The following is a 288,358-nucleotide window of genomic DNA, read 5'->3' on the forward strand; positions in this document are numbered from 1 at the left end:
TCCCCCCTCCTCTGCCCTTAAAACCATGCCCTGCAGTCTTTCACATTACCACACTGGGGAAAAAGTTCTGATTGCCCTATCTATGCCCCCCATAATTGTATGTACTTCCACCAAGTCTCTCCTCAACCTCCGATGCTATAGAGAAAATAATCCAACAAAATGTTTTTACTGTCTTCAAATATTCAAACAAAAGCTCTATTTTTAATAATAAAAGGAAGTGAATTTGTACTGCCATGATCACTGTGCAGGCGTGGCAGACACTACAATTCAGCTTCCAGTTTTAGACGATAAAGCACATAAAACCTGCTCTCTGTTTCAGACCTGGGCAACCACAAATCTGTCTTCGCCAAGGGGTTGGCATTAGAGAGAGTCATCAGTCTCCCGTTCCTGGGCGTGCACATCTTTGAAGAAGATGGGCCCAACACGAAGAAAGCTCACCAATGTCTCTACTTTTTTGGAAGATTGAGGGAGTTGATATGTCGATGAATACTCTGTTGAACTTCTACGGGTGTACTGTTGAAATTGCACTGACTGGTTACATGATGGGCGTGCTGAGCAATGTGAATGCCCAGGAACTAAGTACACTAGAGTGTTGTAGACACTGCATGGTCCATCACAAGCACTGACCTCCCCACTATCAACATGATCCATAGGAGGCACTGCCTCGAAAAGGCAGCCAATATAATTAGATGCAGACCAACCTGGCTACATTCTCATTTTGTTACCTCTATTGAAAAGAAGGTACAGGAGCCTGAAAACCATGACCACTTCAAGAACAGCTTTTTTTGCAGCAACCATCAGTATCTTGAACACTAGACCTCAGCAACTATGATCTTCTATGGGCTGTGTCTTTGGTTGCACTATAAACTTTGGTTTTGCATGATGATGGTTACCTAGAATCATGGTTATTCATTTATTGTATTTTTGATTATTATATATTTATCTGTGTGTTATTGCATTTATGGCCCTGTTAAGCTGCAGCAAATAAGAATTTCATTGTTCCATTGTCCATCCATACAGACCTTGGACACTCGTTTCTCTTATTTGGGCCTCCAGCAGCAAGGGCAATTTTAACGGCAATTTTAACGTTCGAACTCCCTTTAATTAATCCCAATAATCCTACCCTGCTGCATTGCATAGATAGCTCTTGCAGGAGGAGAGCGAAAAAAATCACACAATATTATTTGTGGAGCTTCCATCCGAGTGATTTTGGCTGTTCAAACAAAGGATCGGCTTTCGTATATTAAGTGATGATAATCTTAAAACAAATGTCACAAGAAATAGAATTTCCATCGGTAAAGAAACACTGCCCACAGCTAAGTAACGTCAGGGAATCATATCCGATTTATTTTTGGGGCAGTTAATTAACTTTTTGAACCTCACCAGCCACAATACCGAGTGAAATATTCCATCAGGACAGGTTGCTACTTGCGAGATGTCATCAGCTGTCTGCACCTGTTGGTTTTCTTGTCTAAAGCAGCGAGGGGAAAGTGCTGCAAAGGAAAGCCTGGGTAATCATTTTGCGTGCATGAACAGACATTTCTGCAGCATTGTCTATGAGTATTTGAAGGGTGTGAAAAATGAAATAGAAAAGGGCAAGGAACATTGGAAAAGATCTATTAACGGAGCCTGACTTTTAAGAGAACATAATTATGGATTACGTCCATTCTCTGATGACTGAGAGACAATATGACTTGTCTGAAATTCACAGTGATAATGTCGGGCAAATTCAACGGCAGTGCTGCAATTTGTGTCAGGGTGTCAGTTATCGGGAGGGGAAGGGAAGATGGAGAGAGGGAGAATGGAGGACAGCAGCATTTTGGACTGCGTGGTGTGGAATACTGCTTTTGGTATGTGGAATATAGGAGCTGCAGATGCTGGTTTACAAAGAAAGCCATAATGTGCTGGAGTAACTCTGGCTCAATGCTTTAATTTGAATACGTTCATAAGATATAGGAGCAGAATTAGGCCATTCGGCCCATCAAGTCTACTCTGCCATTCAATCATGGCTGATCTATCTTTCCCTCTCAGATATTCTCCTGTCTCCTCCCCATAACCTCTGACACCCGTACTAATCAAGAATCTGTCAATCTCCACCTCAAAAATATCCATTGACTTGGCATCCACAGCCATCTGTGGCAATGAACTACACAGATTCACCACCTTCTGAATTAAGAAATTCCTCCTAATTTCCTTTCTAACAGTACATCTTTTTATTCTGAGGCTATGGCCTCTGATCCTAGACTCTTGCTACTATACCAATAACCCTACCTTTCAGAATCCATACATAGAACACAATTAGAAAAGGCTAATGTAACATTCCATTGGATCCCTTATTGCTGCTGATAGTTTGTGTGATACAAGTCAAGACTCAAACCCTGCACCCAGGTTGCACCTTTGGTTACAAATACATTCCATCACGTTTTAACATGTTAGTTTACGTATTTACATTCCTTAATTATAAACAATATGATCAAGAAAATAAAAGCTAATGGAGGTCACCTCAATGCACTTGATTTAAAAAAATGTTTAAAAAACCCCAAAAGCACTCACAAAGTGCTGGAGCAACTCAGTGGGTCAGGCAGCATCTCTGGAGAACATGGATAGGCGATGTTTCGTGTTGGGATCCTTCTCCTCATTTCTTTGTGATTTCATTAATGTGCTTCAAGGTATGCCTACTCTGAAGAAGTTCTCCTCAAAGAGTCCAACTCAAAACATCACCTATTCATTTTCTCCACGGAGGCTGCCTGACCCAGAGTTACTCCAGCACTGTGGCTTTTTTTTGTAAACCAGCACCTGCAGCTCCTACATTCTACATACCAAAAGCAGTATTCCGTGAAGGAGAATACTGTGTGTGATCCGAATTCTCTGATACAATGAATAAGTTTCACATGATCATTTATTAATCATATACAAAAATGACAAATCATTTAATCATAGAGCCTTGGTGAGATCTCAGCTGACGTTTTGATCTCTGTACCTATGAAAGAACAAACATGGCTTCAGTCAAAGTTAAACTAGTCTGCATGAGAGGGCTGCCTGCTGACGATCCAATAAATGGGGGGTTGTGTCTTCTGAACAATGTTCTTGGGGATAAGCGGTTGTTTTTATACCAAAGAAGTTTCTGTCTCAGTGAGGTGTGTGGGACAATAAATCAAGCACAACACAAAGGCCTGCCTAAAAATGAAGTCCCGAATGGGTTAATCCACAAAACAGGCCAACATCATATCAAACAGTGCAAACTTATCTTGGAGCTAAGCAAACTCACAACCAGTGAAACAGATGGAAGATCTCAGTTCTCCAATATCCAGGAGTCCCCCTGAGATCTCTTTTAGCAAAGCAACTAATTTAAAGCCACTTTGATTCACCAGTGGTATCTACGTGACATTCAGAAACTGCCAAGTGCAGTTTGGAGCACAACAATGTAACAACAGAAGACAGTGTCATGTTGGCACTGTGGTTAGCATTGTTGACTCACGGCTCCAGGGACCCGACTTCATTCCTGACCTTGGGTACCGTCCTGTACATTCTCTCCATCAGTGCAAGGATCTCGGTTGGATGCTCATGTTTCCTCTCACATGCCAAGAAGATGTGCCACAACAAGTTACCCCTCACTGTAGGCAAGAGACAAAATAACCAAAGAGTAGTTAATGTGAGATCACCTGCCTTCCTCACATACAGGTGACAAGTTACTCAATATGGGCCTAGTGTAGTACCAGCTCAGGCCTTTTAGTTTAGTTTAGAGATACCATGCTGAAACGGGCCCTGCAGCCCACCGAGTCCACGCTGAGCGTGGGAGGAAACCGGAGATCCCGAAGAAAACCCAGGTAGGTCAAGGGGAGAGCATACAAACTCAGTACAGACAGCACCCATAGTCAGGATAAAACCCGGGTCTCTGGCGCTGTAAGGCAGCAACGCCACTGCTGCACCACCGTGCAGCACCTCTGCATGCAGCCCTGCATCTGCACATAACTGAGCATGGGATGTAATAAGCTACACAAGTGTAGGATTTCACACATTTTCTCATTAACTTCCATAACAAATACCCATTGACGCCAATGATGAATTAAATATCCTCTGCTCATTACAGCATCGTTGATATCATATTCTTCAGCAACATACTTGTACTGATGGCTGATTCGTGTCGGTGATGAATGTTCTTGCACATCCTCACACATGGTTCCAGGGCAGTTAGGTATTTCTTTTCTGCACAGACAAATGATAAGGTAAGTAAACATGGTGGTTTGGATATTGCATTGCTATCAAAGGATCGTTATGTCCTGACACGATGGCCTGTGGCTGTAATCTATTATAACATTCCTTGGCAAGTTGTTGCCATCTCTACGTTACAAGCCACAACTTTTACAGGTTCATCCTTATTCCATAGGTGCACATCCTCCAAATGATTCCCTCTTTTAAGACTGAGCAGTCTGGATCTTTGGCTCCACCATCTGTTGCACTTTGCAACTTTTTGATCCGTGCCAACTACGCATTTAAAGATATAAGCAGAGTGTAGGAAACTTGAAACAAGGCAACCTGGTCATTTCTGACTTAAATATCTTCTGTACTACAAACTTGCACAATCCTACTACTTCCACTTATATTTTATTACTTAATACAACCTCACTAAAGTTCCTCTTGTATAAAAGTGCAATGTTTCTTGATTGACTTTTATCTATATCTTCTTTTCTGTTTGGCTTGTATATCTTTTTAACCTTCCTGAAGTCAGATAACCTCTTTTGGAACCACCAACAGAACCGCTAACTCGCTATTTCTACCAGTGGGCTCCTGATGGTCCCAATCAGAAACATTCTCATAATGCTCTGCTGCATTCGTGACCAAAGGCTTGGTCGCAACAGGTTTATGAGCGTCACAAATAGAGTGTAGCTAGAAAGCATGTATAAGAACTTTGACATTTACATTGGTGTCGTTTGTTCCTTGGAGTTAACATCAAGGCTGCTTTATTTTTCTCATCACCAGTCCTTCGCACCAACAATTTTACTTCGGAGTCACGTGAGTGACTACGTGAAGAAGGGCCGTCCGTCTGCATGCGCGTCATTACGTCTGAACGCAACACGCACGACGGACTGGCAGGCACTGAGTCCTCCCAGGCCGTCAGGATGAGCAGGTAAGGAAAGTTGAATCACTTACCTGCGTTCTTTCGCGCTTGGAGTTTTTTTTCAGAGCCCAGATGTCGAGGAGACGGCCCGCGGGGATGTCGGCTGCCGAAGACCGCAGCTTTCCAAGTAGCGGGCGACGGTCTTGTTCCCGACATTAGCGCCGACAGCAGAATCAGCAGGAGACTTTGCGCGGGAGCAGGAGCTCCATGGTTGTCCTGCGGTGCGTAATGCCACCCGCAAGTCTAAACGAACCAGTTGACTCAGATGAGTCCGGGGAAGAGGGATACCCTCCCTCAACGGAGAGCGTCTGAGGACGACTTCTCCCATATGGAGCAACTTATGGAGAAGTTGCTCCAACAATGATCTGCTCCAAGGGAGGGAGCAGTATCAGCACGGCCTACAGCAGTGCCGGTGCCGGGAGCCTCGCACATGGGGCAGCCCAATGTCTTCCCCATTGGAGGGGGAACTACATGTGGAAGAAACCACTCTGAATCAGAGTACAAAGAAGAGGGGGGGGGGGGAACCTTCCCAGGGACAAGCAGAAGAAAGGAAGTAAGTAAGTTTTACTTATATTGCACTGTTTAAGTCAACACCAAAATGCTTTACATAAAAGGAATAATAAGCTTCCATACAAACAAATAGAAAATAAGTGCTTCTGCAATCATCCAGGTTCCACTGGGTGCTTCCCTGGATGGAATCTAGCTCTTGACAGCCCGGATATTATGGAGAACCCGCAGGCAGCAGCACCTGTTTTCAGGGCTGCACAAATGTCTCCTGCTCTGAGGAGAGGAGCATTCATGGTCCATTTCAGTCTGACCAAATCTAGAATCTCATTTAGGTCCACTGGAAGGGCCATATCAGCACAGGTATCCTCAGGGGCCTGCGGCAGCACCTGTTTTCAGGGCTGCCTACGAACCTCACTCTCAGTGGAGGGGAGTGTGAATGATCAGTAGGTAACTGATCTCGAATTTAAAGTATGAACATACTGAAGCATGCATATGGCCTCAAGAGCCAGCAGTTGGCAGAATATCCGCATAGGCGACAACACACCCCACACCTCCATAGGGGGTAAGCGGTTCACTGAATCCGATGGTAGCTTGAAAGCTGGGCACGGAAATACGATCAGAGTCGTCTTCCAAGGCAGACTCAAAATAATGGCCAGAATTGTCCTACAAGGCAGGCTCAGTATAATGAGGTTTTCAGACCAGACCCAAGCGGAGGTCGGGAGAAACATGGAATCCACACTCCTTACCAGTCCTACTCCCAATCAAGGAGAGAAAAGGAATCCGCATCAGAGGCCTTTGGGCTTACCACAGGACCACCGGTAGCCATGGAGATAGGTGGGTCTGGGTTTACTGAAACAAGGGATTGTGGAGCAGTTACATGTTGGTAATTTACTCTTGTGTTCTTGTTCAAAATGACAATAACATGAAATTTCAGAACTGGTTTTTAAAAACCCCCAAAAAACCCCCAGATAATAACGTGATAATTTTACTACACAACATACACAGGTTCCAAGCAGACTTGGAACTCGGACTGGAATTGTCTTCGAGGCAGGCCCAGTAATTATAGGCAGGATTGCCATTCAGGACATGTGACAGATGGAGGATGTCACTTTATCCAGGTTTAACTCATTTGTGCAGTATAGTCTTTTAGAAACAGTAATTTTGTTATGGTCTAACTACTGTTTATAGGAGCTTCCTATAAAATGGTCACATGGCATGCATCGACCTCAAAGATGCATACTATTCGGTGTCTATTCACTTAGAACAGGAGATATTTGAAGTTTAACTGGAAGCATCAGTCAAAGCAAACCAAAACCATGTTTGATAGAATTGGTTACCTCATCCATCCAGTTAAATCAAAATTGACACCTACAAGGGTAATTGATTACCTAGAATTTACTATCAAAAACAGTAAATAGTTTGGTGACTTTGCCTAGGGGCAAACGACTATATTAATCAAGCCTGCTATGACCTGATAGTCAAATACTAGCCATCTATCAGGTAAACAGCGAGTGTAATTGGCAAATAGTAGCCGCATTTCCAGCAGTACGTACGGGCCTTTGCATTACCAGAATTACAGCGAGCAAAGGAACGAACACTCAGATTCCATGCAGGCAAAATTGGCAAAACTATGGATTGCCAGCAGAGGCCTTTGTTGAATAACTACGGTGGATAACGAACATGAGAAAGCTCAAAGTAAATTTGCTTGAAAGCCATCAAGGGTTCTTTGGACCTATGCTAGCGGCTAAGGATGGGGAGCCACTAACACAGTCTAGAGCTGTGGGGACAGATGGAATGAGCAGGAGTCTGTAATTCCCCAACACATGGAATCAATTACCCAGAATTGTTGGGGGCACAATTTGGACTCAAGGGGTTCTGTAGCAATATGCAACCGGTGCTTGTTCAAATTCAGATTGATAACACCACTGCGGTGGCACATATCCACTAACAAGGGTGGTGTAAAATCTGTATCTTACGATAGATTGTCGAACCTCATTTGGCACTGGTGTATCAAGAGGAATATTTGGGAAATCTACGAGGTAGATATAACACGGTGACAGATGCTGGATCACGGATGTTTAATAACAACACAGAATGGATGTTGAATCAGGCAGTATTTAACGAAATAACTACACGATTTGGCATACCAGATTTGATCTATTTGCATCTAGACTAAACCATCAGTTACCCAGATATGTGTCCTGCAAAGTAGGATCCAGGAACAAAGGCAGTGGATGCTTTCTCCCTCAATTGGGCAGGATTGTTTATGTATGCTTTCCGCAAAATTGTCTCACAAACCGATGCTTGACCAAAATCAAGCAAGACTAAGCCACAGGCATATTGGTAGTGCCAGATTGGCCTACTCAAGCCTGGTCCCCAAAAATGTTGGGAACTATAGTCCAGCCAGTTATGGCTGTACCCAAGAGCAGGGACCTCCTAGTGAACCCAGTTACAGGGAGTAATCATCCACTACACGAACGTATTAACTTGTTGGTCTGCAGATTCTGATGAGGCCATTTCAAGGCATAGGACTGTCCGAACAAATACAACACAGTTCGGATAACAGATGTTTTGGAGTTTCCTATCAACTCTGTACTATAACTATAAACAAAATTATAGTGCAATCAACAGTGCCAAAGGCGCACTTTCCTCCTATCTGATGCTGCAAGCAGGGCACGGGTCGATAGGAACGCACTCCTTTACAACAAAATTCATGAAGAGAATTTACAATCTAATACCTCTAAGACCAAGGTACGCGGACATGGGATGTGAGCGTGGTACTAACCCTACTTTGACAGCGGGGACCGCCTATAACTAACCCTGAAGGTGGTATGCTGACAAAGAGTCCAGACACTGCAAAAGCTACGGTTGGACCACATGACCACCAATATGAACAACATAACATTCATAATCAGGAACCTGATATAAACATAGCAGGCCAGGAATGCCAGGGATGGAGATCCAGTTCTTGGCATATCCAGAGGACCTACGGTTGTGTGTGTGGTAACATACTAACACCACTATCTGAGAGTTACGGAGAACCACAGAGGCTCAGAACAGACCAGAAGGTGTCAACACAAACCATCTCCAGATGGCCAAAGGGGGTAATGGCGGTAACAGAGTGAACGTTCATATGGTTAAATCTCACTCCACCAGGGCTGCATCTACGTCGGCAGCAAGAGCAATGGACGTGCCTCTTGACAACATCCTAGTGGCTGCAGGATGAACGAATGAAATAATGGTCCACCGGTTTTATAACAAACCTATTACCGGACTGGGGGTGTTTGCACGTACCAATTTAAGTTCTGTCCCATAGTTTACCCCCAAGGTTGGGAGGGGGAACTAGTTTTTAAAAACTTTTCTTTCATTTAAAGCATCAGTGTCCTTACTTAACTACGTAATGTCTGAATGCTTTAATGATTACACGCATCCATGGTCAATCCATTCAGTGTGTGACGCCTGGATTCTTAACCGGCGTAAAATCACAGAGCTTTGAAATCTTCACGTAGTCACTCACGTGACTCCGAAGTAAAATAGTAAGATTAAACGAGAACTTACCAGTTTAAAGTTTGATCTTGATTTTACGAGGAGTTACGATGAGCGATTACGTGCCCACCGCTCCCACCCTCATACTATCAAGGTCACATGGAAGTTCTAGTTTCTTCAATCTTACTATTCTCAGGTCTTCTTTTTATCTGTGATTTAACACCGCTGCTTTGAAGATTGACGCGCACGCAGACGGACGGCCCTTCATCACGTAATCGCTCATCGTAACTCCTCACAAAATCAAGATCAAACTTCAAACTGGTAAGTTCTCGTTTAATCTTACTATTAAACATTGCTCTTCATTGTTTTCAGCCCAGATCCTGCCTTGAAATCTTGAGCAAAAACATCAAATCAGATCTTTTGATTCAAGTAGAAACAATTTAAAAAAAAAGTCATACAGGCACTACATAAGCTCAAACACAAAATCTGCCCATTTCGACAATGTGCTAAATGTTTCTGCATTCAGCAGTGATATTGTCAAATTCAGAGCAACTAATGTTTTATATGGACACAAGAGACTGCAGATGTTGAAAACTTGAGCACAAAAACAAACTGCCCAAGCAGTAACATTTTATGCCACTGATTTCAATAAGTAGATCAAGTCTGATTTCCACACGATGGTAAAAAACGGCATTTCATTTCTTGCTTTAAAACAATGATTTTTTAATTTAGAATAGTATTTGAAGATGAATTACAACACTGTTAAAAATACATTTAACTTTTAATACAATTCCTCCTATACCATGATCTAACATGCACTGCCAGTGATTCCTCCTTCATTCCTGAAGCACGCAAAACACTCGTGCTAGAGCAGACTCAGTATACTCATCACAAGGATAAAGTGGAATTTTATTCCAGTTATTATAACATGGTGAGACAGTAATAATATCAGGCAGGAAGACCTTGCATCTAGCGCACTTGTCCACAGTATTCCCTCGTACGTTTCTAACAGCCATCAATTCTGTTGGTGTCTGGGTTTTTGGTCATAGTGTCTGATAGATGCAAGCAGCGCATTTTTTCTGCACAAATAAAGGTGCTGGCACACAAGATAAATAAACATATATATTACGCGGCCGTAAAACAAAATAACGACATTTAACTTTTTTGGGGGTTGCTGGAACGCCGTGCTGGTGCATGCCGTCACAAAACAAGAGTACTGGATGCACGATATACCATGTCAATCTGGTGCATAAATCAAATTCACATTACCTTTGCACTTGGTAGCACTTACACACTAACACAGGCGATTATTTACTCCTTCATCGAAAACGCGGCAGACTTGCCTTTCCCACGAGAGTGACATCTATTATTACTTTACAACAGAATCCAGTCTCATCAGACCTGTTTTGTTTGGATGACAATTTTTTGTGGATTTGGAATTGGGTATGTCCTTCATTCCACTACTTCCAACAACTGTTTATCTTCTTCCCAGTGAAATGGAATCAGGGAGATGGACCTCATTATTGGATGAGATGTGAGCTGAAGGGAGATTTGGTGATTTTCCATAATTTAGGCAACAACTCATTGCCATTTTTATATAATCAACGGCCACTGACTTCAACTGATCAAACCTTGTGTTGGGAATCTACCAGATTTAGAAATCTTAGACTGGGGAATATATATAAGTTGGTAAATCAGCGGTACTCGATTCCAAGTATTTTTTTATAAAACCAAAATGATGTTCAGGGCACACTCTGTATACACATCAACAGCTCCACTGTGTACGTGAGGGCCACTTAAAACATTTCACCTCAGTTTACACCTACCCTTGCAAACAAATCTGTAATGTCTTCCTGCTTACTAAGCGTAAACTATACTTTGCACAGTGATCAGAGGTTCACTTGGTGAATCTGCAAGTGAAATAATCCATTAGGTTCATTTGCAGATCACTATAGATCATTCTGGGAATTGGAATTGTTGGTTTGTACAACAATATGCAATAACTAGAGCAGCTACAATGCACTCAAAGCGTGATTGCAAGCTCCCATATGTGGCACCTTTACATTCGCAATGTCAAACTGATGTTCAGGTTATGAGTCAATAACAGACATGTGCATTATTCTGAACCATAGTGGAGAGCCTTACGCACAATGTCCTGTCGCCTTATGAGTGTTGGCATGCCTGATTGTTGAAGTGTCCATTGCACAGAAAACACAATACAAAAGTAACAATGCAGTGACTAGAAGCTCCCCCGAAGACAGCGTGGGTAAACTATGCTGTCCATGTTAGTCAATCACCCTCTTATGGCAGGAAGATCAATTCATGATGAGATGGAGGTCAGACAAAGGGTTGGCAATCCAGCTGGAATGAAAGCTCGTTCCTTTACTTCGGATGATCAGTGCGATACAATCATGTCCCATTAGAACTGAGATGCACTGCTTGGGTCACACTGTAGTAACCGTACAATGGAGGGGTCACTCTTGGCACCTTTAATGAATTCTTCAAGGGACAATTTACCTGGAAGAAACGTGTAAAAATGTGTATTAAGGAACAATCTGTTTTGAAAAAGTAACAGGCTGTTTTCATAAAAAATTAATTCATGAAAATTGAATCATTTCATTATCAGTTATCAGGCAACCGAACCATCCTACGGCAGTCCTGAACCACTGTCCACCTCATCAGGGACCCTCAGACTATCTTTGATCGGATTGTACTGGCTTTACCTTGCACTAAATGCTATTCCCTTATCATCATGTGAATGGCTCGATTGTAATCATATATTGTCTTTCTGCTGACTGGTTAGCACGCAACAAAACCTTTACACTCTACCTTGGAACATGTGACAATAAATTAAAACTGAACTGAACTGGAATATTTCACTTAAGGAGGAAGAAAACAAAAATATCTTATCAATTTTTGTCCTTAGTATTGTTAGACAATTGGGTGGCTGAGGAATTGAATAAGGAATGATATTAGGAGAACATTTATTTTGGTAAAATGGGAAAGGCATGTGGTGAAATTTACTAAGGCATGTAATTTGAGGATGAAGTCCATGTAGATTCATATATTTATGTGGTTATAGTTCGGGCATTTCCCTCCCTCTGTCCACTGACTTGTATCCACAAATAAAAGGTTCCCAGAGATCGATTCTTCAAAATTATTTAAAGTCATCTCTTATATATCCCTTATGGGAAATATCAACAAGAATCTCCACCAATTATGCTCTATGCAGGATGTGCATTAAATAAACATGGGTCTTCAACAGGTGAGCAATGCAGCATCTATGGCTAAAACAACTTGGTATGATTAAATGATAAACATGACATGCTGAATAGGCACAGACCTGATGTATGACAGGTATGATTTACATGGGCATTTTTTGTGTGTTTTGTGGAATTCGTATGTAAAAAAAACTCCCAGAGAATAATTTGGATATTCTTCTGTCAAAACTTTAAGCTTTAAATATTAGAAATTAAACATTTTTCCTTTGGAAAAAAAATGCAACATAAAGGAATGCAGGGCAAAGGAAATAGATAGTAATTGAACTGATATTTTATTATAACTTTAATGTTTTCTACAACGTTATGGGTTTGACTTTTTTCTGTCATGGACTTAAGCACACTAGTTAGTGGTCCTTTTTGTGCTTCTTTAAGGACTAACAGATTGTCACAGAAAGGTTAACAATTTTGGTTGAAAAGCCCATATAGAAACTTAATGTGACTGGAGTAAAAGATGAAGTAAAAATAATGTTGACATTATTCATAATTATTAATAATAACTAATAGTTTCATTATTTAATGAATCCATGTTTATTTAATGAATGAATTATTAATAATAATTGATAATTATTAATAATATTCTACAAAACTAGAAATAAGTTTTTGTGCTGAGTTTTCCTCGTCATTTCAATTCCCCCACTAATCCGTGAAGAGAAGTAATAACCTTGGGTATATCGTGTTTCCTTGTAACAGAGATGGAGATAATTTTAGCTTATCAAGTCTACGATGGTTCACACAGCAAATCTATTTTTTCTCACCTCATATTCCCTTCCACCTCCCCTAGAATCTTCATCCTCCCATAGGAGCAATTTACAATGGCTATAACTTTCCAACCCGTATATGTTTGGCATGTGGGTAGAAACTGAAGCACCTGGGAGGATCCCACATGGTCACAGAGAAAACTTGCAAACTCCACACAGACAGCCCCGAAGGTTGGAATTTAATATGGGGCAGTTGCCCTAACGGCTGCACAGATGTGACCTGACCCTTTCTGCACTCATTGGAGTCTACATTTGACATCTAATTATAAATTCATAAGTTATAGGAACAGAATTAGGCCATTTGGCCCATCAAGTCTACTCTGCTATTCATTCATGGCTGATCTATCTTTCCCTCTCAACCCCATTCTCCTGCCTTCTCCCCATAACCCCTGACACCCTTACTAATCAAGAATCTGTCAATCCGCGCCTTAAAAATTCCCAATGTCTTGGCCTCCACAGCCGTCTGTGGCAACGAATTCCACAGATTCACCATAAAGTAATTCAATTTGCCTTATGGTTCAAAGTATTTTATGGAGTCAAGCACTACTCTTCATTTATCGAGCTTAGGCACAGGGACATAAACTGGAGCCAACGCCATATTCTTCATGGCCGGCAGTGGGACCTCTGCTGTAAAAAGTACTGAAGGAAGAAATGACTGTTGAATATGCAAGGGAATAGTTTGGCTGTTACCATCGTTATTCGAGTCCATCTGTCGAAAGATTTTATCTGTTCTTTTCTCTGGTGTTGCTTCATCGTCAGGCATCTTCATCACAGTCGATACCATCTTGTAGATAGCCTGTCAAAATAAGAACGTCCAATAAATGGGTCAATATTCATTGTCCAGTACATAGCTGACACCTCTCCTCCCTGAGCTCTCTCATACGTCTATTAATATAAGATCAATGTGATGAAGATGCTCCAGGTGCTGGAAGCCTGAACTAAAAAGAAAAATCTGAAAATATTCGGGTCTGGCAGCTTTCTTGTGGAACAAAACATATCAGATCAACGGCCTTTCATCAGCATGGAAAGAATAGAGGTAAGTATGTTTTATGATGCAGAGAAAGAGGGGGGGGGGGGCAGTGAAGGAAAGATCAAGTGAACAATTCAATTCAATTTATTGTCACATGTACCTGGATACAGTGAAATGCTTTGTTTTTTACAACCCAGTAAAATCATACAACAGTCTTCACCTAGGCAGTACACAAGAGTCACCACGTTTTTGGCACAAAGTTACAGAAAAATCATTGAACAGTTTTATCTTATGAATCAAGCTTGGTGCCCACAAACAGGCTTCCACCGGGCCTCCCCTACATTCCCAACAGATGTTCAGTGATAGTGTGGAGTTGACAAAGGGATGTTGATGGAAGGAATAATAATTTTGTAAATAATTATGAGAAATGGCTCTGCAGGCAGTGTAAATGGGAGCAGCAGAATCATGATCTGAATGCATTGAACTTGATATTGAGTCTCCATTGTCACTAATTGGCAGTTGAGTTGGCTGAGCTTCCTTGGAACTGTGTAGGAGGCCATTCGTAGAGGTGGAAGATACAGTTGGTATGTAGAATTACAGTAACAAACATTTAGATGCTTGAGTTCATGCTTGCATTCTGCAGGAGTTCTGCAGAATTCTCACCTATAGTCAAAGAGTCGTGTTCCCGATGCGCAGGTGTAAATGCAGTCAATGGTGAACATGTACAGTCCCCGTACAGCCGTGATAGGCATTGCTACAAGTGTTGTGAGGTTAAAGGGAATTGAATATTGCAACAACTGCAGAGTAATTGAATGTCATGATCAACCAGAGCAATGAAATAGTCTCCATAACTGGGCATTTAAAGGTTCTAAATTGCAATTTCATAATGTGGCATTGCTATTCCCAGGCACAATGAATAAAATTGGGTAATCCATCCTTAAATGAAGTCATCATTGCTCCAAATGACTGAGAATGAATTTTAAATGTAGGACTTGTATTATATGATAATTTTTCACTCAGTGAGACTTGCTGGAGGAATATTTTACTTTCACTACTTGGCACATTGTTGTAAAAAAGAAAAAAAATCCCTTCATCTAATTTATTGCCGAGATGACATTTAAAAGAGATAAAAGAAACACACACAAAATAAAGTCCAGAAGCAACCACAAACAAAAATGCAATAAAACTTTGAAAATCCACGCCCTTGGTGTTTTGGTGGCATTGAACTGACAGATTTTCCAATCTATTGGATGTCACTCCTGATAATAGCCCAGCACAGTTTTAATTCACTTTTTCAAATGTTAGACAGCGGCACCATTAATGCACCTGTGCATCCGGCGCGTTGAAAAAGAACAGGAAATATAAAGCATGCTGGACCCTGCCCATGGCTGCACACACCTTTCCATGTTCCTGATTCCTGGGGTACCAGACTCTGACCTCACATCTGGCTCTCAGGCTAAAACCCAGGTCTGGCTGCGGACCCAACTCACACTCAGACCCATGGCTCACATCAGTACTAATGAGTGAACTGGATGCCAAATCCCACAAGTTCTGATATGATCAGATTGCAGATTCTCGGAGTTTTACTGGGGCAGGTGATACTTTTGAATTGGTTCGGAAAGCTGATCTAATGAGGTGCCAAATAAATCTCTTTCTGGTTACACAACTCCATTATTTTTAGAAGGTAGACACAAAGTGTTGGAGTGACTCAGCAGGTTGTCAGCATCTCTGGAGAAAAAGGTTGGGTCGGGACCCTTCTTCAGACACTTATTTTTAGATTGTATTTTGAAGTTCCAACCTCTCATCTGTATAACTGTTCTGGGCAAACAGTGGCAACCATGCTATTCGTAGGTTGATGTATCATTTGGGTGGGCTGTCGTTAACATGTAACCTGTACTAACAAGGTGAATTGGACTGGGGCTGGAACAGTAATGCAGGCAGTGACCTTATACAGGAAGCAATGAATAATGGCATGACGTGACAGAGTGGATAGCAAAGGTTATCAGAAGCTGCACTAGAATGCAGAGATGGTAAGGTTGAAAGCTGTCATGTATTTCCAGGGAGCCTGGAGACCTATCAGTAACAGTAAAGCTAAAGGATAAATGGGGTTAGCAGGGGACAATGTTGAAAATTTGGCTTCTGTGTTGCAAAGTTCAATGGCAGAGAATGCAGCTCTGGAGGTTATATCCTATTTAAATGCATTTCCAGCTTCAGACATTACCCAATTCACAGCATCACACATATGCCATCAATTTCCAGCAGAAATGCGAACATCCCATTTACACATTTCACTTCGATGTAAGCCACACATCCAAATTTCCTGACGTGCACATCGCCAGGACAAGTTCAAACACAAGGAAGGAAAATAAATTAGTGTTAGCAAAGAAATCCAGCTAAAGCCAACAGTGAACAACAAATCCCAAGGACCCGATGAGCTACAGATGTCTGAGCCTCTGCCGACAGTTGGTTCTCTGGTTGTCATCTTCCAATATTCTATGCATTCTACAGTTCTTGCATATCAGACTTTTGCAAATGTGATGTGTCTCTTCGTCAAAGGAGTGCGAGATAAAACCGGGAACTCTGGAATTGCCAACCTGACATTGGCTGTTTGGAAAAAGCTGGTGTCTAAAATAATTGAGATGACATTAAGATAATTTGAAAACAATATGATTGAGCAGACTTAGAGATTCAGAGTTATATAGCATGGAAACAGGCCCTTCGGCCCAATTCGTCCATGTTGGATGAGATGCCTATCTATGCTAATCCTATTTGCATGCATTTGGTCCTTATCCCTCTCAATCTTTCCTCTCCGTGTATTTGTCCAAATGTATTTTAAGTATCATCTATCACCTCCTTTGTTAACTCATTCCATGCACCCACCACATTTGGAGATAAATTCTTGATTAGTACAGGTGTCAGATGTTATGGGGAGAAGGCAGGAGAATGGGGTTAGGAGGGAGAGATAGATCAGCCATGATTGAATGGCGGAGTAGACGATGGGCCGAATGGCCTAATTCTACATCACATATGACCACCCTCTGGTCCTTGTTAACTCAACGTGTATTTATGAAATCCTGTTTGACTAATCCACTGGAATTCTTTGCAAATGTATCTAAAGACTAACCCATCGATATGATGCATTTGCATTTGGTGTTGGCATGGAGGCAACACACAAAGGCAGAGGGAAGGTACCCTGACCACATGAATGGTGGATGTTAATTAACACAATTGTTGCCCTTACCCCTATGGCATCCTGTGATATTCATGTCACAAGAGCAGACATGTGCAGTATAACTAGAATGGGGTATTCTTATGGAGGTACAGGCACAAGATGTAAAACTCCATTTGGGTTTAAACACAACATCAAGATCAGCAGCCAAATATATAGGACTTCTGATCAGGACAAAAATTGGGCAAAGGTCTGAAGAAGGTACTCGACCCGAAACGTCATCCATTCCTTCTCTCCAGAAATGCTGCCTGTCCTACTGAGTTACTCCAGCATTTTGTGCCATACAAACCAGCATCATCTGCAGTTCCTTCCTACACAGGACAAAATTCATCCTGTATTTATCTCAACCACATAAAGATGGGAACAATTATACCGCCATAGGCAATGGTTTCCCATATGCTACCAAATGCTACAGAAATCTGGTTCAGTGAATAATCTACTTGAAATAATGGATATTTTCCCAGTTTTTCCATAATAAATAGAAATAAGGAAGTTACTGAGAATTCTCTTTACCCTTGGAATTCTCACGAGGCCTTGTTAAACTGTTGTACATCAACGTTCATCACAACCGTAGCAGACTTAACTTAAAAGCCTGTGCATTGGCATTCATTCAATACACCAGTGTCTTTTATTGCCTTACATTGCACCACAAACTGACATACTTTTATCCTATTAATCCTGATCCTATTAATTTTTATTGATATTCTCTTGATCTAACTTTCCTAAATAGCATTAATTTATCACCTGATTAGACATTGAACATCCATCAAGCAAGAGAAAGAGTTAAAACTTCAGTTTGATGACTGTTCATTGAGCTAATGAATGGCCCTGAAACAAACGTCAACTCTATTGCTCTTTCTGCAGATGCTTCCTGACCTGCTGGATGTTTCCAGCATTTTCCAGTGTTTATTTTGGATTTTCAACATCTGCATTTGTTTTTTCGATTTTCATCAAATTTGATGAAGGTACATTATTCCATATTCTTTGACGATTTGCCATGCCTAACTCCTAGGGTTGTGGAATAGTGCCATTAGTTTTGGAGGAGAGATATGGAAAAGTTTAGATCTTTGCTCAGGTGGACCACTGGCAGTGGGATGGGGAGATGGTTGTGATCAGTTGAGGTGTGGGTTGCCATGAAGGATGATAAGCCCTGGGTCCTATGAAGGCAGGCCCTAGTAATCTGGGGTGTGGTGGGAAATCCAACTATCAGTAGGCGTTCCCATGCCAATCTCCATAGCAACAAACATGCCTGGGACGGCCCTTTAAAGTCGAATCAACAAAAGCCATCCGTTGTGAAGGCTTATTTCTGTAAGTCAGGTCCATGTGATCCAGGGAACACACATGTGCAAAACAATTTCATTGAAGTTGCATCAACATGTGTGATCATCGCTGACCTACTCAGACATTTAGACTCAATGTGATAGTAGTCTAGTTAAGAGGTAGAGTGTGGAAACAGGCCCTTTGGCCCTCCGAGTCCATGCTGACCAACGCTAACCCCTACACTAGTTCTATCCTCGGCACTCGGGACAATTTACAGAAGCCAATAAACCTGCATGTCTTTGGAATGTGGGTGGAAACCGGAGCGATCAGTTGGAAAACCCACATGGTCACAGGGAGAAAGTGCAAACTCCATACAGACAGCATCCGTAGTTGGGATCAAACTCGGGTCTCTGTCGCTGTAAGGCAACAACTCTACCATTGGGCCATTGGGCCGCCCTTGCAATGCGTGGAGTCCTGGCATTGGTTTGGTGATGACTTCATTTACTGATCATGCTTTGCTTAAATTACTAGGTGATACAATCACAATCACTGTGATGTGGGAGAATATTCTTTGCACAGCATTTAGTCACATTGCAGAAAATATCACCACTAACCATCAGAGGGCACTTTAGACACAGTTAACAAGTGTCATACCTTCATTCAGTTGCTGCACAAAGTGACTTACATCATTCAGTCAGTGTCAAACTGAAACCCATGGGTCGGCCTGCCAGATTATAACTTCAGAACCAATATCACAGCAACCCCCCCTGGCAAGTGAAAGCATAGACCAAATGCATGGATTTGTTGAACAATTCACAGGAAACTGTCAATTACATCCGCAACATTCAATTAACACACGACATAACAGTGACAGTATTTCTAAAGAAATACTGCTAAAGAAGTCTGAAGGATCTCGACCCGAAACATCACCTATTCCTTTTCTCCAGTGATGCTGCCTGACCAACTGAGTCACTCCAGCATTTTGTGTTTATCGACAGTATTTCTAAAATTCAGTTTGAAAATTCACATTAATTGAAGCATATGCAACCTAAGTAAATGCCACGAATAACAAAAGTGATCTCTTTCTGTAATGTAATTTTAAAAAAAAGCAACTGCAGATGCTGGCTTACACCAAAGATAGACACAAAATGCTGGAGTAACTCGGCACATTCAGTCAGGCAGCATCTCTGGAGAAAATGAACAGGCCACGTTTTGGGTCGGGTCCCTTCTTCACACTGGTTGTAGGGGGTCGGAGGGTTGGATTTGAAGCAAGAGGACAAGAACAGGACAAATCAGGGCCAGTAACACCCTGCCTGAGGTCATCTGTCGCCGGTCCTAATTTGTCCTGATCACTTACTATTTAGGTTAAAATTAGGTGGTATTCCAATTGAGACACGAGTCATAGTTAAGGTGCTCACTTCGAACTGGCTTATTACCAATGGAAGCAGAAATTATTTAAGCAACAGTCAAGAAGACTATAGCCCTGGCTCTTCCAACATCAACATGTTAAATTATAGCCACACAGTTAATCTTCCCAGTCTGAGAAGACATTAGCCTTAGACCTTATGGACTGGGAAAGAAATCCTCCAGGATTTCTACGGCCAACCAGCAATCCCTGCCTCGAGATGCCGGCCAGTATGAGGATGAGCCACGACCTGGCTGCTTCGAGTGATTTGCCCAGTAACATTCACAGTCGCTTTTCAGTGTATAACGACAGCCATTTGGAGAATGTGAATTTTCTTGTACCCAATCTCAACTGACAGTGCTGTGAAGAGAGGCTGAGAGTGGGAATGAACATAAAATTGGTGTTTCTCAAGAAAATATATTCTGTGTGTTTTTTAAAAACGTTTTGGCCTGTAACGTACAGTAAGATTCAGTTATCTAGATAGTTCAGTACTAAGCTCACTGGCTATTGATTCTCACACTCCCTTCAACCTACCAGGGCTCCTGGTCTTGTGTTCCCGCTGATACACTTTTTTTTTTGCCCTCTTTAACATTTCAGAGCCCCGATTCCTGCACTTCCTTTAGCACACCGAACACTGGTTCCTGCACACTGTTGAACACTCTCCTGTCCACATGCTCCCTTTAACACACATTAGGGATTCTGAGTCACACATACCTTTCACGCATCAATGCCCCAATTCTAACGCTCTCTTCAAACTCAAAAGGACCCTGTTTCCTGCCCTCCAATGAAGGTTTCTGGATTATTTTGAATATTTATTTATATCCTTGCACTGAATCTAAAAAAATAAACTGATAGTATGTTGGAGTACTAACAACATCCAATAGTCCAGAAAATGATCTTGTATGGCAGTATTAAAGGCCGAAGTGTGACAGATTAACAGAGGTCACTGGATCGTGCCAGTGCCAAAACACTCCACTGCGGCAAGCCTCGACGACTTCCGCCCAGTTGCACTTACCCCCATCATCACCAAGTGCTTCGAGAGGCTGGTCCTGGCACACCTCAAAAGCTGCCTACCCCCCACACTGGATCCCTATCAGTTTGCCTACCGCAAGAACAGGAGTACGGAGGATGCCATCTCAACGGCACTTCACTCCGCCCTCTCCCACCTCGACAACAGAGACACTTACGTAAGAATGCTGTTCATCGATTACAGCTCAGCATTCAACACCATTATACCATCAAAACTGATCACCAAACTCGGTAACCTGGGCATCGACCCCTCCCTCTGCAACTGGATACTGGACTTTCTAACCAACAGACCCCAGTCTGTTAGGTTAGACAAGCACACCTCTTCAACCCTCACCCTGAACACTGGCGTTCCACAGGGCTGTGTGCTGAGCCCCCTCCTCTACTCCCTCTTCACCTATGACTGCACACCTGTACATGGTACTAACACCATCATCAAGTATGCAGATGATACAACGATGAGTCGGCCTACAGGGAGGAGGTCCAGCACTTAGCAGCATGGTGCGCTGACAACAACCTGGCCCTTAACTCCAAGAAGACCAAGGAGCTCATTGTAGACTTCAGGAAGTCCAGGGGCGGCACGCACACCCCCATCCACATTAACGGGACGGAGGTGTAACGTGTTTCTAGCTTCAGGTTCCTGGGTGTTAACATCTCCGATGACCTCTCTTGGACCCACAATACCTCAACTCTGATCAAGAAGGTTCACCAGCGTCTCTTCTTCCTGAGGAGACTGAAGAAGGTCCATCTGTCTCCTCAGATCCTGGTGAACTTCTACCGCTGCACCATCGAGAGCATCCTTACCAATCCTTATCACAGTATGGTATGGCAACTGCTCTGTCTCCGACCGGAAGGCATTGCAGAGGGTGGTGAAAATTGCCCAACGCATCACCGGTTCCTCGCTCCCCTCCATTGAGTCTGTCCAAAGCAAGCGTTGTCTGCGGAGGGCGCTCAGCATCGCCAAGGACTGCTCTCACCCCAACCATGGACTGTTTACCCTCCTACCATCCGGGAGGCGCTACAGGTCTCTCCGTTGCCGGACCAGCAGGTCCAGGAACAGCTTCTTCCCGGCGGCTGTCACTCTACTCAACAACGTACCTCGGTGACTGCCAATCACCCCCCCCCCCCACCCCCCGGACACTCCTCCCACAGGAAAAACACTATGTCTGTATATATGCTAATGTAAATATTTATTCAAATCATATGCTATGTCGCTCTTCCAGGGAGATGCTAAATGCATTTCGTTGTCTCTGTACTGTACACGGACAATGACAATTAAAGTTGAATCTGAATCTGAATCTGAATCTGCAACAGGTACAAATAAAGCCCTGTGCACAGGCACAGACTACTGCAAGGGAGGTACACATATAGATTTTGAATGACCCAGCCTCAGGTGCATTTCAATGGAAGAGTATCCTGGATTTACATTAAATTAAAATTTCTGCTGAACATCATTCTTGAACTTCCAGATGTATTTTCAAGCTTGTGTCCCCTCTTCCTCCAGGCTAAGTAAACTACCTATCCTATTATGGACACCGTAACAAATTAAACATGTCTTCAACTTGGTCTTCAGTGGGTGGACCATGAATGCAAATCAAGACACAAGGAACTGCAGATGCTGGAATCTTGCTTAGAACACAACGTGCTGGAGTAACTCAGTGGGTCAGGCACCATTTCTGGAGTACATGGATAGGTAACATTTCGGGTGGGGACCGCTCTTTAATGCAACTCCTTCATTGCTACAGCGAAAATGCGGAAAGTTTTGAAACTAAGATGGATACTGACACATAAACATTCAGCGGGGTAAGAAACAAAATGCTGGAGTAACTCAGCGGGTCAGGCAGCATCCCTGGAGAGCATGGATAGGTGACATTTTGGGTTGAGACCCTTCTTCAGACATTCAGCAGGATTAAATCAGTTTTTGAAATGTTCTACAAACAAAGCAGAGAGTTAAGGGCCTGTCCCACGATGCGAGTTCACCCAAGAGCTCTCCCGAGTTAAAAAAATAAATCAAACTCGTGGTACCTCATCACAAGTATTTTTTTACTCTTGAAAATTTTTCACACATGTTGAAAAAACTTCACGGGTTTCCGCATTTCCCGAGTACCTGCCGTTAGCATTACGAGCCGCTACGAGACATCCATGAACTCCGACGTACCCGCTACGTACATTCTACATACTTACCACGAGTTTGATTTTTTTTTTAAACTCAGGAGAGCTCTTGGGTGAACTTGCATCGTGGGACAGGGGCTTAAAGATGCTGCATGTGAATGGCTGGTTCGATCCTGCAAGGCTTCTCTTGGTCAGCATCCAAACAAATCAACGATCAGCAGTGCCTTTGCACGTTCTGCCGCACTGTATCGTTCCAGAAGATGGATCAGCCCAGCTGGCCTTTGCTAATGCCATTTCAAGTGGATACAAATTATCACCATCGCAGAGTTGCAAGCACTCCCAAGTCATCAGAGACAGATGAGTGCCCATTCAATCCTAGCAGGATTCCGACTGAGCCCGGAGTTTATCCGTATAAATCCCAGGAGGCAGAACTGCTAATCCCAGCGTAATGTGTTCATGCAGCAAACATAATTTATTCTCATTTTACCAAATACTTTCAACCATCGCAGGATTGCCAGAAGTACCCGAGCAAAGGTTTATAAAGTCTCCTAAAGTACCTTCTGATGAATTTCATGCAATCTTCCGGGATAGACAATCTGAAGTAGTTTCATGAATTTGCACTCATGACACAGGAATATTTTGAATCAGGTTCAAAGTGATGACGGTCATACCTTAAAGGGCCTGTCCCACGAGCATGCGACTGCATGCGGCAAGCGCAACCTAACGTGGTGGCTTGAGCCACTTCGATCGCCGGAGCCGTATGGAGTTGTGCGGAGCTGGTCCCGACACCGCACGGGGCTCTGAAAACTGACACTGTTCAAAAATGCCGCACGGCAACAGCCTGCCGGCCCGCAGCCGCATTGAGGCCGTACGCACCACCTCGACGGGTGTACACACCGTCTTGACGCCATACGCACCGTCTCTACGCCGTACGCAGCGTCTTGACGGCGTACGCCTAGCGCGAACTTCCCGCGGACTTCGCTCAAACTTCACGTCAATTCGTACGGGATCACTCGACCTCCGCGCGGCCCCGCTTCCGGTTTGGTCGCGCTCGGCGCATGCAGTCGCATGCTGGTGGGACCGGCCCCGTACGGGGATCACTCGACCTCCGCGCGGCCCCTGCGTGGCCCCCGCTTCCGGTTTGGTTGCGCTTGCCGCATGCAGTCGCATGCTCATGGGACAGGCCCTTAAGTAGTAAGTTTCCTCAGTGTTAAGAGAAGCACCAAGAGTAAATGTTTCCCTGGTGCATCCACAGTAATTTAACATTGGTCAGCACAGTTGTACTATCAATCATTTGACCATTTCCATTTAGAAATGAAAGATTATCCACATGCCAGCACCTTCTATGTAAGCGACGGGGAGAAATGCTGCCAAATTGAGCTTTAATCATGCACATCCATAAAATTCCTGATGATACACACGCATTTCTTGCCAAGTTAATTATAAAGATCCATATGCGAGTGGCGTTTCCTTTCAAATGCACAAATGTACTTCAAATGAGCGAATGAATCAATTCAATTGCCACAAAGTTGAAAATTATAATGAAAAGATGAATACTTCCTGATATTCTGCAATGCAAGCCGGCTTCATTCCTAAAGGGTGATTATGCACTTGCCAACTAACCTGGACCTGTGTATGGCCATGACGTGCAAGTCCAACAAAGAATGAACTACAAATAACTGACAGCCAGCAATTCTCAACTCTTAGTCGGTTTGAGTTGGCCCTTTCGTTTCAAGTGCTGTCCGGTTGGTGCGAGGGGAACAAACATTTTAAAATCAGCAGACTTGAGCCCCAACTCACAACCTGAGCACATAATCTTGGCCGACACATTGTATAGTCCAAGGTGTCTCGTTGCGATGAGGCTCCATCTATCTCCATATGTATTCAGCAAAATCAGCAAGTCCCTTTAGTACTCTGGCCCATGTTGAATAGTGTTAATTTAGATTTGTTGTATATCTCAAATTACAACGGACATACCTTGTTCTGTGCAAATTGGTTCCTTTGCCACAACAATGGCACAGCTGGTAGAATGGCTGCCGCACAGCACCAGAGAGCACGGATTGATCCTGACCTCGTGTATTGACTGTGTGGAGTTTGCATGCTCTCCCTGTAACCGCGTAGGTTTTCTCTGGGTGCTCTGGTTTTCTCCCACATCCAAAAGGTTTGCGATTTTGTAGATTTATTGGCTTCTATATATTTAAATTTTTTATTAATTTGGCCTCTGTAAATTGCCCCTACTGTGTGGGGAGTGGATGAGAAAGTGGGATATAACTGGTGCGAACAGGTGACTGATGGTCAGTGTGGACTCAGTGGGTCGAACAGCCTATTTCTATGCTGTATCTCCAAAAACTAAAACGTGATAATTATCTGTAAAGATTATGAAACATCTTCAGATATAAATGGCATTGTATATCAGTTTATGATGGCTCCAACATTATCCCACACTACCTAACTCAATGCCCCTCAAGATTGCTATTGGGACTAAAACAAATAATATATTCTACTACGTTACACAATTATTAATCCACACAGCAATGTGGCATTTAGAGATTTGGGTAAAGTGTAGCCCAAATTAACTGGCAATGAAGCAGGTATGTACAAGACAAATGCCAGTGACTTACTGTTGCAAATCTAGCAACCATTGAGCCCAAAGACATCACGAAACACAAAGATCCATGCTCCCATGCATCCCCATCGCAAATTTCTGAAGCGATGGAAGACAGCCTGGAAATATTTCTTATCACAAATCTCTCCGGGAAAAATGTCAATCAATTTCCAGGTCACATCTTTTAAATGGAGATAAACATAAGCACATGTTGATTTATAGGAGGCTGCTGGTATTTAGTTTGAAGAAGTTAATGTGCAAATACAGCAACCGATTAGACAAATCATAAATTAGTCTTAAGTGCATGGAGGTTTGATGAAGGAGGTCTTGCTGCAATTGTACAGGGAATTTGATGAAACCACATCTGGGATAATATTTGCAGTTTGGGACGTAGTACCACAGAAGGAGATACTTTCATTTGCCGATGCAACATTGCAATGCTAAGTTACACTTCAGGAATAAAGGGTCAATATGGGACTAGTTGCAGATGCAGATATTTTTGGCATCTTATAATTGTACGGACTGTTAATGCATCTCCAAGGATACAAGATTCTCTTTAAATCAGAAATAAAAGCTGCACTTACTGAAGTACAATACGTTAAAGAAATTAGATAGAGGATTCAAAGTTACAATGTTAGAAGCAGAAAAGTGCAAGGACAGAAATAAAAAATCTGAAAAAGGGACTCGACCCAAAACATCACCTATTCCTTTTCTCCAGAGATGCTGCCTGACCCGCTGAGTTACTCCAGCTTTTTGTGTCTATCTTCAGAACAAAAGCAGGCTTGGTTGGAGCTTTCCCAGAGTGGAAAGGCCAACATTAAACCAAGTACACCATTCTGTCTTAGAGCTCCTTATGCGGAGGTTGCAGGTAGTGGAAGACCTTCCACTACCTGCAACCTCCGGCAGCCACCTTCAACTAGCATCGCAACCGGCTTCGACTAAAAAATTACCGGCAAATTACCGGCAAAATTACCGGCAAAATTACCGGCAACCAAAACAGCAACCTATTTTTAGTCACGGCCGGTTTTGAATTTTTTGAAATAATCGCCGGAACATAGAAGAAGCGGAAGAAGCGGGAGACTGACAAAAACCTCCGAGAACCTCCAGGAACGGCACGGAAACCTTGTGTGGGGCGCAAAGTCTCCAGAGGTTTACATTCAGGTTTCCTAAGTGGGACAGGGGCAACTGGGGATGAACTTGAAGGATAATTTCAGATGTGATACAATGTGAGCACAATAATTTTGTCCTTCCATTAAGAGTTTGAACAGAAATTTACGTCAGTTCAATAAAAATCCAGCAAAATATAGATATTTACAAAATATGTGACAAATCAATAAGAATTAAGTAGCAAAATTAGAGGAAATATATTAGAGAGAAATTTCCAAGTTAAATGGTTATGCAAATTCAATTACATGTAATCATTTCAAATAACTGCTCCACTGCGTATATTATTCAGCTTAAACTGAAAATGTACATTTTTCTTATTTCTTACAGTTTGCTGAAATAAAAATCACTAAAATATATTATTGAACAGTTTAATGGCTTATTCTCCAGTGAATTGAATAAGATTGATAGTTCCGCTCCTTTGAGACGCAATGCACCCTTTCTCTGGCAATCAATTCCTTTCAAGCATTGCACTTGAACAAGAATTTCTTCATGTTTGACCATTTTTTAATGAAAGAAAATATGAGAGAGGAGAATGTGTGGCAGGGTGCCTCTGAGGCTTGTACATAGCTCAATGCATGATAATAACAAGAATAGCAGGAAAAGACACAATGTGCAGGAATAATTCAGCGGGTCAGGCAGCATCTCTGGACAACATGGATAGGTGACGTTTCGGGTTGGGACTCTTCTTCAGACTGATTGCGTTTGGGGAAAGGGGGAGGAAGCTAGAGAGCTTTTTCCTCACCACAATCAGTTTGAAGAAGAGACCCAGCCCGAACCATACCCTACCCATGTTCTCCAGAGATACTGCAGTTCCTGTTTATTCCTCTTAAGAATAGCAGGAGTTGTCCACTCAGCCCTTATGTCTACTCTACCTACTCTGCCTTTCAAAGTTATAGATGATCGTAGAGTTCCCTGCCACTTTCCTGCTTTTTGCCACTAACCCTTACCCTCTCCATCCTTTGGAACCTTAATATTGAAAGTATATGGTTCTTTCTTAAAAATAATCAGCAACTGAGTCTTTGCAATCCTCTTGTGAATTGAATTCCAAAGATTCTGGACAATCTAGCCAGAGGAAATAAGAACTCCACATATAATTTTAGGCAACATCTGTGGAGGAAATTACAAACTGATCTTTATTTCCTTGGACTCGTTCATTGCCAGAGTGAGGCCACATGCAAACTGAAGGAACAGCACCTATTGGGCAGCTTATGACCCAACAGTGCAAACATCAAATTCTCCAATTTCAAGGAACATCTCCCTACTGCTTCTCTCTTTCCTGTGCTCCCCCTTCACCCCAGCACACGCTGATTACGCCCACAATCTCCCACCTAAACCTGCTCCTTTGGCCTCCTTTGCACACCCATCTTCCATCCCAGAGACGCGTTTCATTTTTATCCTTTTTTTTCTCTACCTCTCATCCCCTTTTCCTTATATCCCTCCTTCTGGCTTTACATTTTTTTCTCCTTATTTGACAATCTTTGTCTCTTTTTCGATACAATATGATATGATAGAACTTTATTTATCCCGGGAGGAAAATTGGTCTAATTTTCACTCAATTTTTTTACTTCTGACTTTTGTCACAAACTCCACCCATTTCAGCCAATAAAACTCTGAAGAAGCGTCACCTATTCCTTCTCTCCAGGGATACTGCCCATCCTGCTGAGTTACTCCAGCTTTTTGTGTCTATCTTCAGTTTAGACCAGCATCTGCAGCTCCTTCATATACTCCTCATCTGTATCCATTTGTCACTTGCCAGGCTTTGAGTCCCCACCTCTCTTTTCTAGCTTTCTCCCCCCTACTACAATCAGTCTGAAGGTGGGTCCACATCACAAATGTTATCTGTCTATTCCCTCCACAGATGTTTCCTGACCCACTGAGTTCCTGCAGCAAAATCTCGTGTTTCGCTCAAGAATCCAACATCTGCAGTTCCTTGTGTCTCCGCTTAGTTCAGCTCCTTGGGAATTTTCTTGCCCAATTCCCAAAGAGTAGGTCAAATCGTGTCCCCCTCCCTTGTAGGGCCCTCTACATATTGCCTGAGGAAACATTCCTGAACACACTTGCTAAATTCCACCCCATCTAAGCTCTTGGCACTATGGTCGTCCCAGTCTATATTGGGAAAGTTAAAATCTGCAATGACAACCCTATTAGTCCTGTAGCTGTCTGCAATCTCTTGAAACATTTGTTCCTCTAATTCCCATTCACTATTTGGGGGCCTATCATACAATCTCAAGAAGGTGATCATCTAGGCAGGGAAAGAGGCCTTTCAGCCCACCAAGTCTACACCGCCCATCAAGTGTCCATTAATACTCATCCCATATTCATCTTATTCCAGTATGTTACTACATTAGTATACCTTCTGGCTACTATCCTTTTGCAACATGTTAATGTGTTGAATATGAGGATAAAATTAATCTGCAGTGCTCATTGTGACAGGACAGGCAATGGAGACAAGTGAGTTTGAGGATTGAAGGATAATTGAATGATAAAATAAATGGCTAAGAATGAAAAATATAAATATACAAAGGCATGTTCACAAGTTATAGGAGTAGAATTAGGCTATTCGGCCCATCGAGTCTACTCCGCCATTCAATCATGGCTGATCTATGCCTCCTCATCCCATTTGCCTGCCTTCTCCCCATAACCCCTGATACCCATTCTAATCAAGAATTTGTCTATCTCTGCCTTAAAAATATCCACTGACTTGGCCTCCACAGCTCTCTGTGGCAATGAGTTCCACAGATTGAGCAGATTGAGAAAGTTTTAAAAACCAGGACAGGATAATATAAATGTCCATAAACTAAAAGGATCAAGATAAAAAAACTGGCAAGAATATATAAAGAGACAGTCAGAGCTCCGTACAAGTATAATGTGGAAGCAGTTGCTAAGGAATGCATTGGTCACCCAGACGAGACAGAAAAACTGATTATAGAAAATAAGCAATGGGCAGATATTTTGAACACATATTTTGTATCCTGTTGAGACAAGATGGCACTAAAAGCATCCCAATAAAAGTAAAGAAAATATAGGGACAGAGAGGAAAGAGGAACTTTGTCACACCAATGAAAGATAAACTAAGCAAAACTAGTTGGACTGCAGGTTGACAAGACTGCTAGATCATAGGGCGGCCTGGTGGTGCAGCGGAAGAGTTGCTGCCTTACAGTGAATGCACGCCGGAGACCTGGGTTCGATCCCGACTATGGGTGCTGTCTGAACGGAGTTTGTACGTTCTCCCTGTGACCTGCATGGGTTTTTTCCGAGATCTTTGGTTTCCTCCCGCACTCCAAAAGGTTTGTAGGTTAATTGACATGGCATAAATGTAAATTGTCCCTAGTCGGTGTAGGATAGTGTTGATTCACGATAGCGGGGATCGCTGGTCGGTGTGGACCTGGTGGGCCAAAGGCCCTGTTTCCGCGCTGTATCTCTAAACTAAATATTAAATACATCATATGTTCTTAAAAGAATGGCTGCCTAGGATAATGGATGCATTGGTTGCGAAGTCCACTATGTTTTGGATAAGTCCACCATATTGGAACACCGCAATTTCAAGAGGAGGGATTCAGAAAGCTGGAAACTGTATGTCAGGTGGTTTAACATTTGTCACTGGAAAAAGGCTGGAATCCACTCTGATGGTAGTCGAAGCTGGTCATTAACAAAAACATAGTAGAAAGAAACAGAGTGAACATGGTTGTATACAAAGAAAAGTATGATACTTTCCTGATGTTCTTTAAGGAAGTAAAAAGAGTGCCGGTAGATATACATGTATAAAAAGGGACTGCAGATGCTGTTTCAGAACAAAGATAAGACACAAAGTCTGTCTGAAGCAGTCTGAAGAAGGGTTCTAACCCAAAGAGTTACCCATCCTTTTTCTCCTTTTTCTCCTGAGATGCTGTCTGATCCACTGAGTTACTCCAGTATTGTGTGCAATACAGTACACAAGATCTATGTAGCGCAATGCAGTTGAAAAAAAGACTGGATTCCTTCAGAATCTCTGAAATGTGTGGAGAAGAATAACAGAACACGGATTTATTCTTCAACTCCCCCTCCCATTCCCAATCTGACCTTTATGTCCTGGGCCTCCTACATTGTCACAGTGAGGTCCAGCGCAAATTGGAGGAACAGCGCCTCATATTTCGCTTGGGTAGCTCACACCCCAGCGGTATAAACATTGACTTCTCAAACTTCAAGTAGCCCTTGCTTTCCCTCTCTCTCCATCCCCCTTCCCATTCCTAGTTCTCCCACTAGTCCGACTGTCTCCGGCTACATTCTACCTCTGTCCCGCCCACTCCCCTGTCATTAGTCTGAAGGGTCTCGACCCGAAACGTTGCCCAGTCCTTCTCTCCAGAGATGCTACCTGACCCGCTGAGTTACACCAGCATTTTGTGTCTACCTTCGATTTAAACCAGCATCTGCAGTTCTTTTCTACACACATTTATTATTAAACTGTTACCTCAGCCAGCTTTGAATGAAGATTGCCAGTGACATGCAACTTCTGAGAAGAAGCTTATTTACAGATTTCCTCATCGCAGTGGCCTTCAACACAGTTTGGCTGGCAGCAGCAGTGCTAGCCTTAATACCTGCAGCAGTTACTATTGCACTGATTTTTGTATTTATTATTGTATTCATAATTACTGTGTTTGTACTGTGTAAGCTTCATGTAAACATAAATAGGGTACACAGTCAGAACCTTTTCCCTGGGGTGGAAATGCCAAAAATTACAGGGCATAGCTTTAAAGCCCTGTCCCACGGTACGAGTTAATTCCAAGAGCTCTCCCGAGTTTGCCCTGATTCGATCTCGGAGATTTACGGTAATGACCAGTCGTCGGTACTCGGGGCTCTCGTGGACATTTTGTAACAAGTGCTTACCTGTCGTTAGCGAGTCTTCCCGAGTACCTGTTGTTAGCGTTACGAGCCGCGAAGAGACGTCCCCGAGCTCCGACGTACCCGCTACGTTCATTCTCCGTGCTTACCAGGAGTTTGATTTTTTTTAAACTTGGGAGAGTTCTTGGAATGAACTCGTACCATGGGACAGGGCTATTAAGGTGAGAGGCAAAGTTTAAGGGAGATGTGCAGAGCAAGTTATTTATTACACAGTGGTGGGTACCAGGAATGTATTGCCAGGGGTGATGTTTTTAGTTCGGCACAGGGGTCTTATTTTTTTTAAACAGTACCTCCTAGTTCCAGACATTCCATTCAGAGGAAACATGCTCTCTACATTCACCACGTCATGAATCCTTGTAGAAAAATGGAACAAAATCCCCCTTTTAAAATAACTGATTTGTTTAATAATTCAATAGGAAAATCACTGCCAATTTCTAAATCATCCCTGTTTAGAAAAGAGACTTAAGAATGAGCAGCCTGGCCCTGGACTTGATTAAGCATTGTAATCCTTCCTGTTTAAAGAACATCAGCACATAATCAAAGGTTCACACAATGTGGAAGGAGGCCATTCAGCCCATCGTATCCATGCCAGGCTTCAGAGAAGAAGAGAAAACATGGCTCTTTTAAAATCTTTCATCAATGCCCTTGGGTATTTTGGATCAGTCAGACCAATGAATCACTTCTAGTTCCGAGCTGATTACACTCATCACACTTTGGCACTCGGTAAATTTATTTTCTGTTTTCCTCGGCAGTTTACAGTTTACAAATAAACACAGTATTTCCGATCAAGAGAGATAAATGCACTGTGTTCAAGAAGGAACTGCAGATGCTGGAAGATCGAAGGTACACAAAATTGCTGGAGAAACTCAGCGGGTGCAGCAGCATCTATGGAGCGAAGGAAATAGGCGACGTTTCGGGCCGAAACCCTTCTTCAGACTGATGGGGGGTGGGGGGGAGAAGGAAGGAAAAAGGGGAGGAGGAGGAGCCCGATGGCGGGCGGATGGGAGGGTGGGAGGAGACAGCTAGAGGGTTAAAGAAGGGGAGGAGACAGCAAGGGCTAGCAAAATTGGGAGAATTCAATGTTAATGCCATCCGGATGCAAGGTCCTCAGGCGGAATATGAGGTGCTGTTCCTCCAATTTCCGCTGTTGCTCACTCTGGCAATGGAGGAGACCCAGGACAGAGAGGTCGGATTGGGAATGGGAGGGGGAGTTGAAGTGCTGAGCCACCGGGAGGTCAGGTTGGTTATTGCGGACTGAGCGGAGGTGTTCGGCGAAACGATCGCCCAACCTCCGCTTAGTGTCCCCGATGTAAATCAGCTGACATCTAGAGCAGCGGATGCAGTAGATGAGGTTGGAGGAGATACAGGTGAACCTTTGTCGCACCTGGAACGACTGCTTGGGTCCTTGAATGGAGTCGAGGGGGGAGGTGAAGGGACAGGTGTTGCATTTCTTGCGGTTGCAACGGAAAGTGCCCGGGGAGGGGGTGGTACGGGAGGGAAGGGAAGAATTGACAAGGGAGTTGCGGAGGGAGCGGTCTTTGCGGAAGGCAGACATATGGGGAGATGGGAAGATGTGGCGAGTGGTGGGGTCACGTTGGAGGTGGCGGAAATGGCGGAGGATTATGTGTTGTATTTGCCGGCTGGTGGGGTGAAAGGTGAGGACCAGAGGGACTCTGCCCTTGTTGCGAGTGCGGGGATGGGGAGAGAGAGCAGTGTTACGGGGTATGGATGAGACCCTGGTGTGAGCTTCATCTATGGTGGCGGAGGGGAATCCCCATTCCCTGAAGAACGAGGACATTTCCGATGCCCTGGTATGGAATGTCTCATCCTGGGAACAGTTGCGGCGTAGGCGGAGGAATTGGGAGTAGGGGATGGAGTCTTTACAGGGGGCAGGGTGGGAAGACGTGTAGTCCAGATAGCCATGTGAGTCAGTGGGTTTGTAATGTATGTCGGTCAGGAGTCTGTCCCCTGCGATGGAGATGGTGAGGTCAAGGAATGGTAGGAAAGTGTCGGAAATGGTCCAGGTGTATTGGAGTGCCGGATGGAAGTTGGTGGTGAAGTGGATGAAGTCAGTCAGTTGTGTGTAGGTGCAGGAGGTGGCCCCAAAGCAGTCGTCAATGTAACGGAGATAGAGGTCGGGGATGGGGCCCTGGTACGTATTGAACAAGGATTGTTCAACGTACCCGACAAAGAGGCAGGCGTAGTTCAATACTGACCGACATACATTACAAACCCACTGACTCACATGGCTATCTGGACACATAATCCTCCGCCATTTCCGCCACCTCCAACGTGACCCCACCACTCGCCACAACTTCCCATCTCCCCCCATGTCTGCCTTCCGCAAAGACCGCTCCCTCCGCAACTCCCTCGTCAATTCTTCCCTTCCCTCCCGCACCACCCCCTCCCCGGGCACTTTCCGTTGCAACCGCAAGAAATGCAACACCTGTCCCTTCACCTCCCCCCTCGACTCCATTCAAGGACCCAAGCAGTCGTTCCAGGTGCGACAAAGGTTCACCTGTATCTCCTCCAACCTCATCTACTGCATCCACTGCTCTAGATGTCAGCTGATTTACATCGGGGACACTAAGCGGAGGTTGGGCGATCGTTTCGCCGAACACCTCCGCTCAGTCCGCAATAACCAACCTGACCTCCCGGTGGCTCAGCACTTCAACTCCCCCTCCCATTCCCAATCCGACCTCTCTGTCCTGGGTCTCCTCCATTGCCAGAGTGAGCAACAGCGGAAATTGGAGGAACAGCACCTCATATTCCGCCTGGGGACCTTGCGTCCGGATGGCATTAACATTGAATTCTCCCAATTTTGCTAGCCCTTGCTGTCTCCTCCCCTTCCTTAACCCTCTAGCTGTCTCCTCCCACCCTCCCATCCGCCCGCCCTCGGGCTCCTCCTCCTCCCCTTTTTCCTTCCTTCTCCCCCCCCCACCCCCCCATCAGTCTGAAGAAGGGTTTCGGCCCGAAACTTCGCCTATTTCCTTCGCTCCATAGATGCTGCTGCACCCGCTGAGTTTCTCCAGCAATTTTGTGTACCTGAGATAAATGCACTGACCTGATGCCCGTGTGCTGCATTGATATTTTGGATAGATTAAAAAGAGCTTACTTTCTCCAGACTGTGATAAATCCAATGAATCACTTGCCCTTTGTCAGTCTCCAAGTCAGACACTCACTGCTTTTCATTGCCAAATAAAAACAAACCTTATTAAATGGGAAATGAAATTTAATTCACAGTATTGAATTGATATGATGACTCCCATCATCAAATATAAATATTTTGTTTAAAAATTAGATATTAAAATTGATGGGTGACTGTGATATAGAAGGTAGCTAGCTGCTGCCTCAAAACTCCAGTGAACTGGGTTCTTGTCTAACCTTGGTCAATGTGGTTTGTTCTTTCTCCCTGCGACTCTATACCCCCTCCTCCCTCCTGCACCATTCCACCGCCCCCTCAATCCCAAATGCTCTGATTTCTCTGCATCCCAAAGATGTATTGTTTGGTGGATTGACTGGCTACTTGTAATGACCTCGAGTGTGGGAGGTAGGAGACTGGGTGTAGTTGACAGGCATGAGAGAGCAAACAGGATACAAGCAATACTTCACAAGCTGGCAGAATTTGAAAGTATATAAGATTGCCCTGCATTCAGTATGTGTCAAACTGCTCGAAGCAAGTTGGTCCCTGCTCCTTCTTAGGAAAATGTGATTCCCAAAGTGTGCAAAACAAGGTCCTACAAATGGGCAAAACACAAAGTGCTGGAGGAACTCAGAGGACCAGCCAGGCCTGTCTATCCCCACCACAGCTGGCGACTGACTCGCTGAGTTCCTCCAGCACTTTGTGTCCTTTTCAAGATTCCAGCATCTGCAGTTCCTCGCTTCTCTTCCGTCTTACAAAATGGGAATGAGGTGGGGGACAATGAATCTCCTTTGGTGGTGTTCATCGACAAGACCAAGTTATGAAATGGGAAAACATTGACTGCTGAAGCTTACTGAATGAAAGTAACTCTTCAATCCCATAGCCTGCGTACAATGAGAAATGGAATCACTGTAAAATGAATTGGTATATTCAGTGCGCAAGAGGAAATCCAAAGCCCAACACCCACACCCTTCAGCAATGTAGCAGCGAGATTAATATTTAACATCGTGTCAGAACCTTACTTCAATTCACAGGAGGAGGCACACCACCGACAGCGCTTCTTAATGTGGAAATAGTACATTGCAATAAGACAACTGTTTTTTAAGTCAAATTATTTTTGAGCTGTGACATATGTGGGAGTTCAGTCTTTTTCTTTTCTACTTCTCTATTATGGTAAACGTATCAATAACCATGGAGATACTTACTCCGTGGAGAGTGTTTATTATGAAAAACGAGAGAAGTATGAACTGAAACAAGACTATATAATCCACGGGGTATGTGTCTGCAGATAATATTTCCTGTTAAAGATGACACATGGGAGATCTGATGGTTTGAAATTATAAATATCATAAGTAAAACACTACATTTTTTTCAAAGTAGGAACTGCCAGCTTTACAACTATCGTGGGACTTGTAACGTAACTTCAGAAATAATATCCCAAGTGAGAAAGGCTGCTTACTGTTTTTCATTTGTACTAGGGAGAGTTGAAATACCCACAATGACAACTTGTGTGTCAATGGCTTGGAGCAATCTAATACCACAGTACTTGATCTGATTGATTCCTCATTAGTTTTCATGTTGGCTTTGAACTTCTTTGAACTATGAAAAAGGCTGCAACGATACATTAAAAATACAATTTGACTTAACTGTTCTTTAATCATGAATAATATCGACTCATTCTCCTATGTGTTGGCTTGGATCACTAGGACGTGAGAGATGCATCTGAAATGGAGGGCTTGTTTATGGTCTCCTTGTTAGATTGCTATTAGACCAAGAGCTAATTAAGGGAAATTCTTGACAGACGTTTTGGCTCAAAGTTCTCCAAGGTAATTGTAAGGACCTTTAACTGAAATTGTTTTTTCTCACCAGTTCTTCAAAAAGCTCCACATCAATATTGAAATATTCTATTCAGAGGGCTCTTTGTTGCCAGATGTCATGGTCCCTCAAGAATCTGTGGTTGTGCTGCAATTAAATGCCTCCATGTATAAACTACTGAAGACGATGGGAAAGGAAGCCTGCTATCCAAGTTTGGAGGTGGCATAAACCATTGTTGGAAGTTCAGCAATGAAGAATTCTCCATGCATGGAGAAAAACCTGTCACATTGATTGTAGATTGGTAAGAAGAGAGATAATGCAACATTAGAGTTGCTGCCCTATAGCCCTGTCCCACGGTACGAGTTCATTCCAAGAGCTCTCCCGAGTTTGCCCTGATTCCAACTCGGAGATTTACGGTAATGGCCACTCGTCGGTACTCGGGGCTCTCGTGGACATTTTTCAACATGTTGAAAAATCTTCACGAGTCTTCCTGTGCTTACCTGCCGTTAGTGAGTCTTCCCGAGTACCTGCTGTTAGCGTTACGAGCCGCAAAGTGACGTCCCCGAGCTCCGACGTACCCGCTACGTTCATTCTCCGTGCTTACCGCGAGTTTGATTTTTTTTTAACTAGGGAGAGCTCTTGGAATGAACTCATACCGTGAGACAGGGCTATTACAGTGCCAGAGACCCAGATTCAATCCAGACTTCGGGAGCTGTCTGTACAGAGTTTGTACGTTCTCCCAGTGACCTGAGTGGGTTTTCTCCGGTATCTCCCGTTTCCTTCCACACTCCAAAGACTTAGAGGTTTGTAGGTTAATTGACTTGGTGTGATTGTAAATTGTCCCTAGTGTGTGTAGGATGGTGTTAAAGTGCGGGGATCGCTGTTCGGCGTGGATTCAGTGGACCGAAGGACCTGTTGTTGCACTGTATCACTAGACCTAAAACTAGAAGCATATAGCAGAAAAAATGTGTGAGATGGAACTACAGATGCTAGTTTACACTGAAGATAGTTACAAAATGCTGGAGTAATTCAGCGAGTCAGGCAGCATCTCTGGAGAAAAGGAATAGGTGACGTTTCGAGTTGAGACCGTGCGTCAGACTAAGAGTCAGGCAGGGAACCCTTAATGCTAGTCTGATGAAGGGTCTCGACCCTATTCCCTTTCTCCAGAGATGCTGCCTGAGCCGCTGCGCTCTGATGAGTTTTGTACATCATATCATAGGAAAGACCTATTGAACTTGAAAGGGGTGCACGGCAAATATATCAGAATCCCAGGCAAAGAGATAAATTACAAGACAATATACAAACCAGGATTCTATTCACTGGAGCTGTACTACACCGAAGTAGGCCCATTGATTTGATTCATCCACGCTAACCCAGATGCCCCATCTATGCTAGTTCCTTTTGCCCATATTTGGCCTATGGATGATAACAACTGGGGATGGGGACTGGACTTTGTGCCTTCCCCCACAGTGGTATCCACTATGGGGGGATGATATTTCTGTGTGTAAGTTAACATGTTAGTCTGTGTCCAAGATGGCTGTCGGAAGGGAGAGTGGACGCTGGCGCGCTTTAGCTGCCGCTGCTCTCTCTTCACATTGTGTTTTTTGATTTTTTGATTTTGTGTCTTTGGAGCGATTTCTATCTTTAATTTGTGTATTGATGATGTCCTTATTATTTATTTTTCTCCGACTATATGTTTTTTTTCTCTTCTGTTAATTTTTGTAAGGTGTCCTTGAGACTTTGAAAGGCGCCTGAAAATAAAATTTATTATTATTATTATTATTATTAAACTCCATGTGGCATTCAATCTGGCATCTCTTGCTGTGGATCTGCACCATGGCTACCTGGCTCAGACCTCAAACACTGAAGAAGAGTTCAGTGTCAAGGCCAGTGGTTAAGGAATAATAATTAGGGTTTCTTTAGCTGGGAACTCCTCAACACCTCAAGAGAACTCAGCATTGTTTCTTGGGTGGCAGACGTGGATTGACACACGTTGATGAGGACAGCGCAATTAACTCGATTTAAATAAGATACATTCACATTAGTGTGTAGATAGACGTACACAGAGCATCAAAAATAACTTCAAAGGAAGCAAATCAATACACTCTTCATCACACTTTTGTGATGAGCATTTATGAAATGGATAAATGAAAACAGGCTGCAAAGCACTCATGAGGACGACAATCCTACTCTGGTGGATAAAGCAAAGAACCCAACCATCATAGACAAGACCCACTTTAAATACAAGGATAACCATCTTTTAAATAGAGCAGAAAAAAGGACTTTCTCAAGCTATGATTTGCAAACTAAGGTCAGGCTCCCATTTAAATGCTTATTTAATGAAAAGATCAAAACTTAAAAATCTACTCCCCTTCCCATCACTTAACAAAAAATGAAACATCATGCAAAAGACCGACTGCGAACATTCCTAAAATATGGAGAGAAATATGTTGAGAAGAACCATCCTCAGTCTTTTTTTTGGGATCATCTGTAAAGAGAGATCCATTTTCACCACCTCCACCCCTAAAATTAGCAGCGTGGAACATGAGAAAGAGTTGGAGCCGTACCTGGACAATCTCTAGCATTTCATCGCGACTGATGTACCCATTCCCGTCCAGGTCATACATGCTGAATGCCCACTTCAACTTCTGCTCCAGCTTGCCGCGCGAGGTGACACTCAGCGCAATAATGAATTCTCGAAAATCAATCGTTCCGTCGGCATTGGTGTCGAAGGTGCGGAACACGTGCTCTGCGAACTTGGACGCATCGCCGTAAGGGAAGAAATTTGCGTATATTTTCTTAAATTCTTCAACAGACAGATTTCCACTTGGACAGTCCTTCAGGAAGCCTTTGTACCACTCCTGGAGCTCGTGGTCAGTAAACTCGGTGTTCTCTCGAAGATCATGAAGGACTTCAGGACGCAGTTTACTATTTTGCTTCCCCATTTTGGCTCGGGCAGTCTCACCTGATGAAAAAGGGGAAAAGGAAACATGTTTAGCACGACAGGCTTCCATCTGTCTACTTGCACCAAGAAGGCATTTCCACTGAAAGCCTTGGCCTAGGCAGCACAGTGGCGCAGCTGGTAGAGCTACTGCCTCACAGCGCCGGAGACCCAGGTTCGATCCTGGCCCCGGGAACTGTCTGTTTGAAGTTTGTACGTTCTCCCTGTGACAATGTGGGCTTCCTCCCACATCCCACAGATGTGCAAGTTTGTAGGTTAAGTGGCCTCAATAAAATTGTCCCTGGTGAGAAGAGAGTGCATGAGGAAGTGGATTAACGTAGAATGGACTCAGAGGGCCGAATGGCCTATTTCTGTACTGTATCTCTAAATGAAACCAAAATTATGCAGGTACTTCCACAACGTATAGCATGTACTATCACAATGTTTAAGAAACATTTAAACAGGTACATGAATAGAATAGATTAAGAGGGACATGAGCCAAACGCAGGCAGGTGGGCTAGTGCAGACGGGGCATGTTGCTCGGTGTAGGCAACTTGCGCATTCAGATTTTATCTAGTTATCTCCCTCACCAGGCTGCAGTTTTATCCCTCTTGCCCTTTCTGAAGAACGGATCAACAAAGCCTGCAATGTGTACATTTGCAGAAAGTATTTCACTGTGCCGTTGCACGTGTGACAAATATAGCACCGTTGAAATACTCAGCAGGCCTGGCAGCATCGGTGCAAGGGAAACGGTTCATATCTCAGCCTGATGACCTCTCGTCAGAACCAGAAAAGCTGGAAATCGGAACATGTTTCGTGTTGTCGAGAAAGGGGAAAGTGAAGGAAATTTGAAATTCGAAACCCTGGCCTCATTTTTCCTCTTCAAAGTGTTGCGACATTATGCACTGCCAAGGCAGCCTTCAGATGGATTACCCAGCCATTTGACTGTTTGCCAGTCCCCAGTATCAGCCAGAGAAGGGGTTGGCTGGATTCCACTATGGTGATGAATAATGAAATTCTGCTGGGGAATCATATTTCTACTGCATTTATTTAGCTTTATATGTTAAAACTACAGATTGTTTGTTCTTTCCCCTCCAGCACAATGCCTGCACATGTGGTTTTAAACAGTGTTTTAATGTACAGATGATAGCTGTAATGTCCGCAGGTTGTTTCTTCTTCTTATCGCTTTAGATACAGTTCATAGGACAAACTAATTTAATAGCATGTAGTCAGATCGGCCTTCTGGGTTTATGCACACATAAATGATTTGGATGAAACCAATGGACTTGCTCCTTCTATGATTAATTCATGGTTTAACAATTCATTACTGGAGCAGAAGTGGATTAATTAGTTTTTCGGTCTTTATCCATAGTGATTAGAAGGAAGATTTGACTTGTATTTCTACAGTGCATGTGATTACTTTGCATCTTGTTGATAGCAATACCCTGCGTATATTCTAACAATTACACAGATTTATCAAGGGGATTAGTCTGGGCTCTATGCCTGCATGTCAGGGAAAATGTAGATGGATGTGAAGATTAAATGTGAATTGAATAATCCTTCAGCCACAAAATGTTTTAGATACAACTGAGGTTTACTTTTCGAAATCAACCTTCCTTTTACATTCATGCAGAACTACAACACGTACAAAGAATCGAAAATCTATAAACAATTTCAGAAACAATTTGTGAAGTTACACCGAAGATAGTCACAAAGCGCTAAAGTAACTCAACGGGTCTGGCAGCGTCTCTGGAGGAAAGGAATAGGTGACACTTTGGGTCAGGACCCTTCTTCCATCTTCGGTGTAAGGCAGCATCTGCAGTTCCTTCCTACTTACTAGGTCACACCTAAGTTCAAAAACTTTGCCATGTTGGAGTATTTAATATTCATCCCAAATTTCAAACATTATTGCAACAAATTCTAATGTAGTTACGCATTGTTTCTTGGCATCATCAGCCCATAATTTTATTTCTTATGAAATATAAATTGAGTCAAATCCCAGTTCAATATACAAGTCATTAATATAGTGAAATGTATCCTTTCCAACAGTGAACCAGTCACCTCGAACTTTTTACATTAACATCTCATTTCAGAATCCAGGATTTGTGTACGATTAACAAAACATTAAGCAACATAATTTGGCAAATCTATCTTTGCATGAAGTAAAGCAGTTTATCCTTTCTGCAGGATTATCGTTCATGGTAAACAGCGCAAAGCTGAGGTTTATGTTACAGTCGTATAGATAGACATATGATATTTTTAGCAGATGGTGACTTGTACATTGTATTTTATGATTAGATTAAATTGCACAAAAACTATGGGGCAAATATTATGGTCTGAGGCAGAGTGCAGGAAAGATTTTCTGGAATTGTTCCAGTGATGAGATATTTACGATAGATGGCTCATATTGAGAATCTGAGATGTTCCTTCTATAACATAGAAGGTGATGTTATATTAAAGATAGACAAAAAATGCTGGAGTAACTCAGCAGGTCAGGCAGCATCTCTGGAGTAAAGGAATAGGTGACATTTCATATTGGTGCATTTGACCATGACAGGCCTGGATGGTTTAAATAGAGGGAAGCTGTTCAATTTATTCACGGACCTGTGGATCCCAATATACTGTAACATTTGGATCAATGGAGGTGAAACGGATGCAAGGAAACATTAATTATATAGAGCACTTGTGATTTGGAACTGCCTCCAATTCAGTTTTGGCGACGTCGATGGGGCCTCTGCGGCGGCGAAGCCTCGCGGGTCGACCCACGGTCGGCGGTCAATGAGAGCATGGGGGAACTGCCGTGAGGGAGGGGGATAAGGGGAGAGGGGAAGAACAATGGAAGGACTCGACATGGGATAGTGGGGGTGGGAGAATATAGGAGGAACCGGCATACTTTGTACTAAGCGCCGTAGGTGGCTGTTCGCTTATTTGCATACCTTGGGTACGCAAGCAAAGAATTTCACTGTGCCTTGTCACATGTGACAATAAAGTATTCCATTCCAGTTTCCACCACCCCCGGTATCTGCAAAAGTGCGTTAGATTAACCTTAGGGAGAAAATTATTTTCAGGGCTGCGTGGAATGTAACTGACAGGACGGCTCCATTGGGGACTTCCAGGGACTTTGCTTGTTCCCATGCCACAACAGTCTGGTGATTCTGTGCTGACAAATATCCAAATATCCATTATCTATGCCTCTTCAACCGAAGCAAAGGTTTTTGGCTGCGGCACAGATGAGATTATGAGACTCCCCAACGCAAACATATCGTGACTGCTGTTTAAATAGTACAGTTGCTGCCAATGACTCAAGGAAACTTTAGCAGAACTAAACAGAAGAATTATTGTATCATTTATTTTATTTTAGTTTAGAGATGCAGGGTGGGAACAGGCCCTTTGGCCCACCGAGCCCGCGCCGACCAGCGATCCCCGCAAACTAACACTATCCTACACACACTAGGGTCAATTTATAATTTTAACAAAATTAATTAACCTACAAAGACTGTGTGTCTTTGGAGTGTGAGAGGAAATCGGAGCACCCAGAGAAAACCCACGCAGGTCACGGGGAGGAGGCACAAACTCTGTACAGACAACACGGGTAGTAAGGATCGAACCCGGGTCTCTGGCGCTGTAAGGCAACAACTCTACTGCTGCGCCACTGTGCCCCCTTTGTCTGAGCAACACAAAGATACACTATAAACTTCAAATGTCCCAACCAGGTATCACAACCTGAATACCCTGCGGTAATAATCGTTTAAAAAATACTGCTATCACAGTTTTAAAATCTTTTTTTACTGATTAAGTGATTATTTTGTTTTTGAGATTTAAAATCCGCCAGGATCTTATGATCGTAGAATTAACAAATCCATTTTTCATAAAACAAAAAATACGAAAGACTTAAAAGCGATAGGAAACCTGAACGGAAACCTCTGGAGACTTTGCGCCCCAACCAAGGTTTCCGTGCAGTTCCCGGAGGTTCCCGGATGTTTTTGTCAGTCTCCCTAATGATCGAAAGTGGTTTCCGCTTCTTCTATGTTCCGCCGATTATTTCAAAAAATTCAAAATCGGCCGCAACTAAAAATAGCTTGCCGTTTTTAAAATTGGTAATTTTTTAGTCGAAGCCGGTTGCGATGCTAGTTGAAGGTGACCATTAGGGAGACTGACAAAAACCTCCGGGAACCGCACGGAAACTTTGGGTGGGGTGCAAAGTCTCCAGAGGTTTCTGTTCAGGTTTCCTAAGTGGGACAGGGGCATTACTCCAGCACTTTGTGTCTATCGCTTTTAAGTCTTTCGTATTTTTTGTTTTATGAAAAATGGATTTGTTAATTCTACGATCATAAGATCGTGGCGGATTTTAAATCTCAGGGGCATAACTCAGCGGGTCAGGCAACATCCCTGGAGAACATGGATAGGTTTCGGGTCAGCACCCTTCTTCAGACTGCAGACCCGAAACGTCACCTATGAATGTTCTCTGGGGATGTTGCCTAACCTGTTGTGTTACTCCCTCCAACATTTTGCATATACACTGTATCTATGGTATAAACCAGCATCTGCTGTTCCTTGTTATCACAACCTAAAATAGATGACATGCACACATTATAGAAAAGGAATTCCTTGAAATAAAGTTTATTTTTCATGAGGGCTGCAGCATTATCGTGAGTTCAGTATGTTCATTGTATTCAGCCAACAGAGGACAGGAACCAGTGAAAATAGACGTGTGGTAAAAAAATGATACCTCCAACTGCCTTAAATAAACTAATACAATATGCAAAAGTAGTAATTATGCCAAATGTGCAATGGAACACAGGCTTACATTGTTCAATAGCAATTAACATTCCAAATATATTCTAACAGCTGAAGGAAAAAAAATAATTGCACAAAGGTTTGAGAAATTATTTAGTACAATTATCAATAGTTTACAACCTCATGCAATTTTTTTTAAATGAAATCAATTAAAAAGAGATGTCAATCCACAATAGCACAAAGAAAAGTTCAATAAAATCGTTGTCTTCTTCTTTGGGAATTAATGCTTTAAGATTTCAACGCACAGCAAATCATCTACAAAAATATGCTCAATATATTTTTGTTTAATTGTCATTGTGGGAATAGGAAAACAGGCAGTAGGCATAATGGAAAAGTAAACCAAAATGGCATAAACAGAAAGGTCCGTTCAGAAAGGAGCACGATTTGTGTGACACAGTGGCATAGATAATTGAGCCACTGCCTCACAGAGCCAGAGATCCCAGTTAATTAACTATACCTTAGGTGCTGTTTATGTGGAGTATGTACATTCTACCTTTAACGGTGTGGGCTTCCTACTGGTGTTCCAGTTTCCTCCCACCTCCCAAAGACGTGCGGGTCAGTAGATTAATTGGCCACTGCAAATTCACAGGAGGATTAGATCATAAGACATAGGAGAAAATTGGATCATTCGGCTCATCGATTCTGCACTGCTATTCGATCATGGCTGAAATTGTCCCGAGTGTGTACACATGTGATGGCATCTTGGGGGCGGATAAAATATAGAGAGAATTAGATGAATGTAGGAATAGTGTCACTTGGTGGTTTCTGGTTGGTGTGAACTTGGTGGGCCAAGGGGCTGTGTTCATGCTGTATGACTTCATGACTCTCGAGGAGAGAAGGGAAGCTTATGTGGGTGGGTGGGTGGCAGAAATGGCTGAATGTAGAAACAGGGGACTTGTGAGTGAAACAAGACGAGGTCAGTGCAAAAGCACAAGGAGGAAGAAACTGGTGTAAGTTGGGATGTCTTCATCTTCCCAAAAGCATTTGGATTAGATTAAAAAATATATTGACCTTATGGCCATGCCAAAATATTTATAGCAGCTTTATTTGTGCTGATTTGTTCTAATGCTGATTACCCAATGGCTTCCAAAAATATTTTACTTAAAAAGAACAAGTGAACATAGTATGAATATTAAACTGTTGAATTGGGATGATGATCCATTTTGTCTCTTTAGCAGCTAAACAAATAAGGCACTTGCTGTATGGTTGATTCCGGCTTAAGGTAATTACTCTCATATATATATTGGATTGAAGCATCAGTAGATTCAATATAAACATTTAGCTGCTAATATATTATATGGTGTCCATCAAATTATCGTGTTAAAACGATACCTGGCAAAGATTTCAATTGTAGTTATCTGGACACATTTTGTCTAATTAGTGAGATCAGATCCAAAAAATAGATTTGGTGAGAAATCTAGATCAGATGTGGCCTGTCCTTATGTAGATCAAGAGTAAATTGCTTCTGAAACTAGTGTAAGCAGTGAAAAAATCGCAAATGATTCATACCCACTTCACTATCCATATTCTCGTGCTCTGCAGTTAGTCACCTTGGCTGGTCTGATAGCACGCCTAAACCTGCAACATCCACCACCAAGAAGATGGGCAGCTGGTACATGCAAACCCCACCATCTAAATGTTCCTTGCCAAATCACAGATTATCCGGACTTGGAAAAAGATTGCTGTCCCTTCATTGCTGCATGTTCTAAATTCTAGAGTTTCTTACCTATCTGTATGCATTGCGAGATAATTTTAACAAAAAGGCTTGCACCTGGTCAAGATAGACACAAAGTGCTGGGGCAACTCAACGAGTCAGATCTCTGAGAGACCTCTCAGCCTGGGAGTGAGAGATGCTGCCTGACCCAGCACTTTGTGTCTATCTTTGGTATAAATCAGCATCTGCGGCGCCTTCCTACACATTGCATGTGCTCAAGTTAGCCGCAAGCCACCAGTGTCTCAAGGGTGTGGGGGAGGGGCAACAAGTACAATTCCGGAAAATGGAGATGGGAACTCCAGAAGTTAATACTTAAACGACAGCTTCATTTCAAGTGAACTCCTTCCTGGAGAGAAAATTAACCTTTGTATATAAGTCCAACTTGATAGAAGAGATGCACAACTCATTCATCCTACCTGCAACATATGCAAACTGCCTTTATTGGAACTAAATCTTTCCACTATTGTCACCATGGTTTAAATGGGATGTAAATGTTAAGATGATACGATGAATAATGTCCAAAATGTCCGGGGTTTGGCCAGCATTCAATTTAACCCTTTAAATAGAATACTGCAGATTTGCTTATTGCCCATTAGTAGAATAATCCACATATCAGTACCCAAATTAAGAAATGATTAAAGATAAGTGGGTCATTAAAAGGTAAACTAATTTCTCAAGAGTCAGGAGTTGAGTGATTAATTGTCTTAAGTACCGATCACAGAGCAACAAAATTATTACTTGTGCTAGCATAATGAGTAAACGCAATACTCTGAGGCAACATAATAAACAACAAGAAGAAATCAATAAATTAATAAGCACAATACTACTACAAAAAATCCTGAAGTTGTTGGTGCAACTAAAGACAGTCCATTGTTCATAGATTAGTTGGTGCTTTGGTGTTCAAGCGTCTGATGGTTGCTAGGAAGAAGATATACTTGAACCTGGTGGTCATGGTTTTCAGACTCCTATACCTTGATGGGCGGAGTGAATTGAGAGTGTGGTCTAAGTGTAGTGCTCCTTTGATCATACTGGCCGCCTTTACGAGGCTACGTCTCTTATTGATCTCTTCGATTGTGGGGATCATGTACCCTAGATGGACTGGGCAGTGTCCACCATTTTTTGTAATCTCCTTAATTCCCGGGCATTCGAGCACTCACAAAGAATGGCTCCAGTGTAAAGCATACAAGCATTCAGTCTGGGCTCCTGTAGGAAAATTAATATTGGCACTAACTTTCAGGTTCGAGGGGTTCCGGTGTTATACATTTCGGAGGCGTGTACATGTGCAAAACAGTTGGAAATCTGACAAAGAACTTCTACAAGGCCAAATGTCAAGCTTCAAAAGGAAGAAAACACATTTTCTTTCAAATAAAATTAAATTTTATCACCTCATTATTGGATCCAATTAACCCTGCACAGTTACTCCGTGTTATGGCTAAATAAATGGTGCTCAACTTGCATATTAGGTTAGAAGTTTCATTAATATAAAACTACAGAATTGTCATGATTCATCTTCTTGGCAATTGATTTCTAGACCATATAGTTACTGCAGACATATCCATCGCAGCAGGTGCTTGAACCAGAATTCTTGATGAAATTCTTTAAAGCTGCTTCACAGAGAGAGAAAAAAACATGATTGCTTGGAGGCAATGGTTGGAATTGAGTGAAGGATGCCCATAACATCAGTTACAATGGGTCACAATGCTGAATTATTTTGCAGCAGTCAGACCAGGAAAAAGCCCAAAGCATTGAACAAAAGAGGTTGTAGAAGCACCTCACGCCTCTGTTGAATAGTGCTATCACTCCTCGTACTGTGTCACGAACAAATACTCCCTGGGGTTAAATCCACTCTTGCACATTGCCAAAGTGTTGTGGTTCTTTGATCATGCTGGCTGCCTTTTTGAGTGCATTTCCTATAGATCTCATCCATGGTGGACACTTCTCTAAAGAAAGGAATGGTTTCCTCACTTGCAGTAGCTTCTGTAAGCGATCCAGTGTAACCAAATGAAAATGTGTTCACGTCAAATTGAAGTCTAGCCTCGACCTTCTGTCAATTGAGAATAAAATGTCAAGGCACTCGTCCCGTACAGGAAGATGTGAGAGAGTTGGAAAACACTGCATGGTTCCTAACTGGCCATCTACACAGCTGATCACAAATCTATTTTCACGGCATCCACTTTGGCCGCTGATGATCTCCCTGGAGCTGTTCATCCCTCTCTCAAGGGTTTTGCATCGTGGTCAAAAAGGCTTTCGGCACATTGGCCTTCATCAGTCAGAGGCTATAGAAGTTGCGAGGTCATGTTGCCATTATGTAAGACGTTGGCGAGGCCACATTTTAGAGTGTTTTGTTCAGTGTTTTGGTCGCCGTGTTATACGAAAGATGTTGTCAAGCTGGAAAGGGTACAGAGAAGATTTACAAGGATGTTGCCAGGACTCCGGGGGGGGGGGGGGGGTTGAGCTATAGGGAGAGGTTGAGCAGGCTAGGACTTGATTCCTTGAAGCACATGAGGATGAGTGGCAATCTTATACAGGTGTACAAATTCATGATATGAATAGATCGGGTAGACGCACAGAGTAAGGGAATCGAGAACCAGAGGACATAGGTTTAAGGTGAGGGAGGAAAGATTTAATGAGAACCTGAAGGGTAACATTTTTTAATTCAAAGGGTGGTGGGTGTCTGGCACAAGCTGTCGGAAGAGGTAGTTGAGGCAGGTACTATCACAATGTTTAAGAAACATTTAGATGGGTACGTGGATAGGGATATGGGCCAAACGCAGGCAGGCGGGACCAGTGTAGATGGGGCATGTTTGGCAGTGTGGGGAAGTTGGGCTGAGGGGCCTGTTTCCACACTGTATGACTCCATGAGTTGTATTAAGGACGAGGCAGTCCATCCAGTTTTTGAAACCTTGCCGCATGAGTTCTGGACTATACTCCCTAAGTGGTGAAGATGATAAATCTCATGGTGATGTTAAAGGTAGTTTCTATAAACTTCCTGGTGGTGATCACTGTGGTGGTGGTCACTGTGGTGGCGGTCACTGTGGAGGAGGTGAGCTGCAGGGCATAGAGAGCTGATAAGATTAAGGATCCTAAGCAATGTGGACATGGGAGAGGGGTTGGAAAGTGGGTGAGGGTGAAAGAGATAGTTTTTTTCAACACTAGAGCATCAAAGGGTACAGGGAGAAGGCAGGAGAATGGGGTTGAGAGCAATGTATGATCAATTGGGGGAGCAGACTCCAAGGGGCCGAATGGCCTGACTCTGCTCCTTTGTCTTATGATCTTATGAAGATGCTACTACTTTTCATTCGAACTTGGAAACACATGCAAAGCTGGAATTACAAAAGGGTTCAATTTTTAATGTACTTTATTTACAAATTAAACAAAGCGGCTTCAGGTAATAAAAGACAAATCTTTGGAAAACAGAACAATTATTTGGAAAAAAAATTGTGATTTCTTGGTGCTCACAGATTAATTAGTACTTAGCTTTAAATTGAGATTTCTTCCAAACATTTATATGCATTTAAATGTCTTGTATTTTTTCAACAGCTATAGGTTGTTCTCTCTGAATTTTATTTCAAAAGCTAAGACGATGAGAATAGAAACATTATTTTATGAAAATGGGACTGTCATTTGCATTTGTAAAAAGATTTTCCAGAATTTTAACACTTCTTTCCCTGTTTTTTAATCAGTTTTCAAGTGAAGCCAATAATGGTGTCAATAATGGTGTCAATAATAGTGTCAAAAATCAACCCATTATTATAAATATTTCATGAGAATTTGTCACGGGCTGGCCAGAATGTGAAGAAGGGTTATGACCAGAAACACTGCCTATTCATGTCCTCCAGAGATGCTGTCTGAATCGTTGACGTACTCCAGCACTTTGAGTTTTACTCAAGATTCCAGTGTCTGCAGTTCCTTGTGTCTCCTTTTGGCCATATCAGAATTGGCAAAAATGACGAGAAATTAAGTTTTGGACCAAATGCCATGCTCACTTCACGATGATCTGAAATTCAACAAAGATCAGCTAAACCTCCAAGTTCGAATGAAAAGTAGTAGCATCTTCATGAGATCATAAAGCGGCCTTTTCACGGGGCGAGTTGACGCAAGATGTCACCAGAGTGAAGAGGTCGTGGTCCAGCACGAGTCTCGCACGATATAACGGCAGTAGATAAAGAGTTCCCACGGTACTCGGCATTTCTGCTATTTGCGCGAGTGACTTGTCCGTTTCCCGACCTTTCCCGTTAAATCTTGAATGAACATCGTGAACTACACGTGACACAAATTTCACACACTATATGTATCCTCCCTTGGTTGAATTTGGCTCATTTGGAGACATATTTTACTGTGTATGTGGGAGACACAGATGGACTGAGCACAGTACCTCGGTCTTACTGTGTGTGGGAGAGGGGGAGAAAGAGACGTACACTCACAGAGGCAGAGTCTCTCAGCCTGTGTAAGAGGGAGGGAGAGAGAGAGAGAGGCACACACAAGGTGGATGTGAAATCTCACCTGCCTGTTTCAGTGACAGACATCCGCCGTCAGTAAATGAAGACACCCCCATCTGTCTCCCCCTCCTCTCCCTCGACTCCCCCACCTTTCTCTCCCAACTCCAGTCCCGTCCCGACCCCCTGGGAAACTGAATAGAGCAACAGTCAACTGCTGCCTGTGCGCTGATATGACAATAAAGGCTACTTTACTTTACTGAGTTAAAGAGTTCCCACGGTAGACTGTAAAACTGGGACCCTGGTTCTGGACTCCCCCAACCCTTCTTCAGACAGCCTAATCGGAATTGAGTCTGAAGATGTGTCTCGTCCCGAAACATCAGCTTTTTTTCTCCAGAGATGCTGCTTGACTCGCTGAGTTACTCCAGCTTTTTGTGTCTGTCTTCGGTTTAAACCAGCATGTACAGTTCACTCCTTACACGGGTCTCTGTACAACATTGATTGGTAGCGTTCCGGACCCCTGGACCCGAGGACTCCGACCTGTATCTCTCAAAGAAGTACATGTGAAAAATTTCTCACGGACCATAAAAATGCGTAACCTTTCAGTAAAGTCCCTTTTAAAGTCCCTTTTAAAGATTATAGTTATTTTCTTGAATCTCATTACCATAACTCATGAATAAGTTGATGTCCATATGCGGATGCAAATCTTTATTTTTATTTATTTTTTAAATTCAATCCCACATAAGATAATTTTTACTCACCTTCTGTCCCCTCTGTCCAGCTTCCGGGTTCACCGTTCGCAGGAGTTCCCACGGTACACGCAAGAGTTATTACGGATATCGCACTGGCCACTACGTTCATATAATGTTGCAATACTCAACCACAAGTGTACAAGTCACTCTTGGAGAAATTCAAACTTTCTTGAATTTTCTCCCGAGTGACCAAGTTACACGATGACCTGCCGTTAGCGCTACGGTGGTCCACGGTGGTCCACGAATGCCGTACTGTTACCGCACGAGGTTCCCACGATGTTAAACTCGGGTTAACTCTTGCGTCAAGTCGCCCCGTGAAAAGGCCGCTTTAGACCTAGGAGCAGAGTCAGGCCTTTTGGCCCCTTTGCTCCACCATTTGATCATACATTGCTCTCAACCCCATTCTCCTGCCTTCTCCCTGTATCCTTTGATGCTCTAGTGTTGAAAAAAACTATCACTCACTCTCACCCACTTTCCAAACTCAACTTCCTGCATACCCAATCCTCTGCACATCTTCTCTTTACAAAAAAAAATTTTCCTGTCCGAAATCTCACTTCTACCTTATGGCAGGTCTTTAGACTTTAGAGATACAGTGTGTTAACAGGCCCTTCGGCCCACCGAGTCCACGCCAACCAGTGATCACCCGTACACTAGCACTATCTTACACATTAGGGCCAATTTACAGAAGCGAATTAACCTACAAACTTGTACATCCTATGTGGGAGGAAACCGGAGCACCCAAAGAAAACCCACCTGGTCACGGAGAATGTACAAACTCTGTACAGACAGCAACCATAGTCAGGATGGAACCCGGGTCTCTGGCGCCGTTAAGGCAGCAAATCTACTGCCGCGCCACTATGCCGTCCAGTGTTGTTGTTCTCCATCTGTGGAAAATAGTCCAAGGTGGTTCATGCCCTGACATTATAGACTTTTGTTTGCATGTCTGATTCAGATCACTCAGGATTCGGTGTTTCCTAATTGGAAAATGTAAGGGTCATTGTCTGAAATTCTAGTTGGCTTAATAGCATTTTAACTGCAGATCCTGGCATTGAGTACCCTTTGATTTACTAGGCTGCAGAGACAAACCTGTAAGATGAGCTGGTCATCCATATCAATGTGAAGCACAGTTTATTTCATATACAGATTCACAGAACTGCAAGGTATTAATTACCCAGTGTGCAGAAGGAAAATTTAATTTTAGATTTAAGGACCAGAAAATAGAAGCCATCTTAAACATGGTAAATACTGTAGCTACTTATTAAAAATACAAATTTACAAATCTAATTGTCACATTCCAAATAGATTAGTCAACAGTCTGAATCACATTTAGTCCGTTTGAAGTTTGGATGGATTTCTTAGTGATCACCCCATTATCTGCATCGCAGAACTAACACTTCCATATTTATGTTAAAACATTTGCAGTTCAATTTTAAAATAACCGTGGCAGAATTTAAGAATTGACTAATGTGCAGCTTGTGTCCAGTTGAACCCCGTATTTCACACTCTCATCGCCAACATCAACCTCGGCAAGGCCACCAGCATAATCAAGCATCAGTCGTAACCCGGTCACTCCCTCTTCTCCCCTCTCCCACCAGGCAAGAGGCGCAGAAGTGTGAAAACACACACCTCCAGATTCAGGGACAGTTTCTTTCCAGCCGTTGTCAGGCAACTGAACCATCCTCTCACCAGCTAGAGAGCGCTCCTGGTCGACTATCTACCTCATTGAGAACCCTCGGACTATCTTTAAGTGGACTTTACCTTGCACTAAACTTTAGTGTATTTTTCATACATCTAATACACTGTGGACAGCTCGACTGTGGTCATGTATAATCTTTCTGCTGACAGGTTAGCACGCAGCAAAAAAGCTTCTCACTACCTCAGTACATTCACATTTATTAACAGTAATACTGTTAGTTATTAACAGTAAATAAACTAAACTGTTATTTAGTTTCATGGGGAAACACTGACAAATATCAGCAAATCTGTTTTTTCGCTACAGATTACGTAAGCTATGATATCAACGTTAGAGTGGGAACATCCAAGTCCCTACAATGCATTTCAATGGCACGCTGTTGATGAAGTAGGCACAGTGTAAAATCAGTAAATTGATAAATGACTCCATTTGCAAAGCTGAAAACTTGAGAAAGGTCAAGTCACAACTGTGAGAGGGGAGACAATTCCATTACATCACGCTGCTGGGCAGAATACTTACAATATTTCTCCAAATTGGAAAATAAATCAATTTGACTGAGCATTTTTAAAACCCTCCATTATGCAAAAACTCTATCATTATTTCCAATCGATTCATCACTGTAATTCCAGTTTGTGCTTATTTTAATACAAGAGCCTGATTGCATTGCATGAGAAATATAGATTGTGATTTGATTGTGTTGGTGTTGTAGAGAATGAGGCTACATGCAAACTGAAGAACACTTAATCTTCCGCTTGGGTAGCTTACAACCAAATGGTATGAATGTTCAATTCTCCAATTTTAGCTAACTGCTTAATAACCCCCCCCCCGAGGACTGAAGGGTCCCGACCCTAAACGTTAATTGCCTATGTTCCCCAGAGATGCTGCCTGATCTGCAGAACGACTCCAGCATTTCGTGTCTCCTCCCGCATGAGCTAAGAGTCGGCCATTCTAAATTAATTTTCAAGAGGATGACCCCATTAACATTAGCAGGATTTAAACCTTTGCTCAAGAGATGGAAACTTAATATTTGAGCCAATCGTAGTATTCAGTCCATTAAAATTTGGAGTTCTTCAAAATGGTTATTGCCCATTGCTCTTAGAGTGAAATTTCTATAGCCAGGCCTCACAGCTAATAGTTATTCCAATATATATTTCTCCATATCTACATACATATACATACATACATACATACATATACATATACATACATGTACACACACACATACATATATCCAATATATGTGGCTAAAGATGAGTCTCTCCATTTAGAGTTCTCTGCCACAGAAGGTAGTTGAGGCCAGTTCATTGGCTATATTTAAGAGGGAGTTAGATGTGGCCCTTGTGGCTAAAGGGATCAGGGGGTATGGAGAGAAGGCAGGGATGGGATACTGAGTTGGATGATCAGCCATGATCATATCGAATGGCGGTGCAGGCTCGAAGGGCCGAATGGCCTACTCCTGCACCTATTTTCTATGTTTCTATGTTTCTATGTAGATGCATCAAGGATCTAATGTGAAGCAAGTTCACATTGGCTATGCATTTTGACAAATAGACCAAATATACATAATTCGAGACCAGTGGTTAATGCAATCTAAAAAGAGCTCAAAGGAAAAGTTATTTAAAACTGCGGGAATTGAATATTCCAATTAAAAAATTTAAATGATCTGAGTTGACCGGACTAATCAGAAACATTTGTTTAACTGCAGCAATTAATTAACCTGAAAAATGCACCTCTGCAGAACAGACCCCAAATCAGCAGTTTTTAGAAAGGTACAATTAGCCTGTTATCCTGGTAAAAGGCAATTCCATTAGCCTGTTATCCTGGTTCATCCCTCACGGCTGTCGAATAGATGATACCTTTCATTGTGATGGAGAATTTCAGAGCAATTAATTTATGAGTGAAACTGGTAATGCTTAATAGCTCTCCTTACCATATCAGTAGAGGAACCTTGTACAATTATTTGAGGAGGAATTCTCTAAAAAAAGACATATAGTGCTGGCATAATTGAGTGGATCTGGCAGCATCTCTGGAGAACATGGATAGGTGACAATTCAGGTTGAGACCCTTCTTCAGACTGATACAAAAGGGTAGACACAAAATGCTGGAGTAACTCAGCGGGTCAGCCAGCATCTCTGGAGAGAAGGAATGGGTGATGTTTCAGGTCGCGACCCTTCTTCAGATTCTTCTTCTTCTTGCGTATGGCGTGCACAACCTAAAGTTGTAGGACAACTTGTTCTATTTGATCTTATTTGATTGTGCACGCCAGGTTGATTGCATTCATTGAAACAGGGTGGACCACGTGAAGGTCGCAATCTTCCACCCCTTCTTCAGACTGATGTCAGGGGGGTGGGCGGGACAGAGATAGACTGTAGTTGGAGACCGTAAGACTGGTGGGAAAACTGGGAAGTGGGAGGGGATGGAGAGAAAGGGAAAGTAAGGGCTATTTGAAGTTAGTGAAGTCAATGTTCATACTGCTGGGGTATAAGCTTCCCAAGCATAATATGAGGTGCTGTTCCTCCAATTTGCGCTGGGCCTCACTCTGACAATGGAGGTAGCCCAGGGCAGAAAGGTCAGATTGGGAATGGGAGGGGGAGTTAAAGTGCTGAGCAACTGGGAGATCAGGGAGGTTTTAAGGCAAACTGAGCGGAGGTGTTCGGCGAAACGATCATCGAGCCTCCGCTCTGTCTCACCGATGTACAGGAGTTGACACATGGAACAGCGGATACAGTAGATGAGGTTGGAGGAGGTGCAAGTGAACTCTGCCTCACCTGAAAGGTATGTTGGGGTCCTTGGATGGAGACGAGGTGGGAGGTAAAGGGACAAGTGTTGCATCTCCTGCGGTTGCAGGGGAATGTACCTGGGGAGGGGTGGGAAGGGACGAGTTGACCAGGGAGTTGCGGAGGGAAAGGTTTCTGCGGAAAACAGAAAGGGGTGGAGATGCGAAGTTCCCAGTTCTCCCACCAGTCTTACTGTCTCCGACTACATTCTATCTCTCTCCCATCCACTCCCGACATCAGTCTGAAGAAGAGTCTCGACCCGAAACGTCACCCATTCCTTCTCTCCAGAGATGCTGCCTGCCCCGCTGAGTTACTCCAGCATTTTGTGTCTACCTTCGATTTAAACCAGCATCTGCAGTTCTTTCCTGATACAAAAGGGTCCTGACCTGAGACATTACAGAGTGATGGAGGGGTGATGTTTCATCACAAATATCTCAGTAGGGTAGATACCAATGTCTACCAGCTGAAGACTACAGCAAAAGCAGATAAAACAATGCTGTATCCATTCAGGAGTAAATGAATAAATGATCTAACTGAATGGTTGAACATAGTTGAGAGATCGAGTGGTCACTGGCCCCACCCGCCACTGTGAAATATTAATATCAAAACTTCATCATCTCTACTTGTTGGTCTCCTGGGACAGTGAGATGCCCGTCAGGGAATTTTGCCGACCGGCTCGTTCGGAGTACATGCTGACGGATACACAAAAATTTGATGCAGCAAACGCCAACGCTCTGTGGGGATGAACCACATCTAGGGTCCTTCCACTGCTGATCATTGAGGGGCTGCGTCGGGTGGGGACGAGGGAAGGGTTATCACCCCATAAGTGGCAAGGGTGTTTTGTTTAAAGATAGGTGTTAACACTACTGAGTATGTGACAGTCTGAAGAAGGGTTCCGACCCAAAACGTCATCTGTTCCTTTTCTCCAGAGAAGCTGCCTGACCCGCTGAGTTGCTCCAGCACTTTGTGTCTATCTTGAGAATGACCCTTTAGAATATATTGACAATGAGAATATGTGAAGAGTTTTTGCACTGTTCTCGGTTTGTATATATGTTTTATTCGAGTCAGAGTGATACAAAGTGTGGAAACAGGCCCTTTGGCCCAACTTGCCCACATTGGCAAGCATGTCCCAGCTACACTGGTCCCACCTGCCAGCATTTGGTCCATGTTCCTCCAAATTATTCTGAATAATGTTGAATTTTGAAAAAAAAAAAAAAATTTCTATCTTCGGATGCCTCAGCAACAATTGTCACTAGAAGGTCAGAAATGATCAAAGAGCTTGATCGTTTTTGCCTGCAATCAGAAATTCCTTTATTATTTTGTGTTGTGGGAAAAGTAAATACAGAGTTATTCACTTGCAAATTCTCAGCTGTCTGCCACAGTTTGTGGACACCAAAGCCCTTTGGGCTTTTACAATTTTGTGCTCTATGTTCCTTTTCTGAAATGGTTGGCATCCACTGGAAAAATAAAATCAGTGGGATTTTCTGCTGTAAGGGAAACCAGGGCCAATTCAAAAGGACTATACCAATTAACCAGACGAATCGCAGCAGTCTGTTCAATAAGGCCCATTGACTCGACTTAACCAGATCATAGCATCCAAAAACTCTTCATGAGATATAAACCATGACAGTCCAGTTACAGTATTCCTGGCTGATGACTTCACAAATTGCGAAAATGTGCGATGAAAAATCAAAGCTCGCAATTTTAACCAGACAATTTCAATACTGGATTTGGGCAAACTTTGGTACTGCAATAATTTTCAGTACCTTAAATAAAATATAGATGGCAGAATCACATTAAGGTTAGAAAAGGACATTTGGCTGAAAGTGAAAGGAACCTCTGCACATGTGATCACTTACCACTGCATTTGATCATAATTCCAAGGATTCTTTTTTTCAGTTGTTTACAACAATCAAAAGACATTTGGACAGGTACATGGACAAGAAAGATTTAGAGGGATATGGGCCAAACGCGGGCAGTTGGGACTCGTGTAGATGGAGGAATCTTGGTTGGCATGGGCAAGTTGGGCCTGTTTCCATGCTGTATCACTATGATTTATCCTCTTTGGAAGCACACCACATTTGTGGAGAATTTCCTTGATATTTTAGAGATGGTTTAGAAACAGAGATGGAAACGGGTCCTTCGGCCCATTGAGTCCACACCAACCATTGATCACCTATTTGCCTTCGTTCTATGTTATTCAACTTTCTCATCCACTCCCTACACACGAGGGGCAATTTACAGAGGCCAATTAACGTACAAACCTGTACATGTTTGGGATGTGGAAGGAAACCAGAGTGCTCGAAGAAAACCCACGCAGTCACAGGGAAAACGTGCAAACTCCACACAGACAGCACCTGAGGTCAGAATCTAAGCCAGGTCTCTGGCGCCGTGAGAAAACAGTTCTACCAGTTCTGCCTCTGTGCTGCCCTGAAATGTGCCTTTTACAAACTCAAACTTATTTACCACCCACCGTGACTCATCACTGCCTATGTCAATATGTCACTACTGGCTGCATGTCAATAATCTGGTTCATTCTGCTGCCTTGAAGCTTTGAGTAGGGGAGTGAAGAAAAGTACAGGGCCAAACATGTCACTCAATCAGAAAAGCATACACAGGAGATCAAAATGGAGGAAGCGCAATAAAAAAAATCTCCTCAGTGACCAAGTCGCATTAATGAATTGGACATCAGACTGTATTGAAAAAGCGAACATTGAATCTACAAGAAATTCTCAACCAGTGTTATTATGGCATAACCTTGTCCGTGAAGGAATGAGCAGTAAAGGACTGGACTGACATATTTTTTTCTTTTTAATGTTTTATTTCACATGAAGTTGCTGTATTAGAATGGTTTAGTTTAGAGATACAGCGTGGAGATAGGCTTTGGCCAACTGAGTCCGTGCCGACCAGCGATCCTGGCACACTAAGACTGTCCCACACACTAGGGGCAATTTACGATTATACCAAGATAATTAGCCCACAAACCTGTACGTCTTTGGGGGTGGGAGGAAACCAGAGCTCCCGGAGAAAACTCAAGCAGGTCACGGGGAGAACGTACAAACTCCGCAGAAACAGCACCCGTAGTCAGGATCGAACCCGGATCCCTGCCGCTGTAAGGCAGCAACTACCACTGCGCCATCGTAGGTTAACTGGCCTCTGTAAATCTACCAATTCACGTTCGATTTTTACAAGGCAATAATTAGAAAGAGTCCTTTGATGTGTTTAGATACCGTGGGAAGGCAGAGCCACTTGTCCAGCCACATACAGGAGCACTTGGATGGATGCGAGGAATCTGAGATCTATAAACAGAAAATTCCACGGCATCATCAGACAAGAGAGAAATGTTATTAATCTTTAAATCAGAATTAGGCTTCAATTTTTAATCTGATTTAAAAGTTCTGATATTTTGACCATTAGAATAAAGGGATTAATTCACTGAAGGTCAAATGTATTGCAATGAGCTTCGCAAAACCAGAGACAATTTCAATGCTGATACTTTAAATTTCATGCTCTCTCACGGACGCCTGCTTTCCATATTCATGAGGCACCAAGTGGACCTCATCAGAAGGTGGCATAATTAATGAGGCCGGGAGAAAGCAGAGGCGGGGGAGTGCTGAACATTGAAAACACGACTCATCGGAGAATTAAAAGATAACACACGATCCTGATCTAAAGCCAACGGCATGGCAATTGTCAGCTTGCCACCTTCAGTGAACAATTTTGGAATTTATGAGGAATTAAATCATTCAAGAGCACCCGTGGAGGGTCGCACTATTAATAATAATCCTTAAAACATGTGGAGTTGCATTGAACAAATCTATTCCAATTTATAGATGGGGTGACACGGTGGCACAGCAGTCGAGTTGCTGCCTTGCAGCGCCAGTGGGCGGGGTTTGATCCTGACCACAGGTGCTGTCTGTGGGGAGTTTGTATGTTCTCCCGATAACCGTGAGGGTTTGCCCCGGATATTCCGGTTTCCTCAAACACTCTAAAGACGTACAGGTTTGTAGGTTAATTGGCTATGGTATAGATTGTAAATTATCCCTGGTGTGTAGCATAGAGCTAGTGTACGGTGATCGCTGGTCAGCGCTGACTCAGTGAGCAGAATGGCCGGTTTCCACACTGTATCGCTAAACTAAACTAATTGCTGGTGGATTTGAATAAGGAGTTAAATGGGGAGTTAAGACTTTTTCTTCGCACCTTCTCTTTGAAAAACATTTATAAATTCTTGATTCTTAGAATAAATTTAACGCTGCTAATTAAATTTTCAGTTGTTTGGATAATAGAACTCGACAGGCATCGAGACTAAAATTCTGTTGCTACATTAGAGCTAGCCAACAGACAGCATAGGTGGCATGATCAGTGTGGCAATCCATCTGACTCTAATTAGGCCATTATAATTAATGCAATCCTCAAAGGAATCCATTTTTATATTCGAGCTCATGGTTTATTAAACACATCAGAAAATTGTACTGCATGTAAATTTTTTTTAAAGTCATAAATCTGCTTATGTTTTAAATCGTACAGCAAAGATATTTTCATGGGATTTGCTATGCTACTTCCAGGTGCAGGTTTGTAGGTTAATTGGCTTCTGTACATTATAAATTGCTGGTATGTTATAATGTACACTGGTGTTAGTGCATGGGCGTGATCGCTGGTCGACGCGGAGTCAGTGGGCCAAAGGGTCGGTTTCCGCACTGTATCTCTAAAGTCTACTGTATCCGCTGTTCCAGGTTTGGACTCCTATATATCGACGAGACCAAGCGCAGGCTCGGCAATCGTTTCGCTGAACACCTCCACTCAGTCAGCCTAAACCTACCCGATCTCCCGGTTGCTAAACACCTTAACTCCCCTTTCCATTCCCACACTGACCTTTCTGTCCTGGGCCTCCTCCATTGTCAGAGTGAGGCCCAGTGCAAATTGGAGGAACAGCACCTATTTCTCTTGGACAGCTTACATCCCAGCAGTATGAACATTGACTTCTCTAACTTCAAGTAACCCTTGCTTGCCCTTTCTCGTCATCCCTCCCCCTTCCCCTTCCCAGTTCTCCGACCAGTCTGACTGTCTTTGACTACATTTGATCTGTTAGCTTTGATGTTTTCTCACAGCAAACAATGATCTATTCTACATTTTCCTTAATCACCATCCCCTTTGTCATGTTTTCACACTTTCTTATCTATGTATCTCCTGCTCTCCTGACGTCAGTCTGAAGAAGGGTCTCGACCTGAAGCGTCACCCATTCCTTCTCTCCAGAGATGCTGCCTGTCCCGCTGAGTTAAGGGCCTGTCCAACTTGGGCGTCATTTGCGCGTCATATACGCAACATCTTCGTGACGTGCACGTGATGCACGCATGGCGAGCATTACGCGCGCATGGTGCGTGGCGACATAGGCCGTGGTACGCTGTCGCACCCAGGATTTTGGGATTCACAAAATCATCGCACGCCACCTGCGAGACGCACAAATGACGTAGAAGTGGGACAAGCCCTTTAGTCCAGCATTTGTCGATCTCTAAAGGTCCAAAGTACCCGTTGTAAGGCTTGAGCTTTGTGTGATATTCCAGGTTGCTAAGTGGGACAAAGTGGTTGATGTGTTTAAAAAAAAAGCAATTTTTTAAGAACCTATTTACCACTCAATCTCCATGCTCAAAATTTGCCGGTTTCAAGGCTGTATTAACAACAAAAATCCCCCATGAATGCATTAACAAATTATAGCTTGTTTATGGAGTTCACCTTCACAGGAAACATTAAACCATCGCTCTGTTCATATGTGCACCATTTTCAAGATGAGCACAGTCATTTCTGCATGGAGTGTAGCCAAGGTGGATTCTTAGAGTTAAACCCAAGGATAAAACCATGCAGGGAAGCAGCAGGGAGAAGAGAAAACAGCAGAACCATTTTCCTGGAGTAATAGATTCTGCTGTCCTTAAATGAATGTATACTCACAATTTTTTATTGGTTCTGATGCAGTAAATGTCAGTGACATTATGATTGCTGGATGCAGTTCACAGTCCAACAAGCATTATTATTCAGAGCAGAAACAATACAATATATCCTTCCAATAAGAAAAGTTTGGGTTGAATGCTTTTTTCCCCACAGTGCAGTCGAGTTTATATTTGAGCAACCTTGGTTGATAGTGGATATCAGAGTGGGAGAGCATTAAAGTGTCACAAGACCAAACCATTCTGATTCCTGTTGTCCAGTTATTGTTTGGGGCTGGGAGTTTGACATTAGACATGTTGGGACTTTGGGTAGAATATTGAAAGATCCGGGGGCAGTGATGATGAGGATTGGGTATAAAAATATGTTTGGGGTCAGGAAGAGCCTTGGATCATTGGTGGACAGAACAGGCAAGGTTGGACAGGTTATTGGGGAAGACATTGTGTGCTAAAGGCTTGTGGGGTGCAGGCTAGTGTGCAGTTAAACAATAAACATGGGACTTTTCTGGCACGGGTTCTAATCCAGAGGTGCGGTATGAAGCCCACCTCATTCCAAGATTGCCATTTCTTTTGTACATGGGAGACCATGTCTTATGACAGAAAATACTGGAGTAACTCAGCGGGTCTAGAGAACATGTGCCTCTCTTTGTTAAACCAGCATTTGCAGTTCCTTGTTGCATCCTATGAATTTGATTGAGTTTTGTGAAGAGGTAATCAAACAGGTTGACAAGGGCAAGGGCATAGGCACTCTCTATATGGACTTATGCAAGGCCTTTGATAAGGTTGCATAGGATAGGCTGCTGTGGAAGGTTAGATCGCATGGGAACCAGGTGAAGCTAGCCAACTGTATATAGAAGATAGACGCAAACTGCTGGTGTAACACAGTGGGTCAGACAGCATCCCTGGAGTGTAGGAAGGAACCAGATGCTGGTTTACACTGAAGATAGACACAAAATGCTGGAGTAACTCAGCAGGTCAGGCACATAGAAGAATTAACTTCATGGAAGGAAGCAGAGGGTAGTATGGGGGGAGGGTGTATTTTAGACTGGAGGCCAGTGATGAGTGGTGTGTCTCAGTGATTGGCACTGGGCCCATTGCTTTTTGGTTTATATCGACAATTTGAATGAGATGTTGAAGGCATGATTATCAAGATTGTAGGTGACAGTAAAGTGGGAGATATCGGAGTTGCGCACTGCCGACACCCCAAATACCCAAACCAATCCGCACATCACACTTAAAGGATATTTATGCGCCATTACTGCACTTTCACAACCCTCCCCCAACAGGTTCAGCAGCTCACCACATGCAGTGGTGCTAGAAATCGTGTTTATTCTCAGCATCTTATTCTACCTGCGCATCTGTGCTAAAACTGCTGCCTCTCTTATTCATCATCGGGATGCCTTCAACATTGCATCAGAACAAATTTGAAAAGCCTGCCAGGTCCTTTGCTAGAAACAAGGGACTGCAGGTAGTGATTTACACACAAGGACAGAAAGTGCTGCAGACCAGGTCTGGCAACATCTCTGGAGAACATGGACAGGTGACGTTTCGGGATGGGACCCTTCTTCAGACAAACTGTGGTGGTGGTGGTGGGGGGGAGGGGGGGGAAGGGGAGAGAGTAAAGACAAAGTGTGGCAGGTTATCCTTTGCTATTTGTACTAACGTGGCATGGTGGCTCAGCAGTAGAGTGACTGCCTTACAGCGCCAGAGACCTGGGTTTGATCCTGACCACAGGTGCTATCTGTACGGCGTTTATACGTTCTCCCCATGACCTGCATGGGTTTTCTTCGAGATCTTTGGTTTTCTCCCACACTTCAACGACATCCGGGCTTGTAGGTTAATTGACTTGGTATAAATGTAAATTGTCCCTAGTGTGTGTAGGATAGTGTTAATGTGTGGGGATCCCTGGTCAGTGCGGACTTGGTGGGCCGAAGGGCCCGTTTCCGTGCTGCATCTCTAAACTCAAATAACGCTAATTAGTTTAGCGTTTCCAATTTCTACTTCCAATGTCCAGTGTTGGCATGCTGTTTGCCATCTATATATGATGGCACCATGACTCTCTCAAGAGCAATCATAAAATCAATGTTCAGTTTGGAGACTTCTCCCAAGGCACCAGCTTATGTGATCAACTGACCAATAACTCAAAATACATTTTCTAAATTGTGAATGCTTTCTGACATGATTGGAGATGTCATCAACTCATTCATGTGAGGATTTCTTATTATTACTGATTTAAGTGAAAGGGCAGAGACATTGGATTAAGTTCCCAAGTAAGTTAGAAATATGCATCTGCTCAATAACTCTAATATTTTTATGCCTCTTGCTAGTGGCTACAAGGAAAATGTCACCTTATATATGACGCAGAGAGGTGTATCAAATTAAACTATTCCAATTTATGATTACTGGGATAATCATTAAAATGCTGTTTGGGCATCTTTGAATGAGATCGAGGCCATGGCCATCACTTGCTCATCCATTGCTGGACGACTTGTTTGTGGTGCTAATCCTACTCAGCAAAAGCTGCCAGAACCACCGCCACCACCAATGTCACAGCATGGATCTCTGAAAAGGAATGTACAGTTGCTCCCCGACTTAAGGGTTACATCCTACAGACCCTTGCGCAAGTCAGATGTTACGCTAGTCAGATATGCAAGTGTTACTTCGCACGTGTCACTACAAATTGCAGGGTACGGCCTTCATACGATTGCGGCTTCCGACCAGGGGTCTGGATCATAGGTGTTCCCGCTCCCTACTTCCCTCCCCTTTTTGCCCCCACTCTCCCCTGTGCCCCTCCTGTACTCACCCCTATTTTCCCCTCCCCCACCCACTCCACCAGCATTCCTTTCACTAGCTTGGCATCTCCTTAAGTAAGGCCTTTTATGGAGAGCGATTAGCGCAAGATCTCAACACCCAACACGTGCAAGGATATCGGCCACTACTTGATACGTCTGAAGAAGGGTCTTCACCCGAAACATCGCCTATTCCTTCTCTTCATAGATGCTGCCTCACCCGCTGAGTTTTTCCAACATTGTCTACCAGCCACTACTTGTCGTCACTTCTCACACTCAGTGAAAGTGAATGGGCAGGAATGGGTGTCACCAATGGCTCACACACAGTGATAGGGCTGCCACCTTGCAATGCCAGAGACCCAGGTTCGATCCAGACTACGGGTGTTGTCTGTACGGAGTTTGTACGTTCTCCCTGTGACCGCGTGGGTTTTCCCCGGGTGCTCCGGTTTCCTCCCACATTCCAAAGGCGTACAGGTTTGTAGGTTAATTGACTTTGGTAAAGATTGTAAATTGACCCTAGCGTGTGAAGGATAGAGTACGGGGTGATCGCTGGTCGGCGCGGGCACAGTGGGCCGAAGGGCCTGTTTTCACACTGTTTCACTAAACTAAACTAATAAACAAAAACAATTTTAGCTCCCCCTCCCATGACTGAAATTCCCAGAACCATTAGTTTTTAATAATTTGCATTATTATTTCAGGAATAACCAACCACATTTTATCTGCCATTTCAAGTTGTTAATGAACACCAAGTGCATCTTCATGCATGATAAAGGGAAATTGTTTTTGAAAGTGAAGCTTCAATAGCAATAGTGCAAACTATTTTGCTTCTGAGAAAGACTCCATCTACTTAGAAAACAGAATTGTGGTAAAGGTGGCAATAAAATGTGCCTCCTATTGTCCTCTAGACTGTACCTTGTAATGAAGCACAATCTAACCCGAGCATAACAAAAATAATGAACTGAAAATACAATGGGGCAGCTGTACCAAGAGCATCAGATAGATAATTTTAATAAAACAACTTTACAAGCCAGAACATTTATACATTGATGGGTTCTTCCGTAATAAGGCAAACGAAAATCGAACAAGATTTTGATAGAAACATACTAACTGATTTTATGTTTATGATGTTCTTCTTTTGATAAACAAGGTATAGCAACATAATTTCAGGAATGCAGTAATTTATCCCTATATTTGCCACTACTTTGAGCACGAAACTCTCCCTGAACAGGCAACTTTTGGTCAATTAAGGAGACATTGTTTCCAGTTTCTCCGAATAGGAAGAACAGGAAGGCAGAGTTTCCTGGTATTCAGGGAGAAGATTGTCGGCACCGTGTGCTGGAGTCATTCAGCAGGTCAGGCAGCATCCCTGGGAAAAAAGAATGGGTGACATTGTGGGTCGGGACCCTTCAGAAAAAATAATCCACAAGAACTATCCTGGCAGACCCATTGTTCCTGCCTGCTCCTGCCTCACTGAGCATAAAGTGTATGAAGAAGGGGGCGAGACCTGAAACATCACCCATCCTTTTTCTCCAGGGATGCTGCCTGACTTGCTCAGTTACTCCATCAGTTTGTGTCTATCTTTCCCCATAATATGGGAATTGCCTCGACACAGATTTGACGACAAAGGCAGTTCAATGTCTCTCGCTTTAGAGAAAACTGACGCGAGTCAAAGATATCCCTACAACTGAAAGCTAGCTTGACAACTACCAACTTATGTTGTGGCACACACTTGTCATACTTCATTCCGAGAAAAAGGAAGATCACTAATCAAACGTTTAAACAACGATGGAAGCTTTCAACAACAGGAAACCAAAAATGATAGATTAAAGCATTACCAGAAGTCTCAGACCTTCAGCTGACAACATCCGAAGGCATCCAAAACTATAAACATGCATGAATATTACAGGAATCTTTCTTCTATTGACTTCAAAAGTATAAAAGTTGTGCAAAGCTAACCATGAACTGACAATCTGAAAATGTTAACCCCATGGTTTCCACTTGCTTGCATCAGAATGTGGCAACGCAGGCAAATTGGTAGTGGGCCATTTGGTCAGCATGGATGAGGGGCCAAAGGACCCGTTTCCATGCTGTTTGATCATATTTGGATACAGTATTCTTATCCTCCACATCTTATCCTCCACATCCTCACATGTCATAAGTTCCTCACACATGTCTAACAGCCCATCCCCAGAATTATGCACCCGAGTGGTTTTTGTGTGACCAAATGTTTGAGGCAAGGAAGGAAGTTGAATGAAAATTTGTAAATTAATTAAGTCTGGTACTCTCAAAGGTTGTGCTGGATGTCTCAGACTAAGTGGTAGTCGAGTTGAGGCCTTCTTGATGTACCTCACTCTGCACCTCCAAGCTGGGGCACGCAGGCTCATTCAACCTGTTGCAGTCAGGTATGTGCAGGTGGGTTAGACCCAGCTCAATTTGGTCACGTCTGGATTCAAATTTTTATACCGAAGCCCATTTTCTTCACGGCCCCACCACTGACCAGAACATTACACAAATAATTTGGGACTTGTTGCCCATTGAAACAAGACATTTCACACGTGGTATTCTTAAAACAATACAATGCAATACCGTTTATTTGTCATTTGAACCTCACATGAGGTTCAAACAAAATTTGGTTTCTGCAGTCACACAAGAAAAGAACCAAGCCACACACCAACACAATTTACACAAACATCCATCACAGTGAATCTCCTCCTCACTGTGATGGAAGGCAAAGTCTTGTCTCTCCCCTGCTCTCCATTCTTCTCCCGAAGTCAAAGTCAAAGCCCCCGGCGGGCACTAGCAAGTCCCACGGCCATTTAAAGCCGCGCCGGGCGATGTAAGGCCCTGCTCCGGGTCTCGATGTTGGAGCCCCTGGCGGGCGCTAGCAAGTCCCATGGCCATTTAAAGCCGCGCCGGGCAATGTAAGGCCCGCTCCAGGTCATCCTCAACCCCGCAATTTGGGCGGGAGAAGTCGCCGTTGCCGGTGCCCCGCAAAGCAGTCACCCACCGGGGACCCACGAGCTCCCGGTGTCACCATCCACCGGAGTCGGGTCGCAGCCGCGTGTCACCGCAGCTCACCACGCTCCGAAGCTGGCCAGCTCCACGATGGTAGGTCCGCAGCTCCACCGGCTCCGTGACTTGAGCCCCCAGGTCGTTCCGGTTGGAGGCCGCTCCACGGTGCTAGGCCCCAACGGCAACGGAGACCCGACAGGGAAAAGGTCAGGTCCCTGTGCAGGGAAGAGATTTAAAATTTTCCCCCACCCACCCCCCACATACACAGTCAAAAACCCACTGCAATCTATACACTCAACAGGACAATAAAATAAAAAAAGACAGACGGACTGCAGAGGCCGCTGCGACGTCGGTCGCGCCGCCCACCCTGAACGTATAGCCCTGCGCTCACTATTTAAACAATTTAAATAGAATAATAATTTTAAGGTTAAACACTCCATGCGAAAATTTTTTGGCAACAGTGGCGACAATTTTTGCTATCATAGGTTGATGTGGGTGCTGTCGTAGGTTGTCGCCATTTTTAGATTAGATTAGATTCAACTTTATTGCCATTGCACAAATACGAGTACAGGTACAACAAAATGCAGTTTAGCATCTAATCAGAGTGCAAAGTAGTAAAATACTGGTTAAACCAATATATACATACATATATACACACACATATATATATATATACATGTGTCATAGGTGAATTCCATTAAATCTAGTCCGTGGACTCTAAAGAGTCGCCCAAGTGGGACAGGCCCTTAAGACAATGCAGAGGATTAATTTCAATTCCTCTCTGCACACCAAAGGGGGGTGCAAAAGACATGGAGAAGTATTCAGCAGCCTAGATCAAACAAGCTGGCATTTAGCCCTGGACATATTATTAGCATTAAAATCATTAAACATCAAGTAGGAAGGGAAATTCCTTACCACCTATTCAGTAAGGCTGCAAACTTACTTTCATCCTACTTAATAAAGTAATTCTTCAGATAGTTTTTCTACAAACGTCTCTGGCCAAAAAGGATCAAACCTAAGAGGCAAAGCTTACAACAGATGTGCGAGTATTAAATCTCAGATAGCATCATGGAGACATACTGCATGAAGCAGGCCCTTCAGCCCCTCTTGCCAATGCAGACCAACATGCCCCATCTACCTTTGTTTGGCCCATATCCCTCTAAACCTGTCCTATCCATGTACCAAATGTCTCAAAGATTATATAGTACCTGTCCCAACTACCTTCAGGGCCGGGAAAGGGCGCTGAGGGACAAATACTCATCTAGTGTCACCATGTACAGGGAAAGCTGAACAGAGAACAGGTTAATGAATGAAAGAAAACTTTATTGTCACATGTGAGAAGTCAGTGACATCTTCACTTGCATACGTTGCCACAGTATGCAATAGTGGTCCATAAAGGATGCTTACAAAGGGGGCAAACAGGCAGCTGGTAGGTGGTTGAATAAATGCTCATGTAATGATCATTCACGGAGGAGACACTAATTATGATGACCAATGGGCTGATTAAGTACATTACAATTCTGGATTTTAGCATGAAACAAATGGGATAACTTTGTTGATCAGATTTTTTCCCTTGAATTCAGAATTCTATATAGCAGGACTGAGGGAAAGGCTTTACTAATTATGATGATAAATACAGAAAACACTTAATACAAGGAAATAATATTCTACAATTGACCCACAATAATAAAGTACCAGGGTATACATCACAGCGAGCTTAATACCTCTGTGAAACAAAAGATCCTTTGGGGACGCAAGCCAAAGACTGGGCACGTCGGTGTTATATTTTGTCCTAGCAGGATACACATAACTGAAAGATTGTACATCGAATGGGAGTTCTATATTTCGTTCTTGGAAATGCCTTGAAATGTTACCCGTTGAAATTCCTTACTACAATCAAAATAACAGGGATTTGGTATGTATTTATCTGAAAAGCAGACTTTAAAAATCAACTATTAAAAATATCTAAGAAATCCTAATGATAATTATTACAACAGCCTTCTCAGGTGGATATGAAAACAAAGCTATATGAAAGGTTATAATTTGGGCAATAAATACAGCCAAATGAATCTCTAATTTGAACAGACAGCACACAATTTATATTAGAGGGTTGAATGCAATTTATGCAGAAGATAGCTATCATCTTGTTTTGTTTAACAATGCTTTGAAACTATCACTTAAGATGAAATAACTATATATATACATCAGTGTCACTTACAATGCCTCTCGGAGAGCACTTCTACACACGCCAGCTTGAAAATAATAAATACCACTACACATTTTTATTTCAATTAGATTCATACAGAGAATTTGAAATGAGCTGCGGTAATATCCTTTACTGTGCTAAGCCCAATTCATTTCACCTACAGTCAAAACATTCTTTTATTATTGAGGCATAAATCAAATAAACGTCTTCATTTACACATCTAATCCACAGTTCAAACAGACTGCTCCAGCAGGAGGTGGAAATTGATTAATCTTCTAAAGGATATGAAATAGTTGATCTCTCATTCAAATGTTGTGTGGAAGAAACTGCGCTGAAAGAAATAATTGGACTAGAATTGCATCCTGCAGGCTAAATGCATGGCACTATGCATAGGGCTCTTGCAAATGAATTTGTTAATGCCTTCAGTGAATGTTTATGGAATTCCTGGATCTGTGATGCTGAAAATACTCTCCAGGCCAGGCAGCATCTGTGAAGACAGATTGTTTCAGGCTAAGGAGTTGTCATGGTATGTGGAGATAGCTGTACATCTTTAATTTCATTGAATAATCACCCAAACACTGACCATGATTAAATTAATGGAACGTGTACTATATCCAGTCATCAATGAATACCATGAAACATTGCATTATTATTATTATTATTATTATTATTATTATTAGCTTGAAAAATACTTAAAACATGTGTGGGAGAATTTGCTATGTTGGATTTACAAAGTCAGGTTATCCATAATACAGTATATTGTACTCTTGAAGCCTTTTTCTTTTCACCTAGTCTGGTGCAATGAACCACTCCATGTCACACTGGAAAAATGCCATTTACTGAAAGGTGCCAGACAAAGATTTGAATGGTGTCGGATAACTTGTGGCTGGGGAATCTTTTCAAAAAACATTAATATACAAAGATAAAGCCACTTGTTTTTATAAAAAAAAGCATAAACAACATTTTCATATATGAAGTCCATTCTTCAATGTCACCTCAGCTATTTTCATTTGACTTCAGAGCAAGAGGTCCTACTGACTGACAGCTCTCCAAATTTTGGCTAAATGTATTGAATCTATATAGATTTAGAATTATTCTATGATCATTTTACCCATGTGGCATGTGAGGCTTTTACACCAGAAACTGCCAGTGTCCCTTAGAGATCTGAACTAAAAAATAAATAAAATGAGAGAAAGCTTTCAGCACTCATGACAGCAGCTAAATGCTTTACAAAGCTCTGGTATTTTATTAAAGACTGTGTTTGTTCTGAGCATTGTTTGTTTTAGGAATCCGTGGACCAAATAATGATTTGGAGCAGGCTAAAGAACATGATGGTGGAGCGGAACAGATATTTTCACACAATGTCAGAGTGAATGCATTTCTGCCAAATTCAACAGCCCGACAGGTTTTTAAAGTGTTTTCCACAAGTTTCTAGTCTGAAAACCAAACAGCCAGAGGGTTGGATATTGATCGTTGGGAAACAGCCAGAGGGCCAGGTGAAAATGCTGGTGGTGGTGGAAGTGTTCTGGGAAATAATACCGTAAGGCATTGGAGCAGAATTAGACTATGCAGCCCATCAAGTCTGCTCCACTCTTCGATCATGGCTGATCTACTTTTCCCTCTCAAGCCCATTCTCCTGCCTTCTTCCCATAATCTTTAATAATCAATCTCTGCTTTAAAAACACCTACTGACTTGCCCAGCACATCTGCCTGTGACAATGAATTCCACAGATTCACCACCCACTGGCTAAAGAAATTCCTGCTCATCGCCATTCTAAAGGAACATCCTTTTATCCTGAGTCTGTGCCTCTGGTCCTAGATTTGTCCATTACTGGAAACATCCGCTCAACACCCACACTAGTTTAGTTTAGTTTGTTGTCACTTGTACCGAGGTACAGTGGAAAGCTTTTGTTGCGTGCTAGTCAGTTAGCAGAAAGAAAATACATGATTACAATCGAGGCATTCACAGTGTACAGATACATAATAAATGGAATCATGTTTAGTGCAAGATAAGGTCCAGTATTTCTCTTATTTATATTCTCTTATTATCAGGTTGTTATATTTCGCTTGGGTAGCTTACACCCCAGCGGTATGAACATTGACTCTTCTAACTTCACATAAACCTTGCTTGCCCTCTCACTCCATCCCTCCCCCTGCTCAGTCTGAAGAAGGGTCTCGACTCAAAACGTCACCCATTCCTTCTCTCCAGAGATGCTGCCTCACCCACCGAGTTACTCCAGCATTTTGTGTCTACCTTTGATTTAAACCAGCATCTGCAGTTCTTTCTTACACATTTTAAATGTCCCTATGTGGTGTTCCATATGTGACTGATGCTCCTCGTGTGTTAGTCACATCATGTAGTCTGGTCATAGTTTAGAGATACAGCGCAGAAACAGGCCCTTCAGCCCATCAAGTCCATGCCGACCAGTGACCCCCCCACACACTAACACTATCCTCCACACACTAGGGACAATTTACAATTATACCACGCTAATTATTCTACAAACCTGTACATCTTTGGAGTGTGGGAGGAAACCGGAGCTCCCGGAGAAAACCTGCGCAGGTCACGGGGAGAAGGTATAAAATCTGCATAGACAAGCACCTGTAGATTGAACCCACGTCTCTGGCGCAGGAAGGCAGCAACTCTACTGCTGCGCCACCATGCTGTCATAGGAAATACATTCATTTAAAATACATATCTGCCTGCATGAAAATGCTGATTACATTTCAAAATCATCAATTGGCTGTGAAGCACTTTTGGAAGCTTGCAGGTTGTGTACAGCATATCCTTGCTGTTTTGTTTTTTTAAGTTACTAACGTTTTAAAAGACATGGATTAAAAAAAGTCAACTTGAAGCTGAAAAACCAAGCCGCCACAAATACTGTACATATTAATGGTTTCAAAAATAAAGATGATTTAAGGCTATGAGACATGTAGGATGATTATATTCTGCAGAGGATTTTTTTTAAAGCCTGAAATGAGGTAACTGGGAAAAATGTGTAGGAAGGAACTGCAGATGCGGGTTTAAACCGAAGATAGACACAAAAAACTGGAGCAACTCAGCAGTTTAGGCAGCATCTCTGGAGAAAAGGAATAGCTGACATTTTGGGTCGAGACCCTTCCTCAGACTGATAGTCAGGGGAAAGGGTCTTGACCCAAAACATCAACTATCCCTTTTCACCAGAGATGCTGCCTGACCCACTGAGTTACTCCAGTTTTTTGTGTCTAACTTGGAGAACTGTCCCCTCGTGCTTTAGTATTGACGCCCATGTTCCCCCTACCCTTGTTCATAGACATCCAGACGCAGAAGCAGAGATGTTAACATAGTCAACCTAGAGTTGAAATACTCCTAAAGCCTGACATGCTTGCCTTTATTGGTCAGGACCCTGAATACAGGTGTTTGAACTTCATGTGGAACTGTACACATCATTGGCAAGACCACACTTGGAGAATTATGCACAGTTCTGATTGCCCAGCTTTAGAAAGGATGTCATTAAGGTGGAAAAAGTGCAGAAAAGACTCACAACAATGTTAGCGGAACTAGAGGGCTTGAGATATAAGGAAAGGCTGCGATTTTTTCCATGGAGCGTAGGAAGGTGAGAACTGTATGGAGGTATATATAATCATGGGGAGTGTAGATAAGGTAGGTGGTCACTGTTTTTACCCCATGATAGGATATGAATCTAAAACCAGGGAGCATAGATTTAATGAGAAAGGGGAAAAGATTGAAACAGGTCGCGAAAGGGCAAATTATTCACACAAAGGGTGGTGGCTATATGGAACGAGCAGCCGGGAGCAGCAGCAGCAGAGGTAGGTTCAATTAAAATGTTTAAAAGGCATTTGGACAGGAAAGGTTTAGATGGATTATGGGCCAAATGTAGACAAATGGATCTAGTTCAGATAGACATTTTCATCGAAAGGGACGTCGGGCTGAAGGTCCTATTTCCGTGTTGCTTCACTCTATGACTTCATCCCTTTTACCTCCAGCTTTCTCCAATTCTGGTCTTTTATGCATCTTCTGATTGACTTTACACCACTGGTTGTTGTTCCTTAGCCAAGGCTCCAAGTACTGGAATTCCCTCACTTATTCTTCTCTACTTTAATCAGTATCTCTCCGTCTCCATTAAACACCTGTTGCAATGTCCTGTGTGCCAATTTTCTCTGATTACATCCCTATGAAGGATCCACCATGTTAGAGATGATTATTGCCAATGATTACTCAATGTCAAGTTGGATACAAATGGTCACAATAACTGCTCCACAGTGCAGCAGACTATTATCACTTGGTATGCACACCCACAATTAACAAGCAGTATAATAGCATCTTATTTAGACAGGGGGGCGCTGTCCTGTGCACGGCTGCCCTGCCAGCAGTTGTCTGTCTTTTCACCGTTTTATTTTTATTTTTAGTTAGTTAAAGTGTTTTGTTTGGAGGTCTAGACTTTTTTGTCCATGCCTTGCCTGGGTCGCCGCGCTGGAGCTCCGGTGAGCTGAGACCGCCGGGAACAACATCGCGGAGCTGCGGGACTGTGGAGCGGCCAGCTGCGCCGAACTTTACACCGGGAGCCTGGGATCTCGCAACGAGATCGCCGGTTATGGAGCTCCAACCGGCGCGGCCTTGTCGGCTTTGGAAGCCGCGGCCTCCAGTACGGAGGCGGCCGTTCCAGGGTTCCCATGCCGCTGTGAGGACTCTCCTGATGCTGGAGCACCACCACCCGGCGAGAACGGCCAGGAACATCGGGCCTCCGTAGAGGCAACTGTAGAGGCCTCAATAGGCCCGACTATGGGTGAACTGGGGTTGGGGACTGGACTTTGTGCCTTCCCTCATGGTGGGAGCCATTGTGGGGGGATGTTCTTTGTGTTTAAGACTCTCATTGGTGTTATGTCTGTATTCTTTCTTTGTGTGCTGCAAAAATGGCAAAAAGCATTTCACTTCATTGCACCTCGGTGTATGTGAATGTGACCAATAAAATACCTTTGACCTTTGATATTAAATGGTGGGTTCTATAGACTACTCTTGCTTCCATTTATTGAGTTTTTAAACATAGAATGTAGAATATAGAACATACAGCATTAGACCAGGCTCTCCGACCAAATAAATGTTCGTGCCGAATATGATGCCAAATTAAACTAATCCCCTCTGCCTGTATGTGATCTACACCCCGTCCATTCCCCGCATATGTATGTCTAAACTAAACATCCATGTGCCTATCTGAAAGGCACTTAAATGCCACTATCGCATTTGCCTCCCCCACCACCCATGGCAGCGTAACGGGTCTGTCCCACTGACGCGACCTTTCAGCGACTGTCTTCGAACCTCAAGCTCAGGGCACTTGCCTGACAACCCGTCAGCGATGAAACCACACACACACACACACCCTCCCAAAGGCCAGGGAAAGCGGGGGAGCACTGTCTGAAATTCGCACTAGCGATGAACAGAACGGTAAAAGACGGCTGCACAGTGTACAGTAAGTCCTTTAGAGAGCGCAGAGGGGGAGGAGAAGGTGGAGGAGACACTTTTAAGAAGTCAGGCAACTCATAATAAAGTTTAGCGGGCATTTAACATCACTGGTCGGTTTTCCTTGGTCCTGAAAACTCCAATGAGCCAATTAAAATGCCCGGTCAGCGAAGGAGATTGCCTGCGGCTGCCCTCGACTGCCTGTAACTACATAGCGACCCCATTCAACTGCACTACGAGTTCAAATGAACCATGCCGACCAATTTTTACTTGCGGAAAAATTTTCAACATGCTGAAAATTTTACCGCGACCTAGCTGAGGCCGCGAGTAGGCGGGAATTTCCCTCAAGCATGAAGGAGAGTTCCAGTGACCTCATAGGAGCTCCTAGGACCACGTTTTGACCATGCTGTGAGTTTGAGTTGAGGGCAAACTCTTCTAAACTCGCAGATTAGGTCGCCGCAGTGCCTTAATCCAAGCTCCCACCATTCTCTGCGTTAATAAGGTAAATATACCACAGTTTAAGAATAAGGGGCAAGTCATTTTGAATGGAGACGAGGAAACACTTTTTCTCACAGAGTGTTGTGTAGGTATGTTGCAAAGCCTACCTGAAGCGTCGTTGAAGATCTGCTGCTGAGGCTGTGCGCGATTTTGGCGCCGTTTAGAGGGGGCGGGTTTAAAACGCGATTTTCTCTAAGCTGTTCCAATCGAAAATGTTCAGCCTAGTTAATTATTAACGAAAAATCGCTGGAAGACCCCGTCGCAAAAGCTATTATTAGGTTTAAAGGCCTTGAATAATAGTTATAGTAGTTTAAAAATCAATCTTTAAACCCGCGACCGTCATCAACCGCAGGGTCTCATAAAGAAAATAGCAGAAGGTATGCTGTATATTTTTACATTCAAAAGGGCTTCTAAAGATCCCTTTATACAAAGTTTAATATTGCGAGTAGCTCAATTTGGGCCCATTATATCGCGCAGTATTTTTCTGGGCATTTGGGGCACAAATCTACCGCAATGTGAACGTTCTAAACCAGCGCGTTCCACAGGGACCCACTGGAAAGCTGATTTAAATGGGCATTTATTTACAGCAATTGAACACTGAATTCCTTCCATTTGGCCTATAAATTAATGTAAATGAGATTTAAAAATCATGTTTTATTGTGAATTATTTGTGAATATTATTTGGACATTTAGGCTATTTAAAAATGTTAATCATTTATTAAGAAATAGATAGATGTTTAGATCTAGTAATTGAAGTCTGAAATTAGCTACAATTAGGTAACTAACTAATTATATGCTTTAATTTCAGGTCATCCAAGTAAGATTATTTTATATTTGTTTCAGAATGCTTCAATCTATGATAACTGAAAATTTCATTCAGTTCTCTTAATTTTTAAGAAAGTTATGGGCTTTTGACTGTTCACGATCACAACTTTTTTGTTATGTCCATAGAAAATCAATAGGGAACAAGATGCTCATTTCCGAGTATGAAAATGGCCATAACTTTTTAAATACTTGAGATATGAAAGTGAATTAGGTGTCAAATTAAACTTATTTTTATGCTTTATCTGATGGGATAAATTACAGACTTGATTTTTAAAATCTCAAAATTTTGTAACATTGCTATGTTGTGTGTCTGTGGAATTGTGTGTCTGTCGAATGGCCTACCCCTGCACCTATTTTCTATGTTTCTATGTATTTGAACTTACTTACATTCATGGGCCGAATTATACCAGTTTTCACCTGCTGTAGGATTAGATAGAACTAGAAATGCCAATGTAAAAGATGGAAGAGAATCCAAGCGACATCCACGCTTAGCGGAAGGCACTCCACAATAGGCAGCTGCCATTCAGTGCCACAGCAATTGAAGAACGTTTTACTATCTAGCTCACTGCAAGAGATGAAGGAACCACGGCAGCAGAAGGTAACAATGGGAACCGAATGGACAGGGAGGGGCAAATCAATAAATAGCAAAGCTACCATCTGCATTATCTGTCTTCAGGCAATTAAAAAAAAATGACAAGGCTGATTATTAAAACAAAATGAATATCATCTACAATCAACTGAAAACCTTGCATGTCAACAGATGTACAGGACAGTTTATACAGCGATATCCCGTAACATTATTACAGATGTAGGTTCAATTACAATGTTTCAAACCAACCGATTTGATTACAATGATGAGTATCTCAGAGAAGTGGAACTTGCTATCGACTGCATTTGGAGTCAGAGTCAAATTCATTCAGCAGTTACAGGCCTTTTGTCCTTATTAGTCATAGCTGTCGAAATGCCCATCTAAACAAGTCCCATTTGCCCGCGTTTGACCTATATACTTGATGGAGAATTCAGATGGAGCCACACATGTGAGCATTGTCAGGCTGATTTGATAAATGCTTTTCGAGTGGAACGGCATTGTTTTGGTGTGGAGCCAACATACCTTCAAACCCATTCGGATGGCTTCAGGATTTCTCGTGTTGGCTTTGAATGAATGAATGGCTTTGTTTGAACTTCAATGGATAATCCCAGAAAATCACAGCAATATCAATTTTCAGATAATGATTTTGAAGGACAAATATATAAAAGATTTTTCTGAGAACCCTGTCAGTTACTCCTCCTAGCCTTCGCCTCCTCTGTCCGTCGAGCAATTGTGGCCATGCTGATTTTAAAAGAGGAGAATGCTGGCAAATTTGGCTTTAGATTACTCATGGCTAGTCATTATTTGCACACTGAAAGATAACCACCAGTGTTAATGGGAAAATAGCTCAGAAACACTGCCATAAAGTCTTTAGCTCATACAGAGTGAGATGCGGGCAAGAAGCCAGAACTGTGAAAACTGGTATTTGTAACAAAGCAAAAGGGGACTGGGGTCTGGTTCATGTGCTGCTGCGTCTCTTCAAAATTAAAATGACTGAGGAATACGATCAGGTTTAATGAAAAACAAAGAAGCACATTCTGTAAATGGACAAGCAGATTCTCTGATAAGACTGTCGTCGGCACTCAGCTGTACAATGAAGCTAGAATTAAACAGGGATGCCTAAATTAAAGGAACATTTGTGGTTGGCAGCTGCCTAATTTGACTTCACAAGATCGACAGAATGGAAGAAAATATGTGGGGTCCACAAAATGACAATGGAGAGTTTGTACCTTCTCCCCTTGACCTGCGTGGGAAACTGGGAGCTCCGGTTTCCTCCCACACTCCAAAGACGTACAGGTTTGGAGGTTCATTGGCTTGGTAAAATTGTAAATTGCCCCCTGTGTGAGCAGGATAACATTAGTGCGCAGGGATTGCTGGTCGCCGTGGACTCAGTGGGCGGAAGTCCTGTTTCCGCACTGTATCTCTATAACTAAAGTGGGACCATATGCACTCATATTTGTCTTGGCTCAATCAAAATCTTCTGACTCAATGCTGGCATACTATTGTGCCCATCCCTGCTGCTCTGTAAATCATGATCTCTCATCAACTAGCTCAGTGTGCCACAGCTAATGTTGAGCAGCAACATGGCCACTGAGTTACAGCAACATGGCCTTTGTGCTTCTGCAACCCAGACAATACCCATAAACGATGTTTCAACCCAAAAATGATTTGGGCCTTTTGACTGTCATCCTGAATGGGTGCACGAGGCAAACTGCAAACTTGGCATATTTTCTAGACCCATGTTAAAAGTCTTGACACTATTTTCTATTATTAGTGAACAATAATCAAAACCATTCAGTGAACAGAGGGAATTAGGGGAAAAAAAGGTGAATGTTCCTTTTCAATAGTTACATTTACTTTAGTTAAAAAGCTACTTTGGTTAAAGCAAACACTTTAAACCATGTAAAGCAAAATTAGCATTAATGTACAGTTGCAAACTGATGAAAGTACCTGGTGTATAATGTATGAAAACCATTGAGTGAGCCATATTAGACACATAAAATGCTGGAGTAACTCAGCGGATCAGACAGCATCTCTGGAGAAAAGGGATAGGTGATGTTTTGGATCGAGACCCTTCCTTCTTCAGACTGAGAGTCAGGGAAAAGGGAAACAAGAGAGATAGGCAGTGATGTAGAGGCATATAGAACAAATGAATGAAAGATATGCAAAAAAGTAATGACGATAAAGGAAACAGACTATTGTTTGCTGTTAGCCATATTGTTCTTCTGGAAACACACCTGCAGGTGGTGCTGTGGGTCACCCATGTGACATGTTTCCTCCCAGGTGACTCGGCAGGTAATGCCTTACCTGTGAACCTGGCCAATGGAGTGGTGCAGTAATGGCCCAAAACTATTTTTCTTATTAAAATCTGGACAAAGTTCTGAAGGAAGTCTTCTTTTCAATACCTTCCCTGGATTTTTGTCCCAATGCCATTATTTATTTTCTATCTTTTCCCCACAATGCCCCCTCCTCTCCCACTCCCCCAACACTTCTCTGGATGTTTGTACTCCCATCTCAGTTCCTCAACCCTTCCTCTTCATTCTTTAAACCTCTTTCTTCCCTATAATCTCCCTTCCACATATCATCCCCCTCCTCATTACTCTCCACTCTGAAACTCCAATTCACAGTTTATTTCCCTTTCCAATCCTACTCTCCCTTCTCCCCTCACTTCTTCTAATTGCCAACCATTCCAATTTGTTTCATAGATTCACAGAGTCATACAGTGTCGAAACAGGCCCTTCAGCCCAACTTGCCCACACCGGCCAACATGTCCCAGCTACATTAGTCCCACCTGCCTGTGTTTGGCCCATAACCCTCCAAACCCGTCTTGACCTGCCGCTGCCTGTAATCTCCTGGCATATTTCATTCTTCTAATTTCCGTTGACTATTTGGGGGTCAGTAGTACACCCCCAACAAAGGGGTTTCCTTTCCGTCCCATTCACACACTGCCCTGACCTACTCCACTCCTATTTGTTTGCCTGCACTGCCTTAATTCAACCCACCCCTATCCCCAGATTTCAACTTGGTTTCCACAATGTGCATACAACACAGTGCATGTATAATATCATGTCACTGCTTTGCCAAATGAATATGTCTGGGACAGGTTTGCCATCTGACTGTCGCTTAATGAATCATCCCATCCTCAACTTGATATCAGCATGTGTTCAAGTTTGTTGCTGCAATCATTGGATCAGACTCAAGCACTCAGACTACTGCATCTTGTAACTAATCAGCAGTAAATAATCTACCAAAACACTGGTGCAGCGTGGAATACTTAAAGTTCTCCTTTTTCAGAGAAAGTGCAGAGAATTGGTGGAAATGTGTCAGCCTCGATAACAATCAGCACGGGAGCACCTCAAGGCTGCGTGCTCAGCCCCCTGCTGTACTCACTCTATACTCATGACTGCGTAGCCAGTCAAATAATAATAATAATAATAAATTTTATTTATGGGCGCCTTTCAAGAGTCTCAACGACACCTTACAAAAGTGCAAACACCATCAAGTTCGCTGACGACACCACTGTTGTGGGATGTATCACTGATGGGGACGAGTCAGAGTATAGAAGAGAGATCGACCGACTGACCAAATGGTGCCAGCACAATAACATGGCCCTCAACACCAGCAAAACCAAGGAACTGATTGTGGACTTTAGAAGGGGTAAGATGGGGACCCCCAGTCCCATTTATATCAATGGGTCGATGGTGGAAAGGGTCAAGAGGTTCAAATTCCTGGGCGTGCACATCTCCGAAGATCGCTCCTGGTCCAAGAACACTGATGCAATTATAAAGAAAGCACATCAGCATCTCTACTTCCTGAAAAGATTACAGAGTCGTTATGTCAAGGAGGACGCTCTCTAACTTCTACAGGTGCATAGTGAGAGCATGCTGACCGGTTGCATCGTGGCTTGGTTCGGCAATTTGTGTGCCCGGGTGCGGAAAAGACTACAAAAAGTAGTAAACACTGCCCAGTCCATCATCGGCTCTGACCTCCCTACCATTGAGGGGATCTATCGCAGTCGCTGCCTCAAAAAGGCTTGCAGCATCATCAAGGACCCACACCATCCTGGCCACACACTCATCTCCCCACTATCTTCAGGTAGAAGGTACAGAAGCCTGAAGACTGCAACGTCCAGCTACAGGTCCCCACAGCCATCAGGCTATTAAACTCAACTCAAACAAAACTCTGAACATTAATAGCCCATTATCTGTTTATTTGCACTATATCTGTTTATTTATTCATGTGTATATATATTTATATAATGGTATATGGACACACTGATCTGTCCTGTATTCATGCCTACCATATTCTGTTGTGCTGAAGCAAAGCAAGAATTTCATTGTCCTATCTGGGATACATGACAATAAACTCTCTTGAATCTCAGTTCCTGTGTGTGCGATGTGCTTATGCACTGAAGCGGATAAGTGCATTGGCACCGAATGGCAGACAGAGATATCCTGCCATTGAACCCGTTTGAGATAACACAAGAGACTACAGATGCTGGAATCTAGAGTAAAAAAAACAAACTTTGGAGGAACTCAGCAGAGTCTGCAGGTCAGGCAGCATCTGTGGAGGGAAATGGACAAATGACATTCGAGGCAGCACCCTCCTTCAGATTTGACAAGGTCTTCAGTCTGAGGAAGGATCCTGGCCTGAAAGGATCTACAACTGTTGCCTGACCTACTGAGTTACTCTGGTAGATTTCTTTTTAAACACATTGAGGATCCAGTTAGAAGTGAAATGATTCACTGCTTTGGTACAATATGAGTGGCCAAAATGAATCCAACCCAAGTAAGAAACAGAGTTTTTTGGCTACTCATGCTACCCAAGCTCAACATATACTTAATAAAAAGTAATGAAAAGAAACTGCAGATGCTGGTTTTGTACCAAAGATAGACACGCAATGCTGGAGTAATTCAGCGCGTCAGGCAGCATCTTTTAACTCAGTGGGCAGACAACATTGATGCTTCCCGGCCTGCTGAGATACTCCAGCATTTTACGTCTACCAACTTGTATGCAGTTGGTTGAGTTAGCCAGATTCTTGCCTGAATGAGTGGAAATGTGACCCAGGAATCTCATCGACAGGTTGCTTTATGAACTTTAGACATGTTGGGGCCAATGTCCACCCTCGATATCCAGGGACATGGTGACTGCAAGGTGCCACAATCAGCAACTCAAACACTGATTTGATAACACTTCCCTCCCCAAGACGTCAGCCTTTGATAAAGTTGTGAGTAACAGTGGCGACACACCAGGTTTCCCCAAGACTAAAACTGACCTGCTCCTGTATTATCATTTATTCAATCATTATGCCAATATACTTTATTGACACAATGAATGTGAATCAATTTGGTAGTAAAACTTTCACAGGGAATGTGATGGGTTGTAAGATGGCTCATCATCGCCTTCAAAGAACAAGCCAAGGATGGGTAATGAAAGCAGTCACACCCCAAAGACAAGCATAACATTTGTATTCTACTTTCTTCAGTCTTTGCCAGAGCAAAATGCATGGACTCTGCAACAGTTTATTCTACTTAATCCTACGCCCATGACATACGTACGTGAATTAGGTGAAAATATTACTCATGGATTGGTGGAATAACAGATTGTTGCAATGCATTTAGATAGAGCGCTAGGGGCTAGCAGAATCAAGGGATATGGGGAGAAGGCAGGCACGGGCTACTGATTGTAGATGATCAGCCATGATCACAATGAATGGCGGTGCTGGCTCGAAGGGCCGAATGGCCTCCTACTGCACCTATTTTTCTGTTTCTGTTCATAATATCAAGCAGTTTTTTGTTAAAATGCAGAGAAACAACCAGGCACTAGAGTACAACTGGTCCAGAACGCAGCCGCCCGACTCATCACCCACACCAAATCCTGGCATCACATCACTCCAGTCCTCAAACAACTTCACTGGCTTCCCATCTCCCACCGGATCACCTACAAAATCCTGATCCTCACCTACAAAGCCCTCCACCATCTGGCCCCCCCATATCTCACTGACCTCCTCTCCCCCTACCAACCCTCACGGTCCCTCAGGTCTACATCAGCCGGTCTCCTCTCCATCCACAAGTCCAACCTCCGCAATTTTGGGGACAGAGCCTTCTCCAGGGCAGCTCCCAGGCTCTGGAACTCCCTCCCCCAACTGATCCACAATTCCGTGTCCCTCACCATCTTCCAGTCCCGCCTCAAGACCCATCTCTTCACCTCTGCCTATCCTTAGCCCCACGTCCCCCTCCCTTTTCATCTGTGCATTAATTGCCTCATATTGTGTTTTGAATTGTATTCTGTCTTTACTTTGTGTACTAGTCATGTCTCTACTATTTATTTCATTCCCCTTACCTGTTTTTCCTCTACCTGCTAAATTTTTGTAAGGTGTCCTTGAGACTCTTGAAAGGCGCCCATAATTTTTTTTTTAAAATTATTATTATTATTATTATTATTATTATCATTATTATTATAAGACAACTGGGATTTATAACACAGTTCATTATAGCTGTCACTGACTCTTCAGCAGTTAGATCAGGCTCCTGGAATACAATTTCACCATCAATGCTCACATAGTGAACAATCATAGACAAGATTTCTTCCAGCCCTTAGCAACAGACCGTCAGAATAATTTTGCACAGAATTTCAACTCATTTTCCAAGTGCTAATTAATATGAAGCATCCAATCTGAACAAAGCTACGTTCGACCCATATGGCACGTAGTAATGAAATTCATGTCAACAATTTCAAATTATGAACTGAATTGTTGGGGTCACTCATTTCTTTCTAACAGCTGTCAAACATTATTATTTTATATCAAGTGTTTCACTTAACTGGCTAAACTGGTGTCCCAAGGCCTGTGGGAGAACGGATCTAGAATTTTAATCCAGTGTCTTTCATTAGTGTTCACCACTTCACGTCTTTGCTACAAACTGGCAGAAATTAGTACAAGCCTTAGTCAGCCACGGGTGTCAGTTAACCCCTTGTGTTTTAAGGCTGCCACTAGGACAGCACGGTAGCGCAGTGGTTGAATTGTTGCCATACAACGCTTAAAGCATCGGAGACCACGGGTCCTGTCTGTGTGGAGTTTGTACATTCTCCCTGTGACCTGCGTGGGTTTTCTCAGATCTTTGGTTTCCTCCCGCACTCCAAAGACGTATAGGGATATATGTTAATAGGCTTGGTATAAGTTATATTGTCCCCAGTGTGTGTAGGATTGTGTTAATGTGCGGGGATCACTGGTTGGTGCAGACTAGGTGGGCCGAAGATCCTGTTTCCGCACTGTTTCTCGAAACTAAATTAAAACTCATTCAGCCTTAAAACACATGTAAATTAAAGAGGATGGAATATATATATATTTATTTATTAAAAAAAAAAAAATTTTGGGTGTGAGGGACACGAGGTCTGGATGGATGACAAGCTTGGGGGGGTTAATTTAGAGAAACTGGAAAAAAAAGGGATGCCATCTCAGGGCTACACTTGGTGTCAATATTCCACATTGTGCTCAATGAGCCATAAGAAGGGAACCAAGCAGGCCTTAGCTATGAATTTCACATTTTAACAAAGTAGTTGAAACTTCATTTTTGGTGAAGAAGTGAAATAACAAAAGTAACAAACTGTGTACATTTAAATCAGCACCATATTTCCACATCCTAAACTAGTCCAGAACTTTCTGCAAATCCAGAGTGTGGAAATCAGCAGCTCAGTAACACATGCAAACACCATTGATCTTCCCTACCAAGGACAAGGGCAACAGGAATTGAGGAACTCCAGCACCTGCAGTCCACCGTAAAGTAAAATAAAAATCATCCCTTTTCCTTTATTGTCCCTGCTCTGCCCCATCTTGGAACCGCCTCAACAATAACATGGGGGTAACTCAGTCAAATGGGCTTCTGTAGTTCATGTCGTATGTTCACTGCCTTTTCTCACTAAAATACAGGCAATAAACGCCAGTAATTCCTCACAACATGAGCAACGAACGCACCTGTCTGGAGTGCTAATTTTACAAATATAACCTGTTTTATCGCAAGTCGATTTTGTGCTTTTGTGGTGCAAGCTCGGTAGGGTGAACAAAGAGGAGAGTAGGCAGCGCCGAGGCAAATTACTGCTTTAAAAATAAAACAGGAGCCCGGTTGCCATGGAGCAAAATGGAAAATGTCAACTTTTTCTTCAGATGTCCCAGCCGCTCATCTGAGGCCATATTTTTCATTTCCTGCCACTAATGCCTGCTGCAATATTTGTGGAATGCTGCAGGCCATTAAATCAGGATACAAGTCTGCTCTCAACTGCACGGTTCGTGACATAATTTATTTTGATCACCCACCAGCTTCAGATCTCAAAATGAAAAAGCTTTCAATGTCGCCAGCTCTTGTTTCATATATTCCTTGCTCTGTCTTTACAAAAGCAACATTCTATTTTGTTATATATATATATACGGTATATAACAAGCTCACAATAATCAGGCTCCAAGTTCGATTTCACTTCAATTTTTTTCAAGTGTAACGACGCATCCTAAATTAATTGATGAAAAATGTGTAGATTAATTTCATTCATTGAATATTTCTCTGCACAAAGTTTACACTTAGCTCACTGAGACAAATATGAAAAGCCCAGTTTGAAGGATCTTCAGTGCAATCTATGAACCCATACTCTTCAAATGATAAGATCATTTGGTGGGATTTGGCAACACATGTTGCAAATTTGCGGGTGATATAACGTAATAAGAAGATTGCAATAGCTTTCAAGGTAGAGATAGGCAGGTGGAATGGGTGGATAGCTGGCAAGGGGAATATAATGTTGAGCAAATAGAAGCACCCAGTATAAACTAGAGGACAATTCCAAAAGGGTTAACAGAGCAGAGGTATTACATGATGCCTGTGCAGCTCCTTCAATGTGGCAGAGCATGTCGTGAGAGAATGGTTAGCAGCCTACAAGATCATGGGCTTAATAAATAGAGGCATGGAATCAAAGAGTAAAGTAGCCATGGTGTACCAACACTGGCTTGTGGCCACAGATGGATTACTCTGTCAAGTTGTGGTCTCCACACTTTGGGAAAGATGCGAAAGCTTTGGAAAGGAAGCAGGACAGATTTACCAACATGATCCCAGGGATGACCTACTTTGGTTATGTGGATCAACAGAAAAATCTTGGCTTGCTCTCTTTGGAACAGATATTACAAGTCTAAAGCCTGAAGTTGAGTAAGATCTGATAGGAATTCAAAAAAAAATTAAGAAGGGTGGAGACAGAGTAAAGGAAGAAAATGGTTCCCATTGGCAGAAGGTTCCACAACCAGGGCACATGGAATGAAGGCGATTGCAAAAGAACCAGAAATGTGACATCAGAAAAAATGGTCTATTTTCTTTTTAGATAATGAAAGGCTAGATAATAAATGGTTCCTAACCATTTGGCATGTTTTGCTAAAGTCGTCATGAGTGCCGATTCAATCAAAATGTTTAAAAGAGAGTTGGAGACATAAGTGAAAGGAAAGAATTGGGAGGAATAGGGAATGTGAGAGTGAATGGGATGAATTGGATCATTAGATTACATAGAATCAGTACAGATCCAACAGGCGGAATAACCATTTCTTTGTATTAACTGTAGTCTGAACAATGAGGGGGGAGATTCTGGGCTTATTGCAACAGGGTAGCTGACAACCTGCGTCTCTGCACATGCAGAATTAAACATGGTATTATCACAAACGTCTCGACAAGCTTCAATATTTCAGCACCTTGCTGAAGGTTTCAGCTATAAAACGGCACCCTCCTGGTAAATACATCAGTGAAAGTCTCACCTCCTCCACTCACATGCAAGAGTTTGAGGATATGATACATCTTAATTACTGCCAAGCAACCTGGGTGATGAAAAAAAAAAAAAAAAAAAAGCTTCATTATGGTTTGGCATCTCGTTCAGATCTTAACTGTTGTTAGAAATATTTGTCATAGACTAAAGATTAATTAAAACATTGTGGGAAGTCTGTGTGAAAACATTGTGAGTCTGAAGAAGGGTCCCCGACCTGAAACGTCACCCATCCTTTTGCTCCAGAGATGCTGCCTGACCCGCTGAGTTAATCCAGCACTTTGTGTCTATCTTGGAATTAAAACATTTATACTTTCCACTCTGAAACACACTTTCTTTCTCTTTCTGCATATAGGTTTACATCCAGTTAAATATTCTAATGCACTGCTTGCATGTGGATCTCAGTGAGGATTCTTCAATCTATTTGCTTAAGTATACACGTCACTGTCTCCCTCATGTTCACAGACCCTGCTCCTCTCTAGAAGATGCTGCACATGATCCAAGAGGCCACTCATTAACTCAGGGAAAAAATGTCAGTGACTGGAACCATAATGTGTGAAGAGTATTTCTAAGGGATACACGATAAAGGCAGGAACATACATTGCAGACCACTCACATACTGTAGAGCCGATAAGTCATAGAACATGGAAACAGTGCGTTTGTCACAACTTGCCCCCACTGACTAAGATGCTCCACCTACCTGCATTCGGCCGATTTCCTTCTAACCCTTCACTATAAATTCACTTCACAATAATTTTAAATTGTGGAATAGCCACATGCGTCTCCTTTTCCAGTGTTCACGACAGGCTACAACACCTAGCTCACTGACCATTCATCCAGTTGACTAGAGATTGCCCATTCACCTTTTGAACTCTGCTCCAGTCAGCTTTTCCACTAACTTTGCTGGGGGGGTTTCTGTTCAATTTCTTTCTTATCCTTTACTGAACCACATTCTCCAAGCCTAGCCCATGGACTCACCAGTCTGACTTTCTCAAATCAGTAACTTCCCACAGAAGGCAGCAGAGCAAAGGTTACTCAGTCAAATTCCTGCTACCTGTGGATCTGCAGCGAAACAAGAGGTCCAAATCCACCCGGGAAGATGAGGAGATAAATCAAAGCAAAGAGAGTGCATCTTTAGGAGATTAATTGGCTCCCTTCATTTCTTTACACTTTTATTGAGGTTAGAGGAGGTGCAGGTGAACCTCTGCCTCACCTGGAAAGACAGCCTGGGTCCTTGGATGGAGTCAACGGGGGAGGTAAATCGACAAGTGTAGCATTTCTGCTGCCTGACCCGCTGAGCTCTTTGTGTCCATCTTTGGTATCAGCTAGCATCTGCAGTTTTTTGCTTCTATTGCAAATGCTGTTATTACCAATGAAGAATACAACTATCAGAATGTTTTAATGTGTTCTTTAGTAAACCCATGGACTTGGAGTACTGACCATTCATGCAAAAACTGCAGGCAATTACTTTGCTGCAGACGACAAACAATTAACATGCACATCGCATTGTTACTGCAGTAAGCGACTTGGACAGATGTCCGCAAAAAGAGCCATATTTGGTGGAAAGACAAATCTGTAGAGTTTCAAATGGGTCAAGGAAATTGAATATGGAGAGGTGGCCAACTTCAAGCACCTCAGGTTCAGACCATCATTTGAACAGAGATTTTGCATTTTCAGAGCGGTGGGAATATTTGCAGTTCATTTGAGGAGAGTGTGTAATCCGTTTGGATAGTATGAGACAGCCGGTTGATCAACTTGCCAGATGATATCACAAGATCCATAGATTAGATGGAATCACCAGTGCGGTACAGAGATAGAACGAGATAGAATTGCTGCTTTACAGCACCAGAGACCCGGGTTTGATCCTGACTATCGGTGTTGTCTGTACGTAGTTTCACGTTCTCCCTGTGACCTGCGTAGGTTTTCTCCAGGAGCTTCGGTTTCCTCACACACTCCAAAGCCGTACAGGTTTGTTGGGTAATTGTCTTGGTAAAATTGTAAATTGTTGTGTGTGTGTGTGTGTGTGTGTGTGTGTGTGTACGCACGCACGATAGTGTCAGTGTGCGGGGATCGCTGGTCAGCTCGGACACAGTGGGTCGAAGGGCCTGTTGCCACGATGTATTTCTAAACTAAACTAGATCAATAGATGAGGTGGAAGCCAAGTTCTGAACAAAGTGCAGAAATGAGGTGGTTTCAAATCTGTCAAATTATGCTGTGGTGGATGAGACTGTGCAAGGCTTGCTAATGTCTGTAATTTTTTCAGATTTAGCTGGGATGTCTTAAAGGAGGACCGTATTGTAATGTTGGGGGGGGGGGGGGGGTTAATTTGTTCTGAAGATCCCAAGTAAAGTTACACTAGGCCAAGAATTACCAACACCAGTATGGACCAGTCAAAATTCTCTTGGACGGACTGAAATCAGTATGGCTAGTATCAGTATCAGCATTAGAACTAATCCGGAGAAGATAGTTCAAGTAATGACTGTCTCATTTCGGTAGGGACATCAGATAATAGAAAAGGTTCACTGTCAATGGGAGGTCAAGGTACAATAATGAGTGAGAGGAGAAGCAAGAAGAAAGGAAGTCAACAAGACATCAAAGTAGAAAATTATAGGGTTGATTTTAGAGGAGTTAATAAAGCATTGCAATAACACATTGTGGATGTAGTACATAATGAGTGTTATTAGCCTACATTTCATGTCACAAGTGACCATCAGTATAGTGCACAAGCATTATTAAGGTAACAGGATGCAAGATTAGTTACGTATGAAGTTAACTTGGGAAAGTGATCTTTGGCATTATCAGTACCTGGAATGGATGCTGTGGTGACTTTAAATGTAGCTTACACTGATAACCATCAAAACCATGCACCAAACTAATCTGTACACAAAAGCAAATCATCAATCAATTCATAGACGCAAAGTGCTGGAATAGTATAGCGGGTCAGGTAGCATCTCTAGAGAAAAAGAATAGGTGATGTTTCGGGTCGGGACCCCTCTACATCCTATTTCTCCGGAGATGCTGCCTGACCCTCTGAGTTACTTCAGGACTCTGTGTCTATCTTTGGTATCGCAGTTCTTTGTTTCTATCAATCAAATAATGCAGGTTGGGTAGGAAAAATAACATTGCGTTTAAAAAAAATTTAAATTGTTGTATTATATCAGACAAACTCCCTTTGGTGAGCCAAGAGGTTATTGAAAACCCCTTTTCAATCCGTTGACATGATTTTAACTCATTCCTTTTTGTTTAATAGTGATTTAGTTCTTTATTCTTACCAAGCTCTGATTTTTTCGATCAGTTAGCTTGATAATTATTAACATTTACAACAACTCTCTTAACGGTTTTTGAATGAAATTCAACCACTCACACTTCAGACAATAAAACACAAATCAATCATAATCATAACACTTCAGGAAATCAACCTGCTACATCAAAGATTTGGAATCGATTACAGTTCTAGACGACCAGAGGAACAAACTTCCATTTATGCAAGGGATTTGCAATAGTTGCTACTCTTCAAAAGGTAAGGAATGTTTGAAAATAAAGCCTCTAATTTGTTCAAGGCAATGTCTCAGATTAACAATGACTCCACACTGAGCTAATCCATTCTGTGATGTTAAGAAATTAATATTGACTTGCACAATGGAGGTCACCTCTACTCTTTTTCAGATTGTGACATGGGATCTCTTGAATCAACCCAACTTGTCAGTTAATTTAATATGTTCATTGATAGACAACAGTGCAACACTCTGTAAGTACTTTACCAAAACTGTATTTGGTCTTTGCAGTGGTTCTTGTACACTCTGCCTTCGGAGTTAACAATAACATAATTCAATGGGAAACTGACAGAGACAAACAAGTGAAGACCTGGTTGATTAACCCGAGCACTGCTGTTCGGAGGTTCCGTGCAACCTGCTCCATGGTTGGATAGTCGGCGACTAAACCGCCTCCCCCACCTGGTTTGCCAGGTGAGGAGGGGGCTGTGGATCCCCAGCTGGACCAAAAACAAGACCTGACAAAGGGCAGATGAGCTCCTAGCAAGCCAACGGCCATCCACACTTCAGTAGAAGTTGCGATCACTGTCGTACATAGCATTGTAAGGCACCGTGCCCGTTGATGTTTTCAACGATGATGATGACTGCTGTTTGCGTCCTCATACATGGGGCATTGAAGTGAACATTATTGCTTCAATAGAGAATGCAGCAAGATTAGTTCATTGACTGACAAAAAGAACCAGCTATTATAAACATCTGCAAACTAATTTCCATAATTTTTAAAAAGGATAAATTAGCAAGCGATTCAAGAATTAGAATTCCTCCAATGGTTCGTGTTATGCCCTGTTTATTTGAATACTATTTTATCAAGCATAGTCTATCAATGTAAACTGATCAATCACACTATTTGATTGATTCAAATGTTCTAATTGTACAAGAAAATTAAAAAAAGACAAACCTTAACATTCAGACTAAATAATCAAAAAACATTTGAAACACAAAACTTAATACCAAACTTTAATTCCATCTAAACAATGTGCAATGTCCATCAATAAAATGCAAAGAAAAAAATGAATTTCATATTGGAAGGGTAAGACAAAACATAACAGTTCTGTCTTTAAACTCAGTGGAGTGAGACTGACTGCCCCCCCCCCCCCCCCAATCTTTCCACATCCCCCAAGCCTTTCCACGCGTCACTTTAATTTCATGTATTTTGTGGGTTTTTTATGACTGTTGGCAGATCATTTTGCCTCCTGGGATGAATAAAGTTCTATCATATCATATCATAAGTTCAATGCACAATGCAAGATTTTCAAATAGAAAAGTCATATATATTCTTGAGTACCACCCATGGCAGGAGATTATTCTTCAAAGATTGCACTTCTTTCATGAATGGTGACACAGCTGATAGAGCTGTTACATCGCAGTGTCAGAGACCCGGGTTTGATCCTAACCTCGGTTGCTGTCTATGTGGGGTTTGCACATTCACCCTGTGACCGTGTGGGCATCCTCCGGGTGCTCCGGTTTCATCCCACACCGCAAAGAGGCACGGTGCTTGTGTGTTAAAGGGCCTCTGTAAATTGTCTGCAGTGTGCAGGGAGTGGATTTGAAAGTGGATAACATCGAACTAGTGTGAACAGCTGATTGATGATGAATGTGGACTCAGTGGGCCAAAACGTTTGTTACCATGTGGAAATCTCTAAACTAAACTAAAACATGGTTCCTCTGTAATATCACTCTGAAGACCTGGGATTTGCAACAAGTTCATACATAACCATCTGAAGAAGGGGCTTGACCCAAAACATCACCTATCCATGTTCTCCATCGATGCTTCCTGACCTGCTGAGCTACCCCAGCACTTTGTGTCCTGTTATGTACATAATTATTTAGGTGTAAATGAAAATGAGTGCTTGCATGATCCTGAGCATTTCCAAGTGCACAAGAATTTCTAAGCCGAGGTGTTTTGGCTCTCAATGTACATCAAAGCAACAGACTGTGAGGTTCAAGCTTCATGGCAAAATGCGCTCATCAGAAGTGCATGAATGTTATTAGACAGATGGGAGTTTTAAAATATCCACCTTATGAGCTAACATCCAGGAACTTTGCTGTCAAAGTTGGTAAGAATTCTGACTCTGGAGACAGTTAAAAATAAAACACCTACTTTAAAAATATGTCATTGAAAGCGAGTATCCCATTTGTCTGCTATTTGTCCTTACACTGAAGATCTCTCATATGTATTCTATTGTTACACGTCATTAAAAAGTACGATTTCCATAACTATTATTCCTTAGCAATTATTTACTCAATTGCCCGAGGGTGCCCCCGGAGCAAGTGCTATTTGTATGCAAATTCTGAACTGTGCAAAACACTGGACGTTTTATTGTAAGATATTTGACAACATTAAGAGGATCTGATTAAATTAAAAGCTGGTACCAACATTGAAAAAAATATTTTTCTTAAATCTCTTCAGTGTGTTATGGAACTATACAGCTCAGAAACAGACGCTTCAGCCCACTAAGATCATACTATCTAGTATTCATGTACACTAATCAGATTTTATTTTCTGCTTAATTGCAGTGACTCCTCACCAAATCCTACTACTCTCACCCACACACCACTGGTAACTTTGACATCTAGCAATGAGGGAGGAACCCAGGGGGAACCCACGAGACCCACAGGGAGAACATGCATACTCCACACACAATGCACCAGAGGTCAGGATTGAACCTGGGTTACTGGAGCTGCAAGGGGCTGTGCCACAGAACTATGCAAGTCATCTTTGACCTGATCTCTAGTCAGGGAGTGCAGCAGAGACCCTGAACCTGAGGACAGAAGTAGCCAGTCCACCGGGTGAACAATTAGCCTCTATGTCCGGTGGATCGCTGGACATTGATTTGCATTGGGTCAGGATAAATATCCTCTACAAATATCTCCCACTCAATCAATACAGGTCACATCTGCAGAACAAAAAAAATCTGGGACACAGCTAGTTTATTTTTATCCTTGGGCCAGCTAATGGAATCTGCTCAAGATGTGTCAGCATTGACTGAGTCTAACCCTGACAAGAAGTTTAGTTTTACTGTGGTCAGAATTTAAATGTTTGCCTCAAGTTGCCATTCAGGAACCTCTCCAAATATTTAAGATTAGGAGTGAGGAGGCAATATTGGGACAGCAGAATTTAGTCCATCATGTCCACATATACATTAGAACACTTAGTTGCATGCAAAGAGACACATCAATATAGAATTAGGCAACGTTTCGGGTCGAAACCCTTCCTCGACCCGAAACATTGCCCATTTCCTTCACTCCTTAGATGCTGCCTCACCCGCTGAGTTTCTCCAGCATTTTTGTCTACCTTCGATTTTCCAGCATCTGCAGTTCCTTCTTAATCAATATAGAATTAGTTGGTCTCAAAGGCAGACTGTTTTGTACAAATCTTTGTACTAACCTTTACTTCATCAATCCAGTGCCGTCAGGTCACCGGGCCTTAATGTAAGAATATAAGAAACTGTATATCTCTTTAGCAAGATCCAACATATCAGAGACTTGAAAAGTGCAAGATGGCGCTGGAACATGGCGACTCCCTCTCTGTGAGCTGTTCTAGAAGTGGATCTATTGTTTTCATGTATAGCACGATTTGACTGGACAGCATGCAGAACAAGCTCTTCGCTGTATCTCTGTACACTTGACAATAAGCAGCTAACTAATTAAAAGGTACAAGTGGTTGTAGAGGTGAACCAAGGTTTTTCCAATGGTAGACATTTTTAAAGTTCAGAATAGTTCTCAATGACCTACAAAGCAGAACCGTACACATATTCACAGATTGAATAACCAATGTGAAGTAACTCAATACTCCTTTTGGTAACTTTCACTCGTCCCTTGATACTACAAGGTCGCTGACCCAAGCACCGTCATTCCATCAGATCCACTGTGGCATGTTACAGTAGCGAGTGTACTTGTAGACCACAGCTATCTCCATCTTGTTTCAGGTGATCCCAGCTGCAGTGACAAAGGTCAGTATCCACACGTGCTGTGGACACCTGGCTCTCTTTTGCTTTTGGCCACCTTCCCGGACCAGCAAAGTCCGGGGACCATTATTAACAGCTGCAACAGACAAAGGTGGGTCACTTATAATACCCAACATTGAATTGGCCACATGCTGCACAAGGTAGAGCCCGTCAAATTGCCGACAGCCTCACTGTAAATGGACAGGGCATGTTGCATCCAAGGCTAGAAAGTGGATTCCGGCCAAAAGTTTAAATCCACTTTCTGGCCTGGATACATCATGACTCACTTCAGTGAGCATTGAGCTGACTGTTTCTGTGCTTCACACCCTTGGCGCTGGTTATGCATTTCCCCAGTCATTGGTCCTAATCCAGACTTGAGTGAATTGGCTCTGGGCCACTCCATTGCACCATGATCTACTCACATACTCCTGTTTTCTTCAAGACCTGACCACATGCAGCACCAACTTATCTATGCTCCGTTTTTGATACCTCTTTTACTTACACCCATCATTGCACCAACTCCTGCGGAGGCCACGCCTTTGCTTCTTGATCCAATTTGCTTTCACCCACCAATTATATAATTTAAAAATTGGATTCTATTTACCTTTAAACTATCTCCGCAAGTTCCTTCTCACATACTTCCTTCTTCCTTAGCCTCTCAAGCAATCTGGTCCCCTACCCTTTCCTATCACCCATCAAGGGTGCTGCCTGTGTGGCGTTTGTATGTTCTCCCTGTGATCGCGTGGGGTTTCTCTGGGTGCTCAGGTTTCCTCCCACATCCCAAAGCTGTGCAGGTTTGTAGGTTAAATGGCTTCTGCAAATTGTCCCTAGTGTGAATGATAGAACTAGTATATGGATGATCGCTGGTTGGCATGGACTCGGTGGGCCAAAGGGCCTGTTTCCACACCGTACCTCTCAACTCAAAAGATCAATATCTGCATCCCTGTTCCCACTGTTCTATATTTGCCTTAACTAAAGATGAATACATTAAACAGCAAATTCCTAAATAAAAAAAATTCTCATTGAAGCAGTCAATCCTATTTTCGGTATTAATTTCATTGTGCTAACACTTTGCTTAACTGCATTTAAAAAATTTATAATTTGATTTTAAACTTGTTCATAAAAGACATCGTTTCCAATTTACAAAATCGTTCAGATCAAAAACTTTGCCGAACCTCAGAACAAAATTCATGGGGTCAAAAGTTTAATTCTTCAAGGAATTTAATATCATACAGGATTTCAGCAGATTAATTTGCAAATCCCAAAAGCTGCTCTGAGGAGAGGCTATAGCCAATTTTAAAGCATTATCATCAATCTTCCAAGAGTTGGGAGATATTCCTTTGGTTAATTATTTAGCAGTGGTTCCAGTTTTAAGCAGCATCACCAAATGTTCCACAATTAATAATTCAGCAAGCATTTGCTGCTAATATCAACTGGAATAACAATACAGAAAATACCTGGACATGTCAGGCTCGCAATCTACATCCAAGAAAGTTTGCTTTTGAAAATTGGGCTCACCAGAATAGAACAATTTTGTACACATTTCTGGAAGCCTTAATGCCCATTGGGAAATTCATCACCATATTAAGCACTGGGATATTTGTTCCCTATGACTCTTTTCAGTGCGAAACAAACTCACATCGTCTGAACCGTGAAATAATATGCAGTCTGCATCTGTATTGAGGTCAAACTCTTTACTGGTGCTACAGTTCAGAGAATTTGGAAGATCTTTATATTAATTGCAAGAACAACAAATTGCCACTGCAAATGCGATGATGAATTTCCCAACAGGCACTAAGCCACCCAGAAATTTCAACCTACCCTGTAAAAAAACGGACTCGTTTTTATTTACTTGGAGAACAATCAAACATAGAAGATAGAACAGTCCAGCAGAGGAAATGGGCCCTTTGGCCCACAATGTTAATGACAAAGATGTACGTTTACAGGACTCTAAAGATGTACAAGTTTGTAGGTTAATTGGCTATGCTAAAAATTGTAAATTGACCCTCCTAGGATAGTGCTAGTGTATGGGGAGACCAAGCCCGAGGGGAGAGTGGGAGGAGTGTGCCCCCTCCCATTTGTATGGAACATCCGCATTTTTCAGCTTGAAATTGTGCAATATGGTGCATACTGTAGCGAGTCTTTTAACTTACACTTGAATGCAATATATATGCTTTAAATTGGATTGGAGCGTTTTTGAAAGGGGGGAGGCTGTGCGATCACTGGCCTTGGGGGTACCCGGTGAGGGAGTGGAGCAGCCGAGTGGGGAGAGGGTGTGGAAGAAGGGTAGGAACTTTTTGAAATTTGATGTATTAAAATCATGTTTTAGTGCACTGTAGAAGTATGATTTCAATGTTTTTTGTATGAAGTATTTTTAAGAGGTAACGTTTTAAGGGGTACACACAAAGGGTGATGGGTGTATGGAACAAGCTGCCAAAGGAGGTAGTTGAGGCAGGGACCATCCCAACATTTAAGAAAAAGTTAGACTGATACATGGATAGGACAGGTTTGGAGGTATGGACCAAAAACAGGTGGCGTAGCTGGGACATGTTGGCGGGTGTGGGCAAGTTGCACTGAAGGGCTTGTTTTCACACTGTATCACTCTATGACTACATTATACCTCCACCATGCATGAATGCTTCAAAATCAAGTGATCGAGTTTTATTGCCATATACTCAAGCATGGAAACATAGAAAATAGGTGCAGGAATAGGCCATTCGGCCCTTCGAGCCAGCACTGCCATTCAATATGATCATGGCTATTCATCTAAAATCAGTACCCCTTTCTTATTTTTTTCCCCATATCCCTTGATGTCGTTAGCCCCAAGAATTAAATGTAACTCTCTCTTGAAAACATACAGTGAATTGGCCTGCACTGCCTTCTGTGGCAGAGAATTCCACAGATTCACAACTCTCTACGTGAAGAAAGTTTGTCCTCATCTCAGTCCTAACTGCCCCCCCCCCTTTATTCTTGAAATGTGACCCATGGTTCTGAACGCCCCCAACATCGGGAACATTTTTCCTGCAGTTACATAAGTGAAAATCTAGCAGGCAAGCAGGATGCTTTCTCCAACCACCCCCATTTGAAGTCCACTACCTTCCACCGTTTCTATCCAGTGCTTGGTACTCACTTCCAGCAGCCACTGGTTGTCCTCCAGGATGCACCGAGCCGCAGCCTGATCCATGCCGGTCACCTGGGCAAATTCGACACAGAGACTCTCTCTCTCCCCCCCCCCCCTCTCTTCTGCTCTCTCCCCTCTCACCCCCTCTCCCTCCCCTGTCTCCCCCTCTCACTCTTCCCCTTGCCCTCTCTCACCTCTCTTTCTCCTCTGTCTCTATCTCTTTTTCTTTACCCCCCTATTTCTCTCTTTCCCCCGTTTCTCTCTTTCCCCTCTCTTTTACCACCCCTCTCTCTTCCCCTTCTCTCTCCCATTCTCTCCTACCCTCTCCACCCCCTCTCTCTTCCTTCTTTCTTCCCTCTCTCACTTCCCCCCCTCAAGGGAGCCTCCCAAACCTCCGGGAGGTTCCACACGAAAGTACCCCGCACACACTCAACCATCTCTCTCGTCCACCCCCCCCTCCCTCTTCCCTCTCTCCATTCACTCCCCCCCTGTCTCTCCCCTCACCCCCCTCTCTCTCTCCCCACTGTCTCCTTGTCTCTTTCCCCTCTCTCTCTCCACCTCCCTTTGAGAGTCTGTCCTTTCGGCACAGAGACTCTCACGGCAGCGGCACAACGCTTCTGACGCCTCCGACGCCCGGGACATGCACTGTCCGGAGTGCTCCATGGCCAGAGCTGCAGCGAGCGACATTGTAAATACATTTTAGAAAAAAACGCTACCCTATATCACTATGATTTTTTTCGCCATCTTACTCACCATCCTCCTCTCCTCCAGCCGCCCCAAGGTTTTTTTCCCCCGATCGGTGAAATAATAAAAAAGTTAGGAATGTTTAAAAAAATGGTGAGGTCAGCAGATAGGTCCTCTCGCGTGACAAGACCCCCCCCCCCCCCCCCCCCCACCGCCCTGTTTCCAATCTTTCCACCATCACGCACAAGAAGCGACAAGACAGACACCATTGTATGAAAATACCGAGAAGTGTGTTCAGCTCTGGCTGAACAACTTGTAATCTTGTGTGTGGACTCGACAAGTAGAAGATATTTACTCACTGCTCCTATTTATGTACCCATTGAAGCCACTTTATGAACCTCTCCATATTCAAACCCTGTGAACAACTTATAACAATAAGTTTGCTATTGATATTGAACCCAGTTCAATATCAATAGCAAACTTAAAAATATGACATTTTGTCCCCTCAAGCTACTGGTTGATATAGATTGAATAGCTTTGTCCTACTTAACTTCATTTTCTTTCTCTACTCTTTCAAAGGCATTGCCAGATGAGAAACAAATACCTTTTGTATGTAATTCTTCATACACAAAACCAGAACTGTCTTACAGCAAACATTCATTATTAAAGACCATAGATAAATTGGGCTTACCTGTCCAGAGGCATTAGTTGATCTATGCTAGAAGAACGACAACCTTAATGTTTTCTCTTCTCGTGTAGTCTCATTTCCACCCATGATATTAGATACTGTAACTTGTGCTGCCAATGTATAAAACACCCCCAAAACGCTTATAGAAAGGTTGCCACCCAGGTTTGGCAAAAAAACTAGAGTGGTAAACATAGAAACAAAGAAAATAGGTGCAGGAGTAGGCCATTTGGCCCGTCATGCCAGCACCGCCATTCAATATGATCATGGCTGATCATCAAAAATCAGTACATGGTGAAAGAGTGGTGTTTGATAAAGTAGGTAAAATTTGGAAGAGAGTAAAGGAGCTGTCCCACTTGGGCGACCTAATCTGCGAGTTTAGAAGAGTGTCTTCGACCTTCAAACTCGCAGCATGTTGGACACGTGGTCCTAGGAGGTCCTACAAGGTCGCTGGAACTATCCTTCATGCTCGAGGGAAGTTCCCGAATACTCGTGGCCTCAGCTAGGTCGCGGAAATTTTTTCAGTATGTTGAAAATTTTTCCGCAAGTAAAATTTGGTCGGCATGGTTCTTTTGACTCATAGTGCGTGGAGTGGGGTCGCTATTTAGTTACAGGCAGTCGAGGGCAGCCGTAGGCAATCTCCTTCGCTGACCGGGCATTTTGATTGGCTCATTGGAGTTTTCAGGACCAAGGAAAACCTATCGGTAGGCAAAATGCCCACTTAATTATACTTCTTAAAAGTGTCTCCACTCCGACTAGGCTGTTGCCACATGGTTGACGGGGTGCTCCCTGTATGATCGCGAGTCGTTCCCTCAGTCGCCCAAAGAGTCACAGCGTCTTTCTGGTCGCCGCATTTTCGGAGAGAGTCGATGACAGTGGGTTTGATGCCAATGAATGTAGCTTGATTTCTCCTGACATAGGTGCTGTCATAGTTGTCGCCAGATTAACGTAGGTTGTCTCCGGTGCTAACTTCATTTTTTGTTGTTGTTAAAGTAATGATTCTATTCCAAATTTTATGTCGAAGGGGAGTCCAGTCGCAGGTTTTTCGGCAACCTGCTACGACTATGACAGTCGCAGGCAGTCGCCTAAAAATAGCCTAAATGGGACAGGCCCTAAAGGAAAGATATTTAAAGAGACGATTTTCACTCAGTTGAGCATTTGTGGTTTGACTATTAACATTTAGTAAAACACGAAACAGAAAACGTCACACACATACGCAGTGTTTCTATGATGAGCAGGGAGTTTTAATCCACTGTTCACACATTCTTTAAAGAACCATATAATGCCAACTACAAACATAATGTTAGATTAGTGTGTGTTGTCAGGGTGAATTAGGCATTAAATACTACTCTTCAGTGAGGCAGATCCCAAATGTATTCTGTGAGAACAGCATGAATTTTTATTCTATAGAAACAGAACACCTCATTTTCTTGCTTGAGCCTACCTCCCATGACGAGGGGCAGCTAATTTCAGGATAAATTACAGATTTATGTCTCTATATACACTCATCAGGGCTAAAGGAAAAAATAGTAACTCTCAGTTTTTAAATAGTGCACTGGGCCATGCATTGTCCCAATTAGCTTGCTATCAGATCTTGCATTTGCAAAAGATGGAAAGGGTAGTCAGTTAAACCAAAACTGAAATCTCAGTATGTTCATCAAATTAAAAGTTCATCAGAAGGGAATGAAAATTTAAAGATGTACAGTTAAGCAAAAAATAGTTTTATGCAAATCACATGCAATGTTTTATTTTAGGCCCTTCGGCTCATTGAGTCCGCATCAACCAGCGATCCCCGTACACTAGCACTATCCTACACACACTTTGGACAAGTTACATTTATACCAAGCCAATTAACCTACAAACTTGTCAGTCTTTGGAGTGTGGGATGAAACCAAAGATCTCAGAGAAAACCCACGCAGGCCACGGGGAGAACGTGCAAACTCCATACAGACAGCAGCCGTAGCCAGGATTGAGCCTGGGTCTCTGGCGCTGCAAGGCAGCAACTCTACCGCTGCGCCACAGTTTCTCCAAGTTTCCTCCCCTTCCTGCTGCTAATGAATCATGTGTTCAACAGAACGGATTTAAAACCTTCACAAAAGTACCCACTGCATAGAATATTGAAAAGTATAACCCAGGAGCAAGCTCTTCAGCCCAAAGTATCTGTGCCAAACATAATGCCAAGATATTCTAATCTTATCAATTCCATGCATATCCATGTGTCTATCTAAACCCCTCTTAAATGCCACTATCGTATCGGCCTCCTTCACTATATCTGGCGGGGTATTTGTGGCACCCACCATTTCTGTGTAAGAAACATGCCTTCTTCAAAAGTACAGCAAAGTATATAATTACCATTCTTGTACAAGGTGAGAGGGGAAAGATTTAATAGGAACCCGAGGGACAACCTTTTCCACCCAGAGGATGGTGGGTATATGGAACAACCTACCAGAGGAGGTGGATGAGCCAGGTACTATAACAACATTTAAAAGACATTTGGACAGGTACATGGTTAGGAAATGTTTAGAGGGATACGTGCCAAACGCGGGCAGGTGAGACTAGAGTAGATGGGGCATCTTTGTCAGCATGGGCAAGTTGGGCCAATGGGCCTGTTTACATGCTGTATGACTTTATGATGATTTATTGGATGTAGACAGTTGAAGGTTGAACAACCAATTACTTCTATAAATTATCTTCCTTGTTTTCAAGCATATCCATGTTCCCCATCTCCAGCCATGCTGCAGGGCCATGCATAGGATGCAAGTCTGAGATATGACTGATGTAGCTGTGCTTCTCTGGACTATCTCCCTCCAAGGCATCAATGCCTTTCTAATTCACCCTGCAATCATCTCCAAGTTATAGCGCTCCACCAATGAAAGCGTTGCCACTACCCTTATTCCTGAAAAGGTTTCACCTTTCATTTCTCATCAATGCCTTCTTCTATAGTCAATCATTGAATTGCCTCCACCGTCTCCTAATGCAGATTAGCATATTTTATTTATTTTTGTTCAATTGTGCACCTATGAAAATTTGCTGCATTAATATGCCACACAAATAGAAGTTGTGCAAAATATCATTGTGCAAACAATGATCTCGAGCTTTCTGTATCCTCCTGCCTCATAATGTTCACAACTGTTTATGCCCGGTGGCACGCTGCTTCCTGGCAGAGGATTCCCAGCAGGCAGCACGTGGCAGATGGTCCTGCCGAGCTTTGGCCATAGCCCGACTCACCTGCAACAGAACTGGGGGGGGGGGGAAGCTCAGCCCCGAACACCAGGAGCCGGAAAGGAGGGTGGCAGGAGTTGCGGACAAACACTGGACAAAGGAGCCGGGAGGGAGGGGTGGGGCGTCTTACCTTCCACATCCTCAAGGTCAGCTGTGTGGGGCACCCCCCAGGGGACGAGGGTCGATAGCCGGGTAAAGAGAAGGAGGATGGTTTACAGGACACCAAGATGGAGGTGGCAGCTGCAATGGGTCTTGACGGCCAGATTCAGCTGAGACTTGAAAATGGCAACAAAACAGGACCAATCTTGCTTAGATTCAGTGGGCTGTTTCGATGTTTTATGTACCTACTGTTCTTATGTATGGCAATAACCTTACTGATCTGGGTGCAAAAAAAAGAATTTCACTACCTTGGTACACGTGACAATAAAAAAACAACAATTGAACTCTTTCCTTCAATGCATTCATTCAAGAATCCCTAGATGTGCTCCTCATCAAGCAAGTCCATGACAATCAGACGTTGGATTGAGAGCTGCTACAAAGGCAGGTTTTCCACTCCTATTCCCCTCTGGGTCGACATTAAAAACAATTGTCCAGTGGGGAAGTGCCAAGTCGGAAAATCCCAGCCATGTTTTCCTACACGGTCTACTTATCTACTGATGACAGGTTATCTTCCCCTCTGACTGAATCCTGGAGTGGGACTAAAATTATACATAACAGGAAGATGCTCAATTTAATTGCCAGAATAGAGTCAAATAATTGCACAGCGAGTGTAGAGTGATAGAAACCTTTGAGTAATGGTGATTGGGATTGTTGGCAAGTTCAGCATTTATTATCCTAATTGCACCCAAGATAGTGGCGGTGATTCACCTCCTCAAACCACTGCAATTCTCTGGTGAAGATACTCCCATGGTGCTGGCGTATAGAAGACATGCCAGGATTTAACCCCTCGGCAGCGAAAAAACAATAGAAAATTTACTGACATGACCCCCAAAGGGACGGGTTTCATCATTACCAGGTTACAAACCAGCCAGGGCACCCTCACGAACCAGAAATCCTCAACGGAAAAATGCCGTCTAGTGCCATAGACGAGTAATGCATCAGATCCAGTCGCACTGCCCCCACACTATCGAGAAGCCTGCAGCGCATTAACCAGCCTGACGTGTGGAGAATGGCTAATTGCGCGAGGTTCTGATGAACTGCTAGCACTAATGGAACTGCAACTCAGCATGAATCATTTGCCTAAGCGCAGGAAGGAAAAGTAAACAGAAACGCAAGGCAGGCGTTAAAATGACCTTGCTTTCCGACTTGAAAGTAGAAGATCAAATGGAAAATGTAATATTTTCAGGCTCAATTAAAAAATAACTAAAATAAAATCAGGCATTCATATTACTCAAGAGGGCATTTTTTATTTTATTAAATGTCATTATATTTTATCTACATTCTGCCAGGTGGTGTTTTAAGAAAGATTAATGCATCCAACATTTTGTCTCGCACTGTTCTATCCCAGCTGCTGCCATCTCTCGCCAGATCAGCTGGAGTGATAGACATGCTAATAAGTCCATCATTACCCATGCATGGCCTTGTAAAGAGGGTCACACTTGCAACAAACAAAACATGTGGCTCAGGCCAGTCATTTTGAACATGGAAGCACCTGTTCAGAAAATCTAGAAAGCACTCTACGAAAATGCACTATAATTAGTAGGTAAATAGTTCTGAACAAAAATCAAGATGAATGAATCTATTGCTAAAGTCATTGAAACACGCTTCCATTTAATCTTGAAAATAGAAGCATTTGAGCAGCCATTTGCTTGCGGAATCCTTACCCGTTCTCTGCAGATCAGATGATGGCACGGTAGCGGAGCTGGTAGAGCCACTACCTCACAGCGCCACAGATTCAGGTTTGATCCTGACCTCAGCTGCCGTTTGTGTGGAGCCTGCATGTTCTCGCTGTGACCGTGTGGGTTTCCTCCAGGCGCTCCAGTTTACTCCCACATCCCAAAGACGTGCGGGTTTGTAGGTTAATTGGTCTCCGTCAATTGCCTCTAGAGTGAGGCAAGTGTGTAGAACCAATGTGTGAACATGTGATTGATGGTCCACGTGGACAGTGGGCTGAGGGTCTGTTTCCATGCAGTATCCACAAACCAAAATGCAGTTTGACCTAACCCCGGTTCTCTCCCTGTGACCCTGCAATTTTTAATTCTCTTCAGTATTTGTCCAATTTGCTTCCACAAGAAATGACCAAATCTGTTTTCACTACCTTTTCTGTGACTGGATTCCATATAACCATATAACAATTACAGCACGGAAACAGGCCATCTCGGCCCTACAAGTCCGCGCCGAACAATTTTTTTCCCTTAGTCCCACCTGCCTGCACTCATACCATAACCCTCCATTCCCTTCTCATCCATATGCCTATCCAATTTATTCTTAAATGATACCAACGAACCTGCCGCCACCACTTCCACTGGAAGCTCATTCCACACTGCTACCACTCTCTGAGTAAAGAAGTTCCCCCTCATGTTACCCCTAAACTTCTGTCCCTTAATTCTGAAGTCATGTCCTCTTGTTTGAATCTTCCCTATTCTCAAAGGGAAAAGCTTGATCACATCAACTCTGTCTATCCCTCTCATCATTTTAAAGACCTCTATCAAGTCCCCCCTTAACCTTCTGCGCTCCAGAGAATAAAGACCTAACTTATTCAACCTATCTCTGTAACTTAGTTGTTGAAACCCAGGCAACATTCTAGTAAACTAGCAACATTCCATGCCATGGCAACTCAGTGTGGAGAAACGCCTTCCTTCATGTTAGTCAAACAAACCCGTAGATGCTGGTTTACAAAACAAAATACACTAAGTGCTGGAGTAACTCTGTTATAATAACCCATACAAAGATGCTGGAATAAATCAGCATCTCTGAAGAACATGGATAGGTGACGTTTCATGTCGGGACAACTTTTCCTCCTGTCCTTGTTCTTTTGTTAAGCAACTTAAATCTGTTCAATAGAACAGTACAGCACAGAAACAGGCCGTTGGGCCCACAATGTCTTTCTCCTGTGGTCCATATTATTTCTGCCAATGACATACTAGAGAAGGAGCAGGAATAGGTCGTGTGGTCCCTAGGTCTGCACCATCATTCAAAACAAAAGAGCATTGTTGGTCTAATCCTTTTCTCAGCTCCATTTTCTAGTCTGATCTCCTCCAGCATCAAATTCCCAGCAAACCAAATATTCAATCTAGGGGTTCAATATATCTATAAGACACTGCTTCCATCGTCCTTCTGACTGCTGAATTCTCAAGCTTCACAGCTCCCAAAGGAAAAATCCTCTTTGTCTTGTGACTTATCCGTCTTTCTGAGTCCATGTCCGCTTGTGATAAACCACCCACCCCACAGAAGAAACGTGCTTTTACAACATCCACATTGTCACACCTGCTCAGTATTTCATGACAAACCTCTCATCCCAAGAAGGCAAGAATATCAAGTGTCACTGTACCAATTGGTACAGCGAGATTTGGGTTGCCATACAAATAGAAAGAACACACGATAGAATTTAACATGAACATCCCCACACAGCGGAATCAAATGTGGGGGAAGGCAATAAAAGTTCAGTCCACTTCCTCCAAGTTCATCCGTGGTCCAGGCCTATTGAGCCCTCCGCAATCGCCGCAATGGCGGCCGTATTGTTTCAAGCCATCTCGCCTGAAGATGGAACTCCGGCGTCGGACGAACACTCTCAGCGGCTTGGAGTTCCGAATCGGCTGCTTCCTACCGGAGACCGCGGCTTCCGAAGTCCACAGGCCGAGCTGGGCGGTGCTCCACAGGGCAATCCTTGGCGAAGGATCCCAGGGCCCCGCGTTGTTAAAGTCAGCGCTGCCCGTGGCTGGAAGCTCCACGGTGTTGAAGTCGGCAGTCCCAGCACTCCGGAACTACAACGCGGCGACCCCTGTAAGGCATCGCTCCGCGATGGTACTTCAGTGTTGCGCCGCTGCTGAAGCTGAAGCTGAAGCTCTGGCCGGTCTCCGGCAGGAAAGGCCGCGCTAATCCAGATGGTAGGCTGCGAGGAGGGGGCGAAGATGTGGCTCGGAGGAACGACGCATTCCTCGAACAGGTAGTGACTAAGAAAACAGTTTCCCCCTCCCCCCTCACCCCCGCGTAAAAAGAATAAAAGACCTCCAAAACAAAACTTGACAGACTAAAGATAACAAATTAAAAAAGGATGAAAGGACGAACAGCTGCAGGCGGGGCAGCCATACTCAACGGCGCCACCCACCTTCCTTTTATAAGGAGAGCACATCTCCACACTGCATGTCAGGAGTGGCACAGTGGCTGCCTTACTGCGCCAGAGACCCGGTTTTGATCCTAACTGTGGTGTGTACAGAGTTTGTATGTTCTCCCCATGATTGCGTGGGTTTTCTCCGGGAGAGTCGGTTTCCTCCCACACTCCAAAGACGTACAGGTTGGTAGGTTAATAGGCATGGGAAAACTTGGAAAACTGTCCCTTGTGCGTCGGATAATGACATTTAGCGGGCATCACTGGTCGGCGCGGACTCGACGGGCCGAAGGGCCTGTTTCCGCACTGTATCTTAAACTAAACGTATAGTCTCACCAAAGCTTTACGCTTGTCAGCATCACTTCTTTACTCTTGCTCTCAGTTTGCTTTCAAGAAATGCCAACATTCTATTTGCTGCTTTAATTAATCAAGGTGTCCCCATGCTATCACTGCCCTTGTACAAGGACAGCCTGAACTTTCCGAACATCAACATCTAATTATTTCTCATTATTTCATATTTTCCTTTTCAGTTTTCCCTGTCATGGTGGGTAACAGCACATTTCTTCATGTTAAACTACCTGCTCGATATTTTCTTAACCCTTTGTGCCCTTCTTACATTTCCATGTACCTTCATATTGCCAGAAATTCTGTTTACATTACCTCTGACCCCATTTGGGGTGGCACAGGGGTGCAGCGGTAGAGTTGCTGCCTCACAGCGCCAGAGACCCTGGTTCGATCCTGCCTGTGGGTGCTGTCTGTACAGTGTTTGTACGTTCTCCCTGCGTGGGTTTTCTCTGGGTACTCCGCTTTCCTCCCACATCCCAAAGACGTGCAGGCTTGTAGGTTAATTGGCTTGGGGAAAATTGTAAAATTGTCCCTAGTGTGTAGGGTATAGCACGTGTACGGGGATGGCCGGTCGGCCTGTTTCCGCGCTGTATCTCTAAACTAAACTAAATCCAAGTCATTAGTATAGATTTCACATCCACCAGATTGTCACGGCAGTCAGAGCTGTGGCCCTGGAACTCGAACATGAGGAAAGACAGCACCTGCTGAACAACGCCTCCTATTCTCTCCTCAGCTGATGAATCACACGGCACATCACTTGGAAGTGGAAAGGACATAGCCTGTATAGTGGATGGGAGGCACCAGTGCCCATCACTGGGAAACATTTAGCAGCACAGCACTGCCTGAGCCCAGAGGCGTAGCTGACAGATTGGTCTTTGACAGGTGGAGAGAGTGAAACTACACAAGGGATAAACCACCTTCTCAAAAATCCACCCATCCCATCCGTCACAGACAGCTTCGGTGAGACAGGGGCCGTTGTTATGCAGAGAGGTGTTATGTGGTCCATTCTGCACCAGTCAAGCATAGCTGGGCACCAATGAGGTACAGCGAGCTTCTGGTGTCAGAAGAATTGTATCCTGCCAGAATCTGTAACATTATGTGGAGGAGGGAAAGGGTGAGAGTTGAAGTGCATGAAATAAACCAGATAGTCTCAATAGCCTTTCAATGCAGTGAAGGAGATTGTTTGTCTGATATAAAAGGAAGCAAAAGTGTTACAATCAGAGAAATTAGGGAAATTCAATGGGGTTCTTTACAGGAAGTAAGAATACGAGGAAGTATAATTAAGGACCTCCATCACCCTTGACCCCACAATAGGGTAATTGTGCCCCCCCCCCCCCCCACATCATCAGGTCCATTGTTAACATAGCTTCCACCATGGTGAGCATCTCCAATGTGAACTCATTACTAGAAACAGCGTTCCTCTTTCCCTCCCAGCTTTGAGGGACCATTTATCCACGGCATTTTGAATGTACCTTGTTCTTTACCGTCAATCATTCTCTGTTACCTTCCTGTGCAACACCTATTTTTCCATCAGCTCCATTCTGATCCTCCGGAGCTACCAACAATCTATCCAGGCAAGTCGACGATTTACTTGTGCTTTTAATGGGAGAAGGCAGGAGAATGGGGTTAGGAGGGAGAGATGGGTCAGCCATGATTGAATGGCGGAGTAGACTCGATGGGCCGAATGGCCTAATTCTGCTCCTATCACTTGTGATCTTATAAGTCAGTACACAGGCATCCCAGCTCACAATGCGATCTCTGGACATCAGGGAAACATTACTCAGATTGGGTGACCACCTTTGGGAACACCCCCATTCAGTTCACACTTGCGATTGAACGTTTCATCATCCAATATATTTATTTGCTAAAAAAAGACATAAATGCTGGAGCATTTTGTGTCTACTTTCAGTAGAAACCAGCATCTGCACTTCCTTCCTACACATTTAGTTGATATCCTACTTCCACTTCCATTCGTCTGGCATTACGGTCTTGCAGCACCCTCGTCAGGTTTAATGGCACCTGGTCTTCAGACCAAGCCACATTGCAGCCTTGGGTGGCCTACCACGTGGTTATACAAACATTGATTTCCCATCTTCAGGTAACTCCTCCCACACATGCTCACCAATGTACCTCGTTTTCTTGTCCCTTTGTTCACATTACCCATACCCTACCCCCACCTGATTCCAGCTCTTCATTGCCCCTTCCCATCTAGTTTCACCTATCACTGATCAGCCCTTATCACCACCATCCCCAACCCACTGTACTGCTTTCACTGGTAATCTTTCCTGTTCCATCTCAGTCCCGAAGCCAGATCCCAGGTCTTGACCTGAAACAGCAACTTACACCTTTTGCTTCCACAGGTGCCGAATGACCCACCGAGTTTTTCCCCAGCAATCTGTTTGTCTGTTGTAGATTCCAACTTATGTAATATCTTTGGTGTACACTGCAGTCTTATGTGTAGAAACCAGAGTTCAACAACTTCAAATAATAATTTCGCTATTGCTATTTGCATCTCCACTAGCTCCACCAATGCCCTCTTTTGCTTTACTGAATCATCCCATTCCTCATTTCATCTCCTGCATTCGAGCCTTTAGCCTTTATCTTTGTTCTGTCTGCCCTCTCTCTACATCAAAAGCCTCATTTAACTCAAAATTTAATACACCTTATAAATAATCATGAATCAAAATATTAGTTCAGGCTTTCACTCCACGCATGGCATCTAACCGAGCTTCCAGTCACCTTCATTTTGATATCAGCTAACACGGAGGGTCAGGGTAGAATTTACCGGCAATAAGCTCAGAGATGGAGCCCGGATATCAGGACAAGATGAGCTCAAAGGAGGCATGTACAATTTAGGCATAATTTATGTGGCTGTGAAGCTGCTGGAAGCAAAATGTTCCTCATACTTTTACTTCATCGTACTTGTGCCTATGATAATAAACACGTCTCGATTAGCTTTAGCTACTTTCCTACAACCATCAGGACTTGAATCGACCTGCACAACCCTAACCCTACCTCAGCAATGGAACACAATGGACCACCTCTTGCGCTACTCTAGTTTGCCAGTTGCTTTTTCACTAATATCTTATTTTTGTACATTTTCATTGTCTTGTATAATTTATGTGCAATGTTTGTATAATGTATGTTTTGTGTGTTGTCCAAGTGCCTACGATGTTTCTGCAAGCAAGAGTTTCTTTGTACCTACATTTCACTGTACTTACGTATTTGGCAATAAACTCGACTTGGCTTGAAAGGTAAGAAACCAGCAAGAGAAAATTTTCATGGTGAACTGGTCAAAAAGAAGAAAGTGGAAGGATAGACTCAACCATAATGGCAAGGATGTTCACAGGCTTGTTGAGCTCATTGTAAGGGAATATGGTGAAGGCAGAAGACAGGGTTTCTCAGGAGAAGCCACATGTTCTTGCATTCCAGGGTGATCTAGGAGATGCTGCATCACAGCAGAGATCCAGGTTCGATCCTGACCTCGGGTGCTGACTGTGTTGAGTTTGCATCCTCTCCCTGTGCCCACGTGGGTTTCCTCCGTGTGCTCCAGTTTTCCTTCTACATCCTAAAGACGTGCAGCTTTGCAGATTAATCGGCCCTCTGTAAATTGCCCCTAGTGCTTGGTGTGGATGTTAAAATGGAATAACGTTGAACATGTGTGAACAGGTAGTCAATGATCAGAGTGGACTCGGTGGGCGGGAGGGCCTGCTTCAATGCAGTAATTTTCCAATCAAACAAACAAATTTGGACAAGAGGAGCAGAACGCAGCTCAGCCAGATTTGGCGGTGAATGACAAACCTGTTGTCTGCAATGTACACCAAAATCTACATCACCTGGAGTAAAATGAGGGCAGTATCAGGATGAAAAGGGTCAAGCAATGAAGAACCGATATTAATTAAGCAATATACTGACATAAATGCTGGAGAAAGATGCAGGAGGCACCTCACCGCAATGTTACTGGTAGACAGCAACACAATATCAGGAATGCAAATTGTATGAGATCTTTAATCATGCACCCACTAACATGAGACACCATTTCTACAGAATAAACTGATTTCTCGTGTGATAAGTATTGACAATTTTCAAATGAGCTGCAACATCTTTGGAGGGAATCCCATGGGTGAAATATTTTAGTTTCCATTTGGACATGGAAAGGTGTATGTATTAAAAAAATAATTAAGATGTCATTGGGCGGGAATAGATTAACACATTACATCCACACTTTATTTGGAATATTCTCCGTGGATTAAACAGGAGGAACAGGGCAACTATTTAAAAGACAAGTTACTTTCATTAATATTTTTGAAGGATGCTGTTCCCCAAAGACATTTCAAGCCCAATTGAAGAATAATTCTGCTTCTAAAGCAGCCGATGTTGCACATGTAACAAAACCTTAATATGGCTTGCACACAGTGCTGGGCTAATCTGAGCGAACCTGTGTTATGTGAGTGATCCCTAAAGTTTAATCATAGAATTAGTTGTATCTTTATTATTGTCACATGTACAGAGGTACAGTGAAAAGCTTTGTTTTGCACGCTATCCAATCAGTTAATATTATACATAAATGCAAACAAGTCAAACTCAAGTACAATAGGTAAAGCAAAGAGGAAGATACAGAATATAGTTCTTGGCATTGACATGCACCAGTTTCATACACAAAGTTTTTGTGTACCTTTGATTTTCCAGCATCTGCAGTTCCTTCTTAAACACTGCAGACATAGCAGTGTTTAAGAAGGAACTGCAGATGCTGGAAAATCGAAGGTACACAAAAATGCTGGAGAAACTCAGCGGGTGGAGCTGCATCTATGGAGCGAAGGAAATAGGCAACGTTTCGGGCCGAAATCCTATATTTCCTTCGCTCCATAGATGCTGTTCCACCGGCTGAGTTTCTCCAGCATTTTTGTATACCGTCTAATGTCTGCAGTTGGATAGAGGTGACATGGACATTACCTTAACCTTTGGTAGGACCACTCAGAAGCCTGATTACAGAGGGGAAGAAGCGCTCTCTCTTTCCTCACCCTCCCGAGTCTGATAGTTCACACTTTCAAGCTTATGTATCTCCAACCTGACGATGGCTGGGAGGAGCAGTAATGACTGGGGTGGGACTCTGAGGAGTAGTAATGACCGGGCTAAGTCTCCGATTATGTTGACTGCTTTTCCTAGGCATCGAGAAGTGTGGTCCTTACTTTACATTCATTCCAAAATAAAATCCACATGGCTGGCAATGTGACATCTAAGGCAGACAGATGCATTTTTAATTGCCCATGAATTCACACTCTACTGGGCAATGAAACTATCATTCACACCCACGTATAAATAAGATAAATTGCCTGAGATACTAAGTAATTCCTTTAGGAGAAGGAACGGGCTAATGATTAATAAGTGTTGTGGGTCCTCTCCACAAATGAATGGGATCAATGCCAAGGAGCTTAAGCCAAGATTTTATATATGGGCTGTGGTAAGCTAGTATTCAATACAAAATTAAATGTGATGCATATGCATAACTAGAAAGTGCTGGGGTTTTTTTTTTAAACCAGTAACTCTTTGGTCTTGGATGTGTGCAGTCCACATTATCTCTCACTAATTAACTGTCACATCAGCAACTTGCAGTGATCACACTGATTTCCTTCGTACTTTGCACGGCCAAACTTATACACAAGTTGCCCGAAGTGTAGCTGGCCAATTTCCTTCATGGTACTCAATCACAATCCAAACAAATAGATCAAAATACAATAAAACTGTACAACATTTTATTAAATTATTAAGTACAAGCAGATGTGACAGCGATTGTAACCTGTGGTGATAAAACACTTGAACTGTGCTCTCATGGCTTGTTGTCATGTGAAGCCCTCGAGGATAGGAATCTTCTAATTGCTCCTGGGCATTAATTATTGTTAATATAAAATCAAATATTTATTGCAAGAGGACTAGAATACAAAACAAGGGATGCAATGCTGAGGCTCTATAAGGCACTGGTCAGGCCGCATTTGGAGTATTGTGAGCAATTTTGGGCACCATATCTGAGGAAAGATGCACTGGCTCTGGAGAGGATTCAGCGGAGATTTCCAAGAAAGATCCCAGGAATGTGTGGGTTAATATATGATGAGTGTTTAACGGCACTGGACCTGTACTCACTGGAGTTTAGAAGGATGAGGGGTAGGGGGGGGGAAGCTTCATTGAAACTTACCGAATAGTGAAAGGCTTGGATAGAGTGGATGTGGAGCTCCTTTCGGAAGGAGACGAGGAATTTCTTTAGTCAGAGGGTGGTGAATTTGTGGAATTCTTTGCCACAGAAGGCTGTGGAGGCCAAGCCAATTGATATTTTTAAGGCAGTGATAGATAAATTCTTGTCAGGAGTCATGTGGAGAGGGCAGGAGAATGGGGTTAAGAGGGAGAGATAGATCAGTCATGTTTGAATGGTGGAATAGATGGGTCAAATGGCCTAATTCTGCTCCTATCACTTATGACATGACCAATGATCCTGATGAGAAATATCATTTGAAAAAATTGCTGTGTGTCATGAAGTGATTCAAGTTGCAAATGCACAATTAAACATCACACACAGCTTTTTGTTATCAAAGTAACGTTATCCTTATTAGATTTTTTAATATTTTATTATGTATTTGTTCCTGGGATATGGACTGGGGTTTATTCTCCATCTTCCATTGCCCCAGAAGCTGAGAAGGCAGTTAAGAATTAGTGACATACACTCCTCACAGGAAAGCAGATCTCTTTCTGTGAAGGAACTGAGTGAGGCAGATGGGGGTTTTGATGACCATCCAGTAGCATCAGACTTGCCTTAACCGATATCAGCCTTTTAAATGAAAGATTTATTTAACGCAAACTCTAATTCCACAGCTGCTGAAGGGGGATTTGAACTCATGCCTTTGCATCAATAGCCTGAGCATCGGAATGCTTGTCCAATAACTTAATCTCTGCGCTGCCATACGAGAATAACCAAAGTACACAGCCTGAAATTTGAAACGGAATGAATTGAAAAGCTGTAATGTGACCAAAGTATCTGAATCACTGCAAAGAGAATAAAACTGACAATCTCCCCCCCCACTCCCACTCAAATAGGAAAGTACGCCTTCATTCTTGCATCTCCTGCCAGCATATTTGAATTTAAAAAGTCACTCTCCACCAAAAAAGAACCAAAATATTTGACATATTTTTAAATGACTGCTTCATCTTACTGAAAACTTGATGAAGGTGCTCTTTAACTGGTGGGATTAATTCCTGGAGATACGCACAAAAAGCTGGAATAACTCAGCGGGTCAGACAACATCTCTGGAGAAAAGGAATAGGTAATGTTTCAGGTCAAGACCCTTCTTAATCAATAGCAGTGAAATAACCTTGATAAATTCCTTGTTTTCCGTGTTAAAGAATGCCGCATCTATGCTATTTTCTTTTCTGTACATTAAGGTGCAGAATGGATTATTATCTTCCAGAGTGGTACAGTTAGGGCGAGTAAGGATAATTATCAGAATGGAATCTTATCAGGGTGTAGAAGGGTTTTTAAAACTGAAAATCAAAATGAAGCTCTAAATTTACATGCGAGAGAGATAATTGAAAGCCTGGCAACTGCAAATGTGATCAGAGAATCTAAAGGCAGGCTGATGTGCTGCCCTTTATAACAATACGAATTGGCACACAAAACTAAATCAAGTCGACTTCTAGTTCTGATTATTTAACTGAAGCTACGGATCTACACCAATAAATCAGAGCCTGACTTGTCACTTTGCTCTTGATTTGGAGAATAAATAAACATATCTGCACTAAATGTAGTCCATTGCCTGGAAATCCAAATTGACAGTTGATGGGTTTTGCTAAACAAAGTGCATCAGAGCTGGTAAAACAGACCTGGTTTTATGTCACCCGGAATTAATTGAGGATGATGAAATGGTTGCTGCAGGAATTTGAGACCCAAACCAGGGTTAAACGGAGTCTTGCACCTCTGAGCTTTAGTGCTCGTAATAGTGGTGACAATGGGCACTGATGACTATATTGCATCAATGCAAGCTTGACAATGCAGGCAAAGCCTTGACGTAAAGAGGTAATGTATCCTTGCGGCAGGAGATGTGGACCAAAAGTGTTCATGACAAGATCACTTTTAGGCGGATGCAATATAAAAAAGATAATGCTGTATCCTCCAGAGACACGGATACAAGAGGATCTCCAAAAAAAGACAAGTTCTGGATGTTCTTTCACTTGGTAAACAAACAAATTTAAACCACCATTGAATGCTTTAATTCTCCCAATGTGCGCGATTACACTGAACACTCGATTCTGAATGCAAGCCACTAATTCAAGATAAAGCTGAACCACATGCAGCAACGGTTCAAGATCTCCAGCTACAGGGAAAGGCTTAACATGGTCTGATTAACAGACTGCACTGAGATTTATTCCGGCAAATCCCCAGCGCTGCAAGTAACGGCAGAATGACAAAACAAAAATCATTCCAGAGTAATTTAATTTCGATTTACCAGAAGTTGGAGCTCGTGTGGAAAAGCAAGTTGATCCGAGGAGATAAAATCCTCTTCGTCCTGGAATTAAAACGCTTTATTTATTTATAGTTAAAACAACAAGAATTGTAACCCCCTGCAATGAAAGGGCTCTCTGATAATTGACCATTCACCAATGCAAGTATGATACTGGTACAATCCACGCCATTTAAAAGTATATGCAGTTCCACTTTAACTACATTCACCCACGCTACGAGCAGGCAAGACAAACCAGCGCACTGTCACATAAACGTGTTTATTAAACTCTTATTCGGGGCTGCAGCAGAACAAAATAGCCAGCGCTCAAGGTCATCGCGAGAAAAATTAGCACGATTTAACACCCTGTGAATGGTGTACGCGCCAAGCGAAAAGATCGTCGCCCATCAAACGTTGTAATATAAATTGTAATTTCAAGTGCAGAATCTTAGTCCCCGGGAAACTGAAACCATCACCTACAGCAGTAATACAGTAATCTACAGCAAATTACTTCTCAGGTTTCATTGAATCCAAGCAACACTTTACCTTGCAGCGGCGGAATGCAGTCCTCTTGCCTGTCGATTTTATATAAAGTCTATCCCAACGTGGGGACGACGTGAAATCGACACAGTTCAGGAGCACAATGCAACAATGTAACAATTCGCAGCGAGACTGATACTGACACAGAGCGCGCCCATTCCGCGGCGGGGGAATGGATGCTTGCTTTCAGTTCAATAAAAACATTAAAGAGGTGTCACTCTGCAAGCATCAAATCGTGTTCGCATTTTAAGTGTCTTACCCACAATTAAAGGGAGTGTTCACGTGTTAGCCGGCGCTTGAATGCCAATTAATTAAAAGGCCGATTGGGGTTTTGGCGTTCAGCTACTTCCTCTGTCCCCTGCTTGATGTTGATGTGTCCCTGAGAATTGTATCTTCCAGCAGGATGTCCAGTCTGCATCAATGAAGCCAGGAGATGCTCTTGAACCCTGCTGTCTGAGCATGCTGATTCACACGAGCTGCGGCATAGTCGAGTACAGTAGAGTTGTCTTACATGACATTTTCAGATAAAAACATGCGGCGGCGATTTCATTCAATAAGACTTGAAACCACAGCCGGGGCTATAAATACACCACTTATACTCAAAATACTCCGCGCATAAACTTTGCTACTTACACAATAGCGACATGTTAAGGATATGTCAAAATAATCATAGTTGGAAAGGCTATGTTTTATAATAGTTGGAAAGGCAATGGCTGTTTTATAATTTTACTTCCAGCTCTGAACAGCCTCCCTGACAGTGGTAATAAAGGCCATGGGATGAAAGTGGCCTTCCCCATCAATTGTAGGTAAATTGGCTGATTGGCTAGGAATTGAGTGTGGAGAAGTGATTCGGTAACAAGTCCAATACATCAGATCAGATAGTTAAAAGCAAAGCCATATTTGAGTCGGGCATGTGGCTGGAAAGGCCGAAAGTATTGGCCAGACCTGATTGCCCTTGAGAAAATTGGGTTATAAAATGCTTCATTTTATGATGAAGATGCTCCCGTAATGCTCTTCAGTAGAAAGTTTGAGGATTTCACAACCATTTCACATTGAGAACGTGCCGAGGAACTTGGAACTGATGATGGTGCTTCTGGGGTTGAGGTCTGCTTCAGTATTAGTTGAAGGGTCCATCCCACCTGATTACATGGAGCATGGTGTCCACCTTTCTAGTTGGTCCATTCTGGTCTCACTCATAGGACCAGTCACACACCACCAAAGTGATCTACCTGAATATAATCAACAGCCCTGGTCTCTCTCCCTCCTCCCCAACATCACAAGAATGATCTGACTGCCTTCTCACAATCATCAAAATGATTTCCAACCTCCTCCTCCCCTTCACCACTATCATCTGCCCAACATCAATGACGAATCATTTGCCCAATATCGCCACCATCTTTCTGATGCACGCTCCCCACCATCTGCCTGATTCTGCTGATGAGACCTCCAACTCCCCCTGTATAATCATCTCTTGTGACCAGCAGCCCACCTCAGGCCCTGGCACCAAGTCCCCACACTCTCTGCAATCCTGGCTCCAGGCCTCTCATTCATAATCTCTGCAATGTGAGGAGGTTCTGGAGAAAGAACCAATGCTATGGCAGATGCTGATCTGGGCATCCGTATGCTAGAATATCAGAGGGCAATCAGCGAGTTGCTAATGGCCAGATTTCATCCACAATCCATAATTTCGAGGAATTTGATTGTGGGTCATTTGTGTGTTCTAAACTGTGAGCATGAAACAGAGAGTTATGAAGAGGGAAGAAAAAAAAGAAACTTATTGGATCTGAATTGCAACCAATTGGCCGTATCCAATAATCCAAGCCAGGAAAGTACCTGTGAGTCTGAAACCCATCTTTCCAATGTGTTGCAATTCACTGTATTATTGTACACTATAGACTATGTTGGCAGTGGACAGAGTGAATGTTCCAAATGGGAATGGTGGTCTTGATCCAATGGTTGCTTTGTCCCCAAAAGAATTGAACTTTATGAGATGTTGAAGTTTAGTTTTAGTTTTAATTTTAAAGATACAGTGTGTAAAAAGGCCCTTCAGTCTACTGAGCACCGATCACCCATACAGTAGTTCTATCCCACACACTAGGGACAAATTACAGAAGCCAATTAATCTACACACCTGGACATCTTAGGAGTGTGGGAGGAAACTGGAGCACCCAGAGAAAACCCACGTGGTCACAGGAGTAACTTGCAAACTCCGTACAGAGAACACCTGTAGTCAAGATCAAACCCGGGTCCCTGGCGGTTTTTGGCAGCAACTCTACCGCTGTACCACTGTGCTGCCTCCCAGGTTGCACTATGCCAAGTATGAGATGTTGTCATGAGATCATTTAATGATGGTGGAATGCCAGAGTTTCTACAGTTGAGCCACTTGCTCTGAAATGTCCACCTGGTGGAGTAGCAAAGACATGAATAAAGCTGTTGCTTTCAAACTTCTACTTGGTCACCATCAGGATGGTAATGAAGAGACCCTGGGCCACAATGATGTACTTGAATATCAATTGTCAGTGCTTTATCTTGTTGGAGATAATAATTTCATGGTATGAATGCAGTGTAGATTCAAAACTGTGAGCAGCAAGCAGAGAGAGAGGAAAAAAACCCCAGAAAGAGATGTATTAGATCAGGATTTCAACTCATTATAGTTATGCAATAATCCAAGCTGAGAAAGTACTTTTGTGAATATGAAGTAATGATGGGATCAAACAAGATGCCGTTATTCAGCTTGTGGTCGTGTGGAGAATGGTTGTTTGTGTGCTCGGCTGCTTCAGTACAACATAGCCATTTCCCCCCCATGACCCTGTGAGAAAAACTGCTCGCCAGGACAATGAAAGCTTTGTCCTGTTGGTTTGAAGCAAACAGAATCACGGTTATGACTGATCACCCCCTCACTGTTGATCAGGAAATATTACCTCGACAAATCGACAGGTTTGAAAAATGTGAAGCTGCCAATACTTTAATGCAACGTTTGTTTTGCTGCTACATTTTTTTTATAGAGAAATCAACTAAGGGCTAAAACTATTTCCAGTGAGTCCCCTCAATTATGGTAATTTTTAATAATAGACAAATCTTTCAAATTTAATGTGATGAATTAAAGCCTGAAGAAGGAATGGAACCTCGACTTCCATGTCCTTTATTGCAAAAATAAGGAAAGCATGTGAATAGACTGTCTTTCACATTTCCATTGGGGTTATTGATCTAATGCAGAAAATGCTGAAAGTGGGATCCATAACCATGTGGGAAGGACAAGAGTGCACCTGATTCAAATGAACCCATTATTGCTGCTTGTGTGGAAGGATGGTGTACAAAGATTGAATGGCGAAGGTGGGGGTGGATGAAGGAACCGCCAACTCAATAAAACTGCTACAGATGTTCTGCTGAAAGGATTCTGACTGGTGGCATCATGACCGGATCCAGCAATTTCCACGCACAGGAGGGCAATAGGGAGAAGAGAGTGGGGGACTCAGCCAAGTCCATCAAGGCACAGCCCACCCCACCATTGAAAACATCGACATCACGTACAGCAGCCATCATCAAGGACCCCCACCATCCAAGCCATGCATTCTTCTTACTGTTACATAGAGAAGCCTGAATTCTCACATCTCCTCACAGATATTTTAACTATTGGTTCTTGAATCAACCGCACAACCCTAATACCACATAGACTTATTTATAATGATGTCTTATTGCACTACTTTCTTGATTTAAAAAAAGTCTCATTCTCTTCACTGTAGTTTAATTTAAATGAGCATGGAAACACACCCTTCAGCCTACTGAGTCCATGCAGACCTTCAATCACCCATTGACACTAATTCTATATTATTCCACTTTCTCATCCACTCCCTATGCATTAGGATCAATTATTTTTTTACAGAGGCCAATTAACCCTCAAACCCACACATCTTTGGGATGTGGGAGGAAACCAGAACACCTGGAGGGAACTCACAAAGTCACAGGGAGAACGAACAAACTTTTTCACCCAGAGAGTTGTAAATCTGTGGAATTCTCTGCCTCAGAAAGCAGTGGAGGCCAATTCTCTGGATGCTTTCAAGAGAGAGTTAGATAGAGCTCGTATAGATAGCGGAGTCAGGGGATATGGTGAGAAGGCAGGAACGGGGTACTGAATGTGGATGATCAGCCATGATCACAGTGAATGGCGGTGCAGCTCGAAGGGCCGAATGGCCTACTCCTGCACCCATTGTCTATTGTCGATTGCCACACAGACAGCACCCAAGGTCAGGATCAAATCCAGTTCTCTGGCGAGGTGAGGCAGCAACTCTACCAACTGTGCCACTCTGTCATCCTACTGTCTTGGAGGATCTATGTGCAATTTATGTATGACATGGAGAATTGATCTTTTTGTGTATCATCTGAGTCTATGTGCCAGTGATGCTGCTGCAAGCAAGATTTTAATTGAACCCGCTCTTCACCAAACTTGTGCATATCACCTATTCACTTTCTTCAGAGATGCTGCCTGGTCCATGAGTTACTCCAGCACTTTGTGTCCTTTTGACAATAAATTCTTGACGTGATATTCGATGATATCATACCTCAGAAAAGAATAAAAGCAATAAATAAATGAGAGGAAAGTAAAAAATTACATGGAGCATTAGTTACAGAAGTGAAGCAGCATTGCTACTCATCTCCCATGTTCTCCACTCTGCTGAATTTACCTTATTAGGTTGTGGAAGAACGGCTTTGTTTGACCAAATAATCCTCGACTAATACAACAAGTCTTTGAGCAACAGCTGAGCCACAAGTGATATAACTGACTGATGTGTTGTGGGCCAGAACAAATATCCTTTACAAATTCCACTGGCAGCTTCTGACAGTCAATAAAAGCTCATCTCAGCTCTGCAAGCTGTCAAAGTATCAAAAGTTTTCAATTCAGAAACTGTTTACGACCTACTAAAAGGAAATATTTAACATTTCTTAAAATCAAACATGTATAAAGTCCTAAAAACTCAGTAAATAAAATAAAACAATTAAGTGAAACTCAATAGACTCTTCAGTCTGAAAAAGGGTCTCAACCCGAAACATCACCCATTCCTTGTCTCCAGAAATGCTGCCTGTCCTGCTGAGTTACTCCAGCTTTTTGTGTCTATCTTCGGTTTAAACCAGCATCTGCATTTCCTTCCTACACAAGTGAAACTCAATAATTGAAATACGTAAATGTACCTTGCCTTATTCTTTGCTATCCTCCCTGTAGTCTGATGATCCACATTAAATAAAAAGAGGTTCAAATTCTTGCATCATATGGAACTTGGCTTGGGTAAGGACACAAAGTACTGGAGTTAGAGATTCAGATTCAGATTCAGATTATTTAATGACCACACAGTCAAGCTGATGGAATTCATGTTCAGTACAGGATGTTACACAATAGGCTGATTCCCGCCAAACATAACATAAAACACAATAACATACAGTATACAGTACATGCACGAGGTGGCTATGTGATGTTGTCATAGAGTGTTCAGAGTTCGAATTGCATGTGGGTAGAAACTGTTTCTAAATCGTGATGTTTTGGCGGGCAGTGAGCTGTAGCGCCTTCCTGACGGCAGCAGGTGGAAGATGTGGTGAGCTGGGTGGAGGGATCAGAAATGATTTTCTTCACCCTTGACACGGACCGTTTGAGATTGAGTGATTCTATTGATGGGAGGGGAGTGCTGATGATTTTGGATGCTTTGTTGACAATGCGCTGTAGTTTATTACGGGAGTGAGTGTCTAAACTGCTGTACCAAACTGTTATTGATGAAGTGAGCATGCTTTGGATGATGGCTGTGTAAAATCGGATTAGGAGATGTTTCCTCACTCTGAACCTCTTGAGCTGACGGAGAAAGAAAAGTCTTTGGTTGGCTTTTTTATAAATGTGATCTGAATTGATTTTCCATTTGAGGTTATTGCTTATGTGAGTGCCAAGAAATTTGAATGAGTCAGTGGTGGATATGGGTTCGCCTGAGATGAGTAGGGGGGTCTTGGGTTGTGCCTTACGTCTGAGATCAATGATAAGTTCATGTGTTTTTGATGTGTTGAGTAGGAGGTTATTATCTGTGCACCAAGTGACTGCTTTGTGTGTTTGAGTGCGGTATTCTGTTTCGTTGTTGTTAGAGATGAGACCTATGATGGTTGTGTCATCTGCGTATTTATATATTTTAACTGAACTATACTGGGATGTGAGTTGATGTGTAGAGTGAGAATAACCAGGGTGACAAGACGCAGCCCTGAGGGGCTCCTGTACTGAGGTGCAGAGGGTGAGATATGGTGTTATGTATCTTCACCCTCTGTTGTCTGTTCCAAAGGAAGCTATAGATCCAATGACAGATGCAGTGTTCAATGTTCATGTCCGTTAATTTATGGAAGAGTTTGACCGGGTTGATGGAGTTGAATGCCTAACTGAAGTCCATGAACAGGATGCGGGCGTAAGTGTTGGCGGTTTCCAGGTGTTGCAGAGTGTGATGGATGGCCAGGTTGACTGTGTCTTCTACTGACCTGTTGGCTCTATATGCAAATTGGTGTGGGTCCATGTTGGAGGAAGTGCTGGTTTTGAGGTGAGCGAGAATAATGCGCTCAAATGACTTCATGGCCACAGATGTAAGGGTCCAAGGGTCAGGCAGCATCTCTGGATAACATGGATAGGTGACGCTTCTGGCTGGGCCACCTCTTCAAATCCTTCCCTTGGGTTCAATGAGTCAAGTTGATGGCATAAACACTCAGGTATCCTGTGCAAGGAGCTGCAGGGAGTCCACTAATAAAACACAGACAGAAAATCTCAAAAGTAGCTGAGCCATTTAGTTTGAGTAGGGTCTCGACCCGAAACGTTGCCTATTTCCTTCGCTCCATAGATGCTGCCTCGCCCGCTGAGTTTCTCCAGCATTTTTGTCTACCTTTGATTTTCCGGCATCTGCAGTTCCTTCTTAAACATTTAGTTTGAGACGTCCGTTAAGGAATGCCAACAGTTTGTGGCTAACGGGTAGCGTTTACCGGCAAAATCCATGTCAATGTTAGAACCTGCACCTTCTGCACCTTACCTGAGTGGTCACATCATCATCCCATTTAGGGAAGTAAGATTCTTTCTGAGGCAGGATACTACCTGCAGTACTCTCCAGCTGTCAACAAATATTTATAGGTATACACTGCCACTAATTCCTTTTATCCTTTCATTGTTGATGCCTTTTACGAGCTCATCACCTCCACTGAAACTTCTTTTTGCCCTGTCTTCCAACCATCCTTCTCCCTCCCCTGCATTCAGCCTCCCCCCCCCCCCCCCCCCGATTGAATGTGTATGCATTTCCCTCACCCCGTTTCGCCTTTTCACTCTACATGCTACATCTGTTCAATTCTGTTTCACTCTACATGCTACATCTGTTCCTGCCTTTGTAAAGTTCCTCATTCACCATTGTTTCCCCACCATACGTATCTAACTTCTTGTCCTCTATGCCTCGTTTTGGTTCACCTTTTTCTCTTTAGACCTCTGGGATCTCTGCATCTCACAGCCACTGCTCGCTTTCTTTACAGCTGCCACACCTTCTCTCCTCTCAGCAGTCAACATTTGCCAGCCTGACTGCTCTTCTTGCCTCCTCCAGTTCTATTCTCCAACCCCTCTACTTAACCTGTCCTTCCTGCCATCAGATCCCAACTCCATTCCCTTCTCCTTACTTCCTTTGCCTGTCACTGTGCACTTCCTCCACAGTTCAGTTCAGATAGTTTATTGTCACATATACCGAGGTACAGTGAAAAGCTTTTGTTGCCTGCTGTCCAGTCAGCAGAAAGACACAGTCCTTATCTCCGTTCACTCTCCTCTCCTCTTCCCGTCCACCTCCCTCTATTTCCTTCTCTCAGACTTGGACTGCATCTTGTTCCTCACCCTACCATAACTGGTTCAAACTAACCATCTTATTGCATGAAGCCGAATACTTCAGCTGGCTTTGATGCCCTATATACAATCCCCTGGGGGAATATCCAAACTGTCATACAATTCGGGTTAGTTTAAAGAAACTCAGCTCATACCCTGCCATCTTTGGGTGCACATAGCTATTTCTTAGTAGCTTGTTTAAAGCACATGACTTGCTGAACGGTCAGAAACAGATTTTGCAACAATTACAACCAAAATAGTTATATCCCCAGTTGTAAAATGATGGATATCCTCCACTAACAACTTTATTAAATATCCGATTTGGTTTCAGCTTTGATTGATGTTGTTATTTATTATGCTTAATGCAATTTCACCTCTAATCTGTCAAACTTTGGCACCTTCCTGTAAAGGGAATCATTTGGACCTTTCAATGCTGCAGTGCATCTGGGGCTCAGTTTCTCTACCTCCCTAATGCTCCTCGCTACATGAACAGCATAAACAATGCCATCTGCAATTTATTGTTAACCTTGCATCCCAGTGTCTCCATTCAATAAAACCTAAACCCTTGTGGTCGCATTACTCAATCCGTGCCAGCTTTGTTCATTGTAAACTTCCGTGTTGACGCACATAATGACTAAGGGAATAAAGGACAAAGAGGAGCTATTTCCTCAGGTACAGTTTAGTTTAGTTTAGTTTAGTATGGAGATACAGCGCGGAAACAGACCTTTCGGCCCACGGTGTCCGCACCGACCAGCGATCCCTGCACATTAACACTATCCTATGCGCACTAGGGACAATTTACAATTTTACTGAAGCCAATTAACCTACAAACCTGCACGTCTTCGGAGTATGGGAGGAAACCGGAACACATGGGGAAAACCCACGCGGCCACAGGGAGAATGTAGAAACGCCGTACAGACAGTACCAGCATCTGCAGTTCCTTGTTATTTATATGAGATTGATGGATTTTTTTTAAAGCAATGTTATTAACGTTATGGAATCAAGTTGCATAACTGGAGTTAGAGTCATAGAGTGATACAATGTGGAAACAGGCCCTTCAGCCAAACTCGCCCACACCGGCCAACAATGTCCCAGCTACAGTAGTCCCACTTGCCTGCACTTGGTCCATATTTCTCCAAACCTGTCCTATCTATGTACCTGTCCAATCGTTTCTTAAACGATGGGATAGTCCTACTGTCAATTACCCCCTCTGGCAGCTTGTTCCATACACCCACCACCCTTCGTGTGAAAAAGTTACCGTTCGGATTCCTATTAATTTTTTCCCCTTCACCTTGAACCAATCTCCTCTGGTCCTCGATTCCTCTACTCTGGGCAAAAGACCCTGTGCATCTACCCGATCTTTTCCTCTCATGATTTTATACACCTCTAGAAGATCTCCACTCATCCTCCTGCGCTCCATGGAATAGAGACCCAGCCTACTCAACCTCTCCCTATAGCTCACACCCTCTAGTCCTGGCAACATCCTTGTAACTCTTTTCTGAACCCTTTCAAGATTGACAATATCGTTCCTATAACATGATGCTCAGAACTGAACACAATATTCTAAATGCGGTCTCACCAATGTCTTATACAACTGCAACATGACCTCCCAACTTCTGTTCTCAATACTCCGACTGATGAAGGCCAAAGTGCCAAAAGCCTTTTTGACCACATTATCTACTTGCGACTTGACCTTCATGGAACTATGCACCGATACTCCTAGATCCCTCTGCTCTACAACACTACCCTGAGGCCTACCATTCACTGTGTAGGTCCTTCCCTTGTTCGACATCCCAAAATGCAACACCTCACACTTCTCTGTATTAAATTCCATCAACCATTCCTCCGCCCACCTGGCCAATCGATCCAGATCTGCTGCAATCTTTCACAACCATCTTCACTGTCTACAAAACCACTCACCTTTGTATCATCAGCAAACTTGCTAATCTTGCCCTGTATGTTCTCATCCAATTCATTGATGTGTAGATGACCTACAGTAACGGGCCCAGCATCGAACCCTGAGGCACACCACTAGTCACAGCCATCCAGTCTGAGAAGCAACCTTCCACCATTAGAAGGTTGCTTCCTTCCATGGAGCCAATTTGCTATCCATTCACCTGTCCCTCCTTCTATTCCATGTGATCTAACATTCCAGAGCAGCCTACCATGCGAAACCTTGTCGAACTGAAGTCCATGTACACAACTTCTACAGCTCTGCCCTCATCAACCTTTTTGGTCACTTCTTCAAATAAATCAATCAGATTCATGAGACACAACCTCTACTATGAACAAACTGAATGATGGAACTGCCTTACGGGATTGAATGGCCTCTGCTGGCTCCCAAGTTATGGTATTCCACAGTGGATCAGTTTTGCTTTTCCCAGCTTTGTTTATTTTTGCTAGCATCAGGACCACAATGAATGATTACAATTGGGGTCTGGAACCTGCTATCAAAATAATACTGAGTCTTTTGGCACTCACTGTGGCATGAACGTCACAGTTACAAACATCCAAGTATTGCCTTGTGTTTCTCTGTTCTTTGCTTTTGAAATCAGCATTGCTCATTCTGCTCAATTGAAATGATGCGAAAGGTGCAAAGGGCAGTGTATATGAAGCACATGCAAAATATACACACCACATAAGTCATCCATTTATTCTCTGTTAGTGAGTGATATTGGGAAAGTTAATGTTTATTGCCCAATAAATCAATGAATTGTAGTTGAATACGTGCTGGAGAGCGTTCTTGAACTGGTGGAGTGTAAGTGGAGTGAAGGTACTTCCACAGTTATAATAGGTAGAGTATTATAGGGTCATTGAGTTAGACAGTAAGGAAACAGGCCCTTCAGCCCAACTTGTCCATGTTCTTACTAGTGTCCATTTGCCTGCAATTGGCCGATAGCCTTCTAAACCTTTTTTATTCATGTACCTCTTTAAATATCTTTTAAATGTTGTTATTGCAACCATTTATAAGAGTTGTAAGATTTAGATTCAGCAATAGTAAGGAATAACAATTGGGGTAATTTGTGACTCAGATGGGAACATGCTTGCGTCTAGATTATCATATGCCTGGTCTTCTTGATGGTAGAAGTTGAGGGTTTAGGAGTGGTCTATATGCTGTGAGGAATTGCTGTAGCTCGTACAGTAAAGCAAACGTTCGCCCGTGATGGGGAACATAGAGGTCTGTCAGTTTTGCAAACAGAAAATGCTGGAAATAGTTACTTGTCAGGGAGCATCGTGGCAATATAAATAGAGTTAATGTTTCAGGCAATGAGCTTTCATCATGGTTTTTTAATCTGCTTAAGTTGCTGGATGAGATGCCAGTCAAGTACATTGTTTTGTCTTGGATGGTGTTGGCATTGGGTATCCGTATTTCATCACTCTCTTAACTTGCAGATGGCAGAAAGATGTTGAGGAGACAAGTCACTCTTTACTCTTTTTGTGCCTTACTATTTAATACGCTGATTCCGTCATTTCTGTAAACTCTTAAGCCCCTGTCCCACTTACGTGTCCTTGGCACGCTAATTACGCAACCTTGTCGTCGCGTTGAGGCGCGACGGTCCTGCGAAGGTCACACGCGTCATCATGCGCCCGCACAGCCGTCTGCAGCACGTGAAGTCATGTGAAGATGGACACAAAATATAGGAGTAACTCAGCGGGACCGGTAGCATCTCTGGAGAGGAGCAATGGATGATGTTTCGGGTGGAGACTCTTCTTCAATCTGAAAGAAGGGTCTTGACCCTGAAAAGTCATCCATTCCTTCTCCCCAGAGATGCTGCCGGTCCCGCTGAGTAACTGCTGCATTTTGTGTCTGACTTCAATTTTCTTGGCCCCGCTCTGGGAGTAGAAGTGGGGGCGGATCCGGATCTGCTACGGCCGTGAGCCCCAGGCCGAGTTCGGCGATCGTTTGCCTGCTTCTGCCGCTGTTGGAGGTGAGACGTTGCATAGCGCCAGGGTCTTGGGCCTGTCCCACTTTGGCCATCAATTAGGCGACAGGCCGGTAGCACGCGAAGATTTTGTTCGGTACAAAATCCCGGAGAGTCGCGCAATACCGCGCACAACTCCATACCCCTCCGCGCTTCTTAGTGGGACCGGCCCCGCGCGGCCCGTGCACCTCAACGCGATGACGAGGTCGCGTAATTTGCGTGCCAAGGACATGTAAGTGGGACAGGGCCTTTAGGGTTCTGGGACTTCAGTGATTGCAACGTCATTGAATATCAAGAGTAGATGGTTCTCTTTCTCTTGTTGAAAATGGTCATTACTTAGTACTTACACGACACAAATGTCACCACAATGAATCCAGCTTTTGGTGCACATGAGTGCAGATTACTGAAGTGTTACGTGGAATTAGATACAGCCAAATCAGCATTGAACATCCCTGCCTCATCATGGAAATATGACCATGAATGCAGTTAGGTTTATTGATAAGGCATCTAAAAATATCTGGAGCTAGGGTGAACACAGTGATGCAGTGGTAGAGTTGCTGCCTTACAGCACCGGAGACTGTATGGATTTTGTACGTTTTCCTTGTGTCTTGGGTTTTCTCCAAGTGCTCTGGATTCCTCCCACACTGCAATGATGTACAGGTTTGTAGGATGATTGGCTGCTGTAAATTGTAAAATTGCCCAGAGTGTACAGGTTGATCACTAGTGGGCACAGACTCGGTGAGTCAAAGGGCCCGAGTCTACACTGTAAGTCGTGCACTGTCCTGAGTAACACCTGCAAGGTTGTTCTGTACTTGAACCACAACCATTTATCATTGCACAAGATATACATTTTCTCCCTTATTCCCCTTTGGCATCAATCTTAAATGGGCTGCTTGATGCCACATGTGACCAAGTGTTGCCATGATAACAAGCATGCACATTCTTAACATCATGATATAGGGATCAAAGATGGTTAAGAATTAAGCACTTTAAGGATGAAGATGTGCACATGTATACAATGATCTATCATTCAAAAATAATGATTATAAGTGCAGTTCTTCTCCAGGTTCAAGATTTTTATAATGTTCACTGTTATTTTTTTCTGATCTTTCTGTCCCTTTTTTTACCTTGCCATTGCAAGATGTATTTGAGTGAAAGGCCTGGATAGAGTGAATGTAGAGAGGATGTTTCCACTAGTGGTAGTCCAGGACCAGAGGCCATAGCCTCAGAATAAAAGGACATATCTTTAGAAAGGGGTCAAGAGGAATTTCTTGAGTCATAGGGTGGTGAATCTGATGAATTAATTACCACAGAAGGCTGTGGAGGCCAGGTCAATTATTATTTTTAAGGTGGACAATGATACGTTCTTGATTAGTACAAGTGTCAGTGGTTATGGGGTGAAGGCAGAAGAATCAGGTTGAGAGGGAAAGATAGATCAGCCATGATTAAATGGCAGAATAGACTTGGTGGGCAAATGGCCTAATTCTGTTCTGAAAGCATGAATTATTGAGTTAATTTATTCCAATTCATTCCTTTTTCCCAGTCTCTGTGCTAGCCATTCTATAACTTTCAATCTAATTAATTTAGGAAACATACAACTATTTAGGCTGTTCAATCAAGTCCCACTTGCAATAAGTCACTTCACTATTCAAGTTGAAACCTAACCATGCAAGTCTCAATAACTGCAATTTTCTGTGCTATTCATTGTTAGTAGCTGTTTGTGTTGGAATTATGAATTCAGTGAAATACTTGACTTAAGGTGATTCAATGATGCCGTACTCAAGGAGTTTGCCTCATCAGTGGTTTACTCACTGGACTAGCTGACAGAGGTCCAGACTCTTGATCCAGATATCAAGTCCGACCATGGGATTATTCCACTGTGGGATTTTAGTTCATGTAAATCTGAAATTTATAAACAACTATTCTCAGTAGATAAACTATGAAACTATCAAATTTGTTTAAAACACAAACTGGTTCAAAAATGTCCAAGAGGGATGAAAAACACAAAAAAAGGCACAAAGTGCTGGAGTAACTCAATGAATCAAGCAGTATCTCTGGAGAACAGGGATTGGTGACATTTTGGGCTGAGACCCTTCTTCAGACTCTACCACACCATGTGCAACTAATCTGGCCTGTATTTGAGTTTGTAGCTATTAACGATGATGACTCCTTCTCAGATTAAAGGTAATTTCAGGGTGAACCATAAATGCCAGCATTGCCACGTCCTATCAATTAATTAAAAAAATAGACGTAACAATCTGCCCCTATTTTAAAATATTGCACTGCTGCAGAACTCGTCTGATTTCTGTCACACCACACAGATAAGTAAAAGATACAAAGCATCAGTATATGAACATATTGTGCAGTATGAATAATTCACTGATGCACTTCTCCCCCAGTGTTTTCACCTTTTAAATGAATTTTCGTATCACTCATCACCAGGATATCATCTGTTCAATTCTACTAAGTGCAGAATCATTCATCCCTTAAACAATTCATTTTCCACATTAACAGCATTTTTTAATTTCCATTTTAATGCAATGCAGAATAAATAGTGAAAATCAAAACATAGAACCATAGGGTCATTCAGCACAGAACGAAGCCCTACATTCTTTTGTCATCCTTTTTAGCCATCTACTGTACATTAATCCCATTTGCCTCCATTAGATCCATGGATCTAATGTGGATATGGATATCCTTTTGGTATTGTAGAAACGAAGAACTGCAGATGCTGGTTTATACCAAAGATTGACACATAGTGCTGGAGTAATTCAGTGGGTCACGCAGCATCTCTGGAGGAAAAGGATGTGTCTCGTTCTTTTTCTCCAGAGATGCTGCTTGACCCACTGTGTTACTCCATCACTTTGTGTTTATCCTTCTATGCCATACTTGTTCAAGCACCTGTCCAATCTCTCTTAAATGTAGAGATTAGAACCACCACCTCTTGAGTTCCAATGAGTTCCAGATATCAACCACTCATTGCGCAACTAATTTATCCCTCAGATTCCCTTTAAAACTCCTTCTTCTTCTCGCCTTATACCTGTGCCCTCATTTTTTTGTTACCCCAAACATAGGTAAAAGATTGTGAATACTCTTATGCCTCATAATTTTATCAGGTCACCATTCAATCTCTTTCGCTCCACCAAGTGCAAGCCTGGCCTTCTCAATCTCTTTTTGTATCTAATCTAAAGTCATCCAATTCAGGCAGATTCCTGGTGAATCTCCTCTAAACTCTCTCCAGCACTATCATACCCTTCCTACAGTGTTGCAACCATAAATGCACACAATACTCCCACTGCGGTATAACCATTGTTTTGTAAAGTTGCAACGTATGATTCCAATTTTTATACTCTCTTCCCTGACCTAAGGAGACAAGCAGGCTGTATGTCTTCCTCATCACATTATCAACCTGTATTACCATTTTCAGGGAACTGTGAACTTGAAACCCAAGGTCCCCTCTGTGCATTGTCATTCCATAGCACCCTACCATTTATCGTATATGTCCTCCCCCTATTTAACGTCCCAAAGTTAATCAATTTCACCCTTGATAAGATTAAATTCCATCTGTCAAAGCTCCACTCAGTTTTCCATGGAGAATTTTCCTTGGTATCCACAACACCACTAGTGTTCAAGTCATCTGCATTCAAAAGAGAGTTAGATAGAGCTCTTAGGGCTAACGGAATCAAGGGATATGGGGAGAAGGCAGGAACGGGATACTGATTGTGGATGATCAACCATGATCACAATAAATTGCGGTGCAGGCTCGAAGGGTCGAATGGCCTACTCCTGCACCTATTGTCTATGTATCTATGTATCTGCAAAAGTCATGGTGGTAGTAGCGGACGGAGGAGGGAAATAGTGAAGGTGAGCGGCTGGGAGCTCAGCCAACCCCGGCAAACCTTATCGATTGTTTTACTGAAGCCCATACAAACGATGTTTAAACCATTTTTTCACATCTCTACAATTATTAGTGTACAGTATTGACAGATAAATATTAACTAGAAAGTGCAGCACAGTGGCGCAGCTGGTAGAGTTGCTGCGTCACAGCGCCAGACTCCCACGTTCGATTCTGACCTTGGGTGCTGTCTGTGTGGAGTTTGCACATTCTCCCTCTGAGTTTCCTCATGGTTCTCCGATTTTTTCCCACATTACACAAAGATGTACAGGTTGATAAGTTAACTGGCCTCTATAAATAACCCCAAGTGCATGGGGAGTGGATGAGAAAGTGGGATAACATCGAACTAGTGCGAATGGCTGATGGATGGTTGGCATAGACTTGGTGGGATGAAGTGCCCGATTCCATGGTTACCTTAAAATCTAAACTTCTATTTTCCATTAATTTGCCTCGATGTTGAAAATTCCTGCAGATTGTCAGTGAAGTGTTGAGCGGTTGTTAATTATATTTTATGCATAACACTAATAATGCTGGTTTAACTTAATTGAGGTCTTTGTGTTAGTTACAACAAACAAAGTGAAACCAACGGTAAATCACCATCATACCAATCAACTTGTAGCTGTAACATGATAATGGTGCTGTTTTCACTGCAGACTTTCATTGAGAGCTTTTGTATTTTGCATCCATTAATATTCTAAGATTGATTGAGTCAATAGAAAATACTCCTGAGGTTACATGCAGGTCTAATCAATAGCATACTGATGTGTTTGAGTACCTCTTGGGACTGAACATAACGCATGGAATTCGTGAAAATGAAATAAACAAGTTTCCTGTTGGTGAACTCTTGGCTTTAACATGATGGCAAAAAATAAAATCAATGCAAATAAAATCTTTAGACTTCCGAGAAACAGCATGGAAACATTCCGTGCAGCCCACCGAGTCCACACTGACCAGCAATCACCCCGTACACTAACATGATGCTACACACCAGGGACAATTTACAATTTTACTGAAGCCAATTAACCTACAAACCTCTATGTTCTTGGAGTGTGGGAGGAAACTGGAGCACCCAGAGTAAACCCACGCAGTCACAGGGAGAACAGCCAAACACCGTACAGGCAGCACCAATTGTCAGGATCGAACCCGGGTCTCTGGGGATGTAATGCAGCAACTCTACCACAGTACCACTGTGCCGCCTCTAAAATAAAGTTGCGTTTAAAAAACTAGCTCAACAATCCCTTCCTTCAACTGTCATTAATTCACTTTTATCTCAACTCATCTCATCTGTCTATTTTCTTTGCTGCGTGCATGAATAATGCAATACCACAAAGTTGAAGTTATTTTGAAGTTATTGTTGAGAAATTTCACTATATGCAAATCTGAGCGGGTTGTCAGTGAAGACATTTGCGAGTTGAAATGTGGAAAAACCACAACTGGCAGGGGAAAATTGATTTCTATCAAAGTTACCAAAAGGAATTTAAATCATATTGAATAGCTGACAATATAATCACAGACTATGTAAATAACTTGACATCCAGTCATAGTGTCACAGATCTATACTGCACAGAAATTTCATGATCTATGCATTTTTAACAGTTTCATTTGTTCTTGAGTGGACTACTTTGTGAAAGAAAGTAAGAGCAATATAATAATTAAACCTCAAAACAAGAGTAAATCCAGAAACCACAGACCAGTTAGTTTAATCTCAGTGGTATGGAACTTTCCAAAACCATAATCAGGGTTAGAATTAGCAGTCACTTAGACAAGTGCAGACTGGTTGGAGAATATTAGCATGGATTTGTTAAAGGGTAATCATGTTTAACTAATTTGATACAGTTTTTGATAAATTAACAGGGAAAATTGATGAGGGAAAAATAAATGTTGAAATCCATACGGACAGCATGCTCCCTTTCTATGTTCTCCCATAATTTTGTATCCTTCTGCCAGGTCCTACCTCAATGAAAACAGACCACATCTGTCCAATTTCGCCTCATGAATGAGACATCCCATCCCATGCAATGTCCTGGTGAATTTCACCTATAGCCCTTCCTACGGTGTCAATCCTGTAATATCATGGCCACGATTGAACACACTATTCCAGCTCTGGCTTACCAAAATGTTATATAGTTGAACCATGACCTCCATCCTCATATATTCTATACTCCTTACAGCGCCGGAGCCTCAGGTTTGAACCTGACTTTGGGAGCTGTCTGTATGGAGTTTGTACGTTCTGACCGTGTGGGTTTTCTTCGGGTGTTCCGGTTTCCTCCCACACTCCAAAGACGTAGAGGTTTGGAGGCGTTGGCTTTGGTAAAATTGTACAATTGACCCAAGTGTGTAGGATAGTGCTAATGTACGGGGATCACTGGTCGGTGCAGACTCAGTGCTTCCGTGCTGTCTCTGTAAATTAAACTAAAGCATCCCATATACTTTTTTCTAAACTTTATCTATCTGTGTTGCCACCTTTAATGGCCTATAGATTTGTAAACCAAGGTAACTCTGTTCCTCAATATTTCCTCGGGCTCTACCATTCATGGTAGATAGAAAACATAGGAAACAGAAAGTAGAATACAGGAACAGGAGCTGGTCTGCACTGAACATGATACCAAGCTAAACTCATCTAATCTGCCTGCATATGATCCTCTATTCCCTGCATATCTATGTGCCTATCTAAAAGACCCCTAAACATCACTTTCGCATCTGTCTCCACCGTCATCCCTGGCATTGTGTTCCAGGCATCTACTGTAAAAATCTTGCTCCGCACATCTCTTTTAAACTTTGCCCCTTTCACCTAGAAGGTATGCCCTCTAGTCTTTGACATGTCCACCCTGGGAAAAAGGTTCTCACTGTTTACCCTATCTATGCCTCTTGTCATTTTACATACTTCTACCTGGTCTCCCCTCAGCTCTGTCACCCCAGGGAAAACAATCCAAGTTTGCCCAATCACTCCTTGTAGCTAATACCCTCTAATCCAGGCAGTGTTCTGGTAAATCACTTCTACACCCTCTTCAATGCCTCCACATCTTTTCTGTAACGGGGTGACCAGAACTTTACTCAACTCTTCTAATGTAGCTTAACCAAAGTCCTATCACATTACATCAAGACTTCCTGACTCTTATACTCAATGCCCCAAACTATGAAGGCAAGCATATCATATAACGTCCTAATCTTATTAAGTCTCCCAAAATACATCACTCCATACTTATGAAATCCCATTTATTTTTAATTTAATTCAATTTTCATCCACTTAACCAGCTGATTATTCTGTAACATGACTATCTTCCTCTTTATCAACGACACCACCAATTTCTCTTTTGTCTCATTGAAGCCTTCTTATTATTTATAAAGTACAAGGCAGCAGTGTAATGGAATACCATCCATTTGTCCCAATAAGCACAGCTTCAACAACACTTAAGAAGCTTAATTCTAATCACGACAAAGCAGCTGACTTCCTGGAACCCAACCAGCACTCGAATCATTCATTCCCTCCACTACTTAGAGCAGCACAGTGGTGTAGCAGTAGATATGCTGCCTTACAGCACCAGAGACCAGCGTTCGATCCTGACCGCGGGTGCTGTCTGTGCGGAGTTTGCAATGTGACCACGTGCTTTTTCTCTGGATGCTCTGGTTTCCTCCCTCATCCCAAAGATGTGCAGGTTTGTAGGTTAATTTGCTCTGTAAATCGCCCCTAGTGTGGGATGTGAAAGGGGGATAACATAGAATTAGTGTGAACAGGTGATGGATGGTCGGCGTGGATTCGGCCTTTCATATCTGTCTGTTCCACAAGAAGCTCCTCTTTCAATTGCTCCTCACAATTTCATAACTTAGAAGGTCAAGAGCAGTGGTGCAAGGGAATGCCACCATCTACAAATTCTCTCCCATGTCACACGTCTTTCAGAGTTGGGAATACAATGCAATATCATTGTCACGGAGTCAGAGTCCTACGGCATGAAAACAGGCCCTTTGGCCCAACTTGTCCACAATGACCCACATGTCCCATCTATACCAGTCATCACTGGGTTAAATCTCTGCAACTCACAATGGAACCATTTTCGCCACAAAATGCAGTAGTTCAAGAATACAATGTCATCTACTCAAGGGACATTAGGGATGGGCATTAAATACTGGTCTTGCTAACAATGATGATATATTGCAGTCTTCATAACTTAAAAAGTCATTTCTAATATACACAGATGGCTGGATAATTCACAGTGAACATGATAGGATAATTGGTGGTACTAAATGAACTGTAAATGCTAGAGCTGATTTCAGTCTACATTGGAGTATTAATGTTTCTAATGTTTCTAAATAATTTTTCAACCATAAAAACAAAGAACATTCTGTGATTGTATATTTAACAGCTTGAAGACATATGTTGTTTGTGATATTTATTAATGGCTTGGACATAAATGTGGATGGGTTGGTTAGTAACTTTGCAGACAACTCCAAAATTGAGAAAGGCTGTAAAAGGAAAACAGTGGAATTTTGATCAGTTATAGAGTTGGAAAATTGGCAAATAGAGTTTAATCCAAGCTAGTGTGAGGTGTTCGAATGTAAGGGAAAAGTATGTAGTTAATGGCTAGACCCTTAATAGCATTTAAGAAGGAACTGCAGATGCTAGAAAATCGAAGGTGCACATAAATGCTGGAGAAACTCAACAGGTGCAGCAGCATCTATGGAGCGAAGGAAATAGGCAACGTTTTGGGCCGAAACCCTTCTTCAGACCCTTAATAGCATTGATGGATTGGGGTATCTTGGGGTCCATTGTCCATAGCTCCCTGAAAGTGGCAACACAAGTAGATAGAGTGGCAAAGAAGGTACATGGTATGCTTGCCTTCATCGGTCGAGGCATTGCGTGCAGGCATTGAGTTAGGAAGTCATGTTGCAGCTATGGCTAAGCCACATTTGAAGTATAGTGTGACCGCCCTATTAAATGAATTATAAGGAGACTTTAGAGAAATGCAGATGAGCTTTACCAGAGTTAGATTATAGGCTACCAGCCACAAGGAAAGGTTGAACAAACTTGGATTGTTTTCTCTGGAGGTTGAGGGAAGATCTGATGGAAGTGTATAACATGATGAGAGGCATAGAAAGGGTAGACAGTCTGAAGCTTTCTCTCAAGTAGGACATTTCAAAGACTAGTGGGCATAGCTTTACTGTTAGAGGGGAAACGTGGCGGGCAAGTTTTTTTACACAGAGAAGGGTGGATGTCACGAACGCGCTGCAAGGGATGATGGTGTGAGAGGATATGTTGGTGGAGGTTAAGAGGCTTTTATAAAAGGCACATAGGGAATGGAGATATGTGGATCACATGCTGGCAGAGGAAATTAGTTTCACTTGGCTTCTAATTCAACAGAGATATTGTGGGCAGAAGGGCCTATTCCCTGTATTAAACAGGTCTAGCAGAAAAACTTCTTGAATAAACTCTCCTTTTCAGTTCTGAAGTTTCTTTCCTGCACCTAATTCAAAGGATTTTAAACCACAACGCCATAAGTTTGAGAAGATGAAAGTGTGTCACATAAAATCCTATCTGCCTGATCTTCTGCTTGGCACTGTTATTTTCATGTTTCTTCCTGAAGGTTTTCTTAGTGAATCTTTATTGGGTTCTGTTCTTTAACTTCAAGGTGCTGCAGATATTACACTTGATTCTCGTGTACCTCTTTCTGCCAGGCGCATTCCCTTGGTGTTCATTGCCCAGGATTTCTGCACAGTTTTATTCCTTGTACCGTTTAGACTGAATTCTCCCTTAACTTACAGTGGCTTGCAAAAGTTTTCATACCCCTTGAACTTTTCCACATTTTGTCACGTTACAACCACAAACGTAAATGTATTTTATTGGGATTTTATGTGATAGACCAACACAAAGTGGTGCATAAGTGAAAGGAAAATTATACATGGTTTTCAAATTTTTTTGCAAATAAAAAACTGAAAAGTGTGGCATGCAAAAGTATTCAGCCCCCCTGGGTCAATACTTTGTAGAACCACCTTTCGCTGCAATTACAGCTGCAAGTCTTTTGGGGGTATGTCTCTACCAGCTTTGCACATCTAGAGACTGAAATTTTTGCCCATTCTTCTTTGCAAAATAGCTCAAGCTCAGTCAGATTGGATGGAGAGCGTCTGTGAACAGCAATTTTCAAGTCTTGCCAGAGATTCTTCTCAATTGGATTTAGGTCTGGACTTTGACTGGGCCATTCTAACACATGAATATGCTTTGATCTAAACCATTCCATTGTAGCTCTGGCTGTATGTTTAGGGTCGTTGTCCTGCTGGAAGGTGAACCTCCGCCCTGGTCTCAAGTCTTTTGCAGACTCTAACAGGTTTTCTTCCAAGATTGCCCTGTATTTGGCTCCATCCATCTTCCCATCAACTCTGACCAGCTTCCCTGTCCCTGCTGACGAAAAGCATCCCCACAGCATGATGCTGCCACCACCATGTTTCACAGTGGGGATGGTGTGTTCAGGGTGATGTGCAGTGTTAGTTTTCCGCCACACATAGCGTTTTGCATTTAGGCCAAAAACTTCAATTTTGGTCTCATCTGACCAGAGTACCTTCCTCCACATGTTTGCTGTGTCCCCCACATGGCTTGTGGCAAACTGCAAACGGGACTTCTTATGGCTTTTTTTCAACAATGGCTTTCTTCTTGCCACTCTTCCATAAAGGCCCGATTTGTGGAGTGCACGACTAATAGTTGTCCTGTGGACAGATTCTCCCACCTGAGCTGTGGATCACTGCAGCTCCTCCAGAGTTACCATGGGCCTCTTGGCTGCTTCTCTGATCAGTGCTCTCCTTGCCCGGCCTGTCAGTTTAGGTGGACGGCCATGTCTTGGTAGGTTTGCAGTTGTGCCATACTCTTTCCATTTTCGGATGATGGATTGAACAGTGCTCCGTGAGATGTTCAAAGCTTGGGATATTTTTTTATAACCTAACCCTGCTTTAAACTTCTCCACAACTTTATCCCTGACCTGTCTGGTGTGTTCCTTGGGCTTCATGATGCTGTTTGTTCACTAATGTTCTCTAACAAACCACTGAGGCCTTCACAGAACAGCTGAATTTATACTGAGATTAGATTACACACAAGTGGACTCTATTTACTAATTAGGTGACTTCTGAAGGCAATAGGTTGCACTGGATTTTATTTAGGGGTATCAGAGTAAAGGGGGCTGAATACTTTTGCACGCCACACTTTTCACTTTTTAGTTTTTTATTTGTAAAAACATTTGAAAACCATGTATCATTTTCCTTCCACTTCACAATTATGCGCCACTTTGTGTTGGTCTATCACATAAAATCCCAATAAAATACATTTACGTTTGTGGTTGTAACGTGACTAAATGTGGAAAAGTTCAAGGGGTATGAATACTTTTGCAAGCCACTGTATGCCAATGCTGACAATCAGCACACACACACACACACACACTGCTGGACATCTACCTCAGCTTTTATTTAGGCACAGCTAATGTACACAAGTGAAAATTAAACAAAGCTGGAATTGCCAGATTAAGATTCACAGAAAGTCAGCCTCCATGATGCGTATACCTGAACAAAGAGCAGCAACAGTCCAAAGAAGGGTCTTGACTTGAAACGTCACCTATTCCTTTTCTCCAGGGATGCTGTCTGACCCGCTGAGTTACTCCGGCTTTTTGTGTCTATCTTCAGCAACAATTTCACGTTGACTGATCACTTTTGCTTTGCTGTTGTGTGTCAAAATAAGATTTTGAAATATGCTATCATGTAAAATAAATTGGGACACCTAATCTGTGGGTCATTATTTGTGCTTATTCTGATCGAAGGCAGTAAGTCATTACAATTTAAAATCTCCAATTGCAAAGTCAGTTTTCCATCATAAATTACCGCATGTATACTATAGCAGTTACAGTGAAATAATTTAAAGTAGGCAGCCGCATCTGCAAATACTATAACAGGCTTCACAGAACAAACAATTCTCTTTTACTGTGATAAATGAAACATCAGATGCCAAAATAAATGTACGTGGTAATGCATTCAGCAGCAAAGGTAATCATCTCCCCCATACAGCAATAACATTCACAGACAGCTTCTTGATTGTACGTTCTTCCAGTTTGTTGCATTCAACAAAAATTAAATCTCCTCTCCCTTACTCGCATACATGTCTAAACACATAATTTCATTGTAAATGTAAAGATACTACACAATATGCTGACAACATTTATCAACATGTATTCTGCACTAATCAATTTGCACTCAACAATATATAAAAATATTGTGGCAGTCACAAAAATAAATACATTTGTCATAAGAACAAAGCAATTGTGCAATTTTGAATGTTTGTTAACAGGCTATTTTAATCAGCCTCTGTACAATTTCTTCTCCCTACACATGAATGTCCATGGACATTTAAAAAGCTGACAGCAAACAGAAGACATCAAGAACTTTCACATCCTCAAATATAAAGGCAAGATCTGACATAAATTAAAAGCGTTCAACAACACAGAAATGGGCCCTTCTTATAACTTGCTCTTCCAGGATTAGTTGAGGAATCGCATGGGCCATTCATCTCCAGACTTCATTACAGCATTGGTCCAAACATGGATCAAAGAACTGGAATCCAGATGAAATTGACTGCCCTTGATATCAGAGCCACATCAATGAGGTGTGCCATCAAAAGGTCCTGGTTAAGGCAAAGTAAGTGGGCATTCCAGCAGTTGGATAATGTTTCACCTAAATGACGATGACAGTTGTCATTGGTAATGCCTGTGCCAGGGCTTCGCTGTTGCAGTATCCAAGGTTGAAATCTCTTCAGTTTCTTCATCAATGGCTATTCTTAAAGTCAGTATGGGAATGGCCTCGGAGACTTGAGGTGCTCGCTGGATAGCGAGGAGGGCCGTCATAGAGAAATGAGGGCTGGGGGGGGAGGAGAGGAGGAGGGGGAGGAGGGGGAGGGGGGAGGGGGGGGAGGGGGGGGGGAGGGGGGAGAGAGGCCTACTGCCACGTGCAGTGGCAGGCAGAAGAGAGGGTTGTTCGGTCAACTTCTGTAACTTTGTCAGTCCCAAAATGTGGTGACACTTGTGTACTTGTGAGGTCTGCTATATGATTTTACCGGGTTGTATGCAAAACAAAGTATTTCAATATTCCTAGGTATATGTCTCAATAAAGTATAATTGAATCATTGTTGCTGATTGCACAATACAAATGAAACAATCCACATGTGCGTGCAGCAAAAATCTGGGCAACACTCACACATTGGCAGATATATATCATTTGTGTCATAAAAATGCCAGGCAATGTCTATGTCCATCCAGCGAGTCTCCACCTATCTCCTCATGATACTGAATGGCATTGTTATTGCCATCATTATTATATTCACCAGAAATTCCACCAAACCAGAAACATACACATCATGGCCAGGAGAGCAGGTCAGAAACGGAGTATTTAAAAAGTCATTCAACGTCTGAACATTTGAAGACTTTTCCATCTACAAGACAGAAATCTGGAGTGTGGTCAAATATTCTCCAATATAACTCCAATAACACTCAAGAAGTCAGGATAAATCAGCTGGTTTCATTTACACCTCATCTGCCATCATCTACAGACTTCAGTCTTCTTTCCACTGGTGCTTTGGTGCTGCAGGATATCTACCTATATCCAAAATGCACTGTGATCCCTCAGCTAGGCTATTCTGACCACACCTCTCAAACCCATGACCACTGCCAGCATAAACAAAGAGAGCGGACATATGGGACATTACCACTTGTCATTCCCCTGCAATTTACACATCCCTCCGAACTAAAACCATCACAATTGTTGGGTTGTAATCCAGGAACTCCATACCCAATATGAGAAGCAATATTGCCAGAAAGATTGTATATGACCTTCCCAGGAGTATCTAAAGATGGGCAATTAAAACAGACTTTGCCAGCAAGGTTCTCATTGAATATAATCAATTAAAAAAAATTGGAAAATATTTGACCCAGCTGCAATTCACATGTTCATACTTTGAAATATGTGATAAGTTATTTAAGAAATCTGAATATTTATTTATTTTAGTGTCTTTCCAGCACTGCTTGAATTCTATGGTTCTCTTCCTTCGAAAGTCTAGCTACAAATTGTCAATGCATCTGTAGAATATCATGAAAAACAAATTTAAAAAGAAAACGCATCCGTATTTAAATGCGAAATCTGAGAGAATCAAATTAGGCATGATTCATGAATCTATGTTTTGAAAATAAATTTTGCACAAGGGAGTAGATAATTGCTTTTATTGCCCTCTACAGCAGGGGACCACGGTGCTCTCAAATACCGGCAGGGCTATAAAAAAAACAGCGTGCATGTGGAAGTATGACGTTAATAAATCTGTCAAAAATAACTACTAAAGAAAAGAGCAGTAGCATAAACACGTAAATAAAGTCTACAAAAGATCCCCTAAAGGAATCATTTTCAGTTTGAGAGGATTGAAATGGCAGAGATTATCTTTCCCATAATTGGTTAATTTACTGTGGAATGTACAGTGTTGACTGGTGGAAGGTTTAATTCTAAGAACCAAATGCAGAAGCATCCAAAAGGCAGTTGACAATCCAATTAGACACTGCAGGTACGATCTAAATTGGATAGCCTGTTAAGATAATAGGCTGCTGGAATGTTGATGTACAGCTTCTGGCCATCACTAGCACATTTAGTAATTACATATTAAATTCTTTCAAATTGTGAACCATCTCTTGTCAGTCAAGGGTCTGGCATTTTTCACACAGATTATTTCCAAAAGGTGAGCAGGTTTTTTTTTTAATTGAGTAATTAAGATCAAGGTCTATAGTACACCACCCAGAGCAGTCTCTATACGTGTCTCATATTTCATTGCAGGTAGGTTGCTTTTCTTGCAATACACTCAGGCAGCCTCAGAGCCCTTCATGTGCCTCCTGCACCTGTCTTGTCTGCAGCAGAGCACAAATTTGACCTGCACCTTAATACTGGATGAATTCCAAAAATCATTCCAACGAAACCTAGGCACAGCTGGCCAACTTAACTGCTCAGTTTTGAGCTGGGTTGCAACATGGACATCTGAGCATGACTTTGTGTATGTGGTCCTTTTATGATCTTAGCTATGTGTGCAGGAGAGGGTGGAATAGAATAGATCACAACAGGGCTGAGAAATGGCAGATGGAGTTTAATCTGAGCAAATGTGAGGTGTTGCACTTTGGGAATACAAATAGAATGGGAAGGAATAGAGTTAATGGCAGCATCTTTAACACCATCAATGTACAGAGGGATCTTGGAATCCAAGTCCATAGCTCCCTCAAATTAGCAACGCAAGTAGATACAGTGATTAAGAAGGTATATGATATGCTTGCCTTTATCAGTTGGGGCATTGAGCATAAGAGTCAGGAAGTCATATTGCAGCTTTATAAGACTTTGGTTATACTGCAATTGGCGTATGATGTTCAGTGATGCATGCTCCATTACAGGAAGGATGTGGCGGCTTAGAAGAGAGTGTGGAAGAGGTTTTTGAGGAACCTACCATGATTAAAAGAGATTAGCTATAAAAAGAAATTAGACCAATTTGGATTGTTTTAGGAGCGTCAGGCTTAGAAGAGATAACATGATAGAAGTTTACAAAATTATGAAAGGCATTGACTATTCAGAATCTTTTTCCCAGGGTGGAAATGCCAAATATTAGAGGGCACAGTTTTAAGGTGAGAGGGAGAAAGTTTAAAGAAGTGTCGGATATATTTTTTACATAGAGAGGTGCCTGGAGGGTGATCAGAAGTGGTGATGGAAACTAATATAAAGAGATATTTAATAAGCTTTTAGATAGGCACATGACTATATGGGGAATGGGATGGCGGGGGGGGGGGGGGGGGGGGGGGGGGAGGGGGGTGTATATATCATGTGGAGGTAGAAGGGATTTGTTTAATTTATCAACATGTCCAGCAGAGACATTATGGGCCAAAGGGCTTGCTCATGTTCTGTTTCATTCACTCTACTGTGGTCTAGGCCAAATTGGAATGGCAATTATGATTAATGTTTTCTCATTCTGAAGGAAGCTCAGACTGATGAAGGGTCTCAATCCGAAACGTCATCTGTTGCTTTTCTCCAGAGATGCTGCCTGAACTGTTGAGTTACTCCAGCTTTTTGTGTCTATCATTGGTTTAAACCAGCATCTGCAGTTCCTCCCTACACATGATTCATGTTTTGATAGTTAATCAGTAGCCTTGGGTGAGATTAAATAATTCATGTTATGAGGTAGCACACATTAATTAGCTTGCTTTGTCCAAATCATTACCACACCAAATGGCAAGTAAGGGCGAGGGATAAAACGAAGCATCTAACATGGTGACTTGGCTCATCAAACACTCTCATTCTATTAACCATATGCAATTTGACCTGTCAAATTCCTGACACAAATTACCTGAGCTTCTGAGGGAAAAGTTTGCGGAATTTCATTTCAATTTAAATAGCTTGATTAATCAAAAGTAACTTGTTGTTTGTCAAACTATAGTTTTCCTGTTCCCACCGCACAGAATGCACAAGAATGCTTTTACCATTTCTTCAAATTTGTCTGTACACATCCACGTGGCTATCAGTTCTATATCTGTGTCAGTCCTGTAAATGAATGCATTTTTATACAGCTTTTATATTTGTTAATTAACAAATCTTATCTGATGGAAGGAATAAGAATGCTGTGACATTTTGTTTTGTACATGCATTCACAACTGGCATGCAGCATGAATGTCACTGTTCCGATTCAATATGGGGACAGCAGGAAACTAATTAAACTACATCTGGCCTCAAGCTTATTTAAAAAATGATTTTACAATGGCCTTCTGCAATGTGGAGGGGAAATGGACTGTAGTGGGTGATGAAGTGAAGTGGGAGGAAGAGGTGGAATATATATAGGGTTAATTAGCTTGAAGGGAAGGGAGCGATGCAGGAAAGTATGGAGTGGGAGTTGATGGTGAGCAAATAGCAGGGAGAGGATTTGTCGAAACGGAAGTATAGATCAGTAAATATTGGCCGTGAAATGCACCATCTCTTAATAGTTAATTAAAAAAGTTACCTTCTGTATTTTATATTTATTCTACATAGGACTAAGACAAAGCCTTTCTAAACAAAGCAAACGTAGATTAAACATGATTTAGCTACATGGAAGGATTGCAGATTCACAGAGATAATTTAAAATAATGGAATTTAACACTTGTTTGATTGTGCCCTGGGTCTGGTCCACCATGATGTGGTGAGAAAAATAATAATAATTGCATTAAAGTGATAACCATTTGTTCGGAATCAAGAGTTGTGGGCTGAGGGCGTATATAGAGTTGAGATACACCTGCCGTGATCCATGGATAGCAGAAAAGGTTTTAATTTATTTTTATTTCAACATTTCTGCTATTTTATATAGACTTAATTTATATGAACATGGCAGGAAATTTGACGGTCACTCTACCATTGAGCCTCACATTGTCTCCTAAACACTCACTAATCTATTTTACTTGGGGAATGTTCCCTCTACTGCTTCCAGCCACGTGATCTCATTACCCCGAATGTCTCATTTCTACTTCCCTGCTGAGATCCACACACACATGCTTCAGCCTTTCCATAGAATCTATTTCTTCCATCTTGACTCTATCATTTCTACCTTTATCCAATCTCTTACACTAACGTCCATGCCACCTCTCGTTCCTCTGCAACTTTGATTGTTGCTAGATCCCTGGCCTCACTGGATTGCTTTCCCCAAAGACATCCCATCTCTCTGCAGCTCCATCCAACACCAGAAAGGGCTGAGGGCCCTCGGCTTGGTCCTTGAACAGTGTTTAGTTTAGTTTAATTTAATTTAGAGATACAGCACGGAAACAGGCCCTTCGACCCAATGCGTCCGCACCAACCAGCAAACCCCACACTTTAACACTATCCTACACACACCAGGGACAATTTACACTTATACCAAGCCAATCTATCTACAAACCTGTACGTTTCTGGAGTGTGGGGGGAAACCGAAGATCTTGGAGAAAACGAATGCTTTCACGGGGAGAACAAACAAACTTTGTACAGACAGCACCCATAGTCGGGATCGAACCCGGGTCTCCGGCGCAGCCAACGCTGTAAGGCAGCAACTCTTCCGCTGTGCGTCCAGCGGCCTAACCTGCCTCTCTCTGCATCATCATATTCCTGCACCTGGTCAAACTTGTTCCTATATTGAACCTGCTTTCTTTTAATCCCACTAAATCTTAGCTCCTGCCGTGGGAACTTGCAGATCTGAACCTATAACTGTTCTACCCTAACATTCCCATAGCACAGAAACTGCTCTTTTTCGCTGATAAAATCAGCACCATCTATCAATCTTTATCCCCTGTACCCGACTCCTCAGCATCTACTCCACCACCTACCACGGACCCTCCTTTCAACATCTCCACTGACCTCCTTACCCCTCCTCCACACTGCTTCCTCTCCCAGTTTGACCTGGTCACCCCTATTGAAATCTCCAAACTCATCAGCTCTTCCAAACCCACCACCTGCTCCCTCGACCCTCTCCCCACTCCCCTGCTGAAGTCCTGCCTCCCCGTACTCTGCCCCTACCTCACTAATCTCTTCAACTCCTCATTGTCCCAAGGAATTGTCCCCTCCGCTTTCAAAACTGCTGCCGTTACACCAATCTTAAAGAAACCTGGTCTTGATCCCTCCTCTCTCATTAACTACCGCCCAATCTCAAACCTCCCCTTCCTTTCAAAAACCCTGGAGCGTATCGTTGCGTCACAACTTCATTCCCACCTCCTTGCGTATAACCTACTTGAACCCCTCCAATCTGGCTTTCGCCCCCTCCATAGCACAGAAACTGCTCTCCTCAAAGTCCTCAACGACCTCCTCACCTCTGCTGACACTGGTTCCCTCAACATCCTCATCCTCCTCGACCTGAGCGCAGCCTTCGATACAGTGAACCATAACATCCTGCTCACCAGACTCAAGGACCTCGGCATTGAAGGCTCTGCACTCAGCTGGCTCCGTTCCTACCTTTCCAACAGATCCCACTTCATCTCTCTCCACAACCACACCTCTGCTACAGCCGCAGTCACTCAAGGCGTTCCCCAAGGCTCCGTACTCGGCCCCCTCCTCTTCATCATCTACATCCTCCCCCTTGGTCAGATACTCCGCCACTTCAATCTGGACTTCCACTGTTACGCTGATGACACCCAGATTTACCTTGGCACCAAATCCCCCCACAACCCCCCCCTCTCCCATATCAACTCCTGTTTGTCAGCAATAAAAACCTGGATGCAACATAATTTCCTCAAACTCAACAGCGATAAGACAGAATTTCTCCTCATAGGCTCCAAAGCCACACTTAGCAAAATCAATAACCCCACTCTCACCATCGACGGCACCACTGTCTCCCCATCTCCCCAGGCCCGCAACCTTGGCGTGATCTTTGATTCCACCCTCTCCCTTGAGCCTCACATCCGCCATGTCATTAAAACCTCCTTCTTTCATCTCCGCAACATCGCCAAACTCAGACCCTCTCTCACACCGCCTGCTGCTGAAAGACTCATCCATGCCTTCATCTCCTCCCGACTGGACTATTGCAACTCACTTCTCCTTGGCATCAGCTCCACCTACATCAACCGACTCCAACTGGTCCAGAACGCAGCCGCCCGACTCATCACCCACACCAAATCCTGGCATCACATCACTCCAGTCCTCAAAAAACTTCACTGGCTTCCCGTCTCCCACCGGATCACCTACAAAATCCTGGTCCTCACCTACAAAGCCCTCCACCATCTGGCCCCCACATATCTCATTGACCTCCTCTCCCCCTACCAACCCTCACGGTCCCTCAGATCCACATCAGCCGGTCTCCTCTCCATCCACAAGTCCAACCTCCGCAGTTTTGGGGACAGAGCCTTCTCCAGGGCAGCTCCCAGGCTCTGGAACTCCCTCCCCCAACTGATCCGCAATTCCGTGTCCCTCCCCATCTTCCAGTCCCGCCTCAAGACCCATCTCTTCACCTCTGCCTATCCTTAGCCCCACGTCCCCGTCCCTTTTCATCTGTGCATTAATTGCCTCATGCTGTGTTTTGTATTGAATTCTGTCTTTACTTTGTGTACTAGTCATGTCTCTACTATTTATTTCATTCCCCTTACATGTTTTTCCTATACATGCTCAATTTTTGTAAGGTGTCCTTGAGACTCTTGAAAGGCGCCCATAAATAAAATGTATTATTATTATTATTACCCTCCCCAGATGCTGCCTGGTCTACAGAGTATTTCCAGCACATTTTGTTTTAATTCAAGTTGGTTCGGCATTTGCAATTTTTGGCTTCACAATATATGTTCAACTAATAGACACAGTTTCTGTGTATTCAGTATTGAACAGAACAGTCCAAGTAGGTAGTTGTTCTGTTCTATGATAACCTGATAACAATCTCTCCTCCAAATCATTCAGAGATATACTGTAGAACAGGCTGTTAACTATTAATTTGAAGGCCTGGGGCACAAATGAATAAGAATAATGAAAGAGTGGATGTGGAAAGGATGTTTCCACTGGTGGGAGTGTCATAGGTCATAGATTCAGAATTAAAGGGCGCTCTTTTAAAAAGGAGGTGAGGAGGAAGTTCTTTAGTCAGAGGGCAGTTAATCTGTGGAACTCATTCCCACAGAGGGCTGGGGAGGACGTCAGTGGATATTTTTAAAGCAGAGATGGACAAGTTTTTGATTTGAACGGGTGTCAAGGGTTATGGGAAGAAGGATAAAAAATGGGATTAGGTGGCAAAGATCAGCCATGATTGAATGCGGAGTAGACTCGATGGGCCGAATGGCCAAATTCTACCCCTATAATTTGTGAAGTTGACACCAGAGCTTATTTTGTGTGGACATCAATAAAAATGTTAAAAGAGCAATGTTCTCTTAAATGACAATATAATTCAGAAGTAAGGTTAAACATGGGCCAAGGTCCATTCTCAGAAAAACTACAGGAACAATGGGTTTGGCACAAATCAGCAGCAATAAGAGAGTCACAGCAGCAAAATCTTTCTAAGTATTAGGTTAATTAAAAATAGGAATTACAATTGTAGTCTGAAGAATGGTCCTGAAATGTCACTATCCATGTTCTCCTGAGATGCTGCCTGACCCGCTGAGTTACTCCAGCACATTGAGTCATTTTTTAATTACAAATGAAATGCTTTTAATGAGTTTATTTGTTCACTTGCAACATTTAAATGCAATTCAAAGACATCCACAATTAGATGCCTTTTTATTTATTCCCAGGATGCCATTATATGCATGCGTGCAGATCTTGAACTCTCTCAAGGATCAGCCATTCAGAAGAGCTGCTCATTCATCATCAGTTTTTCTTTCAATCATTTCACATTGAATGAAAATAGTTTTTGAAAAGGGAAGAAATGTGGATTTCCTCAGCGAGACACTCATGGCATTGCTTTGCACTGTTAGGGGGATAGGAACTTAATTCTTAGTTGGTGACAGTTACCAAATTGATTTCCGGTATTAAGCACCAATATTATACATTGTGATTCAACCATTTGCAAGTCAGAATTCACTCAACATAGAAACATAGAAAATAGGTGCAGGAATAGGCCATTCGTCCCTTCGAGCCAGCACCGCCTATCAATATGATCATGGCTGATCATCCAAAATCAGTACCCCATTCCTGTTTTTCCCCATATCCCTTGATTCCATTAGTCCTAAGAGCTATATCCAACTCTCTCTTGAAAATATCCAGTGAATTGGCCTCCACTGCCTTCTGTGACAGAGAATGTCACAACTTCAAAATTAATATTACCAATCCCGACCAACAGATTTAAACAACATTATTGACTTCACCAGAAAAGAGTTTAAATAGAGTTAAAAGAAATTCACCATGCCACCAAATATTCTTTGCCTATTCCTGTGCATGTCTAAACATCTCTTAAATGTTGCCATCATATGTGTTCGACCATCTCTCCTGGCAGGGCACTCCTTGTATCTTCTGTGGAGAAAACCTGCCTTGTAAATCTTCTTTAAACTTTCCTCCTCTCACTTTAACTCAATGCTCTCTAGTATTTGATATTTCCATCCTTGGAATAAAAGACTGTCCATTTACTTCTGACTATTCAATGCTGATAAAAACAATGGGAATCTTCAAGATTTATCCCGAGATTTCCCTGGGTAGATCATGTGGTTTTATCTGTTTCTCTACTCAAGGAAGTGTTAAAATCAATGTAAAAGAAATGCCCGAAGGAAATTCTTCTTGAATAATCCATTATGTGGAAATATTGCAGTAATAAGGTAATATGTAAATGTAAGTTGTACTTAATCCATCTATATGTGAATATCTTGCTTTGCTGATGTCTGAATTAATCAAGGCCAGTTTGCACATTGCAATTATTCTGAAAACATCTCTTTGTTCATCTGTTAAAAAAAAAAATTCAATGAAAATCGTGGTGTGGAAGATAGATAGGTATTTTGCCTGTCAAATTAAACTTATTATTAACTGGCACCAGGAAATTTGGTCATTTTCTTTCATCTATTGCCAGGAATATCATTGAAGGAGTCAAAGTTGAAATTAGAGTGCTTTGTGTTAACAGGTGGAAATATTTAGCTTTGAAGAGGGTGTAAGATATGTTGCAATGGATTCACTTCTATGACAAGGAGAATTGAGGGAGTTCAACATTGGGCAACCTTTCATTAGCCACAAGTTGATGTATTGCACCCAACATAAAGAGTTAAGGGCCTGTTCCACTTGGGCGTTATTTGCGCGTCATTTACGCAACATCATTTACGCCTCCCGACCCACAACGCAACATCATTTACGCATCACGCGCGTGTTGTGGCGCGCGTATGGCATGTGGTGAGACGTGGTGGAGTAGGTAGTGACGCGCGGTCGCGCGCTGCGCCCCAGGATTTTGGGATGCACAAAATCTTTGTGCGCCACCTGCATGACATGCAAATGACACCCAAGTGGGACAGACCCTTTAGAGTCAGAGATATACAACATGGAAATAAACATTCTGGCCAACCAATTCTACCACCCATTTACACTTAATCTAAGTTAATCTAAACCAACATTATTCTCTCCATATTGTCATCAACTCTTCCCACATTCCACCACACACAAGAGGCGATTTACAGTGGCTAATTAACCTCCCAGCCTGCAACTCTTTGGGGTGTGGGGGGAACGGGAGCACACAGAGGAAACCCACGCGGTCACAGGGAGAACATGCAAACTCCACACAGTTAGTACCTGAGGTTAGGAAGGAATCAACAAAGCAAATAAACTAAGAAAATTATAGTACATATGTTCTTCACTGGGAGTGTACTGGGATAGTAACTTCACTCAACAAAAGTTTCAGCTGAAAAATATATTGTGTGCAGGAGAGCTGCATACAGACATTTTAAATGTTAAATCAATCTTATCTCACTTACAGCTTCAAAATCACCAGGCTTGAATAGCAGATGAAATGCCCAATCCATTCTGGTTGGAAATAATGTTTTCATTTTATGGAGCCTTAGAGTTCCCTATTTAGTTCTGTTATTTAGTTAAACCAAAGCAAACATGTACCTCAGCTTTATTAAATACTGTGGTTTCATTTAATTTATTTGGATATCCTGTACAGTAAAGATCTATCATGACCGTGACAATTTCATGCACAATTTTCATAGATTCATGGTCATACAGCACGGAAACAGGCCCTTCGGCCCAACCTGTCCATGCTGACCAACATGCCCCATCTATGCTAGTCCCACCTGCCCTTTCAGTATGGATTTAGATAATCTCCCAGGATGGTGAGCGGATCAGATCACTCTAGGCAACAGAACAACATAATACAAAAGCTCTACTTCTCTCAATATGGATTTATCTTGTGATTACATATTTAACAATTAAACGTGGACAGCACAATTCACATCCCTTTCTGAATGCGACAAAGTGCTTTGCAGCCAACAAAATATTTTTGAAGTGTAGTCTCTGTCTTAAGATGGGGAACTATGGATACCATGCTGTGGTGAGAACGTTCATCTATCGGTGTAATGTTGAATAACGCATTAATATTGCCCAGCATATCAGCCCATATTAATATTGCCCAGAGAACAACCCCTCAAAATGTTCAAAAATAGTGCCTGGGAACTTTACACCCACCTTTTCAGTCTCACAGTTACAATCCCACATGAATTAAGTACTTGCATGGCATGAGTTCATTTAACTTCCTTGCTGCTTAAATGATTAGACTGTAGAAATGTTTTAAAGTTTAGCTTAGTTCAGATTAGAGATACAGCGTGGAAACAGCTGTATCTGAGTCCAGGCCAACCAGCGATCTCCACACACTAACACTATTCTACACACACTAGGGACAATTTACAATTATACCAAGCCAATTAACCTACATACCGTACGTCATTGGAGTGTGGGAGGAAACCAGAGCTCCCGGAGATAAACACACGCAGGTCACGGGGAGAACGTACAAACTCTGTACAGACGGCACCCGTAGTCAGGATCGAACACGGGTCTCTGGCGCTGTAAGGCAGCAAATCTACCGCTGTGCCACCTTGCCTCCCCTGTGTCAAGCTTAGTCACCGTGTCAAGCTAAAAGGTAAAGACAGTTTCAGATAACTTGAGTTGCTTTTTTCTTCACCTGAGGGCAGTTACTGTATTTGCTGTTGGTGTTATTCCACACAGTCTTTTGAAGTATTCATTTAAATTAAAACTGTTAATATAATCAGCAATTATTCTGAGGTCAAAGTTACCGCTGGCATTTTTGGTTGGATTTTAGTAGTGTGAGAGTCATTTTCAAATAAAGGTTGGCTTAGAAAATCAAGGCACAAAGAGAGGTTACCATGGGAAGTGTTTGCATTGAAATTAGAAATTTATGGACTTTTTACAAGCAGGCAAGTGTCTTGCTCTGCTGCTGAATTAATAATAAATCAGACAGCAGCAACTGAGGATTTATCTGGTAACCATGTATCATAGTGTTGTCTTGGGCTTTTGTGTTGAGCTATAAAATACTCAGGGTCCAATATTCACTTGGGAAAATCAATGTTAATGGGGCTATAAGGAAAAAATAATTGAGTTGGTAGTATTCGCTAGAATTTAGAAGATTGCGGGGGGATCTTATGGAAACGTACAAAATTCTTAAGGGGTTGGACAGGCTAGATGCAGGAAGATTGTTCCCGATGTTGGGGAAGTCCAGAACAAGGGGTCACAGTTTAAGGATAAGAGGGAAATCTTTTAGGCCCGAGATGAGGAAAACATTTTTCACACAGAGAGTGGTGAATCTGTGGAATTCTCTGCCACAGAAGGTAGTTGAGGCCAGTTCATTGGCTATATTTAAGAGGGAGTTAGATGTGGCCCTTGTGGCTAAAGGGATCAGGGGGTATGGAGAGAAGGCAGGTACAGGATACTGAGTTGGATGATCAGCCATGATCATATTGAATGGCGGTGCTGGCTCGAAGGGCCGAATGGCCTACTCCTGCACCTAATTTCTATGTTTCTATGTTTCTATTATTGTTCCATTTATGCTGACTTTCAGTCCACTGCAACTTTGAAAGGGGATAAGGTAAGCGGTTGAAGAGTTTGCCTGTGTTAGGTGGATTTTCTCTTTTGATTACCAAAACACCTACAATACACCTAGATCTCCAATTAAAGGAGCATGTTGCTGTGCTCCAAACAGATTAATTAGTGATGAAATAATGGAATTAAACATGAACTAATTCATTTTTGAGGAGGCCACAAAATCTAGTTTAGCACATCCCCATCTCAAAAGACAGCCCTTGATCGCATCATCTTACCTCCGAAAATCATTTATTGCCTGAAGGTGAGGGCTATTATTGTCCAAATTATCTACCACCTCCATTTTAGACAATAGGTGCAGGAGTTGGCCATTCGGCCCTTCGAGCCAGCACCGCCATTCAATGTGATCATGGCTGATCATCCCCAATCAGTACCCCGTTCCTGCCTTCTCCCCAGTCAATTTTAATGACTATAGCTTGTTAATCTGACATAAATGAAACCCGGACACAAAATTGAACCCACTTTATTGCCAATGCTTGTTAGCACCCATGACGCAATTTTAAATTGCAATTCTCTTTTGCCTTTCAGCAGTCAACAAGATCAACAAGCAAGAAATTTTACGACAGACTATCAGATCCTCAGTTGGTCAGAAATTGTTTCACAGCTGCATTTAAGGTGTAATTTAAGGTGCCATCTCTAATGGAAAGTTACCAAACACTCAGAGTTCAACCAATTATGCAAATAAGGTCACACATGTAATTACATATATATACAGCTGCTCCTCGACCTATGATGGGGTTTACGTTCCGATAAACCCATCGTAAATCGAAAATATCGTACGTCGAAAACACATTTAATACAATTTGAACATGTGACCGGAATTGAGCTGCAGCTCGCTGTCGTTGCTCAGCGTTTGCGCCATCGTAAAGTCGAAATCGTAAGTCGGAGCATGTCTGTGGGCCACACACACAGATTTACCAGAATACTAGCAGGCCTAGCTTTAAGGAGAGAGCAGCAAAGTTTAAAGGAAAAGTGTTGTACAAGGCAAGTTGTTTACACAGAGATGGTGTAATGCGCCTGAAATGCGCTGCCAGGGGTGGTGGTGGAAGGAGATACGATAGTAGCATTAGATTTGCACGTATGTGTACAGGGCATGGAGGGATATGGATCACGTGCAGGCAGTAAAGATTTGTTTAACTTGGCACCATGTTTGGCACAGACATGAACAGACAAGGGCCTGTTCCCAATGATGTATTGTTCGATGTTTGGAATGATTTAGAGGCACGAGATCTTCCACAGATTGCATTTAAGTGAAGTAATTGCATTGTCTCTACAAGGAATATTTCAATTATAAAAATCTGACTGTGACAAAACAAAGTTTTTGTTTCTCAACAGAATATTCCAAGGAACTTGATTGGAGAACTATCAGACAAAAAGGAGAAATTAACACAGGTGACAAACACATGGCTAAAAAATGGATTTATGAAACCATCTTAAAGGGGCAAGGAGAGAGACATATGAAAGGATTTAGGGAAAGAATTTGAAAAGTTAGACTAGTGGCACATGAAGATGCCAATGGTTAAATTATTATATTAAGTTCCACCAAAATGTTGCCAAGGTTGATGAATATGGTGCTGTCATGAATCGCAAGCGGAAGGTTGAAAATTAATTGGGATCCCTGCACACTCTTTGTGCGCCTCAGTTTGCCATTTTGATTAAAAGCAAAATTTAATTTCATTTGATTTGGGTTTAATCCAACATGCCATCTGCAGAGCTGAAATCAAAAGGGTTTTGGACGGTGTCTGTTCTATTGTTGGGGAATGGATAGGGCCCGGAATTTGAGAACCTGACTGAAAGTCTAATTCCTCTCTATTTCATTCTTTGTGGCATGAAAAGGTTTAAGCAAATTAATGGGAGGATACTCACAGAGGAATACTAGAGAGAACTGCAGCCTGGAAATGGTCCTTTTTGAACTGTATTTCAGATCTTGTCAGAACATTCATTTTGGCAGTAAACAGCCTTGAAATTGGCCCTTGCATGGATAGGCACACTGAAATACCAGCACTCAGGGGACCCAGGACATTTTCATTTGGGTTACTCGAGGATTTATATTTTGTTCATTCCCGACATGATCCCCCAGTTTTCACATGCATCGACGATGCATAATTTAGGGAGTTGCAATGAAACATCAATGCAGGGGCTCTTAGAGCAATGAAGTAGACCCTCTGTTGGAGGTTGTAAGCAGCCCAATGTTAAGAATACCCAGCCCAACACACAGGAGTGGCGATCCTTCATCTCCTGACTCATGGTGACAGAGGTGAGGAAAGGATCAGAGCACTAATCTTCCACCCTCACTCTACCATGACCTAGCAGAAAAAACGAAAAGCCTTGTCTACGTTGAAGGTGAATCCATTATTGTCTTTCACAGTGGATTCCTGAATAACATTACCAGTGAGGTCTGCCTGTTCAAGGAATCTCCAAGCTGACTAGTTGTCTTCCATTACAAATTTATTTCTTAGCTGAGGAGCATGCCGCTTCATTGTGGTATTTGCAATGGAACATTGCAACAGTAATGGCAGCAATCATGCATGGAATGCCAATCGGCATCATTACTGTGTGACCAGTGAACTTTATGGGCAGGCGAATCACGTACACAAACAGCCTGATTCATAATGGCATGTGGCCCAGGTGCGATATGAAATGCCATTTTATGATTGATTTTACAGTTCAATTTACTCACGCAGCATGCAAAACATGTGGCACGTGATTGAATTTATAAGCCATGTTCTTAATTGCGCATTAAATCTATGTAGTACCTATTAGTTGCTCCAACCTCTGTCGACATTGCAAAGTCCTCCTCACCAGGCTTGGGACTGGAGTTCACAGGAAGATCTGTCACACAGACTAGTCAACTAAAGCCTGTACTCATCAGGTCGTCTGATGGATATGTGAGGACACTGGGATCGGAATCCCTGGATGCACCCAGTCCCACCGACTGGGCAGACCCATCAGGGCGTGGCACAGTGGTACAGGTGGGAGAGAGTAGCCCTGGGGGTCCTCGACGTTGACTCCAGAGCCCATATAGTCAAACATTGGTACAGAAATCTCCTCCTACCACCCACCATCCTCCTTCAGTGCTCCTCCATGTTAAACAACACACAACGAAATGCTGAGAGTAACAAGAACACCGCATGTATTCTAGGGGTGGGGGTGGGGAGGGGGGGGGTTTGGAGGAGGGACTTCAGTGGCTACCAATGGTCAAGTTGGCCTTTCCAGGTTATAGCTGCTAGAGTGAGTACATATCAGGTAGAAAATGAGCCAACACAGGGGATGAATCTACCTGTCCTTGTCATCAGCAATCTACCTGACATAGATGCAGGTGTCCATGAGAAATGAAAGGAGTGACAATCATGTAGTCCTTAATGGAGACAGATCCCACCTTCACACCAAGGACACCCTCCATCACGTTATGTGGCACCAAGAATGTACCGTATCGCTCCTTCGTCTGAAGAAGAGTCTTGACTTGAAACATCACCTATGCATGTTCTCCAGGGACGCTGCCTGACCCGCTGGGTTACTCCAGCATATTGCTTTTTTATTGTAAACCAGCATCTGCAGTTTCTTGTTCCTACAGACACAGGACAGATCTGGCAACTCAAAACTGGGCACATTTGGTGTTTTGTACCATCAGCAGCAGCAGCAGCAGCAGAAACGTACACCATCACAGACTGTAACCTCATGGCCTGACATAGTCCTCACCCGAACGTTACATTGAAGCCAGTAGACCAGCCCTGATAAGAGTGCAGAGTAGCATGCCAGGAGCAGCAATGGGTACTGTCAGATAGAAATTTGATGAAAAATCACAGAAAATCATTGATTTTAATAATTAATTTGGATTTTCTCTCTCCACTGACACTGTCTGACCTGCTGAATATGTCCTTCATTTTCTGTTTAATTTCAGATTTCCAGCATGAGCAGTTTTTGCTTTTGAATTAGAAACACTGATTTGTTTTAAATGATAGTTTAATACATAGCTGATTTTTATATGTTGCAATAGCTGTTGTGAAATTAAATATTATTGAATTGTTTGGGCTATTAGAAAAACACTGGCTAGTAACTGCTGGCGTTTAGATTCAAATTTGTCTTGACCTGCTGTCTTGACCTCGATTTGTTGAGAATAGCAATCTATAAAAAGATTTTGAAGGGCCAAATTACAGAACTCACCAAGTGAAAAACTACTTTATTTTCACTGCCCACTGGCACCTCCTCCCACTGCTGGATCTATCTTATGGATGAATCATAGGAACACTAGACAGTCCAGTATATATAATACACAGCAGAACACGTTCATTCTTTCCTGATTATGAGAGGGTGTTAGTTGGAGCACTGAGCTCCAGAATAGAAGTTCCGAACCAGCCTTGAATACAGATTCTCTTTACATCGTGACTGTACAGATATTTTGGCTGCTCAGTGTATTTGTGGCTGTCCATGTCAATATTATGCCACAAGGGCTTCAATTAGACTTTAGACCTTAGAAATACAGTGCGGAAACAGGCTCAAGTCCATGCCAACCAGCGATCACCCCATACACTAACATTAGCCTACATACTAATTTGCAATTTTACAATTTACAATTTTACCGAAGCCAATTAACCTGCAAACCTGTACGTCTTTTGGAGTGTGGGAGAAACCGGAGCACCCGGAGAAAACCCACGTGGTCACAGGGAGAACATCCAAGCTCCTTTCAGACAGCACCCATAGAAAGGATCGAACCCGGGTCTCTGACGCTGTAAGGCAGCAGTTTTACCGCTGCGCCACTGTGCCGCCACTGCGAGCAATAGTTGGTCTTGATGCCAGAAGTGAGATATGATACAAAGCTCATCTTAATAACGTTAAAAAGTTCATCAGAACTTGACCTTGCAATGCTCTGCCCTAGACCTCAAGAATTTGTTGTCCAGTCCATTATGCAAGCTAGTCTCCCCTGCCCTCTCTTACCCAACTCCATCTATACTTTTTTTTTTTTTTTTTTTTTTTTATTTTATTTTTATTAGAAGTACGGTAAATTACAATAACACACAACACATATATCTTAATACATTTTTTGTACCGCTTCATTTTTTTTTTTTTTTAAAGCTTTAAGAAAAAGATAGAAGTAAGGAAAGTAAAGAAGGTGCGCAAGAGTTGTGAAGTGCAGAAGAGTGTTGGGAAAAGAAAGCCCCTTAGAAAAGAAGTTAGAGAAGGAAGTAAAGTAAGAAAGTAGACCCTAGAAAAGAAAGAAAAAGAAAGTAAGGACAATCGCTCTATTATAACATTAAACTCCGCAGAAAGACTACCAACCAAGTCTGTTTTTGTTGTTTTATCTCCCAATGCCAGGTCCTGATACCATTTATTTATTTATTTATTTTTTAAAAATTACTATTGCACCTCATGCTTGTAATAGGTCCATAAACGTAGACCACGTCTTTTGGAATTGGTTTGCTTTATCTGCTAAGAGGAATCTCATCTCTTCCAGATGTAATGTTTCAAACATATTTGATATCCACATTTTTATTGTTGGTGTGGGCGCATTTTTCCAGAATTTAAGTATGAGCTTTTTTCCCATTATTAGCCCGTAATTGAGTAAATTCTTCTGATACACGTTTAATTCAGGGATATCTTCCGATATCCCAAAAATGATCCATTCTGGTTTTGGTACCAGTTTTATTTTAATTAATTTTGAAAAAATATCAAATATTCCATGCCAGAATTTTTGGATTTTTGTACAAAAAATAAAAGAATGCGCTATGGTAGCTTCTTGACACAGACATTTATCACAGATTGGTGAAACATTGGGAAAGATTTTATTTAATTTAGTTTTTGAATAGTATAGTCTATGTAATGTTTTGAATTGGATAAGCGTATGTCGTACATTGATCGAGCATTTATGCACCTGTAGTAAATGTTTATCCCAGCTCTCTTTTGAAATTTTTATAGCTAATTCTTGTTCCCAGTCTCTTCTAATTCCATCTGTTGTGGGTATTTCTATGTTTAAAATGATATTATATAAGTACGATATTAAGTTAGCTGATTCCGCCTTTGTCTTCATTGCTTCATCCAGTAAGTCGGAAGGCATATTATGATAGTCTTTTGTGTATTTTTTCAAATAATCACAAATTTGAAGATATTTAAAATATTGGTTATTTTTCAAATTATATTTCAGTTGTAGTTGTTGAAATGATAGTAATTTTCCCACTTCATACAGATCTTCGAGCGTTTTGATTCCCATTCTTTCCCAATGTATAAATGATTTGTCTATGATTGATGGTTTAAACGATGGGTTATTGGCTATTGGTATTGAGAGAGATAGGTTTCTTAATTTTAGATTCTGTTTTATTTGTTTCCATGTTCTAATTGTGCTATGTATAATTGGGTTTTTATTATAATTTTTATTATTCAGATTTATTGGTGAGAGGATAATCGCTCCTATATTACTCGGGGAGCAATCCCCTTTTTCCATTACAATCCAGTCCGCCTGCTGGGCAGAATTGTCCAGCAGGTGAATCATATTTTTAATATTTACTGCCCAATTATAATACATAAAGTTAGGGAGCGCTAGACCCCCCCACTCTTTTCGTTTATTAAGGTGTGTTCTTTGTATTCTATGGGGTTTATAATCCCATATGAAATTTGTAATGTCTGAGTCCAATTTTTTGAAAAACTTTTTTGGGAGATATATAGGTATTGATTGAAATAGGTATAGAATTTGTGGTAAGAAAATCATTTTTATAGCATTTATTCTGCCTATTAAGGACATCGGAAGTGTTTTCCAGAATTTAATCAAATTATTTAATTTCTTAAGTAGGGGATTATAATTGGCTTTAAACATATCCTGGTAATTTCTAGTAATTTCAATTCCCAAATATTTGAATTTTTCTGTAGCTATTTTAAAGGGGAATTTCCTGAGATGTGTTGAGTCTTTTGGTTTTATCGACATAATTTCACTTTTGTTCCAATTTATTCTATATCCTGAAAAGGATCCAAAGTCCTCAATTAAATTTAATATATTCGGTATACTAATTTGTGGTTTTGTGATGTACAGTAGTACATCATCGGCATATAGGGATATTTTGTTATTTGAATATTTTGTATTATAACCGTGAATATCCAGGTGTGTTCTTATTTTTTCAGCAAGGGGTTCAATTACCAAAGCAAATAACAGCGGAGATAATGAACAACCTTGTCTATTGCCCCTTGATAGTTCAAATTTCGAGGATAATATATTATTAGTTAGTATTCTAGCCGTGGGTTTGTTATATAATAGTTTTATCCATGCAATGAAGTTCTCTCCCAATTGGAATTTTTGCAATACTTTAATCATATAATCCCATTCTACTTGATCAAACGCTTTTTCTGCATCCAGTGAGATGATAGCTAACTCTTGGTCGTGAGATTTATGTGAGTGCATTATGTTAAGCAAACGTCTCAAGTTATTGAATGAATGTCTCTTAGGTATAAATCCTGTTTGATCCTCATTTATTAATCTACTAACATACCTGCTTAGTCTACTGGCTAGTGTTTTCGCTATTATTTTTTGATCCGTATTTAACAAAGCAATAGCTCTATATGAACCTGGTTCTTCTATATTTTTATCTTTTTTAAGTATTAATATGATCGTTGATTCTGCTAGTGTTTCAGGTAAGCTTTGCTCCTCAAAAGCATATGTATACATTTTCTGTAATCGTGGAGTAACTATGTCATAAAAAGATTTATAAAATTCATTACTGAATCCATCTGGTCCTGGTGTTTTTCCATTCTTTAGTGTTTTTATTGTGTCTTCTATCTCCTTAGAAGTAATTTGTGCTCCCAGTTCCTCTTGTTCCCTCAGTTCTAATTGTGGTAGGTTACAGTTATCTAGAAATTCTGAAATTTTATTATTGTCTATTAACGTTTTAGATGTGTATAGATTCTGGTAAAATTGAGCAAATCTTTTATTGATATCCTTGGGTAATGTTAATAATTCCCCTCTATCTGATTTAATCTTTAATATTGCATTCTCTTTTTCCCGTTTTTTCAGTTGGCGTGCTAAAAGTTTGTGGGGTTTATCCCCGAATTCGAAGTGTTCTTGTTTTGTAATTTGAAATAATGTTATAACTTTCTCTGACAGTAATTTATTTAGCTTGAATTTCAATAATAGGATTTTATTATGTTTATCCATAGTTGGATCTTTAGCATTATCTGTATCTAATTGTTTTATTTGTTCTTCTAAATGTCTTTGTTCATTCTTATTCTTTTTATTTTGATAAGCTTGAAATGAAATAATGACTCCTCTAATAAATGCTTTGAAGGATTCCCATAATAGCGTGGGGGATATATCTGGTGTATCATTTATCTCAAAAAATAGGTCCATCTGTTTTTTTAGATATATACTCCCTTGTGGGTCTTTTAAAATTTGCGAGTTAAACCTCCAGAACGATTTATTCATAGACATTCCTTCTAGTTTTAAAACAAAAGTTAGCGGGGAGTGGTCTGAGATCGCATTAGTGTGGTATTTAGGGTTCATAGTGTGCGGAATTAATTTTGTATCCACAAGAAAATAGTCTATCCGTGAGTATGTTTTATGCACCGTTGAATAAAACGAATAATCCCTTCCCGTCGGGTTTGCAATCCTCCACACATCTACTATATTTGTGTTTTCCATATATGTATGTAAAAGTTCACTGGTTTTAGATTTCCTATTACCTTTTTGTTTTTGCATCGATTTATCTAGATAAGGGTCTAAAACACAGTTAAAGTCTCCTCCAATTATGACATTTTGATAAGTACATTCTGCAATTATATTCAGAATTTTATTAAAAAATTGAGGATTATCAAAATTGGGCGCATATATGTTTACCAACGTAATTGGCGTATTATTGATCTCTCCTGCTACTATAAGGTATCTCCCTTCCTTATCTGAAATAATATTCTTTGATTTAAATGGAATTCCTTTACGAATAATGATAGCGGTACCTCTAGATTTGGAAGTAAATGAAGAGTGAAATGTTTGGCCTATCCAGTTCGCCCTCAGTCTCGTCTGATCTTGATGTTTAAGATGCGTTTCCTGTAGAAACGAAATATCCGTGTTGTATGATTTCAACTGAGCTAGTATCTTGCCCCTTTTAATAGGTTCATTAATACCCCTTATATTCCAACTGCATAGTGTGATTCCTCCCATTTTCTTTTGATTGTCGTCATACATTTCTACCTATTTTGATGACCTTATTTATTATGGTGCATTCATACCTCAGGACTCTGGTTATTTTGGGAGCATTTATAATATAGACTTCCTTGGTAGTTCCCCTCTGCGATTGTCCTTGAAAAGAAAACACATAGATGTGACATATTGTGATAATAAAAAAAAAAGTATATCAAATAAATTTACGGTGTCTGAGTTTCGGACACCGTAGTGAGTGACCCACTCGTCTGTGGGGTACGACATCTATATCGCTTCCGGTGTAGATGTTAAAAAATTAGCCCCGCTGCCTTTATTACCCAAACCCTAGGGGGTCGGTACCGTTTCCAAATAAGTTCTATTTCACCCAGTTGTAGTATATATATATATATGTTTCATTCCAACTTATCAAATCTAATCATGTATTAAGTTACATATATTCCTCACTCTTTATCTCTTAACTATTTGTAAATGGTTTTAGTATTGTTAAAAGTGATTTGTTCGTTGAAAGGGTTAACCGAAGTCAGGCTCCTGGAACTGTGCCAGGTGCCCGAGTCTCCTCCCCTCCCCATTCGAGCTGCGGAACATATGTGATTACGGTTGTCTGCGTTATAAAGCAGGCAACACATTTTTATCAGTTTCAGTTGCTATTTCTATATTAGAGTTTTTAGTTATTAATTATTAATTATTAATTTTTTATCAGTTTCAGTTGCTATTTCTATATTAGTATTGTTAGTTATTAATTATTAATTCTCAATATTTTGTAAAACTATATAAGCCATGTGATGTTTTTCGCTCTCAGCTCAGCAGATTCACTCCCATGTTATCAGTCTTTCCTCGTTTGAGCACAGAATGTCCTTGAGTTAGATTCCGCAATGTTCAAGGCAAGATAATAATGTCTAGACACGTCTCTTGGAAAATCTGTTGCGTGTAGTAATTTTTAAAGATTGGTGTTGTTCGCTTATTTCACTTTTCTTGTGATATTCTTGTTGGGGGGATAAGCAAATTAATTTGTTCATGACGTCTTGGTGATCAATCTTCAGTTGTTGCTGCCTTGGCCACGATTTCTTGAGCGTATTTAAGAGATTCCACCGAGTTAATAAATGTTTTTGAGATTCCCCTGAAAGTAATACGCATTCTGGCCGGATAATATACTCCACATCTGACACCCTTGACCTCGTAAAGAGCTTCTCTGGTCTGTGAGAACTTTCTTCTCTTCAGAACAATCTCGTGAGGGTAGTCCCGTAGGAGTTTAATAGAATCATTTCCGTACATCATGTTCTCTCCGTATTTGATCTTTTTCATCAGCGCTTCCATTGTTGGGATATCCCGAAGTTTGATTATGATCTGTCTTGGGTAAGCATGTTCTCCTTGAGATTTTGGTTTAACTCTGGGTAGTCGATGTGCTTCTTCAATTACAGGTGCCTCAGATAGATTGAGCACGTGTTTAATTAGGTTGGCAGTGTACCCACGAGCATTGTCCCCCTCTGCTCCCTCTTTTACTCCACGTATTCGTATATTTTGACGTCTTGAGCGAGCTTCTAGGTCAACATATTTATCAGAAACCTTTGTAAGTTGGCTCTTGAGGCTGTCTATTTCTGACTTCATCGTCTGCATCTCTCCAGCCATCTCTTCCACAACAGCTTTTATAACTTTCACTGCAGTTACATTTGCAGAAACAGTTTCATGCACAGCCTCAAACATCTTTGTGGACTCTTCTGCCACCTTATTAATTTTCTCCGTTAATTCTTCTTGCACATCATCAACTTTTTTTTGCAGAGCCCCAATGCACTCAAGTATTTTTTCATTACCGGCATTAATAAATGCATGCATGTTTTCCATCAAATTTAAGTTTCCAGCTTTCAACTCATTTTTCAAATCTCTTACCGAGTTCTTTAACTCCTCCATTTCGGTTTTCTCTTTTGTGGTCATCTCAGTCTTAGATCGTGTAGCCATTCCAGAGTCCACTCCAGAGGTCAGTTTTGCAGTTTCTTGATGTTCCTGAGTCTTCAGCAGGTGTTTTGTAGCTTTCCTCTGTGGGCTCTGACCTGGAGACGTTTTTTTCATTTAAAATGCCTTTCCCTCCGTTAAATTCACGGCGCTTACTGATGACGTCATCAGCACCGCGACATGAGACTCCGGTAAATTTTTAAAAACGGTCCCGACCTCCTGACCCGATTTTAACGCGAAAAATCGCGATTTTTTCAGCGGAGCTAGAAAGTTTGCGACTGCTAACAAAGCATGTCGCCACCGGAAGTCGACTCCATCTATACTTAACCCTACTTTTAAACAGACAACATGTTCAAGGACCACTTACACAGAGTGTAGTTTCCATCTCACAGCCTACCTTGTTGTGGCTCTTACATATTTTTTAATCTGCACATTCTCTGTAGCTATATTTTTCTATATATTTTCCATTCTGGTCCTTTTTCTCTACGTACTACCTGTTGTACCGTGTATAGATTGATTATACTCGTACAGTAAGATTTGACTGAATAGTGCGCAGACTTTTCACTTTATTGTGGTACACGTGGCAATAGTAAACATTACCAATAATAATATCAAAAGGTCTCATTCATATTCAGCTAGATACTGGTGTAGGATGTAATCATTGGCTAGGGAATAGATCTTGTGATGGGAAAACAATGTCCCAATTTCCAATTTTGAGTTCATGGAAATTTCTGCACGTCCCTTTATTACCGTTTTGTTTTTTGTGCAGATACATCATGGAAACAGACCCTTTGGCTAACCAAGTCCACACCAACCATCGATCATCTATTCTTGCTAGATCTATGTTATCCTACTTTCTTGTTCACACCATACACACCAAGGACAATTTTAAAGGGCCCAATTATCCTACAAACCGGCACGTTTGGTATGTGGGAGGGAAATGGAGCACCCAGAGGAAACGTATGCGGTCAAAGGGAGAACATGCAAACTCCACATAGACACAACCTGAGGTCAGGATCGAACCCAACTCTCTGGCGCTGTGAGACAGCAACTCTATCAGCTAGACTAATGTGCCATTGTCTACATATGGTTGATAGTAAGGTAGATTGAGGCAGAGAGTGGATTGAGACAGACAGCAGGAAGGTATCATCAGCATGCATATAAAAGCTGACATTTGTATTCCGAGGATGCTCCTAAGTGAGAAATTGGAGCTAGCCGAAGATGCATCTCGGGGGATACTTCAGCTATTTGTGTGGCTTTAGAAAGTGAAACAATGACAGATGATTTTCTGGCCTTGACTTAGACAGAGTGAGATAGATCTGCTGACTATAGAGGGATCCACCAAGCTCACAGGGAGACTGCTGACAGATGGGGCAGAGATTGACTTTGCCACAATCATTTAGGATGTCATTCATGACCTTAACAAGAGCCAATTTGGAACTGTAACAAGGTTGCAAACTTAACAGAAATAAAAAATTGAAGGGAGAATTCTAAGTGAGATCAAACTTGTATGTAGTCTGCAGTAGCTTCCAGGTGACAAGGGCAATGAGTCATGCCACCTAGAGCATGTATTAAATCTTGTAAAACATCCTTGAATGGTTCAATATTGAGCAACTTGACAGAACAATTGTACTCTGTTACATTATAGCCTCAGTTAGATACATTAAGCAAGTGTACCAATGTCCACATCACCAAAATTCACTGGGCATGGGATTTCAGGGTGCAATAAATATGAAGGACAACGGCATTTATCTTTCAATGTATTCGGCTTTCCAGCAGAAAAAAGTTGCTACACTTTTCCATCTTGTTGTTACTTTTGCAGAGAACTCAAACGCCCAGGTACGACGAAGATTGCAATAAAACTGATGAACACTGCCCACTCGATCATGGTTACTGACCTCCCCACCATCGAAGGGATCCACAGGAGTCACTGCCTCAAAAGGCAGCCAGCATCATCGGAGACCCACACCACCCTGACCACACTCTTATTTTACTCCTGCCATTGGACAGGTGGTATAGGAGCCTGAAAACTATAACTTCCAGGTTAAGGAGCAACTTTATTCCTACAACCATCAGGCTATTAAACGTTAAAACCTCCAAATAAGCTCGGGGGCATTGTTTTTGTCTTTGCACTATTATTGTGTGTATATATAACACACATATATACATTTTGATTGGTCATTATGGTGTTTACAAAGTACAATGTTTACATATCTGTTGTGCTGCTGAAAATACGAATGTCATTGTTCCTTTCAGGACACACGACAATAAAACACTTGACTCTTGACTCCGTAGTAGACTGTTCAAGGCAATGCAACGAGTCAGCTTTGCGGTAAGCCCAATGCTCAGAGATTGTATAATGAGCGATTTTTTAATTGTGACTAAAGAAACTCCACATCATCTCCTCCAGATATAATGACCTAACTCCGGCTGATGTTGCATTAAATAATTGAATATGACTGAATATTTAATTTTGTTGTGCCTGAAAATAAACCACATTCCCGGAAATAAATTAGGTCCAAATTGAAAATGTAAGAAATTCTTTCCTGTGTAATAGGAGAAAATTGTCTAGTACCTTGACCGACGAAAAGCAGCTCGCAAAGTCAATCAGTCAATTATGGATAACAGTGTTGTGGGAGTGACCCCAGTGCATAGGAGATAATCCTTCAGTTCACTCAACACTTGAAGCAGGGGGTAATCTACCTTCAGGGCTGCCTGTAGGGCTAATCCTAAATGCAGTAATCGCAAATGGTTTTTCATAATGATGAGCTTTTTCAGACAGCATGGCTGTCGGCAAACATTTCCAAGTTAGCAGTGGGAATATTGAATTACTTGATGTCATGCTTGACCTTGTCTTTGTATTGATCCCTTGGGTCATACGTTCATCATAAGTGATAGGAGCAGAATTAGGCCATTTGGCCCATCAAATCTATTCCGCCTTGCAATCATGGCTGATCCATCTCTCCCTCCTAACCCCAATCTCGTGCCTTCACTCCACAACCTCATACTAATCAACAATCTATCTATCTCTGCCTTAAAAATATCCTTTGACTTGGCCTCCACAGCTTTCTGTGGCAATGAATTCCACAGATTCACCACCATCTGATAAAGAAATTCCTCCTCATCTTTCTCTATAAAGCAGACAGATCTTGAGCAGTCCACAGAATGAAGTCTTCAGCAGAGCATCTTGAAACATAAGATTCATATTACCCAGTGAGGTAAGCTGTAAGCATCTGTCCCTGTCTACATACACTGTAGACCAGTTCTTTCATTATCTCATAGAAATACTCAGCAGGTCGGGCAGCATCTTTGCAGAGGATAGTATTTCCAATGCTTCTCTTTCCACAGATGCTGCCTGATAAACTGAGTACTTTCAGATCTTCTCTTCTTAGTACGTAGCACACAAGCTAAGATTGTGGCACCAAGATTGCTGGTGTCGTGAACTGTGAGGAAAGCTGTGAAAGTATACAGCAGAATATAGATCAGCTACCGAAATGGGTAGAGAAATGGCAGATGCAGGTTAATCTTAGCATGTGTGAGGTTTTGAACTGTAGCAGGGTGAATGTAAGGGGAAAATACACAATCAATGGCAAGACCCTTAATAGCACAAATTTAACCAAGGGATCTTGGGGTCAGTGTCCATGACCCCCTGAAAGAGGCAACACAAGTAGATAGAGTGGTAAAGAAGGTATATGGTCTGCTTGGCTTCATAGGTCAGGGCATTGAGTTTAATAGTGCAGGACTCTGCATTGAGCATGAGTCAGGAAGTCATGATGCACCTTTATAGGACTTATGGTTTGGCTGCAATTGGAGTATTACATGCAGTTCTGGCCACTCCAATACAACAGGGTTACATAGAAACATAGAAAATAGGTGCAGGAGTAGGCCTTTCGGCCCTTCGAGCCTGCACCACCATTCAATACGATCACGGCTGATCATCCAACTCAGTATCCCATACCTGCCTTCTCTCCATACCCCCTGATCCCTTTAGCCACAAGGGCCACATCTAACTCCCTCTTAAATATAGCCAATGAACTGGCCTCAACTACCTTCTGTGGCAGAGAATTCCACAGATTCACCACTCTCTGTGTAAAAAATGATTTTCTCATCTCGGTCCTAAAAGACTTCCCTCTTATCCTTAAACTGTGACCCCTTGTTCTGGACCTCCCCAACATCGGGAATAATCTTCCTGCATCTAGCCTGTCCAACCCCTTAAGAATTTTGTAAGTTTCTATAAGATCCCCCCTCAATCTTCAGATTCAGATTCAGATTCAGATTCAATTTTAATTGTCATTGTCAGTGTACAGTACAGAGACAACGAAATGCATTAAATCTTCTAAATTCTAGCAAGTACAAGCCGAGTCTGTCCAGTCTTTCTTCATACGAAAGTCCTGCCATCCCAGGAATCAGTCTGGTGAACCTTCTCTGTACTCTCTCTATGGCAAGAATGTCTTTCCTCAGATTAGGAGGCCAAAACTGTACGCAATACTCCAGGTGTGGTCTCACCAAGACCCTGTACAACTGCAGTAGAACCTCCTTGCTCTTATACTCAAATCCTTTTTCTATGAAGGACTGTGAAGACTGTGGAAATGGTGCAGAGGAGGTTTACCAGAATACTGCCTGGAATAGAAGGTATTAGCTATAGGGAGAGGTTGGACAAACTTGGATTGTTTTCTCTGGAATGTCAAAGGTTAAGGGGAGACTGGATAGAAGTATATAAAATTATGAAACATACAGTAAACAGGGTAGACAATCAGATCCTTTCCCCCAGGATAGAATGATCAACTCCAAGAGGGCAGGGCTGTAAGTTGAGAGGGGGGAAAGCTTAATGGAGATGTGTGGGGCCACACAGAGCGGTGGGTGCCTGGAACAGGCCAGAGGTGCTGGTGGGGGCAAATAGTATAGTGGCATTTAAGAGACCTTGGGATAGGCACATGGATATACAGGAAATGGAGGGATATGGATTATGTGCAGGCAGATGAGAGTTGGTCTTGGCATTATATTCAACACCGATATTGTGGTCCGAAGGGCCTGTTCCTGTGCTATATTGTCCTATTTTCTAAGCCTTGCAGACAGCTACCTTGTTCCAGATATGTACGGTATGCTTGTCAAATGTGCGATAGATCTAGATTGAACACAGCTTTATTTTGACATACATTTTGAATGGGATATTGGTGTACTCTGCTCTTACAAAGGTTTCCTTGAGATTAATTGCCACTTCAAATGATACATATTGCCAAATATGTTATAAAATTGCTCAGAATTCATCTCCGTTGTTAGGTCTCTTCATCTCATTTTCTTTTTCTATAGGGCAGTTTATAATACAGAAGATAGACATAAAATGCTGGAGTAACTCAACAGGACAGGCAACATCTCTGGATAGAAGGAATGGGTGACGTTTCAGGTCGAGACCCTCATTTAGACTGAGTTACTTCAGCATTTTGTATCTAACTTCGGTGTAAACCAGCATCTGCAGTTCCTTCCCACACATAGATTTTATTACAGTGATTATAAACTTAACTAAAAATCAAAATAACTACTACATTAAAACTTTTGATTACAAGAATAGGAGGAAAGAAATCATTAAATTATCAAAGCACAACTCCCTCTATAGGAGTTTAAGAAGGAACTGCAGATGCTGGAAAATCGAAGGTACACAAAAAAACTGGAGAAACTCAGAGGGTGCAGCAGCATCTATGGAGCGAAGGAAATAGGCAACGTATCGGGCCGAAACGTTGCCTATTTCCTTCGCTCCATAGATGCTGCTGCACCCGCTGAGTTTCTCCAGCTTTTTTGTGTCCCTCTATAGGAGTTTCACTTCTGAATTTGCTTCCAAAACTTATGAATGATTTTTCTAATTCTTCTAGTGAATTATGACTGACCTTGCATAATATGACTCAGTTCACCAATTAAAATGCAATTAAAGCCATTTAGCTCACATTAATTTTTCCTTTATCTCAATTTTATGCAAGCAAAATCAATATATCAAACTGCCCTATCCAAATGATATTGGATAAGCTGCAGGCATATTAATTATTCACCTGCATATTCATCACTTTCACAGGGAAATTATATTAATCACCTGAATGAGCTCATAATTGAGCTCATGTAATCATTATTGATATGATTGTAATGTAAAATTTGTGTCATATAAGTGTCAGACAATAAGTATTGCCATCATGTGATTGAATATCCATTTTCCTTTGCTAGTCGACTGATCTGCCATTTCCTAGTCTCCCACCAAGAACATTGTAGCTACCATTGACCAGAAAGTGAACTGAAACAGCCACACAAAATACTGTGGCCTCTAAAGAAATCTAAATGATGAGTATTGCACTTTCCTACACTTCAAGGGATCTATGAAACTCCAAGGATAATGCATTGGGATAATCCATGTTTTTTTAGACAAGGGCAATTACAACATGTTGAAGGAATTCAAAGCCTTTCAGGAAAACTGAATGCATACGATTGGCAAGGCATCTGTTGGCTCCTTCCACCCTAGGGACATGGTGGTTATAGGATATAGTGGAACAGATCAACAGACACATACAAATATTCTTGGCTCCAAACTTCCCAGCAGGATATAGGCCATCCCAAAGTGGACAAGTATCACCACAAAGTCACAAGGTACTGCAGATGCTGGAATGTTGGGCAAAACACAAAGTGCTGGCGTAATGCAGCAGGGCTGGGGGGCATCTGTGGATGGAATGGATAGATGACGTTCCAGGTCAAGATCCTTCTTCAGACTCCATTACCGTGACTTTATAATCACTGTTTCAAGATTATGGAACCCGCACACTGTGGAAGAATCTTCACATAATGGAATCATAATTGAAGGTTCACATTCTGAGAATGTTTTATGTTCCACACAACACTCAGACTTAATTTAAAGCCAGGGTGGTTTACAGAATCATCAAATCACCACAATGTTTGATGAACATTGGCAATTACTGACCATGCAGGTCCTATTTAGAACCTTGTACTGAAGCCACCTACACAGGGGGAAATATACAGAACACAGAGACTACTGTACAAGCAGAAACAGATACAAGGTGAATATTTCAGATAGCAAGGAAGTTGACATGGAAGTTTATCATATTTCAAGCTATCCAAAGTGGATAATGCTCAAAACGGGTAATTTGTGCTCAGGCTCCTGCTATTTCAATTTCCAAGAATAACTTCCATTATATTCCTTGACAGAAAAATTATCTCCCTAAGCCTTTGCCCTGTTCACCTACACTTTTCCTTTCATATGCAATGCTGGACTGTCGCAGTCATGACTGTGAGTAGGCACTAAACAAACCCATCAGGACTCGGGAGCTTAACACACAGACATGGCTCTTTATTATGATGGCTCATCATAGAGTGGCTCTCGGAAGCTTTCAATAATGCAACATTTCAGATAACATTACATTACACAGCAGCCACAGAAGCAGCAGTCTTATGCCCCTGTCCCACTTAGGAAACCTGAACGGAAACCTCAGGAGACTTTGCGCCTCACCCAAGGTTTCCGTGCAGTTCCCGGAGGTTGCAGGTGGTTGCCGGAGGTTGCAGGTAGTTGAAGCAGGTAGGGAGACTGACAAAAACCTCCGGGAACCTCCGGGAACCGCACGGAAACCTTGGGTGGGGCGCAAAGTCTCCAGAGGTTTCCGTTTAGGTTTCCTAAGTGGGACAGAGGCATTAGAGTCATGGTGCTTCTATAACCAATATAACATCTCCATGGTACACAAAAAAGCTGGAGAAACTCAGCGGGTGCAGCAGCATCTATGGAGCGAGAGAAATAGGCAACGTTTCGGGCCGAAACCCACATCTCCATGGGATGTCCTCATCATCAAGACTAGAATCATTTATTCCATACATTTGCTACTTTACCCCCACCCAGCCCCCATTATAACTGCCCACCATGTCATACCTCCTTGCTTCTCTCCAGAATCCTGATGGCTTTGTTCACGACCAGCCTCAAATTTAAGGATTGTGACGATCCAGCCTTGCATGTGTCAGGAAAAGTCTAGGTGAAAAGGGTAAAGGCTCAAAGAGATAATTGTTTTGTGAAGGAATGCAATAGAAGTTATTATTGGAAATCAGTAATAACAAGAGCCCCAACACAAATTATATTTTTTGTGCATTATCCACTATAGCTAGCTTGGAATATAATAAACATTAATGCTTCTTAACTACTGTATCTCTGGTTTGGTTTAGTTTAGTTTAGTTTAGTTTAGAGATACAGAGTAGAAACAGGCCCTTTGGCCCACCGTGTCCATGCCGACCAGTGATCACGTGTATGCTAGTGTTATCCTACACTCCAGGGACAATTTACCTACAACCCTATTAACCTACAAACCTGCATGCCTTTGGAACATGGTTACAGGGAGATTGTATAAACTCCGTACCGACAGCACTCTTAGTCAGAATCGAACCCAGGCCACTGGCGATGTAAGATTATACTGCTGTGCCACCCCAGATTCTTTGTTCAATGTATTGTTCTAGATTCTTTGATGTCGCTTAATTATTGTATCTCCATTTCCTTTCATTATATGTGTGAATTCTCTCTCCCTCATCTAAATTTAAACCACTTTTAACCACACAAATCATCTTCCTGATTGATATACAGGATGCTATTATACATTGTTCCTCCTCGCATATGTTATGATCACCAACATCGAATCTTCCACAAACTCGCTCTTCCACTCCAATTCTTGCAATGTACTCCCTCATTTACAACCTTATCCCCTGTCAAAGATCATCTTCCAAACCTGTGGCTATCCTTCCAACAACTTCAATGTTCTAAAACAAGCATCTCAAGGTTCTGTCTAGGATTTGGTGAGGATCTTGATATATTTGATGGGAGATTGCTCTGAATTTCTGGTCTTTTTTAAAATCACAAAATCAGAATATTTTGACAATAGAAGATCCTGACGGATAAACAATAGAACTCCCAGTGGAACCACTGTGAGGATTTGGACAGAATACAAAAGCAATGAATGTACATCAACACAAGAATTGCAGATATTTCCTCCAGGTGACAAAACCTGTTTTGTTGACAGATTTATGGCAGGAGAAAGTGTAAATAATGTAAAAGAATATAAATCCTTTAAATAAGGCGGTTTAAATTTAAAGATGAATTTGTTGATCACAGTATGGAGCCATACTTTTGCACGAATTAGCATATGAAGAGGATTAATAAAGTTAACTTGAAACTGACACGGATTCCAAAGAAGTTTAATTGCACATTGAATAAGATAAATTAACAATAATTCATACACAGCCTTGTGCTCTGAGTCTAGTGGAGCATTCATGCCTTTTGAGAGATGATTTGTGTGATTTAAAAATTGTCAAATTGTCTCAGTTAAGAACTCTGGTTTGCAACTGATGAGTTCTTAAATTTCTTTTACAAACTTGTGTCGGAAACAGGGAATGTTTACAATTGTTTTATCACTGTCTTTTCAGCTGCTATTTCCTTTGGAAGTACTTCAGTCATGGACTTGTTCCCTTGCAGCTGTTTGCATTCAATTTATTTGCTAGAGTGGTTTTGGCAACAATAATAATTGCAAAGGAGTGAAGTTTATAGATGCAGAATATTGCAGTCTCTTTTATAAGTTTGCTTTTACCATGAGTACAAAAATATATGCATGTCCACAGGGACTTGGAAAGGATGAAAGTGGGTGGGTTTTGAAATGGTGCATTCTCAATGTTAAAATTTAACCCAACACATTTTATATTAGGAACTGTGGATGAACCCTTTCAAGGAAAACCCCAGGACTTCCAACACAATGGGAATTGCCTTGCTACATTTTGAGAGCTATCTTCAATAATGTGTTTGTAGACAAAAGTGCTGGAGAAACTCAGTGGGTGCAGCAGCATCTAAGGAGCAAAGGAAATAGGCAATGTTTCGGGCCAAAACCCTTCTTCAGACTGATGTAGAGTGGGGGGGATGGGGAGAAGAAAGGAAAAAGGAAAAATGAAGAGGAGGAGCCCGAGGGCTGAGGGAGAGCTGAGAGGGGAGGAGACATCAAGGGCTACTGGAAATTGGTGAATTCAATGTTTATGCCATTAAGGTGCAGACTGCCCAAGCGGAATATGAGGTGCTGTTCCTCCAATTTCCAGTGGTGCTCACTCTGGCCGTGGAGGAGGCCCAGGACAGAGAGGTCGGATTCGGAATGGGAGGGGGAGTTAAAGTGCTGAGCCACCGGGAGATCAGGTTGGTTAATGCGGACGGGGCAGAGGAGTTCGGCGAAACGATCGCCAAGCCTACGCTTGGTCTCACCGATGTAGATCTGCTGACATCTAGAGCAGCGGATGCAATAGATGATGTTGGAGGAGATGCAGGTGAACCTCTGTCGCACCTGGAACGACTGCTTGGGTCCTTGAATGGAGTCGAGGGGGGAGGTAAAGCGACAGGTGTAGCACCTCTTGCGGTTGCAAGGGAACCGATAATGTGCTCCCTTGAGGAGGCCTTGCTATAAAGTACAGGTACCCTTACGGACCTAAAATGATATCCCTCATCATTGGTTGTTTAAGATTAAAGATAAATTTGTCGATCAGCCTGGGGGCATAATTTTGCACAAATGAGCATTTGAAGAGAATTAATAGAGACTGACAGGGATTCCAACAAAGTTTAATTGCACATTGAATAAGATAAACCAATAATAATTCATATATGGTCTTGTGCTATGGATCTAGTGGTGCATTCATGCCTTTTGAGAGGATGTTTTGTGGGGTTTAAAAATGAGCAAAATGTCTCAGTTTGTTAGTAATCTTAAGAACTCTGGTTATCAACTGCCTTCTCAATTCTTAAATTACCTTTCAGAACCTGTGTAGGAAAAAGTGGATGTTTACATTTGCTATATCACAGTTTTTTAGCTGCTATTTCCTTTGGAAGTACTTCAGTCAAGGAACTGTGTCCTTGTGGCTGAATGGATTACATTTATTTGGTAGATGGATTTGGCAACAATAATAATTGCAAAGGAGTGAAGTTCATAGATTCCAAATTCATTGCAGTCACTTTATGAGTTTGCTTTTACCATGCGTGCAAAATCGGTGCACATCCACGGAGTCTTGGAAAGTGTGAAAGAGGAAATTCTGTCAATCTGGGGTGGTGCATCTGTGGAATTCTTTGCCGCAGAAGGCTGTGGAGGCCAAGTCAATGGATATATTTAAGGTAGAGATAGATAGATTCTTGATTAGTACAGGTGTCAAAGGTTATACCAGTCCCTACCTGGGTTGAGGATGCGTCTTTCCTCCAAGCCGCATCTTCGCCCCCTCCTTGCGGGCTACCACCAGGATTGCTACCACCTTTCCTGTTGGAGACTGGCCGGAGTTTCCAGCTGCAGCTTCAGCGGCAGTGCAGCACTGAGGTACCATCCTGGAGTGGGCGATGCCTTACCCAGGTTGCCGTGTTGGAGCTCCGAAGTGCTGGGACTGCCGACTTCAACATCGTGGAGCTGTGGTCTGCGGAGCTTCCAGCTGCGGCGGCGCTGACTTTAAACATCGCGGAGCCTGGGATCCTTCGCTGAGGATCACCAGTGTTGGAGCTCCGCCCAGCGCGGCCTGTGGACTTCGGGTGCTGCAGTCTCCGGGCGGAAGCGGCCGATTCGGAACTCCAAGCCGCTGAGAGCGCTCTTCCGACGCCGGAGCTCCATCATCCCGGCGAGAGGGCCTGAAACATCGGGCTGCCGTAGCGGCGACGGCGGAGGCCTCAAATAGGCCCCGACCACGGGTGAACATAGAGGGAGTGGACTGAACTTTGTTGCCTTCCCTCACAGTGGGAAACGTTGATCCCGCTGTGGGGGGATGTTTTTTATGTTTATTGTTAAATTTCATAGTGTTATGTTTATCTTATTTGTGTGCTGCAATGGCAACTCAAATTTCACTGCACCAGTTGGTGTATGTGACAATAAATGTCCTTTGTCTATAGGGAGAAGGCAGGAGAATGGGGATCAAATGATCTTATGAGCTGGAGTTTAATTCTTCCTCTGCACACACCTGCTGCTGACACACACATACATGGTACTGCAGTCTTGACTGTTCTGACCTTGCCTCACATCCTCCACCAAATGTAAATATGGGTTTACCCAATATTTTCATTTCTGTAGTTTAACCTTAACAAAGTTAGGTTCAGCCTTGATGTCCAAAGATAAGAACAGAAGAGATTGAAGTAGGAGTGGGTCATTTGTTCCATTATGTCTGCTCCGAACTTGCTGAACCTAATCCTATATTCCTCGATTTTGTTAAGGGTGCACAGAGGCCGGATCAAAACCCAGCAATCTCACAGTAGTGGAAATGATATTCCCTTAATATCTAAAAAACTCTCTTTCTCTATGTTGAACGTACTCAGCGTCTGAGTCTCCACATTCCCCACCTGAGGAATTCCAAAGGTTAGTTTAGTTTAGAGGTACGCATGGAAACGGGTCTTTGGCCCACCAAGTCTGTGTGAACCAGCGATCACCCATACACTCGTTCTATCCTACACACTAGGGAGAATATACAGAAGCCAATCAACCTACCAACCTGCACGTCTTTGGAATGTGGGAGGAAACCGGAGCACCCGGAGGAAACCCACACAGTCACTGGGAGATCATGCAAACGTTGTACAGACTGCACCCGTAGTCAGGATTGAACCTGGGTCTCTGGCATTGTAAGGCAACATATCTAACACTGCGTCACCCTCAAAGATTCAATATCCTCTGCTTAAAAGGCTTTCTTCTCATTTCTGTCCTGATTGACCAACCCCTTATTTTGAGACAGTGATCCTTGGTTCCCCATGGGGTTTGGTTGGAGGGTGCATTTGTACTGATCCACTCTGCTTAATCTCTCCATGTACAACAAACCCACCATCCCAGGAATCAATAAGGCGTACCTTTGCTCCACCCCCTTCACTGCAAATCCAGGGAAAGCTGATATGTACCCAATTTTCCAGATGCTGTCTGACCAGGGCTCTAACCAATTAAAGCAAGATGTCCTTACCCAAATCCCCTTGCAATATAGATCCTTGCACCATTTGCCTCTCTAATCACTTACTGGACCAATAGGCTAATTGTCAGTGATTTATATACAAGGATACCCATACTACACTAATAATAATAATAATAATAATAATAAATGTTATTTAATGGGCGCCTTTCAGACATCTCACGGACACCTTACATAGTAATCGGAATAACATATAATCGGAATATAACAAGTAATAAAGACATCACAGAGACACAAATTAAAAACAGAATTCAATCCAAAAACAGAAAATCAAAAACACAGTGTGAAGAGGGAGCAGCGGCAGCCAAAGCGCGCCAGCGTCCACTCTCTCTTCACGGCAGTCATCTAAACACTAATGCCCTTTACTCTCTCAACATTTAAAAATACGCTACCTTTTTCTTTTAGTTATTTTCTGTGCCTGGTGATTGACACCCAAATTAATAATACTTCAGGTATTCAACATCATTATTCTCATTTACAAATCCTTTGTCCTTCCTTCACCCTGTAGCCTCCACCAACTCAATAGACTTTTGGATCTCTCTGTTCCCTCAATTCTCTTACAATGACCCTGATTTTAATCTTCCTACTGTTGGTGATCTTGTATTCAGACACCAAATTCCTAAACTTTGGAATACACACCCAAAGCCTCACTAGAACCCTCATCTACGCACCTCCGCACGACAAAACACATAGTCACTTAGTCCAATGTCTGAGTCAGTGGGACTGAGTCAGTTTATTTTAGAGATAAAGCCTGCAATCAGGCCCTTTGGCCCATTGAGGTCACACCGACCATTGATCACCGATTCACACTAGTTCCATGTTATCCCACTTCCTCATGCACTCCCTACACACTAGGGACAATTTACAGATGGCAATTAATTTCCAAACCCGCAAGGCTTTGGGAGTTGGGAGAAAACTGGAGCACCCGGACCAAATCTAGGGAGAACGTGAAAACTCCACACAGGTCAGGATCAAATCTGGGTTTCTGACGCTGTGAGGCCATGCCACTATGCTGCCCTAAAACCTGTTGTCTAAAGGCTTCATTAATAATCTTCTTAATCGCACCTTTGAGTTGATCATAGAAATGCAAGTTATTGTTATAGAATTGGTATAGAATCATCAAGTTATAGAGCCAGAGAGCTTTTTAAAAAAAAAATGGCCTCTCAGCCCAAAATGGTGCCTATAATTTGTTATTAGTAAGGTTACATGATTATCCCACCTATCTTTTTTTTCTGGACTAACATTTAAATTTATATTCACAACAGTAAATGAATTTTATTGAGTAGCTATTCACTGAAGCCATTATAATATTAATCTGCATTTAAAGCTATCTGAATGCAACATATGAGTTGGTGCCAAAAAGCAATATGAAGTGAGCTGCCATGGAATAGAAAGGTTCTGATTATTCTATCCAGGAATATGAGCTGCAGTGCTGTATTAAAGAGGTTTAGCTCTTCACATTCACAATTAGACATTCACAAAGCTCCAGTCAATGTGGGTAAATGTGAAGTTGATTTTTTAAATAATCACATTTTATCCTCTGCATTCTCATCGTTAATATTCCTCGGATCATCAGGGTCATAGGGCAGTGGCTGACACCAGTAGTTCCTCATGTAGCAACCTCATCCATTATATTATCAAGGGCATTCACAGCATCTCCATGCTGGCAGAGTGGAAACACTGCAGTTCCTGCCGCCTAGGTAATCCCACACAATGAAGATAGACACAAAATGCTGGAGTAACCCAGTGGGACAGGCAGGCAGGTAGGTCGAGACACTTCAGTCTGAAAAACGTCATCCATTCCTTCAATTGTCATCCATTGCCTGTTCCGCTGAGTTACTCCAGCATTGTGTCTATCTTCAATGTAAACCAGCATCTGCAGTTCCTTCCTACACAATCCCATACTGCTACTGCCCAGCACTGAGGAGCTGGGAAAGCTTTCAAGCAAGGTGATTAACATGTGAAGATTTATTTTCATGATATACAAGAGCATAACAGAAAATTATGGCAACATTTTAGTAGATAATTTGAAAAAAATATTAACCTACCTTGACTGGAGCATTGTAAATGTCACAGGCCAGCAGCTAAACCTCTTTAATGGTTAATGAATTCAAATGTTATGGTTGCAGAGGGCAAGTGCTTAATAAAGCACCAGGGTTAGTGTGCCATGCAACCCTACTTCCATACAAAAATATTTTCTTTAATAAAAACAGGGGATTAAGGTCATGAATCCAGGTCCATGATTTTGTGTTTCATGTCTTCTTTGTGTCTGCTGCGCTAATGCATGGAGGACCTTGGACATTTATAGTGATATCCTACAATGTGCAATACATGCTTGTGTGCTACTTCACATGTGCAAAGTCTCCACCATTTATAACAATTCAGGTAGCCACAGGCCTTCACTGCAGTTGTTCTACCTGCTTCAGTGGGATTTGAAGGGGACCTGTCCAATCAGGTCCATCTGTGGCACCGAGAACCTGCCTCAGTTTGGTCTTGTTTAAGAATGCAATATCTGTTCTCTCTTATTCTTCCCTCATCGCTCCCCATCAATGGTGATCTAATGCACAGGATTATAATCCTTGCTCAATTGATTAGATTAGATTAGATTAGATCCTTTATTTGTCATTCAGACCTTTCGGTCTGAACGAAATGGCGTTGCCTGCAGCCATACATATAATCATAAACATCAAAACACACAATAAACACAAATTAACATCCACCACAGTGAGTTCCCCAGGCACCTCCGCACTGTGATGGAGGCAAAAGTCTTAAAGTTACTGTCTCTGGCACCGCAGCACAAATAGGCACCGCAACCAATCATTACCAGACTCATAAATTGGTTGATTGATCGGAAGATCCAGCATGGAAACAGACCCTTCGGCCCACTGAGTCCATGCTGATGATTGATCACCCATTCACTATGTTATCCCACTTTTGCATCCATTCCTTGCACACAGGGACAAGTGACAGGTGCAAATTAACCGCATGTTTTTGCGATGTGGGAGGAAACCGGAAGAAACCCACACAGTCACGGGGAGAAGGTACAAACTCCACACAGATAGCACCCGAGATCAGGATTGAACCTGGGTCACCTTTGAAGGAGCAACTCTACCAGCTGCACCACCCTAATGCTCAACTTTGCCCCCAGCTGCCAGTCCACCAACCATACAGCTGCCTCATCAACCACTGACAACGGTTGGACTATCAAGCTGCTTCTTCCCTGATGTTCAGCACCTGAATCCCAAACATCCTCCAGCTCCCTCATTGAAGTATCATCTTGGGCCTCCTTCTCCTCACCAATCAACTCTTAAATCAATGCGTGTTTAATCGGGATTACATAACTCTTTGAAAGATTAGGGAATTGAGAGCTATGTGGAACCGCTCAAAAAACCAATTGAGTTAGAGTCATACAGCGTGGAAACAGGCCCTTCGGCCCAACAAGTCAGCACTGGCCAACATGTCCCATCTACACTGGTCCCATCTGCATGCATTTGGCCCATATCCCTCTAAACCTGTCCTAACCATGTACTTCTCCAAATGTTTCTTAAACGTTCACATACTACCTGCCTCAACTACCTCCTCCGGCAGCTCATTCTACACACTCGTGTGGAGTTTGTACGTTCTGTGTGGAGTTTGTACGTTCTCCCTGTGACTGTGTGGGTTTCTTCCTGTTTCTTCTCTGTGTGAAAAAGTTACCCCTCAAGTTCCTGTTAAATCATCCCCCCTCACCTTGATCTGCAATAAATCAGCATTCATTGAGGGGCCAAGTACCCTACTCCTGCTCCAATGGTCTTGTGTCTTGGGGTTCTGGGTTCCTCAGACAAAAATTCAGATACCTGATCCTCCCTTACTGATCCCTCCCCTTCCCCACCGGCAGGCAGCGTGTCCTGCTGAGTGACTCCAGCATTTTGTGTCTATCTTTGGTGTAAACCAGCATCTGCAGTTCCTTCCTACACATTTAAATTGCCTCAATGGGCAACTTTCAATTTAAGGCAATGGTGCCTTGTTTGCAGTTTTGAATACTGCTCAAAACGTCATGACTGACGCAGAAGATATAATATGGTTTAAATCTGGGAGACAGGATAAGGCATTGCAGCCTCTCACCCATACTCACGGTAAACGATGCATTCACATTCCTCAGTAAAATGATACTTGCCGATGACAGTATTTTGAATGAATATATTTGTGCAATGGATGGCTGGATGGGTAAATACTGAGTGCATTGCTCCGCACTGAATTGAATGCAATTACATCTTCCCTGTAACTGGTTAGCTTCTGTGTAATGTTTAAGTTTGCTGAATATTATCCTCACTGCAATGACACATTTCAAACTAAAAACAGTTCATCTTACAGATCCTGGTGTCATCTCCTTTCACAATATGTATTCTTGGCAAAAAAAAACCCAGAAATCTAAATATGCCAAATTATCTCCAACTTCTCGCTGGCTCATTTCAAAAGCAACGTTTAATTATTTTTCAAATGACAGGATTGAGATTGAGCATAGCTAGCCGTCACAGAGCGGATGCTGTATTTCCGCACAATTTGGCCATTTCAAGTCCAATCACGTTTGTCTATGTCAGTTGAATAGAAGCAAAGAGGCTTCCTATTGCTACATCATCAAATCTATGACTGCAGTGAAATGTGAAGATCGCTGCTTCTTTTTATACAGCTGACAATTGGTTGTAATCGAATGCCTATTAGACTCACTCCAGGTCTGATCTGGAAATTAAACACAAATTCAAGGTTCAATGAGTAGAAGAGGAAAAGCAAGAGGAAACTCACTTAACATTACTTTGCAACATTAGCTCGGTAATGTTGCTAAAGAGGCTTGAACCTGAACCATTTTCCTCACTTTTATGAGGAGCGTGAAGAAGGGTCTCAACCCGAAATGTTACCCATTCCTTCTCTCCAGAGATGCTGCCTGTCCCGCTGAGTTACTCCAGTATTTTGTGTCAATCTTCACTTTAAATCAGCATCTGCAGTTCCTTCCTTCACTGTTATGAGATATTTACTAACTGACCCCGCACAGATTGGTATCGTTTCATCCACAGGCATGCCATCGATGAGTGAAAGAGGATGCATGAGGCCTAGTGGTGGGGGGTTGTGGGGGGGGGGGGGGTACAGCGACAGTGGTGTGGTGGGCAAGAGAAGGAATTCAGTGAGATCAAGAATATGGGGGGGTGTCACAGTAGCACAGCGGTAGAGTTGCCACCTTTTAGCGCCAGAGACCCAGGTTCGATCCCGACTACGGGAGCTGTCTGAACTGAGTTCTTTACGTTCTCCCTGTTACAGTGTGGGTTTTCTTCGGGTGCTCCGGTTTCCTCCCACACTCCAAAGAAGTACAGGTTTGTAGGTTAATTGGCTTCAGTAAAAATTGTAAATTGTCCCTAGTGTACAGGATAGCGTTAATGTATTGAATGGCTGGTCGGCGTGGGCTCGTTGGGCCAAATGGCCAGTTTCCATGCTGTAACTCATAAATAAACTAAACTAAGAATAATTGAGTAACTGTGAGCTTGAGTAGACGATTTTGTTTTTAAATGAAGTATTTTCAGGCATAGTGATAAGGCAGTGTTCTCCTTTGGATAAAGGCATTAAGTCTGCTTAGTGAGCTCTGGGTTGACCTATTTGTGACGTGGCTAGCGCACATCAGAAAACAGTGGCTTTGTTGTTGCTACATCTATGAATTGAAGAAAATATGAAGGTTATAAACCATCAGGATTACAGAATAAATCCCCACAACACTCAGTGGTATTTGGTTTAATGAGAAAACTGAAGAAGGAGTTGACCTTGATTACAAAAAAACATAGTGGGTCATAGAGTCATTGAATCATACAGCACAGAAACAGGTGCAGGTACAGCAGGCAGTGGAGAAAGCTAATGGCATGTTGGCCTTCAGAACAAGAAGAGTTGAGTAATGGAGCAAAGAGGTCCTTCTGCAGTTGTACAGGGCCCTAGTGGGACCACACCTGGAGTATTGAATGTGTGTGAGTGATTGGTGGTGGTCGGAGGGGCCGTAGGCGCAGATTGGCAGCCACGCTTCCGTCAGTCTGCCCCAGGGCAGCTGTGGCTACAGAAGTAGCTTACCACCACCGAGTGTGACTGAGGAGTGAATGAATAATGCGATGTAAAGCGCCTTGAGTATTAGAAAGGCGCTATATAAATCCCATCCATTATTATTATTATTATTATTGTGTGCAGTTATGGTCTCCAAATTTGAGGAAGGACATTGTTGCTATTGAGGGAGTGCAGTGTAGGTTCACGAGGTTAATCCCCGGGATGGCGGGACTGTCATATGTTGAAGGAATGGAGCGACTGGGCTTGTATACACTGAAATTTAGGATGAACGGGGATCTTATTGAAACATACAAGATTATTAAGGGATTGGACACGCCAGAGGCAAGAAACATGTTCCTGGTGTTGGGGGAGTCCAGAACCAGGGGCCACAGTTTAAATAAGGGGTCAGCCATTTAGAACGGAGATGAGGAAAAACTTTTTCACCCAGAGAGTTGTGAATCTGTGGAATTCCATGGTTGCTTTCAAGGGAGAGTTAGATGGAGCTCTTAAAGATTGTGGAGTCAAGGAATATGGGGAGAAGGCAGGATCGTGGTACTGATTGTGGATGATCAGCCTTGATCACAGTGAATGGCGGTGTTGGCTCGAAGGGCCAAATGGCCTACTCTTGCACCTATGGTCTATTGTTCAAGTTCAAGTGAATTTATTGTCATGTGTCCCTGTATAGGACAATGAAATTCTTGAAATTCTTCAATATTGTCTATTGAAACAGGCCCTTCTTCCCCTGCTGACCAAGATGCCCCATCTATACTAGTCCCACCTGCCTGCGCTTAGCACTTACAGTATCCTTCTGAACCTTTCCCATCCAATTCTGAACCTTACCTGTCCAATTGTCTTTTAAATGCTGTTATAGTATCTGCCTCAACTACCTTGTCAGGCATAAAGTCATAGTCATACAGTGTGGAAACAGGCCTTTCAACCCAACCTGCCCATGCAGACCAACAAGCCATTCTATATCTATATTGCACTATACTAGTCTATACTAGTCCCACCTGCCTATGTTTAGCCCATATCTCTCTAAACCTCTCCTATCCATGTACCGGTCCTAATGTTTTAAAAAAAAAATACTGATAATACCTATTCGTCTGGCAGCTCATTCCATATATCCCCTGGGTGAAAAAGCTGCCCTCATTTCCTATTAAATCTTTCTCCTCTCACTTTAATCCTATGTCCTTGGGTTCTTGATTCCCCTCTGTAAAAGACTCTGTGGATTCATCCTCTCATAATATGGCACACCTCTATATGTTTACCCCTCATCCTCCTGCACACCAAGGACTAAAGTCCTAGCCTGCTCAACCTCTCCCTATAGCTCAGGCCCTTGAGGTCTGGCAACATCCTCATAAATCTTTTTGCACCCGTTCCAGCTTAACAACATCTTTCTGATAACACAGTGACCAGTACTGAACACAATACTCGAAATGGGGTCTCACCAACGTCCTATATAACTGTAACATGACTTTCAAACTTCTATACTCAATATTCTGCCTGATGAAGGCCAATGTATCAAAATCCTTTTTGACCACCCTATCCTGACTATGGCTGCTGTCTGTACAGAGTTAGTATGTTCTCCCTGTGAGGTTTTCTCCAGGTGCTCCAGTTTCCTTCCACACTCCAAAAATGTACAGGTTTGTAGGTTAATTGGCTTTGGTAAAATTGTCTCTGTGTAGGTGCTGGTTTAGTGATGCTGCCTGTCCCGCTGAGTTACTACAGCATTTTGTGTCTACCTGTAAATTGTCTCTATTGTGTATTAGTGTACTAACACGATCATTGGTCAGCATGGACTCAATGGGCCGAAGGGGCTGGTTTCTGCGTTGTAACCAATTTGTGAGCGCCTGGAAAATTAATTGTTTTGAGTGTTCAATTCACTTATCTTCCTGCACACAATATATCAAGAATATGACTTATATTGTGAACTTGCAGGCTGCATTGTTTGAATATACAGTAGAATTGTACCAGTGGTGTTCAACACTGTCTGGCGAGATGACGGTTTTCTTGTTGTGGCGAATGGAACTGAAAAACGTTTGGACAGGTCTGGACCATTTGCAGGCTCCGCACTATAGAAGTGGATCTGTGAATTCACACCAATTAACACTCCACTAGCAATATGCATTCATCGGGATCACAAAATCGCCGGTGTGTGAAGCAGGAAAAATTGAGCTGGCTATATTATGGCGTTAAAAAAAAAAAACTGCTGGAGGGACCCTGCTGGTCAACAGATGCTCTCAATGTGGTTTCCACTACATCAGTCAAACCAAGAATAGATTAGATAATCCCTTCACCAAACACTTGTGCTCTGTCTGTCAAGGCCTGTCTGTCAAGGCCAATTATAAATGCTGGTTGCAAACCACTTTTCACTTCAGCTCCCATTGAATTGTTTAATTTCAGGTTAATCACCACCCATTCTTTCCAACCCATTCCCCCGCTTTTCTCTCCTTTTGATTTAGTTTAGTTTAGAACTAAGCGCGGAAACAGGCCATTTGGCCCACCGAATCTGCACTGACCAGTAATTACCCCACACACAAACACAATCCTACACACTGCCAGCCAGCAAACCCCGTTCACAAGCACTGTCCTGCACTAGGGATAAGTTCCTATTGTACCAAGCCAATTAACCTACAAACCTGTACATCTTCAGAGTGTGGGAGGAAACCAGAGTTCCTGGGGAAAACCCAAGCTGGTCATGGGGAGAACGTGAAAACTCCATACAGATAGCACCCATAGTCAGGATCGAGCGAGCCTATTTAAGCATGAAAAATTGGCCAAATATCATAATCATAAGATTATAAATGACAGGAGTAGTATTAGGCCATTCAGCCCATCAAGTCTACTCCACCATTCAATCATGGCTGACCTATTTCTCCTTCCTAATCCCATCCTCCTGCCTTCTCCCCATAACCTCTGACAACTGTACTAATCAAGAATCTATCTTGGCCTTAAATATATCCACTGACGTGGCCTCCACAGCATTTTGTGGAAAAGAATTCCACAGATTCACCACCCACTGACTAAGAAATTCCTCCCTTCTTAAAAGAACGACCATGCTAAGTTAAGTTATATTTATTCCGTATTTGGCCTGCCCAAACCTGAAGGTGACAAATTCTGGAACCCTCTTCTAAGGAATAAGATATTGGAATTTTTTGAAAAGTGTATTTATTTTATTAAGTGACCTGTATAGGTGATGAACTCCATATGTTATACATTCCATCGATGGATTGAAAATAAATTGAAAATATCCTTGAGAGCCAAAGCAAGAAGTCTTTGAGGTAAAAGAGAGTCAAAAAGAGTGGCGGCGAAGTGGCAAAAAATTCAAAACCGGCCGCGACTAAAAATAGGTTGCCATTTTAAAAATCGGTAATTTTTTAGTGGAAGCCGGTTGCGAAGTTAGTTGAAGGTGGTTGCCAGAGGTTGCAGGTAGTGGAAGGCAAGACCTTTTTTTCACCCAGTTTTATTCCACCAGGGAGGTCTTACCTTCCACTACCTGCAACCTCTGGCAACCACCTTCAACTAGCAATCGCCGGAACATAGAAGAAGCGGAAACTACTTTCGACCATTAGGGAGACTGACAAAAACCTCCGGGAACCTCTGGGAACCGCACGGAAACCTTGGGTGGGGCGCAAAGTCTCCAGAGGTTTCCGTTCAGGTTTCCTAAGTGGGCCAGGGGCATTACTGCGCCAGAGTCCCAAGTTCGATCCTGACTACGGGTGCTGTCTGTACGGAGTTTTTACATTCCCCCCCCTGACCGCTTAGGTTTTCTCCGGGTGCTCCGGTTTTCTCCCACACTCCAAAGACGTACAGGTTCGTAGGTTCATTGGCTTCGGTAAAAAAATGTAAATTTTCCCTCTTGTGTAGGTTAGCGCTCGTGTACGGGGTAATCGCTAGTCGGCGCGGACGCGGTGGGCCGAAGGGCTTGTTTCTGTGATGTATCTCAAAGCTACACTAAAAAAAAGGGTGCCCAAAGGCCCCACAACTTAAACAAACTTAAAAGGGTCACAATTTAAAATAAATCACACACAATAGCCCACATTTTTAAGTTGAAAAGAAAGCAAGTATTTGCTTTCAACTACTGGTAAACTTGCTGATAAGCCTGATAATGGACACAAAACGCTGGAGTAACGCAGGACAGGCAGCATCTCTGGATAGGAACGGGTGGTGTTTTAGGTCGAGACCCGTCTTCAGACTGAGAGTCAAGGGAGAGGAACACTGAGTTATGGAAGGGTAAGGCATGAAAACTCACAGAGATATGGAAGGGTAAGGCATGAGTGATCAAAGGGGATGAAAATCAAGGAAAATGTAGAATCAATCATTGTTAGCTGGGGGCAAGATAACATCAAGGCATCCAATCAGTAAAATTAATCAGGAGGACAATCAATCTAGTTGGAGAAGTAGGATGGGGGAAGGATGGAGAGAGAGGGAAAGCCCGATAAGCAATTGAACAAATGATACTGCTGTTTCAGAAGGAGGGTTAAGCTATTTTTAGCACTGTCATTTACTGGTGTGCTTTCTCCAGTAATTATACTTGAAATGATCTCTGCTCCAGATGGTACCTTGCACAATGAGTCACTACCAACAATATAGTAGTGATTGACATTTCCTTTAGGTTCATTTAATTAGTAAAATATATTTTCCAGAATCTAATGTTTATAGTTTAACAGTGTTTTAATGGCTAAGTAGTGTCAGGCTACAAAGTAAGGAGTATGCTCATTATATTAAATGACTAATTCAATAATTCTGTATTTAGTTAGTCTAGCTGTATGAATAATGATTAGTATTCAAGGTATACTCAAGAGATGTCCCATAACAACACTCCCTCTCTCGTCTTCTATGTCTGTGGGGACTTTCTTATTTGAAGTTAGAATTCTAATTAGCAGAAAAGTTCACTCAACTGACAGCACCGATTCCATGTTCTCTGGGTTTATTGCCCAGTTCTGCACAGTACTCTCATTACTCTTTTCGATGGTTTCAAGAAACAATAGCAAATAAATGCTGGTGATGGAAATGCCCATTAGTACTTGACAACTGGTTGAAAAGTGGTCCTTGTGTAAACTGTCAAAAAAAGTTTGGGTCCTCAACGTTTTTAACTTAAAATGTGTGGTTTTAGTTGCATTGATTTCAAAGTACAGCCCAATGTACACATTGGTAGACACAAAACGTTGGAGTAACTCAGCGGGCCAGGCAGCATCTCTGGATAGAAGGAATGGGTGACACAAAATGCTGGAGTAACTCAGCGGGATACATTGTACACATTAGTACAATGGTTGAGGACATGGCTGTGGGCATCTGATGCACAGTAAAATTACACACGGAAAGCAAGTCAGAAGCTCAAACATTGTACAGTTCTGGTCACCCCATTACAGGAAGAATGTGAAGAGAGTGTAGAAGCCATTTACCACAACGCTGCCTGATTGTGGTGTAGTTGCAACAAGAAGAGGTTGGACAAGCTTTTTTCTCTGGAACACCAGAGATTGAGGACATGTGGTAGAAACATATACAATTCTGAAAGGCATAGGCAGGGTAGGCAGTCAGAACCTTTGTCCCAGGGTGGAAATATCAAAGTCTGGAGGACATAAGTTTAAGATGAGAGGGACAGTTTAAAGGAGATGTATGGAACATGTTTTTCGTGCGTTTATTTTTACAAACGGTGATGGGTGTTTGGAATCACTTCCAGGGGTGGTGGCGAAGACAGATGCAATAGTGGCATTTAAGTGGCTTTGTATATGCATATGGATATACAGAGAATGGAGGGATATGGATCATGTGCAGGCATCAGTTATCTTGGCATCATGTTCAGCACAGGCACTGTGGGCAGAAGGGCCTCATCATGTGCTGTATTGTTCTATGTTCTACATTCTATGCTCATTCGATACCAGCGTTGCCATTTTGGTTTTCATGCTCCTAAAATCACACTTTGTTTAACCCATCACAAAACCTGGCACCAATGGATCAATTTCTACTTTCACTTGATTCTTAACTGCTTCCAGACATGTCTGCATCTGTGGGTGTGAGTGTCTGAATAAACAGAGGGCATGGATGGGGAAGGGAAAGGGGAGGAAGAGAAGAATGTGAAGTCTGAGTGGAAGGAGGAGGAACAGGAAGGGGAAAAAAAGAACAAGGGGAGAAGAAAGATGAGTGGGGAGGGAGAGGAGAAAGGGAGGGGAAGGAGGAGCAGGGAGGAAGAGGTGGAGAAGGTTAAAAGGGGGAACAGAAGATGAGGTGCTTAATGGGGTGGGGGACACAAGAGAGAGAGAGAGAGGGGCAAAAACAGCAGGAGAAGAAGAAGAAAATGAGTGGGAAGGAGTTTTACCAGGATGTCACATTATTCCCGGATATTCAGTGAGAAATTTGTCTATGAAACTCATGAACATTGGAAACCTTAAGGAGCAAGTGCCATGGCTTAGAACACTGAAGATCTCCAGATCAGGTTTGGAGCCTTGCACTGCCGAGGAAAGCAGGCATCCAACGTAATGGTAGTTTTTAAGGATGCCACACTTCCACTATCAGGACCCAGTCACAGTCAGCTACATGGTGAGCATCTGCAGAACAGGAAGGTGACAATCAGGAGGAAAATCAGAAGGCAGAAGTGAAGAAGAGGAAGAGGGCAGGGCAGCAGAGCAAGGACTACCCTTTCTGGCAGAGTTTTTTTTAAATTTCAAAATAGACTTTATTCAAATAATAAATAAATACAATACGTGAACCGTGCGAAAAAAATTCATCCGACATTTTCGGAGGCTCTACAAATTGTTCAATACAGTCTATACATTTCTCAAGTTTGTCTCCCACCCATGCCACACATGTGGCCCCCGGGCGTGGGATACCTTCCCTTGTTTTGAGGGGCATTTCCACCATACCGTGGCCCCCATGACCAGCAGCGGAAGGACACTAGACTGTGGTCCTCCCCCACAGAGCCTTGGCGTTGGCTGAGCTGTCCATTCCCAGTCACACCTGACTCTCTTTTCAATAAATGTTTCTCATTCATCAAAGTTCCTCACTCATCGAGAGCCCAACACCACCATACCACACTGATACCATTATCATGCTCATTAAAGTGCAATGGAAAATTAAAATCTTACATAAAATAAACATTTCTAAATCTACTCACCCCTGCATTTCCTTTGTGTTGTTTTCCAAGTGACTTTGCAAAGACTAACCTCAGAAACCACGGCACGATTGGTGAAAATACACCAATGAAATCCACTCATGTCTGCCCACATTCATGTCTGTACAACATTTGGAAACAAGTCTGACACTCCTGTCACAGGCCTTGTATATCCACGTACCCACCAAATGCTGGACTATTTATTTTAAAAGCTGTGTAATTAAAAGAAAATTGCCTCAACTGCATGTCTTTTGTCTCGCAATTTCAACATAACTGACGAGAGTAATTAAATTACTGTATAGAATAGGCAGCGAAGGCTGTGAACATGCATTATGAAATTCATGGTGTCATGGGTTGCGAGTAATTGGAATGCAAGTACAAGCAAGTTCCAGAAATGAAACCCTTGCTAGCCATTAGAGATGAGAGGAGAATATCTGTGGGAATGCTGTCACCAAACGGCTCTCGTTCATTTACTCTCAGGTCAGCTTGAGCTCCAGATGGCTTGCTACAGATATTATATTCCTCCCATGTAAGGGTATTTTAAATGTGGTTAGATTTAAGTCATGCTGCTTTCACAGTATACGAGTCCCATGCTGTCCATGATAGACAATGAATAGGAAATTAGTACAGTCTTCATGCATCAATCATGCAGCTGCCTGTTTTGGATGCAAAAGGAGGCAGTGCGATCCTTCTGCTTGTATTTGGGAGCCGTCCAACTTAGTTCACTCGTGCTCTTGTAAAGGTAGCAAACATCAACACAAAGTGCTGGATTAATCAGCGGGTCAGGCAGCATCTCTGGTGAACATAGATAGGTGATGTTTCGGGTCGAATCTGAAGAAAGGTCTTGACCCGAAACGTCACCTCCCCATGTTCTCCAGAGATGCTGCCTGACCACTGTATAACGTCAGTACTTTTTGTCCTTTTGTTTTTTTTTTTTAAAGTTTACTTGCATTACGCTGGAGCTCTGGTGAGCTGTGACCGCCGAGTTCATCACCTCCGGGCTGCGGGTCTGCGGAGCGGTGTGGGGGGCGCCGACTTCAACATCGGGAGCCTGGGAGCTCCAAACCGGCGCGGCCTTGTCGGCTTCGGAAGCCGCGGTCTCCGGTAAGGAAGCGGCCGTTCCAGGTGGCCCAGCCGCTGAGAGGACTCTCCCGACGCCGGGGCAACAGCACCCGGCCAGAAAGGCCAGGAACATCGGGCCTCCATAGAGGCAATAGCGGAGGCCTCAATAGGCCTGACTTTGGGAGAACTGGGGATGGGGACTGGACATTGTGCCTTCCCCCACAGTGGTAACCATTGTGGGGGGATGATTTTTTGTGTGTAAGTGAATATTTTAGTTTGTGTCCAAGATGGCTGTCGGAAGGGAGAGTGGACACTGGCGCGGTTTAGCTGCCGCTGCTCTCTCCTCACATTGTGTTTTTGATTTTTTGTCTTTGGATCGAATTCTGTCTTTAATTTGTGCATTGGTGATGTCTTTATTATTTATTTTACCCCAATTATATGTTTTTTTATTCTTGTTAATTTCTGTAAGGTGTCCTTGAGACTTTGAAAGGCGCCCGCAAATAAAATGTATTATTATTATTATTATTTTTTCTTTATTCATACACTACTTTACCTGGCCAGCAAGGATACTTTGTTGTCATTAGTTCCGAATTGGTTCTCAGAAAATCTGATACATTATTTTCGACCTGAAATGTTAACACTCTTTCTTTTCCCACATACTGCTTGCAGCCTGATCTGATGAATACATAAAACAGTACAACACAATAACAAATCTTTCAGCCTACAATATCTGTGCCAAACATGATGCAAGATCAAATCTAACTTGCAAATAATCCACATCCCTCCACTATTTCCAGTATTTAGGGCTTTTTGTTTATATGATTTTCTATTTGAAGACAGTGCTCTGTAGTTTAAAACTCTCCAGTCTAGGAAAACAATGTCTCGGTGTTGCACCCTTTCAGAAAAAGGCAAAGCTTTTGTACTGAAATATATACTTCATAAAACCCCACACTATGATTGTGTATGTTACTGATTTTCATAATTCAAAGTATTGAAATAACAAATATGAATGTCACAGGTAAAATAAGTGGCCAGAATATGAAAGTATACGCCCCATTAAAATCTTGATTACTGGATGGAGAAAAAAATTAGTTCCGCACAAGGCACTAATTTTGATTTTAGTTTTAGTGATTGCAGTTTTATTTTAGTTGATTGAGCAAAATGAAGCCTGAAGATTGCTCGAGCAGAATGTTATTAAGATGGTCAAATAATGAACTGGCACACAATGCAAATCAGGAAGCATAGATTATTTAATGCAATGAAGCATTTATAAGGTTGTTGATAAAAAGGAAGGCCTAATTTTAACTCAGGATGAGAATGAGCCCAAGGTAAAGAAACCTCCTTTGATGGTCTGGATAATTTTAGCCCAGCTCCAGAGGAAGACAATAAAGACAATTGATTTTTTTTTTAAACCACACACAATTTGAGCTTTTCCCAGCCAGATTGGTCCAGCACCAAGTAATAGCTGGCTAATATTGCATTGTGGTATAATGTATTCAGACTCAGTTATTTAAATATTGATATGGCCACTTCACTGCCTGGGAGAGGTGGCCCCAATGTTGCACAACTCTTGGGAGTTAACACAGTGGGAGTGTGAGTACGATGGAAATAATACAGAGGGGCCAATTTTAAGCCTCTACATTCTTTGTTCTAATGGAAAGGCAGGGCTAAAATTGGGACTAGAGAACTGGGGGGGGGAAATCTATGGCCTTAAGATGCTGGGTTTTACTACTCGCGCTGGGGAGGTAACAGCCATGAAGAACAATGACCTTTTAGGATATCCATGCGGTATTGGCACGGCCTCCTGCGGCGGTAATCTTTGGAAGATTTGTTTATTCTTCAGTTTAATTTGTGGAATTCGACTGAGCTGAACTGCAATGCTACATATTTTGGGTAGTGAGTCGAGGACTTTTAGCCAGCAAATTGTAAATGTCTATGATTACTCTTTGGGATACAATTTTCACTTCCTTCTTTCTCGTAATGCTTTGCTTGTCCGGGGTTATCTTTAGCCTATATATCTTAAAAGTAGAATAAATGACTGTACAACTTTCAAAGAAGGGAGCCACCCTCAATTGGATCAAAAATTTTAGTTAGGGAACACTTCGGAAGTTTTTTGTTTTGTAATGCCTGCGATAATCCTCAGTCGGGGAAGAAGATCTAGGTTTTTGGGGGGGGGAGAGGAGAGGGGGGGGGAGAGGAGAGGGGGGGGGAGAGGAGAGGGGGGGGGAGAGGAGAGGGCGAGAGGAGAGGGGGGATGAGGAGAGGGGGGGAGAGGACGGCGGGGGGAGAGAGATGAGGGGGGGAGGAGGACGACGGGGGAGAGAGACGGGGGGGAGGAGAATCGGAGGGTTAGGAGAGGGGGTGGAGGAGCACTGGGGGACGAGTGAGAGGGGGGGCGAGATGCGAGAGGGGGGGAGAGGAGAGGGGGCGAGGAGAAGGGGGGAGCGGAGAGGAGAGGAGCGCGAGGGGGATGAGGAGAGGGGCCGGAGAGGGGAGAGGGGGGGAGGAGGACGAGGGGGGGGTAGCGAGGAGAGGGGGGGGCTGGAGAGGGGGGCGAGGACGAGGGGGGAGAGAGAGAGGGAGTATGAGGGGGAGAGGAGAGGTGAGGGAGAGGAGAGGGGGGAGGAGGAGAGGAGAGGAGGGGGAGAGGAGAGGGGGAGAGCAGAGGGGGGAGAGGAGAGGGAGAGGGGGGAGAGGAGAGGGGGGGGAGAGGAGAGGGAGGGGGGGAGAGGAGAGGGAGGGGGGGGATGGGAGAGGAGAAGGAGGGGGGGGGGGGGATGGGAGAGGAGAGGGAGGGGGGGGGGAGAGAGTGCCTTTTTACTTCAACCCAAACAACCATTTGCAGGCAGTGCTTTTTTACCTCTAACCATATTTTCATTTTCAAACCAAATTAAGGGTACTCACAGTGCTGTAGACATTTGTCAGTGTCATTCAGAGCTCTGATTGAGGCACACCACTTGCAGAGACTGATTGAGGCACACCACTTGCAGAGACTGATTGAGGCACACCACTTCCTGGTTTTATAGTCCCTCCCCCTCCCTCCAGCAGGGGCAGCAGAGAGAATGGGGAATTTTGTAAAAACATTAATATCTCTGTCAATTTTCATCGACGGGAAAAACCCTCGGCACACATGCGGCGGAGGGGGGCTCTGAGCGAGGTGGCCAAAAATGACGGCCGTAGGTGGCAGCGTACTCTCGGAAATCGCAGCACAGAAAGCCAAAACCGGTCAAGAACAGACTTTTAGTTATATAGATTTAAGGATAAGCTCACACCTGTTCTTTTAGAAATGTTTCAAGAATCTTTGGGAAAAGGTTCATTACCCCCCACTCTTTCACAGGCTTCTATTTCACTTCTTCTTAAAAAAGACAATAATCCGACTCAATGTGGATCATACCGCCCCATCTCACTTTTGAATGTAGATGTAAAAATTTTGGCGAAGGCGCTGGCTTGCCGTTTAGAATGCCAACTTCACAAAATAATCTCAGAAGATCAAACAGGTTTCATTAAAAATCGTCATTCCTTTTCTAATATCCGTCGATCGGCCAGTGTGGTCTATTCGCTCAGTGCTTCTCCGCGCCCAGAGGCTGTTATCTCTTTGGACGCGGAGAAGGCATTCGATCGAGTGGAGTGGTCATATTTGTTCAGAGTCTTGGAGAGATTTGGATTTGGCAAAAAATTTGTAGCCTGGGTTAAGCTATTATATCATTCACCCTTAGCATGTGTACAGACAAATTATTTGCGATCTGATTATTTTCAATTAACACGTGGCACTCGTCAAGGCTGTCGAATGTCTCCGCTTCTTTTTGCGATTGCAATTGAGCCCCTCTCTATTACACTTAGGTCAACTACATTATTCCAGGGCATTAGGAGAGGAAACAGGGAACATTGTGTGTCTCTATATGCCGACGACCTTCTTCTTTATGTGAGTGACCCTACAGCCAGTGGCCCTGCAATTGTGTCCTTGTTGGATCAGTTTGGGACTTTTTCCGGCTATAAACTAAACCTCCAAAAAATCAAATGCTTTCCCATCAACCTAGCCCTACAGATCCAACAGGAAACCCTGCCCTTTCCCATATCTCAAGAAGGTTTTGTATATTTAGGAATACGCATCACCCGCTTTTTTACATCCCTGTTTGCAGCTAACTACGTGCCTCAAGTTAGCCAAATGAAGGCTGACTTTGAGAGATGGCGTAGTCTGCCACTCACTATGGCTGGGAGAGTGCAGTCAGTGAAGATGACTGTACTTCCCAGATTTCTTTACTTGTTCCAATGTTTGCCGGTTTTCCTACCCAAGTCATTTTTTAACTCAGTTAACCAATCTATAACCTCCTTTATATGGGGTAACAAGGTTCCAAGGGTCAATAAGTGCACTCTCCAAAGAGGTCGTGAAGTAGGTGAACTGGGCCTTCCTAGCTTTATTAATTATTACTGGGCATCCAATATCCAAAAGATATTATTCTGGCTCCACCGACCAGATACAGACTGGTGTTTGCTTGAATCACAATCATGTTACTCCTCGTCTCTCCCAGCTTTAGTATATTCCTCCCTGCCATTGAAACCCTCTAGATTTGCATCCAACCCTGTCGTACTATCCACCATCAACATTTTTAACCAATTTCGTTGCTATTATAAGCTTACATCAGCTTCAGTTCTGGGTCCCATTCATAGTAACCATTTATTCCCCCCCTCTACACTTGACTCAACCTTTCGACAGTGGGGTTTGAATGGTCTTATGTGCATTAAGGATTTATACACTAACAACATATTTGATAGTTTCGACAACCTACACAAAAAACATGGCCTCCCACATAATCATTTCTTTAAATATCTTCAGGTCCGCCACTTTGTCATGAAAAAATGTCCTTCTTTTCCTGATCTCCCTCCTGTCACAGTGTTGGATAAACTCACTCTTACCTTTGCAAATAAAGGACTGATCTCTGCAGTATATTCTCAATTGATGTATTTAGGAAATCAAAACCTGAACAAAGTTAAAGCTAGGTGGGAGGATGACCTTGGTATGGATCTGTCTGAGGAATGCTGGACAGAAGCGCTGAAAAAAGTCCACTCCTCGTCATCATGTGCTAGATTGGGGCTCATACAATTTAAAGTTTTATTTAAGCAAAGCCAGGCTTGCTAACATATATCCAGGGACGGACGCTGGCTGTGACAGGTGCTCGTTCTCTCCAGCCAATCTAGCTCATGCCTTCTGGTCTTGCCCCAAACTTGTTAACTACTGGGCAGTGGTTTTTAAAACCATCAGTGAAGTCCTTGGGATGACAGTGAGACCTTGCTCGCTTGTAGCTGTATTTGGTGTAACAGATAAAACCTTGGGTTTAAATACAACCCAGTCTGATATCATTACATTTACATCACTTTTGGCCCGTAGGAGAATCTTGCTGGTCTGGAAATCTACCACTCCTCCATCTGCCGCTGCTTGGCTGGAAGACGTCATGTTTTTTTAAAGGCTAGAAAAGATTAAATTCACATTGAGGGGGTCTGTGAAAAAGTTTTATTTGAAATGGGAACCCTTTTTATCATACTTTAAGGGTCTAAAGGAACTACCTATTGACTGAGGGCACTTGACAGTAAGTGGGGATCCGCCTTTATTCTGTTTTGTTACTTTATTATTGTTAAAAAGTGCATTTGATTTTGTGATATATTTGGATTGTGAAAAAATAAGCTGCCAAGGGGTGTTTAGGGAGGGTGGGTTAGGGTTATTTTGTTTATATTATTATTATTATTTATAAAAAACAAAATGGAGGAAAATGTAATGCCATACGTCAGATGTACTGTGATTTTTTTTTTTTCCCTCCAATAAAAAACTATTAATAAAAAAAAATAAAAAAATAAAAAAAATAAAGAATAAGATGCTGGGAAAGAATTTCCCCCAAAATTTAAAAATAGGAAATAAATGCAACCAATCTTCCCTTCAAGATGTTTTGGGCTGCAGAGTGGAGGAGATGAGGCAGGAAGGCAACTCTTGTAACTTGGAATTACCAGCCAGAGCAGTTCAGACAAATTTAATTTATGTTCATAAATTCTAGGAGCAGAATTAGGCCATTCGGCCCATCATGTCTACTCCGTTATTCAATCATGGCTGATCTATTTTTCCCTCTCAACCCCATTCTCCTGCCTTCAGCCCATAACCCTTGACATCCTTACTAATCAAGGATCCGTCAATCTCCAACTTAAAAATATCTATTGACTTGGTCTCCACAGCTATCTGTGGCAATGAATTCCATATATTCACCACCATCTGACTAAAGAAATTCCTTCTCCTCCCCTTTCTAAAGGCATGTCCTTTTATTCTGAGGGTATGGTCTCTGACCCTAGACTCTCCCACTGGTGAAAACATCCTCTCCACATTCACTCTATCACTCTCATTTGTCGATAAATAGGAGACAGAGAAGTGATTAAAACATGAGGTGCAGTGTTTTGCTTTAATATAAAATATGATGTTCTATTAAATTCACTATGAGAAAGGTAGAATTATTTCAAAATCAGGCGATAAATTAATTGTTAACAAAAACAGTCTGCTTTGCAGAGTCAGGATGAATTTCCTTCTGTTTATCGTGAAACACCTCATTTTTAAATTCCACTTCAGTGTTTCCTCGTGGAATAAATATCTCAATGTGTCAGAAGGGTGTAATGTCAGTCACTTAAATTAATCGATTGCAAATTTATTTATCTCTCGGGATTTTACCCTCCTATTTAAATTCCAGTCTTGTTTTATATATTTTAATCCGTTCTTTGAATGGCAGTTCCAACCTGTGCCACGAGCCGACTGATCTGTCATGAATAAATCAGTCTACATGCGTTTAATCGTTCATGTGCTGGATTCTTTGTTCCAACATAAAACATAATCACAAAAAGCTTTATTCATCACAAAGAAACCTCACAGGATGAACAAGATTATTTTCCCTGCATATCTTTAAAACGGGTTCAAACAGCCCAGCAGTCAGTTCCTGTTAAAGTGATATTCTGTTTGCCAAATTAACACATTCTCCTCTCAACTAATATTTATGATCCTTTTTATTACAATTGATAGATATTTTCTGAGTAATGCGTTATAAAATTGTGTTGTACCGTTGCTTAGGCATAATAAGCAAAAGGGAGTTTAATAAGATTCCAATAGCTTTTCTAAAACATGAACTAAAATCAATGAATATTGACAAGCAAGGTAGACCATTAGGCACATAAAGTGTGTGCCTGCTTTTAGTAAGAGTTAGTTCTATTCCACAAATGTTTTCCTTCAGAATTGAAAATGTTTCTCATCAATTTTCTTTGACTGAATCTGCATCGACATTTCCTTTGGTCTGCAGAAGGGTCTCGACCTGATACGCCTCCCATTCCTTCTCTCCAGAGATGCTGCCTGTCCCACTGAGTTATTCCAGCATTTTGTGTCTATCTTCGGTTTAAACCAGCATCTGCAGTACCTTCCTACACATTTCCTTTGATTATTTGGTCAAATACTTCATATAGCATGGAAACAGACTCTTTGGTCCAACTCGTCTGTGCCACCCAAGATGCCCCAGCTAAGCTAGTCCCATTTGCCCCATATCCTTCTAAATCTTTCCTATCCACATACCTGTTCAAATGTCTTTTAAATGTTGTTAGTGTACCTGCCTCATCTACTTCCTCTGACATCATATCCATCATACCTCTGTGTGACAAAGTTGCCCATCCGGTTCTGATTAAATCTTTCCCCTCTCACCTTCAATCTATGCCCTCAAGTTCTTGCTTTTCCAGTCCTGGGACATAGGCTCTGTGCATTCACCGTAAATATTGCCTCATGACTTTATACACCTCTATAAGATTGCTCCTCAGCCTCCTGCACTCTCAGGAATAAAGTCCTAGCCTGTACATTCTGTCCTGGTAGCTCAGGCCTTTGAGTTCTTGCAAAATGATCACGAATTTCCTCTGCAACTTTTCCAGCATAGTGGCATCTTTCCGGTAGTAGGGTCGCTAAAACTGAATACAATACTTCATGTGCGGCTTCAACAATACCTTGTAAAACTGTCACATATTATCATCTCCATACACTTATCTACACACTTCCTTATCAAAGTACCACCCACTCCCCTGACATCAGTCTAAAGAAGGGTCTCGACCCGAAACATCACCCATTCCTTCTCTCCAGAGATGCTGCCTGTTCCGTTGAGTTAGTCCAGCTTTTTGTGTCTATTTCCAATATCAATTTCCTGACTGATGAAGACAAGCGTGCCACAAGCCTTCTTCACCATCTTATCCACCTGCAATGCCAATTTTGGGGATCTATGTACTTGAACACCTAGTTCCATTTGCTCCGTAACACCCCCCAGAGCCCTACAATACACAGTGAAGGTCCTGCCCAGGAATCACTTCCCAAAAGTCAAATTCATATATCTTGATTCATATCTTCCCTTCATAGAAGAGTGTCAGGAGCATTTAATGCTCATTGTCTATTTATTTGTTGTGTTTTGCATTTAATGTGGCTGTGAAGCTGCAGCAAGTAGGAATTTCATTTTCAGCCCTGAAACAATGAAATTCGTACTTGCTGCAGCTTTACAACCACATTAAATGCAAAAACACAACAAATAAATAGACAATAAATTATCAGACCATGATATACCAGACCATTACAGTGCAAGTCAAGCATTTACATCCATTGTGCCGAAGGGAATAGTTTTTTTTTTTCACACTGGATCCTTTGTGCTTTTAAGTGCATCAGGTAAATTTCCTCTCAACTTTCTCAGTATTGTAGCGAGGACAACACCAGCTTTTTCAGTCCAAGAGCTTAAGTAAAGGCACTTATCCCTTGAATAGTTCTGGTAGAACTTTCCCATCTATAGAATAAGAATAAATCTCTTATTTTGAAGAGGGGACCTTATTAAAACATACAGAATAGTGAATGGCTTGGACAGAGTGGATGTGGAGAGAATGTTTCCACTAGTGGGAGAGTCTAGGACTGGATGTCATAGCCTCAGAATTAAAGGGAGGAGATGAGGAGAAATGTATTTAGTCAGAGGGTGGTGAATCTGTGGACTTCTTTGCTGCAGAAGGCTGTGGAGGCCAAGTCAGTGGATATTTCAAAGGCAGAGATGGATAGATTCTTGATTAGTACAGGTGTCAGAGGTTATGGGGAGAAGGCAGGAGAATGGGGTTTGGAGGGAGAGATAGATCAGCCATGATTGAATATCAGAGTTGACTTGATGGGCCAAATGGCTTAATTCTACTCCCATTCCTTATGATCTTATGACCTATACATTTGAAAGGCAGTATGTAGTGCTACTGCCCCGCAGCTCCAACAACCCAGGTTCAATTCTGACCTGCACTGTTTGCATAGAGATTTCCACATTCTCCCAGTCACCATGTGGGTTGCCTCCAGGTGCTCCGGTTTCCTACCACAACCCAAGAAATAAGGATTTGTAGATTAATTGGCCTTTGTAAATGGCTACTAATGTATAGGTGAGTGGCAAACTCCAGGGCTTTGATGACAATATGGGGAAAATATTGTGGAATAGGTGTGGCATTAATGTAAGTATGTGCTTGATGGCCAACATGGATTCAGTGGGTCGAAGGGCTGGTTTCAACATTGCTTGAACCTATGTCAGAAACAACTGCCATAGTCCAGATGAAATTTAACCAGTGTTAACTGGAAACGAGCAGCTTTCTAATCATTTTGGACTTCTACCCAAATTTGATAAGAATCCAAACAGTGTTATCTATTAGAAGATGGACACAAAATGCTGGAGTAACTCAGCGGGAAAGGCAGCATCTCTGGAGAGAAGGATTGGGTGACATTTTGCGTCGAGGCCCAAAATGTCACCCATTCCTCTCTCCAGAGATGCTGCCTGTCCCGCTGAGTTACTCCAGCTTTTTGTGTCTATCTTCGGTTTAAACCAGCATCTGCAGTTTCTTCCTACACAGTGTTATCTACTGCCTGCTTTGGTATTGGAGATAGGCAAAGCGGTGATTTTTCAAATGTAGCACAACAGTCTGTCGCGCTACCACTTGCAGTAATCATATTATAATTGTTAATGTTTCAGTCCAGATGTCATGAAGCATCAACTGCCTGGAGCACACGGGCTGCCAGGATCAACTCGAGCATTGCTTTCACAGATTACAGTGTCAAATGAACTACCACCAGGACCTTTTAATCCCTCCTGAATATCCATTACATTCAATGTTAAAAGAAAATATACAGTGGGCAATACATTTGAAACTATGCTTCAGCTGACAGCAGGTGTCAATGGTTTTTCAATTAATACAGTATATACGCTTTTCCCATTTAAATTTGGCATTTAAATCAGGGTTGCTTTAATACCCGTGGAAGTAGCATTAGCAATAATCCCCACTCCCATATTCCTTTTAACTGCAATTCACTCAAGTTGATTAGGATATTTATTTTTTGAAAAGAAAGTATAGTTGCCTTTTCTTTCTTAATCTGAAATACTAACCGTGCTGCATGGATGGGTTTGACAGCAATATGACATTTTCCTGAATAACTTTGGGTGGTCCAGAAGATTCAAGATCATCCAGGAGAATGTTTCATTGCCCATCGCATGCAGCACAAGTGCCCCATCAACCATTTTCAGCTGTCAAGTCTTGAATAAGGCAGAAAGCAAAATAGGTTATTGAGGAACTCATTACAAAGACCACAATTATTGTATCCCTGTTGCAACCTCAATTGCCCCACTATCACTACCATCATGATCCAAACCATCACATTTTTGCATATCTTTCATTCAATGTTCTTTATCTCTCCATATCACCATCTATATCTCTGGTTTCCCTTATCCCTTACCAGTCTGAAGAAAGGACTCGACCCAAAACATCACCCATTCCTTCTCCCCAGAGATTGCTGCCTGACCCGCTGAGTTACCCCAGCTTTTTGTGTTAACATAAATATTTTTTTTTACTATTCATGGCAGGCATCACTAGCATAGATGGGGCACCTTGTGTAGGAAGGAACTGCAGATGCTGGTTTACACCAAAAATAGACATAAAATGCTGAAGTAATTCAGCGGGTTAGGCAGCATCTCTGGAAAAAAAGAATAGGTGACATTTCAGGTAGAGACCCTTCTTCAGGTATCTTGGTCAACATGGACAAGTTGGGCCGAAGGGCCTACTTCCATGCTATTTGACTCTGTCGGTAAGACTCAAGAGCTCTGTCTGCCTATAAAAGCTGTTATGTTGCTTCATGCATCAACATTCAATTGATACTATGTAACTTTTTTGCAAAAATTGTTTTTGTTAAAAATCATAATTGATGCAGTACGTAAAATCAGAAAACTTTATCCAGAGAGTAAGTGTTGTATGTGGCCCACACAACATTCTGCATTGGAAAAGCAATTCACTGATAGAAGTGCTTTGAGATGTTTTAACAAACAGAAAGCTCCATATAAATTATAATTGGTGGCAAAGGTCTACTAAAACAAGTAGTGAACTTCAAAATAATATTATTAGGGGACACAAGTGATTGCAGATGCTGGAATCATGAGCAAATAAAAAATAACAAACTACAAGGATTGCTTCTTGATTTGGAGAAGGATCACGGTCTGAAACGTCACCTATCCTTGTCCTCCAGAGATGCTGCTTGACCCACTGAGTTACTCCAGAACTTTGTGTTCTTTGCCCGATTCCAGCAACTGCAATCTCTTGTCTCTACTTGTTTCTTGCCCTGTTGGTTTCCTGAGCAGGTTCTCTAAATATTATCTTCAACGGATGCTGCCTGACCCATGGAGGAATTCCATCAATTTCCTTTGCTTAATATTATTAGGATGTTCTCAGAAGCCTCAGAGTTGCTGTAATGAATGACCAGCTTCAAGAATCCAGACAAATCCAATGGTGATAACTATAGAGGGATATCCATGCTGTTTATCACAGGGAGAATCATTATCAGAATCCCTCTAAAACCACCTCCTCAAGTCAACCAAAGAATAGTTCCCAGTTCCCTAATCAGTGTAGGTTCAGGCCATTCTGGGTGGATTCTGACCATCCAGAGGCACAGTGGACACAATGTTCATGTGTCTCAACTAACCATATAAACAATGCAGGGATCCACCACCATACATGACCTTTTTAACCTTTGTGGCAACGCCACAGTGACCACACCAACATTTGCATTCGTGTGAACTCACATGGTTTATTCTAATTACAGTGGTAAGAAAGTCCAGGACCACATGGGAGCACTGACCTTCACCGTCAGAGCACATGTGCAATGACATTGACAATCTCAGGCTTGTCCCAGCAGCTTAGTCATGATCGTCAAAGGAGGAGGCATTGCGATTTCTGGCTTCTTCCTGTGGTTCGCCCTTGCCTCAAGAAGATTGGGTGACAGTACACTCAGCTTCAAGCTTGGAGAGGCAACGCTGGCAGTCTGTGGATTATCCTGGAGGCCCATCCTTGCCTCCATGTGTATGTGGGCACAGTCCCTCGTGGTCTCTGAGCAGGAGGAGGCTCTGGTATCCAGGGCCGGATTTACGTATAAGCTTCACAAGCTTAAGCTTAGGGCCTCGAGATCTAGGGGGGCCTCGTCAGGGCTGGAATTACCCATTGGCTTCATAGGCTGATTGGGAGGGACCTCACAAGTGGAATAGCCTAGGGCCTCTCTTCCTCTAAATCCGGCCCTGCTGGTATCTCAGGCTTGCCCCATCCACTCAGGCTCAGCCTCAGGTAGAAGCGCTGGCTGTCTAAGGTTTTGTTCCCAGCAGTTCAGTCTTGACCGCACCATGGCACAGTTCTCCTCCGGCCTGTCCCTGTGGTAGCCCACTTTATCTCACTCTTCTCCTTCTCTGGCTTGAAAGCCTGGGTTTTATAGAGAGTAGGCTGGCAAGGTTCAAGTGTCCAATCAATAGCAATATGGCTGGAAATTGATCTATCCAGTTAAAGTGAACAGAGGGACAACACTGTCACACCTTACTAAACCATTTGACTCCATTAATTGGGAAGGACCATGAAATATGCTCTTCAAATTCAGCTGCCCATGGAAATTAGTCTCCATCTTACACTTGCTCTATGATGGGATGTGTACCGTGATATTAACCAATGGGTTTACAACTGAATCATACAGTTTTGGTGAAGAGTGACATCAAACAAGGCAATATCATTACCATAGCACTTTTCTACATATTGCATCACATCTCCAACTTCCCAAGGGAGTGAAGCTTATGTACTAAATTATTGATGCGGCACGGTGGCGTTGCAACCTTACAGCGCCAGAGACCCAGGTCCGAACCCGACGACGGGTGCTTGTCTGTACGGAGTTTGTACGCTCTCCTTGTGACCTGCATGAGTTACTTGAGAAAGGTTCCAGCCTATCCAACATGAATCCAGCCTGAAGAAGGGTCTCGACCCAAAACGTCACCAATTCCATCTCTCCAGAGATGCTGCCTGTCTCGCAGAGTTACTCCAGCATTTTGTGTCTATCCAACCTCTACCTATAACTCAATCCAGAAAGCCCAGGTAACATCCTGGTGAATCTCTTCTGCACCTTTACCAACTTAATGACATCCTTCCCACATCTGGGCAACCAGAATTGCAGACAGTACTCCAAGTGTAGTCTCACCAATGACTTGAACAGCTGTTTCATGACATCCCAATTTTTGTACTCAATACCTTTCCAAATAAAGGCAAGCTTGCCAACTGCCTTCTTCACCACATTGTCCATCTAACTCACCATGTTTATGGGAATCATGCACTTTTATTCCCAAATCTCTTCCTCTGCAATACTCTCCAGGGCTCTACCATTTACTGTTTAAGAAGGAACTGCAGATGCTGGAAAATCGAAGGTACACAAAAATGCTGGAGAAACTCAGCGGGTGCAGCAGCATCTATGGAGCGAAGGAGATCTCCTTCGCTCCATAGATGCTGCTGCACCCGCTGAGTTTCTCCAGCATTTTTGTGTACCCTCTACCATTTACTGTGTAACTTCTGCCCTACCAAAATGCAACACACTTGTCAGAGATAAATTCCATTTGCCATTCATGTAAGATGGAACCACAGATGCTGGTTTACACCGAAGATGGACACAAAATGCTGGTATCACTCAACGCATCAGGCAGCATCTCTGGAGAAAAGGAATAGGTGACGTTTTGGGTCGAGACCCTTCTTTAGACTATCTTCCATTTGCCATTCCTTGGCCCAATTCCCAATCTGATCCAAATCTTGTTCTATGTGATCTAACCTTTCAGACCGGCCTACCATGTGGACCTGTTCAATCCCATTCCAGAGGCAACACCTACTGCCTTGCCACCATCAATCTTCTTGGTGACATCTTCAAAAAAAACTCTATCAGATTTGTGCTACAGGTTTCCTTGAGGCAGAGCAATGTTGCCAATTGCTTCAGGAAATCTCTGACCCTTGACGGCTCAAAGAGGAGAAGGGGAACTCGGAGTGGTGTTGAGCATCTTGAAACCGTGTGTCGGGAACTAACAGAGACCTGGAGTCAACAGGTTGTGTTGACTTGCAATCTACCCACCCTCCTATCCCATTTGGGCAGCTATAGAAGAGTCTTCAGTTCCCATTTTAGAAACATTGAAATATAGAAAATAGGTGCAGGAGGAGGCCATTTGGCCCTTCGAGCCAGCACCGCCATTCATTGTGATCATGGCTGATCGTCCCGTATCAATAACCCGTGCCTGCCTTCTCCCCATATCCGTTGACTCCTCTAGCCCCTAGAGCTCTATCTAACTCTCTCTTAAATCCATCCAGTGATTTGTCCTCCACTGCCCTCTGTGGCAGGGAATTCCATAAATTCACAACTCTCTGGGTGAAAAAGGTCTTAAATGACCTCCCCTTTATTCTAAGACTGTGGCCCCTGGTTCTGGACTCACCCAACATTGGAAACGTTTTTCCTGCATCTAGCTTGTCCAGTCCTTCTGTTTTGTTTTGTTTTGTTTTGTTTTGATTAATTGCCTCAAAGTCCGCAAAACCAGAGTGGAAGAGAGTCAATGTGGAAGTTGGTTGTCAGCTATTTCACAGTAGAAGAGCTTACAACCCAATGGTATGAACATTGAATTCTCCAAGTTTAGGAAGCACCCCTCCTCCCCCTCATATTCCCCCGTCTCTTTCATATACCCCCAACCCACCCCAGGGCACACCTATTTCTGCCATTATTGCTCCCTCTTCCTTCCCCACACACCCTTCTATCTATATCCCTCCTCTTTCACACCCCTTTTCTTCTTATCTAATGCCATTTTCTCTCCTTCCTTTTGTCCCCTTTTGCCACCCATATCACCTTCATACCTCGTCTGTGACAACCCTTCACTTACCAGGCGTTGTCCTATCCCCATCACTTTTCCAGATTTCTCCCCTCTACTGAAATCAGTCTGACGAAGGGTCCCAAACCGTAACATCATCCATACTGATGGTCTTACATGGATAGGGCAGATTTGGAGGGACATGGCCCAAACGCAGGCAGGTGGCACTAGTATAGCTGGGACATGTTGGCTGGTGTGGGTATGTTAGGCCGAAGGGCCCGTTTCCATGCTGTATTGCTCTATGACCCTATGGCACTATACGTCCTCCAAAGATGCTGCCAGACCTGCTGAGTTACTCCAGAACATTGAGTTCTATACAAGATTTCAGCATCAGCAATTCTTTGTCATGCTCGATTTTAATAGACTGTCTACAAGAGGAATATTATATAGAACAGTTCCTTATGATTCTAATATTATTCATAATCATGATCTTCAAAATGGTTTGTAATTGAATTCGAATCATTGCCAGGACTGGAAGAATGCATTTTATTTCATGTACCAAAAGTGTTTTGTTGCTAAATCTATTCTCATTGCTCTGAATTCCCTCCATTCTCCTTTAATTCAAATCAAATATTTATCTATTTCTTCAAAAATGTGTCCTGGCTTCCATCTCTACTGCTCTCAGGGGCAAAGATTCAATCATTTAACAATTTTCTGCTGAAAGACATTTCTCGTGAACTTGCTTCTGCCTTGCAATGACAATTTTCGTTTCCTTTCTTACCCTATGGAAATCCTTCATGATTTAAAAGTATCCATTAAACTTGTTCAGCCTCTTTGGGCCTCGGTGAAAAAAGGCGGCTGTGGAACACTTCTGAGCCTTTATCAGTTCAAGTGTAACTGGGTCAGGGGCAATGCACGCCTCATTTATTATGGATCTCCATCTTATTCTCTGCAGATTTTGAGGTGGTTTATATTGAATTATATAACCAGGCCTGTACTCACTGGAGTTTATGAGAATGAGGGGGGACCTCATTAAAAAATAAAGAATAGTGAAAGGCTTGAATAGAGTGGATGTGGAGCGGATGTTTCCACCAGTGGGAGAGTCTAGGACTAGAGGACATAGACTCAGAATTAAAGAACGTTATTTTAGGAAGGAGATGAGGAGAAATTTCTTTTGTCAGAGGGTGGTGAATCTGTGGAATTCTTTGCCACAGAAGGCTGTAGAGGCCAAGTCAGTGGATATTTTTAAGGCACAGTAGATAGATTCTTGATTAGTACAGGTGGTAGAGATTATGGCGAGAGGGAAGAAGAATGGGGTTAGGCGGGAGAGATGGAACAGCCGTGATTGAATGGCAGAGTAGACTTGATGGGCCAAATGGCCTAATTGTACTCCTATCACCTATGACCTTAATTAACGTCAGAATTGCAGTTGCTGTGGAAAGAGATCCATCTTATATTAGTCTGTGTTTTCTGCAGAGTTTAAAAAAAAAAGCATATTAAAGCTTTCAAATCAATTGTATTCAACTGCAGACATATTCTGCATGGGGACTTCAATATTTAGTCCAGAACAATTCAGTTTAGAAGAAAATCTAGAAGAAATTTAGAGAAAATTTAGGGCGTCACTGTGATGCAGCTGGTAGAGCTACCACCTCACAGCTGTAAAGACACAGGTTCAATCCTGCCTGTTTCTATGTTATATCTCTAAACTAGAAAAATAAAAAATCGAGCATTTATTAAATTATTTAATTAATATTAATTTAATTTAATAATAAAATAATTTAATTAAAATTAAAATATTAAATTAAAAATCGGCCCACTGATTCCACACTGACCAACGGTCACCCGTTCACACTTCCATGTTATCTCACCTTATCATCTACTCCTAACATATTAAGGGTAATTTTACTGAGGCCAATTAGCCTACAAGCCCACACGTGTTTAGGACACGGGAGGAAAGTGGAGCCACCACAGAAAACCCACATGATCAATGAGATTATTTTTAGTTCAGTTTTGTTTATTGTCAAGTGAAAGGTTTTTGTTGCGCGCTAACCAGTCAGATTACGTGCAAACTCTACACAGACAGCACCCGAGCCAGGATCAAACCCAGGTCTCTAGTCCAACCTGCTGCGCCACTGTGCCATCCATACCTATCACCTTTAGTGGCTCAGGAGCACCAGCACTGACTGAGCTGGCTAAATCCTGAGGGACATAATGGCCAACCTGCACATACTTCACATGGTAGGTTGTAAATTACCCTGCAGTGGGTAGGTAAGTGACAGAGCCTGGGAGTAGTGGAAGCTGATGAGAATGTGGGGAGAATAACATGGGTTAGGATGTAAATGGGTGTTTAAAGGTTGGTGTGGATTTAGTGGGCTAAAACGCCTGTTTCCATGTTTCTTTATGACTCTGTGACTCCAAGAGTGACACTGTTGCTGCTATTTCAGAAATCCAGGATACAGGTTACAGCCCTGTTGTTGGCAGTGCAGAATCTACACATTCCTCCAGTGACTGTGCGCATTTTCACCTGGTGTTCCGGTTTCATCCCACACCCAAGTAGATGAGCTAGTTGATAGGTTAATTTGCTGCGGTAAATTACCTCTAGAAATTGTATGCTAAGACCGCATTGCATGCAAGAGTTTCCAGTTTTGGTACTCGTGCTCGGTTCTCTGAATGGCGCCCATACCAGGCAAGCCTCCAGCCGTCACCCCTGTCTGGATCAGCTAGTGAACTTCTGTCTCTCCACTCGCCCGGCCACCTTCAGTTCTTGTGACATTATCTCCTGCTGCCAACATTGAGGGAGTGCAAGGTAAGACCTCTGTTCACTCTCTTACCCACCCTTTCTCTTGTATGCGCTGGTTCCCTCCGTTCTCCTCTCCGGTCCGCAGGGGACGAACAGGGGCCGCGCTCGATGGCTTCCTTCTAGAGGCCACGGTCCACGGCCTCCTGTCATGACTTTACACTGCAGGTGCCCTCCGTCACATTGCATGGGACCAATCATTGTATGAAATAGGATTGAACAAGAACTCAGGAATATCCAGTTCAAAGCTGAGGCCACAGACAGCACTAGCTTTTTATTCCACAGTAATTTGCAAAGTGCTATCTAGCAATTAAGAATAAGTAATAAGAGATGGTCTTGCTCCTGTTTTAGTGTTTTTAATCTTTTTTTTTATTGTTTTTACTCTCTTTTTTAATGTTTTTATTGTCTTGTAATAATTTTTTGTTCATGATTAGTCATGTACAGCACTTTGTTGCAACAGTGGTTGTTTTTAAAGTGCTCTATAAATAAAGTTATTATTATTATTATTATTATTGCTAGCAATGCCCACACTATAAATCATTGCTATCTACCATTGCTACCAAACTAAGGCTGAACCTTGGTTCAGCAGGAAATGCAGAATGTTATGCTGGGGTCAACAGCCAGGATACATTAAAATGAGGTGCCAAACTGGCTAAACTGCAAATGAACATTCCATGTTTACTCATGAGCAAATGTAAAATGCCACAGAGATGAGTTGTCCTGCAACTTACAGATCCGATCAAAGCTCTGCAGTCCTGCAGTCCTGTTCCTCCCAGTCTTGAAGGGCGGAGGGCAAATGAATGGTTAATGGCAGGAGGTTCCCAGAACAACATCATCCCAAATGGTGGCTGAAGCATTTGTAATTATGTTCAGCCAGAAATATCCATCTCAGCTTCCTCCTGAGATTGCCACCATCACAGAGCCAATCCATATGATGTCAAGAAGTGGCTGAGAGCATCGGATACAGCAAAGGCAATGAGATCACACAATGTCCCAGCTGTGGCTCTGAATACCAGTGCTCCAGAGCCAGTTGCACCTCCATCCAAACTATTACAGTGCGGTTATAATGCTTGTATTTCCTTAACAATGTGAAAAATCACCCAGGTATATCCTGCTTGCAGGACAACAAGGTAGTGCAGCGGTAGAGTTGCTGCCTTACAGCACAAGTGGCCCAGGTTCGATCCTGACTACGGGCGCTTGTCTGTACGGAGTTTGTACGCTCTTCCCGTGACCTCTGTGCTTTTCTCTGGGATCTCTGATTTCTCAAAGACGTACAGGCTTGTTGTCTAATTGGCTTAGTATAATTGTAAATTGTCCAAAATGTGTGTGTAAGATGTTAATGCACAGGGATCGCTGGTCAGCATGGACTCAGTGGGCCAAATGGGCCTGCTTCTGTGCTGTATCTCTAAACAAAAAAGCAGAACAGATCTACTCTGATGAATTACCACAGAATCAGTCCCATATTAATCATCAGTAAAGTGATGGAAAATGTTGTTGGCAGTGCTGTCAACAATATCCAGTTAGGAGAAGTTTGTAGACAATTGTGTAATGTTCAATTCCATTCACAACTCCTCATCAAGTGAGGTTTGATGCAAGAGCTGTGTAATATTAAGGCATTGCACAAGAGTCAAACAATTACTATTTCCAACAAGAGAGATTCTAACCACATACTCTCCATGTTCATGGCTTTGCCTTCACTGTGCCTCCCAATCATCAACAACCAGATACCTGTAACTGAGCAGCAACTGAACTAAACCTTGTCATTACCATGGGTACAAATCCAGGTCAGAGGTGGGGTATTCTGTGGTGGGTGAGTTACCCTTAACACGTTATCTGCAAGTAGGAGTGTACTGAGATTGTCTCCATTTGCCTGGATGAGTTCAGAAAAATGGAACAACAACACTCAAATACCTAGAGGTCATCCAAGATTTAAAAATAATACACAGTTTGGAACCGATTCACCGCCCGAAACATTGATCACTATATCATTATGTGCATGTCATTAATATTATAAGCATGTGCCATCTATAATATTCAGCATGTGCCATCTATTCAAGGCCCTCTAACCTGCACCATTGAGGAAGAAAGCAACACATCACCACCAGAACAATTAGAGATGTCAATAAGGACATTTCAAGTAACACTCACACCCTGTATATAAGGAAAAACAAAATAAAATATTTGTATTGCATCATATTCAAACAGATCAGGTATACTATTCATAAACGCAATGAGCTCAAACTCAAGTACAATAGATAGAACAAAGGGGAAGATACAGAGTGCAGAATATAATTCTCATCATTGTAGCATATCAGTTCCAGAGACAAAGTCCAATGTCCCCAATGGCATAGAGATGATTCAAACAATACCCAAGCTTATGGAAGGACCGTTCAGAATCCTGATAACAGAGGGGAAGAAGCTGTTCCTGAGCCTGGTAGCACACGCTATCAAGCTTCTGTATCTCCTGCTGGATGGGAACAGGGGGAAGAAGGAATGGCCAGTGTGGGACAAGTCATTGATTATGTTGGCTGCTATTCTGAGGCTGCATGAAACTTAGAATAAGGGAGCATATAGACATGTGCAGAGGTATCTATCTGTTTCAAGAGCTCAAAAGCTTTAGTTCAATGGACAAGCAGCCTCATGAGAATCATTTAGCTTATATGTTCAGTGGGCCCTGTACCTTTTAATTAATTAGTTTCCTTCCTATGTTTTTTTGGATCCAGACATCCTCTTGAGAGATGGTCTCTGCTGATTCTCAACTGGATATTGTATATGCTGCACCCCAGTGTATTTATTTCTGCTTAGTTGAGGTATTCATGAGCATGTGTGGGGTTGTCAATTCCAAACCAATTAAATATCTGCTAATATATTTGTCTAGATGTAAAGATGAGTCAAAATGTTTTTGTAAAATGGAAAAAAGCCTTTAATAACGCAAAACTATTCTCTCGGATAAGCTGAAAACACGTTGAAATGTCTCAGTAACAAAGTGTTAACAGTGCACAGTTTTATTCATGTGTCAGTGAGCCAGAAAACTCAGGTGAGTTTGAGACGTTGTGATTTGCGAATCACCAAAGCCTGCCAGGTGATTTATGGCACTGTCATATGCTTTGAAATGCCGTTTTTCACCCTTGTCCAACACATTATTACTTCCCAGCATTGCAGGTTTTACACATTAATTGCCAAATTAGGGGTGGAATTTAATTATGCCACTAGCTTTTTAATGTTTTGACCATAGTAATTGCATTGCCAGTAGCCTCTTTGATCGAGAGTGGTAGAATTCTCAAAGCGTCCAATCTTGTTCCTGCCCGTCAACATTGTTTGAACAAGGGAAAAATATCAAAATTAATTTGAAGATATTACCAAAATGCTGGAGTAACACAACGGGACAGGCAACATCTCTGTAATGAAGGAATAGGTGACGTTTTGGAGTTGAGATCTTTCTTCAGAAGGGTCTCAACCTGAACGTCACCCATTCCTTCTCTCCCGAGATGCTGCATGTCCCGCTGAGTTACTCCAGCGTATTGTGTCTTTCTTTGGTGTAATCCAGCATCTACAGTTCCTTCATACTCAAAATAAATTTGCGTTTGTTGCTGTTCTGTTTCTTTTAATTCTTTCCCTCATTTCTTTTTCTGAATTTGTTTTGAGTTTAATCCACCACCCATTGTTCTTGTTCCTTTCCTAATCCTTTGCTGAAGTTTATCCCAGTCTTCACTGTCCTAGGGGCCCATGCCATTATCAGTTTACATTATCAGCAAGGTACGGCACAGAAAAACCTTCAAGCTAAAGGATGATGGAAAAGTACAAACTATTGGCACGGATTTAAACATGCGTCAGTCTAACTAGATTGCCTCATTACTTACTAGTGTCAGAATGGGAAGGAAGGGCTGCATTAACTTAACATAGCATGATTGCACTAACTTCAACTGAACTAACATGGCTACACAATTGCTCCTCCATAACTTCTCAGTTGTTATATCGTGTAAAGCTCACAATACTCCAAGGAACACAAGGAACGCCGCTTTACTCAATATATAGGAAGTGACAGCTTAATGCGTAGAGTATTTTCTTTGTAACTGAACATCTCAATGGAACATAAAGGTCAGGATCCATTCAGTCTGCTAATATTGCTTCCAACTGGACAGAACGCCTGTATCCCCGGCAACATCACTGCAACGCACAGCTAATCAATCTGTAATGAACCCTGTTTATCTATTTACTTCTCTAATTAACTGTTGCTCATAGAACCTTCATTTCCCTTCACCTTAATTATACAATAATGCTTCTGTTTCCATTAGAACCCACAATATTCATACAAGTTTTGTCTGTAATTAATCTGGTATTTTACAAGTGCTTTAGCTTCACAAACTACATGTAACATTGGTTCCCGTTATGGATCACTTGACATTAGACCAGACTTTCAAAATCACTAATAAGAAGAGAAAATGCTATGAATACTCAATGATTTCAGATCTGATTTTTTATTGCTGTTGCACAGAACGTTTCTTCTTGTAGATGCTAAGTTTTCTGACATTTTGTCTAACATTTATTACACATTACAAGCAGTCGCTTAAGCGGACTTCTTACTGAGTGTGGAGTTTTACTCCCCTGGCTAGAACTCCTTTGGTTTTTAAGCAGTAGGGCTGACAAGGTGCAAGTGGCTTGATTCAATTCTAGCTAATTGGATGTTGATCTTGCTCCTTTGGCTGTGGCCTCAGCTCACATCCCAAGCCCTGTTCACTATGCTGGTGTTTTTTGACAGCCGGGCTCTGTTTGTGGTGCTGGTCGTAGTCTCCTCCTGGCCTGTCTACCCGAGACAAGGATCAGAGCGACCCTTAGGAGGGATGCATCATCACACTGTCCAAATGCCGTTTGAATATTGTACTGTTCAGCATCTTTGAATCACTAACAAACCAAGGGACCACCTCTGCTCTTCTTTAAAAGAGTGCTTTGGATCTTTCTAATCTACCAGAGTGGGTAGACAGGGACCAGATTTAATATCAGTCCCAAAGACCAGGCCTTCTCATGCATGCTCTCTGTATTATACTGGGCAGTCCTGTTATACTGGGCAGGCCTGTACTAGCTGGAGTTTAGAAGAATGAGGGGGGGGCCTCAATGAAACATACAGAATAGTGAAAGGCTGGGATAGAGTGGATGTGGATGTGGAGAGGATGTTTCCACTAGTGGGAGAGTCTTGAACTAGAGGTCATAGCCTCAGAATTAAAGGACGTTCTTTTACGAAGGAAATTAGGAGAAATTTGTGTAGTCAGAGAGTGGTGAATCTGTGGAATTCTTTGCCACAAAAGGCTGTAGAGGCAAGTCAGTGGATATTTTTAAGGCAGATAAAGAAAGATTCTTGATTAGTACAGGTGTCAGAGGTTATGAGGAGAATGGGGTTAGGAGGGAGAGATAGATCAGCCATGATTGAATGGCGGATTAGACTTGATGGACCGAATGGCCTAATTCTACTCCTATTCCTTATGACCTTATGACTTTATGAGCAGGTGACAGTTGAGACTCCTGTGCTCAAACTTCTTTAATGCAACTCAAATGTAAAAGCCTCACATCTAGAGGTCATGACCGACTGGGCGGCATGGTGGTGCATTGGTAGAGTTGCTGCCATGCAGTGCCGGAGAGCCGGGTCTGCTCCTGACTACGGGTGCTGTCCATACCGAGTTTGTACGTTCTCCCTGTGACCTTCGTGGGTTTGTGGGTTAATTGGCTGCGATAAAAATTGTAAATTGTCCCCGGTGTGTCGAAGCTAGTGCTAGTGTACGGGGTGATCGCTGGTCGACGCGGACTCGCTGGGCTGAAGGCGCTGTATCACTAAACTAAAATAAACTGAACTAAACTGAGATGCGGATAAACTTTTTCACCCAGAGAGTTGTGAATCTGTGGAATTCTCTGCCACAGAAGGCAGTGGAGGCCAATTCACTGGATGTTTTCAAGAGAGAGTTAGATTTAGCTCTTCGGGCTAACGCAATCAAGGGATATGGGGAGAAAGCAGGAACTGGGTACTGATTTTGGATGATCAGCCATGATCATAGTGAATGGCAGTGCTGGCTTGAAGGTCTGAATGGCCTACTCCTGAGTATCTAGAAAGGCGCTATATATATAAAATCCCATCCATTATTATTATTACTCCTGCACCTATTTACTATGTTTCTACGTTAAACTAAACTAAAACTAAAACTAAACTAAACCAAGCTAAACTAATCAAAATAATCCAAAAGAACATGAAATAAAGATTCTGGTTGTGAATTGTATTTAAGTTATAATGATACGAGGCTCAGCTGGATTAATTGTAGCTGTAAGAACCCAGGCAGCACTGAAAATGAAACACGGTCATGTCAATCATTCCCTGCGGCAATATCATTCTTCTGTGGCTACTTGCCGTTGTCTGGAAATAGGGCTGCCTCAGATCTGCTTGTAAAGTCTGTCAGCCTCTGACTGTCTTGGGATTCCAAAAACAGTTTGCTCTCGGCACCTTGGAGGGAGCAGGCATTTTCACCAGTGAATGTACAAAGGCAATATACACCGACTGGTGAAGCAGCACCCTGCAGTGGTTTTATCCTTGAATAATCATCTTCCAACAAAGCATTGTAATTTAATTTTTAAAAGCTTAAAATTGCTGGAAGATGGTTTGCCTTTTGGACAAAGTCACCTTTGAGTTTCCAAGGGTGTAATGTAACAACAGAAACTGCTCTCGTTCAGTTTGACCCTTGAAAGCTCTGCTCGTTACGCTGCTTCAATTAGAACTGTGTTGGCTAGAACCTGAAATTTGGCACGTTTTTTGATGTGCTAAACCAGTGCTGCTGTTAAAGCTGGTGCCTATTCAGATTCCCATGAAAAAAGATGAAATTGGGCAATAATACATGAAAAACAATAGTGCTGTGGAAGGTCTTGATCCGAAACGTCACCCATTCCTTCTATCCAGAGATGCTGCCTGTCCTGCTGAATTACTCCAGCATTTTGTGTCTCTCTTCAGTGTAAACTGGCATCTGCAATTCCTACACTCACAGTGCTGTTGTTTACATGTAGAAATATGTGTTACGATATGGTTTGTGATGTCTGTCATCGAAAGCAAATGAAAAGCTCCCAACAGATCCAGACATTGATAGGACAAGTTTCGAGGGACATGGGCCAAATGCAGGCAGATGGGATTAGTGTCGATGGGACATGTTGGTCAACATGGGCAAGTTAAGTTGGGCTGAAGGGCCTGTTTCCACACTGTATGACTCTATAATTGCTGGGTCATTGCCATCATGATTCCTGGGAGGGGGATCAGACATTGAAACATCTTAACCCCCCCCCAGCAATCACAGAAAAACTCCATAAAAGGGCAGCATGGTGATGCAGTGGTAGAGTTGCTGCCTCACAGCGTCAGAGACCCGTGTTCGATCCTGACTATGGGTGCTCTCTGTACGGAGTTTGTCCGTTCTCCCTCTATCCATGTGGGTCTTCTCTGGGTGCTCTGGTTTCCTCCCACATTCCAAAGATGTGCAGGTTTGTAAGTTAATTGGCTTTGGTAAAATTGTAAATTGTCCCTAGTGTGTAGGATAGTGCTGGTGTACGGGGCAATTGTTGGTCGGCGGGTCTTGGTGGGCTGAAGGGCCTATTTATGCACCATATCTTCAAAGTCTAAAGTCGAGGTATAGGAAGTTTCAGGGATAGGAGCATGATGATCTTCAGCATATGCGTCCAACCTCCAAAGTTATGGTCTATCCTCATGACATCGCTGGTAGCCCCAGAGATATCAGCATCATGTTCCACTCTACTCTGAATAAAAAGGCTGCAGTAAGTGATGGAACAGTCATTGATGCGGAATCAAAAAACCCGACCATTGGAAACTGAGGCTGCCGGATGCTGTGCAACATTTGGATGTCAGAGTACAGTCATATTGATTGAAGTCTTTTTGACATCCTCAGCAAAATTTGCTCCAAAGTTTTTATTATGATTATTCAGTGAAGCTCACAAAATGCACTCAAACGCACTGTTTCTTTGGTGGGGAAATCACATCATTGGACCAGAGATATTCAAATCCTAAAGTGTCCTGTTGAATTTCCAGTTACACATCAATCCAGAAGTAGCCTTTTGCACCAAGCCAATTAACCTACAACCCTGTATGTCTTTGGAGTGTGGGAGGAAACCAAAGATCTCGGAGAAAATCCACGTGGTCATGGGGAGAACGTACAAACTCCGTTCAGACAGCACCCTTGGTCGAGATCGAACCCGGGTCTCTGGTGCTGCAAGCACTGTAAGGCAGCAACTCTACCGCTGCGCCACCATGGGTTCATATGGCGTTGAAAAATATTGGACCTTCTGCTGGAAAATTCAGCAGTGCACAAGGCATGATGAGGATTTTCATTCAAAGGTTGACACTTAATGCCAAGGATTCCTTTAAATGAAATGATTTCTCACCCTAACCACTGTGTCCATAATCATTCGAAGGAGGAATCCCCTTAATCCCACAAAATTCAAGCTGGCTAATCAAGTTCAAAGAAGGGACTCAAACTTTTAATTGAATAATGTTACATTTGAAAGTTGACCCATAAAATAGCTGTTTCTCCTGCTGGGAATATCACATTTTATTTGCATTGATGCCTGTTTTTGAAGTTAATTAACATTTATTGCCAAGGGAGATTAGGCAATTAGGACATTTCTTTAAAAGGGATGGACCTTAGCTTGTGAGGATTCTGACAATATAGACAGAGACAGTGTAGATAGTCCGAGTCGTTTTCCCCAAGGTGGGAAGGTCAAATACCAGAGGATAGGTTTAAGATGAGATGGGGAGAGTTTAAAGGAGGTGAGCATGGTGAGTTTTGTGTATACACAGAGAGTGGTAAGTGCCTGGAACATGTTTCCAGGAGGGATGGTGGAAGCAAATATGATAGTAATGTTTAAAATACATTTAAATTGGCATATTAACAATTGGGGGTTGGAGGAATAGAGGGATAGGAGTGCACAGTAGCACAGTAGCTGCCTTACAGTGCCAGAGATTCAGGTTCAGTCCTGACCACTGGTCCTGTCTATACAGAGTTTGGACGTTCTCCCCGTGACCACGTGGGTTTACCCCGAATGGTCCGGTTACCTCCCGCACTCCAAAGACATACAGGTTTGTAGGTTAATTGGCTTTGGCAGAAGATTGTAAATTGTCCCTTGCGTGTAGGATAGTGTAATGTATGTGGATCGCTGGCCAACGCAAACACCATGAGCCGAAAGGTCTAATTCCACACTGTATCTCTAAACTAAACTAAACAGAATATAGACTATATGGAGTCAGATGGGACTAGTTTAGATTGACACCATGGTCCGATGTGCAGACATGGTGGCTGAAGGGCCTGTTCCTGCATTGTACTGTTATGTTATCTTGGAACATGGTGTGTGATTCTCCAGTCTGTATTTCAGGGCTCCTGGTGAGATTTTTTATGTGTAATGCTGTGTCCAGTTTAGAGATGGCATGGTTTGAATAGAAAAGCTCTCTGGAAATTGGTTGAAGAGGAGGCTCTTTATAAAAGAAAATGAGCCAGTGTGGGAGTATAATTAATTGTCCCATTATTGGAAGTGTTTCATAACTGGGGATGTTTCAATTATTGGTCTCCTTACACCTGCTATACATAGTATTACTGAATGCCAGGAATATTCACAGGAATATGGCCTCTGAAGACTTTGGCTAATTGAATTGCTCATATTAGCATTCTTGCTCCACACAAGTACCACAGAACAGCAATGCTGTGATTTGGCCTAAACTAACAAATTGCCTGCTCTGTGCCTGGTGGAGTATATTGTCGGCCGCCTTTTGTCCTATCTGTTCTTATTTATTTATTCACGAGGTGTGATAATCCCGACGAGTTCAGCCCCTTCTTTACTTATTGGCTATTGAGAATGGGACAGAGAACATTCAACTGGTGCTATCTGTACGGTGAAGGCACTTCAGATAGTTGAAGAATTCTGAGGTGTTCAGGCAAAGATGCTGAGTGATCAGGAGCGAGATCGATGAGTGGCTTGAAATACCAACTCACCATGGCTGCATTTTGTGCCACTAGCAAGATACATGACAGGACATCTTTGACAACGGTGGCACAGCGGTAGAGTTACTGCCTTACAATGGCTTCGGTTGATTGGCGTTGGTAGAATTGCAAATAAAATTGTCCCTGGTGTGTAGAATAGTGTTTGTGTGCAGGGATTGCTGGTCGGCGCAGATTCAGTCGGCCGACGGGCCTGTTTCTGCTCTGTATCCCTGAACTAAGCTGAACTAAACTTGCACCTCTCTGGTGTTGTCCTGCACATACTCATCCCCTGCACCACCTGATTTCATCAACCCTCATCTAGTTCCATTTATCACATACCTTCCTCTGGGTGCTGCTTTCTGGTTAGTAAAGATCATAGATTTGAGAGGACGGAGGACAAAAGAGACTGTAGATACTCGACCCTTGAACATAAAACAGAATGCAGGAAGAACTCAACAAGCCGAGCAGCATTTGTGAAGACAAAAGGCGCAAGTTGATGTTTTGGGTTGAGACCCGGCATCAGGTCTGTGAGGGAAGAAACAATATTGCCAGAATACAGTAGCATAAGGGAAAGGTGGGACAGGGCTGTTGGGTGAAGGATGGAGCCAGATGAGGATTGATGACATGGGGTGGGGTAAGGGGAAGGGGTGAATATGTGAAGGATGTCCACATCGAATCCACATCGACCAGTGATCCCCGCACACTAACACTATGCTACACACTACGAATTTGGGTAGGAAACCGGAACATCCAGAGAAAACCCATGTGGTCACAGGGAAAACGTATAAACTCCGTACAGACAGCACCTGTAGTCTGGATTGAGCCCGGGTCTCTGGCGCTATAAGGCAGCAACTCTTCCACTGCACCACCGTGTCGCCCCTAAGGTGGGGGATTCGGCAAATGAAATGCAATTGAATATCCAGGTGATGCACTTGACTGTTGTTGAGCTGGCACTTGTGAGGCATAAATGTGTTTACTTGTTGCTGCCTGAGCATTGCCCATAACTTGCTGCAGCCAAGGTAAGATTGCTTTGTTATCTGTGGGGTGGCAAACGGAATGAAACTCTGTATAATGAATGGCAGAAATCCCAAATTCTGACCTTTTGGTGGAGAAAATGTTATCGATGAAGAAAGTGAAAATATCAGCACACTAAACCTGGAATGTTATATAATTATCTGTGTTCCAATGAAGGGCTTTAACCATCATCCTTTGCGTTAGGAGGGACTGCAAGTTAGCCACCTAGCCTTGATTCCCATTAACTTAAATTTCCAACGTTCCTTGTGAACACAAAGTTAAATGTTGCCTTGATGTCTCTCTGAATTGATCATACCTCAGGCTATCAATCCAGGCAATCAAACAAGTTGTCTTTAGTAGCCATTGTGTTAATACCTTTTGCTGCATTATTTAGCATGTCACAAACAGCTCTTCTTCATATCCACAAACTCATTCTTCACAGAATTCCATGTTGAATTTTGGCAACACTAAACCTTTGCATTGATTGTCATGGCAACCACAATGCTTCATTATCCAGGATTTCTCCATTTAGATTGAGATAATTAGCATTTTCCCAGGATTCCTTGGTGAACCTGGTTACCAAGGGAACTGTCATCTAAGGAAGACTGAATAAATAAATATGTCTCCTTGATCTGCCAAAAGTAGGGCTGCAGATTTGTTATTAAATATTCAGAACGTGGTTGCCATAGTTATGAAGCGAAAGCTGCTTCTTGTTTAGAAAAGCACATTAATTTGATTTAAGAGCAAGGTGAAGGATCGTTCTAGTTGTTGGTCACCAGTGATATGTTTACGTGGGATATTTGATACATGTCGTACGATTCAGCTCCTCGAGCAAGTGAACCTGTTCAGTGTTTACACTTGTTGTGGAGACACGGGTTTAAAAGTATCCACAGGTTTGAAGAAGCATCAATAATGAAGGGGCAGAAAAGAATTGCCCTGAGAAGGGGTATGGGGATCTGCAATAATGATTTAATCCATGCAACATGTCGAGCCAATCTGTCTGCTTGTTTTCAGGTTTTAGCATTAAGCCTGTGCTAATGGTTAGACTATACAATGAGAGTGGTTGGGTCCAGTTCCAACTCGACTCCACTGGATAGAGTTGGCCCCGTTTCTTAAAGAGGGAGTGATATATCTGGGGCTGCAGTAGGCATTGGAATTTATTGATATGGCAACTATGCACTATATTAGTGCACTAAACATTATTCTCTTTATCCTGCATCTGTACACTGTGGATTGTAATCATGTATAGTCTTTCCAGTTGCAGACAGCAAGAAAAGCTTTTCACTGTACCTCAGTACATGTGACAATAAACTAAATTAAACTAAACTAAGCATGTAACAATGAAGAACAATACAATGTGAGTGAACAAGATTTATGGAGACTTTGATAGGGAAGGACCAATTCACTGTTTCCACAGAGGGTCTAGAATCACTCAAAATGCTCACAACCAAATGGGATAGTGGGAGAGAAACAGTGGTGGAATCAAAGCCCTAAGGGATGGATGCTCCGTGATATTACACAAATGACCAAAGCAAATTCATCAATGTTCATTTCTCCGTTCAATTTTCAATGTCAATTTTCTCCATTCCCTGTTTTCACACCTTCACACTTCCTTATCTATCTATATCCCTCCCTCCTGACGGGTCGAGACCCTAAACGTTACCCATTCCTTCTCTCCAACGATGCTGCCTGTCCCGCTGAGTTACTCCAGCATTTTGTGTCTATCTTCAACGTTCAAATCCTTTATCCCCAGAGGTGCTGTGGCATCCACTCTGCAATACGCACCACAGACCTTCACTCAATTTTTGATCAACAATCTCTAATACTCTGGTTGCTCCTATTCTTATGATCTTATGGTCTCCACCGTGGTATGAATGATGATCTGAGATAGTTTGGAAATTATTTCATTTCCAAATAACTTGGAAATGGTATTTCACCTAAAAGAGCCTGTGCTTTTCAATACATGGTTTTCCCTGTCAGGACTCCATTAATTTTTTGAATATCTATTGGGCAAGTTTTGAAGAATTTTTTTTCACCTCCACATCACCATCCATCAAAACAATGCGAGTTATTCTGAGGTTTCATTATTTATGCCCAGCCTCTACCTCATTCCCAACCTCTTCAGCACTGGTAATCAGATACCGATGAGTTGTGGTTTAAAGCATTCTGGACATCGGTGAGACCAAGCGTAGGCTTGGCGATCGTTTTGCCGAACACCTCCGCTCGGTCCGCATTAACCAACCTGATCTCCCGGTGGCTCAGCACTTCAACCCCCCCCCCCCCCTCATTCCGAATCCGACCTTTCTGTCCTGGGCATCCTCCATGGCCAGAGTGAGCAACACCGGAAATTGGAGGAACAGCACCTCATATTGGGCAGTTTGCGGCATAAACATTGACTTCTCCAATTTCCAGAAGCCCTTGCTGTCTCCTCCCCTTCTCAGCTCTCCCTCAGCCCTCGGGCTCCTCCTCTTCCTTTCTCCTTTCCTCTCCCCACCCCGCACCCTCCCCCCCCCCACCCCCACCCTACATCAGTCTGAAGAAGGGTTTCGGCCCGCAACATTATAAAGCCTTCGCTCCATAGATGCTGCTGCACCCGCTGAGTTTCTCCAGCACTTTGGTCTATCTTCAATTTTCCAGCATCTGCAGTTCCTTCTTAAACACTCTGGACTTTTATCTCTTTTATAACATGCTCCCTTTAAATTTAACAAATTTCCTTTGATAGGCCTCTCTCACTCTTTACAAATGTAATGATGTTGGAAATATTTTTGCAAATTGATATGCTAGGAAATTTGCTTTTGACATTTCAAATAAGGTTTGCACTACTTAATTAAACCTGAATGAAAAAAAAAAAATAAATAAAAAAAATAAAAAAAATCAGCTCTGCATGTCCTTCCTACTCAGTGCTTATCAAAGATTATAGAGGAGCATGTTACAGGGGAGGGGTTTGATGGGCAGATGGTTGTTAAAGACCAGAGATAAAAAGAGAGAGTGTGAGACAAAAAGATTGAAGAGTTGTAAATTGTGAAGCTAGAGGAAGGAATATAGGTGGAAGGGGAGAGGGAGGGGAGAAATGTGTGAGTCCAGATGGCACAGGGGAGGGGCAAAAAGGGATTGGGGGAGAGTTTTGTAGTTACGTACAAGTGGAGAATTTGATGTTCCCACCATTGGGTTGTAAGCTGTTGTTCCTCTAGTTTACGTGTGGCCTCACGCTGGCAATGGAGGGGGCCCAAAATAGTAACATCAGTAGGGATAAAGGAAGAGAAGTTAAAATGGTTATCAATGGAGAGATCCCGTAGGCGCTGGTGGACTGAGCGCAAGTGTTCGGCAAAATGGTCGCTAAGTAAGTCTACGCTTCGTCTCGCCGATGCACAAGAGCCCACATCGGGAACACAGGGTGCAGTAGCTGAGGTTAGAGCAGGCGTGCGTAAACCTCTGTCTCACCTGGAAGGATTGCTGAGATCCATGGACGGAGGTGATAGAGGAGGTATAGGAACAGGTGTTATGTCTCTTGCGGTTGCAGGGGATAGTACCTGGGGAGGGTGTGGTTTGGATGGGAAGGGATGATTGAATCAAGGAATTGCGGAGGGAGTGGTCCTTGCAGAAGGCGGAAAGTGGTGGGGATGGGAAGATGTGACTAGGGGTGGGAAGACTAAATGTGTCTATTTTCCTCCACAAATGTTGCCTGATCTGCTGAGTTCCTCCAGCTGTTTTTATTTGCAGCAGAATGACTCCATAGTTTGAATGAATTAAAAGTAAACACCCACATGTTACGTTTTCCTGCAACTAACCATGACTAGCTACACGACAAAGACAACACTACTTCCTGTGCTTATAGGAAGAGCATAATGATTCTTAATGTGGCATTTAACATTTAACACATTTCCTCTCGGATGCTAAAGACCTGCTGTGTGTTTCTGTATTTATCTTTCATTGAACAATTTCCCCAAGGCATGAAAGCTAGTACAGTACAATGTATTCTTGTGTCGATCAGTAAAAGGCCCGGATAGAGTGAATGTGGAGTGGATGTTTCCACTAGTGGGAGAGTCTAGGACCAGAGGCCATAGCCTCAGCATAAAATAACCTACCTTTAGAAAGGAGATGAGGAGGAATTTCTTTAGTCAGAGGGTGGTAAATCTGTGGAATTCATTGCCACAGATGACTGTGAAGGCCAAGTCAATGGATATTTTTAAGGCAGAGATTGATAGGTTCTTGATTAGTAAGGGTGTCAGGGGTTATGGGGAGAAGGCAGGAGAATGGGGTTGAGAGGGAAAGATAGATCAGCCATGATAGTATGGCAGAGTAGACTTGCTGAGCCAAATGGCCTAATTCTTCTCCTAGAACCTATCTCATCACCACAACTTGACCACCTTGTGCTTGTAAGCAAGAACCTCGTACCATGCCTAGTAATGTTCTGCTAACCCTTGGTTCTGGAGCATAATCACCATACGTTGACAGATTCCCATTAGTTCTGAAAGCCCGTTCCACTCCATAGGACATTTGTTGGAGGTGGGAAACTAGAAAGATTGAAAAAAGTCCTGGGGCAATGTCACACCATTTTATGTGTGGGCGTGCAAATTGGAGGAGAGTGTCCCAATTTATGGATTCAAAGGCTCTGGGGAAATTTGGTTTATAGATAAAGCCTGGAAATAGGCTCTTCGGCCCATCGAGTTCACGTCGACCATTGATCACCCATTCTCACTAGTTCTATGATATCCCTCTTTCACATCCACTCCCTACGCACTGGGGCCAATTTAGAGGCCAATTAATCTGCAAACCCGCACATCTTTGAGATGTGGGTGTAACCAGAGCACCCAGAGGAAAACCACACGGTCACAGGGAGACCATGCAAACTCCACACAGTCATCACCCGAGGTCAGGATCAAACCTGGGGCTCTGGCACTGTGAGGCAGCAACTTAACCAACTGCCTACTCCATGCTTTAGGGGACCAAGAAAATATTCAAGAATGTCCTCAAAGCTTCTTTGAAGAAATACAATAATCATACTTGGGAATCTCAGGCCTCTTGGCCTCTCAAAGTTTAGTTCAGAGATACAGCGCGGAAACAGACCCTTCGGCCCACTGAGTCCTCCCCGACCAGCGATCCCCGCACACTAACGGTATCTACACACACCAGGGACAATTTACAATGATACCAAGCCAATTAACCTACAACACTGTACGTCTTTGGAGTGAGGGAGGAAACTGGAGATCCCGGAGAAAACCCACGCAGGTCACGGGGAGAACGCACAAACTCTGCACAAACAAGCACCCATAAATCAGGATCGAACCCGGGTCTCTGGCGCTGTAAGGTAGCAACTCTACCGCTGTGCCAGCCTGCCGCAGAAAGTGGAGAAGGGTCTTGAAAACCTTGAAGCTGTAGGAGTGAAGCAACTCAGAAACTACCAATCAACCTTCCTGGCCTGCAACTCACCACATTCCCCATCCGTGATTGAGTTGGCGGTTCTCACTTTGGCCTCGACACAGAACTCACACAACTAGAGTGGGAGGTGAGTCATCCACGATCCCGAGAGACTGCCTAGAAACGGCAGTCATTATACGAGAAAAGTACTGCCGGATATTGAAAATAACACGGTCACTGAAAGGAGCACATTTTGTTGAAGCTGTGATAAAGCCGTAATAAAAATGTCTGAGCATGCAATCTTCTGAATCTCTAGCCTTTGAACTGCAAATATGTACCGAGCAGTCATTTTGATATCCAAAGCATACACAAAGCTCTATCAGCAGCAGACTGACTAAATTCAAACACTGGCTGGTGGAAGCAAGTGACTTTTAATTTCTGGCATCTGGAATACTATCTAAATACAAAGGTATGCATCTCCTATTCTCCAGAATGCAAACAGATAAAGCTATCCAAGCATGGTGACCCTAGGACAGGATGAAGCATTGAGATGCATTATTCCAAAAAGTAACTGGCATATTTCGTTAACCCTGATAAAAATAAATTTTCTAATATTCTTGGTGTTGAAAAAATAATTTTAGTTTAGGTTCGAGAAACAGCATGGAAACAGGCCCTTCAGCCCACCGAGTTCATGTCTACCACTCATTCACACTGGTTCTATTTTAACCCACCTTCTCGCTCGCTCCCTGCGTACCAGAGCCAATTTTAATGGGGCCAATTAATCTACAACTTGCACGTCTTTGGGATGTGGGTGGACAAGGTCTCACACGGTTACAGGAAGAACATGCAAACACCACTCAGACAGTATCTGAAGTCAGGATCCAACCTGGGTCTCTGGCACTGTGAGCAGCAGCTCCACCAACTCTGTGGCGCCTCTGTGCTGCCTATTGTGGTTTCTTTCCAAACAGGAATCGGTCATATTTTTTCATTAATTTCAATACTGAGCTAGACAAACTTTGCACATCAATATCAATGATTTGGATGATTACATACATGGCAAAATCAGCATGTTTGCAGATGATATAAATGTGGGTGGTTTTGCAGATAGTGAAGTTGGTTGTGAAAAATTGCAGGAGGGTCTTGATCAATTGGCCAAGTGGGCTGAGGACTGGTTGATGGAATTTAATGCGGAAAAATGTAAGGTGTTATTTTGGGAAGTCTAGCATGAGCAGGACCAACACTGTGAATGGTAGGGCTCTGGTTAATGTTGTAGAACAGGTGGATCTAGGAGTGCAGGTGCATACAGTAGCTCCCTGAAGGTGCAGTTGCAGGTAGATCGGGTAATCTAAAAGGTTTTTGGCACATTGGCCTTCATCAGCCAGAGCATTGAGTATAGAAGTTGGGAGGTCACATTTAGAATATTGTGTTCAGTGCAGGGCACTGTGTTGTAGAAAAGATGTTGTCGTTGGAAAGGGTACAGAGAAGATTTACGAGGCTGATGTTCATCATTTATAGGAGCAGAATTAGGCCATTTGGCCCATCAGGTCTACTCTGCCATTCAATCATAGCTGATCTATCTTCCCCTCCCAACCCCATTCTCCTGCCTTCTCCCCATAACCCCCGACACCCGTACTAATCAAGAATCTGTCAATCTTTGCATTAAAAATATCCATTGACTTGGCCTCCACAGCCGTCTGTGGCAATGAATTCCACAGAATGGCTGGCACAGACTCCAAGCTAAAGAGCCTATTTCCATGCTATACAGCTGTTACTTGAACTGGCGTAGTGCTAAGGGATTGCTGCACTTTGAGATGTCATCATAACATCATATCGTCTGCTGTCATAAAAGATAGTGAAGATGCTTATGTCTAGGAAGGAACTGCAGATGCTGATTTAAACCGAAGATAGACACAAAATGCTGGAGTAACTCAGCATGACAGGTGACATCTCTGGAGAGAAGGAATGGGTGCCGTTTCGGTTGGTGACCCTTCTTCAGACTGATCTGAAGAAGGGTCTCGACCGGAAACGTCACCCGTTCCTTCTCTCCAGAGACGCTGCCTGTCCTGCTAAGTTACATCAGAAGGCAGGAAAATGGAGTTGAGAGGGGAAGATAGATCAGCCATGATTAAATGGCAGAGTAGACCAGCATTTTGTGAAGATGCTTAGCCTCTGTCGTACCTAGTGGACTGGGCAACACTGATCTCTAAACAACATTACAAAAACAAATGTTCTAGTCATTGCCACATTGGTATTTGTGGAAGTTTGTTTTTAAGCAAATTTGCTACAGATTCCCACAAAATAACTGTGTCCACACCAACATATAACCCATTTCCAGGGTCCTGGAAAGGTCACGTAAAATGTTCTGGAAATGCAAACATTTTATTTATGTTTACTAAATTTAACAGCTTCTTAGAAACATTTAGACGGGTACATGGATAAGATAGGTTTAGGGGGATATTTTTTAGGCAGAGATAGATAGATTCTTGATTAGCACGGGTGTCAGAGGTTGTGGGAAGAAGGCAGGAGAATGGGGTTGAGAGGGGAAGATAGATCTGCCATGATTAGTGGAGAAGACTTGATGGGCTGAATGGCCTAATTCTGCTCCTATCACTTATGAACCAAACACAGGCAGGAGGGACTAATATAGATGGGGCTTGTTGGTTGGCATGGGCAAGTTGGGCCGAAGGGCCTGTTTCCACAGTGTGGGAGAATAAATTTAGCAGGTTCAGTACAACAGAAGTCCCAGCTTACTGGGTCAATACAAAAGCGTGCAAAAAATGTGAAAAGACACTTTAGGATTATGCATGGTCATTGAATATGCTGTGTTAGGGTATTTTTATATCTAATGCATTTGTACTCTGAATGGCTCTGGGAATGTGCGAATGTGGCCACGCGTACACCACATATGGCAATGGGATTCCCGCTGCTTTACAGCTGCACGGCAGTGAAATATTAGCCTTTTAGTAACGCTAAATACCAGGAGGATTGTTTGGTTTTTTTCTTCCTGTGCAAACAAGGAATTTGCTTTTATACTCTCTGCACATTTTCCTATTAGAATCTCACTTCTCTTAACACTCTGAAACAAAAAAGACAAGATTGTGAGTTTAATCACTATTTAGCCTCATAGGTTTTCTGGTTAAGTCTGAGACAGCAGAATTTTTTTTTAAAGATATATGTACAAACGTGTTCGTGTTAGTGACATCCTGGAGCTGTGGTTCGCAGAGCTCCCAACGCGGGGGGCGCTGACAAACATCGTGGGGTCCTGCGACTCTGCCCGGCTCGGCCTGCGGACTCGGGAGCTGCGGACTCCGGTGGGAGGCGGCTGATCGGGAGGTCTGGGCCGCTGAGGAGGATTTTCACCGTCGGGGTTCGGCGTCGGCATTCCATCAGACCGGCGAGAGGGCCTGAGCATCGGGCCGCCCGGGGTGGCGACTGCGAGTGCTTGGAAGGCCCCGACCACGGGTGAACATCTGGGAAGATCGGAGGGGAGGCTGGCTGGACTATGGTGCCTTCCTCACCTTGGTGCCATTGTGTTATGTTGTGTCGTGGACTTTCTGTGATTGTGCTTTTTTTTTAAATTCTATTTTATTTTTAATATGTTTTATTATTTATTATTTATTTATTTTTATGATACTGACTGTAAAGGGAAATTCATTTCGTTGTCTCTAATTGAGACAATGACAATAAATTTGAATACAATACAATACAAAGTGTAAACGACTGTAAAAGAGTTAAGAAATTGTGGTATTCCGTCCAGGATTGTTTTTAACATCAATTAATCATCCACATTTAAAGTCATGAAGTCAAAAATAAATAAAAGTCCCCTCTAACCCATCCTGTCTATGCTGACCGACAAGCATCAATCTATACTAATCCAATTTACCATCATTTACTTAGTCCATGGCCTTCTATGCCTTGGTTCCTCATCACTTAAATGACCCTATCTGCTTCGCAAACCCATTAATTAATTGACTGCCTAGTCTTTACATAGGACCCTATCTGAAGAAGGGTCTCATCCTGAAATGTCACCCATTCCTTCTCTCCAGAGATGCTACCTGTCCCATTAAGTTACTCCAGCATTTTGTGTCTACCTTTACCCTAGATTATATCTGTTCTTCTCATTTAGGTCCTCATCCAGGGCCTGACCTAAACCTACTGCCTAACGGTGACTTTTTAGCCCCTTCAAAGAATCTGCTATATTATCACAAAGGCTTCAATTTCATCGACTATTTTGGTGGAAAATTAGCATGTTTGTCACATCCTCTTGACACCTTTCCTGCAAGAACTTCCTTGATTGATAGACCCTGTGCTACAAAACATTTGCTCCCATCTCTTTTCTGCAATATCATGCATAAGAAACTGATTTAAAATAATTTCAACTGCAGCTTACATACACCTTACTCCTGTCCCCTACATCTTCTGTTCAACTACATAGAATCATAGAATGGTTGCAGCAAAGGAGGCCATTCAGCCCATTATGTCAATGCTTGCTCTCTACCAAAGTAACTCTGGTTTGATAGTCAACCCTTTCTCTGTGGTTTCTTACTCCACAATTTACTTATTCAATTTAGCCTTAACTGTTACAGGGGAACAGTTAAAGCCAAATCTGCCACATCTGCAATGATTCCAGATTCCAACCACATGCAGTGTAAAGGGCCTGTCCCATTTGGGCGATCTAATTCGCGAGTTCTGGTGAGTTTACCCTCGACTCATACTCGCAGCATGGTCGACACGAAGTCGTAGGAGGTCTTCGTAACTCTCCTTCATGCTCAAGGCCTCAGCTAGGCCGCGGCGTTTTTTCAATATGTTAAAAAATGCCCGCGAGTAAAAAAAGGACGCCATGGAAAAAAAAAAGTCTATACTTTTACTCATAGGTTTAGTCGTAGTAGTTCAGCATGTTAGTCGTAGGTAATGGAGGGTAGTCGAAGGTAGTCGTAGATAGATTAGATTAGATTAGATTAAACTTTATTAATCCCCTTATTCAGGGGAAATTCAGATGTCCTTGCAGCACACTAATAAAAATACAACATAGTATTCAAAAAGAAGTTCAACACAAAAACATCCCCCCACAGTGGTTCCCACTGTGGGGGAAGGCACAAAGTCCAGTCCCCATCCTCTTGTCCACCCAAAGTCGGGCCTATTGAGGCCTCCACAGTCGCCGCCACGGCGCCCGATGTTCTCGCCGGGTGATGGTACTCCGGCGTCGGGAGAACCCCAGCGGCTTGGGGTGCCAGGAACGACCGCCTTCCCACCGGAGACCGCGGCTTCCAAGCCAACAGACCGCGCCGGACGGAGCTCCACACACTGGCGATCTCAACGAGAGATCCCAGGCTCCGAGATGTAACGTTCATCATAGTGGAAGGGAGGTCGTTTTCACTCTCCATTATTAGGTATCCAGTTTTCCCGAAGTTAGTCGAAGCTGGTCTTCAACATAGTTGAAGGAGGTCTTCTACTTAGTCGAAGGAGGTCTTCTACTTAGTCGAAGGAGGTCTTCAACATGTCATTTTTTTCAAACTCTTCAAAACTCGCCAATTAGGTCACCCAAGTGGGAAAGCCCCTTAAAAATAAATACATTTCCTAAGTAACACTTAATACTCTTCCCTTTGCACCTGTGATATCTAGTTTTAGACACCCTCCAGCCAACAGAGCAACATCCAACTGAACTCTCATCACTTTATTTAGTCCTAGCTAGTGGCGCTAGCAATGGCTGCTTCGCCAACAGTCTGTCTGTCCCTTCCTTCTTTGTGTTTAAATAGTATGTGTTAAATATGTTTTTAACACATACTATTTAAACAGAAAGAAGCCTGCGGACTTACCATCACGGGTACCATCTGCGGACTTACCATCAGGGATCGACTTTACTATCGCGGAGCTCGTGGTCTCTAGTTTGAGACCGATTTCGGGGAAGTCCAAGCCGCAGGAGCTTCGACTCGAACAAACATTAATGCTCAAGATTCTAGTTCATGAATCTAATGGTCTAAAACACTTGATGCCTCATTTTGCTTCAATTCAAAATGTTTCTTCTACATTCTATACTGGAGTACCTCGACGGATCAGGCAGCATCTCTGGGAAACATGGATAGAAACATAGAAAATAGGTGCAGGAGTAGGCTATTCGGCCCTTCGAGCCTGCACCGCCATTCAATATGATCATGGCTGATCATCCAACTCAGTATCCTGTACCTGCCTTCTCTCCATACCCCCTGATCCCTTTAGCCACAAGGGCCACATCTAACTCCCTCTTAAATATAGCCAATGAACTGGCCTCAACTACCTTCTGTGGCAGAGAATTCCAGAGATTCACCCTGTGTGAAAAATATTTTTCACATCTCAGTCCTAAAGGATTTCCCCCTTATCCTTAAACTGTGACCCCTTGTTCTGGAATTCCCCAACATCGGGAACAATCTTCCTGCATCTAGCCTGTCCAACCCCTGAAGAATTTTGTAAGTTTCTATAAGTTCCTCTCCCCTGACTCAGTCTGAAGAAGGGTCTCGTCCCAAAACGTCACCCATTCCTTCTATCCAGAGATGCTGCCTGTCCCGCTGAGTTACTCTAGCATGTTGCTTCCATCTCCAGTTTAAACCAGCAACTGCAGTTCCTTCCTTCACATCTCAATGGTTGGATCGGTAATGAGGGGTGTTGAGTTAATATAGTCTCCATACAATGCCACCTACAAACTACCAACAGTGTGCTTACAATTTACCCCTTATCCTTAAGCTGTGACCCCTTGTCCTGGACTTCCCCAACATCGGGAACAATCTTCCTGCATCTAGCCTGTCCAATCCCTTAAGAATTTTGTAAGTTTCTATAAGATCCCCCCTCAATCTCCTAAATTCTAGCGAGTACAATCCGAGTCTATCCAGTCTTTCTTCATAAGAAAGTCCTGACATACCAGGAATCAGTCTGGTGAACCTTCTCTGTACTCCCTCTATGGCAATAATGTCCTTCCTCAGATTTGGAGACCAAAACTGTACGCAATACTCCAGGTGTGGCCTCACCAAGACCCTGTACAACTGCAGCAGAACCTCCCTGCTCCTATACTCATAGGATAGGTGATGTTTTGGGACGAAAGTCTGAGGAAGGGTCCCACCCCAAAATGTAACCTATCTATTTTCTCCATAGATGCTGCCTGACATGCTGCTCTACTCCAGCACTTTGTGCCTTTTTTTGTGAACTTACATCTGCAGTTCCTTGTGTCTACATCTTCCACATACAAGTTGCTTTTCTCCTGCACATCTCAGCAGCCCGCACTTACCTCTTTCTTATGTATATAATTTTTTTACCCCAACAAATGCAGCACAACAGCGCAACGATTTCAACACCAGAATCCCGGGTTCGATCCTGACTAGGGATACTGTCTGTATGGAGTTTGTACATTCAACCTGTGATCACATAGGTTTTCTCTGGTGCTCCAGTTTCCTACCACATTCCAAAGGTGTGCAGGCTTGTAGGTTACTTTGCAACATCTCCTGCATAAATAACATGGAAATCTGTGTATACATAGCTTCTGAACCAATTGATTTGTTACACTGGTCAGAATGATTATTAGGTTATTGAATGACAAGGTCAGACCAAAAAGAAACAAAATCACTTCAAAAATAAAATCTAAAATGTGAATTATAATTGGCTGAGGTGAAGCCTACAAAGATTTGTAGCGAGAAGAGGTGATGGAAGTGTTATGACCCCATAGATAAAACGCAAAAGGAAATACAGAAAAATGTTAGCAGAAATGCAAAGAAAGCTGATACAATTCAGATTTCCTTATTGTTGATTCATTCATGCCCGAAGCAAAATGTGGTTTCCATTCACAGGTCTGTGTTATTCAGTGTGAGGTTTACAACCATGTGCACTATAGCAATAGGGCAGTGGATTATCGTGGCTTGGTTAGCAAGTTATTTGCCATGTGATCTTGCACGGGCCAGCAGTGAATTGCCCTTCTGAGAGCGAAATGCACCAGTAGCCCACAGAGAAAATGATTCTGATATTCCATTTTAACGGTATTGTTTCCTATTATATATGTATATATTTATTATATTTATGATATCTATTATATTTATTATATCTATTATAATATATTATGTTATTATGTGTCCAATAACAAAATAATATCAACAATAATAATGTAATAATAATTATATTATTATATATCTATTGTATCTGATCCTATTACGTTCAGAATACACCATTAAAAATCATTGGCATGGCATTAATATTCTTTACATTTTACTTTTAACAACCAACAAAAATTGATTTATTTTACCAAGGCAGGGATATTTTTTCCTTTATACTTACTCACTGAAATGTCACACTTCTGGAAGTGAATGAGATGATCCAGTTGAAGCAATCATATAAAAAAAAAATCAATAACATGCACTGTAAATGACTCATATGCCAACAAGGAAGATTAAGCATGTGTTGCCATCAAAGCAGTGCCATACTCTAATATATATGGAAATTGAGTCACATCGATATAATAGGATTGTTATCAACTTTTCTGCCCTCAGTCTATGCATGGGTTTAATTAGACGTCCTGCTCAAAGGATTAGGGCCAATTGCTAAAGAAAAATCAACTCTGACATTAGAAGACAGGTTAAATCTATTGCCCTGATAGAATGAGCTGGTGACTGCAGAGAAAGAGGTGTTGCAACTTAATTGCTTATTTATTTTCTTCTGTTTCTGCTCTTTTTTAAATTGAAACATATCAATCAGTCCAGTGCAGTACGTAGATTGGAAACTATCGGAGAGATTGACCTCAGTACACCTCAGCTTGTCAAACTGACTGTTTCCGATCGAGTATGACAACCCTGTACTGCCGTTTTCAATACAGATTAATCTCTAGGACAATACTGATTGCAGCCCTCAAACGGCATTAAGCATTTTGCCCCAGTTCCTTTAGTTTATAAATCCTGAAAATATCGGAGATGCAGTAATCTGTTCACAGTGATCTATTCTCCTTGTTCTTTGTCCCTTTTGATCTTTCGTTTTCACATCTTACCCTTCCATAACTCTAGTTTTCATAGAAACAGAGAAACACAGAAATTAGGTGCAGGAGTAGGCCATTCGGCCCTTCGAGCCTGCACCGCCATTCAATATGATCATGGCTGATCATCCAACTCAGTATCCTGTACCTGCCTTCTCTCCATACCCCCTGATCCCTTTAGCCACAAGGGCCACATCTAACTCCCTCTTAAATATAGCCAATGAACTGGCCTCAACTACCTTCTGTGGCAGAGAATTCCAGAGATTCACCACTCTCTGTGAAAAATATTTTTCTCATCTCGGACCTAAAAGATTTCCCCCTTATCCTTAAACTGTGACCCCTTGTTCTGGACTTCCCCAACATCGGGAACAATCTTCCTGCATCTAGCCTGTCCAACCCCTGAATAATTTTGTAAGTTTCTATAAGTTCCTCTCCACTGACTCAGTCTGAAGAAGGGTCTCGTCCCAAAACGTCACCCATTCCTTCGATCCAGAGATGCTGCCTGTCCCGCTGAGTTACTCTAGCATGTTGCTTCCATCTCCAGTTTAAACCAGCAACTGCAGTTCCTTCCTTCACATCTCATTGGTTGGATCGGTAATGAGGGGTGTTGAGTTAATATAGTCCCCATATAGTGCCACCTACAACCTACCAACAGTGTGCTTACAATTATCTGAGCCAGATATGGAGGGCAGGCTCCAGCTCTATGATATGACCAGCATTGTAAGACTTGACCTGTCAATGACATACTTGACAATCAACAAGGTTGGAGGCAGGACCTTGCCAGCTTTCATGGATTACATTGATTTTAATAGTTTCACAGAAACATTTAAGAACTAATAAAATAGGGAAGAACATGTTATTATTAATTTTTCTTCAATAAAAGCAATAGTTAACAACAAATGCACAAAACTATAAATTAAAAACTTGAAATTAAATGGACATGATTTATTTTTGAAGAGATCTTTTTCCTTGGTTCCTAAAACTTTCCCTTTGGGTCCCCATTGAAATGAATGGTTGATTTATGGCTTAATGCTGAGAGATGTCAGCGAGACTCTCCTCTGTTCCTCATCTCCATGGCGTGTTACAGGACTTATGCAAGAGGGTGGGACTAGTTTCAGCTTTGCATAGAACATAGGACAGTGCAGCTGAAGAACAGGCACTTTGACCTACCATCTGTGCCAACCATGGTACCAATCTAACTAATTGCAACTGCCTACATAGAGGCTGTATCCTTCCTTTCCCTATCTGTTCATTTGTCTGTCTAAATATCTCTTAAATGCTGCTATCCCATCTGCTTCTATCCACTCCCTGACAAACCTATTCCAGGCACCTGCCAATTTCCGTATGAATATCTTGTCTTGCTAATCTTCATTTAGCTTCCCTCTTCTTACATTGAGTTCATGCCCTCTAAGCATTTCAAATTTCCTTCTTGGAAAACAAAACTCTGGCTCTACCTCGTGTGCACCTCATCATTTTGTACAGTTCTATCAGGTCATTACCTGACCCTCTAGAGAAGTTTATCCAACCCCAACCTCTCCCCATAGCCAACACACTCAAATCCAGGCAACAATCTAGTGATCCTTTCTGCACCCTTTCCAAAGTCTTTATTTTATAAATGAAAGATAAATGAATCAAAGACAAACATCCCAGGTATTGAGATTTAATTACACTTAATCAACTCTGTTGGGCAGGCCACATTATTCACATGCCCAACACCAGATTCCTGAAGCAGAAATTCTACCTAGAGTTGTTTCATGGAAAGAGACAGAGGAAAAGGTTCAAGAATGTGTTCAAAAGTGTTCCAGTGTTGCATTTAAAAAAGGGAGAACTTAAGGAATAGTTTGGGTGAGTGCCTATTTTTTTTTCTATTTTAGAAGTAAAAACTCTTCCTGGGAATCTTTGGCCTGAAACCAACATGGTATTGAAAACTCAACTCTAAGAATCAGGACAAAACAAAGGTCTTGCTTTAACAGCGGAGCTGAAGCATGTCACAAACTACCCACACAACACCCAGTCCGGCACTTCCTGTTCCATCTGTGGAAGGGTCAGTGGTTTCCACAGTGGTCTCACCACACAGCTCAGAACTCAAAACCAGAGTGGAAGCAAGTCATCATCGATCTCCTGGGGGTTGCCTATGAAGGAAATGGAGGAAGTTTATTATAGAATTGTCTGGTCTAATTGCTGGTTGACAGGAACCTCACCAAATATGTCCCAGAATATATCAAACCTCATCAATCAACCAGCAAATATCTGGGTGAATTTGGGAGATCAAGTCTTGAGCGCTAGAAAGGTGGCTTGCATCCCTTTGAAAATTTACTTCTAAAATAGAAAAACAAGTAGGCAATTAAACTATTCCTTGTGTGGACCATTCACACTGTTTTTAATTACGAGATTCTGCTCCAGATCTATAGCTGCGACAGTGTTGATATTTACTCATGTGACTGCTCTCCAAGGACCCAGGATTTCGCTTCAGTCTTGTTCTGGTATTTCCTGCATCTGCTGTTACAGCATGAACTCACGGTTGAACAGGTCCACTTGTAAGAAATGTAAAGATGATAAATACCTGGTTGTTAGTGTTTTAAGACTCATTCAATCCTTTAAAATGTGGTTACATCGAGATCAATAAGGCAATTTGGATTAACTGAAGAACTTGAGTTATTCAGGTGCCGATTCATAATACTGATAGTGAAAACATGAAGTTCAGTCTATGCCAATGAGTATAATATGTCACTATGCAGCAGGGAAATATTTAATGCTTACAATCTCTGCACAATATTGTGCAAGCTTCATTTGTTCTTGTTCAGGGTTATTTAAATAAGGCCTCCTTACCATAAAGCAGGCTGAATGTTCCATGCATTGCCTGATTTACTCAGCACCTGCAGTAAACTGGCACAGCTCAGTTAAGGGCCTGTCCCACTTACGTGTCCTTGGCACGCAAATTACGCGACCTCGTGGTCGCGTTGAGCCGCGATGGTCTCGCAAAGGTCGGGTGCTATTACATGCGTACGCACAGCCGTCTGGAGCTCGTGACGTCATTTGAAGATGGACACAAAGCTGGAGTTAAAGCGCTTTCTCACGGGGCGACTTGACGCAAGATATAACCAGACTGACGTGGTCGTGGTCTAGCACGATATCACACAATATAACGGGGGGTAGATAAAGAGTTCCCACGGGTACTCGGCATTTCTGTTATTTGTGCGAGTGACTTGTCCGTCTCCCGAGCTTTCCCGTTAAATCTTGAATGAACATTGTGAATCCCCATTCATAAAAGAGAAGGTAATTGCGCGGGAAGGTTAATAATTGACAATCTGCTGCTGCCTGCCCGCTGAGTTAAAAAGTTCCCACGGTCACGATATACAGTGTATCGTGAGTCTTGCGTGGGAACTTTTTAACTCAGCGGGCAGGCAGCAGCAGATTGTCGCTCCCTTCAGTTTCACCCCACCTACACCCCTCTGCTTCCCGGCCATGTGTGTGACCCCATCCCTCCCCAGCTCCCCGCCCATTGCACCGGCGCGGGGGCTTTGCACTGTCTTCACGTCGGCGATGCCAGCAGGTCAGTGCCAGTCACAGGAGATGTCAGGACCAACGGGACACCGACCCCCTGGCCCACTGCAAGCACTGAGATCCCAGAGACCCACAGCCAGCAGCAGCGCTGCCCCGTTCCAACTCCAGAGGAACACGCTCCCCGTAGGGACAGAAGCTGATGGTGTGCAAGGTACGTCTTGTTCTTGGGGTTGCGGATGAGGGGGCGCAGCTCGGGCTGTGACGTCTCCGGCCACACCCCTGAACAGGAGCTGAGACTGGGAACTGTGGGGTTGTTTGCAGTTGCAGAGGGAGGGGGCAAGGGCGGTACAGTTCACAGTCTCAGCTCCAGTCCAGGGGGGTGGCCGGAGACGTTAGGACCAACGGGACACCGACTGCAAGCACGGAGATCCCAGAGACTCACAGCCAGCAGCAACTCTAGCCCAGCCCCGCTCCAACTCCAGAGGAACCCGGGTTGCGGATGAGGGGGCGCGGATTCCTCTGGAGTTGGAGGGACAGGGAGACACAGCGGCTTTTGAGAATGGTGGGCAATCACTTCCCAAGTTCTGCCCACACAGTCAGTACACCTCTCCTACACTTGTCTCCCGCACTAAGATCATCTCGCAGAGAATGATCCCAGCCTAACAGCATGTTCATTCCAGATTACTCACCTTCTGTCCCCTCTGTTCAGCTTCTGGGTTCACCGTTCGCAGGAGTTCCCACGGTACACGCAAGAGTTATTACGGATATCGCACTGGCCACTACGTGCATATAATGTTGCAATCTTCAACCACAAGTGTACAAGTCACTCTTGGAGAAATTCAAACTTGCTTGAATTTTCTCCCGAGTCACCAAGTTACACGAGTACCTGCCGTTAGCGCCAGGGTGGTCCACGGTGGTCCACGAATGCCGTACGGTTATCGCACGGGGTTCCCACGATGTTCAACTCTGGTTAACTCTTGCGTCCAGTCGCCCCGTGAGAAAGCGCTATAACTCAGTGGGACCGGCAGCATCTCTGGAGAGAAGCAAATGGGTGACGTTTCGTGTCGAGACTCTTCTTCAGTCTGAAAAGAAGGGTCTTGACCCGAAACGTCACCCATTGCTTTTCTCCAGAGCTGCTGCCGGTCCTGCTGAGTTACTCCAGCATTTTGTGTCCATCTTCAATTTTCTTGGCCCCGCTCTGGGTGTAAAAGTGGGGACGGATCCAGACCGCAACGGCCGTGAGTCCCAGGCCGAGTTCGGCGATCGTTTGCCTGCTTCTGCTGCTGTTGAAGGTGAGACGTTGCGTCGCGCCAGGGTCTTGGGCCTGTCCCACTTTGGCCGTCAGTTTCGCGACAGGCCGTTGGCGCGCGAAGATTTCGTTCACTACAAAAATTTCGGAGCCCCGCGCAATGTCGCGCACAACTACATACCCCTCCGCGCTTCTAAGTGAGACCGCCCCCGCGCAGCCATACGATGCACGTGCGCCTTAACGCGACCACGAGGTCGCGTAATTTGCGTGCCAAGGACACGTAAGTGGGACAGGCCCTTTACTTCCTTTCATTTAGTTCCTTGCTATTACATTGTACATTGGTCCATTGCTGCACAACTGAATGTTTCCACACCAGACACGCACGTAAATATACTTTTTCTTTGAATCCTGGACAATTTATTGATTCTGCATCATCTGTTGGTGCTGGGTTACTTGCATTTCAAACAAGACTTCCATAAGACCAATAATATGTCCTGCAGTTTCAGTCGATCAGGGTAATATGAAAGTCAGGAGTGCTACTATTTTCAGCAGGGTCACAGAGAATCAGGTCCTGAATATACCAAGATTACAATGAAGCTGTTTAAATAGGTTGCAGGAATCCCCATAATCATCCAGTCAAGGACAACAGGGCTGTCTTTGCCTGTGAGATATCTATAACATTGCATTCTGTAACATTGCATTAAACGTACATTTAATTCTAGAACGGGCAAAAGTAAAATCATAGCTTGGGGAAACAGGCCCTTCAACCCAACCTGCCCATACCGACCAACATCTCTCTCTCTCACTCCGATGCCTGACCTGCTCTTTCTGATTTTCCAATATCCATTCCTTGCAGATTTTTGCTACAATCATTGCAGAAGGGAAAATGTTACAGCATTTTGCTTTGACATGTTTAAGAAAATTCTTGACTTGCGCACAGGGAGAATGAGAATAAGATAATGGGCACCAGTGTGAGTGTATATATTTAATGACACTGGAAAGAGCATTTTGTAGAGTGAGACACATGCATGGTTTCATTATGTTAACTACCCATCCCTGCACTGAAAATGCTGTATAATTTCTATGTAAATGGTACTTGATAAGTGACTGTAGCCTACTTGTAACTTTAATACTCATGTATTATTATTGTGTCAAGACTCAATAACATTTATCAAATTACTCGACTGACCTAAAAAGTATCCCTCAGCACCCGGAGATATACTGCTAGATATAAAACAGTGAGATATCATAACATAACCTTTACAAAACTTTGATTTTATTTACATAAGTCAGTTCAAGTTACCTCCCATCTAACTTGTCACCACAATATACCCTTGTGTAGCAGTGGATTTTCTTTCAGATAGGTCTGCAACTGGAATCCAGACAAATCAAAGCCCAAACCATTAAATAAATACTGCAATATTAGCCTTATTTTAGAAAGGTGCGACTCAGATATCCTACCTTTTCTAGATAGAAACATAGAAAATAGGTGCAGGAGTAGGCCATTCGGCCCTTCGAGCCTGCACCGCCATTCAATATGATCATGGCTGATCATCCAACTCAGTATCCCGTACTGATCTTAAGTACTTTATTTTTGGCATCTGTTACCCAATTTAGAAAGTGTCAGTTCTAGAGTCATTCAAAGCTGATGTACATAGAAATTCCTTGCAGACGCTGGCATTAATTGCTGATAGAGGCTGCAGAGGGGAAGCGAGCATGCCTCTCATTTCATGCGATTGGCATGGAGCGGGGGGGGGGGGGGGGGGGGGGGGGAGAAGAAAGGTCCAGGAGGGGCAGATTTGAAGAGGATGAAACTACAAAGTGGATGCAATGACATCCTTTTTCTTCTCCCCACCCCACCACACAACTTGCTTCATCGAGTCTCACTGGCAGTTTGGTTTTTGCTCCACTTTACGGCATTGGCTAGCTTTTGCGCCTCCAAGAAGTTCTTGTAACCTAACATGGCAATTGCTGAATTCTCACAGAGGGATAACCAGAGACATATGGAATAGAGGGCACAAGTCAGATCAAACATAACAATCAGCAACTGTGGCTTGGCTGCAACCATAGGAAGGAAGAAACAAGTGTGAGCAATAACAGCAATTCAATAGTGAGCAGGACAGACTGGTTTCTCTGGCCCTGTGAACATGACGGCAGGATGATCTACTGCCAGCCCAGTGTCAGGACCATGGTGACAGAGGGCAGAGGAAGTTCCCGATGGCAGAGGTCAGATATAAACTGGAGAAGGAAGACAATTCTCAATGATAGAAAGATCACAGATAAAATGAAGAGGGAAAGAATAGATAGAACATAAAAACTCCCCACATCACTAATCCCCCCCCACCCCCCCTTCCATCTCAGCTCCAGTGAGCAGTTAGAATCTGAAATGCAATGCCAGTTGCTATGGCGAAGGAACAGGTTCCACTCTAGCCATCAAGAGGAAATTGGTTAAATATATAGCAGGGACAATTTAGCAAATATAACGGCAAAGGGTCCAGGGTGATTGGAACTAGAGGTGTTCTGGTAGAATGCTGAAAGAGACAAGGAACTTATTTGTACTATGACCAATCAACAACAGCATGTTTATACTGCCCCATACAATCACGGCATGCTTTATACAGCATAGATCTGTCCACCATGGACATCTGGAACTACCAGATGCCAGTCAATTCCCATTCCCACATCAACACGTCTGTCCTGAGCCTCTGCCATTTCCAGGGCAAGGCCAAGTACAAACTAAAGCACCTCATTCTGCATTGGTGGTCTACAACTTGATAGCAGAAATATCAAATTCTCAAATTTCAGGTAACCATCTCGTTTCCTCTTTATCTATGCTGATCCTCCCACATACTGCTCAAAACACCCTCTCCACGTCTCATCCAGCTTCTTCCCCATGCACTCTATATCTGCCTGTTATCCCGTCACCTACCAATGGAAACGCCTCTTGCTCTGTTCCCATCTGCCCACCCAACTTCACATTGTCCCACCCATCATCTGTTACCTATATTGCCATCTCCACCACACTTCTACCAGCCCCTTCCACAAGTCCATCCACCCCACACCTAGACCCACCAATTCCATGCCAGATGTTGTCCCACCCCTCACCCCATTATACAAACGACCTCCCCACCACCCAGCCCAGAGGAAGGGTTGCAACCAGAAATATTAACCATCTTTGTCCTGCTATGTGTCGAGCTGCCAGACCTGTTGAATTCCTTCACTAGGGTTTTTTTTTTTAACCTCCAGATTCCATCTGCAGTCTGCATCTCCTGAAAATAAGCATTTCACCTTACAGGACTATCGTTAAGGAAATAAAATGAATCTAAACCAACAAAAATACCCTGGGCAGTGAGAATCAAGCATCTAAAATCACCCACAATTATAAACAATAGTAGAGGAATTAAAGTTCATATTTATAAAATAGAAATGGAGATCGAATTTTTAAAAAGTTAACAAAAATAAATGCTGTAATTATAGAAAATAATTGGAAATAAAACCTGGTCCTTAAAATTCACAATCTCCGATCAGAACTGTACCTATGAAAAAATAGTTCAATATTTTACCACCGTTTTGACTGTTGGAATGCAACTTAATTTTATTGTTTTGTTATTCTTTCACAGGAAACAGGCCGCTAATTATTTCTTCCCTACATAAATCCAAACCACGGACAAGGGAGATTTTGTTGCTAATGGGCAGTACGAAGGTACACAGTAGTCGAGTTGCTGCCTCACAACTCCACTGTCGCTAGGTTCATTTCTGACAACTGCAACAGTCTGGAGAGCTTGCACATTCTCCCTGTGATAGTAGGTGTTCTAGTCTCCTCACAAAGATGACCAACGGCAGGCTAATTAGTCACTGTAAAATCAGTCCCAAGGTATTAGGCGAGTGGCAGAGTCAGGGGGGGGGGAATGTAGTGAGAGTAAAATGGATCATCACAAACGGGGGTCTGATGGCAGGTGTGGACAGGTGAGCCAAGAAGTCCATTTTCCTGCCGTATGACACCCTTGACCCAAACAAGGGCCGTATTCACCCGTGTGACAAAGAGCCTCACCTACCGAGAGATCATGCTTTTCTCGCAAGACCGACCCTTGTTACTCAGAATTCATACAATTTAATCTTCTACACAAACTACATACAACCAATTAAGCAAATTGCAGTAATCATTTTACATAATCATGTTCCGTTGATGCCCAGAGGGACCAACTATTTCCAAATAATCTTAGAGCATCACTAACTGCAAAGTACATATTTGGTTCCAACTCTACATTTCTTGGCACGGAACTGTAGCTTGGGACTTTTAATGATCATTTTTTTAATGTTCAATATGGAAGTAACAGAATTCTGGTATCGGTGCCATATCCCTTAAAGTCAATGGACCCCCAGCATAAATTAGCTCCTTCATTAAAAAGTATTCATACATCTGCTACAATAATTCAGCCATAGCACACCAATGCTATTAATTTATGTGCCATACATGTTTGAAAAGCATCACATTCAATGATCTATCCCATAAACATTCAGTAATCAGAAACACTATTTCAATTGTTTTTAATACTGACTTTATTAAGGTGCAATTAAGCCAAATTAAAAACAAGTTAAGTCTCAAATTCATGAGCATAGCAAACAATGAAAAGACAGACATATTATTAGAGTAATTCCTATTTCTTTCACAGGTAGATCTTCCTCGCAAGTTCCAGGAAGTTTCAAGGACGAACGCAAAATTTAATTTCATTCTCTGCCAAAATCAAAGATTTAAAATGAGCCCTGGAGACCAAAGCTGGAAAAACATTTGTACAGTTCTGTTCATAGAACCAGATTTGTATTGTGCAGTATTCTTGTGATAAAATGCTTAAGTAACTTTGTTCAGCACAATTTTAAAAGCTCTTTTACAGCAGTTCCCAAAGTCTTAAATTCAAGTTCATCCATGAATAATGGTAATGCAGGCAGAAGATCAAAACAGAAAATTCTTTCAGTAATTGGTACGTTAGACATCAAACCAAGTGAGGCTGGTGGGGCCACATTGGCAATTGTGTTTGACCACTAGAACAAATAAACTTAAGAGCATGGTTTGTGGGTTTTTAAAACCAGAAAATAAATCCTAATACACAGCACCAAAACAGGATTTAAATAGTTATTATAACCAAACACAAAGCAGTAGCAGCTGTATGGTGTCCTCCGTTGTAGTTCATTTATTTATAAAGGACAATATAATACCATAATTGTATAGTATGTTTAGAGCAATGAAAGCACAAATTTTAATCTCACCATCTCCAAGAATCAAGGTTTTTAAATCAATGTTCTCAATTGGAGTTGATATCAAAAATGGGATCCAGTATTCCAAGGCAGATTCATCGCCAAGGGTTAATGAAATCCAAGAAGCAGTATTATTTTGATAGCTGCTGGATGCAAGATATTTTTTTTTTTTTTTTTTTTTTTTAAATAAACTTCAGAGCAATTCAATATTTGAACATCGAACCTTTTTCATTTTTATACTGATCAAAAGTCCCACATGCAGCAAGTCATTACTTACACCGCAGTTGCTAAACCAGGAACGCTCATACACATGCAAGTAGAATTTAGAAATCTACCACAATGCAAGTGAATAGAATCTCTTGCATAAAGGGCAGTTAAGCTTAGAAAGCTGTTATATGTATGTACATTATCACTGAGAGATCCAGGTGGCTTACAATGGCTTTAGGCACCTTCACTGGCCCAGATAAAATTCAGAAATAATAAATAAAGTGGAAGCCCACACATACTTGAATTATTTTTTCACTCAAGCAGACTACCATTAGCCTTTATAAGAAGCCTCTACCTCCCACAATATTTTAAGTGTTGCAAATCCGGCTGTTATCCAAAGTAAACCAAAAATTCTCATGGCAGATCGCAAGCTCAGCAGTACAGTCAAGAGCAGGACCAAGGTTAGATGCGATACGAGCTATAGTGACCAAATACATTAAAACAAACATTTTTTTCAAATTGTTGAGTTTGTATCTAAAGGGGCAGACTAAAAGTCAGCATCCAGTGTGAAGATCTTCTCTTCTGCAGTTGACATCACTCCCATCTTTTGATACTCAGCAACTCGCTTTTCAAAGAAGTTGGTCTTCCCCACCAGGGAAATGTTTTCCATGAAGTCAAAAGGATTTTCTGCATTAAAAATCTGAAGTGAAAGAACTGGGTCAAGCAGGTTGCAGTTCAGCCTTTCCAAACATCTGTTTTCAGTGACAGTTAGCGGGCAAAGAATAGCAGGTCACAAAACCCAGAGGAATTAATCACCACATCCTCAACACCAGGGTGAAGACACGTGTCTGTTCCACATGCCCAACACAGTGCGAATGAACTGAGCATTTCTGAGGCATTCGACTGCCATGTGCTTAGCATGCAGTTCCAAAAGGAACAATGGTTTTACCCCCCCTGCTTTTACAATGTGCTCAGTTATATGAAACAATTACCACGTAAAATTGGAGGGCCTTTCTGCCCATCGAGAACACTCATCAGTCCCACGACACCACTTACCTTCCTTCAACCTTTTCTCCCTTACATGCCCATCAGCTTGAAGGTGTGAGTGGCAAAGTTAAAGGAGATGTGTAGGGCAGTTTTTTTTTTAAATGAAAGAGGTGGTGGGTGCCTGGAATATGCTGCCAATGGGGTGGTGATGGAGGCACATTTAATAGGCAAGTGGATGTGTAAAGAATGGAGGAATATGGATCATGTTAGTATGGGTGTCAGAGGTTATGGGGAGAAGGCAGGAGAATGGGGTTAGGAGGGAGATATAGATCAGCCATGATTGAATGGCAGAGTAGACTTGATGGGCCAAATGGCATTCGACTCCTATCCCTTATGATCTTATGATGTGCAGGCAGATGAGATTAGCTTATCTTGGTATCATGTTTGTTACAGACATTGGGAGCTAAAGGGTTTGGTCAATGCGATAATGTTGCATTAACCACCATCCAGGGGCAATTTACAGAACAAATTAACTTACTGACATGTTTTTGGATGGAGGAGAAAGCACAGCATCCTAAAGGAAACCCAGTCACTGGAAGGTGGTGGAAATTTCACACCGATAGCACCTGTGAACAATATCACACCAGATCTGATGGAGCTGTTCAGCAGCAGCATGACAATGTGCTGCAAACTTCTATTCTGCACTGAACAAAACACATGTAGAGTTTCAACTGAATACTAAGTAAACTAATTTCAACCCCCGTTCCTTCATAATGTATCGCATACATGAACACATTTTGGAGATTGGTGCAGCTGCTGCCTCACAGCGCCAGGGACCCAGATTCAATTCTGATCCTGGTTGCTATCTGTGTGTTCTTCCCATGAATGCATGGGTTGTGTCCGGTTTCCTATTACATCAGAAAGACGTGGGGGTTTGTAGGTTAATCGGCCTCTAAGTTGCCCCTAGTGGAGAGTGGATACAATAGTGGGATAACAGAACTAGTGTGAATGGGTGATCAATGGTCAGTGGGCTGAAGGGACACCTACATACCGATTCTCTAACAAGCATATTAAAAATGAAGTTACTCCAAGCATTCCTGTTCTGCCGACATGGTTATCAGACAAGTAAATCAAGCCATTTCTTTCTCTCCATCGTCTAGATGTAGAAAACTAGTCTAGCCTCAAGGTATCCATGGCTCCAAATATATTTACTGCAGCTCACCAATGATTTACTTTGCTTCTGCAGCACATCCTTCAGGGATAAATAGAGAACAAGTACATACTGACCTTGCTAATGCCCAACTCCAATAACAGGCGATCAGCTACAAACTCTATATAACGTTTCATCAGGGTGCAATTCATGCCTATCAAATTCACAGGTAGAGACTCCGTCAGAAACTCCTGCCAAAAGAAGAAAATTGAGGCAGTGGAAATGAGAACAACGTTTTGTGCAACCGACGGTGACAAATGTGAGAAAAATACCCAACCTTTTATTCAGTGGACATAATCAAAGTATTACATTTGAGACATACACTGTGAAAACAAACCCTTCAGCCCAATGCATGCATGATACCGCATCTAACTGATACTCCATTTGCCCATATCCCTCCAAATCCTTCCCATCTATGTACCCATCTAATTGTCTTTAAAATGTTATTGTACCTGCCTCAACCGCATTCTCTGGCAGTTGACATCATATATCCGACTCACTGAAAAAGCTGTCCCTGTTTCCTATTTAATCATTCCCATCTCAACTTAAACCTATGCCATCTAGTTCTTGATTCTCTTACCCTGGGAAATAAGACTGTGCATTCACCCCTATCCATTTCCCTCATGATGTTTCGCCTCTACAAGATCACACCTTAGCCTCATGTGTTCAAGGAATAGAATTCTAGCCTGCCCAAACTATCGCTGTGGTCTAGGCCCTCTAGTTCTGGTAAAATCCTCAAATTTTGTCAGGGCCCTTTCTAGCCCAACGGCACCTTTCCACGTAGAAGAGTGATCAAAACTGAAGAATACTCCGTGTGTGGCCTCACCAGTGTCTTGCACAATTGTTACAATGTCCCAATTTCTATACTCAATTCCCTGACTGAAGGCCAAAAGATTTCTTCATCTATACATCTGTGTGCCACTTTCAGGGTACCTGTACTATGAAATTGTACTCCTAGATTCCTCCACTCTGCTACACTCCCCAGGGCCCTACCATTAACTAAGGTGGTTCTGTCCTGGTTTGACTTTCTAAAGTGCAACACCTCACATTTATCTGAATTAAACTCATTTAGCCATTCGTCAGTCCAGCATTTGATCAAGATCCTGATGTAATTCTCGATAACCATTATCACTATCTTTGTTACCGATTATACTATTTTAGTACAATCTGCAAACTTGCTTATCATGCCTTGCACATTCTCATCCAAACCATTGGTACATATGACAGCAGCAATGGGCCCAGCACTGATCCTTGAGGCACCCCACTAGTCGTTTAATCAAACAGCACAATATTAAGCAAAGTCGCCATACCGATCAGGGGGCCGGACAACTCTACCTGAGCGGGTCCGTACAGCACCCTCACCCTCACTCCCCTCCCCCAAAGAGAAAGGCAGAGGCGGAGAACAACGTGGGGACTGCGGATCAGACAGAAAAACAGGAGACTGGCCAGAAACCGGTGGACTGCTAGATGGCGACTGCCGAGGCGGATAAGAAGAAGAAGAAGAATCAGTAGGAGAAAGACGTGGAGGAGACGTGCCAGCCGAGGAGGCGAAACTCGGAGGCACCGTTAGAGGCACGAACAACAACAGGACTAGGCGGCACAATCCGAGGAGGAGAGTCGAGCCACGGAGAGGGAGGCTCCGGGAATGGAAGCGGGGGCGCAGGCTCCCGGACAGCTAACAGATGTTGGCGACTGCGACGGTACACAGTGCCCTCGTAGTCTACTAAATAGGAACGGGGTGAGTCCGCCACTCCTACTACAATGGCAAGCTTGGAAAACCCGGTAGGTGACTGCAAACGGACAACCTGACCCGTCGTGAGGGGGGGAAGGGGGCGGCAAGACTTGTCGTGGGACCGGCGCTGGATTTCGTGGCGTTGAGAAATACGGCGGTGGACCGTATCAGGGTGGCGTACCACCGGCACAAGCGACTGCTGAGCGATCGGCATTGGCGGCCGGAGGACACGGGACATGAGCCGCTGAGCAGGAGAACCCAAAACACCGTCTCTAGACACATTTCGCAAATTTAACAGTCCCCGATAAAAATCGCAGTTTGACAAGCGAGACTGCTCTAGCAACGTCTTCGCGCTGCGCACAGCACGCTCAGCCAGTCCGTTACTCTGAGGGAATTCAGGGCTGCTAGTAAAGTGAGTAAAGTTCCATTTCGTAGCGAAGGCAGCAAATTCGGCGCTAGTAAATTGACGGCCGTTGTCAGTCTGGAGCTTGACCGGGGAACCAAAGACAGCAAAATGACGTCGCAGCTTGCCGATGACCATCTCCGATGTGATGGTGGGAAGAAGGTCCACTTCAAACCAGGATGAATACGAGTCCACCAACACCAGGTAGTGCTTCCCATGCCACTCAAAAATGTCTGCAGCCAGTGAAGACCAGGGCATGTCGGGGGCGGGCTGCTGCAACAGGGGCTGCCGCTGCTGGTGAGGGGCCATGGAGTTGCACTCGGAGCACGCCGCCACTCGAGCCTTGATATACTTAGCCATGGCAGGCCAATAGTACTGCCCTTGAGCATGAGCAACGGTAGCGTCAGCGCCCGGATGCCCCAAATGAGCAGCAGAGTAGTAAACATCATAGAGTGAGGCAGGGATCACCACCTTGTGACCTTTCACGACGATACCCTCCCGAACCACAAGCTCATCCCGAACCAGGAAGAAGGGCTGCACGCCAGCAGGCAGAGAGGCAGGCTTGCGGGGCCACCCGCGCAGAATGACAGCAGACAGCTGTTGCAAGTCAGGGTCGGCAGCAGTGTGCTCGAGCAGGCACCGCAGCTGCTTTGAAGGAACAAAATTCACATTCAGCACGTGCAGGTCCTCCTGCTCGTATGGATGCTGGGCACAGGAGGACCGAGGTGCCCTCGACAGAGCATCGGCAACATGCATCTCGGTACCCCTCCTATACACAATGTTGAAATCGAACCGCTGTAGCTGTAGCATCATCCGCTGCAGACGGGCCGGGGCAGCATGAATAGGTTTGTTTAATATCGTAACCAGCAGCTGGTGGTTTGTTTCCACCGTGAACCGAACCCCAAAGAGAAAGTCCCGGAAATTAGAGCACGCAAACACCACAGCAAGGAGCTCCTTCTCAATTTGGGCATACCTTTGCTCAGTGTCCGTCATGGTACGAGAGGCAAACGAGACAGGCTGCAGAGAATCTCCATCACATGGTTGCATGCAGGCTGCACCGAGACCAAAACGAGAGGCATCGCAGGTCACTACAATTGGTAGTCGGAGATCGAAAAACCAGAGAACCGGAGTGCTGACCAGCATTTTTTTCAAAGTGTCAAACGACTGTTGGTGCTGCGGACTCCACGACCAGGCAACATCCTTCTTTGTCAGGAGACGCAGCGGCGCACTGAGCTCACTTAGACGCGGAACAAATTTACCCAGATAATTTACCATACCAAGAAACCGCTGCAGGCCAGCAACATCAGCAGGTGCAGGGAACTCGGAGATGGCAGCAGTTTTTGTTGGGTCAGGCTTCAGGCCACGAGAGGTAAAGATGTGGCCGACATACGACACTTCAGATAACCGGAACCTACACTTGGACGGGTTCAGCTTGAGGTTTATCTGGCGAGCCCGGTCGAGGACCCGTCGGAGATTTCCGTCGTGTTCCGTGACATCCCGACCATACACGAGGATATCATCGACAATGATGGAACATGGCAGCCCGGCAAACAATTGCTCCATGGAGCGCTGGAAGACTTCGCTCGCCGAGCTTATCCCAAAAGGCATTCTTAAAAACTTGTACCTCCCAAATGGCGTTGCAAAAGCTGTCAAGTCAGTTGACTCCCTGTGCAGTGGAACCTGCCAAAAGGAACTCCTAGCATCGAGAACTGAGAATACAGTGGCTTGACCAACCTGGGCGGCAACATCCTCGACAGTCCGCATAGGGTAGTGGGGCCGCTTAATGGCAGTGTTCAAGTCCTTCGGGTTGATGCAGACCCGTATCTCATTCTTCCCTTTTTTTATAGTGGCAACCATCGTAGACACCCAGCTCGTGGGCTTACTGATAGCTTCTAGCACCCCCAAGTTTACCATGTTGTCCAGCATTGCTTTAACTTTGTCTTTCATCACGAAAGAGACCCTATGAGGCGGACGGCACACAGGAGTTATGGAGGAGTCAGTAGTAATTTTATATACAAGCGGCAGCTTACCGAGTTGATCATCGAAGAGGTCAGGGTATTCAGAGACAGGGTCCAGCACCACCCTCACCTCATGGACTGTGCTGTCGAAAGCAACCAGACCCAGATCCTGGCATGCTTGATTGCTCAGCAGAGGCACACAATCACAATCCAACACAAAAAAAGACAGGTCACGAGATGTTTTCTGTAGCTTGCAGTAGAAAGTTACCCTCCCCACAGGTGTCAGCTCCTCCCCTCCGTACGCTCGGAGCACAGAGCGGTCTGCAGTCAAACTTTCATTAGACCTTATCTGGTGGAAGAGTGATGTTGATATTACGCTGACCTTGGCACCAGTGTCCAATTTCGCAGTGAAGGTCTTGTCATTAACAGTAACAAGCACCGATGGGTCGGGGAGTCGAGTCTGGTTGTGCAGCAGAGCGTAAACACTGGCATCCCCCATAGAGATGCTGGAGTCTGACTCGGGGGCTGACTCCTCAATGTACTGAGAATCAAGGACACTTTCAATCCTCTGGAGATTGTGTAACACCTGGCGAGGAGGCTGAGCGACGTTCCCATGGGAACGACAGACCGCTGCAAAGTGGTTCTGTTTTCTGCAATAGTTGCAGGCTTTTCCATAAGCAGGGCACAGAGACTGTGGCAAATGTCCATACCCACAATTGGGGCACTTCCTGGCACTCTGAGGGCGAGGGGCAGGAGCTGGGCGAGGCTGTGGTTTAAAACTGTTCGGTGGCCGCCGCGGCACAGACAGAGCAGCCACGCTAACGGCACGGTTCCCAGATCCTCTCTCCCCACGAAACGGAGTAACAACCTCAGCAATGCGACAAGCATGCACAGCTTCGTTCAACGTGAGGTCAGGCCTCCGTAATAAATCAGCCCGCAACTTCTGGTCTAACATGCCAGTAACTAACATGTCCCGCGTGAGCTGGTCACACAACTCACCAAAACGACAGCGCTGAGCTAGATAGCGGAGGTCGGCAATGAAACATTCCACAGGTTCCTCAGGCTGTTGCTTGCGAGAAAAAAACCGAGCCCGCTCCAAAATGCGGTTCGAGGGAAGGTCACAAATTTCAGTAAACTTCCTCAACAGACACACCGGGTCGTCAGGAGACTCGGCTGGCTCAGCAATCTGGTCATTTTCGCCCAGGACCGCTGGACTGTACACAAACGATTTAGCCCGCCTCATGGCATCAGGCCCAGCAAGGTTCAATAGCAGCGATGCTTTGACAGCAGCAGGGTCATTATGGTGTGCAATATTCACATAATGGGTGTAGTCCATGACGAACGTGTCCCATCGCTCCGCGATGTCGGCGTCAAAGACTAACGGGGAAGGCTTGCGACAAGACGAAGCCATCACTCCACACACACTCAAAAGGCAAAATAAAACCCGATATACGAGAGGCGCAGCTTAAACGCTTCCGACACCATGTAGATGTCTTTAGACGTGGTCCTTAATCCTTCACTAAGTCTTTATTAAGACACTACATCCACACGTCCCAGCACTGACCACAACTGGTCTACCACGTACTGGAACCAAGCGAGGGAGGGTGCATGCAGATACTACAGTTGTACTACCTAAGGTGGGAGTGTCAAATGGTAATAAGGCAGCTACATATTTGGTTGCATGCATAACCACCTACATATATCTTATCCCTCAGAATTCTCTCCAGTAGCTTTCCTGTTACAGGTGTTTGGCTTACTGATCTATAGTTCCCAGGTTTTTCTTTGCAGACTTTCTTAAATAGAGGCACAATATTAGCCATCCTCCAGTCTGCCAGCACTTCAGCCGTGACTAACGATGATTCATACACCCTAGGCAGGACTCCTGCAATTTCTTCTCCAGCTTCCCACAGAGTCCTTGGATATATCCAATCAGGCCTGGGAGATTGATCTACCATCATACATCTGAGGCATACAGAATTGGAAAAGGTGAAAGCTATAAACTCCAAGTTAAAATAGAAGATGAAGGAACAGACAGATACTATTCCTTTTTTTAAATCCCATGATCATTACCTTTTCAATCGTCACTGCTTCAGAAATAATCTCTACAACTCTTGCTTTAGACAGCTTGTGAACCAAGTGTTTGAACACCAGACATGCAAAGTCACAATGCAGACCCTGAGAAGAAAGGAAACAAAATATTAAAGCGAGTTTACTACTGGGATTTCAGTTGGATTGATTTTCCAAATGTGAAAGCTATGTTTGTACAAAAACATCTTCTCATACAGCATCACATCCATCTAGTTATACAGACCATTGTGAAAAAAATAAAAGCATTGCAGCAATTTTAAAGTGCTAATTTGAGAGAAAAAAATCAATTGGATGTGTAAGTGGGAGCAGTCATTTATGTTTGTCTGTCTTTGCATGCGGCCACTTACCAGGTCAAAACCATTTGAGAAACACTGATGCCATCAGTATATAATTGTCTTAGAGACTGCCAGTGAAAGAAAAATATTACATCAATAGCTTTGATTTTAACATGCATGTAAAGATGAAGACAAACCAGTGAATGTAGTATCTCCAATTTTTAAAGACTTTATAAGTTTTTGTATGAAAGATTGCAATAGAAAAAAGTTAGAGGTAACAAAATAAACATGGATCGAGGTTGATTAATTCCTCCATTTCCTCTCCCCTAAATAGGCTTTTATCAGACTGATGTAACTCAGGAGTGCCACAAGGGCCTTTTGTATTCCCAATTTACACAAATAACTTGGATGCAAAGATAGAATGCAACTACGTTTACTGACACTACAAAGCCAAGTTACAGCATGAACCAAGGAAGCAGACAGATGACTAGAAATATATAGCACAACCTCAGGCCAGGGCCCATGCCAGCTCACAAGAGCAATTCCATCAGTCTCATTTCCCCTCGCTCTGTTCTCTCAGCTTATTCTCACATGCCCATCAACCAACCTTCCCCTTCTGGTTCTTTGCCACTTATCTATATTACTAAAAGTCTGATCTTGACCGCTTTTGGCCCACTGTGCTGTGATTTCCGAGAGAACGCTGCCACCTATGGCCGTAATTTTTGGCCACCTCACTCAGAGCCCCCCTCCGCCTTCCGGGACGGGAGGATTTTTCCCATCGATGAAAAATCAGAGATATTAATGTTTTTTAAAAATTCATCATTCTCTCTGGCGGCAGGGACTATAAAACCCAGAAGTGAAGTCCCTCACTCAGTCTCTGCCAGACCCAGGAAGCGAGAGGGTCACGGCTCTCTGAGCTGCGAATAACGCTGAATGCACGTCTACTCTACGGTGAGTCCCCTCGATGCAGCTGTAAAGTGGCTGCTGCCCAATTGTTTGACTCACCTTTTTAAAAAGTTTGTGTTCACAAAATGAATTTTGGTTGTCAGGTGGCTGCAGCCCAATTGTTTGCCACGCGTTTTAAAAAAGTTTGTGTCCACAAAATGAATTTTGGTTGTCAGGTGGCAGCAGCCAAATTGTTTGCCTTGGCTTGGCTTTTAAAATCGTTGCAACAGTTGGCTGCCGGCCCAAGAATCTATTCGACCCACAATGTCTATACTAACCGTCTGGAAACCAGTACCTTCGACCCTCAACACCCATACTAGCGCAACAGAAATCCCCCACCCACCCCACCCCACTGGCGAGCAATAGTGGAATTGGTGGAGAGGTGGAATATTGCGTTGGTGACCAGCCCTCCCGTGTGATGCTGGGACCCAACGGGTTCCACTTAGTCTAGTCTACACTAAAGGGATTGTTTCCCCCCCCCCCCCCCCCAGTGGACTTTACAGTCTAATGTCCTGCTAAGTTCTGTATCATCATAGAGGCAAGCAAGCACTTGATGCTGATATGGAACTTAAGAGCAGATGGCATGAAGTTAGTTTGTTCTTTTACAATGAACCTACCAACACTACATCAGGGTGTGGAAAGAAACCAGAGCAGCCAGCAGAAACCAGCACATATTATAGGGAGTATAGTACAATCTTTACACAGAAGGCATCAAGGTTCAGGACCAAACCTGGGTCCCTGGAGACGGTAGCAGAACTACAACTGTGGTGCCAATAGGCCTTCTATTTAGACAATTCCAAAAAGATGCAATGGTGTCTGGGGAAACAAGGAACAAAGACAGATCTTTGACTCACCAGGTCCATGCTGAACATGAAGCACCCATTTACATTAATCATACCCCAATCCATTTTTATTTGATTGCAAAACCTGTTTAATGACGAGCACATTTCACAGAGGGATAAATAAAAATACAAGTTCTGATCGACTTTGGTTCAGAGATTTGTGTCATACCTTGGATTAAACAAAATGAGTGATAACAAAATAAAGTATTTTTTCCAGAAAAAAAGAGAAAATGCTGAAAGCGTTCAGCAAGTCAAGCAGCATCAGTGGGCAGAGAAGGTGGATCAATATTTCAGGGCCAATGACCTTTAGTAGATCTAAAAAAAGTGAGAAAACAAGTGTGTCAAGGGTCACAGAGGGCGAGGGGTAGAGAGAAGAGAGGGAATGCCTGTGATGGCTTAGAGATACAAGTTGTCAAAGTAACAATTACTTCCAAAATAACAAGGTAGCCAAAGAGAGTGACAGACAACAAGAGGACTTAGATTTAATATTGAGTCCCGAGGGTTTCAGGATAAAGACAAAGTGCTGTTCCTAACCTTGGGCAGAACAATGAGGAGACTGAAGACAGATGTCAGAGCAAGAAAGGGATGTCTAAAGTTCTGCTAGTTCTTAGTCATCATAGGGGCAAGCAAGCACTTGATGCTATAAAGTTAGAATGACCAAAACTTTGACAAACTATTGGTGTTTTCATTCACCTTTTGTTCTACCATTGTACCTTTAATGTATTAAATTATTCAATAACATGTCTAAAGAAGATACACATTGGAATGCAAATGGAAGTTTGTGTACTCATTCAATTGTCCAGTACGTAAATAATTGAGGGGAAAAAAAGTTGATACAGAACTGGTTAAAGTCCAATTGCTACTTTATCACTAATCCATATTCACCCAGCATTTCATCAGCAGAATACCCAGTACTTACCTCATCTCTACTGATCAGCTCATTGGAGAAAGTCAGACCTGGCATCAAACCTCGCTTCTTTAACCAAAATATTGCAGCAAAGGAACCAGAAAAAAAGATTCCCTCAACAGCAGCAAAGGCAACCAGGCGCTCCCCTATTTAACAAGAAGGCAAAGAGAATTGTGTTGGAGGAGTTGAGAGAATAATCAACTTGTAGTTTAAGTGCATTAATCTGCATCTCAGCCAGAACACACAATGCATCAATATTATGGCCAAACACTTCAGTAAATCAGAAATTCAATACCACCAAATGTGTTCCATAACACTGAGATCATCCTTAGTTCATCACTAGCACCTGCGTGTCAGTGAAACATTTATAGCAACCTTTGGAATGAGATGAAAAATGAGAATGCATTATTAATTAGCATTTAAATATGTTCTGAGGGAGCTCTCATCTTTGAATAAAGGCATTCTGTTGCTCAAGCCAGATTCTCATCTAACCAAAGTTCAGCAACCTGCATATGCTTTCAACACTATTATCTGCTTCCAGAAATTAAAGATATTGCTTGCCAAACAAGTACATAGATTGGAAACCAACATCAGTTGCCAAAATGCAGCTCCATTCCTCCGGTCACCTGTTAAAGTGAAACTGGTTAAGATGCCAAGATGGCAAACCATGTGGTCAGAAGCAAAGTTTTCAATCACCGAACCGTTCCATTATCAAGAACATTCACCTCCATCCCCATACCAAATCTCAACCCAGTTGAATTGTGCGTCCTAACAGTCGCACAATCTAGAGAGCCATTCTCCAACCCTGAACTATATTTACACGGTCTGTTCCTCCAATTCTGGCCTCTTAGATTTAAAATGCCATAGTTGTCAACAGTGAACTCTGAAATTCCACTTTTCAATGCTCCAATAATCAACTACGAAACAAACTACAGGTCAATCATACCTCTGCATAGCTGAATTTCAGTTGATTAGGTTCTTGCACCGTGCCTTGGGTTAAGTTACTCAGTTGAAAGCATGATACAAATTACAAGATTTTCCTAATATTTTCTGCGGCCAGTTAGCTCAGCTTTCAACTGCTTTAGGCAACCAAGCCAAGAGGTCAGGTGGAGGTGGACCTTTTAAATAAACTGATAAACCCGTCATTTCCAACAGGTGGTTTTGTGCAGGGAAACTCACTTGGAAAAAGTAACGCTCATATTCAGTTTGCTTGTCCCTTGACTGCCTACACCATTACCACCTTGCAGTTAGTTATCAAGTACAGTAGCACAAAGAAATTCCCAAACTACTTCACATCCAGAGCTGATCAAGCTTTGCAAGGAGGAATTAGTGACGAAAATACTTGATCAGAGTGTTTTTGGTCACAAGGACATCCTTGAAAAGTGGAAGTAGAATAGGCAAGCCTTAGGAACTCACAGCAAGGCCACTGGTGATAGCAATTACATTTGGGGATGACTGTGGCCAGAATAGGTGAAACCTGATATCCAAGGGGGTCTGTGTACCGATTATAGGAGCTTGGAAGTGACCCGAAAAGTCATTAAAAAGCAAATCTGAAGAAGTGACCCGACCCAAAACACTCTTTCCAATGCCTTCACAAATGTTACCTGACCCACCGAGTACCTCAACCATTTTGTTTATAGATCAAAAAAAAGTTTTACAAATATTCAAACCGGACAGAAAGCACAGGGATGATACAAATGGGTGTAGATGTGCGAGAAAGGATACCGACTGTGTTTGGGTCACCTGAAATTAATGGCAGGAAGATTGAGACAGTCAGCCAAGACTGAGATTAAAGATACGGATAAAGACTAGAGGGACACAAAGGTTTTTCAGTAGATGAAAAGCAGAGGTTTTCAGTGGTATAGTGCTACAGGTAGTCAAGTCTCACGGTGGACTGGTATCCAGTCTGAAGCTCAAGTCCTGCAATATTCTTCCAACTCCTTACATCCACAGATGTTCAGCATTGAAAGTGTCAAATGTGGGTGAAATATAGTGCAAAGGAACCCAGGAGATTTCGTCATAGTTTCTAATAATGGAAAACATTAAAACATGCAAACAATTTATGTAACTCAATACAAGGATGAAGCACAAGTAAAAATGAAACTTGAGGCTTTGAAATCTTTCACATTGTAAAGAATGTACAGTGTTAAATGTTAAGCAGAGTGCATTGATGTTGAATATTTTTCTGATTTTATAAGGATAGCTACCAAATGTGGATTCTTGATCAGCAATCCATCGCAAAGCCCAGTCAGCCTTCTGCTTGACACTTGGCATTGTTTCAATGGCATTAAACAAGAACTCCCTAGAGAAAGATAGAAGCAAATTAGAATAAGCGCCAGTCTCTCTAAAATGGGACAACTTTTTAATAAATAGGTTATTGCTGATTTATTCATGCTACTTCTGCAAGCCACAGATTCCAAATGTCTCATTGATTACAGAATCTGCAGATTGCAGAGAAATCCATACTCAGCAATTACAGATGATGTATTGATTGGGCATTCAAAACACATTTAACAGAGATTGGAAACTACCTTCCATTCTGTATTCAGTTTAAAAAGAATATTGTCTATTAAACATTTCTTGATGTAATAATTGAGCTAAATTGTGTTAATTCATTCCCCTTCTTCAGGGTGGTCTTGGATAATAGGAACCAATCACTCTCACATTCTGCAATGGGTAATCACTCAAAGGTCTAGGCAGTGAGTATCTGCGTTACACTTGCATGGAGGGGCTAGCAAGTTTGTTGTTATCCAGTCTTGGTAGAATTGTGAAACGTCCCAGTATCAGACAGTGTTGGGAATTAACATTCATGAGACCCAACGTTGCTCAACGTGGCCCAAAAATTAAACAGGTGACGGAAAAAGTGAGTTATGTCAAACAAGTGGTTTGCTGTTCACAGGTACTAACATATATTGCTGGATATTTTTATTCTCTTATTTTAGGGTGGTAGTGGTAGACGTACTGCCAGAGACCCAGGTCAATCCTGACTACAGGTGCTGTCTGCATGGAGTTTGTATGTTCTTCCTGTGACTGCATGCGTTTCCTCTGGGTACTCCGGTTTCCTCCCACATTACCAAAACATGCAGGTTTGTAGATTAATTGGCTTCTGTATATAGGATAGAACTAGTGTACGGGTGATTGCTGGTCAGCACAAACTCAGTGGGCCGAAGGGCCTGCTTCAACGCTGTTTCTCTAAATTAAACTATTACTTTTCATTTCCAGGAACTGTAACATTTTGGATCCCACAGTCCACAAATCTATTTGTTTAGCTCAGGACCTCCCATTCTCTCCTCTGCTCTCATCCATTTTTCTTCTGGATGGTCTTTTCCTGACAAACACTTTTCTTAAAGCAGAATGTCACTCGGTATTCACTAAAACACTACATCTTGTCTCAGCTAGTTAACACCACACAAAACATTGTTATGAATCACAGTAAAGTTTGCAAAAACTAAACTTGTCACCCAAACTTTACAAATTTCATATTTATAGACAAGCCTCCAGCTTGAATAAGACCCAATAAAAAAATCTCGGTTCACCTCTCACTGGGATCCTTGATGTAGGTATCAATGAGGAGACTATACATCTCTGAATGAACATTCTCCATAGCAATTTGGAAACCATAGAAACAACGAGCTTCAGGGATCTGGACCTCCTGGCTGAATCGTGCCACCTACCAAAGACAAAAGAATAACTACTTGAGCAGCTGCAGAATCATATATTCAGGATTTAAGATTAGTTTCATTGTTTTTAGAATGCAAAATAATGGTCTGTAGGGCAATAAGCCTTCGATTTGTAGATTTATAATTTTAATGATCAATCTCAGTGCTAATCCCACATCAATGGAATTCTACAGCCTACCCCTTACACTACTAATGACTTGTTTATACTTTTGCACTCATGCCCTGGTTTTTAGTCTTTTAAACTTGTGTGGAATGTATGTGTTTATGTGTTTTCTATGTGCCCATGATGCCACCGCAAGGTAGATTAAAAAAAAAAAATCATTGCACCTTTACCTCACCATACCCATGTACATAGTAATAAACTCAGCTTGGACTTTAACCCCCTAATTGGTCATTTGAGATTCCAAGAGATCTAAGAGTCATATTTTTGCAATAAAGTCACATTAAGAAAATTAGTTTTGTGACACAGCAGCAATGCCAAACATCTCAATAGCAATTCAGAACGCATGCGTACCAGATTCTCATTTACGATGCCATCACTGGCAGCAAAGAATGCCAATACATGCGAGATAAAGTGTTTTTCATCCAGTGTCAAGGATTGCCAATGTGCCAGGTCTTTTGACAAGTCAACCTACAAAAACAAAGTGATTAGAAACCGTTTCCACCAAATGCATCACGTATAAACAGGCTGCACAAAATAACACTGGCATCTCAACTTAAACAGTTCACAATTATTGTATCAATTTCCTGAAGTAAAGGATTATTTTGAAAGTGTATTGGCCATTGTACCACAAAAGATTCAAACTACAAAGGCATCAACGTTTTACAATATCATCTATATAATTAAATGAAAAAAATACTTAATTTAAACAAAAAAACCCACTCAATTACAAACCTTGCCATGCAGATACTGCCCCAACTTCCCCACATGGATATTGCCTGTTAAAATCCTTAAAGTAAATACCTCTTCAGCAGTCCAGAATGATGCTTCTGCCTTTTTGTACATCTTCCAGATATCATGGTATTGAATTGGGAAGATGACAAACCGATTGGGATTTTCACGAAGAAGGGGCTCATCCTGAATCCTTGCAATTTTATCTTTCAGTCTGATCTGCAAATTCAAAGTTTCATTGCAAAACTGGTATAGAGAAGGTCGTCAAGGTTACAAATGATTATAGGAGTGGAAAAGATCCAATGCTAATCACATCTAGGCAATATGGTATTTTGGACAGCTTGCACTTTTGGCCACTTCATGCAGGTTTATATTTACCAGGCAAATTTATATTGACCCCACCCATGCATGGTCCCATATATCTACATTTGGAACATTAAGCATTTAAGACACAGCTAAACATTAGAATTTGTAAAAAGATTAACGATTCCCTAATGTGTTTTCATCCAGCATTACAGGTACCCAAAATTATCTATTAAAATAAAGTTTTAAAACGCAAAACACAATACTAACTCCTCTACTACACCCCCGCCCCCCCCCCCTCATAATATGATTAGTTTTACAGTTACCAATATAATTCCACTGGCTTGAAATATGGCAAAACGAAAAGAGAACAGCAGGAGAATAGCAGCTGAACAATTACAGAGGGATGTGCGAAAAACATTGGAGTCTTTTTTTTTAAGAAAGCAAATATTTGCTCATGTCTAATTCACCTTTACTCTGAACCAAGGTATGCAAACATATCTCCAATTATATATATATTGCTACACTTATCACATTCACCTTTTACTCCAAAGGAGAGTCAACTATTTTAATTAGATAGTGGACAGCCAACAGAGAAGAAACCATTCCCAAGTATGGTGGTGCTTGCTTGATAGAAACATAGAAAATAGGTGCAGGAGTAGGCCATTCAATATGATCATGGCTGATCATCCAACTCAGTATCCCATCCCTGCCTTCTCTCCATACCCCCTGATCCCTTTAGCCACAAGGGCCACATCTAACTCCCTCTTAAATATAGCCAATGAACTGACCTCGACTACCTTCTGTGGCAGAGAATTCCACAGATTCACCACTCTCTGTGTAAAAAATGATTTTCTCATCTCGGTCCTAAAATACTTCCCTCTTATCCTTAAACTGTGACCCCTAATTCTGGACTTCCCCAACATCGGGAATAATCTTCCTGCATCTAGCCTGTCCAACCCCTTAAGAATTTTGTAAGTTTCTATAAGATCCCCCCTCAATCTTCTAAATTCTAGGGAGTACAAGCCGAGTCTATCCAGTCTTTTGTCATATGAAAGTCCTGCCATCCCAGGAATCAGTCTGGTGATATAGTTGAAATTATTCAGTTAGGATATGTTAGGACTAGAAATGGGTCACTCAAACATTTTACAGTAATGTTAATCCGATTGTAACCACAACATACACCTCAGTTCTGCTACTCACCAATTAGAAGATTTTTATTTTTCCTGGCAAAAAGTAGTTTCACATTTTCACACATCACACACCATTTTCCAGACCTTTGTCCACTCACGTATTCCACATATTTCTCTTTGCGGTCTACTTATGCAACATAATTTCCTCAAACTCAACAGCGATAAGACAGAATTCCTCCTCATAGGCTCCAAAGCCACACTCAGCAAAATCAATAACCCCACTCTCACCATCGACGGCACCACTGTCTCCCCATCTCCCCAGGCCCGCAACCTTGGCGTGATCTTTGATTCCACCCTCTCCCTTGAGCCTCACATCCGCCATGTCATTAAAACCTCCTTCTTTCATCTCCGCAACATCGCCAAACTCAGACCCTCTCTCACACCGCCTGCTGCTGAAAGACTCATCCATGCCTTCATCTCCTCCCGACTGGACTATTGCAACTCACTTCTCCTTGGCATCAGCTCCACCTACATCAACCGACTCCAACTGGTCCAGAACGCAGCCGCCCGACTCATCACCCACACCAAATCCTGGCATCACATCACTCCAGTCCTCAAAAAACTTCACTGGCTTCCCATCTCCCACCGGATCACCTACAAAATCCTGGTCCTCACCTACAAAGCCCTCCACCATCTGGCCCCCCCATATCTCACTGACCTCCTCTCCCCCTACCAACCCTCACGGTCCCTCAGATCCACATCAGCCGGTCTCCTCTCCATCCACAAGTCCAACCTCCGCAGTTTTGGGGACAGAGCCTTCTCCAGGGCAGCTCCCAGGCTCTGGAACTCCCTCCCCCAACTGATCCGCAATTCCGTGTCCCTCACCATCTTCCAGTCCCGCCTCAAGACCCATCTCTTCACCTCTGCCTATCCTTAGCCCCACGTCCCCGTCCCTTTTCATCTGTGCATTAATTGCCTCATACTGTGTTTTCTATTGAATTCTGTCTTTACTTTGTGTACTAGTCATGTCTCTACTATTTATTTCATTCCCCTTACATGTTTTTCCTCTACATGCTCAATTTTTGTAAGGTGTCCTTGAGACTCTTGAAAGGCGCCCATAAATAAAATGTATTATTATTATTATTACTTATGCCCCTTACAACTCACTATCTCATCTTCCTCCTGGCCTCTTAACAACTCATCAAGTCACATCAGCAGCAAATTTTGCAGTTATCCATTTGGTTCCTTCATGCAAATCAGCATACAAAAAGTAACAAATAGTTCTCCCATACATCGCATCAGTCGTTAAGCAAGGGTTAAACCTATGGCCTCACCAGGTCTCATTCAAGCTCAACAATTTCTTACTCAGCAGTTTTTCTACAGGCCACAATCCTTTGGTCATGCCCGTTATACGTTTCATTCCATCACCCCCAAACCTGGAACCAAGCATGGCGTTCACACTAATGGCAAACATAGAAGCCAATTAACTTCTGCCCATTGAAAATGTAATTGGCCTCTTCAAGTTGAATATTTTCTGGAAATAAAACAAAAGACTACCAAATTATTCCTCGTGACCACTATCTTTAATATAAAGCTAGATTTAATATGAAAAACATTTGCAAATTTTAAGAGCACCTATAGCAGGTATTTCAGTGGAGAAAGAAATGAAGAGTGCAGTTAGCTGTGCTCCAACCCTATTTGCTATTCTTACATTGGACTTTGAACACTGCTACACAAGAGAAAGACTCATTCCATTATGACGCCGTTGAATGTATATACTGAGAATGTATGAAGAGTTTTTACACAATTTTTGTTTTGGTTTAATAACAATTCTGAATAGTGTTTTTTTATTGTGGGGGGGGGGGAGGGCTCAATACACCATCTGTTGCACGCTTGAGCCGTTAGGGTCTTAAATGCTGCTAAAATGGCTTTACAAGCATGTTAAACAAAAGGTTACAAAGCACAATATCTGGAACGCGAAACACATTTTCACTCCGATTTCGAACCCGATTTGATCGTCGCCGGTGAATTAATATGATTTACAGATTTCATTATTTCCACCCGCAGAATATTCTTATTTTGCAAATTACTCTGGATTTGCAACAAACCTGGATTTTCTTTTCTTTTTTTTGAAAAATGAACGCCTTACCGAGTGCTCGTGGTCTTTGTGAAGAGGTTCTGAAGAACAGCCGAGTCTTTGATTTTTCTGGCACAGGACAACTCGAGCAGACATGACAGGACTACTAAAACACAGCTTCCCAAAAGAAGAAATTTGAGATTTCAGCGTTCAATGGCTTTAAAATGAAAACACGTTAATATTACTTCCAAAAACAAATTACTCACCGGAACCTCTAGCGGTTTTAAACCTTCCCGCGCAGGGCTGGCACTATGTTTTCAAAACCCGCCCCCAATTGGCTTCGCAACCAATTGTATCTATTCCATGCGGATACATATCATTGCCTCAGGTTCAATAATCGTGAGCATGTAATTGCTATAAACCAACACTCTGCTGCAATAGAACAGAAATGGATAGTCCATGTTTAGGATGATGAATAGGATGTCAAATAAGCTATGTTTTTTGGGATGCCTTTCAGCTTCTTGGGTGAATTGGAGCTGCACTCATCCAGACAAGCCAAGAGTTTAGATTAGAGATAGAGATACAGCGTGGAAACAGGCCATTCAGCCCACCGCGTCCACAAGTTCAAGTTCAAGTGAGTTTATTGTCATGTGTCCCCGTATAGGACAATGAAATTCTTGCTTTGCTTAAGCACACAGAAAATAGTAGGCATTTACTATAAAACAGATAAATGTGTCCATATACCATGATATAAATATATACACACATGAATAAATAAACTGGTAGTGCAAATAACAGAAAGTGGTTGCTAATAATCAGAGTTTTGTCCGAGCCAGGTTTAATAGCCTGATGGCTGAGGGGAAGTAGCTACTCCTTCCAAAGTCCACAATCGGTTCCTTGGTTTTGCTGGTGTTGAGGGCCAGGTTATTGCGCTGGCACCATATGGACAGTTGCTCGATCTCTCTTCTGTACTCTGACTCATCCCCATCAGTGATACGCCCCACAATAGTGGTGTCGTCAGCGAACTTGATGATGGAGTTCGCACTGTGGTTCGCTACGCAGTCATGGGTATAGAGTGAGTACAGCAGGGGGCTGAGCACGCAGCCTTGAGGTGCTCCCGTGCTGATTGTTATCGAGGCTGACACATTTCCACCAATACGAACAGACTGTGGTCTGTGGACGAGGAAGTCGAGGATCCAGTTGCAGAGGGATGTGCAGAGACCCAGTTCTGCGAGTTTGGTAACCAGTTTGGAGGGGATGATTGTGTTAAATGCTGAGCTGTAATCAATGAATAACAGCCTGACATATGAGTTTTTGTTGTCCAAGTGGTCCAGTGCGGAGTGGAGGGCCAGCGAGATCGCATCCACCGTTGATCTGTTGTGGCGGTACGCGAACTGCAGTGGGTCCAGGTTTTTGTCGATGTAGGAGTTGATTTGCTCCATGATCAACCTCTCAAAGCACTTCATCACCACCGGCGTTAGTGCCACTGGTCGATAGTCATTGAGGCATGTCACCTTACTCTTCTTGGGCACCGGTATAATTGATGCCCTTTTAAAGCATCAATCGATGGTCACTGGCTCTATGTTTTCCCACTTTCGAGACCTGCACTCTAGGGGCAATTTTCAGAAGCCAATTATCCCACAAGCCTGCACAAACCTATCATAATTTTAAGTACATTAAAAAATATACCCTTAAAGAGGATTGGTATTAAAAGTTAACTGGAAGGAAAGAAAATTATGATTCTCCTAAAGTTAGATTGTTGTTATTTTTTGTTTATTTCCAAATAAAATACCATCGGTGATTGAGGGAGGATTGACAGTGTAGTACATTTAAGAATGCAGTCATATTGTCACTTTATTTGTCATTTGTTGTTTCCATGTCAGGCATTTTTAGGTCCTCATCCTTGCAAACATGTAACTGTGCACTAAAACTACAATTATATCACCAGTAGAGCCTAAGATGTGAAACGATTTCACTTTGAACCACAACTATAGTATATGTCTGACCTGACCTTGACGTTCTTCCTTCTGATCTGATCAGCCCAACTGCTGAAAGTGTAAATAGGTTTTAAAGTTAGGAGAGGAGAGAGCTGCCTCCAATTTAACTTCAGGTATTTGCATTTGCTTCGGTTTTGCTATAATTATGCAAAAATGTTTTATAACTTAGTACTCTGTTGATTCAGGTTCAATAAAACAACTGGAACTGTGCAAGAAAGATACACAAAATGTCCAACACAACATTTGTCTTGTATTTTAATGTTCCATTCATAATTCCTTGTATTCATTTTTAATGAAATTATGAGGAATCTCAAAAATGTTTCCCAGAAGGAGTCATATGGCCCATCGTGCTTTGGGCTTTGGGTTAGCAAATTGCACAGCAGACCCCCCCCCCCCTTGCAACTTCTGATTCTCTTCATGGTCAAGTGTTTAATTATCTTTAATAACTGCATGTAGTGGTGCATTTCATTTTCTGGCAGTGTACGTATTAAAACTGCAGTAACAATATTCAAGATTACGTTCTTTTTTGTTCACAGTAAGAGTACAATTTTGAGACCATGGATATTTTCTTACAACAAAAAAAGGTTAGAAATAACTTAATGGCATAAGTGGCAATTAAATTGAACATGAAGATAAATTGTCAAGCAGAGGTGGTGAAGGCAGGAGGAACAGCAACAACATTTAAGGGGCCTCTGGACAGCTTATCGAACGAGCAGGTCAAAGAGGAACGTGGAATTTATGCCTTCAATTTAGATAAATATAGACAAGCATGGCGGTGGCAAAGATGTGTTGAGCCAAAGGGCCTGCTTCTATGTTGTACAACTCTTCAAAACGTTTTTGCATTATGAATGTGGGGCAGCATAGTGGCGCAGTTGCAGTGGGAGAGGTACTGCCTTACAGCGCCAGAGACACAACTTCGATCCTGACTTTGGGCGCTGTCTGTACGGAGTTTGGAGCAAGCAATGGGATGAATGCCTCATTATTGCCAAGAGTCAGGAGTCTAAAGAGTTTCATTGTCAGATGTATTGAAATGCAACAATGAAATTCTTAGAATGTAAGAATGTTCTTAGAACAGGTGTTGGTTCAGACAACAGGTCACAAAGGACTGGAGTAACTCAGCGGGTTAGGCAGCATCTCTGGGGAACATGGAGCGGTGATGTTTCGGGTAGGGACCCTTCATCAGTCAGAAGAAGGATCCCGACCAGAAACATCACCTATCCATGTTCTGCAGAGATGCTGCCTGACCCAGCTGAGTTTCTCCAGCACTTTGTGTCCTACAATGAAATTCTTACTTGGAGCAGCACAACAGTGGTGTAAACACATTACTCAACCGATAACACAATAAACAACAACAAAAAAGTTTAAGAAATAACAAAATATATAGTCCAAAACAATTTGAAGATTGCAAAAAGTGGTGAACACTGTCCAGTCCATCACTGGTACACACCTCCCACCATGAAAGGGACCTACAGGAGCTGTTGCCTCAAAAAATGCAGCCAGCTTCATCAGAGGCCCACATCACCCTGGCCTACACTCTCATTTTACACCTACCATTGGGAAGAAAGTGCATCCAAGACAGTTCTCTGTCATCCTGATTAATTTTACTGTTTGGATGCCTTGTTGTCACCTTCTCTTCATCTAGCAATGAAACATTGTACATTTCCATGATCACGGTCTGCTTTGATCTGTCATTTTCACACCTTACATTCTCTCTGTACCCATCCATATCTCCAATTTCCCTCCAGCCTGACTCAGTTTGAAGGTCTCGACCTGAAATGTTGCCCATTCCTTCTCTCCAGAGACACTGAGTTATTCCAGCATTTTGTGTCTGTCAAGACAGTTCGTAGCTCATAAGGTCATAGGAGTGCAATTAGGCCATTCGGCCCACCAAATCTACTCCACCATTCAATCGTGGCTGATCTATCTCCCCATCCTAACCCCATTCCCCCCATATCCCCTGACACCCGTAGCTCTTGCACTATAACTAAAATGAAGAAGGGTCTCGACCTGAAACTTCGCCCATTCTTTCTCTCCAGAGTTACTCCAGCTTTTTGTGTCTATCTTCGGTTTAAACCAGCATCTGCAGTTCCTTCTTACACAATAGAACATTGTAGTTCTTGCAATGTAACTTATTCTGACCAATAGGCAAGGAAGCTGAACTATACCACACTCCCTAATGTGTGGCAGCAGAGAGCCTTGACCCCGGCACAGAATGTGTTTGCAGAGAGGGGAAGGCGTTTCGCCTTTCAGAGGAGACAAGTAGCTGCCTGGATGGACTGGAAGGGGAGGCGGCGCCGTTGCCCGGGAGACGAGTGTAAACAAGTCGCTGCCGCCCAGATATGGAGCGTTGTGGGAAGAGGAGCCGGTCGGCGGAGGCCGCACAGCCACGGGTAAGTAAGGGGAGGCGAGGGGAGGCGAGGGGAGGCGAGGGGAGGCGAGGGGAGGCGAGGGGAGGCGAGGGGAGGCGAGGGGAGGCGAGGGGAGGGCTGACTGTACAGTACAGCTGTTCGATCGGACAACTGTTGCCGACCTCTGTACCTGGCAGCAGCACATTTTAGAAGCTCTCGTGGTTCAAGTGATTTCAATGTCGATTTTCTCTTATTTATAAACCTCCCCCCTTTCACATGACGATAAAGAAAGTGTCCAGGGAATGCAAATTCAATTCCTTGGGAATTTATCACCGTAATTTTATATAAACTAGTTAACCCGTCCAGAAAGTTCTACACATGAAAGTTAGGGCGAATGTCAGTTTCTTGTTCATCATTTCCCCAGGTATTGTTCATAAGATGCAAGGGATAGTAGACACAAAATGATGGAGTAACTCAGCAGGACAGGCAGCACCTCTGGAGATTACTCCAGCATTTTCTATCTATCTTCGGTGTATACCAACATCTGCAGTTCCTTCCTACTCTGGTGCTCTGGCCCACTTTAATTCCACCATCATTGGTGCTTCCTGCTGTTTCTTACATGGCCTTCACTTGTCTTCCCTCTAAAACAGGCTGATTATGCCCTGAACATCACTGTACATCTTCACTTTTAGTTGCTTGATATATGATGGCCGTATAGAATTGGACCATCATTGCCTGTGGCAGATTGTGCTTCCTCAGCTGCCCCAGGAAGTACATCCTCTGTTGTGCCTTTTTGACTGTGGAGTCGATGGTGCCCCCACCCCCCCCCCCCCATTTAAGGTCCTTGGAGATGATGGTTCCCAGGAACTTAAAATATTCCACAGATGTGACTGTGGTGTTGTTCATGGTGAGTGGGGTGAGGGGAGGGGGAGCTCTCCTAAAGTCCACAATCAATTCAACTGTCTTAAGAGCATTGAGCTCCAGGTTGTTGCGATGACACCAGGACGCCAGCTGTGTCACTTCCTGTCTGTAGGCAGTTTCCTCCCCATCCTGGATCAGTCCAATCAGGGTTGTGTCGTCCGCAAACTTGAGAAGCTTGACAGAGGAGTCTGTGGAGGTACATTCATTGGTGTAGAGAGAGTAGAGGAGAGGAGAGAGTACGCAGCCTTGCGGTGCTCCCATGCTGAGGGTCTGCGCGTCCGAGATGTGCTTTCCCAGCCTCACATGCTGCTTCCTGTATATTAGGAAGCTGGTGATCCACTGACAGAGGGGTTCAGGCACAGTCAACTTGGAGAGTTTGGAGTGTAGTAGCTCTGGCACAATGGTGTTGAATGCAGAGCTAAAATCAACAAACAAAATCCTCGCATAGGTCCCCTGGCAGTCTAGGTGCTGGAGGATGAAGTGCAGGCCCAGGTTGACTGCATCATCCACAGAACTATTGGCCCGATATGCAAACTGCAGAGGGTCTAGTAGGAGGTTAGTGATATTTTTCAGCTTGGCCAGCACAAGCCTTTCAAGGGTCTTCATGACTACAGAGGTCAGTGCAACAGGCCTGTAGTCTGTAAGACCAATAATCCTTGCCTTTTCGGGTACAGGGACAATAGTGGAGACTTTGAAGCAGGCAGGGACAGTACAGGTTTGCAGGGACGGGTTGAAAATGTCTGTGTAGACCGGTGCCAGTTGTTCGGCACAGAGCTTGAGAGCAGAGGGGAAAACATTGTGCGGTCTTGGAGATTTCCGGCTTCTGTCTTCTGAACAGCCTTTAGAGCGAAAAAATACGGGTATCCAGAGGTTCTGGCTGTTCTCCCTCTTTTATCTCTTAGTTGCCTCCTGTATTTATTAGCTAATTACTCCTGACAGCTAAAGTGTATTTATTATATAAAGTTTAGTCTTTTGTATTAGTTCATTATTTTACCTCATAGATCCAACATTTGAATTAGAATGTGTTGATATAGCAATAGCAATATTATTGTAACACATCAGCTAACTATTAAAAATGCAGATTTTTAATGGAAAATAATTGAAATCATTATTTGCTGCAATGTAATGGTGCATTTCATCAACTGGCTGCTCACACCATTGCCATCATTCCTCACTCTATCTACTATTCTACAGCCTGCAGTATTGACCCACACTCAAGGACTGCTCACTGACACTGTTTTGTTGTCAATCTCGGGAGAATGCCGCAACGACGGTGACATCTTTCATTGATCCATGTCTTTATGAAATACCTAACAATACCTTTCTGTTTTGCCCGTTGTACTGCTGAGAGGTTGAAACCAGACACAAAATCACAGCACTCACAGTGACTTTTAGCTCATGTCTTTCATTTTGTTGGAATCAGACCAAACTGCGATGCATGGTCTAAATCTTTCCTTTCATAAGATAGGGTATCAATATGCATTAGAAAAAAGAAAGATAATTAGTAATTACGAAATTTAATAATTGATTGACTGTTAATGGCCTATGAGTATTTCATGTTAGCAAAGATGTTAGATGCAATTGGTCAAATGCAGTGAGCTAATGCATGTTTTGTGTAGGAGGTTTGCAACTGCAAAATTAATTTCCCAATGCTTCATTGCAGTAAAACAGGGCTTGCATGGAATATATGCATTAAAACCCCTACCTGCTCTTTCCCCAATGGAAGACGGATCAGGGGAACTCTAGTAAGTTGTGTGGCGATCAGGTGTGGTGAGTGATTATTGACAGAAACCCACTATAAGGCCATTAGCCACCGCCCAACTTAACAACAGGCCTGGCTCGCCCGCTGCGAAAAAAGGTCATAAGGTCATTTGGTCATAAGGAATAGGAGTAGAATTAGGCAATTCGGCCCATCAAGTCTACTCCGCCATTCGATCGAGGCTGATCTATCTCTCCCTCCTAACCCCATTCTCCTCCCTTCTCCCCTTAACCTCTGACATCTGTACTGATTAAGAATCGATGTATCTCTGCCTTAAAAATATCCACTAACTTGGCCTCCACAGCCTTCTGTGGCAAAGAATTCCACAGATTCACCATCCTCTGACTAAATAAATTTCTCCTCAAGAGGGTAGAAGGAGACGATGGCGGTCGCTGAACAAAGGCCTGGTAAGAAGCACCTTCCGCGCCCTCAAGGTTGGCTGAGGGAGGTGCCCCAGGAAACACAGGCTGAAGAGGGCCGTGCAAGGAGAGGACAATGGTTCGAGGATGACCAGGATGGAGGTGATGGCTGCAACAGGCCCTTGTGGCCAGCTGCAGCTGGGATTGTCAAATGGGGCCAAAATGACATCTCTTGCATACAGACTCCGTGGGCTGTTCTGTACATTTTGGTCTAACCAGGAGATTATGCTCATGTATGGTGATAGTCTTGCTGAGTCGCATGCAATAACAACTACAGTATTTCACTATTACAGTATTTCTAATAAAGAAAACATTGAACCATTGGACTCCTGTTCAGTATGTTGCAGGGTTTGGAATCTATCCTTTCACATTGAGTTGGTGGTTGGGGTCATTCATCAGCTGCTGGGAACGGTGGCGGTCATGATGAAGCAGTGATCAAGATCTGGCGGAGGTGAGGTTCAGGATCATGATCAGGCTAAAATATAATTTTGTGAGTCGCATGGCAGATTTAAGGTATAAGAACTTAAACAGGACCTACCTGTAGATGATTCTCATTGCCAGACTCCAAAGCCGGGAATGTGCTTGAGCAGTTCACCTTTCATATATGTTGACTACTTGTACCATGGGCTGGGACGGCAATCCCAATGCTCAAGAATGCAAGATGCTGCAGGGAGTGGTCGATTAAATCCAGTCCATCATGAGCACAGCCCTCCCCTCCATCAAAGGATCTACATGAGGTGCTGACAATGGCAGCTTCTACCATCAAAATCCCCACCATCCAGACCAGGCCCTCTTTTCACTGCTATCATTGGGCAGGGGGTCTCACTCACCACACCAGGTTCAGGTACAGCTTGTTTCCCGCAAAGGTCAGGATCCTGAACCAACTTGCAAAACTCTCAAAAATAGCTTTAAGGTGAGAGGGGCAAAGTCTAAAGAAGACGCGAGAGTCAAGATTTTTACCCAGACAGTGGTGAGTTCTTAAATGTGCTGCCAGGGGTGGTGGTGGAGGCAGGTACAACAGTGGCTTTCAGGAGACTTTTGGACAGGCACAGGGATATACTGGGAATGGAGGGGAAAGGAACACGTGTAGACAGATGAGATTAGTTTATCTTGTTGGGCAGACATGATGGGCCAAAGAGCCTATTCCTGTGCTCTACTTTAACCCTTGTCCTACCTCAACAATGGTTCACCATGGACCATGTGGGTAGAATAGTGTTAGTTGCGGGGATCGCTGGTCGGTGTGGACTCGGTGGGCCAAAGGGCCTGTTTCCACGCAGTTTCACCAAACTAAACTAAAAACGTCTTGAACTGCTACGATGGACATTTTTTAAATTGTGTTTTGCACTAATGTTTTTTTTCGTAGTATTCTTTCTTTGAGAACCTTTACGTGTAATTTATGTACACATTGTTTAGTGTGTTTGTCTGAGCCTGTGTGCCTGTGGTGTTGCTCCAAGCAAGATTTTCATTGTACTTGTCTCTCACCACACTTGTGTATTGGACAATAAACTCAACTTGACTTGACTTCATTCAAAATATATCTCACATTTACTGTGAAGTCTTGCTGACCTTGCCTGTGGACTGCATGTAGGCAACATGTGGGCAGTTTGGTCCTGAGTTCGACTCTTCGCAGATGATGCCATAATTTATAGTGGGATTAAAACACCAGAAGACAGCTTGTCCTTACAGAAGGATGTGGATGCTCTCTGTGAGTGGGGAAAAACCCTGGCAGATGTCATTCAATGCAAGCAAATGTCATACCATGCATGTCTCACACAAGACTAAACCACTTTTATCGAAATACCACATGGGTAGCCATACATTGCTTGCTGTCAACCATCACCCGTATCTAGGAGTCGAATTAAGCAAAGATTTAAGTTGGGGGACGCATATAGGTCAAGTGTCCAACAAAGCAAATAGAACTCTTGGCCTTCTCAAAATAAATTTTCACGCATGTGGTACATCCGTCAAAGAGAATGCCTACAAGTCCTTGGTCAGGCACAAATTGGAATATTGTGGAGCCGTATGGGATCCTTTCAACAACAAGATCACCCTGGAAAAAGTACAACGCCGAGCAGCCCGCTTTGTATGTAATGACTACAAGCGCAAATCAAGCGTGAATAATATGCTGACTTCTCTCGGATGGGATACACTAGTAATGCACGCCTAGAGCGCCGCAGAATCAAGGGCCTGTCCCACTTGGGCGTCATTTGCGCGTCACGCAGATGGCGTGCAAAGATTTTGTGAATCCCAAAATCCTGGGGCGCCGCGCTCGACCGTGCGTCACCGCCTACATCACCACGCACCATGCGCGCATAATGCACGCCATGCGCGCATCATATGCACGTCATGCGTCGTGACGCGTAAATAATGTCACGTAAATGACGCGTAAATGACGCTCAAGTGGGACAGGCCCTTCAGGCTAAGACTTATTGCAATTTACAAGGAGATTCACAAAATCACGCCATCAAATCTCCCGTCATCCCAGAGCACCAACTGCCATGAAACAAGACAAAATAACGGTCCCTACATCATCAACTCATTAAATTTCAATAAACTTTGTGACCAATATTCCCTTTGCCCAAGGACGATAAGGGAATGGAATAGGTTACCACCCAACACACGTGCTGCTCCCGATGTTAAGTCATTTAAAAAGGGGATTGAGCAACTAGATCCCCTCAACTTGATCAAAAAGGCCCACCAATATTTAATCACTATTCTACTCACTCCAACCTGGGCGAGATAACCACTGATGAGGTGTTTGCGCAGTGTTCAACCAGAACCAGAACCAGAACCAGAACCAGAACCAGAACTGACTTGATCGAGTGCTATTTTTCACAAGGAATTACTTTATTAAAAACTGAAGGCAGAATGCCAACAGAACAAGGTGACAGAACTTTAGTAGTCATGCTGATGCAGGGCACAGCTCGGTGCAGGCTCAACAGATTTCACTGATACACTCAAGTGCCTATTTTGATCATGTTGCCGCTGAGTGAGTGTGTCTGGGGGGGTGGGGGGGGCGAGAAAAGGTGGAAACAGCAGAGGAGATTGCAGTGAGGCTATATGTTATCCACAAGAAGAGTAGGAAAATCGGAGGGATTTTCTGTGAAATTATAGGAAGCACAGATATGATATATGGTTAGATCTTTTTCCCAATGTGGAAATATCAAATACCAGAGGTAATATCTTTAAGGGAAGAGGGGGAAGTATAAAGGAGATTTATGCGGGATTTTGTTACACTGAGGGTTGTGGATTCCTGGAAATTACAGTTATGGGAAGTGGTGGAAGCAGATACAATAGCAATGCTTCAGAGGCATATAAACATACACATCTGCAGTTTAAAATCTCATTTGGCACAGACATTGTGGGCCAAAAGGCCTGTTCCTATGCTGACCTACGCCCATTCAAACCATGTAGCTCTCCTGTTCACTTGTGTTGATAGATGGGGACCAAAATAATGAAAAAGTAAAACAAGTTTCTCACTTTTAAAACATAAATTGGATTTAAAAAAAAATATATATCGGAAGGCACATGTACAGCTTTCCTCAGTCTCTGTAATAATTGTAACAATTCTCTGTGAAATAATTGATTATATAGGCCTTGAATGTATTGGTATTGATTTATTATTGTCACGTGTACTGAGATATAATGAAAGACTTTGCCGGCATGCTGTCTGTCCAATCAGATCATACTATACATGAGTACAAGCTAGCGTACATGAGTACAACAGGTAGTGCAAAGAGAAAAATACCAGAGTGCAGAATATTGTGTTACAGCATTATAGCATTAAGGCTACAGAAAAAGTACAAATAAGAAAAAAGTGCAAAGTCCATACTGAGGTAGGTTGGGAGATCGGGGCTACATCCTTAATTTATGAGAGGTCTGTTCAGTCATCTGATAACAGCAAGGAATAATTTTGATTAGGCCTCCAGAATGCATATAGAGGGATAGTTTCCTCTGTTGTGTTCACTAGACCATTCCAATTCAACTTCTACCCTATTTACGCTAACATGTGATTGGAATTAACCAGAAATAAGTGATATGTTTTCTACGCTGGTAAAATCACTTAAGCGACACCTCAGTTAAGGTGAATAGTGTGTATTCTTTGTAAAACTGCTACACAGCTCCTATTTCTCTATTAAATATCATAGTATTTATTTCGCATACTATTTAATTACACTAATTGCAAGTGATGTTTAGATTTAACAGTTTTGTTTTCTTATTTTCCATTCTAACATGATTATTTTCCAATCATAAATAATACTCTGAAGCTGCCTCACCCGCTGAGTTTCTCCAGCATTTTTGTCTACCATACTCTGAAGGAAGTTCATTGGCTTGAAATGATAACTTTGCATAGCTCACTTTGCTTACCCCGTTTTTCTTTCTTTCATTTCAAAATTTCCAGTACCTATAATATTTTTATTTTGAAAACAATGATTGAATTGGTGACATTCACAATATTTAAGATAGACATTAAGTGCTGGTGTAACTCAATGGGTCAAGCAGCATCTTTGGAGAAAAAAGGGTCCCTTCTTCAGACTAAGAGTAGAGAGTAGCTTCCCTCTACCTTCAGTCTGAAGAAGGACCCTGACCTGAAACATCACCCATGCTTTTTCTCCAGCGATGTTGCCTGACCTGCTGAGTTCCTCCAGCACTTTATGTCTATCTTTGGTATAATCCAGCATCTGCAGTTCCTTTCTTCACAATACTCAGTTGGATTTAATTCAGGCCCTTCCAGTCCTGTGGTGTCCACTGACGTCAATTATGAGCTGACTCCTCTTCAGTTGTCTCGTTATTTTTGTTTTCTGGCTTGTTAACTTTTATCCTCTTTATTTTGGTCTGATCAATACCCTAGTTCCTCACTAACACTGACTGACTCCTACAGCCATGCCACCAAATTTAGCAATTTATGCCAAAGAAATGCTGCACAGATCTGTCCTTGTTTTGGGATTAGTTGTCAACTTGATTGTAATGATTAGTCATCATTAACAAACTCGTCAGCAAAGGCATGTGAAAAATTGGGGCTAATTGCCAAAAAAGGCACAAAATGTTTATTGATTTTCCTGTACTAAATTTGTGACAGGAAAGTCCTTCAGTAATAAGCTAGTTAATGTCCTCAATGTTTTGGGGTTGGATATCGTGCTCCCTCTTGTGTTATGCTCGTTAACTGCAAAAATTAGATGATAAATGCGAATAATGTGTTGCGATTTCTAAAACGAAGCAAAACAAAGTCTAATTATTTCCTTTTCCTTTTGATGAAGAAGCATCATCCTCTTCCGTGACCTTCTCAAGCAGTCCTTCAGGATGGTGAATTATTTGCTTTCACTCCAGTTCTGTGAGGAATGTGAAGGCTGATGAGGCCACTGTGCGACCTGCAAACTCAGCTACAGGTGCAACAGAAGGTTCTTCATTGGGTGGATGTGTGGGTTGTTTGGTAGTGTGTTCTTTTTTTTGGTATTCTCCAGAGTTTTATGTGTTCTCAGCACCATCCCAGATGCTCCATTTTTGATTTTGGCGTCGTTTTGGGCTATGTACTGTATGTTAACTTTTACCAAAAGGGCTTTCAGGAATCCTTGAATCGTTTCCTTTGCTCACTGGTATTCTCTTGCGGTGATGAAGCGTCGAACAATGTGCCCGTTCCTGGAGTTTGGTGACTGATGTGTGAATGAAATGGCCTGCCCATCTGAATCAGAATGTAGTTACAATCTTGATGAAAGGATTATTGGCCAAGGAGAGAACACTGACATTGGTTCTCTGATGCTCTCAATAGGTTGGGAAAATTTTGCAGAGCTAAAGCAAGAAGTATTTTTCCCTTGCTATGTACGAGTGGTTTATTACTCAGTAAAGTACAGGAGGGGAGGAACCATACATTTTCTTGCCAGGTTTACGCTCTTGATTTGAACACCCTTTTCCTCAGACATTCAACGTCTTTGCTGGTGCACTTATAATAATCCTTCTTCATCATCATCTAACATGATCCCATTTCCAGGTTCCTGTGGATGTTGTGGTGGGTGGCTGCATTGTGCTATTGGGGAAATTGTTCTGTGAATATTTGGTGTTGTGTGCCTTTTCCCGTACACTTCAGTGGATGAGCTTATGATGTCTTGGAGCTCAGCTCCGCAAGTGCCCATACAAAATCACTATCTGTGTACTGCAGCTCAATGGCTGGGTTTGGACTGACTGTAGCTTCCCATTCATCATATTGATTAGCTTCATTCGCAAGGAAATCAATATGCTCTTTGTGGGAACGATAAGAAACATTTGCAGACAAAAGGAACTGCAGATGCTGGAATCCAGCTTAGAACTAAGTGCTGGAGTAAATTAGCCAGTCAGGCAGCATCTCTGGAGGACATAGATAGGTGATGTTTTGGGTTGTGACCCTTCTTCAGACTGAAGAAACAATTGCCAGAATATTCAGAAAATTGATGCTCTACTATCATTTTGTAATGAGGATCTTTTAGTTGTGGGGGTACAGTTATATTATTAATAGACAATAGAAACAGAAAATACTGGGAAACCACAGCAGGCACCTCTGTGGAAAGAGAAACAAACAACATTTCAACCTGAAGACCATTTGTCAATTGGGAAAGTGAGAAACAAATTTGCATTAAGGCCAATTGCCAAACATCAGTGCTTCAAGCTTTAGGACCATAAGGCATTAGGAGTAGAATTAGGCCATTTGGCCCATCAAGTCGACTCCGCTATTCAATCATGGCAGATCTATTTTTCCCTCATAACCCCATTCTCCTGCCTTCTCCCTGTAACTTTTGACACCCTTACTAATCAAGAAGGTATCAATCTCCACTCCACTTTGGCCTCCACAGCCACCTGTGGCAATGAATTCCACAGATTCACCACCATCTGGCTAAAGAAATTCTTCCTCCTCTCCATTTTAAAGGTTTGTTCATTTATTCTGAAGTTGTTTCCTCTGGTCCTCAACTCTCCCTCTACTGAAAATATCCACCCTCCATCCACTTTATCTAGGCCTCGATACAAAGTTGGATTTTTTTGAGGTGATAGCAAAGGAGGTCAATGACGGCAGAATATTTGATGTAGACATTTGACAAAGTCCCATTCAACAGTCCGATCATGAAAACAAATGCCAATTTAGAAGCGGCACCCTGACCAGGTGGTAGAGTTGCTGCCTTACAACACCAGAGACCCAGGTTTGATCCTGACCACGAGTGCTTGTCTTATAGAAACTTACAAAATTCTTAAGGGGTTGGACAGGCTAGATGCAGGAAGATTGTTCCCGATGTTGGGGAAGTCCAGAACAAGGGGTTACAGTTTAAGGATAAAGGGGAAATCTTTTAGGACTGAGATGAGAAAAACATTTTTCACACAGAGAGTGGTGAATCTCTGGAATTCTCTGCCACAGAATGTAGTTGAGGCCAGTTCATTGGCTATATTTAAGAGGGAGTTAGATGTGGCCCTTGTGGCTAAAGGGATCGGGGGGGTATGGAGAGAAGGCAGGTACAGGATACTGAGTTGGATGATCAGCCATGATCATATTGAATGGCGGTGCAGGCTCGAAGGGCCGAATGGCCTACTCCTGCACCTATTTCCTATGTTTCTATGTATGGAGTTTGTACATTCCCCCAGTGACCTGCGTGGGTTTTCTCCTGGGTCTCCGGTTTACTTCCTTACTCCAAAGACATACAGGTTTGTAGGTTAATTGGCTTGGTGTAATTGTAAATTGTCCCTAGTATGTAGGTGGGACAGAGTGGGTCGAAGGGCCTGTTTCCACGCTGTATCTCTAAACAAAATTAAACTATAGATCCGGGAGAGAGTTCCATCTAGGTTCCAAAATTGGCGGAACAGCAGTGTGGATTTACTCAATGTATGTAATTGCCTCTACAACGATGAATATAAAGTTCCCTTAACTAAGAAATGAAAAGCTTTCATCATTTAACTCGGTTCAGGGATTCAAAAAGATAAGTATTTACAGGAATGAAAAATATTTAGCACAGGTCAGCACCTTGTGTCGTAATTTTAGAACTGCTCAAGTAAATGTTTTTCTCTGCTTAATCCCCCACGAGCAACGATTTACTTTGCATAAAAACAAAACAATGAGGGGAGAGACCCACTGTGGAAAGCCTCTGCTATATTTATGGTTGATGCACATTTACAGTACTTCCTGCTGTTCGTTGAATGAAATTTAAATATTTCTGCTTGAAAGAAGCTGAATGACATGAAATAAGCTGGGGAGATGGGGAGTCATTGACTATAATAGTTTTGAACAAAATGAATAAGCAATTTTTAGATTGGGCCCCATGTTTTGTTTTCCAGAATTGCACCTGGCAGCAACCAAAAGATTGAAGTTTGTAGATCTGGGTGGGGTCGCTGGAATGATGCTGTCGGGTTTTCAGTTACTTTGAATGGGATTTTATTAAATACATACCTCCTAAAACCAACACAATGAAGAGGGAAAGGGTTCATTACATCTAATTGGAGGTTGTTTACAGAGGCAAATAGCGATTTTTGCAGTCAGGAATATGAATGTTGGGTTGATCTGGGCTATGCTACATCAGTCAGAAGGTACTGTATCTAGTTTTGATGTCGTGGCAAAAGTAGGTCTTCATTTATAGCAGTTGCAGCCAGAAGGCCCTGGGTTTGACATGAGGTCTGACTTCCAGAGGATAGATCTGCTTAGTGTCCATATAAACCATAAACTGGATAGACTCAGCTTGTACTCGCTAGAATTTAGAAGATTGAGGGGGGATCTTATAGAAACTCACAAAATTCTTAAGGGGTTGGACAGGCTAGATGCAGGAAGATTGTTCCCGATGTTGGGGAAGTCCAGAACAAGGGGTCACAGTTTAAGGATGAAGGGGTAATCCTTTAAGACCGAGATGAGAAAAAAAAAAATTCACACAGAGAGTGGTGAGTCTCTGGAACTCTCTGCCACAGAAGGTAGTTGAGGCCAGTTCATTGGCTATATTTAAGAGGGAGTTAGATGTGGCCCTTGTGGCTAAAGGGATCAGTGGGTATGCAGAGAAGGCAGGTACAGCATACTGAGTTGGATGATCAGCCATGATCATATTGAATGGCGGTGCAGGCTCGAAGGGCCAAATGGCCTACTCCTACACCTATTTTCTATGTTTCTATAATAATAATAATAATGGATGGGATTTATATAGCGCCTTTCTAATACTCAAGGCGCTTTACATCACATTATTCATTCACTCCTCAGTCACACTCGGTGGTGGTAAACTACTTCTGTAGCCACAGCTGCCCTGGGGCAGACTGACGGAAGCGTGGCTGCCAATCTGCGCCTACGGCCCCTCCGACCACCACCAATCACTCACACACATTCACACACAGGCAAAGGTGGGTGAAGTGTCTTGCCCAAGGACACAACGACAGTATGCACTCCAAGCGGGATTCGAACCGGCTACCTTCCGGTTGCCAGCTGAACACTTAGCCCATTGTGCCATCTGTCGTCCCGACAGATGGCGCAATCTATGTAAGTGATATGGACTTTGGGGGGGAAAAACAAATTACCACACAATTTAATGGAGGGTGGTGGGGTTTCAGGTGGTAGGGTGCAGGGATTGGAAGTGAGGGACAAATAGGAACTTATTTAAAAAAAACTTTATTTTGTTATTTAATGCTTCTGTATAGTTCCAGCGGTGTGTTAAATGCAAATAGGAAATGTTGGAAACACCCACAGGTCAGGCAGCATCTGTGGAAAGGGTTACAGTGCTAATATTTCAGGTCTAAGATCCTTTGTTGGAGAACCTCTGAATATGATGAAGACAGTATACGTGTGGGACTCAATGAGAGATTCACAAAACAGTAGCATAGAGATTGACTGGTGGCCACGAAGGTGTTGTTAGATGTTGCCCTGTGCAGATTCTTGATCCTTTTGGTCGGCTGCTAGTATGTTGAGAAGGGCCTGAGGCCAAGAGTCAAGAGTGTTTTATTGTCATATGTCCCGAAGCAGAACAATGAAGTTCTTACTTGATGCAGCACAACAGATATGTAAGTATAGTACTCTGTAATAGTACCCGATGTTATTGTAGATTATGCAATGGGAATTGAGGTTGTGAGTAGGACCAATTTGGGGGGGGTTCATGAAGGAAGGTGGTCCAGCAGTTGGGGGTAAACCATCTAGATTGGAGGATGAGATGGGTAGTGATTGGGAATCAACATAGGGTGATCAGACCAGGCGTGATGGTGGACAAGGTTTGCAGGATCTAGGATTTAGGGTTGAGATTAGTGATGATGGCCCTGGATGTGAGGAGATGTGAAGGCTGGCGTTGGGAAATTAGTGGGTGGGGTTTCAGGGTTAGGGGGTTAGGTCATACCAGTGAGGGGACAATAGATAATAGGTGCAGGAGTAGGCTATTCGGCCCTTTGAGCCAGCACCGCCATTCAATGTGATCATGGCTGATCATCCACAATCAGTACCCCGTTCCTGCCTTCTCCCCATATCCCCTGACTCCACTATCTTTAAGAGCCTTATCTAGCTCTCTCTTCAAAGTATTCAGAGAACCGGCCTCCACCGCCCTCTGAGGCAGAGAATTCCACAGACTTACAACTCACTGTGTGAAAAAGTGTTTCCTCATCTCCGTTGTAAATGGCTTACCCCTTATTCTTAAACTGTGGCCCCTGTTTCTGGACTCCCTCAACATCAGGAACATGTTTCCTGCCTCTAGCGTGTCCAAACCCTTAATAATCTTATATGTTTCAATAAGATCCCCTCTCGTCCTTCTATGAGGGAGAGGGTGCTGTGGTAATGACTCTGTTGGAGCTGTGAGCTGAAACTGGGCCGTATATTTTTAAAATAAGCATATTTTCACGTCATCGGTGTGGGTTTCTATACAACCCCCTGCCACAATTGCTAGTGCAGTTTTGCAGCTGGCCAGTGAGAAGTTCAGGCACCTCACTTCCAACTTGCTGCCCCTGTAGATTAGTACCTGTTTGCATGAATCAAAAGGGTGGGGTCAAACCCATATCAAAGTATTCAAAGGTACTCAAAGGTTTTTATTAGTCACATTCACATACACCGAGGTGTAATGAAGTGAAATGCTTTTTGCCATTTTGCAACACACAAAAAAAAAGAATACAGACATAACACCAATGAGAGTCTTAAACACAAAGAACATCTCCCCACAATGGCTCCCACCATGAGGGAAGGCACAAAGTCCCCAACCCCAGTTCACCCATAGTCGGGCCTATTGAGGCCTCCACAGTTGCCTCTACGGAGGCCCGATGTTCCTGGCCGTTCTCGCCGGGTGGTGGTGCTCCGGCGTCGGGAGAGTCCTCACAGCGGCATGGGAACCCTGGAACGGCCGCCTCCGTACTGGAGGCCGCGGCTTCCGAAGCCAACAAGGCCGCGCCGGATGGAGCTCCACAACTGGCGATCTCGTCGTGAGATCCCAGGCTCCCGGTGTAAAGTTCGGTGCCGCCGCCCGCAGCTGGCCGCTCCACAGTCCCGCAGCTCCGCGATGTTGTTCCCGGCGGTCTCAGCTCACCGGAGCTCCAGCGCGGCGACCCAGGCAAGGCATCGCCCGCTCCACGATAGCGCTCCAGCGCTGTGCCGCCGCCGAAGCCGAGGTTCTGGGTGGACCGCGACAGGAAACGCCGCTCCAGGCCCGCTGGTAGGCCGCGAGGACGGGTCGAAGCTGCAGCCTGGAGAAAAGCTGCCTCTCCGACCAGGTAGGGACCCTAGAAAGGCAGTTTCCCCCTTCCCCCCCCCCCCCACCCCCCACACAAAACACTTTAACTAACTAAAACTAAAAATAAAACGGTGAAGAGACAGACAACTGCTGCATATCTTCTTCCTCTAATAAACTCTAGTGGCCTCCTGTGACACTCTTGAGCCATCTTGACTGCAAAGAACATTTGTGGTAAAATTCTGTTTTAATTTTTATCCCAGGCTAATTCTTTTCCACCGACCCTTGTTATATCAGGTACATTTTATCCCAGACTACGGCTGATGCTGTTCTACTAGAAGCAATTGCAAGGAGAATATAGGAATCCTAAATTTGTCAATCCTTATATTTCGTTCTACCCCTGGGCGAGATTTGGTAGCTAACACGGAGAAGTCACCAGGAGGTTATTAGTTCTAAAATATATGAACAGGTTAATCAGTTCTTCTGTTCTTGCTTTTGTCTGATTAGATGTCCACAATCTGAGACTGGAATACGTTGACTATCATCAAGCACATTATGGTGGATTATATCCAACAGATGGAGCCTCGGAACAAGCAAATTCACAAGCCTGAGTACAAAATATTTACATACGTACCAAAAGGAGATCCCAGTAGAGGTAATACTAAAGATGTTGGCTTTATTCATTGTTATTTTGTTTGTTTTATGCCCGGTATCCAAAGCCCTCTGATTGGAAATTCTCAGTCCAAACTTGGTTTAATCTGCCATAGACTGCTGAATTTCTAATGCGGTAGTCGCATGGGCGGAAATCCAGGGGGGGGGGGGGGGGGGGGGGGGACAGGTGAACACGTCCCCCCCATGTTTTGACAGAGACATCGGTCAGCAGGCAGTGGAGGGGACCATGATGATTCAGCGAGATGATTGGAGGAGGGAGGTGTCGGTCAGAGGGGGGTAGGACTGAGGATAGAGCGCGATGATTGGAGGAGGGAAATGTCCTCGTGAAGGGAAGATCATAGAGCGGAGCTTGAATCGGCCCGTTCGCGGCAACGCTTTGGGTCAAGAGCTGGGGTTGGGTCATTGGGTGAGATTTACTCAAACCAAACATAAAAATCTGGTTTTGGTTTATTGTAAAAGAGATGCTCATTTATAGTGTCATTTACAGTGTAAACTATCATCCTGATCGGTGCAAAAGAAGAAGGGACAAATCTAAGTGAAAATTTCTTCATAAGATACTATCTTCTTCTCTTCTGATAAAGTTCATCATTTATAAAAGCAGAATTAGGCCATCGAGTCCAAACATTCAATCATGGCTGATCCATCCTTCCCTCTCAACTCCATTCTCTTTCCTTCTCCCAGTAAGCCTTGACACGTTTATTAATAAAGCAGTCACCGAGAGGATTGCACTTGGCTGTTATTGACGTGGAAACGATTTAAGCTCAGCTTATATTACATACAGATTGTGTTAAAACAGGGGTTGCACTAATAAATGGCATATTAATCAACCAAACTAAATCTAAAATGATGCTCAGGCAAAACAAATACTTAATACATAAACTAAAAAAACTTGAGTTTCCCTGAAGAAATGCCTCAACCCAAAATGTCACCTATTCTTTTTCTCCAGAGATGTTACCTAACTAGCTGAGTTACTCCAGCATTTTGTGTCCATCTTTGGTGTGAACCAGCATCTGTAGTTCCTTCTGATACTTAATAATAAAATCAGAATAGCTGCATTTGTTTTTGAGCATTGTGCCAAGAGCTATATCAATGTTTATATTGCAGGATGAATGCACAACTTCATCACATGATTCATATCCACAATGAGAGTAGATAAGAAAGTCATCCTCTTTTGAATGTTAAACAGTTCTTTGAACTGGCAACAAGGTGGCTGGAAGGACACAAAGTGGAGTAACTCAGCAGATCAGGCAGCATCTCCTGAGAGCATGGATAGGTGACATTTCGGACTGAGACCCTTCTTGAGACTTCTTTGAGTCATAGAGTCTTACAGCATGGAAACAGGCCCTTCGGCCCAACTTGCCCACACTGACCAACATATCAAGATTCAAGATTCAAGAGAGTTTATTGTCATGTGTCCCAGATAGGACATTAAATTCTAGGCCCATCAATATGGCCCATCAATACTAGGCTCATATTCCTCTAAACCTGTCCTATCCATGTACCTGCCTAAATGTTGCGATTGTACCTGCCTCAACTACCTACCTCGGCAGCTTGTTCCTTACACGTACCACCCTTTGTGAGAAAGGGGTTCTTTGTTTCAACGAGATGGCTGGTTGGCCCAGCTCCAGAGCCGGGTTACCTTCTTTGCAATGCTGTTCCAGTGGAGCAGGTCATCTGTTCACATGAGTTTCCACGATGAGTGCTATTTTCACCTACCTGGCCACCAAAGAAAATATGAGTTGTATCATATGGGGATGCTTCTGCTGCAGTGAAAATCATGACTAAAGACCTTCAAGAGCTATAGACCCAGGCCCAAAGAATAGAACATTTGACAGCAGAAATTGCTAACCCACTTTCTCTGTCAGTGGTAGAGCTGATACTTCACAGGGTCAATTCTGACAATGGGTGCTGTCTGTGCAGAGTTTGCACGTTCTCCCTGTGACTGCGTGGGGTTTTTTCTGGCTGCTCTGTTATTTCCTCTCACATTCCAAAGACCCGATTGTGTAGTATGTGAAAGTGGGATAACATAGAACATAGAACCAGTGTATGGGTGATCGATAGTTAGTGTGGACTTAGATGGGCCTGTTTCCTTGCCTTATCTCAGTCTAACGTCTAACGTCTGCTGGTTTAGATTTAAAGACACAAAGTGTTGGAGTAACTCAGCAGTACTGGCTGCATTCCTGGAGAACATGGATAGATGATGTTTGGGGTCAGGACTCTTCTTCAGACTGTTTGTTGGGAGGGGAAGACAGTTGGAAGAAGGGAGGGAAGAACAAAGCGTAGCAGGTAATAGTTGAACATCATCAATCAATAAGCAGTTAGTCAGGACTTATCTGTAGACAAAAGCTTTACATTACATTTAATGGCAACGGATCCACATCCTTTCAACAGTTCGTATTATAATTCCATTAATGCTTAAGATGTATCAGTACACTTTCAATTACATGTACTTCACTTGATCCTTGGTAAATAGTTTGCAAATGATGACATGCAAATACATTAAGGTATTTGCTTGTCATAATAGTTTAGTACCGTGGCGATAATTGTTTTGTATCTCAATCGATCAATGAATAATACAGATCTAAGACGTCTGTTCCAATAGCAGGCATACATGTTATAATAAACAGCAGTGTTATAATAAATCTTGATTCCTTGGAAGGATATATTTTGCTAGTTGATGAATTAAATAGATTTTCCATTGTTGATTTGCATTTATTTCACTGTAGGATGGCAAAGCACCACATTCACCTCAACAATACCAACCAAATATCAAACTGTGATGTGTGACATCTCAGAGAAGAAAGGGTTTGGTTCTCGAGCAAAAAGGTTCGATGACGATTTAAACCAGGTAACAAATTTGCATTTTCTTGAGTCTCACTGGAGATTTTACTCGTCAAAGTTCAGTTGTTAATACAAGAAATCCTATAGTCATGAAGTTTGTAATATTCATTTTATCAGATCAAATCGATGTTTATGAGAAGAAAACAAAATATGGGTAAATTATACAACCCAGATTAATGGACATGGTGTTACAGCAAGGTGTGCTTCCTGCTTATTTTAATGTTTCTCCAAGCATCCAAACTGACTATGCTTTTTGTTAGTAGCACCCTTTGATTTGTTGGCTCCGGTCAAGGATAGACTGCACCCGTTAAAGGGGAAGTATATGGTGGCTGGAGCAAGTGGTTTTGTAGGAAATTACTCTTTTTCAGAGATATGGCCTGGAAACAGGCCCTTCGTCCCACCGAGTCCATGCCGACCAATGATGGCACATACACTGGTTCTATGTTATCCAGTTTTGTATCCTACGCACTAGGGGCAATTTACAGAAGCCAATTAACCTACAAACCTGCACGTCTGCAATGTAGGAGGAAACTGGAGCACCCAGAGAAAACCCAGATCATCACAGGAAGGACATACAAACTCGTGCCCATAGTCAGGATAGAACCTGGGTCTCTGGTGCTATAAGGCGCCAACTCTACCGCTGCACCAATGTGCACCCATGTTACCTGGAAGCCAGTGTAGGATGGCATGCACAGGGGGAACAGGCTTCAAGGTTTTATGACACAGCACTGGAGGCATTGATGGAGGAGGTAAAAATTAGGAGCGATATAAATCGGGCCAAGAGTGTCTGCAGATAGATGCTCCCAAAGTAACTTTACAACATTTCTATGAAAATCAATTCCAGGAAGCACGGATGTTATCACGAAAGAAGTTGCCCAAGCGATCATATCCGACATTGAATAAGTTACCACAATCTTCAACTCTGCCACCAATCTCTTATCAATTAGGACATTCGATAGCTCTGGGCCTGAAACCGGAGCACCCAGAGGAAACCCACGCGGTCACAGGGAGAACGTACAAACGTTGCACAGACAGCACATATAGTCAGGATCGAACCCAGGTCTCTGGCCATGTAAGGCAGCAACTCTACCGCTGCACCACCGTGCTGCCCTGGAGGACTTCATTGACACCTACTGAATAATGAAAGGCCTAGATAGAGTGGATGTTGAGAGGATGTTTCCGGTAGGGATCATGGGCACAGCGGTGGAGTTGCTGCCTTACAGCGTTTGCAGCACCCGAGACCTGGATTCGATCCCGACTACAGGTCCTGTCTGAACGGAGTTTGCACGTTCTCCCCATGACCATGTGATCTTCGGTTTCCTCCCACATTCCAAAGACGTACAAATTTGTGGATTAATTGGATTGGTAGAAGTGTAATTTGTCCCTAATGTGTGTAGGATAGTGTTGGTGTGCGGGGATCGCTGGTTGGTGTAGACTTGGTGGGCCGAAGGGCCTGTTTCCGCGCTGTATCTCTAAACTAAACTAAACTAGTGGGAGACTCTGGGACGAAAGCAC

General features: G+C 42.8%; 3 protein-coding genes across 8 annotated transcripts in view; 1 reads left to right on the forward strand and 2 right to left on the reverse strand.

The window, feature by feature from the left end:
* Positions 1 to 9,805: 9,805 nt before the first annotated feature.
* LOC116988463 (hippocalcin-like protein 1) lies at positions 9,806 to 126,196 on the reverse strand. Of its 4 annotated transcripts, XM_033045183.1 has the most exons (6): positions 115,818 to 115,964; positions 115,278 to 115,337; positions 59,101 to 59,169; positions 39,328 to 39,725; positions 13,842 to 13,947; positions 9,806 to 11,629 (listed from the first exon to the last, which is right to left on the reverse strand). In XM_033045183.1, the coding sequence occupies exons 4-6, from the start codon at positions 39,703 to 39,705 to the stop codon at positions 11,532 to 11,534; spliced, it is 582 nt and encodes a 193-aa protein (XP_032901074.1). In that variant the 5' UTR covers positions 39,706 to 39,725; positions 59,101 to 59,169; positions 115,278 to 115,337; positions 115,818 to 115,964; the 3' UTR covers positions 9,806 to 11,531. The 4 variants fall into 4 exon arrangements, with proteins under 4 accessions (XP_032901074.1, XP_032901072.1, XP_032901073.1 ...); XM_033045181.1 differs by lacking the exons at positions 59,101 to 59,169; positions 115,278 to 115,337; positions 115,818 to 115,964 and adding exons at positions 123,493 to 123,498; positions 126,154 to 126,196; XM_033045182.1 differs by lacking the exon at positions 59,101 to 59,169 and having other exon boundaries at positions 115,818 to 115,959.
* A 117,622-nt stretch (positions 126,197 to 243,818) lies between these two features.
* On the reverse strand, positions 243,819 to 264,622 carry LOC116988464 (ribonucleoside-diphosphate reductase subunit M2-like). Of its 2 annotated transcripts, none has more exons than XM_033045187.1 (10): positions 264,535 to 264,622; positions 264,341 to 264,445; positions 260,828 to 260,974; positions 260,378 to 260,494; positions 259,720 to 259,853; positions 258,391 to 258,485; positions 256,196 to 256,329; positions 253,197 to 253,301; positions 247,111 to 247,224; positions 243,819 to 245,536 (listed from the first exon to the last, which is right to left on the reverse strand). In XM_033045187.1, the coding sequence occupies exons 2-10, from the start codon at positions 264,422 to 264,424 to the stop codon at positions 245,384 to 245,386; spliced, it is 1,083 nt and encodes a 360-aa protein (XP_032901078.1). In that variant the 5' UTR covers positions 264,425 to 264,445; positions 264,535 to 264,622; the 3' UTR covers positions 243,819 to 245,383. The 2 variants fall into 2 exon arrangements, with proteins under 2 accessions (XP_032901078.1, XP_032901076.1); XM_033045185.1 differs by having other exon boundaries at positions 264,341 to 264,463; positions 264,509 to 264,559.
* Positions 264,623 to 268,517: 3,895 nt separating this feature from the next.
* The window catches only part of stpg1 (sperm tail PG-rich repeat containing 1), a 45,183-nt gene continuing 25,342 nt past the window's right edge, over positions 268,518 to 288,358 (forward strand). The window contains exons 1-4 of one of the 2 annotated variants that reach the window (XM_033045189.1): positions 268,518 to 268,655; positions 276,971 to 277,099; positions 283,838 to 283,985; positions 286,729 to 286,850. In XM_033045189.1, the coding sequence (XP_032901080.1) occupies positions 283,886 to 283,985; positions 286,729 to 286,850 (222 nt within the window). In that variant the 5' untranslated portion in view covers positions 268,518 to 268,655; positions 276,971 to 277,099; positions 283,838 to 283,885. The remainder of the gene's footprint in view (positions 268,656 to 276,970; positions 277,100 to 283,837; positions 283,986 to 286,728; positions 286,851 to 288,358) is intronic. The other variant, XM_033045188.1, reaches the window with a different exon arrangement.

The sequence above is a fragment of the Amblyraja radiata genome, chromosome 27 (assembly GCF_010909765.2).
Source record: "Amblyraja radiata isolate CabotCenter1 chromosome 27, sAmbRad1.1.pri, whole genome shotgun sequence".
NCBI classification, from domain to species: Eukaryota; Metazoa; Chordata; class Chondrichthyes; order Rajiformes; family Rajidae; genus Amblyraja; species Amblyraja radiata.

What these genes read in the sequence shown, in the direction of transcription:
- LOC116988464 (XM_033045187.1), bottom strand. Translation starts at nt 264,424, where the DNA reads ATGTCTGCTCGAGTTGTCCTGTGCCAGAAAAATCAAAGACTCGGCTGT. An exon ending in GCATCGTAAATGAGAATCTG is followed by an intron (nt 259,854 to 260,377) that starts GTACGCATGCGT and finishes TGTCTTTGGTAG; the next exon opens with GTGGCACGATTCAGCCAGGA. An exon ending in AAGCAGTGACGATTGAAAAG is followed by an intron (nt 247,225 to 253,196) that starts GTAATGATCATG and finishes TTCTTTTGGCAG; the next exon opens with GAGTTTCTGACGGAGTCTCT.
- LOC116988463 (XM_033045181.1), bottom strand. An exon ending in AAATGCTAGAGATTGTCCAG is followed by an intron (nt 13,948 to 39,327) that starts GTACGGCTCCAA and finishes TTATTTTGACAG; the next exon opens with GCTATCTACAAGATGGTATC. An exon ending in GATGGACTCGAATAACGATG is followed by an intron (nt 11,630 to 13,841) that starts GTAACAGCCAAA and finishes CGTTTCTTCCAG; the next exon opens with GTAAATTGTCCCTTGAAGAA.